Source organism: Heterocephalus glaber, unplaced genomic scaffold (assembly GCF_053883595.1).
Source record: "Heterocephalus glaber isolate CG9 unplaced genomic scaffold, H.glaber_assembly_v1.0 deba00000943, whole genome shotgun sequence".
NCBI classification, from domain to species: Eukaryota; Metazoa; Chordata; class Mammalia; order Rodentia; family Bathyergidae; genus Heterocephalus; species Heterocephalus glaber.
The window spans coordinates 11031734-11320091 of NW_028258175.1; the positions used below are offsets into that span (position 1 = coordinate 11031734).

Here is a 288358-nt window from a genome sequence, read left to right on the forward strand (position 1 = left end):
CGATGCTGTCTCAAAAAAACAAAAGCAATTTTTTTTTTTTTTGGCAGAGAAAGAGAAAGAGTTTTAAATTGAAAATAATTTTATTGAAAAATTTACTATCTTAATTTAAAACTTCACTGGTGATGATTAAAGAAAACCCATGAACTTAAAAATTAGATCCAAAGAAATAATCTATCTGGAGAGAAAAACATTTTAGAAAGAAGGAAACAGAAAAAATATTTTTTAAAAATTAATTTTATTGTTACATTTTAGGTATACAATATAATGACTTTCACCATTGGGAATTTGTACCTTTACATAATCTATTTTGGTTCTTATTTTTTCCCCATTCCTCTGCCCTCCCTAAAACCCCTCCACCCCTCACTATTTACAAAGACTTGGTTTCCATTTTTTCATTTCCTCATATTAATTCCATTCCCTCCCTTTCCTTTCCCCAATCCCTCCCACTTCCCCTTCCCCTTTGGACCTTTTCTTCTTATTTCACAATATCTATTATACATTTTGATCCTTATTTGCAGTTTTAGTTTCTCACACCAGAGAAACTATTCAGTATTTACACATGTGTGTCCTATTTATTTCACTTAAGAGTATGGCCTCAATGTGCATCCACTTGGCTGTAAATGTCTCTAGTTTCTCATTGTTTATGGCTGAGTAGTACTCCATTTTATTAAAAAAACAAATTTTCTTTATCTAGTCTCCAATTGATGGGCAATTGGGCTGTTTCCAAGTTTTAGCTATTAAAAACTGTGCTGCTACGAACATGGGTGCATAAGTATTACTGTGGTATGATTCTTTTAATTCTTTTGGGAAGATATCCAGCAGAGGAATAGCTGGGTCAAATGGGACCTCCAATCCTAGTTCTTTGAGGTATCTCCAGATTGATTTCCACAGTGGTTGCACCAGTCTACGTTTCCACCAACAGAGGACCAGGGTTCCTTTTTCCCCACAGCCCTGCCAGCATTTGTTATTGGTTGATTTCATGATAGCAGCCACTCTTTCTGGGGTGAGGTGGAATCTCAGCATTATTTTCATTTGCATCTCTCAAATGACCAGTGATGTTGAACATTTTTTCATATGTTTATTTGCTGTTTCTACTTCTTTGTCTGAGAAATGTCTGTTCATTTCAGATGCCCACTTTTGGATTGGGTCTTGGGAGGTCTGATTTTTTAAAAGTTCTTTATATATTCTAGATAGTAGACCTTTGTCTGAGGAACAGCTGGTAAAATTTTTTTCCCACATTGCGGGTTGTCTCTTCACACTGTTGGTGGTTTCTCTTGCTGTGCAGAAGGTTTTTTTTTTTTGGTCCTGGGGATCAAACTCGGGACCTTGCACTTGAGAGGCAGGCAGTGGCACCACTGAGCTAAATCCCCTGCCCATATGAGTTTCTTTTTTGAATTGGGTATGTTTCTTGTATGCAGCATATTGTTGTTTCTTGCTTCTTGACACATTCTGCTAGTCTATTTCTTTTGATTAGTGAATTGAGACCATTAACATTGATGGTTATAACTGATATGTATTGAGTTATCCTTGTCACGACTTTTTCTTTTTGTTGTATTCCTCCCCTTTGCATTTAATTTGTTGTCATGCCTGATGGATTCACTCTGCTGGGCTTCCTGGGGTTGTGATCCTCATTGCTTTTTCCTAGGATAGTGTTTAAAGTTTTTTGGAGTGCTGGTTTTGTATTCATGAAGTTCCTCAGGTGCTCTTTGTCATGAAAGTATCTTATTTCTCCATCCATTTTGAAAGATAGTTTTGCAAGGTACATCAATATGGGTTGGAGGCTGTTTTCTTTTAGGGTTTGAAATATGTCACTCCAGGCTTTTCTGGCTTTGAGGGTTTGTGTTGAGAAGTTTGCTATGATTCTGATGGGCTTTCCTTTGTATGTGATTTGTTTCTTTTCTCTAACTGCTTGTAGAATTTTGCTCTTCTATTGGGTTTCTGGAATCTTAACTATTATATGCCTAGGTGTAGATTTTTTTTTTTTTAATCACAGCTAGTTGGAGTCCTACATGCCTCACTTATCTGTATGTCAAATTCTTTCCCCCTGCTTGGGAAGTTTTTTTGCCATTACTTCTATGAACAGTTTTTTTTATATCATCTGCACTCTCTTCTGTTTCTTCATTGACTCTGATCAGTCTTATATTATTTTTCTTTGCATCATATAGCAGGTGCTGGATTGATATTTCATAGTCCCTTACTATTTTAAAGAAATATTTCTTTTCCCGGTCACTAATTGCAATCCTGTCTTCTCTATTTGAAATTCTGTCCTCACATTGGCTCATTCTACTGCATAAACTATCAATGGAGTTTTTAATCTCCTGAATATCTGTTTGCATCTGTTTTATGGATTCCATTTGTTTCCAATGCTGGGATTCAATCATGTTCCTCAGCTCCTCTATTTTTTGGATCTGTGTCCTCTCTAGATTTATTAATCATGTCTTGCACTATGGGCACAATCTCTGCTGTTATCTGAGAAATTATTTGATTTTATTTTTTCCAGATCTTTTGTTGCCATTCAGGGAGTCCAGGTGGTTGAGTATCAGATTGTTCCATCTCGTTGCCCTTTGGGGTTGCCTTGGGTGATCTGGAAGTCTGGTTTTGAGGCTTGTTTATGTGTCTCCTCCTTTCAACAGATGAAGCCTGCTGTGCCTTTGTTGAGGTGACTTTTTGGTTGCCTGGTGGTCTTCAATTCTCGGCAAGCTACTGAGAGTCCTTTTCTCTGCTGCTCACCACTGCACCAATTCCTGGGTTCAGAATGGTGGCCTCTGGATACCTGTGCTGCCCTGTTGTCGGGGCAGGGTTCTGGCAGGGGCTGTGCACAGTTGGGATGTTATCTGGGTGTGCCTCTGGCTGGGGCCTGCCCCCCTGCATAGCTGTTGTTTGGTTGGGCCTCTGGCTGTTGGTTATATGCCTGTGCAGCTCTTTTCCAGGCAGGCCTTTGGCTGGAGCCTGTGGGGCCAAGCTGCTGGTGTTTGGGTGGGGTCCTGGTGGGGTCCTGGCGGGGTCCTGGCGGGGTCCTGGCTGGGTCCTGCCCCCACCTACTCAGCTCTGTTCCATGAGAGCTTCTTGATGGGATCTTCATGCACTTACCAGTGGAATCTGGGCAGGCCCAGAAAAAAACATTTTAAGAAATAATGGCCATTTCCTCTCTACCCCTGCTTTCATGGCTGGGCAAATGGGGCTCTTTTTCCATTGCTCTTACTCAGGGAAGCTCTGAGCACTGTCTCCAAGCCAGAACCATCAGTTGCTCAGTTGGTGATAGAAGGCATGGTATTTTTCTCCAGGATTGTTGTGCCCCACAGAAATGCTTTTTCCTGTTCTTTGTATGTTAGGAGTGAGTTTTAAAAATCAGGGCCTCTGAAGACATGTTCCCCATGTCAGTTTGACAGGTTCTTTTAAAAGCAGCACTTGCAGCCATGAGTGTGAAAGACATCTATAATCCCAGCACATAATCCTCCCTTCTGAGGGAGGAAGATCACAAGTTCAAGTCCCACCAGGGCAACTTAGTGAGACCTGCCTCAAGATTTAGAGAGAGGTGGGGATGGTAGCCTCTGGTATTTATTCCTACTACAGGGTGGGGCTGGTGAGGGTGGCAACCCAGCATTCACAAAACTGGTTTTTAACCCATTTATAATGCCAAAGGTTACAAATTTTTGAATGAAATTCATATATGTTACCTAGAAAAAAAAAATCAAGGATCAAGAATTTGAAGAGAAACACTTTTATGTTCCATTGTTATGTGCCATTCCAAAAAAAATGGAACATAGACATAAAAGAATTAAAGGAAGCATTGTGAATCTGAGGTACTAGACATGTAATGGACAAAGGGAACTTGTGTTAGAGAAAGTGTTACTGTCACACAAAAAGGGGCAGAGGCAATGAGGCCTTCATCACGATACTGTCACCTGCACACCTCAGTTATTGTTAAAGGTCAAGATTTTGATTTATTAGTTTACAATCTTACTCTTTCTAAGCAAAACAAATTAATGTTACAGCTTTTCTCTTTATCTTTTTTGGCTTAATGGTGTTGGGGTGTCAATCTTACACAATCTTTGAAGTGTAAGTTAATTTTTATGTGATATTTCAGTATATATTTTATTCATTAAATTTATTTGAAAAATTAAAAAAAAAAAGAAATAATGGCCAAATCAGAGAAATGCAAATCAAAACAACATTGAGTTTCCATTTTACTCCAGAAAGAATGGCCATCATCCAGAACTCAAAAAAACAACAAATGCTGGGAGGTTGTGGTGAATAAAGAACACTTGTACATTGTTGGTGGGACTACAAGCTAATACAGCCACTATGGAAATCAGTATAGAAATTCCTCAAAAAATTAAAAATAGAAATTTCATTCAACCCAGTTATACCTCTTCTGGATATCTTTCTAAAAGCATTAAAGACATCACATTTCAGTGATACACGTGTACCCATGTTTATAGCAGCACAATTCATAATAACTAACTCTCGGAAGCAAGCTATATGCCCATGAACAGATGACTGGATAAAGAAAGATGTGGTATATAAACATGTAAAGTATTACTTAAAAATAAAGAAGGGTAAACTTGAGTCATGTGAAGGAAAACAGATGCACCTTGAGAACATAATGCTAAGTGATATAAACCAGATACAGAAAGTCAAATATTGCATGATTTCTCTTACATGAGAAAACCAAAGTATAGGTAATTTAAAGGGCCAAATAAAAGATACATGATACAAAACTGGGAGGTAGACTTTTTGGAGATGGAAAGGGGATCTAGGAATGGAGGGAGAGAAGAGAGAAAGGAGGGGAGGAGGAACTTAAAGGGATTAAGATGTGATATGTATGTGTACAAATCACCCAGAAGAATGTATTCAATATGCATTGCAAACATGTACTTAAAAAAGAGAAACAATTAATAGCCAAAAATTTTTCAAATCTGGGTGAAAGATATAAATTTCAAGATGTAAGAACATCAGAAAATCTAGAACCAAAGAGGGCCCACAGTCTGTTTTCTTTGAGTGTGTACTTTAAGTTATGCCAAATAAACCTCTTTATGCCCCTCACTGACACATCTTGACAACTCTTGTCTGTGATGGAGCTTACAACTTCCCTGTGGGTGAAGTGAGTCCAGGCTTCCTATTTTCACTTTGAGCACCCCATCTGGTGACATTCCCTTTGGCAAGCCAATTAGAAGGGAAATGAGGCATCAGCATGGACTATCAAAGGATGATGGTTCATCAGACACAAAAGTCATCTTATGTCTCCTTAGTTCAGTCAGAGGGAGACTTTTGATTCCCTGCCCCAGACTGAAGCAGCGTAAGAAGACAGACCTTCAGTGCCTCTGCAGCCCTGAAGACTAGGGGATTGAAGTCTGGGGTAGAGAATGAGGCACAATAGAGGAACTATGAAAGGTAAAGAGGGGGCAAGGAAAATCATAATATTAAAATTGTAATTTTTGAAAAGTTTTTAATTTTTTTTGCCTCCTCTTTATTTAAATCAAAGAGTAAAAATCTATATATATATGTCCAGGAGACAGCATGGTAATTGCTTTTTCTGTAGTATTTGGAGGTATGCTTTCCAAATGTTCTTCTGTACAACCTAAATAATATTTAAGGATAATCTTTTTTTTTTTTACAGGATCTACAAATAATTTTATTGAAATTGAACAAATAACACAACAATCTTCCATTCTCAAGCCATGTCCCACGCTAGAAGCACAGAGCTTGCACAATAAGGAATTAAAAGAAAAAAAAAGTCATTTCTATGTAGAAATCAGACTCTGCCCCAACATCACGGAAGAGACTATTCACAAATCTTCACATTTTAAGTACAGTATTCCTTTGATGTTTTTGCCCTCCTTTCTGCCCCTGTCAAGGGGCCCTAGTACTTTCTCTTGACTGATCCAGAAGGGGTGAAGATACCGTGGGGGAAGGGTGGTGGTCTCCTCACAGCACTACTGGCACCAGCCCTAGTATGTTGGTCTTCATCACAGGGTAGTGGACCCTCCCAACCGGGTGGTAGGGGGAATGGCTGGTGCAAAGGCATGGGGGGCGGTTAGAATAGGCTTGGGGCAACTCCCCATAGGCACAGACATCCACACAGCCTGTTCTGACTCTGGCCTGTACCTCTTAACTGAGGAGGGGGCAAAAACTAGTTGCACTGGGGAGCGATCAGCCAAGCCCTGGGAAAGGAAGAAGCTACCCATACCAGTCCTCATTTGTGGCGGTGTGGCCGCAACCTGTCGAACAAGACCTGAGTCCCCACGTGAGGATTGAGAAAGAAGAAACAGAGAGACGGGAGGGCCCACAGAGACCGAGCGAGCAAGTTTATTTTCACCTCTCTTTTATACATTCAGTGAGTAAGGTCATTAACCATGACCTTTATCCAAAAACACCTGCTTCCTTGTTTGCTAGTTTTCTAGACACTCCATGCCCTCAGGGGCTACTTTGTTTCATGGGGTTACAGAAGGTTCATCTTGTTGCCAGGGCAATCTCTAAAGGTAAACATCGGAATTAGCGAAGACATGGTTCCCCATAACATAGTCTCCTGGATATTTATAACAGAGGGTAAAATTAAAATGAAGCTTTTTGGCTGACACCGCTCCCCACACTCATTCCAGTTCACAGCCAGCAACTATCCATCTGAAAGTGGGAACAAATGGCAGCTAAGTGGGAAGAATCAGGCGGGTGCTGTCCCCAGCCTCTGACCAATACAGGAAGAATTGAGGTAGCAAACGGCTGAAATGCTCTGACTAGGGGGTAAAGGAAGTGAGGGAAAGGAAGTTCCCACTTGTGTAGACCTCCCAAAGCCCAGGGGCTGGAAGAAGGCAGACTTTGCATGTCAAGTGCTGTAGCTTCTAGTAAGACTGGGCCCTAGGCAAGCTTGGAAGAAAGCAGGCCAGGCAAGGAACCAGGAACCACACATTCCTGACTGGCAGATGCCCTGTGGCTGGGAAAGCTTTGCTGGTAACTCTCCCATTAGCCTTTGCCAGACACCAACCCTCTCTTGTCCACACACAAACCAATACCCAACTTATACTGAGGACTGCCCTGCTCACAGCTGAAGGTTCTGGGCCAACAGAGTTCATGCAGGGCTGTGGCCCCAGCCTGGGCTTCTCAATGGAAGCCACACCTTGAGACTGGAAGTTTCTTGCTGGGTCAGAGGGGCTCCTTGTGTCCGTCACCCACCAGGCTCACAGCTCATAGAGGATCACAGGGAAATCCACGTGGATGCGGCGGTGGGGGGGGAATCCAGCTTCACGATGCCCTGAGGAATCAAATTCTTATACACCCGCCTCAGCTTGGCCCGCTTCTGGCCGTTCTTGGTGACGATTGTCTCCTCATAGAACTCATGAGCCAGATCCCCATCTCCTCATAGAACATGGAGCCGCGGCGCGTGAATACGAAGGGGGGCGCCCCTCGGCCTCGAGGCCTCACCAAGGCTTGCTCAGCGCCCGTAGTCTCCGGGATGCCGCCTCCCGCCGCCGAGGTGAAGGGCCAAAGGCCCCTAGCTTTGGAGCTGCTGGTGTCCATGTCAGGGTCGCCGGCGCATGGCGATCCAGCGGCCGCTGCGTTCTCACAGTGCAGAACACGCCACCATGCCAAGCCCCAGCCTCTGTCCTTAGGTGGTAGCGCCGCAGCCTTCCGGAGGCTGGGTTGTCTCCACGGAAACCTCACTTCCGCTTCCGTACGCCTTGCACGCTGCCCCCTCTGATTGGTTATTTTAAGGATAAATTTATATCCCAGTCCTAGCCACTTACTCAAATTATTCCAATCATTCAAATTATTCCAATCAAATACAACTTCAGTTGTTCCAACATCCTTCACATGAAACAAGAAGTTTTCATGCAGAGAAGGTAATTTATATTCACAAATATATGGCAAAGGAATACGACAAAAATATCTTGTAAAGTAATAGTTTGATACAGTTGCATTTTGCTGTAAAATGTAGCAATCTGTTTCATTCTTAGGGAGCAGTAGAAAAGAAAACATTTCATTTTTCTTAAGGCCAAAGGATGATCCATCTGTCAAGTTAGATGATCTTTCTTAATATGGTTAAAACCGGTCCATATCATTATTCAATTCTTTGACCTGAGATGTGAAAATATAAAATGTTTTTCTTCTTCATTTTTTATATCCACAAGGTGTGCAGAATTTAAGAAAAACTTGCACTGTTGTTGGGCTACTTTCCATGGTTTGCTCTCACTATTTAATCTATAACAGTTATTTTTTAATGCTACCCATCCTTGTGAACATGAACCTGTTTCAACTTGAACATTCAGTTTCTGAAATATGTTTATGAAATCCAAATGCAACTGTTTAAATTCAAATGTAAAAGCATATAAAGTTGCAGCTTTCAAATTTTCCCATTCATAAACCATAACATTATTTTGTATAATTTGTGAAAAATTATTAAGAGATAGTGACACCAATATATCACTGAAAGAGAGCACATTCCAATCAAAAGAAACACTTGTACTTGTTGCTATTATTTTAATATCACTAGTTGAGATTCCACGAGTTTGGAATGACTTTTCACATAAAATTTTTCCATATTTTATGGACTGTATTATGATGTAATAGTCTTCATTTTCTACTAGGGTTATTGACTTCTGACGTTTTTGTGGGTCTACAGGAATTCTTTTGACATTTTTATTAAGAAGTTGATATTTTAAAAAATAAAACTCAGGATTTCCTCCCTTAGGAAATTCATCCCACTCAATAAAAACTGCTGTTGTTTGTTTATTAATTGGTATATAGTGGAAACTATTTGAGATCTTAACGTGTTGCACCCAGAGCAGCAGAATAATTGGTTTCTCCATCCAAAGTCCCAACAGTTCCAGGATTATTCAAAAGTCCAAGAAAAAGTCTCCTCTGAGGATCAGGCAAACTTTTGGCTGTGAAGCTCTACTGGGCCCTGGGCCTGTCACTACTTGGTCAGAGCTCACTTCACAGGGTATTAATTCCTCCTCTTTTCGAGACGGAGTCGGGCATTCCTGGAGGCATACATTTTAACAGGCCCAGCAGTATAAGGGAAGCAAAAGCTCCAACAGAGAAAATTAGAGGGGAAGGTGCCTTTCCTCCCGCAAAGGGGACTGAGAAGGTGCTGTGGGGCTGGTGAAAGACCAATGGTGGTGCTAAGTTTTTGATTTTTAAAAATAAATACCACCAAGTTTTTTTTTAAGGTATTGAGCTACTAGCCCCATAAGATTGTACTTTTAAGAAGACTGCAACTTCAGGACAGAAAGTTACCCAAGGTTATCCATATCTATACTCTACTCTCTAGGCTTGTTTATGCTTCTTAGGCTTGTTTGTTTTTGTTCTTCCAAGCCCATCGTACCCCAAATTACCTAATGATATTATAAGTCCATAAATCAGCTTAGTTGGTAAGGTAAAGGGCATAAAACTGACCTGAAGATAGATAAACAGATTCAAAAACTTCAAAGAATGTTTTCAGGCAAAATATCTTACACCACCATTCCCTGTAAAATGGGCCATCCTTTCACCTGTAAAATGATCCATTATCTTTTTTACCTGTGGGTGGATCATTACTTTTTCCTGGAAACTAACTCAAACCCAAACTTTCTATAGACTCACAAATTCCACAGATTTCCACTCCCCAAACACAAAAACATCCCCTCAAATCCAGACTATAGCGCATTTTTTTCTTGAGGGCCCACACTATTTTCTTTGAGTGTGTACTTAAAATTCTGTCCAATAACCCTCCCCTCTCTCTACTTAGGCATATCATAATCAAAATTTCTTTAAATCAGGGCTGGAGATTTAGCTCAGTGGTTCTGCCACCTGCCTCACAAGCGTAAGGACCCGAGTTCAATCCCTGGTACCAAAAAAAAAAAAAAAAGATATCCTCTTTAAATCAAAAATGAAGAGAAAATTGTGAAAGCAATCAGAGGGAAATGACACATAATACCCAAAGGGACAGTTGTTCAAATCGCCCCTAACTTATCAGAAACAAAGGAAGTTAGGAAAACAGAAGCAGCTAGGGCGTGACCTCATCAAAATGGCAGATCACCCCTCCATCCGATAACCTCCTATAGCAACAATAATTTTTCAGCCACTCACAGACCAAAATCCCTCAGATAAGAGTTTATGAAACAGTGGAGAGGCCCAAGATGTAGGAGGTTTTGTTTTTGAGAGAGTAGACCTGCACACCCAAGTAGCAGACTGGTTACCTGTCATCCCAGCTCCAGACCTGGAAAGGGCCCCACTTTTTTGTGGCTTTGGTCCTGCTTGGCCTTGGTCCTAATACCGGAAACTCCTGCCAACGGGCTTCCTCCGGAGAGAAAGATGGTGAGGGCAACAGTGGAGAGTTGAGTGTTTTGGATACAGTTTAATAGCTTCTGGGTATCATCTAATCACAAAGGTAAATAACTTTGGAGGCTGTTTTGTCATCTCTGAGGAGCCCTTTCTGCCTTACAGGGTTCAGATAACATGGCCTCTCACCCACTGTTCTGTTCAGCTGGCTGCGATACTTGGTAGGGGGGTGTTCTTTATCCAACTCACAGCCCGAGGATTCTCCATTTCTCTTATCCCAGGCCCCTCTTTCTTGTACAACACCCAGCCCTTGGATAAATGTAGAAGATGGAATGGCACCCCAAAACAGGCAAAAGACCTAAAAAAAAATTCTCCACACCATCAAAAAGCTGGATCCTAATTAAAATTTTTTTTTTTTAACCAGTACGTGTTTGCAGTACATAACAATCACATTCAGCATGGGGATTTGTACAGGTACATAACACATCTTAATTCCTTTATTCCCTTTTCCCTCCCCTCCCTCCAACCCTTCCACCATTTGCAAAAGCTCTATTTCCATTTTTTCAATTCTTTTTTCTTTACATCCCTTTCCCTTTCCTTCCTCCCTTCCTCCATCTCTTATTCTACTTCCCATTTGAATAAGTTCTTCTTATTTCCTAATAGCTATCCTTCATTTTGCTCCTTATTTATACTTTGGGTGTCTTACACAGGAGAAACAATGCGATGTTTAAATTTGTGTGTCTGATTTATTTCACTTAAGTTATAGTCTTGAGGTGCACCCATTTACCTTAAAATGTCTCAAGTTTATCTTTTTCATGGTAGAGTAGTATTACATTGTATATAAATAACACATTTTCTTTATCCATTCATGTGTTGATGGGTATTTGGGCTGTTTCCAAGATTTAGCTACTATAAATTGTGCTGCTATATATATATGCATGTATCACTGTGGTATGATGACTTTAACTCTTTCAGGAAGATACCTAGGAAGAGACTAGCTGAATCAAATGGAACTTCTAGTTTTAGTTTTTTGAGGAATTTCCATAGTGGTTATACCAATTTACACTCCCACCAACAATGGAGAAAGATTCTCTTTCTCCCTATAGCCTCTCCAGCATTTGTTATTAGTTGATTTCTTCATGATGGCCATTCTTTTTGGAAATGGGATCTCCATGTTGTTTTAATCTGCATTTCTCAAATGCACAGTGATGCTCAACATTTTTCATGTATTTATAGGCTGTTTGTATTTCTTCATCTGATTAGTGTCTATTCACTTCAGATGCCCATTTTTGGGTTGGGTCTTTAAGTTGGGGGAGGGTCTGATTTTTGAATTCTTTATGTATTCTACATATTGGTTCTCATATTAGTCTGAGGAGGAATTGGCAAATTATTTCCCCCATTATGTAAGTTGTCTCTTTATTCTGTCAGTAGTTTCCTTTGTTGTGTAGAAGCTTTTAAATTTCATGTGATTCAATTTGTTGTTTCTTTATATTTCCTGTGCAACCACGGTTTTGTTCATAAAGTCTTTGCCTACTCCTATGTCTTTGAGAATTTTTCCTTGTTAAGTATTTCATTTTTCTTGATGCTATTATGAAAGTTGTTACTTCCCCAATTTATCTTTCAGCGAGTTTGTTATTCATGTACAAGCATGTTATTCATTTTTGAGTATTAACTTTGTATCCTGTTATGCTACCAAACTTGGTTATTAATTCTAGGAGTCTTTTGGTGGAGTTTTGGTGTCTTCTATGTAGAGTATTATGTCATCAGTAAATAGTGATAATTTAACTTCTTCCTTTCTTCTCTGTATTTCTTTTATTTCTTTCTCTTGTCTAATTGCTCTGACAAATGTTCTGAGAACTATATTGAACAGGAGTGTTAGTAGTGGGCATCCTTGTCTTGTTCCTGATTTTAGAGTGAAAGCTTTCAGTTTTTGACCATTTAGTATGATGTTGGCTATTGGTTTGTCATAGATGGCTTTTACCAGATTGAAATAAAGACCTTCTATTCCAATTTTCTATAGGGTTTTTATCATGAATGTGTGTTGGACTTTGTCAAATGCTTTTTCTGTGTCTATTGAGATGATCATGTGGCTTTTGTCCTTGGTTCTGTCAATGTGTTCTATCATATTATCGATCTGCATATGTTGAACCATCCTTGCATCTCTGGGGTGAATTCTACTTGGTCATGGTGCATAAACGTTTTGATGATTTGCTGCCTTCTGTTTGCCAGTATCTTACTGAGGATTTTTGCATCTATGGCATTGAGGAGATTGGCCTGTAGTTCTCTTTTTGGTTGGATCCTTCTCTGGTTTTGGTATCAGGATAATTCTTGCTTTCAGGAATGACTTTGGGAGTTTGATTCCCTTGCAATTTCATTAAAGAGTCTGAGAAGTAGTGGCATTAGATCTTCCTAAAGTTCTTATAGAATTCAGCATTGAATCCTTCAGGACCTGGGCTTTTCTTTGTTGGTAGTGTTTTAATTTATTCTTCAATTTCATTGACTGCTTTTGGGTTATTTAGAATTTTTATATCTTCTTGATTCAGCTTTGGTAATTCATATGTATCTAGGAATCTGTCTATTTCTTCTGAGTTTTCCATCTTATTAAAGTACAGGTTATCAAAGTAGGTGATCTCAAGGTAGTATTGATCTTCTGGATGTTATTTTTCTAATTTCTATCTTAGTAAGTTTGTTATTCATGTACAAGAATGTTATTAATTTTGAATGTTTACTTTGTATCCTGCTACACTACCACATTTAGTTGTTAATTCTAGGAGTCTTCTGGTGGAGTTTTGGGGGTATTCTATGTAGAGTATTAGTTAACTTCTTCCTTTCCTATCCTTATTCCCTTTATTTCTTTCTCTTCTCTAATTGCTCTGGCTAATGTTCCAAGAACTATATTGAACAGGAGTGATTATAGCGGGCATCTTTGTCTTGTTCCTGATTTTAGAGTAAAAGCTTTTAGTTTTTGTCCATTTAGTATGATGTTGGCTGTTGGTTTGTCATAGATGGCTTTTATCAGATTGACATAAGGACCTATTCCAATTTTCTTTAGAGTTTTTTTTTTTTATCATGAATGCATGTTGGCTTTTGTTAAATGCTTTTTCTGTGTCTATTGAGAGGATCATGTGGGTTTTTTTGTCCTTGCTTCTGTTAATGTGGTGTATTACATTTATTGATTTGTGTATGTTTAACCACCCCTGCATCCCTGGGATGAATCCTACTTGGTCATAGTGTATAATCTTTTCAATTATGTGCTGCATTCTGTTTGCCAGTATCTTATTGAGGATTTTTGCAACTATGTTAGGTCTTTTTCTGGTTTTGGTATCAGAGTAATGCTAGCTTCTAGGAATGACTTTGGGAGTATTGCTTCATTTTTGATCTGATAAAAGAGTTTGAGAAGTATTGGCATTAGATCTTCTTTAAAGTTCTTGTAGAATTTGACAGTGACTCTGTCAGGACTTGGGCACTTGGGCTGTTTCCAAGCTTTAGCTGTTACAAACTGTGTCCCTGGGCTTTTCTTAGTAGGTATTTTTTTTATTTATTACTTCTTCAATTTCATTGACTGATACTAGATCATTCAGGATTTTTATATCTTCTTGATTCAGTTTTGACAATTCATAAGTATCTAGGAATTCATCCATTTCTTCTGAATTTTTTTGTTAGAGTACAGGTTCTCAAAGTAATTACCATTGATCTTCTGGATTTCTGCAGAATCCATTGTGATTTCACCCTTTTCATTTCTAATTGCATGAATTTGGGTCTTTTCTTTACTATTTTTTTCAGAAGGTTGGGTAAGGGTTTGTCTATTTTGTTTAATCTTTCAAAGAACCAACTCTTCAGTTCATTGATTCTCTTTTTTTTGGTCTCAATTGCATTAATTTCTGCTCTGTTCTTTGTAATTTCCTTCCTTGTACTAGCTTTGGGTTTGTTCATTTTTCTAGAACCATGAAGATTAGTATTAGGGTATTTATTTGAGCTTGCTCTTTTTGTTTTTTTGGTTTTTTTGGTACCAGAAATCAAACTCAGGACCTTGTGCTTGTGAGGTAGGCATGGTGCTCTTTTTTTTTTCTTATATGGCAATTCACCACTATAAACTTCCCTGTTAAGATTGCTTTTGCAGTCCCAGCACCTGGAAGGAGGCTCCCCCACTGCCATTCTGTGCTCCTAGGGCAGAGAAGGTGAGCCAGTCCCAGCACCCGGGAGGAGGCTCCCACGCTACCATTCCATGCTCCTAGGGCAGAGAAGGTGAGCGGCATGGGTGCCCGAAGCCCCCCCCCCCGCCATGGAAATGAGAAGACATGTAAACAGGCCTCAAAAACAGACTCCCAGATCACTTACAGCAACCCCAAAGGGAAACAAGATGGAACAATCTGATACTCAACCACCTGGACTCCCTGAACTGGAAACAAAAGAGGATCTGGAAAAAATGAAATCAGAAATAATTTCTCAGATAACAGCAAAGATTGTGCTCATAGTGCAAGACATGATTAATAAATCTAGAGAGGACACAAATAAAAAAATAGAGGATCTGAGGAACATGATGGAATCCCAACATAAGAAACAAATGGAATCCATAAAACAGATGCAAACAGATTTCCAGGAGATTAAAAACTCCATCAAAAGTCTGTGCAGCAGAATGAACCAATGTGAGGACAGAATTTCAGATATAGAAGATAAGATTGTAATTAGTGACCAGGAAAAGAAAAGTTGCTTTAAAATTGTAAGGGAACATGAGAAATAAATCCAGAAGCTGCTAGACGATGCAAAGAAGAGTAACATAAGACTGATTGGAGTCAATGAAGAAACAGAAGAGAGTGCAGATGACATAAAGAAACTGTTCACAGAAGTGATGGCAGAAAACTTTCTAAGCAGGGGAAAAGAACTTGACATACAGAGAAGTGAGGGATATAGGACTCCAGCTAGCCTTGATCAAAAAAATCTACACATAGGCATATAATAGTTAGGATTCCAGAAACCCACCAGAAGAACAAAATTCTACAAGCAGTGAGAGAAAAGAAACAAATCACATGCAAAGGCAAGCCCATCAGCATCACAGCAGACTTCTCAATGCAAACCCTCAAGGCAAGAAGAGTTTGGAGTGATGTATTTCAAGCCCTAAAGGAAAACAGCCTCCAACCCAGACTGATGTACCCTGCAAAACTATCTTTCAAAATTGATGGAGAAATAAGATACTTTCATGATAAAGAGCACCTTAGGAACTTCATGAATACCAAACCAGCACTCCAAAAAATTTTAGACAATATTCTAGGAAAAGACAATGAAGATCACAACCCCAGGAAGCCCAGCAGAATGAATCCATTGGGCGTGACAAATTAAATGCAAAGGGGGAGAATCCAACAAAAAGAAAAAGTCATGACAAGGCTTTTAAAACTTTGACTTCATCTCCCTAATGAGTGTATAATTCAATCTTGTTATTGTACTGATTAGTATTTTTCTGATTCTAGAGTTGCACACCTTCCCTTGTAGCTATACTGGCTATTTATCATCTTCTTGTGTCTACTTTTTAATTGGGTTGTCTATTAATGAGCTATAAGAGTTCTTTATATATTCTAGCCATAGGTTATATGCATTGTAAATATGGTCTGTTTAAGGACTACTTTTCATTTTAATGATGTCATTTAAAGTTCTAAATTTTGATGGAATCTCATTTATCAATTTTTTTCTTGTATACATCATATTTTTTGTATCTTAGGTAGTTCTTGCCTACCCTAAATTCATAAACATTTGCCCTTATAATTAATTTCTTCTTAAAGTTTTATACTTTTAGGCTTTCATATTTAGGTTGATAGTTCCTTTCAAATTATTTTTATGTATGGAAATAAAGGGTTGAGGTTTATTTTTTATATAAGGATACCAGGTGTTCTAGTGCCATTTGCTGAAAGCACTGTCTTTTCCTCGGCTCTTGAATTGCATTTATATTCTATAAAATGTTAATGTTAATTAATCTTTCAAAACTCAGTGAACCATATATGTGTGGTTATATTTCTAGATTCTCTGTTTTATTCCAATGATCTATATGTCTTTCCTTACGTCAACACTGCCTTGATTACTGTAGCTTTAGAAGAAGTCTTAAAATTAGGTACTAAACGTCTTCCAACACTGTTTTTTTTAAATTTACTTTTCTAGGTCCTTTGTACTCCTACATAACTTTTAAATTTCAATATCCAATTCTTCATTTATAGCAAGTATACATAGACCTGAATTTTTATATATACCTTGTGTTTTCTAATCCTGGTAAATTCGAATACAAGTTCTAGGGGCTTCTAGAGATTACTTAATATTTTCTCTGTAGATGATCATTTCATCTACATATAAAGATTTTGCTTCTACCTTGCCAATCCTATCCTAATTGAGTCATTTTATTGCCAGACTATTTTGATTTGGGCCTAGGTTTCAAAGTTTAATGGACAGATGTTCCCCACCTTAAGGAGAAAGCATTGTATCTTCTCCATTCATATAAGGCATTCTCACTGGAAGTATGGAATACATGTCTTTAATCTGTTGAGAAGGTTCTGTTCTACTTCTAGTCTCCTGATAGCTTTTACCATGAACAGCTGTGGAATTTAGTCCAATACTTTTTCTCTAACTAGTGACAGGATCATATGGCTTTTTCCTTTCCTCTGTTAAAATGATGACTTTTGGGGGTGGATCTTCCCATGCTGAACCAACACTGCCATCCCTATAATAAATCCACTTTCTACATACTGCCAGATTTGACTTCTAATTGTTTTGTTAAACAATTTTCTATCTATGTTCATACTTTTCTTCTATTATCTTTATCCAGTTTTAGGATTAGCACAATGTTGATTTCCTAAAATGAGGAGAGAATTGTTCCTTTTTTCCTGCTTTAAATGTTTGATATAATTTATCAGTTAAAATGTATATGAGCCTGTTGTTGTCATATAGGTAGGTTTTCAAGTGAGGAATACACTTTCTTTAATAGGTGCTATTCAAATTTTATATTTCCTCCAGAGTTAGTTTCATTAATTTGTCTTCCAAGGTACTTCTTAGAAGTTGTCAAATTTATTTCAAAACAGATTTTTGAGATATGCTTTCTATATCCTTTTAAATTCTGTAAAACCTGTGGTAATGTCTCCTAAGTCTTGATATTTAAATTTTAAAAATGTATAATTGATTTTGTGTAATAGAAAGTAAAGGTCTAAAGGAGCAGGGGAAGTGGGAGGGGTAGGGGAAAGGAAAGAAGGGAAAATAAAAAAAATATGAGAAAAGCAAAAAAATGGAAATAAAATCTTTGCAAATAGGGAATGTTGGAGGGGATAAAGGGAAGGTGGGGGAAGGGGAAAAAAAATAAGAACCAAGATACTCATGTAGTGGTACAAGATCCCAATGATGAATGTAACTGTATTTTATATCTAAAATGTACCAATAAACTTAATGTCGGGTTGGGGGGGGGGAGATTGCTTTCATTTTATCATGTAAGTTCCATTAGGTTGTACTGGCATTATTGTTTGATTGTAGAAACTGTCTAATTTCTTCTTTAATTTCCCTTGTGACACATTGATTATTCAAGAAGATATAATTTAATATGCATGTATTTGCATTGTTTCTCTGGTGTCTTTTGTCATTGATTTCTAGTTTCACTGCACTATGGTCTGATAACATGCATGGGACAATTTTGATTTCTTTGTGTTTACTTAAGCATATGCTGTGGGCTAGTATGTGGTCTATTTTGGAGAAAGTCTAATGTGCTGATGAGAAAAATGTATATTGTGTTGTTGAGTAGGACAGTCTGTGGATCTTTTAAAGTTTTGGTTCAACTCTTACATTTCTTTGTTGATTTGTTTGTCTAGTTGATCTATTTGTGACAGTGGGGTACTGAGATCCCCCAATGCAATTGTATTCATCCTTATCTGACTTTTCATGTTCATTAGTGTTAGTTTCATGAAGTTGGGTGTTCTGGTATTTAGTGCATATATATATATGATTGTTATTTTTTCCTTTTCTTAGGGTTATATATGCCTCACTTACCTGTATGTCAAATTCTTTTTCCATGTCATTATCTCTCTAATTATCTCTCTTTTGAATTTGTCAAGTGTCTTCTTAATCTCTTTTGTTACCTCCACTGCTACCATTTCAGATAGTTTGGCTGCGTGACTTTTGATTCCTTTCCCCACAATGCCCTCTGAATTTGCTTTGGGAGAGTTGGGACCTTTTGGGGGCATATTGCTTCTGTGTTTTCTCATTTTCTTTGTTGTTGTTGTTGTTTATTTGTTTTCTGTGCTGAGGCTTACAAATTGCTTATGTGAGTAGCTTTATTGCTGACCTTGAGACTTCTTTAGGAAATGGCTACTTTTCAGAAATGTTCTCTAGGTGTCGCTAGCTCGTGGCCTTTGGGTCTGTCCCAGACAGGTCCTAATTTCTATGACACTGTTAGGATGGTAATCTCATCTGGATTTAGTTGCTTTCCAAGTATTTGATGCAGTCTTATCTTTTAGGGTTTATCAGTTATGTGCTGTATTGCTACAATGATGTTGCATAACAAACAACCCTGCACCCTCAGAGACTTGCAACACCAACACATGTTTATTTGTCTCTCCAGGCCGGCCGGTTGTCTGAGTTTACCTTTGCTCCATGAAGCTTTCACTAAGACCAGTGGTCTTCCAAGGATATGCCCTTCTCAGAAGGGTGTCAGACATGTCACAGATTGAATCCATGCAGGTGGGCATATTAATTATGTTTGCATCACACACACTAACATTTCATTAACATTCTAGCTACAGGACCAAGCTCATCCTCAAGGGGACAGAAAGTTGTAATCTTCCCTTGGAAGTGGAGAAGAGGATTAGGACATAAATAATTAAGACATCAATATTGAATAACAAATATACTTTCGCTGGAGAGTGGAAGTCACAGAAAGCACAAATTAAAACTGATTTGATGGAAGAGAAGTGGAAGAACACAGACCTAGGCCAGTCATGATTCATGGCCTGGTGGTGGGCTGACTTCTGGCCCTCACAAAGCCAAGAAACAATGGGTTGTGCAGGTGGCTGAGGGGACAGTCCGCTAGCCAAGAGAAGTGTTTTTCATTCCCTTCCCATTAATGTTTATCCAGAGCAGACTATATTAGCTATTTCTAATTCTTTCCATCTTTCTCTGATTAACCAACAACTATCAGTTTTCTATCATCATGTATTTAATTGAACTTCTTTTGAGTGAGTGGGAGGTAGACAGGGGGAGATATATCCTTAAATGTTTAGCTACCAAATGCCATGGATCATTTGCAGTTCTTACTCATGGCTGTTCTTGCCAGCATTAATCAGTTCTCCTTGAATTTCTTTCTATTATCTTCTTGATATCTTGTGCTTGCTTTGGCAGCACATATACTAAAATTGGAATGATATCACAACTGAATTTTTCTGATTCGTCTTTCTTTATCTTGTTCCTTTTTTTTGGTACTAGGGATCGAACTCGGGACCTTGTGTTTGCAAAGCAGGTGGTGGAACCACTGAGCTAAATCCCCGGCAAGTTTTTTTAGGGGGAGTACTGGGGATTGAACTCTGGACCTTATGCCTGTGAGGCAGGTGCTGGAACCACTGAGCTAAGTCCCTGGCCCCTCTTGTTCCTGATACTATTGTTCTCCAAAGACCCAACTTTGTTCAATAGTTTCTCTTATTCCATGTGTACTTCTTTTTCTACCTAAGTCATTCCCTGTATGCATAATTCCCTAACTACATTTATTTATTTTTCATTTATCGTTTTTTTTTTGAGACAGGGTCTCATTATGTAGTTTAAGCTGGGATTGACTTCACTATGTAGCCTAGGCTGGCCTTGAGCTCCTGGCAGACCTCCTGCATCAGCCTCCCAAGTGCTGGTATGATAGACATGTGCCACAATGCCTGGCTCCCCAACTACATTTAAAACCTTGACTGCTCTCTGATTCCAAATTCAAGTATCAATTGATCATTAAACACATATTAATCTTGGTTTTACATAGATAAGCTAAATGAAAATGACCACAGTGAAACTCAGTGCTCCAACCTTAAAGCTACTCTTCTCAGAAAGAGTTGTAACTGTAGTCCCAAGTTTACCAAATTAAAATTCTGGCTGTCATCCTTCAATGGCCCCTTTGATTTAACCCTGTCTCCTCTTTAGTCAGTAAGTTCCAAGAAGAAAGGCTTTTTAAAAAGCAAGTGACCAAGGTAATCTTTCAAAAATACACTGTTGACTGGGTTTTTGCCCTCTTTAAGGGACTTTAATGACACTGCACTTTGGAAGAAGTCCAAACTCTTTACCAGGTGAAACAATGGCCACCTCTTCTGTCATTCTACAAGTTGAACCTGATGATGAAATAACATAATTATTCCCCTTCTCCAGGTTACTAATGTATGAGTTCTCCCTTTATCTATAGTTAATAGCAGCAAGTCTACAAATAGAATGCTATCATTTGTATGTTGAATGTCTGCTAATAGCTCATGAGTTAAATACTTGATTCCCAAAGTGGCACTATTGGGAGCTGGTGAAACCTTTAAGAGGTGTGACCTAGTGGGAGGTCTTTATGTCCTTAAAGATATATCCTTAATGGGACAGTGGATCTTGACCACTCTTCATGCTCTTTCTGCTCTCTGTGTTGTGAGGGGACCAGCTTTGCTCTGATACACACTCCTGCCGTAATGTGCTGCCTCACTACAGGCCCCAAACAAAAGGGCCAGTTATTCATGGACAAAACCTCCAAGACTGTGATCCAAAATGAACCTTTCCTCTTTATAAGCTGTCTATCTCAGGCATTTCATTATAGTAATGGAAAGCTGACTAATATAGACAATTGGTACTGAGAAGTGAGGTCACTGCTATTACTATTTACCTGACAACATGGAGGAGCATTTGAAATTGGTTTATGTAAGGAGTTCAAAAAAGTTTGGATAAACAGGTTAGAGAAAGCCTAAAATTCTGTAAGTGGAGCTTAATAGGTGATTTTGGTGGGGGCTCAAAGGAACAAAATGTCAATAGAAAATTCAGATGGAAATGAAGACTATTGTGGCCGGGGATTTAGCTCAGAGGTTCTGTAACTTGCCTCGAAAGTGCAAGGACCCGAGTTCAATCCCTGGTACAAAACAAAACAAAACCAAAAACCGAAATGAGGACTATTGAGACTTGGACTAGAAGCCACCCTTGCTATTCCAGGTCAAAGGATTTGGATGTGTTTGGTCTGCCTCTAAGACTTTGTGAGCAGCAGAGCTTAAAGGTGATGGGTTAATGTGCCTGGTGGAGGAAATTTCAAGTCAGTCTGTAGCATGGGTATAGTGGCTGCTTTTAGCCAAATTTGCAGCAAGAATCAGGTGCACAAAGGAGCAAAGTGGAAAGATTTGAAAAATTTGTGATAAAAGAAGTACAGTATGTACGTGTAAAGGTGTTGAGTTTCATTTCGTTCTGAAAAAGGCAAGAATTGATGATTCCATTGTAGACACAGTAAAGCAGCCTTTATGAAAGGCACAAGCTGAATGTTATGATTGTTTTGCCCAAGTCATATGCAGAAGGGGATAGAGTGGAGGGAAGGGAGTCAGGTTCTATATGTGGGTAGTGCCAAGAATTCTCCTAAAGGTTTAAATGGGTTTCCACTAACTATTAACCCCTAAGCCAGAGCTCATGGGCCGGGTACTGAGTGAGGGGACATAATCAAAAATGCTCCCATTGAAGATAGCAGGCCGCAGTGAAGAGGAAATATAGGCAGAAACAACAGGAAGGAGCTTCTCCTGTGGAGTGTGGCCTACAGGTAACTAGAACCTAGTCCAAAGGTATTGTCACTCACTAAAATCTTTCAATGTCTTCCACTGTGGGAGCCTCAGCTAGACAGATACTTTCTCTACCTACTGAGTTCCCACTAGACCATTTGAGAGTGAAGCCTTCAGTCAAGTCTTAAATCTGAACAAATAAACAAATGTGTTGAAGAAAGACTTGAGGAAGAAGAGAGAAAAAAGAGGCATCAAAGGATGTTGGGATGGAGGCTGAAGCCTTTCGAGAACTTGGCAATTTGGGTCTAAATAGGAAGTCAAATTTGAGGGTGTCTTATGTCATCCTTGACCCCATTTCTCTTAGAATTTTTTCCAGTCCAAAAAAGTCAGTCCTTGTAGCCGTGTTTGTACTAGATGAAGATCAGACCATGCTGATGAAATCAGAGGGCAGAAGAGGGCCTCTTTACAACCCCAATGTAGATATTTGGAAGGAACAAAGTGGATGCAGATGCTTAGGGGAAAAAAGAAGAGGGAAGAAAGTTCCATAGAGCTGAGTGGAGTGGCTCCCTGAGGTTTTGAAGACTCTCCAGGTTATTGCCAGCAACTGAGATCTAGTTGATTGTTCTGTTTTCGGATCTTGTGAAATATTCTTTGACCCTTGAAATATGATATTCTTTGCCAATCTGAATAGGTTTAGGCATCTTGTAACCTGATGATTGCTGATTAAGAAAATCTTCATGGAAGATATGGGGCCAAGATTTATTACCAAATATCATGTACTTGTTCACAGGTTTTTATTCTTATTAATAACATTTTAAAAATTCTTTTATTGGTACATTTTAGGTATACAATACATTTACATTCTCATTGGGAATTGTACCTTTACATGATGTATCTTGGTTCTTATTTTTTCCCCATTCCCAGCCCTCCCTTCACCCCCTCCACCCTTCCCTATTTACAAAGACTTTGTTTCCAGTTTTTCCATTTCTCATAATTTTTCCTTTCTCTTCTTTCCTTTCCCCTACCCCTCCCACTTCCCCTACCTCTTTGGACCTTTTCTTCCTATTTCGTATTATCAATTATTCATTTTAATCATTGGTACATTTTAGGTAAACAATATAATGACCCTCATCATTGGAAATTTGCACCTTTACATAATTTCTCTTGGTTCTTATTTTTCCTCCTTCCCCTGCCCTCCCTTCAACCCCTCCATCCCTCCCTATTTACAAAGACTTTGTTTCCATTTTTTCACTTTCTCATATTAATTCCATTCCTTTCTTTCCTTTCCCCTACCCCTCCCACTTCCCCTTCCCCTCTGCCCCTTTTCTTTCTATTTCACATTATCTATTATACCTTTTAGTTTTTATTTATACTTTCAGTTTCTCACACTAGAGAAACTATTCAGTATTTACACTTGTGTCTTATTTATTTCACTTAAGAGTATCACCTCAATGCGCATCCATTTAGCTATAAATGTCTCTAATTTCTCATTTTTTATGGCTGAATAGTAGTCCATTTTATAAAAAACCCCACATTTTCTTGATCCAGTCTCCAGTTGATGGGGATTTGGGCTGCTTCCAAGTTTTAGCTATTACAAATGTGCTGCTATGAACATGGGTGAACATATATCACTGTGGTATGAGATCATCAAGAAGATCATACACCCTGACCAAGTGGGATTCATCCCAGGGATGCAGGGACGGTTCAACATATGCAAATCAATCAATGTAATACACTATACCAATAGAGCCAAGGACAAAAACCATATGATTATCTCCATAGATGCAGAAAAAGCATTTGACAAAATCCAACATACATTTATGATAAAAACCCTACAAAAAATTGGAATAGATGGTCTCTACCTCAATCTGATAAAAGTCATCAATGAAAAACCAACAGCCAGTATCATACTAAATGGTTGAAAACTGAAATCCTTCACACTAAAATCAGGAACAAGACAAGGATGTCCACTATCACCACTCTTGTTCAATATAGTTTTGGAAACATTAGCCACGGCAATTAGACAAGAGAAAGAAATAAAAGGAATAAAGATAGGAAATGAAGAAGTCAAATTGTCATTATTTGCAGATGACATGATACTCTATATAGAAGACCCCAAGAACTCCACCAAAAGTCTTCTAGACTTAATATTCTTATTAAGAACATTTTTATGAGATTCTCTTAGGATATGCTAATCAATATGTAACTGGGGCCAGCCTGGGCAACATAGCTAGACATCATCTCAAAAGCAAAGCAAAGCAAAGCAAAAACAAAACCCAAAGTAATTCAGGAGGTCTAATCTCTGCATAGTATGACATTCATAGACACTGTAGTCTGACTTCTGAAAATTTATTGTAGTTTATTTAAAAATAAACAATTGAAGTTTAATTAAACAACAAGGTATGTACCCCCTTCCTTTTTCCACACTGTATTTAACTGAAAAATTTCTGAAATATATTTTTGGGGAAGACATGTTGGAGACTGTGGACTAGTTCAGATTGTAAGAAAAGCGCTTTGTCAATAGCCAAAAGCTAAGACAAACACAGTGATAAGTAAATATAAAAAAATGAAAGCTTAGCGTACACAGATAGACCTGTGTTAGAACCCAGCTCTGTCCTTTGCAGCTGTGTGACTTTGGGGACTGTTACTTAATCTCGCCAAGTCTTAGTTACTTCCTCTGTAAAAAGGGGAAAAAGTGCCTGAATCAAAGGTGATTGTAAGTGGGCTTGGTAAACGCATATATCTTGGCAAACGCTTAGTGACTGGCTAATAATCAGCATTCCTATCATTATTATCATTACTGAACATCTCAGGGGCAAGAGTCAAAGGCTCTCAGAGTACCCTTGCTTTCTTCTTCTGCTTACTCAGTCCTGCTAGGAGGGTTCGTCTTTCATCCCCGGGTTATAGGGAAACACTCCAAGTCCTCATTTCTGCCTCTCTCCTGGACCCTTGCACCCAGTGTTTCAGACGTGCCAGGGGCTGAGCTTGTAGTTCTCCCTCCGCAGCACCCTGTCCAGCCTATGTCCGTGTGTTCCCCAGCCACAAGCTATTGGAGAGAGACAGCCCCGCCTTTTTTTGCCCTCCCCAAAGACTATCCTCAGGGTCTTGACTTTCAAGTGACTTCATTACTTATCTTGGACGAGTAGACAGCCTGAAATCATGAGCCATGGTGACTGACTTTTTGAGGTGCTTACATTGTGTCCACAGCTGTGATCTGAGGCCTGTAGATGCCTCGCGGAGAGAAAGCAAGATGCTTTATAATGAATCTAGGACAGAGCTCTGGTGCTTCCCTGCCTCTGGTCATGGTAACTCCAAGGTTTGGTGACATGGAGATGACTCGAATGTGTTGATCTCACATTCTCTCTCTTTCTCCTTTCCTTTTTCCAATTCTCTCCAATTCTATCTTTTCTTCCTCCCTTTATTCCATTTTCATTTGTTCCTCCTTCTGTCACTTCCTCCCTGCCTTTCTTTTTCAATTGTTTTCCCTTGCTGTTTCAATCTTTCTCTTAATAATTTCTCTCTGTTACTCATTAACTCCTGCCCCTGAGTGTGCTCTCTCTCTCTCTCTCTCTCTCTCTCTCTCTCTCTCTCTCTCTCTGTCTCTGTCTCTTTTCCTCCCTCCTCTCCTTTCTTCTTTCAACTTTCATGGGAATGTTTTGGGCTAATGACCAAGGAAAGACAAAAGTCACATGCATCTTTTATGAGGAAGAATCTCATCCTCACAGGAAGGCTGAGGAGCCAAAGGGAAAGGAAAGGGGATGATGAAGAGAACTCCCATGAGAGCTCTTGGAATCTCACTGGGCCTGGGGTTTCTTGGTTGTCTTCCACTCCATGGCTCGAAGCTTTTCTCGGGAGATTTTCCCTGTGATGGTCTTGGGTAGGTCCAAGACAAACTCCAGCTGTTGGAAAAAATTAGACCACAGTGAGGTTGGATTTTTCAGAAGAGCTACTATAGGTGAAGGGTTTAAGTCTGGAGACTCTGGGTGAGTAAGGATGGAAGCTTTAGAAAGTGCCTGGCACAGGGATGAGAAGAGGCCAGCTAGAGCTGGGTATAAAAGTCGAATGCACTGGTTTCTAACATACTCTTGGACAGAGGAGAAACAACAAAATGAGTATGACATTGAGCTTTGACATCTGGCTTTCTGGATTTCAGTCCCTGCTCTACCTTGTTTTGGACAAATCCATGGCTTTTCTATGCCTCAGTTCCCCCACAGAGTAAACTAGACAATAAAAACTCAACAGGTTGCTGTAGGGGTTGAACAAGATGATGCATGCTGAGTTTTCCACAAGGAATAAGCACTCACAAGTATTAACTATGTTTATTAATCTGGACTAGTGAGAGTAGACAGCTATAAGTTAGGATACCATCTCAGTTAAATTTCATTTCAGCAATTTCTCACTGATAAGCCTTTGGCTAAACTATAAAATCTCATGAATTTCTCTATTCTCACCTGTTATAAGAAATATTTGAAGCTGAGCACCGCCCCCCCCGCCCCCATTTCTGATATCCCTACATTCTAAGAGACAGTGGAAGATATTTCACTGAGGCTTCTAGTTATATGGCTCAGTTGGCCATGGAATTGGCCCATGATTCAGTTTTTTGGGGGGTTTAATAAAAATACTGATAGAGATATTGATACAGAAAATGATCTTCTCAGCAGCTGATGTGAGAGTGTCTCCATAAGGGCTTAACAAACTATGGCCTGTGAGCAAAACATAGTTTGAATCTTATTCTTGTAAATAAAGTTTTATTGAAACATAGTCACACTTATTGATTTGGACAGTTGTTTCTCCTTACCCACAGCTTTAATTTCTGTGGTTATAGATTGTTATAATTGTCTTATTTTATTATTATTAATTTCTTATTGTCTCTAAGTTATAAATTAGACTTTACCTTAGCTATGTATGCATAGGAAAAATATAGTACTGTATATGTAGAATTTGGTACTTACTATCTGTGGTTTTGGGAATCCACTGGGAGCCTTGGTATAGATCCCTTGTGGATAAGGGTGGATTATTGTATTGTCTCTGGCTGCTTTAGCATTAGAAGGGAAACAAAGACTATATGATCTAAAATATGAACCATTTAGCTCCTGTAGGGGACACAGAGTAGAAAGAAGCCTCAGGGGAGATCCAGGTTTAATGCTAAAAGGGAAACTACTCAGGCATCAGGAAGAAGGGAGCAGAGTTGGGGAGGTAAATGAACTTGCTGCCTGAGAATTCTAGAGGAAAGACTTGTGAAAAAAGAATATCTGTGAGGGTACTTGAGCAATGCCTGACCTGTACACTATGTGATAGGGCTCCTCACTGGATCTTCCAAAATATTCAGTTACAAGTCAAAAGTCCTATGTTCGGTGTGATTGGATTTCTAGCCTCCTTTGTAAAATATTTATTAAATGTTCATGTGTTTCTGTTATTCTTCTGAGTGCTTGACACCTTACAAATATGAACTCATTCTTAACCATCTGGGAAGGGCTATGGTCCCTATTTCATAGACAAAGAACAGAGAAGCTATTGAGTCATCAAATGGTGGAAGTGGACTTTGAACCTAGTGGCGTGTTATGTTGTCTCCCCCTCAGTGTGAGGCCAAAAGTCCACAAGGTGGACTCTGATATGCAGGTGAGACACCCAGCGAGGATGAAAGACTCACCACCCTTCACCAGCCCACTCTCGGAATAGCTCAGCTAAAGGTGCTGTCTTATGCAGGGTCACACCCGCTTCCCAGGGCAGCTGACACCCATGTCTGATCTACCTACTCCTCCTCATCCTGACTCAAGACAGCTCCTAAAGGCCCTAGCTTCAGAACTCCCCATGGGGCTGAGTGATGTCCCCACTGGGACTGAATCACAGTGCAACCTCGCCTTCTGCCCAGGCCTGACCCCTCCCTTCCCAGGTGTTGATTCCAAACACTTCATTACCTCTTGCATGCTAACTTCCTCCTCTGGGGAATGCTTCTCAGGCACTCAATTGAGTCAAGCAGACTGGCCAGTGGGCAGCCCAGCTATTTAGGAATCTAAGAGGCCTTCAGCTTGATGTGGTTGCTCTCACCTCCTACTCCAGACTTCTTTTTTCTTTCCCAGGAACAAGCTCTTGTGTTGTACCCAAGTCCAAAAACTGGGTTCTCCTGCCATATCACCTCTCACACCTCAGATCCCATCTCAGAGGAAAAATAAGTGTATTACAATTGATGCTTTTTGCCTTTTCTGGTAAGAGTACTTCAATCTTCCTATGAGGAGCTACCTCTTGCTCACTCAGTCCACATCCTGGGTATAGGGCAGCCCTCTATTTCCCATCCTTTCTGCAATTTCACCAAGGATGACCACATGACCTAGAACTGGCCAATTAGAGGATCTCATTGCCCTGGTTACATGATTGGTTTAATGATGGGCACATGACCTTAGTTGGTCCAATAAGAATCAACCCAAAGACTTTTGCTGGGCTGTTTGGGTAAATTCATGGTCTTTTTCTACTGGACTATACAAAACTGCTAATAATGTGTATTTGGAGCAGCTGGAACCCCAGTGGGAGAGAATTACAAGACATGAAGCCAATACAGAAGGAAAGTCAAGGAGTGAAAGAGACATCCCTGATCATGTCATACAAAGTCCAAGGACCAGCCATGGCGAAAGCTTTAACCAGTCCCGGACTTGTCAGCTGTGTGAGCAACGTATTTCAAGTCAGGTTTTTGTCATCCTCAGCTGAGAGCTGTATAATCCTGAATAGTGTAGCAAGATTCCTGTGCAGAGTGTGCAAGATAAGTCAGGTTTTGGCTAGAACTTGTTCCCATGACAGCCTTCAGCTTTTAATTCAGAGTCAAAAGCTGAGATGATTAGTCAGGCATCAAGGCTGTTGTAGAGCTGGGTGTGGTGGCCCATGGCTGGCATCCCAATACTCTGGGAGGCTGAGGCAGAAGGATCACAAATTTGAGCCCCATCTGGGCAATTTAATGACTTAGCAAGACCTTGTTTTAAAACAAAAAATAGAAAAGGGCTGGGGGATGTAGCTCAGTGAGAAGGCACTGGGTTCAATTCTTAGTACCAGAAAAAAAAAATTAAAAAGCAGTTGTAAGATTGTCTTTTTGGGCCTTCTTGGTCATGGTCAGGAAGCACTTTGGAATTAGTGGCTTTGTTTTCATGCTGAAGAAGAGAAATATAACAGGAGATCCTCTTTCCTTCCCTGTGAGAGGGAGGGAATGCGGCAGCCCAGCGGCCTTACCTTCCGGGGGTACTTGTATGGGGCCGTCACTGACTTCGCATGCTGTTGCAGTTCCCTGGTGAGCTGGTCCTTGTCATGGGACAGGAAATGTGGGGTCAGCACCACAAAAGCCTTCACCACCTACAGCGGGGATGTTGGGGACCAGGGAGAAGGGATTGGAGAAATTTGTTACCTTCTGAGATACTGCAGAATCAGTACTGAGATGTCCATCACAGCTCTGCCTCTACATCCCCTCAACTGGACCTCCCATATTGTGCCAAGGGGAAAGGAAAGACTGGGGATAAGAGTGGCTGGGGTTCCAGCTCTCTCTCAAGAGGTTTATGGGATGAGAAGGTAGAACTGTAGGAGGAGGCCAGGCTCATGTCCTAGAGTCAAAAAGACTGATGGGGAGAAAGTAGATACAAGGAGAGAAGAGAGAATGAGATATGGCTCTAAACGACTTGTTTCCCTTATCCAAGCTTCCGTTTGCCCATCGTTCAAATGGGTATAAAGTTGTCATATTTTAATTCCCATGAGATGAAATAAAATCACACGCAGCAGGGTTTAGCTTAAAGCTCAGTAGATTTCCCTTTGCCTTATCTGCCCAGTGGCTCCCACAATGTCCCACGTGACCTGCCCTATACCTGCAAGAGGCAGGGCATTGCCAGACTCATGCCCTGCAGCACTGTGCTGAAAAGTTGGCCTCCCACCTCCCACCATGACCTTCTCTACACACACACTAAGCCAGTGATGCAAACCTTCTAGAACTTTCAATGATAACAAATAGCCCACCTCGCTGTGCATGCCAGAGGTTGGCCACCACTGCGCTCAGCTCTGTTCAACTCCACTGGGGTGTGTTCATACAATCCTGTATTACAGCAGTTATTCTCCCTGTGAACCTCAGGGCTCAGGGCCTCTGGGCCTTATCTCAAATCCCTTCTCTGTTCTCTTGGGCAGGAATCAGATTCGGATCCAAGCAGGATAGAAGCTCTGTAGACCAAAGTCACCGATCTTAAATGGCACTGACCACGTGCTAGGCCTTGTCCCAGGAGCTTTACACATATTAACGTGTCTAAGACTCACACCAACCCTCATCTTACAGGTGGGGAAACTGAGGAGCAGACGCTCAGAAGCTGGCCTGAAGTCACAGGTGCGAGTGGCTGGGCCTGGACCTAGGCCTGGCCGTCCAGCCCCCAGTCCACACTGCCCCTGTGTCTTATGTCTCTGCCCCCAGGCTGCTGTTCCCCCTCACCTCTCCCCGCACGGGGTCGGGGCTGCTGACCACAGCCACCTCAGCCACTGCGGGGTGCTCCATCAGCACGTTCTCCACCTCCGAGGGCCCAATCCGGTACCTTCAAAGAAGCCATCCTTCAGAAAAGACATCCACCCCTAGGCCATCCCCAAGATACAGAGCCACTCACAGCGAAGATCCAGAGGGCCCTTCCCCGCCGGAACCACGCTCACCCGCTGGAGTTAATGATATCGTCTGCCCGGCCCAGGAATTGGAAATACCCATCTTGGTCCTTTATTCCTCGGTCTCCTAGAAGCCAAAAATCCCCTCGAATGTTGGCTGCTGTCTTCTTGGGATTGTCCTGGTGACCACAGAAAGATAAATCATTGCCTGTTCAAAGCTCAGATCCCCTGCCCTGGGGCCACCATGAACAGCCATGTGAGTTGTACAGTTTGCAAACTGAGCCACTGCACAGGGTGAACCCGCCCTACACTTAGCAACCCCAGGTCCCAGGTCAAACCGGATCTTTCTCCTTTATTTCAGCCATTCCACCTAGGGCTTCTCCTCGAATCCCCTGGGTCTAGTCTGATGGATGATCCCAATGTATTCGTTCATTTGTGCTCTAGGCATTTCCCCAAACTGATTCTGTTCCATGGACAGCCAAGCCTCTGCTCACCCCACGACACGTTCAAGGGTGTCAGGCTGACTATGCACTTTGTCCTGTCTCTATTAGAAAGCTGCAGAGGCAGACCGGCAAGCCCTAAGGGCCCCACCCGTTGTGTGCGCCTCTCAAAGCCTGGGCCCTCCATTCGGCAGAGGCCCCGGCTGGGAGTGCTGGAAAGGCTCAAGGTCTCCCCTTGTCTGTGCCTCCTACTCTTACTCAGATCGGGGCCTGGGCTCCCCACTGGATGCTCAGTGACTGCATTAGAGGACGCCTGGGGCATCCTTTCACTGGGAATGGAAGGCTGTTGACGATCAGAGAGGTCAAGAGGCCTGTCCAAGGCCAAACAGCCACTGTAGGCGGTAGAGCTGAGACCAGAAGCCAGCTTTCTTCATCACCCGCTTAACTTTCTTCCTCATGGTTACTGTGCAGCTGGTACCGGCACTAACGCTGTGGCCTTGAGTCCATCTGCCCCCTTGCTTGAGTCTGTCTCCTTGTCTGTCAAATGGGGAAAATCTGTGCCCAGCAAGTGGGGACAGACTGGGGTGGCACGCAGGAGATGCTTGGAGAAGGGCTTTGTGTGGCTGGACCCTGACCGCAGAGCCTCAGTTTCCTCATCTGTGTAATGGGAACAACAATGTGGATGTATTGGAATCTTCTGTTTCACAAACTTGGATGCGGCAAGCTCTAAGTGTAGCACAATGTCGGTGTCCTCCTACATCTCTAATTGTTGCACAATTTACAGATGAGAAAACAGGCGTGAGAGGTCAGTAACTTACCCCAGAGCACCCAGGTCTGAACTTGGGCACAGTGGCTGTGAAGAGTCCATAGGGTGGCCTCAAGTTTAATGTTTGTGCGGTGCTTCAGGACAGTGCTTGCTTTGAGTACACACGTGATAAATGGCAGAAACTGCTACTATTGTACTGACTCTTCTATCAGTTAATTATCTTGGGGGTCTACCTGCCACTTCCCAACAGCCTGGGGTGTGAGAGAGTCTTGGCATTTCTGGCTTTGCCAGCCTCACCTGCCAAGTGAGTTGGGGACTCAAGGATTATCTATAGGTATGAATGGAATGATACAAGTGGTGCAAATGAAAAGCATGATGAACATTTCAATTAATAGAGATCTATTACAGTAAAAGACACCTGGCCATTAATTCCCTCGGAATAGTCCCCCTTGCTTTGAACACATTTACCCCCATCATTCTTGCCATTTCTGAAGCAGTTCTGGAAGTCCTCTTCCATATGTGCCTTTACAAGGTACGATAAAAAATATGCTGAATGCTACTGCCAAGTGCCATCCAACAGAAAGACAGCCTTGCAAGAATATTAGTGTGTCCTTATCCCCCTTACGCACCAGATCTGGCACTGTGTAATTTCTGTTTCTTCCCCAAAGTCAAAATAAATATGAAAGGTAAATATTTTGAATTGATTCAGGACATCAAGGCGGCCATGTCAGCACAACTAAAGACACCTAAGAAAGAGGACTTTCAGAACTGCTTCAGAAAGTGACAAGAATGATGGATACATGTGTTTGAAGCAAGGAGGAGTATTTTCAGTGGCATTAATGTGCCTTTTACTGTAATAGAATTTTAAAATTTAAACATTCACCGTGTACTTCGATTATACCCCAAGCTGATTATATCCTGTCTGGAGACAGGATGCCTTCAGCAACCAGGCGTCCGCTCCTGTGACAAACAAATACCCCTTCTTGGACACTGGGCACCCTGTTCCCAAATCTGGCCAGTGCCCCTTGGCGGGCTCGCTCATGACTTTGGCGACCCCCCCACTCCACTTGCCACCTCCATGCCCACAGGGGGCAGAGGGAGGGCCAGGTCCTCACCACGTAGCCAGAGAAGATGCCCAAAGGCTTGATGGGCTTGACTCTGATGGCTATGTCTCCTTCTCTGCCGGGTGGCAGGACATTGCCCTCATCATCTATGACCTGGAGGAAGAAGCAGATTGGGTGAATGAGCCACAGAACAGGGGAGGCCTTGAATGGCAGTGTGAGAGAGCTGGGCTGGCCAAAAGGAGCAACTCTCACTCTAGAGGAGGCCGAAAACAGGAACCAGGAGCCAGGGGGAGCAGAGAGGGTTAACTCACTGCTCTGGGGTCCAGTGGGGAAGCCGCTTATGAACACTGGACCAGATGGGCTGGGGAGGTGCTTCTGGCTCTAGAAGCTTAGAGGAAATAAGGAAATAAGCACTTCCCCTTATTTTAGAGGCTACTTCACCTGTGGACTTGAAAATCAGAAAGATCCAAACTCAAGATCTCTCTGGTGTCTTACTATTTGACCTTGAACTACTTAAGCCGCATTCCTCAATGCTTTCTTTTGTGAAACAGAGATGCTGACAGCTGATTTCACAGGCTTTTTATACAAGTGACTTAGGATTCTACAAGGCAGCTCAGTAAATGGTTGTCCAGTGAGGTGGGTGTGACAGGTAAGCTTAACTAACAGCTTGGGAGCCTCCTGGGGGATTAGTAAAGTGTGCTGCTGGGTGTGTCTGAGTGGGTCGGGAGGCAAGGCCTCAGTCTGTGCCTGGCCCCTGGGCCTTTTCTCTCTAGTGCTGTTCCCTCTGCTCTGCTTCCCCACCACCATGAACTGAGCAGCTTTGCTCCACCATGCCCTTCCGCCATGATACTCCTGCTGTGGACCTGGCTGACCATGAACTAATAAACCTCTCCTCCTTTAGCTTATTTGGTCACATGGAAGGGAAAGGTGACTAACGCACAGCGTGACAGATAATGTCATAATTCTGAACAGAGTGTAAATTAGTACACTTTTGCTGCACAGAAGTACATGCATAATTATAGATGCACAAATACAAATTTTAGTTCTTGGGATTCAGTCCAAAGAAATAACAAGGAAAGGAACAAAGCTTTAGCTACAGCAAGCTCAGTGTACTGTTGTTTTTACTGGTGAAAATTTGAACTCCATCCATCAGGTTAAACAACCACTTAAAGAGCGGTGAGGTCATCCTACTCACTACCATTTAGTCATTAAAATTCATGCTGTAGATTGGCATTAATCCACCTGGAAAGGTGGTACCCAAGGTTGTTAAATAATAAATGGAAGTTACAAAATGTCATGTCAAGACACATCCATAGTTTTGTTTTTAAAGCACATATATATACATATATATATACATATGTATATATATATGGTCAATTTGTTTCATATGCACAATGGTTCTCTCTGGATGATAAGAATATAATTTCCCCTTTTCCTTTCTTTCTTCCTTTCCTCCCTCCCTTCTTTCCTTCTTCCCTCCTTCCATCTTTTTAAACAATTGACTATCTCTACTTTGTATTATTTTAATTCAATGAACAATGAAATTAATAAATTACTAGCCATTAGTGTTTTCTCTATTTCCCTTCACTCCTCAGTGCCCCCAGCAAACCTGCACATCATAGTAGGGAGAAGCTGTTCCCAGGTAGCCTGGCTTGACTATCATTGTGCTGGAAACTCTGCAGGTCAGCCCCTGTGGAAAGTGACAGGCAGATCAGTAAACCTCAGGAGGAAGCACGAAGCTACAGAAAAAAAGGATTCACTTGTGCAGTTCTTGCATGGTTCTGAGTTGGCTCACATTTGGTGGCTACTTCCCACCTCATTCCCTGGCTCATCCCTTTTTCTGGAACCCCAGTCCTAAGGCCTGCGCTAAACATTTGTTCAGAAAGTAGCTAGACTGATTATTCCCCAGGGAAGAGGAACCAACAACCACATTATAAAAATACAGTTAGGAGGAGTAAGTTCTAGATTCTACCACACAGTGGGGCAACTGCCATCAACAATAATTTACTATATATGAAAATAGCTAGAGGAAAGAATTTTCCCAGCACAAGGAAGTGATAAATGCTTAAGACAATGGGTACACCAAAACTCTGATCTTGACACTTTGTAAGCACGTATTAAAATATCACACTGTACCACATAAACATGTGCAATCATTATGAACATTAAGTGTCAGTTTAAGTTTTTAAACAGATATAATTACTGGTCAGCAGTGTGTAAGGCCTAAAAGATGCTTCTGAATTGCTTCCCATGGGCCAATTCTGCTTGGATGGAGATGGACCCTGCTGGGGTCCAGCACACCTCCCCCCGAGTGGCTGCAGCCCTTGACTGGGTGCGCTTGCTACACCCCACTGTCCTCAGCCGCATTGGCAAAGCTCTTCTGACTGTTCCATCTCACAGCACTGCCATCAGCAGCAGCTCTGCCAGGAGGGCCCAAGCTCAGGAAATGTGTGAGGTTAGGGAGGAGAGAGGAGGAGGTGAGAGGGTTAGGGCCTCCGAGGAGGAGTACTAGGAAAGGGAGCGAGAGAGAGGGTGGGGTTTCCCTGGCGTGGTTGATAAGGAGTGAAGTACAGAGCACTGTGAATCCAGCATGCACATGGGTCCCCAAGAGTTTCAAGAGGACAGCTGGGCAGGGAGGGTGGGCTCTACCGGGCTCTTCTCTCCACCCCTAGCTTCAGTCTGAGCTGCTGAGTACAGTGCCTAGCATGATTGATCACCTCAGGTCTCCGTGACACCATCACAGAGGACCTTCCTGACTCCCACATCTGTATTACCAGCTGCCATGCTTTGAATACATTTGTCCCCTCTGAAACTCGTGTTGAGGTTTGATTGCCCTTGCAGTGGTGTTGAGAAGTGGAGCCTTGAAGAGATGATTACGTCCTGAGAGCGATTAGGGTCTTTCTAGTGGGAAGGAGTTCTTGTTTTCTCGAAACTGGATCAGTTTTCATGAGAATGAGCTGTTAGTAACTGTGTCCTCCCTCTTTCCCTTCTGCTTTCCATCACAAGTTGAAGCAGCATAAGGCTGTCATTAGGTGTAGCCACCCAGTTGTGGAATTTCCAGCCTGCACAATCACGAGTCAAATTAAACCACTTTTCTTCATAAATTACCCAGCCTTGGATATTCTAGAAACAGCAAATGGAGTAAGACCCCAGCCCCTTGCCCTACTTCACTTGCTTGGCTTTTTCCATAGCTCTTTCCACCACCTCCCAGGTCATCTGCTTCTTAATTTATTGTATCCTTCCCCTAATGGGATGTAATTCCCACATAACCAGGAGCTTTGCCATGTTTTGTTCCCATAGTAGATGCTCAATAAATGGTTATCAAATATGTGAAAGATAAATGGTGACTAATATGTTTATTATCCAAGTGACCTTCGAGCAGGCGTGCCCAGCCCGAAGTTACCAGGGAACAGGTACCGTTTCTGTCTGGCCGTAGAATTCTCGGATGTCCATTCCTGTCTGGGCCTTCCAGTTCTGCAGAGTTTGTGGAAGCAGGGTTTCCCCTGAAGTGAAGCAGTTCTTTAGGTGTGGGAATTTATAACTGAAGAAGAGAGAGAGAAGTGTTCTGCCTTAGCCTGCCAGGAACCAAAGCCTGCCTAGGGCTGCAGCTGGGTTCTGGGTGGTTTGAGTGGGCCTGGCTCCCTGGGGACACCTATGTTCAGAGGGTCAGACAAACATGATGCATGTATGTGAGGGAGACCTGGGGATGGGCCTAGTGACTCCTACCCACCCTGTCACCTCCCAGCCTCATCACCTGGAAAGATCCTGTTGTAGCAACATCCGGTAAACAAGGGGGGCACCCACCATGCTGTTGATGGGATAGCTGGACAGCACCTGGAGGGACAGAGACAGGTGAGATGTCGGTCACTAGGGCAGGTGCCCAGCTTACCTGTATGTACAGTGGGTACACTCATGAGCCAGGGAGGCATAGAGGTCCAGATTGGAATCCTAGCTTGTCTTCTGCATCTATTTGAGTGTAAATGAACCTTACAATTTCCACACAACCTCAGGACACAAATAACAGAGAAACCAATACCTATCATTAAAGCAAAAAGGGCTAGGACTAATTTGGAGCCTTTCAGTGAAATCCTGGTAGGCTGCTCATGTAAGATTTGCCCTCATAAACACATTCCTCAAGTCTTCAAGGGAGTAGTAGATGCCGTACAAATTAGCTACGTGATCGTGGTCAACTTCGTGAATCTTCTGATAAAAGCCCCCCCACCCAACCCTTAGGCACTAGGGATTGAACCCAGGACCTTCACAATGAACCACCTCCTGGTCCTTTTGCTTTATTTTTTGGTACATCTTTGCAGTATATGATGATTACATTCCTTGTGGGGAGTTGGTACATGTACGTAACCCATCTTTTTTTCTTTTTTGAGAGAGACTTGCTAAGTTGCCCAGGGTGGGCTCAAACTTGCAATCTTCCTGCCTCAGCCTCCCAGAGTGTGGGATTATAAGCCTGTGCCACCAGACCTGGCTTGAAATCAGCTTTATTATAGGGTATTTCCAGTCAGAATGTTTCTGGGAGAGAATTGAGGCAAAAAGGGCTTTGGGAAGTTAAAAGTATTTATAGACATTTCAAAAGAAATGCTACGAAAAAGGACTATGACTAAACACTTATCACAACTTGTGCTATATCAGTGAATTCTCACAATAACCTACGGATGTATATATTCTCATCCCAATTTTATGGAGGGAAAACTATAACTTAGAGTTAAGTAACTTGTTTGAGGTCACATAGCCAGCAGGTGGCAGAAATGGTATTTGCCGCATGTCCCCTTAGGTAATATCAGACTCATCCCAGGCTTTGCTTTGTGCAGAATCCAATAGAGTGGTTTAAGCAAAATGTCTACAAAAAATATTGACACAAGAGCATCGTGCAATCATTTCCTTCAAGTGATCTTGATGAGCTAGTATGATCTATGCAAATCATCCTATATCCCTCATCACTTTGGCTTTCAGGAAGCTCAACTTGCAATTACCTTCTTACTTGCTAAACTTCTCCTTGGTTATTTTCTCCCACACCACCAATCTATGTTTTCTCAATGAACTTTATAATTTTACAACTGTCTGCATCTTTTGTCTTGTTTATACAGCTTTATGCTTTGTTTTGATTATGTTTTGTTTGTGGAGCTCAACAAAAGCTGATTTAATTCTTTTTGGAAAGTAGCAGAGAATAACAGTATCATTTGAAGAGACTCTTGTGAGAGATCCCAGACCATGCCAAACTTTTTGACTTTTGAAGACATCACTCATGTTTTAGTTTGCTTCTGGGGGGCCTGTGTTGCAGCCAAATGGAGATGTGGGTGGCCGTCTACTGCTACAGAGATCTGCAGGCCCAGGAATGCCAGGAAGGTGATGGCCCAACCCCTCATAAGTCCCCAGGCCAGGAAGGTGATGGCCCAGTCGCCTCACTGGATTCCTCATAACTGGAGTCCAATGTTGGTTGTATCTTGCAAGCAGAGTGAGGCCATTTTTATTGCTTGTTACTCCATAGGAGTGAATAGCTATAGTTTGTGGATTTCACTTAAGTTCCACAGAGGAAGAAATGCTACATGTCCTTCAGAATTCATCCTAGAAAGTAGCCCTCAACTGAAGATCACCAGATGCCTATCTGTGATAGGATGGGAAAAAAATTGTGATAGACTGCTAAAATGGAATACTATACAGCAATTTGAAAGAACAAACTTCTGACACATGCAACAATATGGGCTAATCTCACATAGTGAGTGACAGAAGCCAGTCACATAAACTTATGGTCCGATTCCATTTAAATAAAATGTGAGGAAAGCACAAGTGAATGAAGCTTCCTCTGTACTGACAGCTGCTCCCCTCACTTGCATCATTGCCTGAGCTCCACCTCCTCCAGATCCACAGAGGCACTGGATTCTCATAGGAGCATGAATCCTAATGTGAAGTGAGCATTCAGGGATTGAGGTTGTTTGCTCCTTTGAATCATCCTGAAATTATTCTGCCTCTACTCCCCCACTTTCCACCGCCAGCCTTCTTTCTGTCCCATGGAACAATTGTCTTCCATGAAAGGTTCCTGGTGCCAAAGAGGGAGGAGACCACTGGTTTAAGCTGTACAGTCTATGGTATTTTATTGTAGCAGCCCAAGCTAACATAGGTAAATGGTTTTCAAGCCATACTTTTGGGATGATGGCACTCTAAGCATTTTACCTTCAGCTTGTATAATAAGTCCCTGACTTATGAATGAGTTCCATTCTGGGAGAATGTTTGAAAGTTGGATTCATTTGTAAGTGGGACAAAGTGGGTCTTATACACTTTTGACACAGATATACAATGTATATTACTTCCTATCAGTCCCGTCCACATCACCACTTCTTTTCCTCTTTCTTCTGGACATCCTGGGCTCTGACTGAGCACTGTACTACTGTACACTGTCCCATTGTACAGTGAGCACATAGCAGTACCACTGGAACAATGTGTGGCAGATATGTGAGCTACATCTACACATGTTCATAGTGCGAGGTCCATTTGTATCTGTGAAAGTTTGCAACTGAACATTCGTAAGTTGAGGACTTTATATTATCTGCAAATAAAAAAGGAAACATCACATACGTGTACATAGGAGAGGGAGATGGCATCACCTCCAATATTCCACCCCTCTTTTGCATGGGGCTTGTCTCCACCCATCTGATATCTGACACAGGAAGAAGAGTCCGTTGAATATGTGTTGAGAGAATAAACAACCTACAAAGCCTATCACATGAACACACTCCTTTCATGCACAGATGTGTTAGTTTCCTTTCTGAGATCATGAGCACCATGACATCATGGGCCATTCCCATCTTGTTCACCAACCACTGCCCACTCATGTGGCTGGGATCTAGCAAAAAGTATATGAATGGAAGCCAACTGCAATAAATTGGATTGTGCAGAATTTGGGTTCACTCTGACCAAACCACACTAACTGGGTCTTCTCTTACCTTTAAAACAGTCTGTGGGTCAAACTTTGGCAAGAGATGTATAAATGTACATGCTCCCAAAGCCCAAGGTTCCAGAAGTGTAGTCAAAATGTTCACCATCCAGCCTGTGTCTGCTATGGTCCAGATTAGGTCAGAGGGTTGCAGGCCAGTCCATGTGCTGGGGACACAGATGGAGCACGTGAACATACAGGGGAGTGCATGCTGAGATATGTGGGAAGGGAAGGGTAGGTGTGTTTGTATACCAGGGTAAGTAGGCAGGGGAAGCAAAGGTGCTCTGTCCATGCATTCTGCACCAAGAGGGACCATGTGTTTAGAAAGTGTGACTCTAGCAGATAAGAGTTCACAGATAATTGGGCCTCATTTTCATTTTATCCCCCAAACTTACTACAGTGTTTGACATATGGTAACCACCCAGGAAAAGTTTACTAACACAAGACATCCAGATGAACATTTTTACAGGGGCCTTGCAAAGGTCAAGTTTGGTTAAGTAGAACTTTAGCTCTGTTTTCTCCAAGCATCATGAACTGCATTGGCAGATGTGAGGGTCTTGTATAGGGTAAAACTTGTTTTCTTTCTCTCTTCAGACCAGAATAAGAGATATTTGGCAGCTGGGTGTGGTAGTACATGCTTGTAACCCCAGCACTGGAGGAGGCCGAGGCAGGAGGATCCCAAGTTTGAGCCTAGCTAGGCAATTTTGCAATGTAGCAAGACTATGTCTCAAAAATAAAAAATAGTCCAGAGCACCAAGGAGGTGAGCCTCTCGAGCCACCATACCACCACCCCAGAGCACTGTGGAGGTGAACTGCGTGGTTGCTAGCAGCCCCCTGCCCCTGGCTGGCTGTGTTGAGCCGGTACCTGGATCCACACCACAGAGTTGCAGGAGTCATAAAGGACATTGTTCTGAGCTTGAGAAGATAGAGTAGAAGTGAACAACAGAAAGAGGGCTTCTTTGAGGCTCCTTGATGAAAATTAAAGCCCACCAGAAAAGTGAAGAAAATCTCTGCAATTAAGGCACACCAGATCACATTAGTTGGGGAAGCAGCAGTGTGGACCTGAGCAGTGCGACTGCAAGCAGACCCCAGCCAGGGCTCTGCTCTGACCAGAGGCTGTGGCACACTGGCCCAAGCCAAGGGCCTGCCTGGAAAAGAGCTGCACAGGCACACAAGCAACAGCCAGAGGTTCACCCCAATACCATCAGTAGGTGGGCAAGACCCTAGCCAGAAGCTTGCTCACGCAACAGGAACTGGGGTCCACAGTCGCCAGCCAAAGACCCTCCCAGACAACAGCTACATAGGGGCCCTAGCCAGTGGCACACCTAGATGTCATCCCAAGTGTGCACAGGCCCCAGCCAGAGGCCCAGTCAGACAAAGGGATCCAAAAGGCCACCTTTCTGAACCCAGAAATTGGTGTACTGGTGAGCAGCAGAGAAAAGGCAACTCTGTGGCTTGCTGAGAATTGAAGACCACTGGGTGAACAAAAAGTTGCCTCAACAAAGGCACAGCAGGCTACATCTATTGAAATGAGAAAACACATAAAGAAGTCTCAAAACCAGACTTCCAGATCACCCAAGGCAACCCCAAAGGGCAACAAGATGGAACACTCTGGTGCTCAACCACCTGGACTCTCTGAACTGGCAACAAAGGAGGATCTGGAAAAAAAGAAATCAGAAATAATTTCTCAGATAACAGCAGAGATTGTGCCCATAGTGCAAGACATGATTAATAAATCTAGAGAGGACACAGATCCAAAAAATAGAGGAGCTGAGGAACATGATTGAATCCCAGCATTGGAAACAAATGGAATCCATAAAACAGATGCAAACAGATATTCAGGAGATTAAAAACTCCACTGATAGTTTATGCAGTAGAATGAGCCAATGTGAGGACAGAATTTCAAATAGAGAAGACAGGATTGCAATTAGTGACCGGGAAAAGAAATATTTCTTTAAAATAGTAAGGGACTATGAAATATCAATCCAGCACCTGCTATATGATGCAAAGAAAAATAATATAAGACTGATCAGAGTCAATGAAGAAACAGAAGAGAGTGCAGATGACATAAAAAAACTGTTCACAGAAGTGATGGCAGAAAACTTCCCAAGCAGGGGAAAAGAACTTGACATACAGATAAGTGAGGCATGTAGGACTCCAACTAGCCTTGATTAAAAAAAAGAATCTCACCTGAGCATATAATAGTTAAGATTCCAGAAACCCAACAGAAGAACAAAATTCTACAAGCAGTTAGAGAAAAGAAACAAATCACATACAAAGACAAGCCCATCAGCATCACAGCAGACTTCTCAATGCAAACCCTCAAGGCAAGAAGAGCTTAGAGTGATGCATTTCAAGCCCTAAAGGAAAACAGCCTCCAGCCCAGATTGATGTACCCTGCAAAACTATCTTTCAAAATGGATGGAGAAATAAGATACTTTCATGACAAAGAGCACCTTAGGAACTTCATGAATATAAAACCAGCACTCCAAAAAATTTTAGACAATATTCTAGGAAAAGAAAATGAGGATCAAAACCCCAGGAAGCGCAGCAGAATGAATCCATCAGGCATGACAAGAAACTAAATGCAAACGGGGAGAATGCAACAAAAAGAAAAAGTCATGACAACGATAAGTCAATACTTATGAGTTATAACCATCAATGTTAATGGTCTCAATTCACCAATCAAAAGAAATAGACTGGCAGAATGGGTCAAGAAGCAAGATCCAACAATATGCTGCATGCAAGAAACACACTTAATTAAAAAAAAAAACCTCATAGACTGAAAGCTAAAGGGTGGAAAACAATACTCCATGTGACAGGAACCCCCCAAAAAGCAGGAGTAGCTATCCTCTTTGCAGATCAGATGGATTTCAAACCAAAATCTGAAACACTTCTGGTCCCAAGAATTTCAGATAAGGGACAGTCAACCTGTATGTACAAATCTATTGTGAACACGTGTTTTCATTTCTAAGTAAAAACTTAAGAACAGAACTGTTGATTCTTAATAGTAATACAAGAAATTTCTATATTGTTTTCCAAAATGGTTTTACCATTTTACATTCACATTAGCAGTATTAGAAAGTTCTAACTGGTTCACACCTAAACTGACATTTGTTCTTTTAAAACTTTTAACTTCATCTCCCTAATGAGTGTACAATATGATCTTGTTATTGTACTGATTAGTATTTTTCTGATTCTAGTATTGCACACCTTTCCTTGTGCTGTACTGGCTATTTATCATCTTCTTGTGTCTACTTTTTAATTGGGTTGTCTATTAATGAGCTGTAAGGGTTCGTTATGTATTCTGGTCATAGGTTATATGTATTATAAATATGTTCTGGTTAAGGACTACTTTTCATTTTCTTAAAGTCTTTTCAAGTTCTAAATTTTGATGGAATCTCATTTATCAATTTTTTTCTTTTATACATCATGTTTTTTGTATCCTAGGAAATTTTTGCCTACCCTAAATTCATGAACATTTTCCCTTATTATTTCTTCTTAAAGTGTTATAGTTTTATCTTTCATATTTAGGTTCATAGATCCTTTCAAGTTATTTTTATGCATGGAAATAAAGGGTTGAGGTTAATTTTTTACATATGACACCAGGTGTTCTAGTATCATTTGTTGAAAACATTATCTTTTCCTCTGCTCTTGAGTTGAATTTATGTTCTATAAAATGTTAATGTTAAATGATCTTTCAAAAATCAGTGGACCATATATGTGTGGTTCTATTTCTAGATTCTCTGTTTTATTCCGTTGATCTATATGTCTTTCCTTATACCAACATTGTCTTGATTACTGTAGCTTTAGAAGAACTCTTAAAATTAGGTAATAAATGTCTTCCAACACTGTTTTTTTTTGTTTTGTTTTTACTTTTCCAGGTCCTTTCTACTCCTTCATACCTTTAAATTTCAATATACAATTCTTCATTTATAGCAAGTATACATAGATTTGAATTTTTATATATACTTTGTGTTTTCTAATCCTGCTAAATTCAAATACAAGTTCTAGGGGCTCCTAGAGATTCCTTAGTATTTTCTCTGTAGATGATCATTTCATCTACATATAGAGATTTTACTTCTACCTTGCCAATCCTATGCTATTTGTTTCTTTTTATTGCCAGACTATTTTGGTTTGGGCCTATGTTTCAAAGTTTAATGGACAGACAAAGAGTAAGCATATCTGCCCTTGTTCCCCACCTTAGGGAGAAAGCATTGTATCTTTTCCTTTCATATAAGGTGTTCTCGCTGGAAGTATGGAGTACATGTCTTTTATCTGCTGAGAAGGTTCTGTTCTACTTCTAGTCTCCTGAACAGCTGTAGAATTTAGTCCAATACTTTTTCTGCAAGTACTGATAGGATCATATGCCTTTTCCCCTTTCCTTTGTTAAAATGATGATTTATGGGGGTAGATCTTCCAATGCTGAACGAACACTGCCATCCCTATAACAAAACCACTTTCTACATACTGCCAGATCTGACTTCTAATAGTTTGTTTTGTTAAACAAATTTTTATTTATGGTCATACTTTTCTCTTCTATTATCTTTATCCAGTTTTAGTAGTAGCATAATGTTGGTTTCCTAAAATGAGGGGAGACGTGTTCCTTCTTTATTCAGCTTTAAATGTTTGATATAATTTACCAGTTAAAATGTACATGAGTCTGTTGTTGTCATATAGGTAGGTTTTCAAGCTAGGAATATACTTTCTTTAATAGGTGCTATTCAAATTTTATATTTCTTCCCCAGTCAGTTTCATTAATTTGTTTTCCAAGGTACTTCTTAGAAGTTGTCAAATTTATTTCAAGAAAGGTTTTTGTAATATGCTTTCTATATCCTTTTAAATTCTGTAAAATCTGTGGTAATGTCCTCTAAATTTTGATATTGTAATTTTTAAAATGTAGAATTGATATTGTGTAATAGGAAGAAAAGTTCTAAAGGAGTAGGGAAAGTGGGAGAGGTAGGGGAAAGGAAAGAAGGGAAAAGAAAAAATATGAGAAAAGAAAAAAAATGGAAACAAAGTCTTTGTAAATAGGGAAGGGTGGAGGGGGTGAAGGGAGGGCAGGGGAATGGGGAAAAAATAAGAACCAAGATATGTCATGTAAAGGTACAAGATCCCAATGATGAATGTGATTGTATTTTATTACCTAAGATGTACCAAAAAACTTAATGGAAAAAAAAATTTTAAAGGGTGTAGATGTAGCTCAGTGCAAAACCCTGGATTCAATCCTCAGTACAGAAAGTAGAGAATGTATTTGGCCTGTCTTCCTGTCTTAAATCAATAATGAATTAGGCTGAACACAAAGAATTTCCTTGTGACAGAAAGTTATCATAATATATGTTTTTTCCTGAAAATGAGTACTATTTTTAGCTCTAGAGCTAAAAATAGTATCAAATCTTGAGGGGTGGAAATCTTAGTTATATTTAAGTAATTTATCCTACCATCCTTTAAAAATAGCAGTTTACTATAGCTCAACTATTAAATAATTTACACTAATTTAATTTTGATACTATGGGCTCTGAAAGAACATTTACGTTTTTGTAAAATTTTTGCATTAAAATATTTGTCCTGTTCTAATAATAAATTAACATGGCAGACAAGACCTACCGAAAAATATCCTAAAGATCCCTAGTTAGATCTCAGTTTACCTAATTCATCCAATTATATCTTCTGCTTCAATGAATCTGCCCCATAATTTGCATTTGTAGAATCAAAGAAAATTGTCAGCATCTCAAAAATACAAACTAGAGATTAGTCTTGGGAAAAGGAATATAAACCTTTTTGCTAATCATTCACCCTTCTAGGCACAGGGCACAAAACATGGAGGAGATTTTGAGATCTGTGTTTTTGAAGCAGACACATCACTCTGAAGGTCACCTGATATGCAGAATGTAAAACCATGCCCCTTTAGCCTCCCTTCCCAGTTGTCTCCCTCAGAAGTGCCAAAGAAGAATCAGATCTTCACTCAGGAAAGTCTGCTCCCGCAGCTCTCTGCAGAGGAAACGATCTCAGCTTACCCAGCATCCATCTTGCCTTTGAGCCCCAGGCTGGCGTGGGAGTGCTCCGCCATCTTGGGGAGGCCACTGGTTCCACTGGTAAAGTAGATGGCAGCCGCTTCTTGGCTTCCTGACTCCACACAGTGATGAGTAGTAGAGGCCTCTCTGGAGGAGATACAGACTGTCACCTTAGATCTAGCATGTTCACCAGATGTCACTGTGACTCGTTTTTCTCCACTAGCTCCCAGGCTAACAAGGGCAAGTCAGCTGATTCATTTCAGAAGAGAGGCTACTGACTGAGTGGTTAAGATCACAGGGTTACTTCTGTTATTATTAATTTTAAAAAATTGTATTAGTACATATTTTAAGCAAATAAGATCATGGAATTCTGAGTAAGTAATATTTGGGTTTGGAAACCATTTAGGTTTGGCAATTAGTTAACCATGTCAAGGGTAATCAAAATACGTGATGAATGTTTAACTTTCAAATAAAACCCCTTATTACAGTAAAAAACACATTACCAATAATCTCCTTCTAAGTACTGCCCCTTGCTTCAAGCACACTCATCCCAATATTCTTGTCACTTTCTGAAGCAGTTCTGGAAGTCCTCTTTCATGAGAGTCTTTACAAGACAGGATAAAAAATATGGTGACTGGGGCTGCCAAGTGCCATCCAATGGAAAAGCACGCTTGTGAAAATATTATGGTGTGTCCTCATCCACCTCATCCACCAGATCTGGCACCACGTGACTTCTGTCTTTTTTCCAAAATCAAAATGACATGAAAGGTAAACATTTTAAATTAATTCAGGACATCAAGTTAGCTAACAAGAGCAAGCCAAGGGCAAGGACAGCACCACTAAAGACACTCAGGAAACAGAACATCCAGATCTGCTGTAGCAAGTGTCAATAACAATGGTATGAGTATGTTTGAAATAAGGGGGAGTATTTTGAGGTGGATGAATGGCAATGTGTCTTTTACTGTAATAAAATTTAAAAATGTAAACATTTACAGTATTTTAAAAATCACAGCTCATATGTACTATTGAACTTCTTTGAGACTCAATTTCCTTATCTGTGAAATGAGATCAATAAAACCTGTCTCACAAAGAAATTAAGAAAGTTAACTCTACCACAAACAAAATGAACAGCAGGAACTTAATAAATGTGAAGCTACTTGTTGAGCCCTAGGATGATGCTAGGTCCACAGGAGGTAGGCAACTGGTATTCATGGTGCTTTACCAACACCCTCTTCTGCTCTCTGGAACCCCCTATTCATCTTCAGATGTCTCTAGCATCTTGATTTTAAGTCTCTGAAAGCTGGTATCACATTTTTTTCTTTGACACTTATCTTAAAGGTCATGCATCACAAAGACTTCTTTTCCCCCCAGTACTGGGGATTGAACCCAGGTCTTTCACACTGAGCCACACCTATAGTTCTTTATAAATTTTTTATTTTGAGACAGGATCTCACTAAGTCACTAAGTTACCCAGGCTGGGCTCAAATTTGTAATCCTCCTGCCTCAGCCTCCCAGAACACTGGGATTAAATGCATGCACTGTTCTGCTCAGCTGATTGGGTCAGGCTTGCCATAAGCTTTTGGAAGGGCCATTGTCCTTGGAAGCAAAGCTGTGGGATGGGGTGGAGAGGTAGCAAAAGCACAGAAAGCCCTGTGTCATTCAACTCTGGTTTCCCTTCCCATGCTGTAGACCTTACCTCTGATCTGAGCGTCATCACAGTGAAGAGCTTAGGCTGAGTTTCCATCCCTGGATGTTATCACCTTGCTCTTTCTAGTTACACTGCAATGCTTCTCTTTATACCCCAGGTCTTTCTGTCACTGTGATAGCCAACCCAACTCCATCTTGTGCCTCAATGCCATTTTGTACCTGTTCTTGGACAAAGTGCTTGCACATGAACAAAGCCCCCAAAGCCCCCACATCCTGCTTGGCAGTAAACTTGCTGCAGTTGCAGGATGTTCTGTAGCTCACCTAGTGTGTGTGAAACTTCCTCTTGCCCCCACTAACCTGGCATGGTTCTGCTTCTGTAAGATTCCACTTGCTCCCCCTTGAGCCCTCCTCAAGTGAAAGCATGATTTAAAAAGAGAAATCAAACTGCTTCCCATTGTTGAGGAAACTTTCTGGGTGCTAGCCCCCCTCGGCCACTGGCTATAATAAATGGGCTCAAATCTGGCACAGAATGTGGTGCATCTCTATTGTCCAAACTCACTCGTCCATGACATCACCACCATGGCTTGGGTCTCTGAGCCTGCTCTTCATGTGAGTGTGCAGCCCAGTAGGGGGCAGATAATGCTCCACTAGGGCAGCTTCTAGCCTGCAGGTGTCAGTGACTGCTGTCAGCACTTTGTTGGGAACTCTTGGGAAGTCTTTGACATGTTCCTCAGAAGGTCCCTGCAGACCAAACCCCACAAACCCCTGAAACGTCTCCTTACAGCTTTTCTTTCTTCCTTTCCTCAGTCTGTCTAGTCCCACACTCTGCTCCATGGGCAGCCCCCATCCCAGTACAGTGGCTGCACCAGACCACTCGATTTGATTTCCACTGTGGGAGAAAGCCTAACCAAGACACATAGATACTCACTTCAGTAATGTCTTAAGGTCCAGCCACCCATCCCGGCTTCTCTCAGACACAAGTAGCTTGAGTCTCAGAGCAGGACAGTCAGATGCCACAGCGTCCACTTCATGGGCCACTTCGTCCCCAGCCACAATGGCCCTGGCTTTAGATGCCTGGAGCCTGTAGAGGATGTCTTTGGATTTCATCTGGATAGCTCCAGGCATAAAGACGAGGCCTGGAGAAGCCAAATGGTTTTGAAAGTGCTGGGAAGGAGGCTGGCCTTCCCCCTCAGGAAGTGGCCACCCAAGGTGGAAGGGGGGCTGTGCACTCTTTGGAGGGTGTTCTTTGGGAAGAGGGGGACCCAGCTTGCTGCCCTCCATTTCCTTCCTTCACAAGAGGGGGTGCCCTGCTCTTAGTCAGTCACCAACCTGCTCGCATGCAGCCCAGGGTCACCAGCCACCACTCAGGGACTTGGGGCAGGACTACTGCCACGCGGTCCCCACGCTGCAGACTGCAGGGCCCCAAGAGGACATTGGCCGCCTGCTGACTCATTTCACTCAGTTCTCTGAAGGTCCACTTCACTTCATCCCCTTTGCCATTCACCCACCACAGGGCTGGGCCGGGAGGTCGCTTGCCAGCCTGGGGGTGGAGAGAGGAGAGGCCTGCTGGTGAGTGGATGTGGACACAGTGTGTGTGGGGGGGCTTGGTAAGCACCTTGATCTCAGGACTCCCGCATACCCTTAGAAAGTATGGAGCTGGGTATGGTAGTGGGCCACACCTGTTATTCCAGCTACTCAGGAGGATGCAACAGGAGGATCACAAGATTGAGCCCAACTTAGAAAAAGACCTTGTCTCAAAATAAAACATAAAAAGAGTTGAGATGTAGCTCAGTGTGAGGTTCAATCCGTAGTAGTAAGAAAGTAAAAAAGAATTATTGAAACTCCTCAAGAGGTCTTTATTTATATGGGTTATAGCTATTAATACTTATATCAGAAATTAAAACAGATTTTTAAAAATGTGTGTTTAAAAATAATATTGATATACCCATTATATATTACTATGAATAGAATTTTAAAAATATGCCCCAGAAAGAGTAGCTATCATCAAGAAATTAAATAATAAAAAATGCTAGCAAGGATGTGGAGAAAAGGGACTCTTCTGCATTGTTGGTAGGAAGATAAACTAGTACAATCACTACAGAAATCAGTGTGGAGAGTCCTCAAAAAGCTAAAATTAGAGATTCCAGTTGATCCAGGTATTTTCCTTCTAGATATTTTCCCCCAAAAGTTAATTACATCATATTACAGGAATATATACATACTGATGTTTATAACAGCACAATTTATAAAAGCTAAATCTTGGAAATGGTTCATATACTCATTAACAGATGAATGGGTAAAGAAAATATGGTATTTATACACAGCAGAGCACTACTCTGCCATAAAGAAGGATAAACTTGAGGCATGTGTAGCTAAATGGATGCAAGACTATAATATTAAGTGAATCAAGCCAGACACATAAGCTTAAATATCTCATGATTTCTGTTATATGAGAAACTAAAAAAATATATATAAATGAAAAGCAAAATACAAGATAGGTAAAGAGAAAGTAGGAAGGTCTTTTTCAAATGGATCGGGGAGCAAGACATGGAGGGAAGAAAGAGGGAGGGGAGGGAAAGGGGATGGAAAAGAAGAAGGGAAGGGAAAAATGATGAAAATGAAGCTTTTGCAAATGGGTAGGGGACCAAGAGTTAGAAAGAGCAGGGAGGGGAGGGAAGGAAGGCATAGGGAACGAAGAAAGAAAAAGAGAGAGAAAAAATGGAGAAGTGATATATCCATGTACCAACTCCCCATGATAATTGTAATTACTATGTACTGCAAACATGTGCTAATGAAAAAGTATGTTACCCAAACAACCAAGGAATTTAATGAGAAAAGTGGCATCATTTTGCATTTCTGCTAGTGTCCTGATGTCTGTCTTACTGGAGGATGGTCGGATTCTCTGACTGACCCCTGCCTTCACTCTATTCTGTCAGTCACTGTTCCTTCTGGGAAATGTCACTGTTTCCTTGTGAGAGAATGAGAGTGAAAAAGGCAGAAATGTTCTTAAGATTGTTTATCTTTATCTTTTTAAAATTTTTGTTTTCTTTTATCTTGTGATAAAATATGCATAACATAAATTTGTCATTTTAACTGTATTTTATCATCATCATCATCATCATCATCATCATCATCATCATCATTTTTAGTGCTGGGGTTGAACCCAGGGCCACCGGAATGCTAAGCACACACAGTGCTACTGACCTATACCCCCAGCCCTTAAATTTATTTTTTAAACTGATATGTAAATGTATAAAGTTCCATGTGATATTTTGATACAAGAATATACTGTATAATGTTTAACACATCATTTCTTTCTTTCTTTCTTTTTTTTTTTTAGTACCAGGGATCGAACTCAGGACCTTGTACTTTTGAGGCAGGCAGCGGAACCACTGAGCTAAATCCCCAGCTCATTTATCATTTCTCTGTGGTGAAGACATTCAGAATCCTCTCTTTTAGCTTTATGAAATACACACTGCTGGTAAAGTCAAGTGTAGATTGAACGCACTCTCCGAAGATATAGTGAGCATTGGGTTTTAAGCCCAGATCCAATTCTGGGATTATATTCTTCACCACAATGCTAGATGGCTCTACTGAAATTCCTACTAGAATAAAATTAGCTGAAATACAGGCAGGAGCCAAGCGTCACAAACCACAGATGGCATTGTTAAAGAGGCCTTCATCACTAAGAAGCAGGGATTTCGAGAAAGAAATGGCAGCTACTTTGATTATAATAGTGAACAATTTGTCCTACCTCTAGGTCAAAAGTCAGAAACCTGGAAGCTTCTTCTAGATTTAAAACAAGCAAGTTCAAAATGTCACCTATTTTGTAAGCCTTAAATTACAGAGAATGTAGAAGCCATAAATAAAATTATCTGAAACACACACACACACAATACACACACACACACAAAATACACACCGCTGTCATGATCTGTGGTCACTGCACCATGCAACATTACCAGAGCTTCCTTCTCCCATCTGACCGTAACTTAGCATCTACTGGTCAAGCTCTGGTCCTCATTTCTCTATCAGCAAGCTTACAGTTCAGTGTCATTAAGGCCATTCACCTTGTGCAACCATCACTACCATCCATCTTGAGAACTTGTTCATCATCTAAAACTGAAGCTTTGTCCTCATCAGTAATAACTTCTCAGCCCCTCTCTCCTCAAAGTTTTTGTTTGCATTACTCTTACTATGGGTGGGTTGAGCGGTTTTTCTTATGCTTAGTGGCCATTTGTGTTCATTTTGCTGTGGACTGTCTGCTCACGTGCTTGGCCCACACTTACACTGGGTTAAGCTTTTTTATTCTTGGTTTCTAGGAGATCTTTTGTTCTAGGGACATTAACTCTTTTGCTGTCACATGAAATGGATATTTCCCCCCAGTTGTCATTAGTTTTCATTTTGCTTACGGTAATGTTTGTCAATGGAAAGTTGTTTTTTTAAATGTTCATGTAACAAACTCATTATTATCATTTCTTTTATAGATTCAGAATTGTGAGTCATAATAGTAAGGGCCTTCCTCAGAATACCAGCAAGGTATAACTTTTAAATAAAATTCATAAATCTAAATTTTTATTTGAAAATTTTCCATTTTTATGTTTCTCCCCCTGCCCCCCAGCAGTGGGAATCGAACCCAGGACCGTGGTATATCCCTAGCCCTAGCCCTAGCCTTTTTTATTGTTTGTTTTGAGACAATATCTCGCTAAGTTGCCCAGCTTGGCCCTGAGTTTATGATTTTCCTGTCTCAGTACAGGTATTCATCACTGCCCAATGACCTAACTTTTTATTTTTAAGAACACCCCGCCTCTGGGTCCGACTTACAATCTAGAGGCCAGGGGTTTACAATCCCTATACTAAAGTTGTGTCCTGATAGTGGGACCCCAGCACAATGTCACAGTCATGGCTCCCTTCGAGCACCATTGTCTTAAGCCCATGGTAGTAAAGCCACTCCTCCTACTCTAGCCACGAACTCTCTCATCCTCCAGAAATGCACCTGGGACTTCAGTGAAGGTAATGCTGGATCAGATCAAGTGGGCTAGGATCTGAGGGACTCAGGGACAGGAAAGAAACTCAGAAACGTCTGCAGCACTTTCTTCCTGTGATGTCTGATGCCGGAGCCCTGTGGACATCTCAGCCTTGGGGACATCTTACCTGCACACTGATAGTAAAGACACAGGACCTGGCATGAGTGGCTTTTATTAAATCCAAATCCATCTCTGCTATGATCCCATCTCATTAGTCCCTGTTTTATGTGGGGAGGACACAACAGAGCTTGTGCAATGTGTCACCTGTTTGAGAGTCGCCAAATGATCCCACTCTTCACCAGGCTCCCGTGTCTTCCTTAGCCCTTGCTGCCCTATGGAAGGCGAGCCTCTTGCTCATACTCCATTGCAATGTCTGATGGGTAACAACCACTCAATAAGCATGGAATGAATGGACGAGTTAAGGAAGTCAGCCAGGCTGTTTAGCCCTGTCTCCTCTCCACCACATTACCTTCTCCATGCTGGCCCACAGGTCTATTACATGGCTGGCAAAGTTGAACTTGGCAGGCACTTCCTGGTGACCCCACGGCACTGACGTCCGTTGCCTGACACTAACATGGAGAGGGCGGGTGGATATCCCAGGGGCCCTCAAGGTGCAGAGTCGCTCAAGTTTCCACAGCCAACGCATGGTCAGATCTGTGAAGGACAGAGGAGACACAGGAGGGTCGTTTCTTAGTAGATTGCTGTACTCATCACCAGCTGCTTGGGAAGAGTCAAATCCACCGAACTTTTGAGTGAATTCACACTCCACGTCTGTCTCTGTGTCCTTCTGGTATACCAGTCTCCCAATTCACCTCTCCACTACGTCTGACTGCTTTGCAAGCATCTCATTCTGTGTAATAAATCCTTTCATGCTTAAAAATACAATGAGTGGTAGAGTATACTGTCATTCTCAACAATTGGCTCCCCTCCCATAGCAGTAGGGTTCCTGTTCATTTCCATATGACTTCTTAGTGTAGTCTGGAGGACAACTATGAATCCTCTTCTCTTTGGCTCTGGCTTTCCCTTGAGAAATGCTCTGGCCAATGGGATGAGAGCGGGTTTGTCAGACTCTTGCACCCCAGAGGGGTGCTACACCATCAGCCTAGGCCCCACAATAATGAAACACATGGAGCCTCCGGAGTGGAGCCTAACACATCCGCTGCCAACCCTCAGACCCATAGAGGTAAAAATATGTACGATTGGAATCTAGTGAGACATTTTTATTTTTTTTTAAATTTTTATTATTATTATTTTTTGGTACCGGGGATCGAACTTGGGTCCTTGTGCTTGCGCAGCAGGCGGTGAAACCACTGAGCTAAATCCCCAGCCCTAGTGAGACATTTTTAAAGTATTGACTGCTGATGAATACAAGTGGCATCTGTTTCTTTAAACTAAATCTTTATCCATAGATCTTAAATCCTATGCATTCATTGTACAGAACTCAATGCAAAGGATCACTTTAGAAATCACAGCTGTCTCAATGATTGTTCCATGGGCACCGGTTCCAGGGAAAGCAATCCCAAGGCTGTGCAGGCTGGCTTGGCTTCTGCCACGGGCAAGCTGATGAGGTGGCAGAATTTGAGTCCATCGACCTCCAATTCAGAGAACCCAGCTGGCAGTCCTGGCAGTCCCTCCCCCTTTGGCCAGGCAGCAGGCACCAGAATATTCAGTCTCTAGCACTAATCTTGTCTCCTATTTTCTAAACAACAACAACAAAAAAATTGAGGGTGAAGATTTCCTTACCAGGTCCTGGGCAGAAACAGCTATTGCTTTTGTACCTGTCTCTTCCTGTGACTGGCTCTTTCCCATTCCTCTGGCCTCACCTTGCCAGGGAAGCCCCCTTCCCTGACCACCACCCGACTCTCACCCACCTCTGACTGCTCTTCTCTCAGCTACCCCGTTCCTCCCTTTGGCTCTGCTGTAGGCTCTGTCTCCTTTGTCTCCTCACAACAACAAGGGAGTTTCTCCCTTTTGCAGCTTCTAGGAACTGCAGACTCTTTCTTCTGGGGATTTTCACCCTCCTTGCAGGTTGTGACTCCTAAGACCAACGGGCATCCCCATGAGGCCTGAACCCATCCTTCAGTTCCTTCCAACAAGACTCACTTGCCAAGTCTTCTCCGGAAGGCTCTCTGGTAATAGCTTATTCTGTTCCTTTGAAGAAGCAGCTTCAGGCTCCCTGAAGCCAGGAGGTCGGGACAGTGATCACGCACCCAACTCCTGAGTCAGCTTCCTATAGCCTTAGTGGACAGCAGAGCTAATAATTAATGATGGACACCCCCAGAGGCTTGCTTTAGGCAACATCAGTCCCTCTGGCCAAGTTTACAGGCAGCAAGGACCTAGAGCCTTGGGGCCAACTGAGTATGCTCCTTTACCCAAGGGATCGAAAGGAGATTTATGGCCAGGATTAACAGCAAAGTAACTGCTAGGGGGGAGTGAAATGAAGTTCATACGGCCTCACGAGGCCTCTCTCTCTTCTTTAATCTTTTCCTTTCCTTGCCTTCCAGCACAGCCTGTTTGTTTGGTTTTCCCTTTACTTCAGCCTTTTTCGGATTCCATCTCCTCTCCTGTATCTACACTCACTCTACCCATGATTTCATCCAGTGTCTCGGGTGGGATCCAGCTGTCTCGCCAGAAACTCCACATGTCACTGAACTTCACTCCTGCATCCAAATCTTCATTTCCCCGCTGGGACATTCCAATGGGCATTTCAAACTTATTTATTCCAAGTTGAGTGCCTGATTGCAACCCTTTCTGTAAATCGCTGCGCCCCTTCTACAGTCTCATCCATCCCAGGGTACGGTAGCCCTACGTCTCCACGTCTTCCTTCTTGAAACCTTAGCATCCCCTGTCTCTTTCATGCTGGATCTAGCGAATCCACCAGCACCACCTTCACACTCTATCTGGAGTCTGTCTCACTCTTGTCCCTGTTCCAAACGCCATCTCCTCTCCAGAAGAGTATTTTGTAACCTCTTTCCTAATCCCGCTCTGGTCCCTCCCCAGAGCCCTGTGGTACTTCTCCAAATGTCTAAAGTTCATTCTCATGTCCATCTACTCTTCACTGATCAGGAGAGTTTGGGGAGGTAGAAAGTACGGGACCCTAGAAGCAGACATCTTTTCTAACCTGACTCCACCTCTTACTATTGGGTGATCTCATTAAGCCTCAGTTTCCCCATCTGTAGAGTAGGACCCACAATGGCCTTTCTCAGAAGGCGAGTGTGATGCTTGTATAGCACTTAGCATCCTCCGAACATCTCAGAAGAACACGGGCCTTTGCTGGAGTTGATCAAAAAGCCAAAACACAAAGGGCTTTTCAGATCCAGAGTGAGCAATAACTTGCTTGTGGTCACGCAGCAAGCAAGTCAGTCACAGGCCCAGGCCTAGAAACTTAACCCCCCAGAGGAATGTCCTACACCAGTGTCACTGGCTCAGAGTGGATCCTCAGACAAGAGCTAGAAATCAGAGGTCTCTGAGCTGCTAGGATGAGATCTTTTACAGGAACACCCACCAAATGGATAAATACCCTGGCCAGATTGGGATCTGTGGGCATCTCAGGCCATGTGGGATCCTATATCTTTCCAGATGAGCAGAGTGAGGTTGAGGCCACCGTTTCCATATGGCCAGTGATGGGACCCCTTAAATGGCAGTTTCCACTGAAGATGCAAACCTGGACGCATAGGCCCACAGGCCAGGGCAGGATGGAGATGCCAGATAACTGGAAGTAACTATTTGGTGAGGACACAAAGGGACAAGAACTCACATCAAGGGACACCTTGGAGAGCCAGAGGTCTTGAAGACCCTGGAAGCCAGGGTCCAAAAGGGACTCAGGAGAAAGAGCAGCAGAGATCCACCTGCAGAGTGCACAACAGGCGCTTTGAGCTCCTTCCCCCTTTCTCCGGGCCAACCGTAGGAACCAGAGCTGGCCGGTCCTCTTTCTGTAGGGCAGCAGCCACCGCCTGGCAAGAGTTCTTCACTCACCCTGGGAAAGGTGCAGAATTCCACCTGCTGGCCTTTTGCCCTCCAGCCTTGAAGTCCCTTCTTCTGAGGCCTTGTAACAGGTGCTTCTGAGTATCTCTGGGAGATCTCTTGTGTATCCTTCCAGGGAGTTCTCTGGGTGGCCCTCAAGTCCCTCTTGCTCTTCCTCCTCAGTGCCCCTCACACCTGCACACAGGAGGCTTCAGAGCACCCAGAGCCTGGGGTCTGCTGGACACCCCCTCCCTCCTTTCTAGCCATTCCTTTGATTCTGAACAGCTCACCACACAGGGGAGGAAGCAGGGCCCCCAAACCTGGAGTGGGAATCTAAATCATGCCGGTTGACTTGTTCTGACCCCTAAGGCTCCATTTAGAGACTTTAAGAAATATAGTTAGCTGATTATAGTGGCCTTTTGTAATCCTAGCTACTTGGGAGGCTGAGGCAGGTGGATTCCAAGTTTGAATCCAGCCTGGGCAACAACCAGCCCTCTTTTAAAAAAGCAAGCTGCATCTGTCTTCTGGTTGAGAAACAAGAAGTTGTGTTCTCTGAAGGAATTTGAGAATGAGACTTACCTCCTTAGCACGTACGGGCCTCCTGAGAGTCCCAGGCTCACTTTGGTCCACCAGGAGTCCAGAAATGACCCACTATTCCTGCCGCCCTCTCTCCTTTGAAGACATCCTCCACCCCCATCTTGGGTGCCAGAGGTGCTCACCTCTGCCAGATTTACAATCCTTTCCTAGATAGGGAGCAGGTATAGATTTCATCCACCATTACTGCTCCGGTCCTTATACGTTTCTCTTCTAAGTCTAGATCGTGCTTTCTTCTGCATCATGTAGGTACCACCTCTTTCCTCTTCCCTGAACAAAGACTAGCTGATTCCTGGGCTCCTGAGGTAGCAGCCTTTTTTCCTATAACCAGATGGTAGAGCCTGGTGGGTATGCGCTAAGGGCCTGAAATCAGGTTTGAGTTTGGGTTCTCTGCACTGAGCTGTGTGCCCATGAAAAAGTTGTTACCCTACCCTGAGCCTCAGTTTTTCTTGACTAGAAAGTGAGGCAAATCCTAGGACCTCTTAGACATGTGAGCCTTGAATTTGATGATGCATATTCAGCATCCAGCCACCAATATGTGTAGAAAGCTCTGGTCTGGTGCACTAGAAACTACTCAACTCAGTTGTTTCCTGAGAGAGCAAGCTAAAGTGTTTCTTTTTAAAAAATCTGATAATTCCAATTCAAGCTCTTCATTTACTTATTTAAAAAGCAAACCAGTAAAATTTTTAAAACAACAAATACATTGCACAGTGTAAGTACTCAATAAATTGAAGTGAATGCAATTTAGAAAGGAAGACTCAGAGGGCGATTCTGGGCTCATACCCACACACACGCACAGACAGAGGGGCTGCGGGCCACGAACCTCCCTGTGGACCTCACAGATGCAACAGACTTGGGATGATCAAGGCTGTGCAAATGGAAGGAAGCTCAGGGAAAAGTCTTTTGTCCTTCCAGAAACTGAGGCAAGAAGACCCACAGACTCATTTTGTTCCGACTTCCAGAAGACAAGCCATGGAATGGTGGCTGTCTTGCCAGCTAGTCAGATAGTACCAACTGCTGCTATCAAATAGACCCAGAGGTGACCAAGATAGATGCCTTCTAGGTAATGTAGACAATAGCATGGGAAAGGATTTAGTTTATTTAGATACTGTTAAGGGTAGGTCAGAAGTCAGATCACGAGTAGTCATTCAGGACCTACCAGTTAACCTTGATTTTACACCAAAATAATAATCAACATTTTGACCTCAACCTGCAAAGCCCTGTATAATTTCCACAATCACTCTCTTCCTTTTTGGCTGATATCCTTCCACCCCTCCCTGCTGCCAGGTACTATATTCCTTAATTCTTATAGAATTTACTCAATGTTATAGAACTTATTTTTTTTAACTATTTTTGCCTCTCTTTCCATTAGACTAAGGTGCATGAGAACAGAGATCTTTGCCTGTCTTCACTGATTTAGCTAAAGAACTTAGGGCAAAATCTAGCACAGAGTAAGAACACAGTAGATATCTGAGTGGATGAATGAATGCTGTGGAGAAAATAGCACATGGACACGTGTTGACGTGACGTATGTGACTGTGTAAAGTGTGTAGCTGTGTGGCACAGCCCATAGGCACGTGTGTGCATGCGTGTGTGTGCTTGTGTACACAATTGCCGTTCATGTGTGGTTCAGTGCAGGCGACTGTGCATGTGGGTTTGTGCACAGGTGTGTCAATGAGCGTGTGGGAGCATGAGAGTGTCAGACTGTGTGTGTGTGTTTTGCAAGATGACTTTAGACCAGCAGCTTTCACACTTGTTCTTTTATGACTGTGACAGAGTGAAAGTATTTTCCTTTAAAAGTGAGTTGGGCCTGGGGATTTAGCTCCGTGGTTCTGCCGACTGCCTCGAAAGCGCCAGGTCCTGAGTTCAATCCTCAGTACCAAAAAAAAAAAAAAAAGGAGTTGACTTTGACATAGATGTTACAAGGATAGAGCTACAGCCATGAAGGTGAACAGAACCAGGAAGAGTTGAGAAGAACTGAGTGGATTTTAGCAGCTCCCTCAGCAGCTGCCTGGCACAGAATAAGTTCCTAATACAGCAATGGGGCTCAGCGGTTGTTGCTGCTGGTACCATCACCAGGGCCTTCCGGGGTGGGTGGGGGTCTTGGCTCCCTATGGCACAGCCGTGATGGGAGTGTTGGCTTTCTGACTGTGGAGCCTAGCTGAGCTGAGGTCACTTTGTAGCCAGGTTGACTGGGAATCAGGTGTCAGCAGGGAGGACCTGAGGGCAGGGGCTTGGATCTCATCAGCCCTGACATCTGCCTGCTGCAGCATGAACCAATGACCCAGGGGAGCTTTGATCACAGCTGGAGAACAGAGCACCCTGGGCTGTGGGCCGGGAAGAGGGTGCGGAGACCACTTAGCAAGAGTGACACAGTGACGGTGGGTGCTGCTTCCTACCATCTGAGCCCTGCTTTCAGGGAACGAAGAGAGAGGTAGTAGAGTTAGCTCTGCCCCTCTGATAATCCTGGGGCTCAGGAATCCTAGCAGCGTCAGATGCATAACCCCAGTCTTTGAACCCCACAGCCCTAAAGATGTTGAGGCTCGGGGACCACATGTTTTCCTCGCTTCTGGCTCCCTCTGCTGTTGGCCTTAGGCAAACTCCAAAGCCCTCAAGTTCCCTAAAGAGAATTTGTACACCTCAACAGGGTCCTGAAGACAAACAGCATAGAGAGCAAATAAATTGCCTAATACTTTTGGTTTTAGGAGGAATATTTAAATTTTAATTTTATGGAAAGACAAAATTCCTAAATCAAGCCATGCTGAATTGTGAGGGTGAAGGGTATGGACATCAGAGCCAGATCACCTGGGTTTGAATTCTAGCTGAGAGATTCTTTCATTGAGTGTCTTTGAGAGGTGAGATAAAAATGGGGTGAGTGCTGCTGCTGCTGCTCCTGCTGAGTGCCATCTAACGGAAAGGCAGGCTCATAAAAACATCACAGTTCGTCCTCATCCACCTTAATCACTGGATCAGCGACTATGCGACATCTGGCTCTTCTCCAAAGTCAAAATCACCATGAAAGGTAAATGTTTTGAATTGATGCAGGACATCCAGACAGCCACAAGAGTGCAACTAAAGACATTCATGAAAGAGGACTTCCAGAACTGCTTCAGAAAATGGCAAGAACAATGGGATTAGTGTGTTTGAAGTGAGGGGGAGTATTTTGAGGCAGATTAATGGTAATGTGTCTTGTACTGTAATACATTTTAAAAAATTAAACATTACTCATAGTTTTTGATCACACTGCGTATGTTTTCTTAGTGACATTTACCACAGTTGTACATTCATTTTCATTATCCTGTGATAAGTGATACTGGCTTCCGGTAGGGGAAGTGGGAGGGGCAGGGAAAAGGAAAGAAGGGAAGGGAAAAATGATGAGAAATGGAAAAAATGGAAACAAAGTCTTTGTAAATAGGGAAGGGTGGAGGAGGTGCAGGGAGGGCTGGGAATGGGGAAAAATAAGAACAAAGGTGCATCACGTAAAGGTACAAGATCCCAATGAGAAATGTAAATGTGTTGTATACCTAAAATGTACCAATAAAAGAATTTTTTTAAAAAGTGATACCGGCTTCCACTGAGTAAATTCTATAAGAATAGTTTTATGGGCTGAATTGTCTTCCTTCTCCCCTCATTCATATGCTGGAGTCCTAACCCAGGACCTCAGAGTGTGACTGTACTTGGAGGCAGGCTCTTTAAAGAGGAGGTTAAGTTAAAGTGAGGTCATAGAGTGGATCCTGACCCAATAGGACATGACAGGTGTCCTTATAAGAATAGCAGATTAGGACGCAAAATCTGTGCACAGAGGAAAAAGACAGGGAGAAGATAGCAATCTGCAGTTGACTGCGGAGAGGGCTTCAGCATGACACCAACCTGCCAACACCTCCATCGTGAACTTGGAGCCTCCAGAGTGTGAGCGAATAAACCTTTGGTAAACAGCTGGTTGCTGGGACTCAGTTATGGCTACCTAGCAAGCTCACACAAGTAGGGACTGGGTTGGCTTTTGCTTATCCTCAGATTTCCAGATCCTGGCACAGCGTAGGTGCTTAATATGAACTTTGGAGTGGATGGAGGTGCTGGGAGTTAGGTGGGGCACTAGGATGCTCTGAGTTTCCATCAGCTTCTCTTCCATGTGGTGGCTCTTGGCTGTCCCAAGCCACACCCTCCAGCTGGAGGCTGGGATGTGGATTCAGATCTGGTCTTTGGGCTCTTCCAGGGTAACACATGACACTGGCATCCAGGAGGAAGTGTGGGTGCATGAGGGGTGAGCGAGATAAGACCCCATGTGTAGTTTTGGGAGGTTTCTCTAAATAACTTTTTAATTAAAATAGTTGTAGCTCCTTATTAAAAATACACGGAAAGTACAGAAATGTATAGAAGAAAGGAAACATTGACTATCTTTTATTTTCTCTCCCTCCTCAATTACCAGGAAAATTACTACTAGCATGTTAGTGTATTTCCTTCCAGTTGTTTCCCTACCTATAGTTTTCCTTTTTTCCCTCAGAGTCGTGATTCTCCATTTTGGAAATAATTTTCATTCTACTTTAAAAATTTAGTATACCTTATGTTTTCCCCAAGATATAATAAACTATCCTTAAGTACTTTAAATAGCCATATAATATGCTGATTTAATTGATGATGACTTAATAATTTTTCCTATTGACATTGATTATTGTTTTGTTTTTCAGTTTTAAACAATGCTGCAGTGAACATCTTTTTTTATTATTACTTAAATTCTTTTATTGGTACATTTTAAGTATACAACACATTGACATTTCTCATTGGGTGCTTGTACCTTTACATGATGCATCTTGGTTCTTATTTTTTCCCCATTCCCCTGCCCTCCCTTCAACCCCTCCACCCTTCCCTATTTTCAAAGACTTTGTTTCCATTTTTTCCGTCTCTCATCATTTTTCCTTTCCCTTGCCCCTCCCACTACCCCACCCCTGCAGTGAACATCTTTGTGCACCAAATGTTTTCTACTTTTTTTTTCCTTTGCAGAATGGGGGATTAAACCTAGTGCTTTTGCACAGAGCTACATTGCCAGACTTTTTTCCCCCCTAGGAGACAGGGTCTCATTAAATCTTTAAGCATTCCTCCTGCCTCAGCCTCCCAGAGTTGGAATTTCGAAGTTAAAGGGTATGACCAATTGTATGGCCTGGATGCTCTTACCAAATGGCTTCATCCCAAAGGCTTTATACTCCCACATGAGAGACGACACACAGTGGACAAGGCTATGGTAACCCATCATTCCTCCGGGCAGCTGGGAGCTCTTAGTAAGACCAAGGGGGCAGATGCAGGGGTCACCTCCAGGCAGCAGGGCAAGGTGAGCCACTGAGCGCTTGCTAGACAGGTCCAAGGCTCTGTGCTCTGGGTCAGTGACGCGCTTCCTTTTCTCTCCAAGACCGTGCAGTGATTCTGGAGATGCCCACTTAGAAGCTGAGCCTCTTGGCTTCTGTGAGGTTGAGGGGATGATGTTTTCAGCAGGGGCTGACAGTGATCCCACCACCTCCTGGAGCACCCAGCGGGCTATGGGGCTGGGGCTGCACGTCATCTTGCCCACTCTTGGTTTCTCAGTTTACTCCTTTGGATCTTTCCAGAAACCGTCTTTGGCAGTTCTGAAACAAAAGCCACCTAGTGGCCAGAAGACAAAAACAAAAAGCACTTAGAAATCATTTCCCCAAGAGACACTTGTTTTAAAAGACAAATGCTGCCACTTCTTGGAAAGCTTCCACGAGCCAGGCTTTTCCCCAAGTGAAACAATCCAAGCAACTAGGGCCCAGGGCAGCAGTCTCTCAGCACTTTGGCATCTGATTTATAGGCCAGTTCTTAGAGTAAGAGCACAACGCACTCTGGGCAGGGCCAGGTAAAGAAACAGAGACAAGCTGGGTGAGGTGGCACATGTCTGTAATCTCATCACCCTGGGAGGCGGAGACAGGAAGATCACAAGGTTAAAGCCCATTTAATGAGACTTGTTTCAAAATAAAAAATAAAAAGGACTTGGGATGCAGCTCAGTGGTAGATTACTCCTGGATTCAATCCCTAATACTAAAAAAAGAAAGAAAGAAAGTAAAAGAGAGAGAGAGAAAGAGAGAGAAAAACAGAGAGAGAGAGAGGCTGCAGCAGGAACTGGGGATATATGTACCTCTGCTTCTGCCCTCCCAGTATGTGGCCCAGAGCCTGGCCCTGTGTGGGAACCAGGTAGCACATGGCCATCTGATTTCCCGGCTTGTTGTGACCTAGAACTTGGGGTGTTTACCTTCCTGGGGTACTTGTATGGAGCAGTCACCCTCTTCACGTGCTCCTGGAGTTCCCGGGTCAGTGCCTCTGGGTCATGGGAGTAGTAGGCTGGAGAGAGGACTATGAATGCCTTCACCACCTGTAAAGTCCCCAGCGACAATCAAGCCTTCTATAAACAACTCTCCTCTCCTTAAGCCAGCCTTGTAGCCAGGTGCTTCATTTCCCAGCCCTCCAGAAGGTTCTGCCCATTCCATGGGCACAGTTGGCAAAATGGACAACATGGATTTTTCTGTTGTCTGCTTTTCAGGATCAACTGTTGGAAGCACTGGCTTTGTGGAATGAGTTCTGAGCCCTATTTGCCAAGCAACCCCTATGCGTGCCATGACCCCACTAGAAGGCAAAGTTACTTCTCTTAAGATGCAAATGTAGGACCAGGGATTTAGCTCAGTGGTTTCGCCACCTGCTATGCGAGCTCAAGGACCTGAGTTCGATCCCCAGTACCAAAAGAAAAAAAAGATGCAAATGCATTGAAGAAAGGAGCTTTCCAGATTCCTGTGGCCACTAACTTCCAGATTTTCCTGACTAGGAGGACAGCGAGGAATGGGTTCAGTAGGGCAGAACTGGAGGAAATGCAACCACTTTCAAGGGGAGCTGTTTTTTTAGGGTTTGGGCCTATGTGTGTGGGGCAGTAGACAGTATGTATGAATGTTTGTAATCAACAAATGCTGAGAAGTACTGCTTCTGTTCCGAGCATCCTGAAGACACCTGCACCCAGGCTTTCTCTATAGGCTGGGTTTTTCCTATAGGCTGCCTCCTATGCAGGAAGAGGAAGAGCCTTATTCCCTGGTATAACTGAGCAGGGTTTCCCATAGGAATGAAAAACCTCAAGTGGCCACTGGGTTGCAGATCCACATCAGCCTCAAACTCCGCCAACATCTTGTTAAGGGGTAGTTCATGGTCCTTGAACACTTCCCAGAGGTGGGAAGCTCACCGTCATTTCATATTCAGGCAGATCTGGCTTCCAGCAAGCACTCTGTCTTACTATGAAAAACAGCAAACCTTTATTGAGCGCTTGCTCTGTGCCAGGCTCTAATCTAAGCAGTATACACGAACTAACCTTGAGGATACAGCTGTTTGTTTCAGCTCCAGTGAATTCACAGCATGCCAAGCAAGGCGCACTCTTCCAGGTGTAATTTCTCCAGCTCCAGCATAGCTGGAACTCACATCTCCCCCATCCTATATTCCTGGACTCAAATTTCCATGGAGAATCATTTGGCAAGGGGCTGCTGGCTAAAATGCAGGTGCTCTGGGCTGCATCCCCAATCATTCTGATTCAGCAAGTCTGATTCGAGGTCTACAAATCAGTGTCTGTACAATGCAGCTGTGAAAAGCCCAGGGACCAGACTCTGAGGGTCACTCCTCTGGTTCTGAGGCTTCCAAGGATGCACCATGTTGCTGCACTAACTTTCATGGGATAGCTGCGTTGTACTGTAAGATTATGTTGGATTTATAGCCGTGAAAATATGTAGGTCTGCCTACTAGCTGATCTTTCCCATTCTATCTATTTATCTGGGAGGCACAAAAAGGAATTTGTATTTCTCCTGTAAAGTCCAGCTTATTGCCCTTGGCTCATGTTTCTGGTGTATCAAGGCCATTTTGGATACATATTCTGGCACCTCTCAAGCTGGCTGTTCCTCCTGGGTTAGAGCCCTCAGCAACCATGTCTAGTGTGCTCACTAGATCCTCATCTGCAAACAGAAAAGGACTTTTTATTGGACAGAGAGGAAGATAGAACCCACGTCTGCCACCAAGAACTCCTGCCCCACAGCCTCTCTGGACCCAGTTCAGTGGTCCCTCAGCATGAAAGTTTGGTATTTTTCCATTGTGTCCCTCTAGAAAGTACATCTCTAAAGGCGTGAGGGTGATGCTTAGTAAAAAGGAATAGGTGGCTGGTGGTGTATTTGGTGTGCTGGTCAAGGGTGAGATGTACAGGGGATTCTGGCCCTTCCTGCTTGCTCTGCTGGGTGCTAACAGGCACGGAAGCTGGAGGCCACGATCTTAGCTGGTCTTCTTACCTCTCCCCGGATCGGGTCTGGGCTGCTGACCACAGCACACTCAAGGACAGCGGGATGTTCGGCAAGGACACTCTCCACTTCAACAGGTCCAATGCGGTAGCTGGAAGAGAAAAACAAACTTTTCCAAGGGGCCTCCCCTCCCCCGCCAAAGTGCAGAGGGTGGAGGAAAGAGCAGGCAGCTTGACCTCGAGGAGTTGATCACGTCATCATTTCTTCCCATGAACCAGAAGTAACCATCCGTGTCCATGCGGCCTCGGTCCCCTGTGATATAGAAGTCTCCTTGTTCCGATGCAGCTGTCTTCTCAGGGTTGTCCTGAAAGATACAGGAAAGCCATGAAGGACCACACAAGCCAGCCATTCAGTGCAGTCCCTGCCACCGCAGGTCTGTTCGGGAGGCTGGGGAGCCCCCAACAAGAAGCCCAGCAGTTAGTTCCGAAGCCCAAGCCAGCCAGGATGCCCCCCTGGGTGGGGAGTATGGTCTGTGAGCTTGTGGGTTTCCCTCTGAATTTGAAGAGAGCTGCCAGGAAGTGATTCAGGGTGAGCATACTTGGCTCTGGATACAAAATATCCCAGAGGTAGAAGACAGAGTGAGGGGTTGGCTGAAAGACCTATTGGAGGGAGACAATGATGGGAGAAAGAGAACACAAACAACAAGCTGATTCTCAAAGCTGTAAAGAAAAAGCCACTACTGGGCAATAAAAAGAAACAAATTCCTTACACTTGCAAAAATATACACTACTGGCAAGCATATTATGCTGAGTATAGGAAACTAGACACTCAAAAGTGGGTATTTTATGGTTCCATTTATATAATTTTTAAGGTAAAATTATTATGTAGTGACCACAAACAATATATCAGGTGCTTAGGATCTGGAGCAGGGAGATTGACCTCAAAGGGGCCCAGGGAACTCGTAGGGGTGACAGAAATGCTCCATATCTTGACTGTGGTAGGGATACACAGGTGCATACATTTGGCAAATGTCACTGACTCATGCACTTAACCTGGGCGCATTTTTGGTAGGGAAATTATAAAACTATATCACCATTCAAAAAATGCATTTTGAGAAGAAAGGAAAATCTGTAAGGTGTGCACACAGAAAAAAAGCTACAGGATAGTAAAGATGATATCAATAAATAGATGGAAAGAATTATAGAGATGTCAGTTCTTTCCTTGTTGATTTATAGACTGAATGCAACCCCAATTAAAATGCTTACAAACATTTTCATGGAACTTGACAAGTCAATTCTAAAACATATGAGGTGTGATTAAAAAAAGAGTGAATGTTTAAATTTTAAACAATTATTACAGCAAACAACATAGTGCCAATAACCCCCCTCAAAACCCTCCCCCAACTTGGAACACACTCCTCCCATCATTTGTGCCAATTTCTGGAGCAGTTCTGGATGTCCTCTTTTCTTGGGTGTCTTTAGTTGTGCTGTTGTAGCTGCTTTGATGTTCTTCTGAATTGATTCAAAATGTTTGCCTCTCATGGCGATTTTGGCTTTGAGAAAGACACAGAAGTTGCATGGTGCCAGATCCAGTGAATGAGGTGGATGAGGACACAGTGTAATGTTTTTACAGCACCGCCTTTCCATTGGATGGCACTCAGCAGAACCACTCACTGTATTTTTGACCATATCTCTCAAAGACACTGACAAAAGAGGACTTCCAGAACTGCTTCCAGGAGTGGTAGTTACAGGTGGAATGAGTGTGTTCTAGGTGAGGGGGAGTATTGTGTGTGTGGGGTTAATGACAGTGTACATTTTACTGTATAAAACATTGGGTATACAATTGACATAGGCATATTAGTTCAATCAGTACTGCAATTTCAGTTATTTGGGACTGGCCAACATGAGCTTGGAAAATGCACACTTACCATGGGAGGAGGGTGGGTTTAACTTGTCAGAAACTTAGACTATTAATACGTAATGGTATATTATTTCTGACTATTTCAGAAATTTGGTCTGAAATCCTAGAGTACAAGGAATGCCAGGAAACCTGGAATCTGGAATCCTGGAAACTTGTCTCTGACCTATAATTGCAGTTTGACCTTTGGTAAGTCCCTTCCTTCCCTGAACTTCAGTTTTTCTCTTTTTTAGGATGATGAGGATTTAGGACACAGGAGTGTCATATGTTTGCACCCTCAGACACACTCATGAGATTCCACCACACCCCAGGAAGAATAGTTGCTGTCATGAAATCAGTCAGTAACAAATGCTGGCGGGGGTGTGGGGAGAAACGAACCCTTCTCCATTGTTGGTGGGAGTGCAGACTGGTGCAGCCACTGTGGAAGTCAGTATGGAGAGACCTCAAAGAACTAGGGCTGGAGGTCCCATTTGACCCAGCTATTCCCCTGCTGGGGATCTTCCCAAGAGAATTAAAAAAATCATACCACAGAGATATATGTGAACCCACGTTTATAGCAGCACAATTTGTAATAGCTAAAGCTTGGAAACAGCCCAAGTGCCCATTGACTGGAAACTGGATAATTTTTTTAATAAAATGGAGTACTACTCAGACATAAAGAATGAGAAACTAGAGTCATTTATAGCTAAATGGATGCACACTGAGGCCATACTCTTAAGTGAAATAAATAGGACACACAAGTGTAAATACCAAATAGTTTCTCTGGTATAAAAAATTGAAAGTGTAAATAAGAATCAAAATGTATAATTGATATTGTGAAACAGGAAGAAAATGTCTAAAGGAGTAGGGGAAGTGGGAGGGTTAGGGGAAAGGAAAGAAGAGAAAAGAAACAATTTGAGAAAGGAAAAACATGGAAACAAAGTCTTTGTGAATAGGGAAGGGTGGAGGGGTGAAGGGAGGGCAGGGGAATGGGGAAAAAATAAGAACCAAGATACATCATGTAAAGGTACAAGTTCCCACGATGAATGTAACTGTATTGTATACCTAAAATGTACCAATAAACTTATTGGAAAAAAAAATAAATAAAAATAAATTCCATGACCCGTGCTACTCACTGGGTGACTGGATAGGTCACTTCATTTCTGTCGTTTCCCAATCAGTGGTAGGTTTTCTGATCAGTGACAGTACCTCAGGGATAGTAGTATCAACCTACCTCATACATTTATGCAAGGGTTAATTAAGCAACAGTATTTATAAAATGTGCAGCCCACAGCTTGCCATGAACTGCACAGTAATTGGGAATGGCTGTCCCTTGCCCCTTACCAAATAATAATTGAATAAGCAGAAGGGCCGGGTGGGTCTGACGCGGACAGCAATGTTCCCTTCTTCTCCTGGAGGCAGGACGTTGCCCTCATCATCCACAATCTGGTGGAGAGGACACAGGACGGTGTCAGCATCTGCACCTCTGGGCCACCCACCAGCCAAGCCTGGGCTCGCTTGGCACAGGTGTCTTGCTGTCCTACCTGCACGTCGTAAGGTGGGGACGCTTGGCCCATGGAGCCAGACTTGATCTTTGTGCCCCTTGCATTGGCACAGATTGCAACCTGGAGAGAGACAGGTGCCAGTGAGGACCCTCGTCCTCTTCCCTTCTTTCCTGGCTGGTGCCTTTCTCTCATCTGCCATCCAGATCTTTCTCCCTCCCTCTCTTCTCCTTCTTCACTGGCTTCTCTTTCTTCCCATCCCTTCTCTCCTTTCTCCTGTGTTTTCTTTCCTTTCTTTTCCCCTCCTTCCTCCCTCTATTTTTCTTCCTGTCTTCCTTTCCACTTTGCTTCCTCCCTCTGTCACTTCCTACCCTCCCCGCTTCCTTTTGGTTCCTCTCCCCATCCATCCATCCACCCACCCATCTATCATTCTACCCTTCCTTCTTTCTTTATTTCTTTCCTTCTTTCTCTCCTCCCCTTTCCACAGTAAGCAAACATTTACAGAGCATGCTAATGGGCACTCACACAAAGAACTTAATATATCATCACTAAACCAGAAGAGACAATTGATACCCCCATCTCTGCCCCAATGGCTGTAGGGGACACTGCTCAGGATTTGGGGCTCCATCAGAAACGGGTGTGTATTGTTCTGGTGGAGACAAACAATACCCTTGGCCAGGACGCTGTTTGCTGGGACAACTGGGGAAATCACTTTCCTTTTAAACCAAAAGGAAGAAAAGCTGATAGTTTTGTTACGAGAGTTTTATTGTCCTGGAGACAGGTGTCCAAGAGAGGACAGTCATAAAGGCAGGAGGAGGCAGGGCCTGGGCCCTGAGCTCACCGTCTCTGACTGCCCATAGCCTTCATGGAGCTCCAGGCCCGTGTGGCGCTTCCACTTGTCCCTCACATCAGGGTTGAGGGCCTCTCCTCCAGCCAGACAGTGCTGTAGGCTCTGGAACTGGTACCTTTTTCAGGCAAGAAGGGGAAGCCATCCAGTCAGGACCCATCCCCTCCCACCCTGGCTGAGTCAGACACCCAAAGGCCTGGCAAACTACCCTGCTTCATAAGCTGTCCCAAGTGCCCCCAACCCAGTGGCTTTGCAGCCATGTTCCTCGGGGACAGATACTTTTTTAAAAATCCTATCTGAATTTGCGATAAAATCAGAACCTCATATGGCGGCTTTCAGCATATGATGAGTTCCAAGAGAATTGACCAAAATAACTTAGATGGAAATAAATTTGTTGAGACAATGATCTGATTGAGAACGATAAGTTGATTAAAAATGTAAAAGATAACAAGGAGCCTTCTAAGAATGCCAGGATTCTGAGGAATGATCCCCACATTCCTAAAGATATTAAATAAATTGCAAAACTACCTCTCAGTTCAATAAATTGTCCAAAGGGTAAAAAAAACCCAAAAAAACCTGTGATTGTAAACATATTTTCAATCTTTTTCTCCCTTTGGATCACATTGTTTGGATTGAGATATTTGGTACTGCCAAATATCATTCAATCAAATTTTTAAAACAAATTACTAGAGCCCAGATCACCATGTGGAGATGGGCACAGCAGATAGGGAATGGGCCTTACATGATAGATCTTATCTCAACAGAATCAGTGCATCCTTTTAGGACCTCATGGCCAGGAGGTGCTTGGGAGAGATGAGGACCAGGTAAGAACAAGGCTCCATGCCTTGGGTTAGGACAAAAGAGGGACATAGACTGGGGTCAGTGGATTCCTAGAGGTGACAAAATTCTCTCCAACACCTGCAGCCAGCACACTTTGCCGTGGATGCTCCCAGGATGAGAGCCACCACAGTGTTTGTCACCTCCTCTTGGATGCCCAATGGCAGGTGCCTACAGAATGGTTGGTTTGCATTCATCGGGGGCAGGGAGATGGGGCATCTACTGTGGTGAGTGTATTGGTCCTGCTGGGCCCAAGGGTCCTGGCCAGAAGGCTCATTCCATAGCCAGCTGATAGTAATCCAGCAATATCTCTAATCTCATAGACGTAATGGACACACTGTTGAGGGAATCACCTGTGGGTGCACGGTGGGAGACAGCCCACTCTGAGGGGTGAAGTTCATACTACCTTAAATCTACTCAGGTCCATCTGGACGTGAAGTCCTAGGGGTCAGAAAATGGTCTTCGGGGGCCATTTTGAGGGATGTGGGTGTGTGTGCTTGTGGTGAGGTGTGTGCATGAAAAAGACAGCCGACAAACAGACGCAGATACGGAAATACAGACAGAAGAGGCCTAGAGAGACTGAGAGAAAAACAGTTGGGATGAGAGGGTGGTGTGTATGTGGCCTCCTCGGCTGTCTACTCACATAATTAGGCCCTCCAAGCAGCCAATGCTGGGCTGTACCTGGTCAGATCCTCCTGAACAAGCAACCGGAAGATGGTTGGGACACAGCAGAAGTTGGTGATCGGGTACGTGGAGAGGGTCTAAACAAAACCAGAGATATCCAGATGTGGCGGCAGACACCTTTAATTCCAGCCTTTGAGAGGCTGAGGCAAGAGGGTCATGAGCCCAAAGCCAGCCTGGGATACTCCGAGACCTTATTTCAAAACAACAACAACAACAACAACGACAACACAACAGCTTTTAGAGTCCCTATGGTGGTACTGCACGGAAAGGAAGCAGGTGAACTGGGTCTTTGTAGTCTCATTACCAACTATGTGTGGAATGCAATCTCCAAGATAGCTGCCAGTGACCTCCGTCTCCTGGTATTTGCACATTTTGGGGCCCCTTCCCATGAAACACCAAGGTGGGCCTATGTGGCCAATAGCACACAGTCAAGATGATGGATATCACCTTTGAGATTAGGTTCACAGATGATGGCATCTGGCTTGGAGATTTTGCTCTCCTGCTCTCTTGGGTTACTCACTGTGCAGGAAGCAAAGCATCATGTTGTGAGTATACTTTGCCCTGTGGATGAGCACACAGAGTGAGGAACTGAAGCCCACCACCAGTAGCCAGTGAGCAACAGAGGTCTGCTAAAAAACATGGGTCAGTTTTCAAGCAAATTCTCCAGCCCTACCCAAGCCTGAAGATGACTATGGTCCTGGATGACATGTTTCTAAAAATTATTGTAGTGAAATACAACATAAAATTTACCTACTTTACCCATTTTGAAGTGGACATTATGTTCACATTGTTATGAATCCATGAGCATCATCTATCTGCAGAACTCATTATCCTTCCAAATAAACTCTTAACCCAGTACATGGTCATTCACTATTACCCTCTTCCCTCAGTCCTGGTAATCACCAATCTACTTTCTGTCTCTATTGATCTGGCCACTCCAGGTACCTTTATGTAAATCATGTAACATTTATCTTTAGAGGCCTGGCTTCTTTCACTTAGCATAATACCCTGAAGGTTCATCTAGGTAGTAGCAGAATTTCCTTCCTCAGAAAGGCTGAATAATATTCCACTGCGTGTGTCGGCCATGTTGTACTTAACCTTTCATCGGTGGTTTGGTATGTAGGTTGCTTCTACATTTTAGCTGTTTGAATCATGCTGTCATGAGCATGGTGTACCTGCTGTTCTCTTGACTACAACCTCATGAGAGATCCCGCTTTAGAACCACCAACCTGACCTGCTTCCAGATTCCTGATCAGTAAATTGTGACATAACCAATACTTAGTTTTAAGCTGCTACATGTCAGGTTAATTTACCAGAGCAGTAGATAAAGAATATGTTATGTCAGGGCTGGGCTATAGACAGAGAACACACACACACACATTGGCAGTCAAGACCCATATGGATAATGCTGCTGCTGCTGAGTTTTATTAACAATAATAAGATGTGTTAAGAACCTATGATGTGCCAGGCTCTGTATCTGGTATCGTTTTGTTCTCATGATAACGCTATAGAACTATGTTATCCTTTTCTTTTTCTTTCAGAGAGGGCGAGTCTCAGGGAGGCTAGGTGATTTTTCCAAGGCCACACTATTAGGGAAGATGTAGGCTAAGAGCCAGGTCTGGTAGATGGCACAGCCTGTGCTATTGGCCACCGTATGATACAGCTTGCTTAAAACAAAGATTACAGGAAGATTGGCTCTGTGATGTTTTAGGGACTGTCAGTTGGGATGCAGAGGACAGAAGAAAGGAGCCCTGCATCTTTGCTGGGGGTATCAATTCTCCTTTCATGTGAGAAGCCCCTGGGAGCCTGGGCAAGAGTCAACAGGACTGCAGTTGGGCGAAAGACTCATGGTAAGCACTATGGACAGCAGCTCGGGTTGTTGAGGAGCCACTCTGATTTGACCTAAGGATTTGACAAGTAACTTGGGTTTTGACAGGATCATGGGGAAGAAGGTGGTGGAGAGAGAAGCACCTCAGGCAGGGAAAAAGGTTGTACAAAGGTTTGGAGAGAGGAAATGTTCCTTATCTAAGAAGCTAGCTTGGTAAATAGACAATGATTGAAGACAGCCAGGTGTACAGGACCTAGACTAGATTAGGGGAGGTCCTGGGAGACTCTTTGGCTAATATCAGTGTGAAGAAGCCTTGTGGTCACTGGTTCTTGCCTTTTCTCCTACAATCTTGAAATCCACACCCCACACATCTCCTTTACACCCAACACTTAAGTAATGTTTTAGTCTCTTACATTCAGGATGACTTTGGTATCAACTCGGGGCATCTCATGAACAAAAACACAAGATCCCATGGCCCAGGTAGGGAAGAAACTCCAGCCTGCCTTCACCCAGCCAGTGTCACTTGTGTTCCAGAAGACATCTGATCCAGTCAAGCCCAACCACCGGCTGCAAAAATGTAGAGAGAGTCAGCATTCTCAGCAATGCCTTTAACTGGAATCCTAGGTACTTGGGAGGCTGAGGCAGGAGGACCACAAGTTTGAACCCAGCTTGAGCAACTTAGTTGGACCCTGTCTCAAAATGAAAAATAAATAGGGCTCAGTAGTAGAGTGATATATAAAAGGATTATATCATCCATATTGTCTTATTTGGAGCATGGGCCACTGTGGGTACATACTCGTTTATGCTTGTCAAAATTGTATAAAGGTCAACTATTATCTCAACAAATATTTTTTGAGCATCTTTTGTGTATCTATAACCCAGGCTAAGGATACAGAGTTAACACGATCGATCCCATGTTTTCTAGGAGTTCACAGTCTAGTGAGAGCAATATATAAGGAAACAAATGATCCCAATATATTGGGATAAGGGCACCTTTTCTTCAGTGAGCACGTATTTAGCACTTAGTCTACACTTAGCATCAGGGATATAGAAATGATTAGTTTTATTTTGAGTAGCTTACAGTTTAGTAAGAATGAACATCTAGGAAGCCTGGGGAGAGCATGTTTTAAAAGAGTGAAACACAAACCTTATACCATGACGGTAACTAGGAACCTGAGCCAGAGAAAGGGTGGAGATGGGGTTGAGAAACGCTTCTGGAGAGGAGATGACGTTCTAGTTAAGCTCAGTGGTGCGTGGAATTGCAGAGGTGAGGCAGAGAAGAAGTGGGCGGTGACCAAGTGTCTACCAACACATGAGTGGATTTAAAACTGGGATATGTCCATGAAACGCAAGATAGTTTTAGCCTTCAAAGTTAGAGAATTTTGACATGTGCTCCAAAACTGATGAACCTCAAGGACACTAGGCTAAGGGAAAGAAGCCAAATTTCAAAACCCATGGAGAAATACTATGTACTACAGCTGACACGAGGTACATAGGGTAGTTGGGTTCGTAGAGATGGAAAGCAGAATAGAGGTTGCCAGGGACAAGGGGAGAGGTTAGTGGGGAGTCATCAGGCAATGGGCATGGAGTTCCTGCCTGGGAAAATATAAAACAAATTCTGGAGAGGAATGGTGGTGACGGTTGCTTAACAATGTGAGAGCATTTAATGATACTGGGCAATAGGTTGAAATGGTGAGAAGGATAAATTTTGCTGGAAGATAAGATTTCAAATGCCACCAAAAATAAATGTTTGAGGATTTAGGTGGGTTTACCCTGATTTGAACATTACACAATGTATTCGTGTACTGAAACATCCCTTGGCAGTCCAAGGATAGCAACAATTTTTACGAACTGGGTAAAAATAAATGTTCTTAAAATTGTAAATTTTTATCATGGATATTGTGCTGCACAAAAACTTCCAGTGGCTTTTCATTTTACTCAGAATAAAGCCCAAAGCCTGCCTTGCCCTCCTGTTCCCCCCTACCTGAATTCCTGCCGTCTAACCCTCTCTTACCCCCTCCCACTGACTCACCCACTCTCTGCTCTAGACAGGCTGTCCCCAGTACCTTCCACTGGCCACAAAACCCAGTCCATAGCTGCATTGGGAGTGCTCCACCATCTTGGGGGCTCCAGTCGTCCCGCTGGTGAAGTAGATGACCAGTGGATCCCCACTCTTGGTCCTCACGCAGCTGTGCTCTGCAGATGCCTCTCTGCAAGAGGTAAAAATACCAATGGTGCTCCTAGTAGCAAAGCTAGTGAGTGGTACCAATGATATCAGAGTAACAATATGACCACTGTCTCACCAAATGCCATGTGTGAGGTGCTGTGCTGAGTCTCAGTTTGCATCATTTACAGCCACCTTATGGGAGTTCTGTCATTATAACCCATTTTGCAGACAAGGTTCAGTGACTCACAATAGCCTCATGTTCTTCTACCATGGCCCAAGGACCTTCTAGTGGAACACACACATGCCCACATGCGTGATCCTGCATATTTAGGTGTCACCCAAATTCCTTGTAATTTAAGATATTTTCTAAAGATTTTCCCAAATTTGGAAGTTTGAGTTTTGGGTAATTTCCAAAGTTTTGAGTTTTGGAGAATCAGCTAAACCATGGTTCTCAACCTTGCCTGTAAAAACTGGGTAAGTTTTTAAAAGAAATATCATCCATACCTGGGCCTCACCTTACACAAAGTGAAGTCTAATTATATTATTTTAAAGCTTCCCAGTTGCTTGTAATGACAACTAAAGTTGAGGGCTCCTGATCTAGGACAATTTTTGCTCATCCAAATCATGTGGGCTGATTTTTAAAATACAGATTCCCAAGATCCTAGCTCAGGTATGTCTGATTAAGTAGGTCAAATGTGGGCCCTTGGAATATGTGTTTCAAAAATGCCCAGGGGACTCTGGTCTGTAGGATGCATATTGATAACTGGATAGTGTAGGATTCTGAGGGGTATCTTTTGGATTCTGGCCTTTGATGGGGAGAAAGTCTTAGTTTCCCAGGTCCTTGCTTCAAGGCAAACATGGCTTTGGCTCCATCCCAGCCCTGACTTAACTCCTTTTTAGTATCTTGGGCAAGTCATTTCACTGTTCCAAGCTTGTTTCCTCATCTGTAAGATGGGGTTAGATTGTACTTCGTATAGTTCTTTTCTAGGATTAAATAAGACGATGTCTTATTCATTACAGTTGGGAACATCACACACGATGCTTGTCACTTAACTACGTTGAATTTCTCCTGCATAGAATGTAGGTGAATGCTTACCTAGCATAATGCCTTGCATATACTAAGCACTCAGCACATGGCAGCTATTTTATTATTGACCACTTGCTAGGTACTAAATGCCTCGTATGGGTTATCTAAAATAACCTGACTGTCATAACTAATGCCACCACCATAGAGGCAAGTGGGCCACAGAAAAGCTAGTGGCACACCCAGTGCTGACTGAATGAGTGACCTTAAACACTGAAGTGGTCACAAGGACTATGTCTCAGGTCGGCCTGGCTTCCAAAGTGAGTACCCCTCTCTGATTTACTGCCTTCAAGGGGAGTCAGCAGTTCATTTCCTGTTTTGGTTCTTCAAGGAGAAATGCATGACTTCAAAGACTGAGGTGAGTGACAGGAGTTTTTGGTTTTTTGTTTTTTGGTACCGGGGATCGAACTCGGGACCTTGCACTTCCAAGGCAGGCAGTGGAACCACTGAGCTACATCTCCAGCCCTGCATGACTTTATTTGCTTGTTATTCTTCGGGAGAGCTTCCACTCACTGCAGGAGCTCCCTGAAGTTCACCCAGCCTGGGCGACTGCTGTCAGACACCAACAGCTTGGTCTGCAGGGAGGGGCATTCGGCGCTGATAGCATCCACATGCGGAGCTAGGGAGTCACTGGCCACAATGGACTTGGCCCTGGACATCTGCAGCCGGTACTTGAGGTCCTTCTCCGTCAGCTGGGAGACACCTGGAATCATGACAACCCCTGATAAATCAGGGGCATATTTTAATCATACACTTGGAAAACCTTGAGAATCTCAGAACGCATGTTGTAAACACTCCACTGAGTCCAGAATTCTAATTTCACAGATGAGAAGAAACAAGTCCTGAAAGAATTAGTCCCTCTCCACATCCACTTAGTGAGGACGGGAGACAGAGGAGGGGTCAATCTCAAATAACATCAGAGCCAGACGAAGGTCCCATTGCCCTTTGCTTTATCTCCCAAACCTTTGCAGAATGTAAACCCCATTATGAAGACTTTTGGTGTTTAGTCCCTCTCCACTTTAGCTACTTCCAGTAGAAGCCTGGTCCACTTGCACTTTTATCTGCGGTGCTTTGGGAGGAACTGTGTTCTAGTTCGGGGACCAGTCAGACGGGGGGACAGCCGGAGCTGTCAGCAGAAGAATAAATCAGACACCCACCATGGTCTGGAAGAGAGGTGACAAGTACATCTAAGGAGGACATGGGATGTGAGACTTTGAGGACATCAGCTTGGGTGTCTTCTGACATGGAGAGAGTGCTAGACTTGACAAAGTCACATGGGTTGTGGTTTTGCATAGGAAAGAAATTGATGAACTTGTGTAAATGGAAGAACTGGGGAAATTTACATATCAAAAAATCACACCACTCCAAAGGGAAGTTTCGATCACATAAATCATCTAACATGGTGCCCAACACATAGTGGCTGCTCAAAAAACTGCAGGAGTCCCTTGCCCTTTGGATCTCATCAAGTGGGCCTGCTTTTTATCTCTTCCACTGCTGTCTGGCTCCGAGATGAAGCCAAGTTTGTGGCTGTAAGGCAAGGGGAAGTAAACACAACCACATAGGATTCATTTGCTTCATCTCCCCACCCTTGTGGGAACTGCAAAGCTCTGGCAGGTAGCATCAGCCCTGCCTGGGAGTCCCAGCCCTGCTACTGACCTGTCCGCATGCAGGCCACACTGATGAGCCACCACTCTGGGAGTCGTGGGAGCACCAGGATCATCCTGTCCCTGGGCTGCAGGCCGCAGGCATCCCCCAGAACGTTGGCTGCCTTCCTGGACTGCGTCCCCAGCTCTGCAAAGCTCCACTTGACCTCTGCTCCCCTGCCATCCAGCCACCAGAATGCGGGGCATGAGGGCCGGTGCCCAGCCTAGACAGTGGTGCAGGCAGAAGAGAAATAGAAGCCACTGACTGAGAGGTTTCGTTTGCTTTAAAAAAATTTTTTTTTAATCTTCTGCAATAGCTAGTATGTTTAGTCTATTTGTAGGGTTTAAAAATTGAGATGGTATGGAAAGATATGCACTGAGGAGGCATGCTCCATTCCTGTGCCAGTCCACCTGTTCCCACCTTCACCTGGCTCAGCAGGGACCGGCTATATTAGTTTCTTAGGAATCTTTCTAGTGTTTAGGCAAACATAAGCACATTTTTTCCATAACAGCTGTTAAATGCAAAATGTAGCATATGATTTTCACTGTCTTGTGTCTGCCTCTTTTTAGCACTGTTATATTAACTTACCATAAAAGTGCACTTTAGGGGCCAGGGATTTAGCTCAGTGGTTCTGGCACCTGCCTCACAAGCAAGCGCAAGTCCCAAGTTCGATCCCTGGTACCAAAAAAAAAAAAGTGCACTTCGTTGCTTTTTTTAGTGTCTTCCATCAAGGTTGTATAACTATTACCACTATCTGTACGTGTGTGTGTGGGGGGGGGGTTCTGGATTGAACCTAGGGCCTTCATAATGAACTACATCCCCTCTTTCCCTGCTAAATTGCCCTGGCTGAGCTTGGACCTGTGATCCTCCCGCCTCAGCCTCCCAGAATGCTGGAACTAAAGGCATGTGTCACCATGCAGGGACCACTGCTTAACTGAAAACATGTTCATTTTCCTACAAAGGAAGACTGTACAAAGTAGCAGTTCTCCCTTGGCAATAACTTCTTGCTTGATCAAAACCTCCGAGCCAGCCAAAGGTAAGAGCTTAAGGTTTTCTCAGGTGTGAATGTACAAAGTCCTACTGGTATGGTTTGCTTTTGAAATTTCCAGTAATATGTTGGGAGATTTTCAAAGTTCCCATAGGCATCTCATTCCCTAGCTTTATTTTTTGTCTCAGCTCTTTGGTAAGTCTGTTGTTTTTTCCAACTGTCGCCCACTTTACTCAAGCACAAAGTTAAAACACTTGCCTATGATTGTTTTTGGCAAATGGCCACTAAGGAAAAGGGTTTTCTCACTGAATGAGTTCTGAGTCAGGTCAATACAGAAAGGCTTGAGAACTGGGTCTTGCAAAGAAGGGAAAGTAGAGAGGGAGCATACACAGAGAGAGACCCGAAAAAATTGAGCTTATCTTAACTAAGCTCTGTGTATCCATTATGACCTGTGAAAAACTGAGCCAGAGCTTCTTCTTTAGAAAGGAAATCAGTGAGAGTGAGAGCAATGCCAAAGACAGAATAGCAGCAAATCCGAATTTCCTCCTGCACTTGGTCAGATGAATGGGGAGATAATCAGGGTATGATTTTGTGCTCAGGGATTCGAGATCTCTCAGGAATTATGAAAGGAGGCTTGTGGCTTATAACACTTGGTCACCATTCCCCCCCTGAGGCTTAGATGCTAACAGTTTAAATTTTCAAGATTGCCAAGTTCTAGCTCCCAAATGCCCAAATCACCCTTAAGTCCCATGGGGGTAGTCAAGGGCAGCCTCGCACACCCAGGATGGAGAAGGACAGGATGGGTGTCACCTTTTCCAGCTGAGCCCACATGTCCAGCACATCGTGGGCAAAATTGAAGTACTCAGGCACCGGCTGCCTCCCTAGGCTGATGGCTTCCCAGACGGCCAGAATCTTCTCGGGGACAGGAAGAGGTGGCAGCTGTGTGTGGACCCCGCAGAATTCCCGGAAGTTCCTCAGTGCCTGGAGGCCCAGGCCTCTCAGCCATAGCCTCATGTCGTCTGTGCGTCCGGCCTGTCACCAAAGAGAGGAGGGAAGCCACCATCCTGATCCTGGGCTTTGGAGCTGGAGACAAGCCTGTGCCAGTCCCGGGAGTGACCTCAGCTCCTGTCCCCTTGGAGAACACACTGGCGGCCTCTAGTGTTGGTTCTGCTAGTCACACTGCTCGTTGTTCTCCTCTGACCCTGAGACCCACACCTCTCCCCGCTTGCTGCCAGTGAGTGAGTCTCTGTGGGCCTGAGGTCATTACCGCCTCAAACTTCAGCCTTTCACAGGGAATTCCCCTCATATGATTTATTTCACTGATGCATTTAAAAAAACTTTCACAATACATTTAAAAGACTTGATACCTAACTACATATTTATGGGGTACAGTGTCCCATTTCAGTACATGCACACGATGTGTAATGACCAGATCAGGCAATTGGCATAGTCATCACCTCAAACTTTAATCATTTCTTTGTGTGGGGAATAGTCAGAGTCTCCCCTGCCAGCTGTTCCTTCTAATGTCTCTTGGCCAGTCCTGAACTGGCCTGACACAGCTGAGGTTCCCAGGCAGCACTGCCCAGAAGAAACAGAAGGCGAGTCAACAATTTTCTGGTACTTTTGGGGTAGGATGGAAGAAATAAAGACAGGTAGAAAGAGGACAAAGAAACTCAATTGTTTTTTGTCTCTCTTTTTAGCTTAAAACTCTGAGTCAGATTCTTGCTTAGCTTTGCATGCAGGAACGGTAATCATTTAGGAAAAGTTGGCAAAACAGGGTTTGTTAGCCCTGAATTTATCTAGTGTATTTCTTTCCCCTTCAAGACCCTGGACACCAAGATAAGAGGAGCTAAAGTAATTTTCAGGGTTTCCAGGGACACCCATTGCCAGCTGTCACAGCATCCGGGTCCAGACCCTGTAAGAGCGACACCTGATGTCCTCAGCCTGCAGTCATCTCCGCTTCCAGGCAGAGCGGAGCCTCGGAGACCACTCTGTGATGGGGTCAGCTCCCCCTGTGCAGGAGCAATTACCCCATGAGGGAGCCACGGCCCCCCCTCCTGGGCAAGGACAATTATCTCCTGTCCCTGAATTGTCCCTTACGCCACCTTGAATCAGGGTGAACCCCTTTCAGCTACTCAACTGGAGTGTTTTTCTTATTCTTCCTTACTTTCTAACTTGGCCCAATAAATCTGCTTTGTGCCTTGGACCTGTATTTCATGGGGTGAGCTGAGGGTCCCATTTCCTCTTTGGGGACCTCCTCAGAACTTGGGCAGGAATACTATTATGAAGAAAAGAAAGAAGAAACAAGCAATACTAATTATAATAATGCATCTTATTAAACGAATATGATCATTTCAACATGGAATGAGTATGAAAAGAAATTATTAAAGAGATAGATATATTCTGTACTAGGTCCTCAAAATCCAATGTGGATATCATACTCACAAGCACCACTCAGTTTGGATCAGCTGTATTTCGAGTGCTCAAGAGTCATAGGTGGGTGGTGAACCTGTACTACCCAGGGCTGTTTTGGTGTCTTGCTATTCAAAGTGTGGTCTTTGCACCAGCAGCAAGACCCAGAGCTTGTAACAAAGCCTTGGTTCCCACCTTTCCTTTGCGGAATTAGAATCTGCACATTAGCAGGGTCTCCAAAGCTGCCTCACACACAATAAAATTTGAGAAGCATTAGCTTAACTAGGGGCTGTGTCCTCAGTCAGGTCTCCCTGCCAAGTTCCTCTCAGTAATAATAAAAACAGAATATGGTAATGATACTCATCAGTAATAACAAGGTCACACCAAAAGAAAATCCCATCACAACCACAGTCTCTTAGAAGGCTTACCTACTCTCTACCACCCCTGCAGAAAGTGCTTATGAATATTATGTCATTAAATCCATGCGACAACTCTGTGCTGCGAATGCCATTTTCTCCATCTTACAAATAAAGAAAAGGAAGCTTAGTGAGCAAGAATGACTTCTGAGTCTCAACTTCTAGAAAAGTATAGGCCCCAACCTGGGCGTGGCCACCGACCCTGGGCCTGGGGCCTTGGAGACCCCTCCCCCTGGACCCCTCAGTCATGCATCATCTCTTCTAAACTCTGCTGCAATTCCTTCCTTCCTTCCTTCCTTCCTTCCTTCCTTCCTTCCTTCCTTCCTTCTTCCCTTATTTTGTACCAGGAATTGAACCCAGGCTCTTCACACTGAACTACATCCCAGCCCTTTTTATTGTTCTTTTCTGAGACAGGGTCTTGCTGAGTTGTTAGTTCTGCTTGAACTTGTGATCCTTCTGCCTCAGCCTCCCAGAGTGCTGGCCCCCGATTTCCTGACAGCTGATCTGTTAGAACCCCCTACACTCAGGCCTGCTCTCAGTAGCTTCTCCAGGCTGTTTCATACCACACCCCTTCTTTTAATCAGGAGAGACCACCCAGGAGGCTGCCACTTACTTCTGAAGGACTTCCTGCCCAGTTACCTTGTTCCTGAGCCCAGGAAGTGGAAAAGGCGTTCTGCTTCTTTCAGCCTAGAAGGGCAGCCTGCTAGCCTGTAATTACTTCTTTCTTTAGGATTCAAATTGCAAAATCAGCCTCCCACAGGGAACTTTGACCCCACCACACCCAAGAGAGGGCAGAGTTCCGAGTCAGCAAGGACTCCAGGTCTTCAGCTTTCAACTGGCTGGGCTCCTTGCCAGGTTTGTCCCAGGGCTCACAGTGCCTGCCGGGGACACGCAGGGGGGGCCCTCTGAACTGGTTGGTGGATGATTTGGCAGCCCCTAAGAAATTTGGTCATTAGCTAATCTGAAAAGAGAACCTGGACTCTATTCTGTTTAAACAGAAAAGATACAACAGTGATGATAAATAAGTGAGATCTTGTTTGTCTTCTGCTCAGCACTCTCCTGTTCCTGGAAAGCACATAGTGGTGACCTGAGGTATGTGGACAGGAAGTGACTGCCAAGGTCACCAGGAATGTCCTTGAAGGATGATGGTGGCCCTGGCCCCACGGCTCTCTAAATTTACTAGCATTGCTACTAATTGTCTACTGTCTAAATAAAGCTGTTAAAAAGTAAGTAAAATGCCTCCTGCAGCTCCCGCGTTCTCATGGTAAGCCAAATTCCTGACAAAGCCTCCAGGCCCCTGTGTAGTTTCCTGCCATCTCTTCTGCTCTTTCCCCCATTTATCCTGCCCAGCTACCCTGGCCCCTTGTTCACACTCTGAAGTTCTGCCTCACAGTGTGCTGCAGAGACGCTGTGTGCTGCTGGGACACTGTGTCTCTGAGGACAGTGGCCAAAAATATCCCAACGTATCATGTTTGTCAGCCAGGGCCTCTAAGGACACTAGCGGACAATGTCAAGCTTCCAAAGTTTTAACACACACACACACACACACACACACACACACACGCACACACATGCACACACCCCTGAGCTCCAGGAAGGCATAGATTTTGGGTCTTGGGTGTTGTGCCCAGATCGCGAAGTCCCCAAAGACCACCAAGGAGCCGATTCCGATGCAAACACACGAGGGTCGTTTATTCAAGCTCGAGCAGGGACTCCCAACCGTCGCCGACGCAGCGGGTCAGGATTGAGAGCCCCAAATTTTAAATCAGCAGGGTTTTTATAGGGGTTAAGGTAAGGTTTGGGGATTTTCCACTTAGCAGTTACAGGATTGGTTGACATTTAGCAAGTATGATATGTACACTTTTAATTGGCCAGGCCCATTGGGCCAAGACCGCGAACGACCGGGGGGTGGGGGCGGGGTGTGTGTGTGTGGGGGGGGGTTCGAGGGTCGATTGTCACGTACTGACGGTCAGCAGCACATCGACAGATTGTTCTATAGATAGTGGACCCGGAACGTTCATTTCCTGGGCAAACAGATGGTTGAGTAATTAATTTAGGAACTTTGCTTCGTTACAGATTGTGTCTTTAGTCCCAGAGCAAGCACATTTTAACCGTTAATTTGTGAGGACAGTAGAGACTAGGAGAATAGTGGATTTTAGCAAAATGGAGTCACTTTGGTCTCACATTTGGCACCACCATATCCCAGCACTTAGAGCAGTACCTGCTGCATTGCAAGAGCTCCATGTATATTTGTTGGGTTGATAAAAACAAAATACTTAATATTTATCCAGTATTTTTATTACCACATCCTGCTCTGAAACTTTCCATGTATAACAGGTGAAAGTTCATTTCTGATACTCTGGGTACAATGTGTGCATTTTTTTTTCTCCCCGGGATTAAATCAAACCAGTTGGGTGGCATTCCCAGTCTCCAGCACCTGTTTGAACTGCAGGTTTAGTCAGTCCTAAGAGCATTTTTCTTATCCCTAGAATTGAAACAGAGCCCCCTAGTGGAGGAGGAGAGGTAGGTGCCCCACCTAGGGGAAGCTCAGGAAGCAGCCGGCAACGTTCCACAGGCTGTGCGTCCCTCACTGGTCAGGGGCCACTGCGGCGGTGACTCATTTCCTGGTCAGGTCAGTGTGGTCCGTTTCCACAAAGGCAGCTTCTCTAATCTCCACCAAGCTTGGCCCCGGGTTCTCTACTGGCCCTGGGTGACACCCTCATCTCTAACCATCCAATCTTCACTCTCAGGCAGGTGGGCTGCTCTGCTGTCCCTCGGGCAGGCTGAGCCCATTTCCCCCCCTCTGCCTAAGTATTGGAGACCCTAGGCCAGTGCAAGGCGCCCCTGCAACCTCTGACCATAAGAACGGTGACGCTAAAATACAAATGGGCTTTTATTTATTCATGCAACAAGTGTTTATTGGTACCTCTTACTTGCTGGGCAAAGGAAATGACAGGTGATTTAGAAGGTGATTAATGCTATGAAGAAAAATAAAGGCTGCGAAGAGAATGAGGTATCCCCGCGTCCCTGAAAGGTGCATGGGGCTGATAGTTTAGACAAAGTGGTCAGGAAAAGGCCCCTGGGAAAGTGACAGGCAAGCAAAGACTTCAAGGAGCTTCAAGTGTGGAGCTGGAGTGTCCCTGGGTAAACAGCTTCCCGGCAGGGGAGACTGCAAGTGTAAAGGCCCTGGGGCAGGAGCATGATTGTTATATCTGAGGCCAGTGTGGCTGGAGCAGAGTGAGCCAAGAGCACGCAGGGCCTGACGTGTAGGTCAGTGGTAGGGCACTGGCTTAGTGCGTGTGAGGCCCTGGATTTGATCACTAGCACCGATATAAAAGAAAGAAAGAAAGAAAGAAACCAGCGAGAAGGCCAAGGTGCAGGTGGGGGAGGCATGCACGGGTGCTCTGTTGCTTGTCTTGTTTAACTTTCCCACACCCCTGAGTTGGACACCATTGTGTGCCACAGAAACACTCGGAAAGAGTGAGAAATATATATTCAGGGCCACACTGCTTAGGACAGAGTTAGGGTCTCCAACCCCGAGTCCAGGCCATGCCTGTTTCTGGCCTTCCATAAAGCTCCAGTCTCTGTGTAAGGGGAAGGCAGGCAGCTCTTCCCTGCTGGGCCTGCCGGGCAGAGCCCCTCTGACTCAACAATGGCCCATTCTTCCCTAGGGCCACCTGGGCCTCCGGAACTCCAGAACCCAGAACATTGCTGTGGGCTGGGGTGGCCTCAGTGTGCTCTGGAAGGAGCTTCCTTTCTGTCCCTGGACTTCTCTGGACAGTCCAGCTGCCAACCAGGCCTGCTCTGATCACTGGGGAGGCCAGAAGCCTACTTTCAGATCACGACTTCCCTCCCACAGGGCCAGCCCTGCGTGGCCCAGCAGCTCCGAGAGTCACCCAATTTCCTGCAGGTACGAGGATCAGTGACAATGGCCACTCTGACCCATGGGCCCCGTGTGCCAGCTGTCTTCCCTCTTCCCTCTGCCAAATGTCATACACTGAAGATGGCCACACGTTAGAATGAACCGGGGGCTTTAAAAAACGAGGCCTAAGCTCACCTGGGGTGGGTTTGTGCTCAAGTGCTAGTATTTTTGCCACACTCTCCGGGGAATTCTAGTGGGTTATCATAATTGAGAAGCTCTGAAATGGATCTTGGGGTCTGTTGTGAGAATTAAGTTAGTTCATTCATCCATCCATTCATTCAGCAAACGTGCTGAATTCTAAAATCAGGTCCATACCCTGCTCTAGGAAGAAGGTAAACAGCTCTGAACGATGGTATTGACATTTAAAAAGTTAAAAAAAGAAAACAAGGTGCACTCAGAAATAATAATGAAGCAGTGAAGCAGTACTGGTGACTTGGTAGGTTGCTGAAAGCAGAGGGATGAGAAATCCTTCTGATGGGCTGGTGTTTGGGATCTGAAGGACCAGGCAAAGCTCTGAGGTGGACTGGAGGTGTTGTAGGCAGAGGCCTCAGTCCCAAGGTGGAGAGAACAGGAGAGTGACTAAGGGAGGAGAGCAGAGAGGGTAAAGTCAGATGGGGTGAAAGTAAGGATCAGAGCCCGGGAACCTGAGAGGCCACAGGGTCAAGCTTTGGACCGTGTGTGACAGCACGCTGCTGGAATCTTTCAATAATCAGAGCCATAGTGTCTGACTCCTGCTTCAAATTGGACTCTGTGATCCCTGTGCGGGGGATGGAATGGGGGAAAGCAGAGCAGAGACACAGGGACCTGTGAGCAGGTCATGGCACTGTGTGCGCAAAAGACAGTGGTGTCTGGGACATGGGTCTTGGGGCAGTGCTGGGCGACAATGCGGTGCGTGCTGAGCACACCAGCTGGTGGGCAGCGGGGCACTCCATGCTGCCTGTTCCTATTAACAAGGCATCCATCGGGGGCTGCTTTCCTCCGATCTGGAATTTGTAGATCCGGGCAGTGTGCCTTTGTGGGGGACAGAGGAGATGCAGGGGACACTAGGCCAGAAAAGCAGGGAGATGCAGGGAGAACCAAAGTCCACGAGCAGAGAACAAAGGGTTGGCAGAGGGGAAGCTAAAGACACAGTGCCAGCCTGAATCAGAGAGAGGTCCAGAGTTTGAGGCAGATTGAGCCCGGGCTTGAGGAGTCTCAAGAAAAGAACAACAGGAGTGGAGGACAGAAGGACTTCCTCTCCCACCCTTGGAAACGCAAATCGATCACTTCTTTGCTTCCTTCAGTCAAATGCCCTCTTGGCCACCTTGTTAATAATGTTAACACTCCCCCTTCCGCATCACTTCAAGTCTTCCCTTATCTCTTTTTTCCCTCAGTGTGGATCGGCTTCTGATATACCATTCATTGTATCTGTTTATCTCATTGACGATGTGTCCTATGACCCGAATGCACAAACGCCTGCCCATTGTTTTGACTTTTTGGGTCTCTAGCGCTTAACAGCATGTAATGTATGTAACATGTAACAAGCGTCAGAAATATTTGGTGGGTGTACAAATATTGATGAGTGAGTCGAAGGGAAGACTGGAGTGGCTGAAGTCCCCATGCAGGGCCTGCCTCCCAGCCACCGGCATCTGATTGTCATCCTTCTTTGCTATGTTTTTTTTTTGGTACCAGGGATCGAACTCAGGACCTTGCACTTGCGAGGCAGGCGTCGGAACCATTGAGCTAAATCCCTGGCTCTGATTGTCATCCTTCTTGCCTGAGCCGGACAGCAGTGTTTCCCTTGTAGGTTCTGCAGCCACCTTAAGGTCACCAGCCAAGGCTCCTTTATCCTCCTGCAAGTGCCAAGAGAGGGTCTTAAAACCTTTAATTTCAAGATTTCTTCCCAGAAGACCTTTCCCAAATCTGACACCGTCCCGCCCAGCAGGATTCTGGGTACCATAGACACACAGAAGTGATGGTCAATGTCTGGTCCAGGAAGGTTCTGGCAGCCCTCACTGCCTTATATCTGCATAACTAAGAAAGGGTCATTCTAGTGACTTTCTGTACAATGAAAATTAACACCCTAGTACTTTGATGCCTCCGTGTAGGCAAAGAACTTTTAGATGACAATTCCCACTGCAAGTGAGTGACTCAAAGAACAAATAAGCAAACAAGAACATTAGTGCTAAAAACAAAAGTTCTGTCTAATAGTCATCATGCTACTGTAGCAGACCCAGGCAGGGCCGGTGAGGGGCAGGCTGCTCAGTAGATATGGGGACACTGGGGCTCATTAGGGATCAAGAGCCCTTTGACCGAGACAGATTTGGATCATACCCATTGCTCAACATTCCAGAAAACCAGGTGTCCACCTGGCTTTCACTCTTATCTTGACTCGCCTTTGTTGATTTCATTTGACCAACCACATGGCTCTCCAGCTGCAGAATTACCTGGACAAAGTTGAAGAGAGCTGACAATCAATGACAATTGATGGATCTCATTTGGATCCTGATTTTTAAAAAAACCTTAAATTTTATGAGGCAAGCAGAGTGATTTGCACACTGCTTGGGTAGCTGGTGATACAAGGCTGTAATGATAAGAGTATTATAGTTATGTGCTATTTTGAAGTAATCCACATCATTTAGGGATTTATAATGAAATATTTACAGGTGAATATATATCGCCGAAGACTGCCTTCAACATAGTCCAGGGCAGAGAGCGGATGAGAATATTAACGAAATGTTTGGCCACGACAGTAACTGAAGTTGAGGGGTGCGTGCCTTGGGAATGCACCATACCACTCTATCTTTGCGTTCAAAATGTCCCAAGTAAAAAGTTAAAATAGCAACAAGCCAGGTATGGTGGTGCACGCCTGTAATTCCAGCTCTCTGTGAGGCTAAGGCAGGAGGATCACAGGTTCAAAGCCAGCCTGGCCAACTTAGTGACTTAGTGCGACCCTGCCTCAAAATAAAAATTGAAAAAGGTTTGGGAATGTAGCTCAGGGCCAAGAGCCTGGGTTCAATCCCCAGTGCCACAAACAACAACAACAACAGCAGCAGGAACAACCACCAAGCAAAGAAGCAGCAAGACAACAAAAATCATCTGGGAAACTTCTCAAATATTTTGATTTTCAAGCCTCACTCTGAGCAATTCTGAATCAATTTGGTCTGGGGTGAGGTTGAGCATCAAATGTTAAGAGAGAATTAAGCATCCTACACTATGCATAGTCTTGAAATGTGCACTCAGAGGATGTTTATAGAGGCATTGTCAATGTCTGCAAGGGTTCATTCTAAACCTAACAGCTTGCTTGGCCATAGCGTTAAAGGAGAGATTTTTATTTTGCACTCAACATATTTTCACAGTGCATTCTGTGGTTATGACTTTCAAAAGAAAATATTTATTCTTGAGAATATTTCCAAAGCCACATGGGGTACATTGTAAGATAGTGAGCTTCCCATCACAGAGGCATTCAGGCCTGGTGCCTGGGAGCATGGGACACCGTCGGCAGAGGGGATCCTGGGAGCCTGTGCTGGGGGCCTGGTCCAGAGCCTCACCCTGGGACTCTGGGGTGAGACCCAGACTTCTCTGCAGAGTTTTTGCTAGTGGCTGGGAAGCCAGTGGGTTTGAGTGTCTGCTATTCCAAGGGGGTTCGGCTACGCTGGGGCTGAGGTTGTCTTGGCCAGGCTGCCGCTAAGCTGTGGGCATTTCTGGGGGTCAGTGCCCAGCCCATGGTCCCCAGGTGAAAGGTGGGGTGTGGAGAGCAACCCTGGGGTGGAGAAGGGCCCCCTGTGGTAATAAGGGCTCTGTCCCTCTCCCCCGCAGGACAGCCATGGAGCTGCTCTGGACGGCCATGCTGATGGTGGCCTCCTGGGTCCCTGCTGCCCACAGCTCACGGGAGCAGGATGCCACTGTCCCCAGCATCAACCTCTCCCAGCCCTTGCACGTTGTGGAGGAGAACAACCTGCTGGTGCTGACGCCCGCCGGCCTGGCACAGATGCTCAACGAGACGCGCTTCCTCATGGTGCTTTTCCGCGCGTGTCCCTCCTGGGTGCTGGTGACAGTGGGGCCAGGCCTGCTTCCTTGCTTCTGCGGCCTGAGGGGTTTCATACATTACTCAACACACGAGAGCACGTGAGCAACTTAAAATGTACATTTACAGATATCACATCATTCTCAATTTCCAGGTGAGAACACTGAGGTCCAAGGAAATAAGCAAGTCTCCAGGTGCCAGGGGCCACTTTCGTCTTGGGTTTGGGCAAGGGGTGATAAAAATATAGTGAAAAAAGATTTTTAAATTTATGAGAAAAGCTGCATCGCCGTTAATCCCCTCAGCTATTCCCCCCACTTCAAACACGCTTGTCCCACCGGCCCCGCCACTTTGGGAAGCAGCTCTGAGAAGTCCTTTCGAAGTGTCTTTACAGGTTGTGATAGAAAAGGCATGAGTGCTGCTGAGTGCCATGTGATAAACAGGCAGGCTTGGGAAAGCATCGCAGCGCCTCCCTATCCACCTTATTCACCGGCTCTAGCACCCTGAGCCGTCTAGCTCCTCCCCAAAGGCAAAATGAGCGTGAAAGGTAAACATTTTGAATAGATCCAGGACATCGAGGCAGCCATGACAGCACAAGCAGAGACGCTTACAAAGAGGATTTCCAGAGCTGCTTCAGAAAGTGGTAAGAACGGTGGGATAAGTGTGTTCCAAGCGTGGGGGAGTTTCTTGAGGGGGACTAGTGACAATGTGTCTTTTACTCTAATAAATTTGTATTTTTTATCACATGTCACATGTGGCTCCTATGATATCCTATCGGGAAAAGCCAGGCTTTACCTTCAGGTATTTTACTGTTCTGGGCCCCAGTTTTCTGCTCCATAGAATGGGTATGGAGCATCATGACCAAGCTGGATTGTGGAGAAGACTCAGTGAAGTGTGTGACGTTCCCAGACCCCATCCTGAGAGCAACAAAGGCTGGCAGTCGGGCCCAAGCTCGTGGGCTGAAAGGCGCTCTAGTCCTTCACCCCTGGTATCTGGGCTTCATGCAGCCACCTTTGCACTTTTGCTCTGTGCATCAGCAGACATCTGGGGGCAAAGGCACCGAGGGGAGCAAGCACCTCAGGAAACGTTCAGTCCTCAGTCCTTGCAGCCCAGCACTGGGGCGCTGTTCCCCTCCCTCCTTTACAGCGGTGGATACAGGAGCTCAGAGAGGCCAACTGACTTGCCCACGGTCACACAACACAAGTGGGGGTCCCCCCCACTGTGCCACTCCCCATACAGAACGGTTTGGGGGAGTGAAGAAAGCGGGTGTAGACACGGGGTCTGAATCCTGCCTTCAGAGCGACTCCTAGAAAGTGCCTGGCTCCGCGTCAGCCCCGAGGCCTGCTTCTGCAGGGCCCAGTCCTCAAGGTGAAGGGCAGGAGGGCAGCTGGGTTTCCCTTCTTGGTTTCAGTCCCCTCCCCAGCACCCCTCCACCCCAACTTCCCTGCTGCCCTCTGGCTGGGCTGATGGGCTGGGATCGAGCAGCCTCCTCTCTGCTTGAGCCTGCTAGTCACGACCCTCGCAGGCGCCCCCTCATTTCCGGTCCCTCTGTGCGGTGAGTGAGGAAGGTCACGTCACAGGCTGTGACCGATCAGCCAGCCCAGGATGTTAGGTGGTGGCCTGGAGCGCTCTGAGCTCCTTTGCTGGCTGCTAAGTGGGGAAGGCGGTGCCTTTGTGCCACGCCTTGCGTTCGTTCCTGTGGGGATCAGGGGAGATCGTAAGGAGACGCTGGCTGCGCTTGACCTCGCCCTCGCCGGCATCCTCATCTGGAGCAGTGAGCCACTCCTTCCTCGGGATCGGCTGTGGTCTCGGTACTGGGCTCGAATACACAGCAGCTAGCCCTGAGGGGACACCCAATAGCTGTTATCTTTGTGTTTTATTTTATTTTGCTTTTTTTTTGTAGCAGTGAGGATTGAACCCAGGGCCTTCACACTGAGCAACATCCTCAGCCCTTTTCTTAAGTTTTGAGACAGGATCTTGCTCAGAAGCTATGTTGCCTGGGCTCGGTTCAAATTTGCGATCCTCCTGTCTCAGCCTCCCAGAGTGCTGGGATTACAGGGTATCACTGTGTTCTTATTCACCCCACTGCTATACAGCTCCATACAGTGCCAGGCTGTGGCACTTTGTAGGGGCCCTGGAGAAAAGGGCCCTGTCTTCCAGGACTTTACAGTTGAAGCCGGGAATGTCACCAGGCACGAGAAACTCTATAAAACATGATCTGTGCCACTGCACAGTCTGAACTCCACACCTGGTGACCCAAGGCGGAGAAGCTGTGGCTTAGGCTGGTCCTTAGAGCTGAGTCTCCAAACTGCATGGCTGAACAGCCTTCCTGGTGTGGCCCTGGCTCCTCATGCTGTGCCCAGGATGCTCTGGCCAGAGCAAGTGCTTCTGGGAGCTTTCGAGTTGTCTGGAAGTGAGAGAAACCCTGACTTCCCCCCAGGACGAGCAGTCGTTAGCCAGAGCAGTGGAGGCAGCAGAAGTCTCCCGAATTCATGGTTGTTGACTTCCATATTTATCAAAGACACCATGCCGAGCACTGCTAAATCCTCTCTTAGCCCCACTGCTCCACACACCTTGGTCCCTAAGTGCCATCTGATCTGCTGTCCGGAGCACTGCAAAGCTTTGCCGAAGAGATCCAGCCTGCAAACAGGGCAGGCATTTCCACCTTGCTGGAAGATGCTTCCATCCGGCCCTACACATCCCGCATCCACATCAGGACTTGGGCCAACTATTTCATGGTTCCTCCCACCAGGAAAAGTTGCAAACCCTGCAGCCCCACTCTGCTTGTTGTGGGACTGTAAGATAATGGTCAAATAGGTCAAAAACCCAAACTACCTTCTCTCTCTCTCTCTCTCTCTCTCTCTCTCTCTCTCTCTCGCTGTGCTCCCAATCTCTGGATCCTGAACCCCCTAGTGAAGGGTGTAGGGCCACGTGCTTCATATCACACAATAAGCACCTCCACACGTTTACTTTGTCAAAAGTGATGCAGCAGGTGGTCAAGGCTGGGGACGCTGCCCTATGCCCATGAGGACACAAGGGTCTGCCAGTGGCGATCTTGTTTTAATCAGGGTAGCAGGGCAAATTCATGATTCTTTGGGACTGTGACTTTGAGACTGACACTGAACAAGAGCCTGCGGGAAGAGCCAACTGATGTTTCTTTCTTTAACTGGGCTTGATAACAACCAATTTGAATACCTTAAAGTATGTTAATACTTCTCACCAGTGGGTATTTCAAAGCAGCCAACTCTACCCCAGCAGTGATTGTGTTATCGAAAAAGAGACACTCAATTAAACTCATTACAGTTGACTCTTTGATTCCTGCCAGTACACAATTTAATTCCAAATGAGTTCTCAAAACCTGGCAGGCCTTCTAAAGTGACCTTTGGAAAAATTAATCACTTGCTATTGTAAAAGCTTCTCTCCCAGGGTAAATGGGCTCTTTACAAGGGGGAGGCGGCTGACGTGGCCCCCAGGGATTCCTCAGTAGCTCTCAACTCCTCAACCGCTCCCCACCTTCTTACCTCTCCAAGGACTCTATGTCCAAGAGCCAATGATCGGAGGGGCCTCTCCCATCTCAAATGCCTCCTGTGTCCAAAACAGACCACAGAATCTTGGACTGGGTCCTATCCACACATTCCTTCTCAGATTCCGCCTTCCAATATCAAAGTCAGAAACATCAAGGCTCTTCTTGATTCCCCTCTATTCTTGAATCGAGTTGGTCACCGCCACCTGCAGATGCCATCTTCTAAAGCCTCTGCACTGTCCCATTCTTCCACCCCTCTCCTGATGTCTCAGTTCCACCCTCCCCGTTCCCCACCCAAACCACCACAGCAGATGGTCTCCCAGCCTCTCCCAATGCTGTGTGCACAATGCACTGTTTTTTTCCTAAAGTGCAAATTGTACGCTGATTAAAATCCTCCATGGTTTTCTAAAATTCCAAATTTCTTAAGATGAATACGACTTCTCTATTTGATCCAGCCCAGATCGACTTCTCACTTCCCCTGAATGCTCTGCTCTTCACCCTGAGCTATTTGTGCTTGCCAGAGGGAGTCACCCTGGCTCGGTGGTCCTGCAGTTCCCTCCGCCTGCAGTGCCCTTCCTGAGCCTCTGAGTCGAGAAGGGAAGAAAAAGCCACCCTTACTGGGGAGTGCTAAGATTTATTAGGAGCTGTCTCTGGGATCATTTACTAGTTGTCCCTTAGGCACGGGTGGCAAGAGTTTGTCCTGCAAAAACATTAGATAATGATAGGGTTCATGATGGAGATGGGAATCTGGATGAAGATCAGGTGGAGATGGTGATGGTGATGGCAGTGGTCAGGATGCACTGATGATGGTTATGGCGATGACAGTACTAATGACAACATCGGCGGCAGTGGTGGTAACGATCACTTATGAAGCACCTGAGCTCCAGGTGTCCACAAACATGCCCAAGACCTGAGGGAGGTTGGGCTAATGGGAATCTCAGTAAAGGGGGCCCTGTCCATTCACAACCTACTGGGCACTGTTCCGCCCAAGTGTCTTCTTAGGGTTAGGGCTAGGGTTAGGGTTAGGGTAGACCAAACTCAGATTTCCAGTTGGCCAGGGCAAGAAGTAGGCACCAGGACCCAAGGGGTGTATGCATACCTTTTTCCTTTAAGAACTTGGAATTTAAAATTGCAGCGCTTCAGAGGTAAGACCAGTTGTCACACTTTAAAAAGACAGAAGCCAGAAAACAGGACCCTAAATCGTAGAATGGGTTTGTTTTTGCAATTTCTCTCTGCTCTCGTGGGAACCACCTGAAACAGGGGAGACAGGAAGCACATCCCCATTCCCTTCTCCGTGAAAAGGGACATTTTCAGTCTGGATGACCAGTTTGGTCAGTTGGAGTCATCAGCCTTGCATTTAAATTTCATCCTAACCATTTAGCAGCAGTAAAGCCGCTGGGTTCCCATTTCCTTGTCTGTAATGTTTTTCGCCTTTAATAATAACTAACTCACAGATCATACTGAAGATTAACAAGACAACAAATGCGTGGTATACTTAGCGAGAGATGGGTATAGCAAGTGAAAATAAATGGTTTTTTTGTAGTGCTGGGGATTGAGTTCAAGGTCTTTGCACTGAGCTACATCCCAGCCCCCTTTTATGATTATCATTATTTTTAACTCTCGATAGGATCTTGCCAAGTTGCCCAGGATAGGCTCAACCCTGCGATAACCCTGCCGCAGCCGCCCAGAACGCTGGCATTGCAGGCACGCTCTGCCACGTCCAGCTAAACATCTGCTGTAACGATTTTTGTTATCATTGCTGTCACCACAATCATCGCCATCTCTTCTTTTCTAGTTCCTCAGGTCAAAACCTGAGCGTCATCCTTGACACTTCTCTTCCACTGGTACTCCACAATCCATTTACCAACAAACCCAGTCAACGACTCTTCTAAACACTTCCCTGGGCTTGGGTCCCTTCTCACCCCCTTGCATTGCTGCTACCCTGGCTCCAGTCACCACCATGTATCACCTGGGTTATTACAGTAGTGTCCAGTCGGTCTCCCTGTGCCCACTAGCTTCTCCCCTGGGCCTAATCTTCATGTAGCATTGAGATAAATCCATCCCCTTCTGTCTTTATGAAAATTCTCTTCTCAACAAGGCCTTCATCAGTTTTTCCACTTAAACGCAACCATTTTCCTGACGCTCCCGATCTCCAACTCTCACCTTACCCAGCACATATTTTTCTTTCTTTATTTTCGGTCTTTTCCAGTGAGAGCAGGGATTTTTACGTGGTTGTTCACAGTAACAGCCTCGGTGCCTGGCCCATGGCGTATGATAAAAAGATTTGTTGAATGAGTGAAACGAACAGATTCCCATGACCGTTATTGTCAGGTACCATCTTTTTAGCTTTCAGACAACAGCACCCCTGTTGTCCTGGTCTTTTTGACCTCCATTTCAGACCCCCAGGGGCATGGGACTTGGAGTGGAATCTCCAGACGCCCACCTTTCGGTCAGCCATGCCGAGGGGATCTCTCATTCTGAGCTCCTGCCCTTAGATGTGATGTCACTCAGCAACTTTGAGCCCAAATTTCCAGAAATCCACAGCAAAGACCGCAGTCTAGCAGCTGGCGACAGGCCAGCACCTGCCAGTGGTGATGGATAGAAGGTATCAAAGGCGACGATGGTGATGAAGCAGGCGGCGGTGAGGCATTGATCTAGGAGGAGGCAGAAAGTCTCCCCTCCATCAATTGGGAGGTTAATGAAAACAATCATTCACTCTGGGTTCCGAGTTCTGTACAAGTGAAGGTTGCTGGCTGGCAGCTGGAGGTGCTGGTTGGTCAGTTGGAGCATGAATCTAGGAGTCAGGTGGCCTTGGAGTTGAACCTCAAATTAACACGTATTGGAGTAAGACCTCTGGGCTTCCCTTTCCTTGTCTGTAACATTGTGGGCCCAGCTTTGTTGTGGGCTGCGCTCCACCAAAGACTTGTGGACTTTCCCCCAGTCAGGAGGTGATCTGCACTTTCTCCAAGTGCTCTAGATGAACAGGGTTTTGAAAATGATCCAGTGGTCTGCACTGGGGCAGCGAGGGGGTCTGCAGTCACACAACCTTACTGGAAGGAAGAAGAGCAAACAGAGGAGCCTTTCAGTCCCCTCCGTTTAAGCCACAAAGGTTTATTCCCCATGCTAGTTCCTGGTGGCTGTTTCCCTGTATCTCTGTCTCCCTGCCTAACAATCCGAGTGGCCAAGGAATCAGAGCATCAGATCCCTTAGGGAGCAGGTCAAATTGCTTCGATGACCCCTCCTGCAAGGGGGCGGACTCAGGAAGGTAGAGGAGCATCGCAGTATGCTCCACCCCCACCTTCCTGGCCCTCTTTACCCCGGGAGCTCCCTGCCCGTTAGATGCAGCCACAGGCAACTGGGGGGACCCAGTTCACAGGGCTAGTTCCAGGACATTCCACCAGATGGCGCGCGGGAGAGCCTTCTGTCTTCACCTTTCTGATTCTCTGTTCTCTCCCTTCCCTTAATTTCTTTTTTTCTTTCCTTATTTTCTAACCACAGAAATTTTACATCAGTAACAGCAGTAGTGACTATAATGTATTGTGTGCTCGCCGTCTGCCAGGCATTAAGCTAAGTGTCTCGCAGGCCTCTTGGGGCTCAGAGAACCAGAAGTCTGCAGCTAGCCTGAGTGGGTTCATGTCTAGGCTTTCTCACCGCCAAACGGCTTTGAACAAGCAGATAATTTTGCAGTGCCTCAGTTTCCCCATCTATAAAATTGAGAGAGTAATAATAACACTTGCCCATAGGGTTATTGGGAAGAATAAATAACGTAATGCATGCAAAACTCTAGAAAAACAATAAGCACTATTAACCGATTGTTACATAAATCTCATCTGACTCTGACAAGTGTATGAAGGAGCCGTCATGATGCTCCCCATTTTATAAGAAAGAAAAACGAAGCCCAGAGAGATGTAGGGGCCTGAAGTTGGATTGTTCCCAGTGTTACTGAGCTGGAAGAGCCACAACCCACATCTCCCAAAATGTCCTAGATCATGACCTGTCACGTTTCTGAAACTTACTCAGCAGCAGGTACAGGAAAAGCCAGGCGCTCCGGGCCTGGGGGTGGGGGCGGGGAAGAAGCCTGGACCAGCCTTCCCTCCCTCTCCCTCTTTCAGACAACTCGCCGTCCAAGCAATCCAGGAACCTGGCGGAAGAGCTGGGCAAAGCCGTGAGGATGCTGGGCAAGGGCAAGAATGGGATTGCCTTCGGCAAAGTGGACATCACCGTGGAGAAGGAGCTTAAGCAGGAGTTTTACATCACGAAGGCTCCGGACCTGAAGCTGTTTTTTGAGGGCGACAGGTCAAAGCCCATCAGCTGCAAAGGTAATGGTGCTCAGTGGCACGTCACTGTGGTGCTTATACAAAGCCTGCACGGTGGCCACAGGCTGGAGGAGGGAGGCGCTCAGTGACAGGGCCTCTCAGGGACCCAGGCTCTTTCCAGCCCCGCCTCAGGCTTCCTTGGTGATCGGGACCTGGGAATGGCAGATATTACTCTTTTTTTCTTTGGCACCGGGGATCAAACTCGGGTCCTTGCGCTTGTGCAGCAAGTGGCAAAAGCACTGAGCTAAATCCCCGGCCCAGATATTACTTTTTTTGTTAATTAACTTTACTGGTACATTTTAGGTATACAATATAATGACATTCATCATTGCAGATTTGTACCTTTACATAATCTATTTTGGTTCTTATTTTTTTTTCCCTTTCCCACCCCTCCCTTCAACCCCTCCACCCCTCCCTATTTACAAAGACTTTGTTTCCATAATTTTCATTTTCTCATATTAATTCCATTCCCTTCTTTCCTTTCCCCTCCCCCTCCCACTTCCCCTTCCCCTTTGCCCCTTTTCTTCCTATTTCAGATTATTTATTATACATTTTGATCCTTATTTATATTTTCAGTTTCTCACACCAGAGAAAACCATCCGGTATTTATGCATGTGTGTCCTATTTATTTCACTTAAGAGTATCAGCTCAATGTGCATCTATTTAGCTATAAATGCTTCTAATTTCTCATTCTTTATGGGTCAGTACTACTCCATTTTATTAAAAAACCCACATTTTCTTTAACAAGTCTCCAGTTGATGGGCAATTAGGCTGTTTCCATGTTTTAGCTCTCATGAATTGTGCTGCTATGAACATGGGTGCACATATATCACTGTGGTATGATTCTTTTAATTCTTTGGGGAAGATCCCCAGCAGGGGAATAGCTGGATCAAATGGGACTTCCAGTCCTAGTTCTTTGAGGTATCTCCGTACTGATTTCCACAGTGCTTGCACCAGTCTACACTCCCACCAGCAGTGGAGCAGGGTTCCTCTTTCCCCACAGCCCCACCAATATTTGTTATTGGTTGATTTCTTGATAGCAGCCATTCTTTCTCAGGTAAGGTGGAATCTCGGTGTTGTTTTCATCTGCATCTCTTGAATGACAAGTGATGTTGAACATTTTTTCATGTTTATTTGCTATTTCTACTTCTTTGTCTGAGAAATGTCTGTTCATTTCAGATGCCCATTTTTGGACTGGGTCTTTAAATTTGGGAGATCTGATTTTTTAAAATTCTTTACACATTCTAGATAGAACTTTGTATGAGGAACAGCTGGTAATTTTCCCAGATTGTGGGTTGCCTCTTCATGCTATTGGTGGTTTCTCTTGCTGTGCAGAAGCTTTTTAATAGGAAGAGATCCCACTTGTTTGATTCTTTGTGCTGGTTCATGTGCAACTGAGGTTTTGTTCATGAAATCTTTTCCTACACCAGTGTCTTCAAGAGTTCTACCTAACCTCTCTTGCAGCCAGTTTACCATTTCTGTTTTAATATTTAGATCTTTAATCCATTTAGATTTTAGTTTAGTGCATGGTGAGAGATATAGGTCTAGTTTTAATCTTTGACAAGCTGAAATCCGATTTTTCCAGCACCATTTATTAAAGAAGCTATCTTTCCTGCAGTGAGGGTGTTTGGCTCCTTTGTCAAAGATGAGGTGGCTGAATGTATCTGAGATGTTTCTGTGTTTTCTAGTCAGTTCCACTGATCCTTGGGTCTGTTTCTTTGGCAGTACCATGCTGTTTTTATCACAGTAGCTTTGTAGTATAGTTTCAAGTTGGGGCTTGTGATACGCCCTACCTTCTCTTTGCAGCCTAGAATTGCTTTTGCTATTCTAGGTCTCTTCTTCTTCCAAATCAATTTTTGGATTGTTTTCTCAAGGTCTGTGGAGAATGCTATTGGAATTTCAATTGGGATTGCACTGAATCTATGTAGCAGTTTTGGAAGTATGGCCATTTTCACTATACTGGTTGTTTCCACCCAGGAGCAAGGGATGTCTGTCCATTTTCTGATATTTTCTTCAATCTCTCTTTTCAGAGTCCTATACTCTTCAGAGAAGAGGTCTTTGATTTCTTTCCTTAGGTTGATTCATAGCTATTTCACTTTTTTGAATGCTATTGTGAAGGGAGTTGTTTCTTCAGTTCCTTTTTCAGTGAGTTTGTTGTTCACATACAGGAAAGCTATTGATTTTTGTGTGTTGATCTTGTATTCAGATACTCAACTAAATTTGGTTACTAAGTCTAGAAGACTTTTGGTGAAGTTCTTAGGATCTTCTACACAGGGTATCATGTTGTCTGCAAATAATGACAATTTGACTTCTTCATTTCCTATCTTTATTCCTTTTATTTCTTTCTCTTGCCTAATTGCTGTGGCTAATGTTTCCAAAATTATATTGAACAGGAGTGGTGATGGTAGCCATCCTTGTCTTGTTCCTGATTTTAGTGGAAAGGATTTCAGTTTTTGACCATTTAGTATGTTATTGGCTGTTGGTTTTTCATAGATGGCTTTTAATGGGTTGAGGTAGGGACCGTGTATTCCAATTTTTTGTAGGTTTTATTTTATCGTGAATGTGTGTTGGACTTTATAGGATCCTTTTTCTGCATCTATTGAGATGATCATATGATTTTTGTCCTTGGCTCTCTTAATATAGTGTATTATATTTATTGATTTGTGTATGTTGAATCATCCCTGCATCTCTGGGAGGAATTCAGCTTGGTCAGGGTGTATGATCTTCTTGATGATCTTCTGAATTCTGTTTGCCAGTATCTTATTAAGGATTTTTGCATCTCTGTTCATTAGTGAGATTGGCCTATAGTTCTCTTTTTTTGGTTTTGGGGTCTTTCTCTGCTTTGGGGATCAAGGTGATGCTTGCCTCCAGGAATGAATTTGGGAGGATTGTTTCCCTTTCAATTTCATTGAAGAGTTTAAATAATAGTGGCAATAATTCCTCTCTAAATGTCATGTAAAATTCAGCAATGAAGCCATCAGGGCCCAGGCTTTTCTTAGTTGGTAAGTTTTTAATTACATTTTCAATTTCATCAGTTGATATTGGGTTGTTCCGAATTTTTAGGTCTTCTTCGTTCAACTTTGGTAATTCATATGTATCTAGGAAGCTGTCCATTTCTTCTGTGTTTTCCACCTTATTGGCGTGTAGGTTCTGGAAGCAGGTATTGATGATCCTCTGGATTTATGCTGGGTCCATTGTAATTTCACCCTTTTCATTCCTAATTGCATGGATTTGGGGCTTTTCTTTCCTTTTTTTGATAAGATTGGCTAAGGGTTTGTCAATTTTGTTTATTCTTTTGAAGAACTAACTCTTTGCTTCATTGATTTTTTTTGTATCATGCTCTTAGTCTCCATTGCATTGATTTCTGCTCTGATCTTTATAATTTCCTCCCTTGAATGAGCTTTGGGTGTTCCCTCCTCTTTTTTTTCTAGAAGTATGAGATTCAGCATCAGGTCATTTATTTGAGCTCACTCTGTTTTCCTAATATGATTATTCACTCCTATGAATTTCCCTCATAAGACTGCCTTCATTGTGTACTATAGATTCCAATAGGTTGTATTTGCATTGTTATTTAATTGTAGAAACTGATTTCTTCTTTAATTTCCTCTGTGACTCACTGGTTATTCAGAAGTGTGTTGTTCAATTTGCATGTGTAGATGAAATTTTGCAGTTTGTTTTGCTATTGATCTCCAATTTCATCGCACTATGATCTGATAATATACAGGAGATAACCTCAATTCCTCTACACTTACTTAAATATGTTCTATGAGTGAGTATGTGGTCTATTTTGGAGAATGACCCCTGTGCAGCTGAAAAGAATGTGTATTCTGATTTGGTAGGGTGGAACACTGTGTAAAAATCTGTTAAATTCCTTTGTTCAAGAGTTTGATTGAGTTCTACTATTTCATTATTTTCTGTCTAGTTAATCTATTTATTTGTGACAGTGGGGTATTGAGGTCCCCTACTACTATTGTAGTAGTGTTTATTTGATTTTTCATGTCAGTTAGTATTTGTTTTATATAGTTGGGTGCATTAGTGTTTGGTGCATATATATTTATGATTGTCATCTCTTCCTCTTGGATTTTTTCCCTTCACAAGGATGTAGTGTTCTTCTTTGTGCCACTTAATCAGTGTTGGTTTGAAATTCACTTGATCTTTAAAGAGGATAGCTACTCCTGCTTTTTGGGGGGTTCCTGTCTCCTGGAGTATTGTTTTCCATCCTTTAACTTTCAATCTCTGAGTTTCTTCTTGAATTAAATGTGTTTCTTGCATGCAGGATAGTTTTGAGCCTTGCTTCTTGACCCCTTCTGCCAGTCTGTTTCTTTTGATTGGTGAATTGAGGCCATTAACATTGATGTATTAACTTATCCTTGTCATGACGTTTTCTTTTTGTTGGATTCTCCCCCTTTGCATTTAATTTCTTGTAGTGCCTCATGGAATCATTCTGCTGGGATTCCTGGTGCTGTGATACTCATTGTCTTTTCCTAGGATATTGTCTAAAATTTTTTGGAGTGCTGGTTTAGTATTCATGAAGCCCCTCAGGTGCTTTTTGTCATGCTTTTGTCTCCATCAATTTTGGAAGATAGTTTTGCAGGGTACATCAATCTGGGTTGGAGGTTGTTTTCCTTTAGGGCTTGAAATACTTCACTCCAAGGCTCCCAGCACAGAGGAGGAGGCTTCCGGGTCGATGTGCCACTGCTCTCAGTGCAGAGGAGGAGGCTTCTGAGCCAACATACTGCCCCTCTCAGCACAGAAAAGGTGAGCTGTGCAGGCTCCAGTAGCACCTCCCATCCTGTCAAAATGAGAAGACATGTAAACAATCTCAAAACCAGACTTCCAGATCACCTACAGCAACCTCAAAGGGAAATGAGATGGAACACTGTGATACTTAACCACCTGGACTCCCTGAACTGGCAACAAAAGAGGATCTGGAAAAAATGAAATCAGAAATAATTTCTCAGATAAAAGCAGAGATTGTGCCCATAGTGCAAGACATGATTAATAAATCTAGAGAGGAGCTGAGGAACATGATGGAATCCCAACATAGGAAACAAATGGAATCCATAAAACAGATGCAAACAGATTTCCAGGACATTAAAAGCTCCACTGAAAGTCTACACAGCAGAATGAGCCAATGTGAGGACAGAATTTCAGATATAGAAGATACGATTGCAATTAGTGACCAGGAAAAGAAAAATTTCTTAAAAATAGTAAGGGACCATGAGAAATCAATCCAGCAGCTGCTAGACAATGCAAAGAAAAATAACATAAGACTAATCAGAGTCAATGAAGAAACAGGAGAGAGTGCAGATGACATAAAAAACTATTCACAGAAGTGATCCAGAAAAGTTCCCAAGCAGGGAAAAAGAACATCACATACAGGTAAGTGAGGCATATAGGACTCCAACTAGCCTTGATAAAAAAAAAAATCTCACATAGGCATGTAATAGTTAAGATTCCAGAAATGCAACAGAAGAGCAAAATTCTATAAGCAGTTAGAGAAAAGAAACAAATCACATACAAAGGAAAGCCCATCAGAATCACAGCAGACTTCTCAGCGCAAACCCTCAAGGCACGAAGAGCTTGGAGTGACATACTCCAAGGCCTAAAGGAAAACAGCCTCCAGCCCAGATTGATGTACCCTGAAAAACTATCTTTCAAAATGGATGGAGAAATAAGATACTTTCATGACAGAGAGCACCTTAGCAACTTCATGAATACCAAAACAGCGCTCCAGAAAATTTTAGACAATATCCTAGGAAAAGACAATGAGGATCACAACCCCAGGAAGCATAGCAGAATAAACACATTGGGAATGACAAGAAATTAAATGCAAAGGGGGAGAATCCAACAAAAAGAAAAAGTCATGACAATGATAAGTCAATACATATCAGTTATAACCATCAAAGTTAATGGTCTCAACTCACCAATCAACAGAAATAGACTGGCAGAATGGATCAAGAAGCAAGATCCAACGATATGCTGCTTAAAAGAAACACATTTAATTAAAAAAGAAAGTCATAGACTGAAAGTTAAAGGGTGGAAAACAATACTCCAGGTGACAGGAACCCAACAAAAAGCAGGAGTAGTTATCCTCTTTGTAGATCAAGTGGATTTCAAACCAACACTGATTGAGAGAGACAAAGAAGGACACTACATCCTTGTAAAGGGAACAATCCAATAGGAAGAGATGACAATCATAAATATCTATGCACCAAACACTAGTGCACCCAACTATATAAAACAAATACTAACTGACATGAAAAATCATATAAGCACTAACACAATAGGAGTGGGGGACCTCAATACCCACTGTCACAAATAGATAGATCAAGTAGACAAAAAACAAGCAATGAGATAGTAGAACTCAAACAAATTCTTGAACAAATGAATTTAACAGATCTTTACACAGTGTTCCACCCTACCAAATCAGAATACACATTCTTTTCAGCTGCACAGGGGTCGTTCTCAAAAATAGACCACATACTCACTCATAGAACATATTTAAGTAAGTGTAGAGGAATTGAGGTTATCTCCTGTATATTATCAGATCATAGTGCGATGAAATTGGAGATCAATAGCAAAACAAACTGCAAAAATTTCATCAACACATGCAAATTGAACAACACACTTCTGAATAACCAGTGAGTCACAGAGGAAATTAAAGAAGAAATCAGTTTCTACAATTAAATAACAATGCAAATACAACTTATTGGAATCTATGGTACACAATGAAGGCAGTCTTATGAGGGAAATTCATAGGAGTGAATAATCATATTAGGAAAACAGAGTGAGCTCAAATAAACGATCTGATGCTGAATCTCAGACTTCTAGAAAAAAAAGAGGAGGGAACACCCAAAGCTCATTCAAGGGAGGAAATTATAAAGATCAGAGCAGAAATCAATGCAATGGAGACTAAGAGCATGATACAAAAAAAATCAATGAAGCAAAGAGTTAGTTTTTCAAAAGAATAAACAAAATTGACAAACCCTTAGCCAATCTTATCAAAAAAAGGAAAGAAAAGCCCCAAATCCATGCAATTAGGAATGAAAAGGGTGAAATTACAATGGACCCAGCATAAATCCAGAGGATCATCAATACCTGCTTCCAGAACCTACACGCCAATAAGGTGGAAAACACAGAAGAAATGGACAGCTTCCTAGATACATATGAATTACCAGAGTTGAACAAAGAAGACCTAAAAATTCGGAACAACCCAATATCAACTGATGAAATTGAAAATGTAATTAAAAACTTACCAACTAAGAAAAGCCTGGGCCCTGATGGCTTCATTGCTGAATTTTACATGACATTTAGAGAGGAATTATTGCCACTATTGTTTAAACTCTTCAATGAAATTGAAAGGGAAACAATCCTCCCAAATTCATTCCTGGAGGCAAGCATCACCTTGATCCCCAAAGCAGAGAAAGACCCAAAAACCAAAAAAGAGAACTATAGGCCAATCTCACTAATGAACAGAGATCCAAAAATCCTTAATAAGATACTGGCAAATAGAATTCAGAAACAAATAGCAACGGGTAGAGGGGGTGAAGAGAGGGTACGGGAATGGAGAAAAAATAAGAACCAAGATACATCATGTAAAGGTACAAGATCCCAATGATGAATGTAACTGTATTTTATACCTAAAATATACCAATAAACTTAATTGGAAAAAAATAGGATTCAGAAGATCATCAAGAAGATCATAAACCCTGACCAAGTGGGATTCATCCCAGGGATGCAGGGATGGTTCAACATTCACAAATCAATAAATGTAATGCACTATATCAATAGAGCCAAGAAAAAAAAACCATATGATCATCTCAATGGATGCAGAAAAAGCATTTGACAAACTCCTACATGCATGTATGATAAAAACCCTACAAAAAAATGGAATAGATGGACTCTACCTCAATCTGGTAAAAATCATCTATGAAAAACCAACAGCCAATATCATACTAAATGGCCAAAACCTGAAATCCTTCACACTAAAATCAGAAACAAGACAAGGATGTCCACTATCACCACTCCTGTTCAATACAGTTTTGGAACCATTAGTCATGGCAATTAGGCAAGAGAAAGAAATAAAAGGAATAAAGATAGGAAATGAAGAAGTCAAATTGTCATTATTTGTAGATGACATGATTCTCTGTATAGAAGACCCCAAGACCTCCACCAAAGTCTTCTAGACTTAATAACCAAATTCAGAAGAGTATCTGGATACAAGGTGAACACACAAAAATCAATGTTTTTTCTGTACACGAACAACAGACTCACTGAGAGAGAAATAGGGCAAACAATTCCTCACACAATAGCATCCAAAAACTGAAATACCTAGGAATCAACCTAACAAAAGAAATCAAAGACCTCTTCTCTGAAAACTATACCACTCTGAAAAGAGAGATTGAAGATGATACCAGAAAATGGAAAGACATCCCTTGCTCCTGGGTAGGAAGGATCAACATAGTGAAAATGGCCATACTTCCAAAACAGCTATATAGATTCAATGGAATCCAATTGAAATCCCAGCAGCATACTTCATAGACCTTGAGAAAACAATCCAAAAATTGATTTGGAAGAAGAAGAGACCTAGAATAGCAAAAGCAATTCTAGGTAACAGAGACATGGCAGGGGTTATTACAACCCCCAACTTGAAACTATACTGCAAAGCTATTGTGATAAAAAAAAATGGTACAGGAAAAGAAACAGACCTGAGAATCAGTGGAACAAATTAGAAGATGCAGAAACAACTCCAGAGACACTCAGCCACCTCATCTTTGACAAAGGAGCCAAACACCCTCACTGGAGGAAAGATAGCCTCTTTAATATATGGTGCTGGAAAAATTGGGTTTCAACTTGCCAAAGATTAAAACTGTACCTATATCTTTCACCATGCACTAAGCTAAAATCGAAATGGATTAAAGATCTAAATATTAAAATAGAAAAGCTGAATTAACTGGAACAGAGGTTAGGTAGAACTCTTGAAGACATTGGTGTAGGAAAAGATGTTATGAACAAAACCTCAAGTGCCTGTGAACTAGCACAATCAACATGTGGGATCTCTTATTACTAAAAAACTCCTGCACAGCAAGAGAAGCCACAAACAGAGTGAAGAGACAACCCTCAATGTGGGAAAGTTACCAGCTGTTCCTCAGACAAAGTTCTACTATCTAGAATATGTAAAGAATTTTTAATTTTTAAAAATTGGACCTCCCAAATTTAAAGACCCAATCCAAAAATGGGCATCTGAAATGAACAGACATTTCTCAGACAAAGAAGTAGAAATAGCAAATAAACATTTGAAAAAATGTTCAACATCACTTGTCATTCGAGAGATGCAAATGAAAACAATGCCGAGATTTCACCTCACCCCAGAAAAAATGGCTGCTATTATAAAATCAACCAATAACAAATACTGGTGGGGCTGTGGGGAAAGAGGAACACTGCTCCACTGCTGGTGGGAGTGTAGACTGGTGCAACCACTGTGGAAATCAGTATGGAGCTACCTCAAAGAACTAGGACTGGAAGTCCCGTTTGACCCCGCTATTCCCCTGCTGAGTATCTTCCCTAAAGAATTAAAAGAATCATATCACAGTGATATATGTGCACCCATGTTCATAGCAGCACAGTTTGTAATAGCTAAAACTTGGAAACAGCCCAAATGCCCATCAACTGGAGACTGGACAAAGAAAATGTGGTTTTAAAAAAATAAAATGGAGTACTACTCAGCCATAAAAATTGAGAAATTAGAGACATTTATAGCTAAATGGATGCACATTGAGGTGATACTTCCAAGTGCAATAAATAGGACACACATGTTTCTCTAGTGTGAGAACCTGAAAGTGTAAATAAGGACTAAAAGGTATAATAGATAATGTGAAATAGGAAGAAAACGGGTGAAGGGGAAGGGGAAGTGGGAGAGGTAGGGGAAAGGAAAAAGCAAATGGAATTAATATGAGAAAATGAAAAAATGGAAACAAAGTCTTTGTAAATATGGAGGGATGGAAGCGTTGATGGGAGGACAGGGGATGGGGGAAAAATAAAAACCAAGAGAGATTATGTAAAGTTGTAAATTTCCAATGATGAATGTCATTATATTGTGTACCTAATATGTACCAATAAAATAAAATTTAAAAAAAGAAATACTTCACTCCAAGCTCTTCTGAGGTTTTGTGTTGAGAAGTTTGCTGTGATTCTGATAGGCTTTCCTTTGTATGTGATTTGTTTTTCTTCTCTAACTGCTTGTAGAATTTTGTTCCTATGTTGGGTTTCTGGAATCTTAACTAGTACATTCCTAGGTGCAGATGTTTTTTGATCAAGGCTAGTTGGAGTCTTATATGCCTCACTTATCTATATGTCAAGTTCTTTTCCCCTGTTTGAGAAGTTTTCTGCCATTACTTCTGTGAATAGTTTTTTTTAATGTCGTTTGCACTCTCTCCTGTTTCTTCATTGACTCTGATCAGTCTTATGCTATTCTTCTTTGCATCATCTAGCAGCTGCTGGATTGATTTCTCATGGTCCCTTACTATTTTTAAGAAATTTTTCTTTTCCTGATCACTAATTGCAATCCTGTCTTTTATATCTGAAATTCTGTCCTCACATTGGCTCATTCTGCTGTGTAAACTTTCAATGGAGTTTTTAATCTCCTGGAAATATGTTTGCATCTGTTTTATGGTTTCCATTAGTTTCGTGTGTTGGGATTCCATCATGTTCCTCAGCTCCTCTATTTTTTTAATCTGTGTCTGCTCTACATTAATTAATCATGTCTTGCACTATGGGCACAATCTCTGCTGCTATCTGAGAAACTCTTTCTGATTTCATTTTTTCCAGATCCTCTTTTGTTGCCAGTTCAGGGAGTCTAGGTGGTTGAGTATCAGATTGTTCCATCTTGTTGCCATTTGGGGTTGCCTTAGGTGATCTGAGGTCTGGCTTTGAGACTTGTTTATGTGTCTTCTCATTTCAACAGATGCAGCCTGCTACACCCTTGTTGAGGTGACTTTTTGCTTGTCCACTGGTCTTAAGTTCTCAGCAAGCCACCAAGAGGCCTTTTCTCTATTGCTCACCACTGTGCCAATTCCTGGGTTCAGAATGGTGGCCCTCTGGATCCTTGCATTTCGTGGTTGTCTGGGCAGGGTTCTGTCTGGGGTCTATGCACAGTTGAGATGGTATGCCTCTAGGTGTGCCTCTATCTAGGGCCTGCCCTCCTCTGTAGCTGTTGTCTGGGAGGGCCTTTGGCTGGGGGCTGAGCATGCCAGTCCTGGTGTCTGGGAGGGCTTCTGCCTAGGTTGTGTGTGCCCTTACTGATGGTATAGTGGCAGGCCTCTGGCTGTTGCTTGTGTGCCTGTGAACCTCTATTTCTCGTGGTTCTTTGGCTAGGGCTTGTGGGCCCAAGTAGCTGGGGTCTGGGGCGGGGGCCCTGGCTGGACTTCCCTGCAGCTGTGCCACTCTGGTCCACACTGGCTACTCACTGGGAGCAGACATCAATTCTGTTTGCAGTCCATTGGCCAGAAATGTTTCATGGACCCTGTCAGCTGCTACAGAAGCCGAGAAACATGTCCAGCTCTGTGTCCATGGGAAATGGCTTTTGTTGACCACACAGCTACCTCTTCCACAGCTTGCATCTCAGCAGGTAGACTCCTGAAACACCAAGAGGTGGAGGGTGGGATGCATGGCTTATAAACTATCAGAGACCAGAGATTGAGCTCCTAATTCCACTCCTCATCCCTGATCTCCTTTAGAAGGATCTGGATGGGGCCCCAGGCCACTAGGTAGTCAAAAGGGAGACCAGAAGATGATGCAGAAAGGCAGATTTGGGACAAGGTGTCTACCATATACTAACTTACATCACCATTCTCTCCATGTATTCAACACCCATTTATTGCCAACCTACCATGTTTCCAGCTCTAACTTGATGTTGGAGATATTTGGAGAATTAGGTGTGTTTATATGGCATATCTTAATTTTTAAAAAGTTACATATAGCAATGCAAAAGTGGATGGGCAGTCAGACAGATGGATGGATGGACCGATGGATACAAAAGAGCCTAGCAGCCCCCTGCTATGCTTGTAGAATGTTCCCAGGTCTGACATATAGCCAACTTCCAACAGGCTTGATTGAGTCTTGTTGCAAGAAACTAAGGAGGGGGTGCCACCATGCGCAGCCCATCCCAACCTTCAGGATGCCATACAGCTCCCTGAATGGACACAAGGTGGGCATGAGAAACACAAGACAGGTTCACTCAGGAAGATGCTGTAAAAGGGAGCATCTGTGTGGAGGGTGGAAGTGCAGGGGCAGAGGTGGGAAATCTGTCACTTCTCTCACTGCTGGACACTGTGTAATGGTTCTCAATAGCAGGGACCCACTGACCCCAGGAAAGGAGCCCCATGTGATGTGTGGTTTTGAGGGAGGGTTGTGAGCAAACAAGATGCCCTGTTTACCTTGCACATCTTTATCTGCCTGTGGAGTGACTCGGGTAATGGCATGTCCTTCCTCCTGAGGGACAGGTAAGACCTGACTCCATGGACAAAGTGATCATGTGGCAACCTTCAGACTGCCAGTGAGGTTGCAGAGAAAGTCCTCAAGGCTGCTGAGACCCCCAAATCCTGGGACTTCCCTTGCTCTGCAGGCTCCATTGTCACCTCCCCTGACCACCCCCAGCTCAGAAGCCTGACCCACCCAGTGCTCCTGCACATCTGTGGTTCCCTGTCACCTCACTGGATGGCATCTGTCCCTCACTGTTTGTTGAGAGCACCATTGAAGCAGGGGCCTCTCTCACTTGCATTTCCCTGAAGGGGCTATAGGAGTCGTCAGCACATCCCTCTGAATCCATATCCTTGCTATCTGCCTGAGGAACAATCACTTCCTCTTGTCACACCTGTTTCCTCATCTGCGAAATGAGGATGGTGAGCATATCTGCCTCCTAGGACTGCTGGGAAGATGACACAATGCTCGCCAGACACTGGGCTGGCCATATCTCTGTAGCATGCACTATGTCCCAGGCTCTTCTCCTACTTTGCAAGAATCCAGTGCAGAAGATTCTTCTACAGATGGAGAAACAAAGGCACAGAAAGGGACAATAACTTCCTCAAAGCACACCAGCTAGTATGCAGTGGGGTCAGCAAAAGTTTTCTGCAAAGAACCAGGTAGCAAGCATTTTAGGCCTCATGAGTAAGAAAATCTGAGACAGCTACACGTTCTGCTGATACAGTGTGTGTGTGTGTGTGTGTGTGTGTGTGTGTATATATGCAGCCATATATCAATGAATGAGCACAACTGTGTTCCAATAAAGCTTTATTCATAAAAATCAAACATGGGGTCATCAAACTGGCTGTAGTTTGTTGAGCCCTGCTCTACATTGCTTTGTACTCTAAATAAATGGCAGGTGTGTTTATTATTAACAAACTGTTAGTTTCCTGACTCTAGTCCAGTGCTTAGCGCAATTAGGTTCTGATAATTTTTTGAGTTTGAAGGAGATGGCGCTGCAGGGCTCACTCCAGGTGGGAGTAGGTAAGGGACTAGCACATATTCTGCTGAGCTTTCTTATCCCTTTCTTTGTCATCATTACTCCAAACCAAGGAATGAGCCAAGGCTGGATGCAGGATACCTGGATTTTAGGACAAGCACTGGCTGCCAGAACTAGAACAAGCCTTGTAGACCTGGGCTTCCAGTTTCTTGTTTTCCAAATAGGATGAATAATTTCAGTTCTCTTTCTTCACAGGGCTTCCTTGAGCTCAGAGAGGAGGCCGTACTGTGCTCATCAACTGCAATGAAACTTAAAAAAAACCAAAACTGTTAATGGCAAGCAGGATTTAATCCTCGCTGGGTGAAAGCCCCATTCTCGTCTAATCTCCAAGGGTCCATCATGGAAGACTTGTTCTTACCCCTCCTCATAGGGAAGGAGACTCAATGATTGCCTCTAGGGCCTTTGTTAGTGAAGCATTCACAGCATGCGCCTGGAAATGTGCAGCCAAGTGTGGCCCCAGTCAATCATTGACAGAGCATTCACACCTCAGGTGTCACTGTGTCCTCTGGCTCAGGGCCAAGTGCCAGGGGAGGCCTGGTGCCCTGCAAGGGCACTTCTAGAGCTGCAGGCACTCAGGAGTGAGCCATGGTGAAGTTCATAGTACTTCCGCCCCCTGAGATCTAGAGGAGCAAATGGAACCCACACAGCCCATCCAGAAAAAAGATGGCCCAAGATCCATTTCCCTGAAGCTGGCTCACCTAATGATTCATTCATTCATTCATTTATTCATCCCAGAGTGATTTCTTGAACATCTAGTATGTGCCAGGGTTCCTAGGAGCCACTGGGGCTCATATTGAGCAAGTTAGCCAAAAAAATTACACCAATAATTTTGGAAAGTGATAGACTCAATAAAGAAAATAGAAGGGATCATATGAGAAAAGCCAGGGTCAGGAGAGAGTGGAGAAGGCCACCTTGAGACCTGAGTAAGCAGAAGGAGCAGGCCCAAGAGAACCAAGGGAAGGGGAGGCCAACTGAAGGGGCCAGCAGTTCCAAAGTCGGTGTGCTGGAAGGTGGCTGCAGTGTGGACAGGGGAGAGAGTAGAGCAATGGTTCTGATGACCAGAAGTTTAAACTCAGTTGGGGAGTTTCTGTCCACCTTTTTTACATGTTCAGAACTTCTAAACCCATTCTTTTTATGACATTCACAACATAATTTTGGTTGACAAATTTCTGTAAGAGAAACAATTTGTTTCCCTGCATGTCTGTTTTTCTCTTAAAGATAACTAGGAACATAGGTAACTAGAGGACATAGACTTGGCTTTGGGGCTGGATTCTCAGAGGAGAGGGGACATCAGTGGGGTGGGTACCAATTTCTGAGCTGACATAAAGCCACTTCCTTCCTCTCTGTCTCCTGGAGGCACCGTGTCATCCTCAAGAGAACTTCCATAGGCTGGCTCACCATTGCTTCTTAAATGGTCTTATTTGTTTCCACTGAAGCTCTGCACAGAAATTCTACTCCTGGCTCATCTAACACACAGAAGGCCCCCAGAGTCAAGCATGAGAATTCGTTCACAATGGTCCCAACCTAGAAATAATTCCATGCTCACAACAGAATAGATAATGAATTGGGAAATACCCAGTGGAATACTACGAAACAGTGGAAATCAATCTTCCAGTACATGAACAATGGGGATGTAGCTCATAAAGTTACAAAGCCAGACTCAAAAGCACAGGCAACATGACTCCATTTATGTGGAGTTAAGGTATAAGCAGACAGATACAGGCTGTTAGAAGTAGCCACCCCTGGGTAGGTTTGGGGAGGGTTGGGTGGAGGCACAGCAAGGAATTCTGGGGGCCTTGTAACATTCTGTTTCTTGATATGGATAGTAGTCGTATGTATGTATTCATTTTGTGAAAATTCATCAAACTGTGCATTATCATTTGAGTACCTTTCTTCGTGTAAATATATTTCATTGTAAGATATTTTGAAGGCCTGATATTCTTAGGAAATGCAAGCAACAATGCTGAAAGTAGAGTCTTTTGCAGTCTATTTAGTTATTCATGGTGTCCTCATTAAATCCCATGCAGGGATTGGCCCTGACACAGGGCCGTTGAACAGGCTCTTGGCTGTACCTGGAAGTCTCTCTCTCTCCTTACTGCCTCCTGGTTAACTCCAATGCATCCCTCAGTTTTCATCTCATACGTGATTTCTTCCAAAAAGAAACCGTCTTTGACTTTATCATCTAGCTCAGGTGTCTTTGTTAGAAGCTCATAGAGCTTTGTCTTGGGTGAGATTATATACTTGTTTGTGTAGTTATTTGATGATTGTCTTCCTGGGCAGAACGAGTGCTGCAAAGTAGTGTGATGTGACTGTTTCTGCCCACCTATCACATGCCAGGACTAAGTACAGCACCAGTACTTACCTAACATAACAGGCACTTAATGCATCTTTGACAAATGAAGGAATAAATGAATGAATGGATAAAGGTCTGTGGATTTATTCTAAAGCTGTTTGCAACAAATACTCCTTTATCTCATAAATTCATTTAAGATGTTCCATTCAATAGCAGACATTGATATAAAATGATATGATATAAAATTATAACTTACATTACTTGATGTCATGTGAAATTGATGCTCTTAAAAAACACATGTACATCTGGACATAGCCCTGTGTACATTCTGGTGCACTGCTATGTCTTCGCAGATGTAATATATGTGTTTCTGATTTTAGAAGCTAAGACTTTTGTGTGCTTCATCCCTTCCATACCATAGCCAAGAAACAGAAGTCAGGATAATATGACCTGAAAGAACAGTTGAGTCTCAGCTGGGGAGTTGGACTCATAGAGGGATAATGAGACTTTTCCAAGGTTGCAGAGGTATCTGGTCTTTTATTTCTATTTCAAGGACATAAATCCATTTTCCTGTCACCTTGGAAGGTACAAAAGAAATGAAGGTTAGGACTGTTTCCTCCTAGGATTGATAACAGAATTCACTAGTTAATTTGCTATCAGAAAGTTGAATCTTGGTTTCTTGATCTATAAAATGGGGAGAGTAAGACTAAATATCCCATAAGGTTGTCATGAAGTTTTAATGCAAGTCTGATAAACACATTCAGCCCAATGTCCGGGTCTTTTTATTTTTGGCAGTACTGGGGATTGAACTCAGGACCTTGCATTTGCAAGGCAAGTGCAGTTCCACTGAGCTAAATCCCCAGCCCGTGTCTGGGTCTTGGTAAGATCCCAGTGACATTTATCTGCTGGTGCAAATGTTCAGACCTTGGAGGCTGGGGGGAACATGGAACGGAGAAACTGACCTTGGCCTTCGATGGGTAGGACCCCAAGGCAAGCTTGGGGGAAGATAAGCCATGCTCCAGGTCAGGATAATAACCTCTCTCTCTCTCTCTCTCTCTCTCTCTCTCTCTCTCTCTCTCTCTCTCTCCCCCTCCAGGAGTGGTTGAATCTGCAGCCTTGGTAGTTTGGCTGAGAAGACAAATTAGCCAGAAAGCATTTTTGTTCAACGACAGCCAGCAGGCAATAGATTTTGTGAACTCCAGGCCTGTGGTCATCATTGGCTTCTTCCAGGTACTGAGGCTGAGAGGGGAGGTGGCTATTCACCCAGGGAGCGTGCTATGCCTGGGAGGTGGTGAGGTGAGAAGCCTGTACCACAGGTTGTCCCAAGCCCTAGTTTCCCTACCCATTGGGCTGATTTTCTGGGGGAACTCTGCGGTTCAAGTAGAAGACACAGTGGGAGCTGAAGGAGTAAGAGAGAGTAGGTGGGAAGAGGTAAGACAGGAATAGAGAGAAGGAGGAGGAATTTGGCTGACTTATTTAACTGGTTTTAGTAGTGAAACTGATCTTTGGGGGTTCCACTTAGAACATCACAAAATAAAGGGATATCTTTATTTTCTAGTTTGAGAGCCACTGTTTTCTATGATGCCGACATGCCTGGACCAGGCCAGCCTCCACCCCTAGCCTCTTTCCATCCCTGGTCCAATCTTCCCCAACTCCCTCCATATAAACTGAAACCATTAACAATTCATCAACACACACCCATTTGAAGGCATGCCAGCTCTCATCATGGGTGTAGTGAGGGAAGACGCTTGGGAATGGACATAAATAACTGAGATATAATTATGAAATGTCTCCTGAGAGCTTTCTGTTGCTTTTATTTTATGTATTTATAAATAAATCATTTGAGGATTGGTCTTGCTTCTGGAAAATGAATTTCTGATGCATCTTAACTCATTTACTTTCAATTGATGACTTTTCTCCTTCTCAAAGTAGAAGTCAAACTGTTGGCCTTGCCTCTTCTCCCTCCCCTTCTTTGAGAGCGTTTTTGGTCAAATTTCATTTTTAAAAGAAAATTGAAGAATGAAGGCTGAAACTCTAGCCATATCTGATACTAAGTCTACAACTGGCATCATATGAGGTCAAATCAATGTCCTCTTCTGCAAGCAATTAAGGAATTAATGTTAAAAATTCTCAATCCATAGGTTAGAATGGCCTCTATTTTAATAATTGAAAAAGATGAAGATAACCAATTCCTTCTATTGATGTCTAAGGATTTGCCTATTTGGCTTTAGTCACAGCCAGAGCAGCTTTCTAGGCATGAAATATCCGTGAAAGGGAATTAGATGGCCCAGGAAAACTTCTCCTGAACTTGGGAAAACGAGGAGACACATTAGCCACCATTTCCGTCCTACCCCCAAATACGACAAACATTTTTGATTCCTACCATAGCCTTACAAAACATGCTTTCCCGAACAGGATTTGGGGGAAGAAGTGGCAGAGGCGTTCTATGATGTGATCAAAGACTTCCCTGAGCTAACATTTGGAGTGATGCAGATAAAAAATACCTTTGGGCGTTTCCACGTGATCCTTGACAGTGTCCTGGTATTCAAAAAGGTAGGACCTACTTGACGGGGGAGGGTGTTTGTAGTTCTAAGTAGCGGAGTGTATATAGGCTTTGAGTACAAACTATGCTTCAGCCACTGTTGTGTTAGTGGCACTGGACTGGTTGATCTCTGAGAAATCTCATTTTGCTGGCTCTTTTCTGGCTTTTCTGGCCATTGCTACTGCCACTTCCTACTCCTCTTTTTTTTCTTATACCAGGAACTTTGCACTAAGCTATATCCTCAGTCTTTTTTAAAATTTTGAGACAAGGTCCTGCTAAGTTACTAAGTTGCCCAGACTGGGCTCATGTTTGTGATTTTCCTGCCTCACCCTCCGGGAGTTCTAAGATTATGGACAGGTACTATCGTGCCTGGATTTTCCTTTCTTTAATCAGTAAATGGAGCTCATTGTGGCTCAATGTCATGCACTTTTTTTTCCCTTCTGGTTCATGCTTTCTCCTCTCTCAGCAATTGCTGTCCATAACCCATGTCCCATATGCATCTGTCTCCAGCCCTCATCTCTAGATCTTCATAGCAGCACACAGGTGCAGCCACATGGCTAAGCTCAAGGTCATAATGGCCTCCCCAAGTCCTCTCCAGCATTACTGCTCCCTCAGTGGGTGGTGCCACCACCTCTTCCGCTTAGGAAACCCAGGAAAACCCAGGAAAGTCCCAAACCAGGAAACACAGGTGACAGCCTAATGCTAGCTCTTCTCCATCCCTCAGGGCCAAGGCATCACTACAATCCGATTGATTCTATATCCCAAACACCCCTTGCATCTATCCACTTATCCCCACATCAACTGCCACCATTCTGGATCAAGTGTTCATCATCTTCCATAGCCTATTGCATTAACGACCTAACTAACTCTGGTCCTCTAGGGAGCAATCGTTCCAAAATTCAAATCTGGTGATCACATCTCTCCTCTCAGAAAGCTCTGTAATGTCTTTCTGTTATTAGATTAAAGACTTAAATCCTTAATGAGATCCACAAGGCCATTCATACTGAGTTCACTGAGCTCCATTCTTCCTTCCATCTCCAGGGCCTAGACCTGAGCTATCCAATATGGCAGCCACTGGTCACATGTGACTACTTAAATTAAAATTTATTAAATCATATTCCTCAGTCACACTAGCCATATTGCAAGAGCTCTGTAGCCAGATGGGGCTAGTGGCAATTGTACTGGACAGCCCAGATGTACACAGCATTCTGCTATCAAAAAGATTCTGTTAAATGTTCTAGACAATGTGTCTGACTCCTGGAACATGATTTATTCCTGCACCACACAAAACCACCCTTTTCCATAGCTATGTCACTTGCAGATATGACTGGGAGAAACTAGTGACTTTTCCAAGGCCACATATGAGACAGGTGGAGTGAGGTCCCAGACTCACCTGGATTTCAGAGCCGACCACAGGCCTGCTTTTATGTGGGTTCATGGAAATTATTGAGTCATGGAGCTGGGAAATAAAAGAGTCTGATTAGTGTTTTAGGGTAGGACAGTATAGAGTCTAGAAGTAGATCCAGACACATATAGAAACTTAGTGTGTGAGCAAGATGGATCTTTAGACCAGTGCGGAAATATGTGTTTTTGAACAAATGGTGTTGAGACAATTAGATAGTCATATGGGAAAAAAGAAAGCTGAAACTGTCTCCATGTATCATACCTTACATCAAATTAAATTGCAGACTTATCTTTGAGCATCCCCCCACCACACACACACACACACACACACAAATGAAGGCACACAAAGACTAGAAGATGGCATGGAAGAGTCGCTTCATTTTGTTTTCAGTATTGGGGATTGAACTCAGGGTCTTACCATTGAGCTCCATCCCCAGCCCTTTTCTTATATTTTATTTTGAGACAGGGTCTCACAAAGTCACTAAGTTGCCCAGACTACCCTGGGAGAATTTGTTTTCCAGACTTAAGAGTAGGGAGACCCCTTTATAAACCAATGCAGAAACCCAGAAAGAACTACTATATTTGAACCACATAAAAGTTCAAAGTTCTGCAGAATAAATCCCTTCACAAAAGCAAGAGCCAAGCAGCAAACTTGGAAAAATACATCTGAGAGAGATGTGATATACTTTAACAGGAAAGAGTATGGACACTACAGTCAGATTCCCTGGATAACCTGTCTGCAGGGTTACCGACAGCTCAGTGGTAGAACACACGTGCAGCACAGTTGAGACCCTAGGCTCCATACCCAGCACCATTAAATGAATAAATGAAACCTGGTTCCACCTCTCACTAGCTTAGCAACCCTGGACAAATCACTTCACTTCTCTTTGCCTCAGTTTTCTCACGTGTAAAGTTGGGGAAATAACAGTAGACAGTTCAATGGGACATTGTGAGGATTAAAGAAATTAATGCATGTAACATATTTGGAACAGGGACTAGAATAATGTGAGCACCCTCATTAGTTTTATTAGACTGTTATGACCAGTAAAAAGTTGAGGCTTTAGCCAGAGGACATTTTGGGCCTGTGACATACTTAAGCAAGAAAAGAATGACATAATTAGATGTGTGTCCTAACACCCTCCTTCTGGCTAGAGGGTCAGGCCTGGGTTGGAGGGGAGCAAGGGGAGAAGTGGGAGGGCCAGTGGGAGGCCATGGCAGGGCTCCAGATGACGAGTTAGTATCAAGGTGGCATGAGAGGAGATGAAGACAAGGAGATGGAATAGAAAGGCAGTGAGAGCTGCTGCTTCTCCTGCCCCTATGGACTTCCATCCTGGGCTACAAAGAATCATATCAGGCCCTGTCTTGGTCCAGAACCTCCTGTGAAACAGTTATCAGGCAGGATTAGATATGCACGGATATTTACTAGGAAAAATACCTGAGAGGGAAAACAAAGAGATACGGAAGACTCCGAGAGCTGTTAGATCACAATGAAGGTCTGATCCTTTGGAAGGGAACGAGGGGAGGGGAGGGGAAAAGGTTGGATGGAAGAGACTTTGATGCCAGCGAAATGCTAAGAAAGTTCATCGGAGTTGCCTATCTGAATAGCCTGACTCTCCTGGGAATGGGTTTGTCTCAGGGTCCCGATGCCCTCATTACTGATTCGCAGCAGTAGTATGTGAGAGACCGCTCGGTCTCAGCGTGAAAGGTTTGATGGATTTCGGATCACGACCGCTGAGGTGTCTCTCAGTTATACCCCTGTCATTGTAGATTGGAGGTTTTCACAGCTACCGCACATATTCCACCCGCAGGCCAAACTGCTCAGCTGTTCATATTCATTAAGTACCTGGATTATGGGTTACACCTGCCCCATCTTCTTCTTGTTTCTCTTTTATCCAAGGGGAAAATCATGCTATTTATATTTATTAACTGCCCTCCAATGTTTTTCTTCTTTCGCTCAAGGGGAGAGTTGTGAACCGCCAAGAGCTTATTAACGACAATACCTACAAACAGGACCTCTATGGAGTCATAAGAAATCACCTGACAGATTTTGTGGTTGAATATAACTCCAAGGTCGGTGGACAAAATGTTCCTGGAAGAAGGTGACGCGGCGGGGTGGCTGTGTGTGCTTGGGATGACATGTTTTCCTTGTAATTTCAGAATAAGGATCTGATTTATGAAATGAACGTCTTGAATCACATGCTGCTGTTTGTCTCCAGGAGAGCTGAGTCATATAGAGCCATAACTCGGCAGTATAAATTGGCGTCCAAGGAATTCCAGAACAAGGTTTATAGAATGTGCCATTGCTCTCTGAGATTCCTGGAGGGGGCCCAATGACATGCAGACCCTGAGACCATTTGTCTGGCTTGCTTACTATAAGTTAAGCCGAGAAAGCTTTGCCTCTTTATTTGCATCGCCATTTCCTCTTTTGCATGTTGATATTATTGACTATTTAGTTTTGTATCAATTTGTTTCATTCTTCTCTTCCTTTTTTTTTGCCGAACCTGTGCGACTTCACTCTCCTTTTAATAAGTCTGTTCTGGGGACGATGTGGTTTTGCTGTTTATCTGATGGGCCACCTTCCACAAACAGTGAGAGGGTGAAGCTTTTGGCTTGGAGGTTAAGGGGAAAGAAGACTCCTGCCTGAGGTAAAGGAATAGGAAAAGCCTGAAAGTGGAAAGCAGCACTGAGTATCAGGCAAGTGACTTTGGAGTTGCACAGGCCTGAATTCGTATTCTCTTCCTCTTACAGGATGTAGTGTCATAAATGAGTTTCTTAACTTCTCAGCCTCAATCTCTTCATGCAGGGCATGAAGAGTTGTAATAAGGACTACAAAGTCTAGTCCCAGTGTGGTGGTGCACACCTACAATCCCAGCATTCTGGGAGGCTGAGGCAGGAATACGAAACTTTGAGCCCAGCCTGGGGAATTTAGGGATTAAGCAAGACCCTGCCTCAAAACAAAACATAAAAATAATAAGAGCTGGGGCTGTAACTTAGTGTGAAGCCCCATGTTCTAGCTCCAGTACTAAAAAAAAAAAAAAAAAGAATTAAAAGGTCTATACGTTGTAAAACAATGAGCAGACATACAATGCGTGGTGCTCGCCATTACCGATACCCCCTTCTATCATTAGTAGAAACAAGTCAGTTTCTTCTGGGTTCTGTATCTGTACTTCATGTCCTTATTGCCACCTGTACTATGGGCACTACTTACATTTTTATTCTCTCTGGGTTTTTTTTGGTACCTGGGATCGAACTCAGTACCTTGCACTTGCGAGGCAGGCACCGGAACCACTGAACTAAATCCCCAGCCCTCTCTGTTTTTAACAAGACATATAATATAGGCAACTTTTTTCCCATTTCCCAAAAATTATTCTGAAATGAAACAAAACATTTAAAAACTTTAAAACTGAAAACAAACACAGGCTCAAGCCACTAGAGTGCGGGCATTAAATGAATTAATTAGTATTAAATTAATGTTCAGACTACATCCCACCTAATTAGTTTCCAGAAAGATGATTCCAACCACAAAAATACTTCTTGTAAATATATTCCAACTTTACACTTTCTAATTCTGATGTAATTACATTGGCTGGATCTGATTACTTCCTCTTTGTTTTTCCTATGCTATTGCAGTCAATACTTGGACATATTTTCTTGCAGGCCTTTTTTTTCTTTTTTTTTTTAAACTTTGAGGGTCTAAATTCTTGTTGCCCTAATTAGGGTTCCCAAATGCCATTGATTGAGCCAAAGAGAGACGGTTGAACTAACACTGTTCCAATAGCTTGCACTCCCATGTCCGTCTAGTTCATAGCTGAAGTTTGTTGGAAGTCCCTTTCCCAGCTGCTACTTTCACTTCTCTTCTACAGCCAGGGCGACCCTTTAAAAATGATCACCATGTCGCTCCCTGGCTTACTGTCCCTCCTTGGCCTCCTGTTATGTTTATTTATTTATTTTTTAAATATATATACATTTATTGGTACATTTTAGGTATACAATACATTTACATTTATCATTGGGTGTTTGTACCTGAACATGATGCATCTTAGTTTTTATTTTTTCTCCCATGACCTGTGCACCCTTCACCCCCTCCACCCTTCCCTATCTACACAGAGTTTGTTTCCCTTTTTTTTTTCTCATAATTTTTTTCTTTCCCTTCTTCCCTTTCCCCTTTCCTTTCCACCATCCCCAAACCCTTGGACCTTTTCTTATTTCAAATTATCAATTATTGATTTTAATCATTTTCATCCTCATTTACACTTTCAATTTCTCACACTAGAGAAACTATTCGGTATTTAAACGTGTCCTATTTATTTTACTTAAGAGTGTGGCCTCAATATGCATCCATTTAGCTATAAATGTCTCTAGTTTCTCATTCTTTATGGCTGAGTAGTACTCCATTTTATTAAAAAACCACATCTTCTTTATCCAGTTTCCAGTCGATGGGCACTTGGGCTGTTTCCAAGCTGTAGCTATTACAAATTGTGCCACTATAAACATAGGTGCACATATATTGCTGTGGTATGATTCTTTTAATTCTTTGGGGAAGATACCCAGCAGGGGAATAGCTGGGTCAAATGGGACCTCTAGTCCTAGTTCTTTGAGGTATCTCCATACTGATTTCCACAGTGGTTGCACCAGTCTACATTCCCACCAACAATGGAGAAGGGTTCCTTTCTCCCCACACCCCTGACAGCATTTGTTATTGGTTGATTTCTTGATAGCAGCCATTCTTTGTGGGGTGAGGTGGAATCTCAGTGTTGTTTTCATCTGCATCTCTCAAATGACCAGTGATGTTGAACATTTTTTCATATATTTACTTGCTGTTTTTACTTCTTTGTCTGAGAAATGTCTGTTCATTTCGGACGCCCATTTTTGAATTGGGTCTTTGAATTTGGGAGGTCTGATTTTTTTCAGTTCTTTATATATTCTTGATAGTAGACCTTTGTCTGAGCTACAGCTGCTAAATATTTCTTCCCACATTGTAGGTTGTCTCTTAGCTCTGTTGGTAGTTTCTCTTGCAGTGCAGAAGCTTTTTAATACAATGAGATCCCAGTTGTTGATTCTTTGTGCTAGCTCCTGTGCTACTGAAGATTTGTTCATAAAGTCTTTTCCTATGCCAATATCTTCAAGAGTTCTACCTAACTTATCTTCCAGCAAGTTTAGTGTTTCTGACTTAATATTTAGATCTTTAATCCACTTTGATCTTAGTTTAGTGCATGGTGATAGGTATGGGTCTAGTTTTAATTTCTGACAGGTTGAAATCCAGTTTTTCCAACACCATTTATTAAATAGGCTATCTTTCCTCCAATGAGGGTGGTTGGCTCCTTTGTCAAAGATGAGGTGACTGAGTATGTCTGGAGTTGTTTCTGCATCTTCTAATCTATTCCACTGATCTTCGAGTCTGTTTCTTTGCCAGTACCATGCTGTTTTTATCACAGTAGCTTTGTAGTATAGTTTCAAATTAGAGATTGTGATGCCCCCAGCCATGTCTCTGTTGCCTAGAATTGCTTTTGCCATTCTAGGTTTCTTCTGTTTCCAAATGAATTTTTGGATTGTTTTCTCTAGTTCTGTGAAGTATATTGTTGGAATTTCAATTGGCATTGCATTGAATCTATATAGTAGTTTTGGAAGTATGGCCATTTTCACTATATTGGTTCTTCCTACCCAGGAACAAGGCATATTTTCTTATATCCTCTTCAATCTCCTTCTTCAGAGTGCTGTACCTCCTGTTATGTTTAAACCAGCTTTGACAGCCTCTGACTTCATCTCCCATGACTCCTTGCCTCCTGCTGCTGAAGCCACGTGGCCTTTCTTGGCTTTGCCTAGGACACTGGGCCTTTGTTGTTTTGCCACCAGACCTCGGGATTCACAGTTTCTGCTCCCTCAGTGCCCATTCCCTGACTTGTTCATCACCCAGCTCTCAGCTAGAATATCATCTCCTTCCATTCTCTCCAATCACCCTGATCATCCCAACTTCTTTACTGAGCCTCCGCTTCCCCTCATCTGTGCGCTGTATCCACTGCTCCCTTCTGGTGTCTAAGTGTCCTTTATTTCTGAATTTATCTTCTGTTATCTGCCTTCACCACTAGAGTATAAGCTCCACGAAGGTGGAGATTTTGTCCGCTTTGGGCAGTGTTATATCCCCAGGGCTTAGCACAATGTCTAGCATATGTATCCACTCTATGAATATTTACTGCATGAATAATTGAATTGAAGTCATAGGTTTCCTTAATAGAGTATTTTTGAATAGTAACAAGAATTGGCAGGCATTGAACATTTTCTTTTTTATTTATTCATTTTTATTAACTTTATTGGTACATTTTAGGTGTACAATATAATGACATTCATCATTGGGAATTTGCACCTTTACATAATCCATCTTGGTTCTTATTTTTTCCCCATTCCCCTGCCCTCCCTTCAACTCCTCCATCCCTCCCTATTTACATAGACTTTGTTTCCATTTTTTTCATTTTCTCATATAAATTCCATTCCCTTCTTTCATTTCCCCTACCCCTCCCACTTCCCCTTCCCCTTTGCTCCTTCCTCATTGAACATTTTCTATCTGCCCATCATGGAATAATACATTGTGCTGGTTAATTCTCACGACCCTCTAAGGTAGGTACTATTATAATCATGATTTAATAGATAAGTAAACTGAGGCACAGAATGAGGATAAAAGCTCAGAGCTTCCTGACTTCACAAAGTTGTGAGGATGTGCGCAGCACAAGCTGCTGAAGCCAGGCTGGCAGCTGCTGCCTGTCTGTGTACTTGATGTTGGGATGCACCTGCCCGAGGGAAACCAGCCTGTTTTAAACCCTTCAGAGCGGCTCCCAGTCCTCCCTATTTACATTCCATTAGCATACAGCTTCCCTGTCTCCCTGGTAAAGGGTCTGGAGATCTAACAGTTCTGTTTGCTTTGGCAGATCCTTTTTGTTCTTGTGGATGTGGATGAACACAGAAACAGACACGTCTTAGAGTATTTCCACATCACAGAGTTCAATGTCCCATCTGTTCAGATCCTAAACTTGAGCTCTGATGCCCAGTACAAAATGCCTTCAGATGAGATTACTTATGAAAACCTCAAGGATTTCGGCAGCAGCTTTCTGAGTAGAAGAGCCAAGGTAAGCTTGTTCTCAGATACATTTTCTCTAGAACTTCAAAATCATTTTTCATGGGATTTTGATGGCTTTGGTCACCTGAATTAACAGACAAAATAAAGGTCAACTTCATGGCTCCATGTGAAGAAATCCTTCTTCTTTCCCCATCTTGAAGCCATCCAACTTTTGAGCTATCCCGAGCCTGTTATCTCATCATGAATTCTTTACTTGTAAAGTGAATCTTGAAAGGAAAGCAGGCCCTCTAGAAGGCTGACATCCTCCAGAAGGAGGCACTTACCCTCCTCACAGCCACTAATGATGTACTTGGGCAGATGGACTCGGTCCAAGGTAGATACTTGCTTCAGGGAGGACAAGGCGATGGAACCACAGACAGCAATCAAGATGCAGCCTCGAAGGCTTTAGGGACCTTTCAGTGGAGTGAACCTAGAAAGAGCTCTCTGTTACTGAAAGGGAGGAGAGCCTCAGACAGAAAATTGTGTAACTCGGCATCACAAGCTGTTTATTTGGCACTTGCTGTATGCCTGACTCCCCTGCTGGGCAAGGGAGGGTACATTATATATTTTCCAAACCAGGATACCTTTGAGAGTAAAGGGGGAATTCTTGGGATATTATGGAAAGATACGAGTAAACGGTCACCTTGCCTCTGTGTATTTCCATGGCCTCTTGACCCTTCTCTGGGGACACTGCTTTCCCTGTAACCTTCTCAGTGGAAGCTGTACTTCTTTTATGCCCATTGCCACAAGGCTGTGTGGAAAGCTGGTGTCCTTCTTGGCACTTCCAAACCCATTTCTTCTCCTTTCACCTTCAAAACCCAGATTCTTTACATCTCATACAGTTACACTTTAGTTGACTCATTGTGCCCCCAGTTTACTGTCTTCTGACCACCTCCCCTTGGCACTCTGAGGACCTAAGCTTCTGATTGCCATCTTGTCCTCCACTCCTACCTTCCCCTCAATCCAGAGGTGTCCATCTCTGAGACCCTAAGCTCTCTTCTCCAATAATTGGTGTACCTATCCCATCCCAGCCACCCGCTTTCATGGCCACAGCCTAGAGACGGCAGCCCCTCCAAATGCCTAACTTCAAACTTTCTGTCCTTTCAGTTTCCATCTGTAGTACACACATTGCTAAAGTTCTTCATCCTTCTCATGGTCTCCAATCTTCTGACCCCTTTTCACAGTCTCCTTAGTGTCCCCCTCCACGAGCTTGGAGTCCATGGCTGCTCACTGTGGTGACTCTCTTCTCTCCTCCATTTCGAACCTCCTCTATTCTCTGTAGTGCTCACCAGGCAAAATGCCACCTCTACCAGGTCCCACTTAACTGCCCTATACTTCCAGGCCTATACTGGGGAAAGCGTGTCACTATGAGGTTGGCTGACTTCATGGAGTCACAAACCACACTGCCTCCAGACTCAGAAACAGCCCAGCATAATTCTATAAATTTTTTGATCTCAGAGTCTATTTATTTTCCTATCCCATTTCTACTTTCACTCTACTCATCTATCACCAAGAAAAGAGAAATCTGCATATTGGGGCCTCCTCATTTGCCACCCCTGTTATGCTCCCACTGAAGGAAACTTTTAAGTCCTTTCCAAAGGCTGGGTGGGGTTAAGGGTGGACACCGTAAGAGAAGAGACCAGTGAGCTGAGCAGAGGTCAGACCTCAAGGGCTTTATAAACATATTAAAAATTTGGGATCTTAACAGCAATTTGAAGATAGGTTTCTGCGGTGAAAACAGCTCTGCTTGTAGAAAATAAAGGTGTAGTGAAGATTAGGCGGGAAACGCAGGGAGGTGACGCCAGTGATCCAGATGAGAGATGAAGGTCCTGGACCAGGTGGTGGTCACCCAGCAAATAGAGAGAAGGGTGTCGATTCAAGAGATATCCAGGAAGTGATGGTTATAGAGAAAAGTGGTCTGAGATTTCCAGCATGTCCTCTAACAGAAGCAAGAGCTGAATTCATTCATCTGCAAAACATTTATTGAGGTTCTGCTATGTACAAGAAGCAGATACTCGACGAGAGAAGAAAAAAGTCCTTTATGACATGCCTTTTAGTGTAGTCAAGACACATTAATCAAATAACCAGAAAAACAAATATAAAGGATACATTTCTATAAGTGATACAAGGAAAAGTATCCAGTGTTGGGGAGAGTCAAAGATGTCTTCCTTTGAGGTCATTCCGAAGGATCAAGTTTCAGTTAACTAGACAAAGAAGGTGGGGAAGTTTGAGGGAGGCCTTCCAGGCAGAGAGGACAGCATAGACAAAGTTTTAGGGTGAGAAAAAGAGTCTCTGGGGCCAACTGAAGCCCAACGAGCCTACAGAAAACAAAGGTAAGAACGGTGATGAACTTGGAGAAGCCAACAGCAACCAGTGTGGTAAAGGTGTCCTGGGTCCAGCAAAAGATCTTGGTCTTGATTCTCAGAGTAATTGGGGCCACCTGCTTTTTAAAAACTGCAGTAGTTAACATGCAAAAGTCCTGAGCTCTGCTCCCATCTAAGAATCCTGAGAATCATGTATCTGAATTTGGCTAATTCAGGCCAGGGGTCTTCCTCCTCCTCCTCTTCCTCCAACTTGCCCTGGACAATCCAGGGCTGACATCGAGCTCTTGATTCATCTCAAATTCTTTCCCAAAGTCTCCATAAAAGACAAGAGAAAGACTTCCGTGGTTTCCCATCAGGGTGGGAGCCCCAGGTTCGAGTCCCTTTCTGGACATTGTTAGACCTCTTGACTTTGCTTCCTAGAAACATCAATCCAGTGAAGAGATTCCAAACTATTGGGACCAAGGTCTAGTTAAGCAGCTTGTGGGGAAGAACTTCAATGTAGTCGTCTTTGACAAGGAAAGGGATGTGTTCGTGATGTTCTGTAAGTAGTTCCATAGACGCAAGGGGAGGCCAAGGGCCCCAGTATTACTTTTCAGAGGTCATTTCTGAATTCTTGGGCACTGTTGTCTCCAAAACCCATCAATGCACCAAGCCAAGGATGGTCTGCAGACACTCACAGAGCTTGGATCAAGGTGCTGTGAGCACTCCTGTAATCCTATCACTCTGGAAGGCTGAGGCAGGAGAGTTGCAAGTTGGAGCCCAGTCTGGGCAACTTAAATGAGTTCCTCCTTCAACATAAAAAAAATTTAAAACAGGGCAAGAGAGATAGTTCAGTGTGAAGGCCCTGGGTTCAACCCATAGTACTGAAAAAAAAAATGATGCTATCAGCTACTCTATGCAACTCTCTTCCCTGAAATCTAATTCTTAGAATGTATGGAATGCTTTCCACATAATCCAGGCCTGTAGCTCTTTATAACAATATTAATATTATTAATGCCCACGGCTGTTTGACTGGATGCCTCAGGCTGAGCCACTGCACATTTGCCCCATTTAGTCCTCAGTCATGCTTTTGGAAGTAGCTATTATCCCTCAAATTTACAGAGGACTAAACAGAGTCTAGGGAGGTGGAAGAATTTCTCCAGTGCCACACAGCTAGTAAGTGCTGGAACTGGAGTTTGAACCTAGGCAGTGTGATTCACACTGCTGTCCGGAACTCCCCTGCTTTTGGGTTCTGTATGACTTACCCAATGGCCCATTTTCAGGCAGGGACCCAAACCCTTCGTGTAAGGGAGTGTCTGGCATATTGTAAACTGTCTGGCACAGTGTCTGGCATATTGTAAACACTTGATAAATGCCAACTCATATTGTTGTTTTTCATTCCTGTCGCTATAATTATTTCTAGTGCTCACCTAAGAGGTATTGTCCTTCCTACAGTTTCTGGTTCATGCATTAAAACCAAAGCCAAATGCCTCCTGTTTCACAATGGGATGCAGGGGAAGGGGCTCTGAAGTTGCTCCAGGCATCTTTTATTTTAACAGGCAGAGCTGCCATTTAACAAGCAATGGCCGTGAGTTTGGTGGAAGGTGGCAGCCATAAGCCTATGAGGAAGGTATGGCAGCCTTCCCCACACTACAGGTCAGAGAGCCCAGGCTCAGAGAGCCCCTTTCCCTTACCCCAGGCCACGCAGTGAGTAGCAAGGCCAAAAGTTTAGCGAATGCTCTGTGCCGTCTCGGATTGATTGCACCCTGCAGGCCTTTTACAGTCTCGCTCAGAAGGACTCTTTTCCTCGGAGCGAGACAGGTGAGGTCTGGGCAGGTGAATCACTGCAATGCACTGGCTTTAAACGAGGGCTGGGCACCGCCTTTCTCATGGCTCTGGCACCCAGAGTTCAGAGAACATCCATCTTGTTCTGATAAAAGGCAAAATAACCTCATTTTCTTGGAAGCAGGACTGTCACACTGGCCCCCTGCAGCTGCAGCCATTGTGACCCCTCCTGTTCCACCCAGGGCCTGCAGGACTCCGGGGGCTCTGGGGTGCTGGTGGCAGGAGGGCAGTCAGGGAGGCACTTGGATTGTAAGGGGGCAGGGTGTTGTGCAGAGGTAATGTCAGGGTGCTCTGCACAGAGCCGGAGGCTGAGCTCGGAGTACAGGTGACATCGGGTGTCCTTGGGTTGTGGAGCTATGGAGGCCAGGAGCCTGCCACACTCAGAGCCCCAAGAATGGTCCCTGAGAAAGTACCGTGGCCAATTTCCAGGGGCCATATCGTATTTTCAGGCATACCTGCTTCCTTCATGGGGCTGTTCTCCTCCAAGGGACTGAAAGGCATATTATGTTTTATTATTTTATGTTATGTTACATTTGTATATGATGGTTACAAGTCAAAGCACCCTGGCTTCAAATCCTATTTCCTCTGCTAATTATTGGATAACCTTGGACAAGTAGCCCAATCCCCATTGGAAAATCCCTGGGGCAAGGAGCTTAACTTCCATTGGAAAATCCCTGGGCTCCCTCTCTGTCTGTCTCTCTTTCTCTCTCTCTCTGTCTGTCTCTGTCTGTCTGTCTGTCTCTCTCTCTCTCTCTCTCTCTCTCACACACACACACACACACACACACACACACACACTCTCTCTCTCTCTCTTTTGGCTGTCTCTTACAGTACTGGGGATTGAATCCAGGGCCTTTTTATGGAGCTACATCCCCAGCCTTTTTAAATTGTTAATTTTAAGATAAAGTCTCCCTATCTTTCTGGACCTGAACCTGGAATTTGCCTGCCTCAGCCTCCCAGAGTGCTGGGGTTACAGGCGTGTGCCACCTTACTCAGCTTTCTTTCTAGTTTATTTAACAGTGATCATGTGCTATAGCTAAAATGTAAAAATAAACTAATATATGAATAAAAGAGAGCATAATTTGCAAAGCAGCCATGCCATGAGAACAGAAGAATGGTGCCGAGGGAACAAGATTGGCTTTCAGAGTCCCTTGAGCAAGACCCTTCTCTTCCAGATGCACCCTGGTCTGAGAAGTGCAGGGTGCTCTTCCCACTGCTGGAGGAGTTGGGCAGGAAGTATCAAAACCACACCACAGTCACCATCGCCAAGATTGACATCACAGCCAATGACATCCAGCTGAAGAACCCAGACCGCTACCCCTTCTTCAGGCTTTTCCCCACCGACTCTGAACAGGTGAGAGGCTCTTGGGACTCACAGTTGAAAATGTTGTGATATTATTATCGGGGACTTGGTTTCTCCCAATCACCAGCTCTGCCTTCTACCAAACCAGCTTCAGTCTCAGCTCCAGTCTCCAGTATGCTCTCTTGTTCAAGCTCAAAGATTATTTTTCAGTGGCTTCCACTAAAGTGCTAAGACCCACTATATATACTGTGTACAGCTTAGGTCAGTCACTCATTCCTGACCCAATCACTGTGGCCAAGTGGATGTGGATATTTTGATTGGTCTTGGGTTATGTGCCTCTTTCTAGGGAAGGAGCTGCCCCATCTACATGGAATGAGCTGGGGGCAGTGTCCATGGGAAGATCTGGGAAAGAGAAAATGTGTGCTAGAGACAACCGTGCCTCTCACACACTGGGATTACAGCTATTGACCAACCTTACCAGTGCTGATTGAACAGACTCTCCAGGCCACTTTGGTATGTGGGGGACAATGTCAACCAAGGAAACATGAGCCAAAGTCCCTACTTCTGAGAAGCATGTCATAAGCATGAGGGAGAAGTCATGGGTTCATCTCTAAATGCAATGGGAACAGAGGGGAAGAGTGGGTTTGGAAGGCAGATGTGGTCCAAGTCATCCTGCATTCCTGAGACTCTGCAGAATGGTAAGGATTTAAATCAGATTAAAAGAGGGTCTTTGAACCACAGGTAGGAGGTATAGTGTGAGCAAAGAGGTGGGGAGAAGGAGGAGCACAGCACTGTGCTGATGCCAGCCTCTCGGTGCAGGAGATGTGTATGAGTTGTTCATGGAGAATGAGGCTAAGTCACCAATCTTAAGTTATCTAAAAAACAAGTTTAGGCAACCAGCGGGCAGTAAGTAGCTTCTTAACCTTCCCAAGATCAAAAGTGAGAGAGAACCTTGATGACTGAGCATCAACCATGTGCAAGGTTCTTTATAAAGTAAATGGATTTGGTGGCTTGGGTGCCTATGGTTTCGTCTACTTGAGAAGTTGAGGCAGGAGGATTGCTTAAGGCCAGGTGTTCAAAGCCAGCCTGGGCAACATAGGGAGATGCCATCTCAAACATACATGCATACGGTACATACATACATGACTATTCTTATTATAGCACTGTAATGATGATGATGATGGCAAAGTGTATAGTACTACTGCAAGCCAAGCCTTGTTTTAAGCACTTTTGATATGTTAGCTTGTTTCATATTTATAACAACATCGTGACATAAGTACTGATATTGTCTCCATATGACAGACAAGGAAACTGAGTCAGAGAGGTTCCTTAAGCCAGTCACACTGATGAGCAATGCAATTTTGCCTAAAGCCTGGTGGGTGGCTTTTAGGGTCCACACTAAACCCACAAGATTGCAACCTTATGATGGAAAACTATTTAGTATTCTTATTTTACAGTCATGGAAATGAGGCTCAGAGAAGTTAAGAAATCTGCCCAAAATACTCAGGTGGCTAGGAATTCAGCCCTGGTTTGATCTTTGCTGCAATCCATGAGTGATTCGCAGGACGAGGCTCCCATTCTAACCATACTCTGTGCTCTTCCTAGGCTGTACCATATACAGGAGAGCACACCCTGCAGGGCATTTCCGACTTCCTGGAAAGCCAAGTCAAGATCAGGACTGAAGATGAGGATGAGGTAAGGATCTGAGGCACCATGCTGGCTTATTCTCTCCCCCACAGAACTGCCAGGAACTGAAAGGACTAGACACACATGTGCCAAGAGTTCCATAATTTCATGTTTGTGTGGCTTTACCAGCAACTTTTATTTTCAGGGCATTTACTAAGAGGAAGTAGAAATGGCAGACTTTAGAAATACCGGAAGGCCAAGGCCCTAAGGTAATGCCCAGCTCCTAAGGCTGTGGTCCCTTGGTCCACTTTCCTGAACTGGCAACCAGATGTCTTGATGGGACTCTGCCCTCTCCTGATGAGTAGGCCCACAAGCCCCTCTTCCCCTGAACCCTGCCTCAGTGAGACCATCTTCTGGAAGGTGCTACCTGGATTTCTGCCACAAATGTCAATGACATTCCTTTCTCTTTAAGCAACAAGGGGAATTTATCCAACACAACTAGTAGAACATCAGACATGGGTGGATCCAGAAGCTCAAATTTGCTCATCTCTGGTTCTTCTATGTTGTCTTCATTCTCAAGCAGTCACTTCCCCATAGTAGGTCAAGGATCACCCCATAGCTCCCAACCAATGTCCTCCCAGCTATGAAATCACCACTACTTAGTATCTTAGTATGTGCCTTGGGTGGGGACCTCACTAGCTGAGCCCGAGTCACCTGCCCAATCCTAGAGGTAGGATTTGAGCAACCACACCTGTGGATTTAGAGTAAGAGAAAGGTGACTCCCCAGAGATCCTTTTACCAAAAGGCAAAAGCATAACTGGACACTCTACTCCCCAACCCAGGTGGGACCTTTTGTATCTATGAGAATGCTCAAGCCAAAGACTGATTTTCTCTGGGCACATTCAGAAAAGCCTTGACAGTCACAATCACAATGATCAATTCATTTCATTATCCCCTTTCCTCTCCCTCTCTTCTTTCCACCATCTTTTCTTTAATAGCTACTGTCCATTGAGCAAAATGAAATGATAGAAGAGGGAGTGTTAGCTGAAGAAGAAGAAGAAGAAGAAGAAGAAGAAGAAGAGGAGGAGGAGGAGGAGGAGGAGGAGGAGGAGGAGGAGGAGGAGGAGGAGGAGGAGGAGGAGGAAGAGGAGGAGGAAGAAGAAGGAAGAACTTATATGGAGCCAGAGTTACCTGGGCAGCAGTTCCCTGAGCAGCTGGAGAACATGTGCAAGGTGGAGGCACCGGTGGAAGAGCTGCCTGAACAGGAGGACGAGACCAAGCTGGAAATGCCAGTGGAAGAGCTGCCAGAGCAGGAGGATGTGACCGAGGTAGAGGTGCTGGTGAGGCAGAAGAAAAGATCTGAGAAGGAGGAAGAGGCAGCTAAGCAAAAAAGACCCCCAAGAAGAGAGAAGAAATTTAAAGTCAAGGAAGAACTTTAGCTTCTCCAAGGGCAGGAGGGAAGGGGCCCACATTTCAGGTCCTGGGATAATTACTGAGTGGCTCTATTCCAATAATATTATCCCTCATTGTGGTGGGGTGGGTGGGGGCTGGGGAGTAAATCTCCTGAATGTCCTTGGCTCTGTTTTATTCATTACCTCTTTTCCCAGTAGGTGCTGCCTTAGGAGAGCTATCTGGCCTGGAAGTCTGCCACACCTGCAAGGGAAGTCACAACAGTGACACATAATGAGTTCATCTAGTTCTGTAACATCACTGGAGAATGGGTTCTTTATCCCCACTTGCAGATGAGGAAACTGAGGCACAGAGAGGTTAAACAGCCAGTCAGGACTCTCCAGCTAGAGAGCCATTGAGCTGGATCCCACACCATTGCACTCTGAGGCTGTGTGCTTGACCACTGTGGGTGTCACCTCTTTCCAGATTAGGGGCCCACGGTTCATCTAAAGGAGGTGAATGGATTGGTTGACGCCGAGTTTTGTCACAACAAGAAAGAGATCCAACTCCAAACCCATCCCTAGACTTCCACATCCCAGTAAATGACCCACGCGTTCAAGGAACCATGCCAGGATCGTTCTCCAGTGGTCTTTCACGGACCTGCCAGTCCACATGACTCCACCCGCTGCCCTCCATCTCCACGGACAGTCGCCCATCATTTCTCAGCTGCAGAAGTCTCACGATTGATCGCTCTTCTGTCACTCTACACCTCCCCTTGACCCCCTGACATACAACTGCTGGAGGGATCTTTTAAAAAACCATAGCTATGACAGCGTATGCCCCATCTTGTTTTAACCCGTCAGTAGAGATGTAGTGACATCTTCACTGAATTTAAGTCAAAATCCTGTCTGCTTACTATGTCTACAAGGCCTGAAATGCCTAGCCCTGCAGGTCTCTTCTCTTTCTCTCTCCTTCTGCATTCCAGCAACACTGCCTGTCTGTTTGAACAAACCAAATGCTCCCTGTCCTCTTGGCTGTTCCCGCTGCCTAAATACCCTCCCTCCAGAGTAAACACATCCAGATCTTTACACAGCTGTGTTCTTTCAATCAGATCTCAGCTCAAATGTTAGCACCTCCAAGAGGCCCTCCTGGATACTAATATTTAAAAACATCTTGTTATTTTGTTGTGCAATTGCATATTGCCTGCTTCCCCTTTCCTTACTGTATTCCTCATGCCTAGGACTCTGGTTGGTACATAGTAGAAGCTCAATAAATGTCCACAGACCAAATAAAACCATATCAGGCAGCAACCTCTGTCTGAGAGATACAAAATCAGTTTCACTGGCTAAATTCACAGTGTTAACGGAGCTACTCCTTTCTGCAAGAATCCTCCTTCTTGGGCCAGGGATTTAGCTCAGTGGTGGAACATCTGTATTCCTTGGCTCATAGTTCCTTCCTGGACTCACCCTGAGCTTTGGGTTCATCCTCATGTCTCCTAATTCCTCTAACTTTGATTATCCCTGCATCCTTTTTATAAGCACCATGGTGGCTTCAGGTAATCTGCCTGGATAACCTCTCTATCTCCAGCTCCTCAGCTTAATCACAACTACACAGTCCCTTTTGTCCAGGAAGGCGATATTTACAGGTTCCAGGGATTAGGATATGGATGTATTTGGGGGTCACTAGTCATCCTGCCATACACTGCTGATTTGCATCATTTATTCCAGCCAGGTAATAACAGAACTTCCCAAGGAAAGGAGGAAGGGGTATTATTCTAACCACTGTGTTCTCAGGGAACTATCTGGGTCTCTCCACTTCCCACCAGTTATGTAAGGCAAAGACTGTTTGTGCATTTTCTGACCTCCAGAGCCAGTTCCCATGCCACACTCCCCAAACCTGACCTATCCACATCCAGATGAAGCAGAGAACAGCCTGGGGCCCTAGAAATCTCTGGCACCACATGCCCAGGCAGGGCAGGTGTTACTATTCAGGACACGGAGCAAGACTCACCTGCCTCCACATTATGATGAGGCTAAATCACATGGAAAGGAGCACCTGAAAGGCCATGAGCCTGAGTGCAGGTGTGCTGCCTCTGGGCCATGCAGGTGTGAGCAGAGCCTCCGAGTGCAGTAGGGGGCAGCACTGCAGGCAGGTGGGACAGGCAGTCCCCTCTGTTGGAAAAGTCTTTTCCCTTGGCTCATTTTTTGCCCTTTTCCAAGACACTAACTTCTCTTTCTAACTCCTTGTGTTCTGTCTGATCAATTTTCCACATCCCTCCACCCCTTAGCTCTACTTCCACACTACTTGCCCTTCTAAGGCCCTTCCGTGGCCGAGCATGGAAAGTTCTTGACCTCCAAGGAGTGCAGTGTATCATACAGGTGAATCTAAGCGAGATTTGGGTTTCATTCTGGCGTTAGTACTAACTAGCTGTGTAATCTTGGGAAAGTTACTCAACCTCTCTGAACTTCAGTCTTTTCTTCTGTAACATGAGTGTTTGTGTCTTGTCTTTTGAGCCGAGGATGTAAAAGCAGAGTTAGACACAAGGGAAGGACTCGGTACAAAATGGCTGAGTCAATGAATATTATGATCCAGTCTCTCACACCTGTTTGAAAATTGAGAAGAATGTTTCAAAAGGTTAAGTAAGATTCATTCATAAATATTTCTCGAGCACTTCCCTGGAAGTTGAGATAAAAAGTACTGATCGTCTTTGGCACCTTGGACATCTCTGACGGTCTTGATGAGCTCTGTCTGTGGAGCTGGCCTTTCAGAAAGCATATTGGCGTGAGCTGAAGAGGGTATGGGTCAAGTTTCCTGGAAATGTGGCTACAGAAAATAACAGGGCAGGAAACAGAATATTCAAAGGAGCATGTTTATAGCAGTGGTTAGCAGATGGGAAGAGTCCAGGGGAGTGGGATAGAGTGAGGGCAGCGGAGGAAGGGTAGAAGGGTAGAGGAAGAAGGAGAGGAGGAAAATGCCATCAGAGCACCTGGGAAGAAAGACAGGGGCTTTCACAGGAGGAGGACTCAGGAGAGAGGAGCAGGTTCACTGAGAAGAGGGCACTGTCACTCTGGGGCTCTCCCGAAGCAGACCATGAGGTCATCGAATGGGTGTGGCTGGAGAGAAGGTAGGAAGCTTTAGGAACAAGGGCGACATGGCCCACTAGAGACACTGCAGGGCAATGGGCTCGGCTGGGGAAGGTGACACTTCCTGTCTTTAAGTATAGACTTCATTATGATTCAGGCATTCAAGGCCAGCAGGGCAGGAGAACATCGATGTTGAAAAGATGGCTGTGATACTCACAGATCCCAAGAGAAGGGGACTCGACACAGAGGACAAGGGAATGGGGCCAGGCACAGGGGAAAGGACCAGGTGGGCCTGGGAGCAAAGGGAGCAAGGGGGACGGTGGCAGAAGCCTTCACTGTGGCTTTCACAGTGGGCAGGTTTAGGATTGGTCAGGTCTCATCCTGGGCTCTGGGACACAAAAGTTGAGCCCAGTTTCCAGGCTCTGGCTGGTCCCTTGGCGTGGTGGGAGCAAGGGCCTTCTGTGAAAGGCCGTCTGGAGGCAGGTGCTGGGGTGTGGGCTCCGGGGTGGCTGCTTTTCACACGAAAGTCTTATTATTCCCAGCAAGATGTGCAGCATCAAATGCAGAAACCAGAAACCAGAACACAGTGACCCTTATAGATGGGGCCCAGCCTGAACTCCCCATTATTCTATATGAGGCTTTGCCCAGAAAACCCAGGAAGCCACGTGGAATCGCCTCCTTCGAATCCCTTACATTCACCCAGACTGGGGTCTAGAGGGGGCCTCTTGAGAAAGCCACAGGATACTAACAATTCCAGGAAGAAGAATAAATGATAACCCCCCGAGGAGATGATACAACATCCCTTTTCATCAAACAATTGCAAAAATCAAAAACAGTGAGAAACTTCTCATTTATTACTATTATTAATAATTGTTATTATTATTACTATTTGTTAGTACTGAGATTGAACCAATGGCCTTTTCACTGAGCTACATCCCCAGCATTTATTTATTTACTAAGGTCTTGCTTGCAAGCTCACTCATTAAGTTGCCCAGGCTGGGCTCAAACTCCTCTGCTTCAGCCTCCCAGAGTGCTGGGATTTCAGCCCTGCGCCATCAGGCTTGGGCTTCATTTAACTTTCTGGTCCAAATGATAAAAAGTTGGCCAAGATGAAAGAAGCAATGCTCAGAGCTGCTAAGTACTGTGGATGATGGGATAGGAAGCTAATTTTTAAGTCTCTGTGGGGTGGTTTGGGGTGAGGTACCAATATTCTTTGATCCAGACATTTCACTCCTGCGAAATTACCCTAAAAAGACTGCCCAGTCCCCAGATATCTGACTTGTCCTCTGGTTCAGACTTTTGGCAGCTCTCAGCACCTCTTTGGCTTCCTTCTGGACCCTAGCAGAGGGCACAGTGTGGGGAGGACAGGATGTCTCAGAAGGGTGCCCTCCCAGGACAGGCACACAGCCTGGGAAGGGGAATGGACATCCCTTTCCCCCTCATGCAGCCTGGCTTCAGATGTGGCCATTTGCTTGACTCTTTGGGTCCACCTTGTCCTTGTCAGTGACCAAGGAAAAGCCCAGCACATTGGCACTGCCTTCCCAGTTAATGTCTAACTAAGGAATCTCTTGGTGCCAAAATGTGCAAAACAGAGACCTGTATTTGCAGGCACAGGCATGACCCCCAATGTCAATCATTTGGTGTCTCCAGCTATTAGGGAAAAAAAAGGATAAAGGAAACATTATGCCCAAAGGAGAAAGAAAATTCCCCCCCACCAAGGAAACAATCTCAAGAAACAGACCCAGAGGATAATTGGAGGACAAATTGCTAGCCAGGGGCCGGCGTGTATATATTTGTAAGAAGTGTCCACTTGAGAACGATCCGGCCCTACCCTTCTGGCTTCAGGTAAGGCTGTGTGTAGCTGTCCTCTCCCGGCCCAGTCTCTCCCCTCTCTATTCTTCTGTGGCTCCCACTGTATTTGAGGAAAGTGGGAAGAAAGTGAAGAATTTGGACTTGAGTCAGAGCTGCATTCGAGTCATTCCTCTGCTGATTATCAGCTTTGTGCACTGTAGCAAGTCAGTCTCCCTCACTTTGAACCAAAGCTTTCTAATTAATAGTGGCTACTATTTTTCATGTATTCAGTGACTACTGATTAGACATCAACTGTGTATCAGAGACTGGAATACAGCAATGAACCAAAGTGTTGGTCCTGCTTTGTATGCATTGTCTTAATCAGTTCCAGCGACAGCAGTATATAGTAGGTTACTATCTGCTACAGTGTTTTAAAAATGGTATGTCACAGCTCATGAGTGTGTCATGAAATCATTCCATTTGTGGTTTACAGGTAGAAATTTATTTTCATTAAATAGAATAGGATGTGTCAGCAGGCAATAACACCGTAAGGATAAGGACTGTCTTATACAACTTATATTCCGTGTGTGTATGTATTTGCATACACATGCATGGACAACTGCACTGGATCATGACATAAAGTGTTCCCCATATAGTTTCTGTTAGTCACAAAGGTCTAGAAAATATCGCTCTGGAATACAAGTACTGGAGCACAGGTACTGTTCAGGACTGAGCCTGGCACATCTTGGACACTCAGTCTCTGGAAGCAACAGTCGCCATTTCATAGATGAGAAAACTGAGTCAGTGAATGAAAACACCTTGCCCAATGTCATACCTAGAGACTGGTAACACAGGGCTTTGGATCTGGGGTGCAGGCACAGTTCAGCCCTCTCTCACTTAACCACCACTCTCTTTTGTTGCTGTGGTAAGGGGGTATTACCAGCTCCCACTTAGGGTTAGTTTACCAATTGGGAGAAGTAAGTAATCACTCTAGAAACACCAAGGTGTGTTGCAAATGTCGCACAGGTTAATTGCCTGCTGAGTGGCTTATCTCAAGCCATTTCTGTACACCATGTGAGTTGCATGAAGACACAGACTCGGTTGTATTCATAGTTCTCCTTCACACCCAACTCCCTCTTTGGCACATCGTAGCTGCTCAAAAAGTGTTTGATGAATGAATAAATGGATCCAGGCAAGTTGAAAGTTTCCAGGCAGAGGATTAAGAGTTGTTAAAATCCAAAGTTGCCTCTAATAAGATAGCGAATCTGGAACGCTACCCTATCTTCCTACTTCCTGCTCCAAATAAGAGACTCAGCTTTTCAAAATGTGCCCTGAAACTTGAGGAGAAAGGGATGGGATATGGGTGGGAGTAACTATGTGGCTACCATGGAGAAAACCCCAGCAAAGTCATGGCTGCTGCACTGCACATTTTTTTGTGCAATGCATGCACACAAATGGCCACAGCTGGAGCTGTACGATGTAGAGCCAAAGCATCCTTCCCAACTGTGCGCAGGGTTAGACCATGCACCTTTGTCCCGTCTGTCTCTGTCCACAGGGATTCAGCATCAGAAACAGGGAGGAAGTGCCTGGGCCAACCACCCTTGCCTTTGGACTCTGTGCCCAGGACTGCAAGGAGCTGTGAAGTGCAGAAGGCATGGGGCGGCCGCTGTCTCGGAGCTGGATGCTGGTGGCAGTGGTGGTGGTGACCTCGTGGAGCCTCACAGCTGCAGCCAATGAGCCCTCCTCTGAAGCGAGTAAGCAGCGTGTGTGTGTGTGCGCGTGTGCACGTGTGTGCGTGTGCGCGTGTGCGGGGACTCAAGGCCCCTCGTCAGAGGCAGGTCTTAGCCCTCGCCTTTATTCACACAGTCTTCATTCTACGTCCATTTCTTAGACTACACTGGGCGTGCGACTCACTTGGAGATTTTGCACAAATGTAAATTCTGGCTCAGAAGGTCTGCAGTGGGGCCTGAGACTCTGCATTTCTAACAAGGTCCCAGGTGTCACTGATGCTGTGGTCCTCGGGCCACACATAAGAGGCAAGGAAGGGGCTAGAACAGCTGTCAGGCCCTCTAGCGCTTCCCGGGACAGTCAGGAGCTAGGAGCTGGAACAGGAGATTGAAACCCACCGGGTGGCTCTGGAACATCTCCCCTTTCATCCCGAAGAGGCTGTTCCAGTGGGCTGAGCATTGGTCTTACTCTGCTTAGCACCTCTCCCCGGAGCCCTTGGGGATAGTAAACACCATCGTGGGGCCGTGGTTAAAAGCACACACACTCGAGACCTCTCATCTACATGTGCGCCCTGACACCAGAATGACTTGCCCAATGAGCAAATGACTTCATCCTTTCTGCACTTCAGTTTCTTCCTCTTTAAAATAAGAATAAATAACCAGGTGTGGTAGTGCGTGCCTGTAATCCCAACACAGTGGGAGGCTGAGGCCAGAGGACTGCTACTTCCAGCCCACCCTGGGTAACTTGGCAACTTAGCAAGATTTTATGTCAAAAAGAAACTAATTAATTAATACAGCTGAGAGTGTAGCTCAGTGTGAATGAAGGGCTTGGATTCAATCCCCAGTGGGGCTTTAACAAAAAGGCTGATGATATAGCTCAGAGCAGAAGCCATGGGTTCAACCCCCAGTACCATTAAATACATCATACATACATAAAATTAAATAAGGATGACTGAAAGCTGATCTCAAGGGGCCACTGGGAATTATTTAACAAGATAATGAAATGTGCATCCATCGCTCGGCATTATCACAAATGCTCACTGAACAATAGCTCTCTCTCGCTCTCTTTTTCTTCTGTTATTTTTGTTGCGGAGGATCAAAATACCAGGCCCTGCCAGGTGGACTTGGGGGCCCCTTAGAGACAGGTGACATTGGGTAGGGTCTTGAGGTGGACTCAGCAGGCAGGGGAGATGACCTTGCAGGAGGTATAGGTGTGCAAAGGCTGTGAGCAGGAGACACAGTGCCACAAATCCTAGCTAAGGAATTCTGTGCATTGCTCTCTGGCTGTGGGAATGTGGATATTTTGGAAAGGACACAACTTGAAAGCAATGCTTCCTATAGAAGAAGGAATGGCCGAGGCTTGGATGTTTGGCGGAGGTGGCAGATTGGTTTGGGTGGGAGTCAGCTAGGGAATGAGGCGTAAAGAACATGAGTTCCCTTGGGGGCAGGAGGGCTCTCCGGATGGTCCTTAGTTCAGCCACCCAGGCTTCCTTCTGTCCTCAGGAAGGTGCTCTGAATGTCACAGCAACGCCACCTGCATAGAGGACGGGGTTGTCACCACGTGCTCCTGCCGAGACGGCTTCTCTGGCAACGGGCTCGAGTGCGTGGACGTGGACGAGTGCGCCACCCCAGAGGCGCACAACTGCTCGGTTGGCAGCGGCTGCGTGAACACGCTGGGCTCCTATACGTGTGTGTGCCCCGACGGCTTCCTGCTGACGCCCGGCCTGGGCTGCACCGACGTGGACGAGTGCTCGGAGCCGGGGCTCAGCGGCTGCCACCCGCTGGCCTCCTGTGTCAACCTGGACGGCAACTACTCGTGCGTGTGCCCCGAGGGCTACGCGGGGGACGGCCGGCACTGCGAGTGCTCCCCGGGCTCCTGCGGGCGGGGGCTGGACTGCGTGCCCGCGGGCGAGCACGGGGCGCTGGTGTGCGCGGACCCGTGCCAGGCGTACCGCACCCTGGACCAGTACTGGCGCAGCGCGGAGTACGGCGCCGGCTACTCCTGCGACTCGGACCTGCGCGGCTGGTACCGCTTCGTGGGCCAGGGCGGTGTGCGCATGGCCGACACCTGCGTGCCCGTCCAGCGCTGCAGCACGGCGGCGCCCCTGTGGCTCAACGGCACGCACCCGTCCAATGACGAGGGCATCGTGAGCCGCACGGCCTGCGCGCACTGGAGCGGCCACTGCTGCAGGTGGGACACGCGGGTGCAGCTGAAGGCCTGCGCCGGCGGCTACTACGTCTACAACCTGACGGCTCCCCCCGAGTGCCACCTGGCCTACTGCACAGGTGAGAGAGCCACGCTCCCCACCCCAAGGCCGCATGGCGCCGCTGGGGCCGCGCGCGCCCTTCTTGACTCTCCCTGTGACCCTGCAGATCCCACCTCCGTGGAGGGGACCTGTGAGGAGTGCGGCGTGGACGAGGACTGCATAGCGAATAACGGCAGATGGCACTGCCAGTGCAAACAGGACTCCAACATCACGGGTGGGTGAGGCCAGTGGGCGGGGAGCGGCCCGCGGCCGGGTGGGACCCTGGGTGGGACCCTGGGTGGGACCCTGGGTGGGAGACAGAGGACCTGTCCAGCGGGAGTGCAGAGGGAGGGCCACCAATACCCACGGAACCTGGCAGGAAGCGCCCGGGGCTTCCTTCCGCAGTCGAGCCAAAGCCCTCGGGCGCTGGGCGCCCCCCCCCCCCAGCCTCCTTCCGGAGCCCCCGAGGGCAGTGGGTGCACAGTGGCTGACCCTTGGGCGCCCGAGGCTCCCAGGCCACCCGCCGCTCACACGACCCCCCTCCCCCGCCGGAGCCCCAGGCGAGGCATCTGCCCCTCGGAGCTTCCTTTCCTCCTCCGCACAGTTAGCCAAGCTGCCTGATGTTTTCCTGACTTGATCATGATTGTTGTCACATCCTAGTGGCAACTTTACAGCTTTGCTTTATCTGGGTACTTGCTGTACTGTGATTTTTATTAACTGAGTTTTCTTCACATTGAGCGAGTCCTTTCTCTTAAGTGAATTTGGGGTGCTGATGGTCACTGCCACGTTTGTCTGCAGCAAGTAATATTCATCTTAGGTTAACTGTGAGAACACATGAAAAGAAAGGTATTAAATTCCAACGGTTTGTGATATTTCAATAAAATTATTTAAAAAATAAATACTCAAGATTAAAAATACTTTAATAGTTTAAAAAATTCTAGGTGATTGTTGCAGCCTGTCCCAAATACTGAGCCAGAGGCCTGCTGTTTGCTTAAGAGGGAAATCAAGTTAGGTGTGGTGGCACATGCCTGTAATCACAGCACTCCGGGAGGCTGAGGCAGGGCAATCTCAAGTTGAAGCCCAGCCTGGGTAACTTGGTGAGACCCTGTGCCCCTCAAAAGAGGGAAATTAAAAAGTGTACATTGTTAAAGACATAGGCAGCAAGGGAGAAATGTGTCCTTCATGCACAAAGGAAGGATGGAAAGAATTGCATTTAACTTTCTTTTCTTTACTGGGATTCAGTGCCACACCAGTGAAGGACCCCAAATCATCTTGCATTTTGTGTACAACCCATTCTTGGGGGATACAGAGTGAGGCCACTGGATCCATCTGGTGATGCTGGGACTCCAGTCCCGTGTCCTCATCACTGTGCTGTGGGGACATGATCATGCCAGGGTTGCTCGGAGCTGAGCACTCCCAGCTGGCAGCAGACCCAGCCAGCTCTGCCTGTCTGCTGAGGACACACTGGGCGCAGGAGCTGCCAACGAAGACCCCCACTCCTGCCCTCCCTTGCCTTTCCAGATGTCTCCCTCCTGGAGCGCAGGCTGGAGTGTGGGGCCAGTGACATCAAAGTGTCCCTGAGCAAGTGCCACCTGAAGAACCTGGGCTTCAAGAAGGTCTTCATGTACCTGCGTGACAGCCGCTGCTTCGGCTTCATGGAGAAGGGTGAACGGGACTGGATGTCGGTGGTGACCCCAGCCCAGGATGGTCCCTGTGGGACAGTGTTGACGGTATGTGCTGGCCAGAGTGGGCAGGGCCAGCTAAGCCTCAGGTCCACCCTTACCAGGTGGATGGGTTCTTTAGCCTGGCTGTGCCTCAGTTTCCTCAACTGTAAAATAGAAGAATAGCAGAATCCACTCTAGAGAGACGTTGGGAGGACTGAATGAGTCAGTGTGTCTGAGGTGACCAGGACAGTGGCTGGCACATCGTAAGTGTCCAGTAAGCGTCAGCTTTGAATACGGAGGATTCGAGGTGATGGTTCCTCATTTTACAGATGAGAGAAGTAAGGCTAAACAGCAGCGATTGCTCCAAGCTAGTCAGGGTCAGCACTGGGATGGGAAGCGAGTCTGTTGTTTCCTGAGGTTCTGGGAGGCCGGCTCTGTCCAACTGGCAGAAATCTTCATGTGCAGAGGCCCTTTCTCATGGGAGCCAGAGGGAAGTGTTTGTGAGTGCAGCATAGCTTCCCTTGCCTCCTTTATTCCCCAGAGAGAAAGGAAAGAAGGAAAAGAAAGGAAGAAAGAAATCACTGTTATCTCCCAAGGACAGAGGGTGACATTCCATTCGTGATAACTTGGCGTCTGGATTTCTGGCTTGGAGAGAGGAAGCATCCCATAGTGGAAGGAGCCTGGGTGGCTCAGGTCTCCGTTACTCAGTTCCTGTCAACCTGGGTCATCTCCCTGTCCAGGGATGTGGCACCCTCCTCCTAGGGCACCGCATGGTGGCTAATGCCCTGGTGTAAGAGGAGATTTAGCTCAGGGTCTGGCCTGGGACATGGGCTCCTCAATGGTCACTGCTGCAGCTTTTGCTCACAGAGACTGGGACGGCAGCTGCCGGGTGGCCAGAGACAATTGCTTTGGCTTTAAGGTCCCTACTCAGATTCTCAGGGCCCTTTCTCCGCTCCTCACCCCTCACACAGAGGAACGAAACCCATGCCACCTACAGCAACACCCTCTATCTGGCAAACGAGATGATCATCCGCGACATCAACATCAAGATCAACTTCGAGTGCTCCTACCCCCTGGACATGAAAGTCAGCCTGAAGACCTCCCTGCAGCCCGTAGTCAGGTGCGGCCAACCAGGGCCTCCAGGGCTCCTGGACGGCTCCACCCCACAGCCCATCACCCCTGGGGTCCCCAGTTACCCTGTCAGCTGCCACCCATAGGGAGCTGTGAGTGGGCGCTGGGAGGCACACTGTTTGGTGGCTGAGCCCGCTGAGGGACCCTGGAGCCCAGATTCAAATCTGGGTTCTGCTCTGTCCTAACCATTTGGCTTTGGGAAGGGGATTAGCCCCTCACTGGGTGGCAATCTTATCTGTGAAATGCTGTGAATCAAATATTAGAGGCTGTGGCTTTTCAGATGAGTGGGGGATTGGACTGGAGGGAAGGTGGGGGTCTCAGGCTTGCCTTGCTATGGGTCTTTGGCAAACCATATTTCACGTTTAAACCTCAGTTTCCCTCTGTTTCTGGAATGAAGATGTCTGATTAAAGAGGAATTTACAAGTTATGATGCTTGGAGGTGCATAGTGGAGCAAAGGAGGTGCCTTGTTGGGGTAGGGGGTGTAGGGAAGTTCCACTCCTTTGCATGCTACAGGTTTTATTAGTTTTTTTTTAAAGGATGCTGTTGCTAAATATAGCTGAAAGTCTGAATAGGGGTAGATCATAGGCCAATGATGCTAATGTCAGGAAAAATAATAGCTGTAATAATATCTAGCATTTATTGAGGACTTATTATATGTCAGGCTTGTTAAGCACACGCATCATCTCATTAAAACCTTCCAGTAGCCCTAGCAGATAGAGAGATGATTATTATTTCTATTATACTGATTGGAAAGTGAAGCTCAGAGAAGTTTAGGTAACGTACCCCAAGTTATTAAGTCTAGAAAGTGGCAGAGCTGGGATTCAAACCTTGGGCCCGCCATGACCTGAACTTTGAAGCTTGCTCATGGTTACATGTTCTCACCCAGCCAGACTCAGGGGCAGGTGCCGGGCGCTGGCTGGCTTGGAGGAAGAAGGGTGTGCATCACAGGCCACCGGGCAGTGTGCCACTTGGCCAGGCAGCAATCTGGAGCAATATGGCCATGACTGGGGAGGTACCAGGGAGCAACACAGCTCTCAGCAAATCGGTCTGAGGTTTGAGCTGGAAATCTCACCCCAGCCCAAACTGTTAATCCATTTCTCACCTGTAAAGTGAACTTCAGTGTTGCCGAGCGTCTCTCGTGTCCCTTACTGGGTGACATCTGTCTTCACCATCTGATGAGGCCCACACAAGTGTGGCTGTTTCCAGTGTGGTTAAAAGTAACCCATTTATAAAACCCAGTCTTCTAATGTAGGTGTTGGTAAACCACAACAGAGCCTTGGGACTCAAGTCTGCCTGACTCGTGGTAACTTTCTCCTTTAACCTGACAGAGATTGAGCCTAAGGAAGGAACCTAGTTGACTCCCTAAGAATTTATTCCATCTTGAAAGGGAAGCAAGGGCCCCAGGTGACGCGCTGGACATGTTTTCCAGCTGTGATCTGTGGGCCCAGAACACTTGCACCTCCAGAGCTTATGAGAGTTGCAGAACTTTGAGCCCCACTCCAAACCTACTCATTCAGGACCTGCATTTTCACACAACCCCAAAGCAATAAAAATGCACAGAATTGCAAGGGACTGTCCAGACATGTCAACCAGAAAGGGCAGCCACCCGTGGGTGTTCTCAGCTGGGTCCTCTCACCAGCCCCTCTCTCCTGCAGTTCCCTGAACATCAGCGTGGGTGGAACGGGCCTGTTCACTGTGCGGATGGCACTTTTCCAGAGCCCTGCCTACACACAGCCCTACCAAGGCCCCTCAGTGACACTGTCCACCGAGGCCTTTCTCTACGTGGGCACCGTGCTGGATGGAGGTGACCTGTCCCGCTTTGCACTGCTGATGACCAACTGCTATGCCACACCCAGTGGCAATGCCACAGACCCCACGAAATACTTCATTATCCAGGACAGGTAAGGCAGTGGTTCCTGTGGGGGAGCCTATGGAGGGAACCTGGGGTCTTTGAACTTGGAGGGAAGAGTTCATCTCCCTATTCATGACCATCTAGCTGAAATTTAGCATTCCCTCTTATTTACAAGCATAAGTCACAGATGGGTTAGCAGGGCATGTAAAACTGTTTTGCTTCTCAAAACATCTTAGTTACTGTAGTATTAAAATTTCTACTTCCAGCACTGCCTCCCAAGCACAAGGTCCTGAGTTCGATCCCCGGTACCACACAAACACACACAAAATTTCCACAAGATCTTATTATTTAATGCATTATCAAATATGTATATTTGCAAGTATATTTTACATCTAATCTATGCAAATATATAAAATATATATATCAAATGTTTTAATCTTTTAAAAGGTACTTCAATTTAATTGGTTTCCTATGTAATCTTTAAAATATTTTATTGTGTGCATTGAAAAACATTATATTTGAAGAAGGACGGATGTACAAGGGCCAAGAGGGCCCATGACTCACTCGGAAGATGTGAGAAACTTTATGGAAGGGCAGAGCCAGAGGAGCAGACAGACTGGCACCCTGCCGGGAGGAGGGAGGGGTGGGCATAGTCAGCCAAGGACCAGGTGGGACTGGGAGGACATCGCTGCCCTCCCTTTCTATCAAGAGGCATTCAACAGTCGTGACCCACACTGTGCAAAGTACGTTTTCATTCATAAATCGAGCAGCTGTCATGGAGGCCGGCTGTGTGCCCGATTCTGTGGCTATTGACTAAACCCTCTTCCCCCATACAGTTTATATTCTGAAGGGGAGATTGGCCATTAAAGGGAAATGAAATGCACAGTATGTTAGTGACAAAGGGACTATGGAAAAACAAAGCAGGAGAAGGAAAAGGACATTTGCAGTTTCAATAGAGAAAGCATCCTTGACAGCTGTGACCTGTCCATTCCAGTTTCAGATCTAGAAGGGAGTTTCCGATCCTTGAAGGGAAATTCTCACCCGGGTGCAATCAGATGTTCAAACCTTTCTGTTATGTGGCATCTCCTTTTGCAAGAAAAAAGGAAGCAGAAGTCTGTGTGAGGCCTTTTGCAATTAACCACTTCTAACTAAAATTTAATCACATTTTCTTGTTTGCCATGTGGTCTTTTGTATGGTCATGTTCTATTTATGGCAACTGATACTGGCCATGGGATTTCCATTTGTGGTCATGCTCTAAAGACTCTTCTAGAAAATAAATGCATTTCAGTAAAAAATGTAAGTGGATTTAGGGAAAAAGAAAAAGTAAATAATAATTCAGATGCTAGGGTGCATGGCAAACATTCATCAAGGTGGTATCTCCATAAGGCAAAAAGAACTGGAACTTGGAAAACGTTGACCTGACCTCGGATGAGATATCGCAGAGCTCTGGATGCAGTTCTTGGCTTTGCCGTGTCTTTGTTCTGAGATGCAAATTAGCCGATCTCTCTGGATATTAATTTCCTCAGATGTGATAGATGATACTCTGCAGGAAGTTTTAAACTTGTTTTCACTGAGTATAAAAGTACAGCATGCCTGTTGGGGAAAAATTGGAAAGTTTGGAAAAAGAAGCAGGAAGCAATTCAGGGGTGGGTGTGCATATTGGTCCAGGAGTGTAAGAAAGATGGACTGAGGACCACCAGCCTACGAGGGGGTCAGAGCTTCTGTCACCCCTACTGTCACCTCTTGTGTAAAAAGGAGAAGAGAGTGGCTATGAGGGACCTGGATGCCCTGCTTGGGCCGGGTGCTTGGGCCACCCGCAACTGTGTTGGCTCTCTCTGTCTGCCTTTTGGGAGGATTAACCTCAGGGACTTTATATTGCTGATCAGTTTGCCCTTTTGGGGTGAGACCTGAATTATGGAGGGCACAGGGCAGAGGGTGAACGCCATCCTGGAAGTTCCTTTCAAAGAGAGGCTAAATGTCAATGGCAAGAACTGAGAAAGGAGCAAAAGGTGTGAAGTAGCAGAGGGGGCACCGGGGGCCAAGTTTGCCCCCTGGGTCCCTGTGCACGCGTGTAAGTGCATCACTATTTTGAGGATGTCTTCATGTGTCCCAGTGCCTTGTGTATGTGTGCAGATGGGCACACACACTTCCGTTTGGTCAATAGCATTCAGTTCTTTGGGGTTTCCACTGTGGTAACAGGCACATTGTAGACAGCACATACCCACAGCTAGTGAGTCTAGAATGCCATTTCCCGGGGAATCGCAAAGTGACTATTGGACAGTTTCAGTTCTGTGGTAGTGACTATTTTTGTTTTAACATTAACTATAGATAGCACCTATTAGGGGCTGCATCCTGTTCTCAGCACCTTGAAAAATTAACTAACTTAATCTTCATAAATATCTTTTGATGTGGGCCACGGAAGACGTGAAGACTGAGAAACAGAGAGACCGAGCGTGTCGAGGCCATACAGACCGTCGGTGATAGTGTGATGCTCTGAAGTCTGACTCCAGAGTCTTGGCCTAACCAACTGCATTCTGTGACCTAACCTGTCCCTCACCAGATGTCCGAGCACTTCAGACTCAACCATTCAAGTGGTGGAGAACGGGGAATCCCCTCAGGGCCGATTTTCCGTCCAGATGTTCCGGTTCACTGGCAACTATGACCTTGTCTACCTGCACTGTGAAGTGTATCTGTGCGACCTCGTGAATGAGAAGTGCAAGCCTGTGAGTCTCCCCTTCAGCCTGCTGGCCCTGCCCCTCTCCTGTAGCCACAGGCTAAGGGTCTACAAGAAAACAATCATTTCTGCTGTGCTTTCCTTTTGCAGCTCAGGCACAGCAGGAGCAGTACGATGGGGTGGATGTAGCCAGACCGGAGCCCTGGGACATCAGGGTCAGGGATTGTATGCCCAGCTGGCCGATAGCCTTCCTGGCTTATCTGCAAGCTTATCTTCGAATTGCAGGAACATGTGTGCACCTCGGTGTTTTAGCGTTTTAATGCGTCACAGGAACTCTGCAAGCACGTTAATAATACACGTATAAGGAAGTTAGAAAACTGGCCCCAAATTCTAAGCAGGGAGAGATTGTAAGCAGAGATTCCAAGTGGCTTGTCTGCGATCCTAACAGATGGAAGAGCTGGGACCTGATCTTCTAACTCTTCCCTGCCCTCCGCCCTCCGCCCTCAGCCGAGGCAGGAGAAGGAGGAGTACAGCCCCCTCCCCAGCCAGGATCTTTCAGCCTCCCTCCCCCTCCCGACAGAAGGCTTTCTCTGTCACCCCTCCCTGCAGAGCTGCACTGGGGCCAGACTCCGAAGTGGGGGCTTCATAGACCAATCCCGTGTCCTCAACTTGGGTCCCATCACGCGCAGAGGTAAGAGAGCTGCTCTGGCTCAATGCTCCCCGCAGGGAGTGCTGGCGGGAGAGGGGAGAGTGACAGAGCTGCACTTTAGGGTCTCACTGGGGACTAAAGAACTGGGCGCAGGTGAATTCCCATCCATTCATTTGTTGCACAGATGTGTTTTCTGTGCCCATTGCACACCAGAACTGGTACTGGTGGTTGGAGATCTTGCGACCAGCAGAGGCACGTGGAGTTCACAGATCAGTGGGGGAGATGTTTTCAAATAATCCTGCCTAGCCAGCAACGAAAATGTCAGAGGCTCTGATGACAAGGGAACCAGACCTGGTCTGGGGGGTTGGGGAAAAATTTGGCGGAGATTTGGAAAGTAAAAGTGGCATCAACCAAGAGCGGACAGGAAAGGGGGAGCAGCGGGAGGGAATCCCAGGCAGATGGTATAGCAAGGGCAAAGGGCCTGTGGTAGGAGGGGCCCAGCCTGCTGGGGGACTGAGGGAAGGCCAGGCAGTCTGGAAGTAGTGTGGGGTGGCTGACGGTGAGGTGAAGCCAGACAGTGCGAGCCTCTGGCCCTTGCTAAGGTCTTCAGCCTTTTTGCTGAAAGCACTAGGGAGGCCCTGATGGCTCCAAAGCACAGGAGGGGCGTGATCAGATTTGGGCTTCAGCAAGATCCCTCTGCCTGCAAGAAGGATAGAGGGAAGGGTACTGGCTCCGGCTTCCTGCCAGCTTTGTGCCTTCCCTTTTCACGGGTCCTTCTGTTTCCCCCCAAAGGTGTCCAGGCCACAGTCTCGAGGGCCGCTTCCAGCAGCTTGGGTAAGTTCAGGCCTTTTCTGCACAGGGACCTGCTCCAGAGCACTGCTCTGTCTCAGCCCGCAGCGTACTGAAGGGCTGGCCTGGCTGGGGCGAACTCAAAAGAGGCGGTTTGTCTGTGGTGATGTCCGGGCCTGGGGCTCTACCTGTGTGCTCTACTCGCATCCCCTCAGACGCCTTTTTCAGAATTTGCTCAACAGGTGACAAATATTTGTTGAGGTCCATTAAGTGCCAAAAACCACGCTTAGTTCAGGGTGAGCACATCAGGCAAACAAGAAACTTGGTTTCTCTGACTCTTGTCTTCTCAAACCACAAAGAGCAGGAACTGGTGACATTTTTATGGCCTGTGATTTTTCACAGCTCCTAAACTGTCTGAAATTCCATGCAACCGTTGCCTTTCTTGGCTCCTGGCGCCCAGATCCAGGGGATTGTTACACCATCCTGGAGTTTGTCCTGAGCTGGTTCAGTCAAGACAAGTGAGCTCACAACTAGAGAGTAATGATATTCCTAAGACGCTGGCCCTCTGTGAATATCCCCCAGGGTCTCTACGGATGGTTGAATAGGTTGGACACTGCACAAGAGTGCCCTAGTGCTCAGTGCCAGAGGAGAGACTGCCTTTTTCAAAGTAGTCCACCTCGGAGGTCACTTTTTTCTATTTTTCCACTTGAAGGGGGCATCTTTTTCTCACTGGTCTTCAGAGCAGGTGAAGAATCAGGTTTCCTTTTCTAGGACGAGCCCAGAGAGGTGTCCTTGCTAATTGGTCAGGATATAGGAGGCACCTGATGTTAATTTGCACAAAAGCACACCCCTGCTAGCGCTGGCCCTATAATTGCTCTTCTTTCAGGGCTCCTGAAGATCTGGCTGCCTGTGCTTCTCTCGGTGACCTTGACCGTGACATTTCAGTGATCAGTGGTGTGAAGCCCTGTGCTGGGTGGCTCCCCGCTCACTTCCTGCCGGCCAGGAGGGGAGGTGCCGGGGAGTGCTGGCCCTTCATCAGCCTGCTCTTCTTTTCTGCCCCTGAATCCCTGCTCTGGGCAGACAGTCTGTCCCATTCAATACTGCTCGCTCCCCAGATGGGACTTGCGACTTGCCTGCACCTGGGGCTCCGTCTCCTTAGGGTTGTGGTAAAATGATAATTAAAGAAAACATACAGCCTTTGAAGTCATTCGCTGAGTCAACACCAATTTACTGAGCATTTACTAGATGTAGACACTGTCTCTGGCGCAGAGGATCCCCAGCGGGGGAAAAGCAGCCCCTTGGAGAGTAGACAGTAGGCTCAGAGAAACAAGTTCAGCCCAGGTTCCACTCTGTGTCCTTAGAGAAGATTCACGATGTCTGAGCTTCATCCATCTGCCCTTTTCACTCATCCACCCATTCACTTATCCACCCATTCAGTGATTCAAGAATGTGCTGGGCTACTACATGTACCAGGCCCTGTGCCTAAAGCTAAAGACATAGCAGGGAACATAACACAGTGAGCAGGTCACCCACAATGCCCGCCCTCCTGTGAGGCAGAAATGCTGGCCTTGTCCAGCAGGAACGGAGGGTTTAACAGGTGGTTGGCTGTTTCTGCCCAGTGGAGACAACAGTGATGCCCTCCAAGGGGTCATTCAGTTTTTCAGAAATATTTTCGAGGACTTCGTAGGTGCAGGCCCTGTGCTAGGTTCAGGGAACTCCTGGCGGGTAAGATGGACCCAGTTCAGCCTTCACCAGTCTCCCAATCTTAGACGTGATAAGATAGAAGCACGGCCATGGCAGACACCTGGCACAGCCTCAGGCCCCTCCCTCCAGCGTCAGATGTCTCCTTCCCTATGTGGAGCTGCAGATCTCTTGCCAGGACCGAAGCAACCGTGGAGAGGAGACCCAGGCTCCCAGTGGTGGGAGGCTTCACCAGCAGGAGTGGGGCCCAGGACACCCTCATCTCCCAAGGGTCTCCGCACCTTCTTGCCAAGTGGGCAGAAAGACACCGGTGCCCATGGGAACTCTGTGCCCTGGCCCAGCTGCTTCCCCGGACTCTAGCGGGGGCCTTTCCAGCAGAGTCAAGGCCTGTGGGAACCCAGGGGAGCACACAAGTGTGTTCCTGCGAGGGAGGGCCGCGGGATGGCATGTGTAATGATACGGGACCTCTTATCACACGCAGACTTGCACCAAGGGTGCGTGCAGCTGTCTTTCCGTAGGCCCACACTCTCACGCCAGAGTGAGGTCAGTTGGGCGCCCCTGCCACGTTTGCATTCAGCTGTACTTTGACTCAGGTACAGCAGAACACCGGGGAAAAATCAGAGCCAAGCAAAATAAAAACAAGGGCCAGAAACAAGAGGCGAGGCAAAGAAAATTCATTCTTTTGTCCCCTTTTCCTAGTATTTTCCTTTCCTTTCTGATTTCTATCAGTTAGTTATTCAGCTCATATAGCCAATAAATATTTGGGTCATAAATTCAAAGCCAGTCACTTTATAGGTACCAAGGAAACATCAAGCAATCAAAACAGAGCCCTTGCTGGTAAGGGACTTACATATGAAAGGGCATACATTTAAACAATAACTACGTGAGATGTGGTAGATGCTGGCAGGTACTATGGAGGAAGAAAAAAAGAAAGAGAGGGCGCTATAGCAGAGGGGGTTTTATTTTATATAGAATGAACAGATGAGGTCTCTCTGATAAGCTGAAGCTGAGAGAAGTAAAGGAGTGACCTGGGGATATCCAGAAGGCAAAAGGGAAAAGCAAGTGCAAAGGCCCCGAGGCAGGGTTTTGGGTCTTTCCCCCAAGGCTGACCAACCCTTGGGCAGTCATGTGTTTGGGGCATTACTCACCGGAGAGAGCCTGGAGCATGCATCTTGTGCAAGTGTATTCATTTATTTAACAAGTACTTTCATGGTGCTGGTTACAGCAGCACAGATAGGAGAATCTATGTTCACAAAGATCTCACAGCTTCACAGGGAGACAGATGATTTGCCAGGGAACTAAGTGTGAGTGGAATCAGGTCCCAGAGGCCTAGAGCAGAGGAGCGGAGCAGGTGTCAGCCTGTGGAGCCGGGAAAGGCTTCCTGGAAGAGGTGTTAAGTAAGAAAAGGCTGGGGGCACTGGGTGCCCAGGGCAGGGGGACAGCAGAGACAAAGGTGGGGGCGGGGGTCAGAGAGCCACATGATGTCTGTGGCCGAGGAAATGCAGCAGAGAAGCACAGGTGAGGGGAACCGTCATCGGGGTCAGATCCCAAGGACCACAGAGTGCTGAGAATGGAGGATAACGCGGAGACGGTGCTGTGGATCTGCCTGCAAGGCATACCGCAGAGACAAAGCCGATCAAAACGAGAGCAGAGAGACCCGTGACACAGCTGCTAAAGTCACTGCCATTGGAGACAGCGGCCCGACTTCGGAGGGTGAAGTCCAGGTGCAGAGGAAGGAGAGGTTCAAGAAACACTGGAAATGTGGAAAGTCAAGATTCGGAGCTTACTGGAAATGTGGGGTGGGGGACAAAGGAAAGAGCAGGCTCGAGGTGCTTCTGACTGCAGTAGGTGACCAGCATGGTGAGGGGGACGTCTGGAGACGGACAAATTCAGGCCTACACCAGTGGGTGGACCTGAAGTTCAGGAGAGGAGACCCAGCCCCGGGAGCAGGCTGGAAACACACCAGCCTGCAGATGGGACTTGAAAACATCCCAGCCTGACACCTCCCAGGGGGCCATAGGAATGGACAAGAAAAATGGGACCTACCGGGCAGCTGGAGGAAGAGCATCCTATGGTGACAGCAGGGATTTCCAGATAGGCATAGAAGACTTTTTAAAAGGGAAGACATCAGGGTACCCAGAAGCAGCAGCAAAGAAATCCAGTGACAAGGGATAGGAATCAGTGACCACTGAACTTGCCTATGAAATGACCTAAGAGGGAGGTTTTAGCCACAGGGTTTATATCAGAATGGAGAAGTCGGAAGAGGGGGAAGGAGCTGGATTAGAATACAGAAGGATGCTTGGGCCAGCAGGTCCCCACCCCAACTGCCCCAGGCTCCGGGAACTGGCACTCTACTCTGTTTCTATGAGACCCATGTTTTTAGGTTCCACACACAAATGAGATCATGTGGTAATTTGTCTTTTCTTGCCTGGCTTAGTTCATCCATTTTCTCAAGTGACAGAATTTCTTTCCTCTTCAAGGGTGAATAGTACTCCACGGTGTGCATACACCACACGCTCTTTGTCCTTCATCTGCTGATGGTCACTCAGGTCATCTTCACCCCCTGGCTATTCTGAAGTGTGCTACAATAAATGTAGGGGTCCTGACATCTCTTCGACACACTGATTTCACATCCTTTGGATGCATACCCAGAAGTGGGATGGCTGGATCACGTGACAGTTCTATTTTTAGTTTTTAGAGGCACTTTCATACTATTTACCATAATAGCTGGATTAATTTACATTTCTACTGACAGTATGTAAAAATTTCTTATTCTCCATCCTCATCAATATTTCTTTTGTCTTTGCTAAGAGCTGTTCCAACCAGGGTAAGGTAAAAATCTCATTGTTAGTCAAAGGAGATATAATCAATTACAATTACATGGGAGAAATAAATTTAAACATATCTGTTGAACAGTGACTATAGTAAATGACAATGTATTGTTTTCTTGAAAAATTTAAAAAGCAATTTTAGAGTACCAAAACAAAAACAGTTCTTTAATTTTTATCAAAGAAGTAAAAAGTCAGTAATATTGTTACAGCTTCTGAAAAAACTGGTAAAATTGAAAAGCAGAAAAATACCCTTCAGCCATTTATGTATTTGCTTCTTTTATTAAGAGAGAAAAATATCTTTGCGATTTCACTAAAAGAGCATCTACTAATACAAAGAAGTAGATTTGAAGTCTTAATTTTCCATCTTATTGGTGAATTCCTCTTTGATCTTCCTATGCAGAAAGACTAAAGTCACCTTACACATCAGCTAAACCATTTTCTTTTTCACCCCTCCATAAAGAAATTGCAATGAAAAAATTTTTTTTCATGTACTTCTATATAGCTAATTGGCAGGCCAGAAAATTATATTAACTTATTTTAGTTTTACACCAATAAAACATACATTGAAAACTCAAAAAGTAAATAATAAAGCTCATGGATGGTATATAGCCTCGGTACCAAAATGGGTAACTATGGAAAGGCTTGCATTTCCTCATGAGCTAGGTCTAACCACCCCAAGATGTGGAAACTTCAAGTTGAACATGATAAAATCACACAATGTTACCTTTCAATTGAAATAATTAAATACAGTAAATCTTTAAAAGAAGAGCAGAAGGGGAGGGCACATCATAAATTGCATGGGGACCGAGGGTGGCTGGGGATATAGCTCAGTGATCCAGCACTTTTCTGGCATGCAAGTGGCCCTGAATTTGGTCCCCAGCACTGCCAAGACGAGGCATAAGAGGAGGAGGAGGAGGGGAATGAAGGAGGGCAGAGAGAAGTGAGGCAAATATTTATACATTAATAGGAGAAGGACCAAAGTCAGGTGCTGTGGTCTTGGTTTTTTTTTGAAGTAGGATGCAGGAATCTGCCAAGAACGATGAGGTGAGGGGTGATGCTTGCTGCAGACATGGTTGGCGAGGGTGAGAAAGTACGGAGTGACCTTTGGGGGACGCAGAGTATCTGGCCAAAGGGAGCGAGGTAGTGGGCTATATCGTGGGTCCAGTTCCCGTAAATTCCACCTTTGGGGGATTTTCCCCATCTGCACCAGGAGCAGCATCTTTTCTTTCTCCAGATTAACATTTTGTTATAAGGTGTTAGGGAACAGTGTCCAAGATCACCCACGCTCCTCCTGTCCAGGAGCCTTGGCTCCCTAAAGAATCCTGGAGCAACAGAGAAAAGGTGGGGGTGATCCGTCCTGTAAAAGCACTGACTCTTATTAGTCCATGATTTCCAGTGTGCTGTGGAAGCCTGGTGCAAGCCTGGAGTGTAAAGATCCAAGGTCCTCTCCAGCCCCTTCTCTGTTCCGTGCCTTCCCATCTCCGTAGCAGCCCGCATGTCGGAGGAGATGAGGGAAGCTGTGTTGATTCTGTCCAGAAGCCTTGTGTGTTCTTTTCCATTCTGTGAGTCACTGTGACAAATTGCCCATTCCAGGCTCTCTTGGCATTAAATATCTGAAATGGAGTGGAATGAAGGGGTCAGGGATTGGAAATACCCCCTCCTTATTTTTTTCCCTTGCTCTCTCGAGCCCAGAGCTGCTGGAAGCAGAAGTGTTCCAAGGTAACTAGCTAGGAGCATAAGGTACATTGGAAATCCATTGTGCAAACAAGAGACTGTTTTGATTTCTCTCCACTTTCCTTTGGGTATTAACTTCCTTCTCATTGGTGTTTGGTTTCTGGGAATAAATGTGGCACCAGCTTCATGGGTTTATTTTAAGGATTAAAGAAGTAAGGCTATGGGAAGTAATGGTTGCAGAGAGCTTGACAGTGCAGCGTAGTCAGCATTCAGTACATATTGCAGTTGTTTATAGCGAAGCATTTGTATGAAGGAGAGACTTGTTTATATTGTGGGAGAAAGAGCAAAGGGACCTTTTTTTTCACCGTCCCTTGCGGGAAATCACTTATCTCACCTACACCCAAGGCTGATGTGTGGCTGGGAAACTAACGACAGTCCTACCTGAGCACCAATCCTGGGGAGCCACATGGGTGGGAGACAGCAATAAAAGAGTCCGCAGCAGGCTGCCTTCCCATAGTCAGCTGGAGGAAGAGGAAGGTTCTGGATTCTCACCCTAAGGTAAGTCCTGCAAGCTTTCGCTGAATCCTGGGGAATTCGCTCTCTTGACCCACTACAAGTGCTAAGGTTGTTTGTGTCTGGGAACTTTCAGAATCCCAGCAAGGAACTTGGACCTTAGCCATTGTCGAGTGCTCTTGAAATCTCTCTATGTCCAGAGCAACCATAATTCCAGCCACCAGCTGTCTGCTGTCAGCCTGCAGATGTCCCCTTCGCCCTTCCTACCAGAAAGATGGATGTCCATCTGGTGCCAGATCTTCTATAATTACAGACCTGTGCTCCCAACCCTGCCCTCTCAGAGTATATCCACGATATCCTTTCCAGAAACAGAGTCTTCAGTGGAAGTCTTTTGGGGAGCGAGAAGTCATCCCGAGCACTGCTGTCTTGAGAGTTTCTCAGAAGAGGACATGCCATCTGAGTGCTGGCAGGGTTTTCAAAACTCTTTCTTTTCTGCCTACCCACTCATTTATTTATCCATTCATTCTTCACATCTTTACTAGGCAGCTCTTGTATGCTGGATTCTGGGCTAAGAGCAAGGAGCACAGGCCTCAGTGTGATGTGGTCCCACCCTTATGGAAATCTATGCATGTAGAGGACAGTTTGGGAGCTCTTAGAAGGACCTGACACATAAAACAGAAGCGGGAAATCATTACTTTTGTCTGTAGGCATTCACAGGCTCTCTGTCATTCATCTCTAGGCAGCTTCTACTTTGATCTGAACGGGGACCATCCTGAGACCACCTCTAGGGACATTCTGCAAGACTGGCAGCACTTGGCTTCCTATCAACTTCATCCCCTTGTGAAATTCCCTACTCCTGTTATCTCATCCCATTTCTGCAAGTCACACCTTCTTTGAAACTATTTATCGCTCCATGAAGGAAGGCTATGGCCTTATGCTATGGCTCTCAGCAAGCTGTGTAACTTCCAGCACAATGCTTGCACATGGGAGAGGTGCCGTACAATAGGTGTGAACTGATGTGAGCTCCTGTCTTATCCCTGCACACTTGCCTTGACCTATATGGGCCTTTCTTCTCCTGCAGCTGCACGGACAGTCTGCACACTGTGGAGTGACCTGTGTGCCTCGCCTTACCAGAAGGATGGTGGTCTCTCACCTCCTGTGGCTGACCTTAGCCTCTTGCATTCTGGCCCTGGCATCGGCTGTACAGCAAGGTGAGTGCTCACCTGGCATCACAGGTGGCTAGCAGGACCTAGGGAGTGAGCAGGGCAGCCCAGAAACAGCAGTTTGGGCCAGTGAAAAGAAAGGCAAGTCTAAAGCAATGACCTGGAGTTGGTGGTCAAGGGGAACTTGACAAGAGAAAAGGGAATCAAGTCACATTGCTCCAGAGCCAAACGGGTAAGTTGCCTGAAAGGGAAGAGAGAGGCACCAGTCAGCACAACCCCTGTGCCTGGGGGTGATCAGAGCTGGGATGGGAGAAAATGAGGAAATAAATCATCCATCGCCTTGTGCTGGCAAATTCTTTCTGTTATCACTTTGCTCATCTGCTAGACTTAGTGACATCTCTGGTCTCTTTCTGATCTAATAGAACAATTTCTGATTGCTGATCTTTTTTTTTTTTCTTAAAAGATTGCAGGGGATGTGAGATATGATAAGGTAGAGATGTAAGGAAGGGATGAAGGGTAAGACCAGCTGCTGGCCAGGGTGGCTCTAAATTTAGCTCTGTGCCTGCTGGCTCCACACCATGGCAGATGACTAGCTCTCCTGAGGCTCCTCAGCCCATCTCTACACCAATCAGGCAATTTAAATATTTGTAGAAAGGGTCTCAGGTTTCAAAATAGGGTGCAATTTCAGCCTTGTGGAGGGAGCACTGGGAGAACTCAGCTCAGGGTCTCTGATGGGAAAACACAGAGAACGCAGGAAATGATCCAAGAATAACAAGAACAGTGGTTCCCTTAAGATACGCATGAGAAAAGCTCGACTATCTTTTCTTCTAAGAAGCTCCTCTGACAGGAATCGTGATAACCCGAAACAACAATATTTTAAGACATACGCTACTTTGCTTCATTTATACTACTAGTTTCTTTCTGTTCATTGAAAAAACGTTTTGTCCTTTTATTTGTTAGTTTCTTCTTTGTAAGAAGTCTTTTTCTGTAGCTGAGCAACTTTTGGCCACTCTTTTAAGATCCTGGTACACAGTATGATAACTATTATCATTTGCTAATTATTTTGTTATGAAATTTTGTTTTATTTTTCATAAACATAACAAGAGTGTTTTTATATTTTCTTTATTACTACTAATAAATATTGTGCTACATTAAAATAAGAAAAAGGAGACAATGCTAAAAAAACAAATGTGAGCCCGTGTTTGTTCTTTCTCTGTCATGCAATCACGTGCAATCAGGGCACTCAGCAGACTGGAACCAGAGACAGAACAAGCTCGACTCAGGTGCGGGACTTGGCATTTTACAGAAATCATCTCATTTCCTCCTCTAACAACCCTTTAAACTTTTATTTCCCGAGTGGAGCATATGCATCCCAAGATGGCTCTGGCAGTGCCTGGCAGATTCTTTAAAAATCTTTAATGTTGGGGCCGGGGATTTAGCTCAGTGGTTACGCCGCCTGCCTCGAAAGCACAAGGTACCAACTTAGGTCCCTGGTACCAAAAAAAAAAAGTTTAATGTTTGTATATTTATTTTCATGTATATTAAAAATGCAATTCATTCACTGTGTCTTAGATATCATTCCTTTAGATGTAACTAATTTTTACAGAAAATCATTTAAAGGAACCTTGCAGGCCAGGGATTTAGCTCAGTGGTTTCATTGCCTGCTGCACAAGCGCAGGGATCCGAGTTTGATCCCCGGCACCAAAAAAAAAAAAATTAAAGGAACCTTGCAAGTACATACCAGGACAGGCAGACACGGGTATAGCAACATTATGATCCACGCTGTGGGAACTAAGTTTGGGAACCATCAGCTTGAAAGAGCCTCAGGAAAGCTCAAACCCCTGCCAACATGAGGCCCCATGAAGGTGTGGAGCTGGATTTAAAGCCACTCTGACCAACAACTGGTTGTACTTTTCATTATATCTCTACCTTATCATATATCACATCCCCTGGAACTTAAAAAGAAAAAGGAAGATCAGTAATAAGAACTGGTCTTATAAGATCAATGGTTCTCAATTGAAAGTAATTTTTCTCCCCAAGGAGAACATTTGACAATGGAACAACTTCAGGGGTGCTATTGGCACCTCGCTGATAGAGGGCAGAAAGTTTCTCTAATGCACAGGACAGGACAGCCCCACAATGAAGAATGATCCAACCAACCTATCAGTAGTGCCAAGGTTGAGAAGTCTTAAACCAGACTTCTCCGATATGGAAAAATGTCTATGCTATATTAAATAAAAATGCAAATGGGAAAAAAGTTGGACAGCACTAAACTGGGTCTTATTTCTACAAAATAATTATTAATTTATATGCATGAGAAGAAACTAAAAGCTGTACAACAATTTTATGAATATCTTGGGGGATATGATGGGCTCACAGCAACTTTAATTTCGGCATTTGTGCTGCTGAAGTGGGCACGATGACAAATTTCATTTTTACTGTATTCATTTTAATATTTGAGGTTTTCCCCTCCAGTGAGTCTGCATTACAATTATGAGAAAAACAAATATTGGTCAAGCAGGGCTTCCTGGGCAGCCCCATAGGAAGCTCGCTGTCACTCTAGGTGGGGAGTGGAGGTTTGTTCAGGCCAGGGGCCCAAATGTCCTTAATGGCCATAAAATACCACACAAAATTCTCCCCGATTATTCTGATCCCAAGGTGATGATGTTTGATGTTTCATTCACAGACTGTGTGCTTCTTGGCCTCCTTAGGGCCCTTAGCACATAAAAAGGACAGTGTAAGGGGGACTTAAAATCTTGTGCCCTCTGGAGTTGCTGAGTAAACCCAAGCATGCTCTGTCTGTCCGGCTCACAGGTTACACAAGTCCCAGAGAAATCAGTTCCTATTCGCAAGACCTGGCCTGCGGAGATCCTGGAACCCCAGAGGCCGACATTTGTTTTGACCCCTGCCAGAATCACACCGTCCTGGACGAGCCCTCCCGTAGCATCGAGAACACAGTCGTGAGCAACAAGGTCTGTGATGTGGACTTGCGTGGCTGGTACCGCTTTGTGGGTGAAGGAGGAGTGCGGATGTCTGAGAGCTGCGTCCCAATGCGCCGATGCCAGGCCGATGCTCCCATGTGGCTCAACGGGACCCACCCCTTCCTTGGGGATGGGATCGTTCAGCACACTGCTTGTGCCCACTGGAGTGAAAGCTGCTGTCTCTGGAGCACCAACGTGCTGGTGAAGGCCTGCCCGGGTGGGTACCATGTGTACAGGCTGGAGTCCACCCCGACGTGCACTTTGAGATACTGCACAGGTGAGCAGCACCTGCGGGCCGGGCAAGGCATGGGGTGCCCGGGGCTCACAGAGCGAGGAGAGCTGGGGAAGAGGAGACCAGGCAGCTACAGCAGCTTCCTCTCGGCTCTTGCCAGCACTTGCCCGGTGGGAGTATATCCCGACAGTTACCAGCCCTTCCAACATTTTGAGTCAAGCCAGAAATTATGATTCAAGAGTAAAATCTGATTTGTGCATACTGCGCATCAAGACTTCAGACTCATTCAGATTTCGTTTTCACTTGAGCACGTCAATGTACCTCTCAGAGCCTCAGCTTTCTGATCAGTTTCTGAGAAACTGGATAATAGCATACTAACAGCCAATGCATAGAGTTCACAACACACCTTACTGCTATCCTAAGCACATGAAGTGTATTAACACATTGATTCCTCCCAGAAACTGCATTAAATAAGTGCTGTAGAGTTACCCAGATTAGGGGTCTGGGAAACTGAGAGGTTAAATAGCTCTCCCAATATCACAGAGCTGCAATTTGAACCCAAGCATGCTACCCCTGGCATGAATGAGCTCAGCTACCATGCTGCCCTGTCTCACATTGTCACCATGAGGAATGAGCTAACATATGGAAAGTAACAGTGCCTACCTAGCCTACAGTAAGTGATTTGATAGCAGTTTTAGCTTCCTAATCACACCACTGGGATGAGAGTCAGGAAATCCACTAAGTATCTCACATGGTTAGCTAGACTCTAGCACCCTGCTGGAATGAGGGGTTGGACTTGGGGAGCCTCAGATCTACCCTGCCCTGCTCTGCATGCTGACCCTTTCCCACCATGCTCCGTCTCCTAGACCCTTCCACCGTGCAGAACAGGTGTGAGGACACCTGCCGCCCAGAAGAGGAGTGCCGTATGGAAGATGGCATCTGGGGCTGTTTCTGCAGACAGAACCTCAACAGCTCTGGTGAGCAGCTCCCAGGGCTGGTGGTTGCTGTCCTGAGTGGGCAGGGAAGGAGGAGGGACCTTTGGAGGGTCAGGAGAAGGTATGGCTCAAAGTCAGGGGTATGCAGCTGAGGTTGGGGGAAGCTGTGGGTTCTCCTGAATTCTTGCTTCAAGGCCAAGGGGTTTGTAAGGATGAGAGGGCAGGGCTGGAACAACTTTCCGGATCATATCCTCAGGAACCAGTTCTGGCAAGGGCAAGTTTGACCCAGGAGGGACAAGGGTACTGAAGATGAGAATTCTACAAGTAGGAGCTATACAAATATCTAGAGAAAAATGTCTAGAGCCTTCATGTTTGGCATATGGGCAGATGCCTGGGGCAGAACTCAGATAGGAGATGCTCAAGAAATATTTGTAGAATGAATGAACAAATGAAGAATGCAGTAGCTCTGAACTTGGTCAGATGTGCTGGCTTCACAGAGGAGAGTGTATCTAGCTTTGATGATAGTTTGGAATACAGGACCATTTTGCTTCTCCAAAGATCCCAATCCTCAAAGGGAACTCAGCCAAGTCTGCACACAAGATGCTTGGAAATCTTGCACTAGCGGTCTTGGCCAGGCTGAGTGTGAATCCCACATGGGTCTCAGGATCCTTCTAGCCTACCCAGCCTCCTGTTGGGCATGGTGGCTTGCGCACTACTTCTGGATCTCTGTCCATCCTACCAAGCTCCCTCTTGGCTTTCCAGATGTTCACAGTTTGCAGCCTCAGCTGGATTGTGGGGCCAGTGAGATCAAGGTGAATCTGGACAAATGTTTGCTGGAAAGCCTGGGTTTGGGGGAGGAGGTGTTGGCCTACCTGAGTGACTGGAACTGCAGCAGCGTCCTGCAAAGAGAAGATGGCAACTGGTTATCTGTGATCAGCCCTGTCCAAGATAGTGCCTGCGGGAACATTCTTGAGGTAAGTCAGTGGGTCTCAGGCTGATGGGACCCAGCTTAGTAACTGTGAGATTTAGGGCAAGTCATTTACCCTCTCTAAGCCCCCAAGCTTATGTGGGGTCCACATCTTGGTCCACATAAAAAGCTTAGGGCAGGCGGACACTTGCACTTAGCCAATGTAAGCCATGATTATGATTATTTTAATCAAGGCTGGTATGGGAAGGGTACACTGATGATCACACATGTTGGTCCCTGACTCTCCGGCGGGGTTAGTCATTTATTGTTCTAGTTTTTAGTCCAGGACCCCCATGCCCCTTCCCATAAAGTGTCAGTGCCACAGGAAGAGGAAAAAGAGGCCCCTTTGCCTCCTTGAGATCCGAAGGCAGGGTAGCTACATGGCTGATAACACCAACACTGGAATCAGTCAGATCTGAGTTTGGGACAGACATACACACAACCACATAGATTATATGTAGTATTGTTTTTATGCCAAAGAAAAATGGAACCCATGCCATCTACAAAAACACCCTCTCCTTGGCCAACAATTTCATCATCAGAGACGTGCTCGTCAACATCAACTTCCAGTGTGCCTACCCACTGGACATGAAGGTCAGCCTCCAAACTGCACTTCAGCCCATTGTAAGGTACGGTACTGACCCTTGCCCTTTGACTCATAACCTCGACTTTCAACACACTCACTCTGGCATAGTTTATGAGGTCCACACAATGCTAGCAACACCTTTTGTGAGCTTACACTCGTTCATTCCACAAATATTTGTTGATTGTATATTAAGGAATATTCCATACATATTAAAGATTATTATTACAAAGCAATGCTGCATTAGGAAACAATGCTTGTCAATGTGCTCAGGAACCATAACCCTGAAAAAGGTATTTTCCTTGTGAAGAAAGGCACTGAACAGATAATTATATCAACAGTTTCTCACAAGTGAGATAAACACAATGTAGAAGAATCATGGGGTGCTTTGGAGTAGGGAGCAGGGGGCCCGGACCTAATCCTGGTGAGTGGAAGGGCAGAGAGGGGAAGACTTCACTGCCAACTTCAGATTCAAACTGAAGCCACTGTTTGGATAAACAGTGCCTCCCTCCACAGCAAAGAAATTTGGATGGGATTCTATCTGGGCAAGACTCATGTCGGTTTTATTCATTGCTGTAATTCCTTACCTGGAGAGGGGCCCTGATGAATCAATTTTTTTTTTTTTATATTTCTAGACTTGCTGTGGAATTTTCTGAGCTGGTAGAAGTCCAGAAATCCAGAGCTCCTGTCCCCTTCCTTCATTATTTCCTGGGTTTTCAGAATGGAAGAATCAGAAGGGTTAGAAACTTTCAAGTTCAGTGGTTTTCGGACTCCATTGTGTTGGGACTGATGGTTCACACAGAATCAGAATGAAGGTTGAGGGTGTAGAGCACTGCTTACCACACGGGAGGCCCTGAGTTCGATCTCTAGAAACAACACACTCACACACACACATGAGTATTTTCCTTGTTAAAATGGAGTTTAACTGAAAAGACTGTGAGCAGAGGGATGACATTGAGGCTAAAACTTGTGAACCCACAGAACTGGTCCCAACCCGCCTTCTCCGAGCAATGAGACGGTAGTGTACTCTCACCCTTATTTCTTAAGCGAGTGAGAGCTGTGTCCTACAACATAAAGTCAGGGAATGTAAGGAATAAGAATTAGTTCATATGAGGAGTAAAGGTTAGTGAAAGGAGATCAGTGCAGATTCTGCAGACAGACTTGTCCACGTGTCCAACTGAGTGTCTAGAAGCTAGTAAACACTCCATTTAAATGGACGATTGAATTATTTACTTAGAGGACAAAGATGCGCTTTTGTTTCTATAACCTATACACATACAGGGATTGATTTATGCTGCACTCTTTGCTCAAAATCTGATGTTTTTGCTGGGGTTTTCCTTGTCTTAGTTCTCTGAACATCAGTGTGGGCGGGGATGGAGATTTCACAGTCAGAATGGCCCTCTTCCAAGACCAGAGCTACACAAATCCTTATGAAGGGGATACAGTTGTGCTGTCAGTGGAATCCATGCTCTATGTGGGCGCCATCTTGGAGAGAGGAGACAGCTCCCGTTTTAACCTGTTGTTAAAGAATTGCTATGCCACCCCTTCTGAAGACAAGAATGACCCTGTGAAGTACTTCATCATCAGAAACAGGTATCGGGTGACTCTGGGATTCTCTTTGGCCTTAACAAAATTTGGGAGAGATTATTCATCCCATCCAGACCAGGCGATTGTGTACACTGACTTGCTTCTTTATGAAAAAATTCAGTATTACATACTGTAACCACATCCTCTGACCCTGATATTTTAGCATAGAACATTAATACAAAACAGACGGTGGGTAGAATAAGGAAATGCCAATTATTTTCCATTTTGGTATTCTTCATAATGTTGGCAATGAGATCATTGTTCAAAAAATAGGGGGGTGGCAGGTGGGGATTTAGCTCAGTGGTTCTGCCACCTGCCTCGCAAGCGCAAGGTCCTGAGTTTGATGCCAGGTACCAAAAAAGAAAAAATGGGGGATAAATTGAGTAATGATAGACTATTATACATATGTTAACACTGATCAACATGAAAAAGATATGATAAATATCACGGGACAAAATATTATTCAGTAACATAATTGACACAAACAAAGGAAAATACGTAACTATAGATCATGATTCAAAGCACAGTAATACTCTTTGGTGATATTTATCTTTGAGCTTAGCTAGTGCCAAACTTTGTGCTAAGCAATATGTACAATGTCTCATTAAGACTCACCTCCACTCTATGAGGTGGATACTATTATTTTTGTGTTTCAATAAGAACATCCAGGCTCACTAAGGTTAAATAACCTGCCCAGGATCATTTAGCTAGAAATTGGGTTGTGCTGGATGTAAAATCAGTCTTTCTCACTCCAGAGATTGTGTCCCAAATAATTTAAAGTATGTGAACTTATGGAAGAAATAGAGGAATAGAAAAAGTCTGGTGCCACGACAGAAGGAACTGGGGTGGGATGGGCTGTGTAACTTTCTCATTTCTCCAGCGCTTGTCCTTTTCCTCCATCCAGCTGCCCGAATCAACTCGATTCCACTATCTCTGTGGAGGAGAATGGAGTGTCTTCAGAGAGCCGGTTCTCAGTTCAGATGTTCATGTTTGCTGGAAATAATGACCTAGTTTTCCTGCATTGTGAGGTTCATCTCTGTGACTCCCTTCACGAACAATGCCAACCGGTGAGTGTCTCTTTGAACTGGACAATTCAGAGTCTGGCATGAAGCCTGGCACCTGGCAGCAAATCTATTGGATGGATGGATTGATGGATGGATGGATGGATGGATGGAAGAAGGTAGATTAGTTGGACCGATGTCTGAGGAGACTGAAAAACAGATGGGTAGCTGGATGTGAAGGAGAGAGGGAGAAAGGAACCAGGGAGAATGAATAGATAGGAAGACTTTAAGGATCTTGAAAGCCCATTTATAAACAATTATTCTGTCCCCAGCAGGCAGATCAGTTTTCCTTGACACAAGACGTATTTTGAATGATTATAATAATTCAAGTGGAGCATCCCTCATGCAAAAATCTGAAATCCGTATGATCTGAAGTCCAAATTCTTTCGAGGAGCAATATGATGCTCAGATTTTTAGATTTTTGAACATTTAAAGTTTTGGATGTTCAACCAATAAAGTCTATCTGAATATTCCAAAATCTGAAAAACTCTCAAATGAAGAATGCTTCTGCATCCAACCATTTTGGATAAGAGATACTTGTCCCATAGTTAATTTGTTCAGTGCTTACTCTGCTAAGTAGCATGCCAAAACTTTTGTATGCCTTATCTAATTTAACTTTTGCAATGCCACTTTTTTTTTGGTACTGGGGATCGAACTCGGGTCCTTGCGCTTGCGCAGCAGGCGGCGAAACCACTGAGCTAAATCCCTGGCCCTGCAATGCCACTTTAAGTAGATTTTTCACTGTACAAATAAGAAAATGAGGCTTAGGGAAGTCCTTTGTCCAAGGGCCATACACAGGTAGAAAGTATTAGGGGTGGAACAGGGAATGGTGGCACACCTTTGTAAATCCCAGCCACCTGGGAGGCTGAGACAGGAGAATCACAAGTTTGAGGGAAACCTGGGCAAATTAGTGAGAATCTATCTCAGAAAGAGGAGGTGGTCAGTGGTAGAGCACTTGCCTAGCACGTGCAAGTCCTGGGTTCAGTCCCCAGTGCTAAAAACAAAGACAAACAAAAAAAACATAACAGACCTGTGAAGTGCCCCAGCTGAGCTGTGACTCTAGTGCCCATGCCCTTTTACCCACTGGGCCCTGCCCTGAAGAGTTGGCATCTATTGAGTGTTTACTATCTACCTAAATGTTATACATATTCTTTGTTCTAGCCTTCAAAACCAGGTATGTCCTATCTAATCATTATAGAGTAGCCAAATCATTTATCCCAAACTACAGGGCTAAAAGGGAGCAGAGATGAGATTCCAAACCCAGATTTGTTTGGTATAACAGTGTGAATTCTCTGGGTTGAGAAAAGTACAGTATCAGAATTAGGGCCATATGAGGAAGGTCCAGTGTTTAGCCCAGAGTCACCTGTGGCAGGGACATGGCATGTGAAGGCTCTCCATATGTATTTATTGGAAGGATGGATAGATGGATAGATGGTTGGATGGATGGACAGATGGATGAAGGTAGATTAGTTGCATCTAAATTTTGTTGTATAATAAGAGGGTTTGTTTTTTTTTTGTCTCCATAGTCTTGTTCAAGAAATCAACTCCGCAGTGATGTACTGGCCCTTGACCTGGGCAAAGTTTTAGATCTGGGACCCATCGCTCGGAGAGGTAAGAGGCTGAGTCTTCATGAGAAGGTCAGCTGGCCGTGTGCTGACAGTTAACCACAGAGGCCCAGAGTAACCGATGCTAACTCCTCAGGACTTTTCTGCCTCCTCAATCCAGTCCCCACAGATGACTCTACATCTTTCCCTGACTCGGAATGGCGTTGCCATTGCAGTGGGTCTCCTACGTGCTGGAGACCAGGCTTAGCTCTTGTATTCAGCCAGTTACTTAACCCTGTTATGACTGTGTCCATTCTACAAGTGAGAAATCAAGGTTCACAGAGAGAAAGGCGTCACCTAAGATCACCTTGCCCAGGAATGGCAGCAGTTAGGATAGGACCCAGCTCAGTCTGACTGTAAAGCATGTGGCCTTTTTCTTACTTCCACTGCTTCAGGTCCCTATAATTCAGCCCCTTTTGGATGAAGTCTGAGTCCTAACTCCTACTTCAATGTAACTTTGTTTTCTGGTGAATGACTGTGTACAGTCTTCTCGAGCAGGATATAGGAAAGCTTTCCAACTGCTCCTCAAATTTCCATCCATTCTACACACAAGTTCACAGTACTGCCATGATTTCTACTTCTACCAGAATGGAGGAGTCAAGAAACCCAAAAGAAAAGAAAGCAATTTTTTTGCCCTGAAGAAATTAAGATATGGTACTATTAATGGTAGTCATCATCATAATACTTTCGTTGTGTCTGATACCATGCCACACACCTTTATAGGCTTTAACACTTTGAACGCTCACAACAGCCCGAGGAGATAAACACTATTGTTACTCTCATTTTACAGAGGAGCAGATGGAGCCTGTCTCAGGATCAAGACTCGCCCCAAGTTGTCCTGCCCCTTTATTGTCCCTCAACTTGAAGTTTCATGTGTGGTTCCAATCCCAGCTGTGCTATCAGTGGGCGGGGTCAACTTGGCAAGTCCCTTAGCATTGCTGACTCTCAGTCTTCTCACTGTCGAATGGGGTTGGAGATGCTTCCCTCACAATATGTTAAGAGGAATAAGTTTAAGATGCACGAGCTACATTTAGAAAGGTACCTACCAGATAACTATAGATGGCCCCACCCTGAAGATAGTCCACGTTTGTGAATACTGTGCCAGGAGGGCTTTGCAGCAGCCACAGGGCAGTAGTAGCAGAGCATGACTGAGAAAACTCTCGCCTTCTGCTCTTGTCCATAGGGGCCCAGGCTCTTGGTGTCGTAAGTGGAACTCCCCAAACTTCAGGTATGTTGTTTCCTTTTGTCTTTCCCATGGCCGTCCAACTCCATCTCCTTCCCCTTTGCAGTCCTGTGCACCTCGATGCAGCTTCTTCTGTGCACCAGGCCCTGTGCTAAAGACTTTGGACATGGAGAATGAATTAAACCCAAGACTGGCTCTACAATGTAGCAAAGGAGGCAGTTATTTAACAACAAATACTCATCAAGCGCTCCCAATGAGCCAGGCATTATTCTAGGCGCTGAAGATACACTAGTGAGCACAGAGAGCAAGACAGATCATGTACCAGCTCTCCTGGAGCTTATGTTCCAGAGTGGGAAATAGACAAGAGAAAATAAACAAAAAAGTCACTTGGAAATAAGAGGTTGTGTGATAGCATGTTACCAGCATGGGTAATAATGTCTTAAACCAAAAAGAAGTTCATCTCTTATTGAAAGTCAATCAGTCCTGCGACTGCCTAGCAAGGGGAACAGTGAGGGGCTGAAGAAAAAAAGACAATAGAAACTTGCATAATTTCAAATGTATATGGAGGGCCAGAAGGTCAGTGCCTTAGAGTGGGCAAAGACAAAGACACTCTGAGCTTGCCACTATTTACTGGGTTCATAGGGAGCATCACATGACTCGGAGGGTGGCGATAATCCTAAATTGAGGGGGATCTTATAATTGGAGGAAGTATCAGATGACTCAGAGGGCAGCGGTAATCTTATGATAATGAGGGTCTTATGCTGATGAGGATCTTAGGTCGATGAGGAGCATATATTTTTAAAAAATTTTTATTTTATTGGTACATTTTAGGTGTACAACATAATGACATTCATCATTGGAGATATGCACCTTTACATAGTCTCTCTTGGTTGTTATTTTTCCCCTTCCCCTGCCTTCCCTTCAACCTCTCCATCCCTCCCTATTTACAAAGACTTCATTTCCATTTTTTCATTTTCTCATATTAATTCTTTTCCCTTCTTTCCTTTCCCCTAATCCTTCCACTTCCCCTTCCCCTTTGCCCCTTTTCTTCCTATTTCACATTATCTATTATACCTTTTAGTTCTTATTTACACTTTCAGTTTCTCACATTAGAGAAACTATTTGTATTTACACGTGTGTCCTATTTATTTCACTTAAGAGTATGGCCTCAATGTGCATCCATGTTCATAGCAGCACAGTTTGTAATAGCTAAAACTTGGAAACAGCCCAAATGCCCATCAACTGGAGACTGGATAAAGAAAATGTAGTTTTTTAAAATAAAATGGAGTACTACTCAGCCATAAAAAATGAAAAATTAGAGACATTTATAGCTAAATGGAGCTTATGTTGATTAGTACAGTGAGATGAGCAAAACATTTTTACAACAGTAGGTGGGATGAGTTAAGCTGATAAGAAATTTGCCCCTTCCTAGGTGAAAACTGTTCTCTTTTTGTATTACTACTAGATTCTCAAAGAACAGTGATATCTTCAGATGACATAATCCTGCCCTTGAGCATCACAGCATTATGGGACAATTGAGCTCTCAGACAGCCCTAATCATAATTTAATGGTGAAATGATTTTTTCCCCCAAAATTATGTAGACTGGCTTCAGACAATGTCTCTCACACAAATGAAATCTAGAGGCTGACAGTCCAAGGTTTTCAGGCTAGCACCACAAAGTCATCAAAGATCCAGGTTCCTTTCAGCTTACCCCAATTTTCAAGGTGTGGCTATCATCTACTTGGTCCAAGATGCCAGCCAGAGCCCCACCCTTCACACCTAGGAATCAGGATGGAGGGAACATGGAAGAAGTAGAGTGTTAAGGAACGTTCTTGGAAGCTGGCACCTTATTATACCTCCACTAACATTTCACTGGCCAGTGCTTAGCTACATGGCCATACCTGGCTGCAAAGGATGCTGGGAAATACAATCTTTACTCTGGGTGGCCACATGCCCAATCAGTGTTTGGTGGTTTTATTATTAAAGTAGGAAAGAAAACTGAATATAAGAATGGATAAGAGTCATAAGAACTATCAAGGGAAGTAGTATTTAACCAAACAAAGAAAAGAAGCCAGATGGCAAATACTAGGGGAACTGGGCTCCACAGGCAGAGGAAACAATAGTTCATTGTACAGTTGACACTAGCACACAGCAAATACGTGACAGGAAAGTAGATGGCATAGGAGGAAGAAGACCAATTAACTGTACTGGGAACAGTCAGGAAAGAATTTCATCAGGGAGTAACATCTAAATGAGGCCTTAATGAGTGACTTGGAGTTTAACAGCATATAAATCGAAGAAAAATATTTTGGACAAAACAGAAAGCACATAGTTAAGATTTTGCTTTCTCAAAAATGACTTATATTAGTGAAACCCAGACATGAAAAAGTTTTTTCCATCCTTAAATCCCCGTCTAAAGTGGAACTGTCTTGAAGTCAGGACCTCAGGTCTTGTTCATTTCCATCACTCCTTCTAGTTAGCCACAGTGCAGCTTCCCAGCAGTTTCCTGAATTGATGAATTTCTTTTTTTTTTCCATTAAGTTTATTGGTACATTTTAGGTATAAAATACAGTTACATTCATCATTGGGATCTTGTACCATTACATGAGTCTCTTGGTTCTTATTTTTTTCCCCTTCCCTTGCCCTCCCTTCACCCCCTCCACCCTTCCCTACTTGCAAAGACCTTGTTTCCATTTTTTTTCCTCTTCTCATATTTTTTCCTTTCCCTTTTTCCCCTTCCCCTACCCCTCACAATTCCCCTGCTGTTTTAGACCTTTTCTTCCTGTTACACAATATCAGTTATACATTTTTAAAATTACAATATTAAGATCTAGGAGACATTACCACCGATTTTACAGAATTTAAAAGGATATAGAAAGCATATTACAAAAATCTTTTTTGAAATAAATTTGACAACTGCTAAGAAGTAACTTGGAAGACAAATTAATGAAACTAACTCTGGAGGAAATATAAAATTTGAATAGCACCTATTAAAGAAAGTATATTCCTAGCTTGAAAACCTACCTATGTGACAACAGCAGGCTCATAAACATTTTAACTGATAAATTATATCAAACAATTAAAGCAGAAAAAAGAAGGAACACTTCTCCCCTCACTTTAGGAACTCAACATTGTGCTAATCCTAAAACTGGATAAAGATAACAGAAGAGAAAAGTATGAACACAGATAGAAATTTGTTTAACAAGACAAACTACTGGAAGTCAGATCTGGCAGTATGTAGAAAGCGGTTTTGTTATAGGGATGGCAGTGTTGGTTCAGCATGGGAAGATCCACCCCCAAAAGTCATCATTTTAACAGAGTACAGGAAAAAGCCGTATGATCCTGTCACTAGTTGGAGAAAAAGTATTGGACTAAATTCTACAGCTGTTCATGGTAAAAGCTATCAGGAGACTAGAAGTAGAACAGAACCTTCTCAACAGATTAAAGACATGTACTCCATACTTCCAGTGAGAACGCCTTATATGAATGGAGAAGATACAATGCTCTTTCCTTAAGGTGGGGAACAAGGGCAGATATGCTTACTCTTTATCTGTCCATTAAACTTTGAAACCTAGGCCCCACCAAACTTGTCTGGCCATAAAATGACACAACTAGGATAGGATTGGCACGGCAGAAGCAAAATCTTTATATGTAGATGAAATGATCATCTACAGAGAAAATACTAAGAAATCTCTAGGAGCCCCTAGAACTTGTACTTAAATTTAGCAGGATTAGAAAACACAAGGTCTATATAAAAACTGAATTGATGAATTTCTCAGATGGACTGAATTTAGGGTCTTCTGGAAGAGAGGAGACAGGTATGATGTGGAGATAGCAGACCGCCACAAGAGGGCCCTCGTTTTTCATACTTGGCTATCTTCCAGTCATTCCTCATTTCAGAATTAATTGAACATAAATCCATGTCTTCATTATAATCTGGTTGTCATACAATTATTTTTCTGAAAATTTTGCTTTTCCTCTCCCCACTGTTTGGACCTTGGCAAGTAACTTTGAATTTTGGAGGAAAGGGAGATGCTGTGCCTTGATGGTGCTATGGGGCTGGGAGCACAGGACTCACCTAGGCCCTGATACAGTGCACCTGTCATCTAGGGTCCCGGCCCTTCCTTAGCACTAAGTAGACAGTGATGTGCAAAAGAGATATGATCACAGCTCTCTGAGATTTTAAGAGTCTAATCTTTTAAACCAACACTTGTGTGGGGCTTACCATGTGCCATGCTTTGTTCTAAATACTAAATTGGCCCACTTCAGCCTGAAGTGCTATTAATATTTCTATCTTGCATACAGAAAAACTTAAGCACAAAGAGATTTTATATCTTGCCAGGAATGTCCCAGCTAGTAGGAGAAATGAAATTCTAAACTAAGTATTCTGGCCTCAGAGGCAGTTTGTTTGTTTGTTTGTTTGTGTTTTTAATCTTTCCATTAAATTTATTGGTACGTTTTAGGTATACAATACAGTTACATTCATCATGGGATCTCGTACCTTTACATGAGTATCTTGGTTCGTATTTTTTCCGCATTCCCCTGCCCTCCCTTCACCCTCTTCATCCTTCCCTATCTACAAAGACTTTGTCTCCATTTTTTTCCTTTTCTCATATTTTTTCTTTTCCCTTCTTTCCTTTCCCCTACCCCTTCTACTTGCCCTACTCCTTTAGACCTTTTCTTTCTATTACACAATATCAATTATACATTTTTTAAAAATTACAATATCAAGATTTAGAGGACATTATCACACATTTTACAGAATTTAAAAGGATATAGAAAGCATATTACAAAAGTCTTTTTTGAAATAAATTTGACAACTCCTATGAAGTACTTTGGAAGACAAATTAATGAAACTGACTCTGGAAGAAATATAAAACTTGAATAGCACCTGTTAAAGAAAGTATATTCTTAGCTTGAAAACCTACCTATATGACAACACGGGCTCATATACATTTTAACTGATAAATTATATCAAACATTTACAGCAGAAAAAAGAAGGAACACATCTCCCCTCATTTTAGGAACTCAACATTGTGCTAATCCTAAAACTGGATAAAGATAACAGAAGAGAAAAGTATGAATAAAGAAAACATTTGTTTAAAAAAGCAAACTATTAGAAGTCAGATCTGGCAGTATGTAGTAAGTGGTTTTATTATAGGGATGGCAGAGTCGGTTCAGGATTGGAAGATCCACCCTCATAAGTCATCATTTTAACAGAGGAAAGGAAAAAGCCATATGATCCTATCAGTAGTTGCAGAAAAAGTATTGGACTAAATTCTACAGCTGTTCATGGTAAAAGCTATCAGGAGCCTAGAAGTAGAACAGAACCTTCTCAGCAGATAAAAGACATGTACTCCATGCTTCCAGCAAAAACACCTTATGTGAGTGGAAAAAGATACAATGCTTTCTCCCTAAGATTAGGAACTAGGGCAGATATGCCTACTCTTCATCTGTCCATTAAACTTTGAAACACAGGCCTAACCCAAAATAGTCTGGCAATAGAAAATAAACTAATAGCATAGGATTGGCAAGGTATAAGTAAAATCTTAGTAGGTTGATGAAATGATCATCTACAGAGAAAATACTAAGAAATCTCTAGAAGCCCCTAGAACTTGTATTTGAATTTAGCAGGATTAGAAAACACGAAGTATATATAAAAATTCAGATCTATATATACTTGCTATAAATGAAGAATTGGATATTGAAAAAAAATTTTTTTTTTGTACTGGGGATTGAACTCAGGTCCTTCCGCTTGTGGAGCAGGCAGAAGAACCACTGAGCTAAATCCCTGGCCCTGGATATTGAAATTTAAAAGTTATGTAGGAGTAGAAAGGACCTGGAAAAGTAAAAAAAAGATAACAGTGTTGGAAGACATTTATTACCTAATTTTAAGACTTCTTCTAAAGCTACAGTAATCAAGGCAGTGTTGGGGTAAGGAAAGACATATAGATCAATGAAATAAAACAGAGAATCTGGAAATAGAACCACACATATACGGTCCACTGATTTTTGAAAGATCATTTAACATTAACATTTTATAGAACATGATCTGAACTCAAGAGCAGAGGAAAAGATAATGTTTTCAACAAATGGTACTAGAACATCTGGTATCTGTATGTAAAAAATTAACCTCAACCCTTTATTTCCATACATAAAAATAACTTGAAAGGATCTAAGAACCTAAATATGAAAGACTAAAACTGTAAAACTTTGAGAAGAAATTATGAGGGAAAATGTTCAAGAATTTAGGGTAGGCAAGAATTTCCTAGGATACAAAAAACATGATGTAGAAGAGAAAAAATTGATAAATGAGATTCCATCAAAATTTAGAACTTTAAAAGACATCATTAAGAAAATGAAAAGTAGTCCTTAACCAGAACATATTTATAATACATATAACCTATGACCAGAATATATGAAGAACTCTTATAACTCATTAATAGACAACTCAATTAAAAAGTAGACCCAAGAAGATGATAAATAGCCAGTACAGCACAAGGAAAGGTGTGCCACACTAGAATCAGAAAAATACTAATCAGTACAACAATAAGATCTTATTATACACTCATTAGGGAGATTAAGTTAAAGGTTTTAAAAGAACAAATGTCAGTTTAGATGTGAATCAGTTAGAACTTTCCAATACTCCTAATGTGAATGTAAAATAATAAAACCATTTTGGAAAACAATATAGAAATTTCTTGCATTACTATTAAGAACAAACAGTTCTGTTCTTAAGGTTTTTTTACTTAAGAGAAATGAAAACATATGTTCAGAATAGATTTGTACATACAGGTTGACTGTCCCTTATCTGAAATTCTTGGGGACCAGAAGTGTTTCAGATTTTGAAATCCACTTGACCTCCAAAGAGGATGGCTACTCCTGCTTTTTTTCGGGTTTAACTTTCAATCTATGAGGTTTTTTTTTCTAATTAAGTGTGTTTGTTGGATGCAGCATATTGTTGGATCTTGCTTCTTGACCCATTCTGCCAGTCTATTTCTTTTGATTGGTGAATTGAGACCATTAATATTGATAGTTATAACTGATACATATTATCATTGTCATGACTTTTTCTTTTTGTTGGATTCTTACCCCTTTGCATTTTGTTTCTGGTTGTGCCTGATGGATTCATTTTGCTGGGCTTCCTGGGGTTGTGAGCCTCATTGTCTTTCCCTGGGATATTGTCTAAAATTTTTTGGAGTGCTGGTTTGGTATTCATGAAGTTCCTAAGGTGCTCTTTGTCATGAAAGTATCTTATTTCTCCATCAATTTTGAAAGATAGTTTTGCAGGGTACATCAATCTGGGTTGGAGGCTGTTTTCCTTTAGGGCTTGGAATACGTCACTCCAAGCTCTTCTTGCCTTGAGGGTTTTCATTGAGAAGTCTGCTGTGATTCTGATGGGCTTTCCTTTGTATGTGATTTGTTTCTTTTCTCTAACTGCTTGTAGAGTTTTGTTCTTCTGTTGGGTTTCTGGAATCTTAACTATTATATGCCTATGTGTAGATTTTTTTTGGATCAAGACTAGTTGGAGTCATACATGCCTCACTTATCTGTATGTCAAGTTCTTTTCCCCTGTTTGGGAAGTTTTCTGCCATCACTTCTGTGAACAGGGGTTTTTTTGTTGGGTTTTTTTTTTTTTTGTCATATGCACTCTCTCCTGTTTCTTCATTGACTCTGATCACTCTTATGTTCTTTTTTTGCATCATCTGGCAGCTGCTGGATTGATTTTTCATGATCCCTTAATCTTTTAAAGAAATTTTTCTTTTCCCGGTCACTAATTGCAATCTTATCTCCTATGTCTGAAATTCTGTCCTCACATTGGCTCATTCTGCTGCATAAACTTTCAATGGAGTGTTTAATGTCCTGGAAATCTGTTTGCATCCATTTTATGGATTCCATTTGTTTCCTATGTTGGGATTCCATCATGTTTCTCAGCTCTTCCATTTTTTTTATCTGTGTCTGCTCTAGATTTATTAATCATGTCTTCCACCATGGGCACAATCTCTGCTGTTATTTGAGAAATTATTTCTGATTTCATTTTTTCCAGATCCTCTTTTGTTGCCAGTTCAGGGAGTCCAGGTGGTTGCACATCAGATTGTTCCATCTCACTGCCCCTTGGGGTTGCCTTAGGTGATCTGGAAGTCTGGTTTTGAGGCTTGTTTACGTGTCTTCTCATTTGAACAGATGCAGCCTGCTGTGCCTTTGTTGAGGCAACTTTTTGCTCACCCAGTTGTCTTCAGTTCTCAGCAAGCCACAAAGCTGCCTTTTCTCTGCTGCTCACCAGTACACTAATTCCTGGGTTCTGAAAGGTGGCCTTCTGAATCTCTGAGCTGACCTGTTGTCTGAGTGAGCTTCTGGCTGGGGCCTGTCCACACTTGGGATGGTATCTAGGTGTGCCAAATGACTAGGGCCCCTATGTAGCTATTGTCTGGGAGGGTCTTTGGTTGGGGGCTGTGGACCCCAATTCCTATTGTGTGAGCAAACTTCTGGCTAGGGTCTCATGCAATTACTGATGGTATTGGAGCAAACCTCTGGCTGTTGCTTATGTGCCTGTGCAGCTCTTTTCCAGGCAGGCCCTTGGTTTGGGCTGGTGTGCCCCAGCCTCTGGGGTTGAGGCAGAGCCCTGGCTGGGATCTGCTTGGAGCTGCACTGCTCTGATCCACACCATTGCTTCCTCAACTAAGTTGGTCTGGTGTGCCTTTGTTGCAGAGATTTTCTTCACTTTTCTGGTGGGCTTTAATTTTCATCAAGGGGTCTCAGAGAAGCCCTCTTTCTGTTGTTCACTTCTACTCTATCTTCTCAAGCTCAGAACAATGTCCTTTATGACCCCTACAACTCTGCAGTGTGGATCCAGGTAATGGCTCGGCACAGCATGGCGGGGGTGGGGTGGGGTGGTGTGATGGTCAGAGAGGCTCACCTCCTTGGTGCTCTAGGGTAGTGGTGAGAGGCAGTGTTTTTTAACTTCTGTGTCTTTCTACCTCTTCAGTACTAGCCAGTATGTCATTCTAGCTGCTGGAACAAACAATCCCCAACCCTCTGTGCCTTTATACAACAGTATAATTTCCCACCAAATCAATAAGGGGAACCATTCTGTTCCTAGATGTCATTAGAAACTCAGGCTCTCACTGCTTCTGGTAACTTCTGGAAACTCCACTATTCCCTGTGAGCCCTATCCTGAATCCTGTGCAACTGGTTCCTAGGTGAGGAGGAGGAGGCATAAAGCATTATATTGCAGTTGTTCAGGACCAGGCGTACACATGGCATAGATGACTTCCATCCATATGTCACTACCCAGTTTCAGTCACATGATCCCAGCTACCTCAGTCTGCTTTCCTTTGCCCAGAAGAAAATGAAAATGGTGGTACAAGCCTATAATCCCAGCGCTCTGGAAGGCTGAGGCAGGAGGATCACCAAGTTTGAGCCCCAGGCAGAGCAACTTAGAGACTTAGCAAGACCCTGTCAAGAGAGACAGAGAGAGAGAGAGAGAGAGACTGATGATTAGACAGTTTTGCCTCCACCATGTCATTCACAGGAGTCGTGACTCAGATTAGATGAAGCACATGACAAAGAGGACAGCTCACGTGTGTTACCAAGTTGCAAAGCTCAATGCTTGACTGTCATGTCTCCTGTGTTTCAGGGTTCCTGGTGGCCTGGCCCATGTTCCTCCTGCCTGTCCTCCTGGCGTGGCTGTTCTAAGAGATCAGTTGAGTGTCTGGCCTTGAAGTCCAAGTTCTTCATCCTGGCAGTGCCTTCTGTTCTGAGGGAGGAGCTTGCCCCTCCTTTGCCACTCCTATGCCTTTGTATTCCTCTTCTCCTCGCGGTGGGGGTCCTGTCAGCCTGTCCTGGGACGAGTTTTGATTTTCTTATTCACTAGTGGTAGCTTGAAAGCAAATTTTCTAGGTGTGTCTGTGGCACTATTCTTCACCGGAATGGTATGTTGATAACTCCAGGCAGGAAGTGAGCATCCTGTCACTGGGTGGGAGCCAGTGAGCACAAGAAAGAGGGTCCTCCATGAATCCTCCCCAAGTGCCTCCTGCCGTACTGTGAATGAATCAAACAGACCACCCTTGCATTCTCTCTGCCTCCTTTGATGTGTTTCCATTTTGGTTGCACCAGTTGCTGTGGGAACATGAGGGCCACTTAGGGAGATTCCCACAGGGAGGGCTGGTCTTGCTCCTCCTCTGTCCTCCACCCCACCACAATGACTTGCTTAGCACAACACAAGTTCTAACCCCTGGGACTCAGATATTGGAGGACCTGCCCGACTTTGATGCAGAGGCCTATCACCTCCAAAAAACACCTCTTGCTGTTATACTAGTTGCACACTTGCTGTGGAGGGTGAAGCAGGGAATCCCAGCAGAAAAGGATACACTGATTCTGCTGTGAGACTGTAGCAGAAGAAACTGGGACATAAGCAAATGTCCCTCCTGAAGAGCTTTGGCGAGGACTCTTCAAAGGTACCAATGGGAAAGCTTCCCCTTCCCACAGCTACACATTGGGCCTCTCTGAGCTGGCCTCAGGGAAAAGTCAGGAGACAGGGTGAGACCTATATGTCTACTGGGAGGAGAGTTTACAATGCCCTCCCTTTTCTAGAGAGGGTCTGGTTGCAAGAAACAGAAACCCACTCCAACTCAGGAAAAAGAGGAATCAATTCTAAGGATATAAAAGCACACATCCAAGGACAAGAAATATATCCTGGCTGTCCCAGAACTGGCAGTGGCATCAGGAAAACTATGGAACATGAAGTTTGTCTGATTTTCCACCTGTCACTGTTCCTGAGGTTGTGTAGCTTGTTGTACCTGCTGATCTTTGTGTGTCTCCCTCTTCCTCCCCTTTCTGGAGCCAGATCTCCCTGTTCATCCATCCTTTGACTGAAAGGGACATTTCACATCTATTCTCAATTTAGGCACCAGCAGAGACTGACTAGCACCTTGCTTTCCCAGATCCAAATTTCCCCAGAGGACTCCAAGTTCACTGCTGGGGTCAAATTGCTTCCTCTGGTCCATAGACCTGAGGCCCGGGTTTGTGGGACCAGCTGGCCCAACAGCTGATCTGACAGGGCTGGTATCAAACAATGGCTGCTTCTTAAACAGACATCACACAAAGCCAGAGATACTGGCTTCTTTAAGAGAGGAGTTTCTGTTTCCAAGTAAGTTAGAGGATCCATACCTTCTGCATTCCAAGGTAAAAAGAGTAGAAGGAGAAGGCCTGAAAGAGAAATCAGGAGGTTCTAATCTTTCCCCCTGTGAAGCTCTGCTTCTTTCTTCTGTAGAATAAAAAGGGTTGGGCTAGAATAAGGTTGTCAAACATTTAAAATATGGAACCCTTCCTTAAATGTAATTCTATATGGACATCCAATATATACAAATCCAAAGCAAATAGAGTTTTGCTGATGTCAGGTAGGGGGCTGAGCTTTTCAGTCTTGCATTCCTTGGGTCTCAAAACAACTCTACAATAATGACAGCAACAATGGTTTGGAACTTCCTGGGACATATGGGCTTGAATATTTCTTCCAGAATAAAGTGCATGGGAGTTCACTTAACTAGAGCCAACCCTGTCTGTCTGTCTGTCTGTCTATCTATCTATGTATCTATCCATCCATCTACCTATCCATGTACCGATCTGCCTATCATGACAGCTCTGTCTATCCCCTAGTTATCCCCTTCTTAGGAGAAAATGCTGAATAACAATCCCTAAATAATCAGTCTCTGTCATTCATTCAGTCAACACAAATTTGCTGGGCTACTGCTATATTCCAGGTCCAGGGGCCCAGGTATGAACATGAATAAGACATAGTCCTTTCTCTTAGAAGGGTCCAGCAGACCACACCAAACACATAAACTCGCTGACCCTCAGACCCAAGTCCTTGTGTGCATCGATGACTCTAACCATGACAGCAAACACTAACAGACACACATACCAAGCTCGTATGCCTAAGGGCACCTCTGCACATGCACACACACGCACACACACATACACATTCTCACAGCCACACATGAACACACATTCTCACACACAGCCACACTTGGACCCTGCAGCCCAGCCACTTATATATTTAGTGCTGTGAATGATTTTGTAACAACCAACGGTTTTTGACATGCCTTCCTTATTAGGCATTTTTTCAAGTGCATTATGGACATTCTATCATCCAACCATCACCATAGACATTGAAGGTAAGTATTAGTATTATCTGCAACTTAAAGATGAGTAAACCAAGGCTCAGAGGAAATAATCACTCACCCAGGAGTCTATAGCTTTTAAGAGCTGAGTTCAGGGCTTGAACCAGACTTTGGGGCATATGATCTAAACTAAACGCTGTGTTCTACCTCTGCTTATATGACACAAACACATACATATGTAATATAAGGAACGATTAACAAATATGGTGAAGGTTTAAATTTTTAAAACGTATTACAGTAAAAGACATGTTATCATTAATTTCCCTCCCCCACTTTGAGTGCACTTATCCCATTGTTCTTGCCACTTTCTGAAGCAGCTCTGGAAGTCCTGTTTTGTGAGTGTCTTTAGTTGCACTGTCCTGGCTGCCTCAATGTCCTGAATTAATTCCAAATGTTTACTTTTCATGGTCATTTTGACTCTGAAGAAGAGTCACAAGTTTCACAGTGCCAGATTGGTAAATCAAGTGGGTGAAGACACACTGTGATGTTGGCCACATTTTGTGTATGTATACAGGCATATGGGTACACATATATACTGACATTCCTATGTAGACAGACACACAAATTTGGCAACAGGGCCCCTCACATATACACAGGCATTGACATTTATGGACATACAGATGTACACTGACATGCATGCATGGTTGTTTAGATGCATACATATACACAGATCTGCACATACAGCTTAATATAGAACTGAATACATGAACTCTCATGTGTGATACTCAAGAATGCGCATGCACTTATATAAATGAACACACACACACACACACACCTACATGACACAGGACTTGGATCTAACTTCCTGTGAGTCAAGCAGGACTCTAGTCATGTCTCTCCTCTCTCATTGGCTTTCTTCTCCCTCACCCTAAGTGCTACCCAGCTGGGTACTGAGCAAGGAAAAGTCCAGCTCAGGGGGAAAAATGAAAATGTACTCTGGACCCAGCATCTGGAAGTTCAGGATCAGACAGACAATGGGGACAGTGAGAAGGAACCTGACTCACATCATGGGCAGTGGCCTCGCCGTCCTGAGGGAGCTGCCAGGAGCTGGTGGAGAATCAAGGGGTGTTTCAGAGACCAGCCCTGCGGGAATTTAAAGTCTACTTTGGGGCGGTGGTGTGGGGAGGGCATGCAGACTCTAGGCAATAAAGGCTAAGGAAAGTAAGACTGAGGCTGACACTGCTACTGCTGCAGAATACTAGAACCAGGAAACAGAGGGCACCCAGAGGTCTGGAGACAGTAAACAGCTTTATTTACACCAGTGGACCTGACCAGGATCTTTCCCCAAAGAAGTCAGGCCCAGAATATTGGCAGGCCAGCAGTTTTATAGGGTTGCAAGCAGGAGGTACAGAAACAGAAGCAGAGTATTTGGCAGTCTTTGGTTGGTTAGTTATTTGTCATTTTTTACATCTACAAGGCTTAATTCCATTGGAGTTTCCCTGGAAATGTAGCAAGCAGGGTTTACACAAAACAGAGCAGCAGAGAGGGGCAGAGCAGAGTTCTGGCAGGACTTTCTGAGTTTGTTCTGCTCCTTTGGTGACAAATTACAGAACTTGTCATGGTTACTCAGGTACATTCTACAAAGTCACCTAGTTAACCCATAGTTGCTTAATAGCACAGTTAACTCAACATTGCCAATTTAGTTATTTTTTGTTAGAAATATATGCATCTGCCTAGAAATTCCCTTTCAGTACAAGATGCAGAGAAGAGAGAGCTCAGCCTAGCCTGCGGGGAGAGGTCAGCCTAAACCCCAGTGAGTTTAGTCCTTTCATTTTACAGACTGAAACTGAGGTCCAGCAAGGAGCAGTCATTAACCCCTCACAGAGTTGTGACCAGGTGGGCGTGAAGCAGGCGGGGGGAAAGCACAGCCAGTTTTCTGAAGGAAATTTGGATCGAAGAGGGTCAGATCGCCCAACCTAATCCTTTTAAGCATTTCTGCACTTTTCCTCCCTCTCCTCCAACCTCTTTCTCCATGAAGGGCTGGAAATCACCCTTATTTTCGTTTATCATCATATTAGATTTTCCCTTCTAAAACTCCATTAAATCCATCCACTTTCTGCAACCCTGTTGACCCTGACCTTTTCTAAGTTGCTGTCCTCTCTTACCTGGGCCCCTGTAATTAGAGCTTTTGAGCTGTCTTGCTCCAGGAGCTCACCCTCCTCTATCCTGCAACTCATAAGCACTTAAAACAAAAGTCACTTATTTTTTTCCAGTTCTTCCACCAGCTCCTTAGCTTCTATGGACCTAGCTCTGCCTGTCTACCTGGCAGACCGGGTCCTCCACCATCTGAGGCACTGCCTGACTTGCCAGCCTTACCCTCTGTGCGTATCCCCTGCATAACCTACATTCCAGCCTCACCACCTTTCTCAGAGTTCCCTGAGATTCTTTTATTTTTTGCAGTACTGGGAATTGAGCCTACACCCTTCACACTAAGCTATGTTTTTAGTCTTGTTCTTGTTTTTTAAATTTTGAGACAAGGTCTCACCAAGTTTCCCACGCTGGGTTCTAACTAGTAATCCTCCTGCCACAGCCTCCCAGAGTGTGAGGATTACAGGCTGTGCTATCATGCCTAATCTGAGCTGTTCTGCTTCACCTCATCCTACTGGGGTGCCAACTTCAGACTCCGTTTTGGTATGCTTTCTGTTGTGATCTTCCTGTCCAGTCTAGAATTGATCACACCTCACATTGCGAGCCCTTCTCTACAGACTTTTATTATAATATGTGTAATCTGCAAATGAGATGATCTATTTTTACATCTACCCTACTCTCAGACAATTAGCTTCTTGAGGACAGGGACTTTGCCATATTCAAACATTATTGGCTGAATAAATGAAGAAGCATGCTAACTTCATTTCTTTATTCCTTGACCCCCTAAACAATTAATGTTGTTGTCTTCTGGAAGAGAAAGAAACAGCTTAATATCAGAAATAAAGGAGACTTTCTCTCTTGGATAGTCATGGCAGAAGAGCCAAATCCAAACATGAAATAGAAATTCTGGGTTCTATCTCAGATATTCCCTGACACCCCATTGTCAGCCAACTTTACAAATGGCCTATTTCTTTCCTCTCAGTTCCCATCTCCTGCAGCTTTCAGGGAGGTTGTTTATTAAGTAGTTAAATGTGTGTGTGTGTGTGTGTGTGTGTGTTTGTGTGTGTGTGTTTAGCTGAGGAGGGCTGTGATGAAACCAATATAGTGGTTATGGCTGAATGTAAGCTCAAGGGTAATCACTGTTTAATGACAAGAGGAGAGAAATAAAGTAAAACCAAAAAGAGTGTGGGAGAACTTGATGCAGACAGCAGCCAGTTAGCAATCAAATCTGAGAAAGTCAGGGAGAGAGGCTTTCAAACACACAGGCATGAGAAAAAGCATGGGGTTTGGGGGATGGAGCCCACTGGTAGAGCACTTGCTTCATATGCCTGAAACTCTGGATTTGATTCCTAGGACCAGAAAGAAGGAGAAGAAAAGCATATGTTTGAAAACCAAGCAAAATACCAAATTCTTGGGCCCCCAGAGTTAGTGCTGCTTCATAGAATACCTTATAGCTTGACTGGGCTGGCAGGGAGGGAATGGGGCCTTTTTGTGCACATTTTATTTCAGTGACCAAATCTGGCTCCAAATCCACTGAGAAGAACTGCAATTGTAAAGGGCAGAACCTTGGACTCTGTGGCCCAGGCCATGCATGCAAGTGTTCTCCTTATACACAGAAGGCATGGCAGAGAAATAAAGAGCCAAAGGCTGTGAAGTCACTTTGCAACCCACAGAGCATCATGCAGAAGATGACGAGCATCATCATCGTCACCACCACCATCGTCATCATCATTAGCATCACTCTTGTGTTGGCCCCATTTTAACGACTTAAGCTGCATCTCACACCTCTACTTGCCCTCTTCTCTCCTAGATGTGACCAAAGGAGGCTATCCCTAAAAATCATTGTTTGGCAGAAATAGGGCTGGTGGGGGCATGGGGAAGGAATTCCCTCTCACCAGTTGGTGGAATTCCCCACTTGCAGAATAATACTTTACGAACACTTAGTGTGTACAAATCAGCCTGACATTCTGTATTTATTCACTAACTTAATCTTCACAATAGTCCTTTGGGATAGAGGCTGTTATTCCATTTTACGGAGGAAGAAACTGATGCATAGAAAGACTTAAGGAGCTCCCTGATATCACTTTGACAACACCTGCCTGCATCCACTGAGTGCCCACAGGTGTCTCAATGCTTCACATTGGATTTTACAGATGAGGAGAGAAGGGGCGAGAACAATGGTTCACTTGCCCCAGGCTGCACCGCTAGGAAGCAGCAGTATCCGGGATGGAACTCAGGTCTCCATAAGTACATTGCAGGGGCTCACTCTTTTTGTCACACTGCTTCCCCTCCTTGATGCTTTACACTGACAAAATAAAAATCTACCTCGGAGTTGTGCCAAGATGTGTATGTGTGCGTGCACATGTGCAGTGTTTGCATGAGCTACATACCCATGCAAACATGCATGTGTTTTTATGTGTGCCTGTGTGCATATTAGTGCCCTCCTTTTGTGTGTGTGTGTGTGTGTGTGTTGGGAGGCAGCCACTAGTGAATTCTGGCAAAGAAGAAAGATATTCAAACCATTTTTCTGGGACATTATTAAGGCCCTTCCACCCTCAGCAGGATTTCAGAAGAGTCACCAGATTCAGGAGACCCAGAAGAGCTTCCCCGATGATCTAATCCAACCCCTTCTTTCTGTCTGCAAGGAAACTGACACCAGAGCGAAATGGACCAGCAACCAAGAAATTCCTATTTCAGTCTGACTTCTGCTGCTGAGAGTTCAAGAACATCACCTAACTGCCCTCAGCACACTCCTCTGTTACAGACAGATTCCTGGGGGCAAACTTGGCCCCAGAACCCCCAGGCTGGTTCAGAACCGGGAGAGTACCCCTCTGTCACTGAAATGTCAGGCAGGGAGGGGCACAGTCAGTGATGTCTGGAGAGAAAGCTCTCCCCTTCTTGGTTCTAACTGGCTCCTCCTAAAGAGTCCAGCGAGCCAGCTGCCTGGCCCATCCCTCCTCACTCTTCAGGGTCTCAGTGGAACTGGTCTGCCATGTCAAGCATTGCATGAGAGTATTGTCCTCAAAACAGTCATGTCTGTATCGCTCCTGGTGGCAGTGAAAGCAAGTGCAATCGAGATGCACAAGATGATGTCACTTTGTAACTGCACAACCCTTTGGCAACATTTTCCTGGCATCTCATACACAAACCATTCACATAGCTCACGCGTGCAGCTGGATGAGTTTTAACAAAATGAACCCCCCTATGAAGTCAGCACCCACTTTGACAAACAGAACAGAACAGTGGCTACCCACCCCCTCCCCAAGAAGCTACTTCTTGCCTCTCCAGTCCTTATACCAAGCCCGGGCCACCATGTTCTCAATGTCTGGCACCACAGTATAGTTTTGTCTATTTCTGAGCTTTATATTAAAGGAATCATAAAATATATATCTTTTGAGCTTGGCTTCTGAGGCTCAACGGTATCTCTGTAAACTGGTCCCTGTTGTGTTTAATTAGACTTTGATCATTCTAATTGCTGATGTGTTTATTAGAAGAACGGAGCCTCCTTATTGACATTTATAGATCCCTTCTACTGCCCAGAGATTTGTGGGCTATTTCAGCTTCCAGCTGTGGGAAAGCAGGCTGCTTGCTGGTACGTGGCTTCTAGTGAGCACAAGCTCCCGTTTCTGCTGGAGTGTGTGCATTCAGGTGTAGTAGATATGCCACACCACTTCGAAAGGCTGTGTCTTCACTAGATATAATGGTTTGGACATTCTCTGATTCGTTGGCCTTCAGTATCTTGTAACTACTGACTCTAGGCCTTTGGTTTTCAGAACACATTAAGGTATTTACCTCCTCTGGGTCCTATGCACTAGCTGTTCTCTTGGGTGTCACAATGCTTTCAACTGGTCTTCACGTGGGCAAGTCTTCATCCTTTAGCCTCCATGCAGACACTGTCTCTCTCAAAGCAGGCCATGCCTATTTCTCTCCACTGTTTCCACACCATCTAGCCTGGGCTTGATAAACCTTTAGCCCTAAGCAAATGTTAGCTAATTTTGCTGCTGTTCCAATAGTCTTGAAGTCTCTCTTCAAAATTCCATGATTCTGGGAAGTCAGACTTCCTGACTCTGTCCAGTGTGCCCATCCAGATATGTTCCTACGGTCCTCCCACCCCACCCCACCCCACCCTAGGAGAGCTGGCAAGCTGATTTCCCCAGGCCCCCTGCTGTAAGCATCTGAGCAGTGTGTGATCCCTGTTCTCTACCAAATGGCCAAGAGAGGGCACTGTGGGAACACATCCGCAGAGGGAGGCGATGGCTGAGTTCCTGTGACACAGAGCCGGAAGCGATCTTAGAAAACCCATCTAGACCCAAACTTTCATTTTACAGATGAGCAAACAGATGCCCAGACCGGAAACGTGGCTTGCCCAAGGTCACATAGCTACTGCGGTGCGGGCAGAGTCATTCACTCTGCAGAGGAGTTACCGGCACTGGATGAGACAGCTACCCCAGTTCGGTGGCCTTTGCAAGCCCCACACTGCCTGCAAGCCCTCTCCGTCCTTCATGCTCTTCCAGGAGAGAAGTGCTTAAAACGCTGCAGGTGGATCAAAGCACACACTTCCACTTGGATTCAACCTTTGAGAAAGTATTTCACTTTTCTTAAAAACAGCTACCAATTATGGATCTTTCTAAGTGCCACAATACTGTGCTACATGTGCTATCAGGAGTGGTTCTAAGGTTCAATTACTACCTATCTTCTGGGATCTTTTCCTGATCTCTGCATCGAAGAAGACTTACCTTCTACTTCCTGTCAGTCAGTTTATATTCTTCACTGCTCTTAAAATTATTTTTATAATCATTTGTTTATATACTTATCTACTTCCCCGTTGCTTTCTTCAACTCCTCTTTTCCTCCCAATAGATTTGAAATTCCATGCAAAGGATGCTGGAGCGGGAGAGACCTGGAATCTCAGCTCATCCCTTAGTAGCACTGGGGCCCTGCATAAGTCACTAAAACTCTCTGAAGCTATTTCTCCCTTTGTGAAATGGGGATTTTGGCTGGGCCAAAGTTCTTGATTCCTTTGGCTTCTGCTTACCCAATCTAAGGGAGCCTGACAAGATGGTCTGAGGAGGACTGGGGTTGTAACTCAATGGCAGAGTTGGGCTTAACTTGTGCAAAGCCCTGGGTTTGATCTCCAGCATACACACACACGAAAGAGTTCTGAGGCTCTTGAGCAGTGGTCAAAGGAGAACACATCTGCAGGACCCTAACTATGGGCCATAACTGGGCACATGGTTTTCCAGACCCAAATGGAATAGAAAAGAAGGGAAATGGGGAAAATTTGAACCCACAAGGTCAGCTGCAGAGTCCACACTGCTAATCATTACGTTTCACACCTTTCTGTCTCTAGGTGGATCTATCCTTTCAGGGTCTCTGGTTCATTGACAATGGAACATTTGTTGAGCATGGGCTTCAACTATCTTATTCTAGTTTTTCTCAAGTTCAGTGTTATTCACGATTTTCCAGTTGAACCAGTTGAGGCTTGAAGAAGTTCAATTACTTGCACATAGCTGAGCAGAGTTTGAAACAATCTGACTCCAAAGCCCAAGTGTGTTCCACTCTGGTTTCCTTTGCTCCTAGAGCAGCCAATCCTGTTCTCACTGACAGCCACTGGCCTCCAGCCAATAAATACCAATGTGGTGCCAAGGAGTTTTCCAACTCAGGCTGAAAGATCCACAGGACAGACATGTGGCACCGCTCCACACACATCCAGGATGTGTCTATGTGTCTACATCCTAGCATCTCCTGGGATATTTTTCTATCCCTATGTTAAATTCCAAGGCTTGGGTTCCTCTTTTCTTGTTGTTGCTCTCAAACATGTTTATGAACCTGTACCCTAGAAGTCCTCACCCTTGTCACTAAGAGTGATAGATGACTTCTCACTTTCCACCAGCATCAGGCAAACATCACCAATGAGCAATGTCTCTTCCCCCGACCTCTTGGAACTCACTGCTGTTAATTGAACTGTGATGATTTGTTTTGTGTCATTGTACACTCTTAAGGAAAATGCATCGTCTTATTCACCTAACAAATCTGGTATAGAAGCTGACACTTATAGATACTATGTAAATATTCATTGAATGGATAGGTGGATGGATGGATGGATGGATGGATGATTAAATGGACAGGTGGGTGGATGGATAGGCAGATGGGTGGATGGATGATTGTATGAGTAAATACCCCAGTATCTCTTGGCACAACCACTTCTTAGCACAACCCTGATCCAAGCCTTGCTCAGCTCCTACTGAGGCAGGTATCATAGCCTTCCAAAGGTCTCTTCACCTCCACTCTGGCCCCTTCAAACTCTATTATTTTCACAACCTCTAGAGAAATCTTTGTAAAGATGCAGCCTGGCCTAAATCTCTGCCTAAAGCATGACAATGGCTTCCTGCTGCCTTTAGAATAAAATCTAAATCCCTTAGCAGGGCTTTGTGCTCCTGTAACCTGTGGTATCTGCTGCATGGTCCCGACTCATTCCATGGCAACCTCCTCCTCACCAGTGATGTCTGGGCATTCAGGCCATCTTTCATTTTCTAGAATGAGCCCAGCTCTTTCCTGCCTCAGGGGCTGTGTCTGAACTTGATGTTCTCTTTGCCTGGACTGAAATTCTGACTCTTTGCTTAGATCCCTCTTCCTGAATATCTTAGTATTAAAATAAATTTTAGGGAAAATCCCCCATCTAAATTATATCCCCCACATTTTCTTTATAGCATATAATGTACTTTCTCTACATTCAGTATTTGCAGCATTATTTGTTAATGTCTACCTTCCCAGCCGATCTGTAAAGTCTAAAAGGGCTGGGAGAGCAGGAACAATGCTTGTCTTACTTACTGATATATTCATAATGTTTAACAGATAGTAACTATAGTACTTAAAAATATTCTTGGTAGGTGGGTGGTTGGGTGAATGGAGGGAACAGGCATGGGCTATGTTCCAACATTTCATCAGACAAGACACCCTTGGAGTACTGCTGAGGGTAATAGCTAGGCATCTTTCCTTTTCGTGAGCATTGTGTCACAGATAAATAAGTTTAGGCACAGAACGATGGAACCTGAAGACCTTGGAGTTGGATTAGATCTCTTTGATCATTAAGACCTCCCCAGAATAGCAGCATCACCCAGGGACTTGTTAAATGCATACATAGTCAAGTCCTTGCAGACCTAGAGAGTCAGCGACTCTAAAATGGGGCCCAGAAACCAGCATTTTCATAAGCTTTCTTATTGATTCTAACACACATTAAAACTTGAGAACAACTGCTGTGGCAAAACTGTAGTATCACTCACGGGAAGCACAAATTAAGCAGGTCATTTCTGCAGCCTGGTGAGGCTGCCGTTAGAAGCAGAAGATGCAAAAGTCACTCCTAGGACAAAAAGAACGGGAGCTCTTTCTGAGTACAAAATTGTGTGGGCTCCCACAGAGGAACAGGTGCATTTTTATTCACTTGCTACTCAGTGAGGTCTGAAGATGCTCAACATTAGCTTTCTCAGGGAATGTGTTGGGAATGCAGAATCTCAGGCTGCACCCCACAAGTCCTGAATCAGAACCTGCATTCTGATATGATTCCCAGGGGGTGATACATATATGAAAATTTGCATGCCCAACTCAGTGAAGATGGTGCACAGGGACAGGGAGGGTTAGTTCCTTAGAAGCACTGCATTGAGATGCTTGTGGGGAAAGTGCATGCATGCCTGGGGCTAGACCAAGGGATTGGGGCTACGGAGCTGACAGCCAGAACAGCTGCCATGTGGCACCTGTTACCTGTCTACCCACCCACCACCTCTTCTGCCTTGCTGTCTCTGCTTTCCCCCTCAACACTCTCCTCTCCCACTTAGTGGCTAAGACAGAGAATCCCTAAGTTAGAGCTGCCTTGAGTCAACCTTGCGACTTCTTGCTATGTGATTTTTGAGCCGAGGCTTGGCATCGACTTCATGGAGTTGTCATGGAGATTAAACGAGTTAGTGTTTCTAAAACACCTTGCCCAGAGCTTCACGATCCTGGATCCATATCAGCATTACCCAAGGAGTTTATAAGACGTACTGATGGCTGGGCCACCCAGACCAATTAAATAAGGATCTCCGGGGGGATGCGGCTGGGCATTCATATTAAAATAGATCAACATCAACCTGTGCAATCTTTCTGCTGTGCGGCCAGGACAGAGAGCCACTGACCTAAAGCCAGTGCAGGCACATAGCAAATGCTCTGTCTACGCTAGCTATTGCTATTCACATTGTGTGCCCTCCCTCACACACACTGCTGCCTGTCTCACGGCTGCTCCTGCTCTATCCTTTGCCTTAAATGACCTTCTCCTCCCATACAGCCTGGCAAACAGCTACTCTTCCAAGATTCTGCAAGAGGCTCACCATCATCAGGAAGCCCTTCCTGCTTCCTCCAGACAGAACTGACCACTTTCTCCTCTGGGTTCCTAATAACAAAAATATGAACTTTACCTTTTACACATTGTTGACTGTATCCTGAATATTGTGCTGGATCCCGTTCACATTTTCTTTTTCTACTTCTCACAAGCACTATAAGGAAGGTAAGACCAAAAGCCCTGCTGGATACGTGAGGTAAGGGTTCATAAAGGTGCAGTGGATTGCCTGAGATCACTCAGCTGGTGGGCTGTGAGGTGATGTTTGCATTCAGACTCAGTTGCTCCAGGGCCTGGCTCTACCCAGGACCCCACCCTCAGCTGTCTGCCTATCTGACTCCTGTCTCCTATGATAGCACTTAGGGTTCTCAAGGACAAGGACCGTCTATAATTTGTCATTGTATTCCCAGCACCTGGGACACAGTCGACACATAATAATGATTTGATTAATTGATTGTCAGGAGAGGGTATGATATATAGTCACCACCTACTGTGTGCCAGGAAATCTACTTACCACTGTCCCAGTGCTGGAGGCACAAAAGCATAGAGCTCAAACCCAAGAACTCTGGGGGCAATGTCCTTGGGGTCAAAGACTGCACAAAGGATGCCAGAACTGGTGACGTCTGGCAAACCACGGCACCTCTCCAAGCTTCCACTCCTCTTCTGTAAGTGAGGACAATACAAGGGGTGACATCATAGGACTGAGTTACACACAAGATATCCCGCATAGTGCGGTCTACAATAGGGGCTCAAGAAATGTGAGGTACTGTTGCATCTCACTTTGTCCTCCTCGTCATCCAGTGAGCTGGATGCCATTACCATATTTTTCTTTTCCATTTTAGCTGAGGAAACTGGTCCTCAGAAGTTGTCACTTGCCAGAATATGCAAAACCAGGGAGCAGCATGGCAGAGACCAGATCCGGGTCCATCTGAATTAGGGCCGGAGCTCCTGTCTCTTCAGATTCTCGCAGGCAGACAAAGTTGTGCAGTGACCTTTTCCTCACCCCTAAAGGAGACTTGGACTGGGGGAGCAGGGATGGAAGGGATGGCTGGAAGGAAGAGGCTGTCCTGGGCACCCCGGCTAGGAGAGAAGTCCAGCTCTCCCATACCCTGCACCTGTGTAGATGCCCAGGAGAGCTGACTGGCTACTATTGCACTGGCCTGAGACCCTGTGGACTGGAGGGATAATAGCCTGAACCCTAAGGGGAGTGATGGGCAGGAGAGTGGGGGGTACGATGGAGAGAGGGCGGTGACAGCACAGGAGGACTGTCAGGAGCAGAGGAAAGGCGTCCGGGACTGTGGGGGCAGGGAGCTGGGGGGCTGAGGAAGGGCCTGCGGTGCTGAGCTGATCTCTCCCCCGTGGAAGAGCTGTTGCTATGACAACACAGAGAGCCAGATCGATGCTTGGCATTGTTGGATGGAGGGCTCAGTCACTGCCAGCTCCCCCTCCTCTCTCTCCTGAAGCGGGACAAGCAAGTGACGGGGAGGGCACAAGGGGATCACTCCACACTCCCTAGAGCCACCCAGAGAGACGACAGGGGTCCTCACGGCCCGTGGCTGAGGTCTCCACATCCTTCCCAAGACTGGTTCCCAGTGGGGAAAACAGGAAATCCTCTGCCTCCCCTGGGTCCCTTAGCTTATGAGAGATGGGATTAGGGAGGACAGGTTTTCCCAGAGAGCTGGGGAACCCCCTGGGTGTTGTCACCAAGGTTCAAGGGTAGAGAAGCCAAGTGTCCCCTCCCTTCCTGAGGTCATGCAAAGAGAGCCCCAAAGGAGATCATCACAAGGCTTGGGTCCAGATTCCTTCTAGGCCTCCTCTTCACCACTCGGGAAACTGCAGCAGGAAAGAGGCATTCTCTGAAGTTCCTTCCAGCTGCAAAAGCAATGACTTTCCCCATCAGCCCTAGGGTGGGGTCCCTTTTGGTGTAATGGCTGGGGTATGACCCCATGGGATTCCTCCTGCCTCAAACATTTCCCCACTGGCCATTCAAAACCTTCCAAAATTTCATGTAAGGACTCTTTCTTTGAGCTTCTTGTAAAAATGCAAACGTTCGAGGCAGGACAATGTGTTGACATCTTACCCAGTTGACAGGCCAGAGGCTGCACAGTTTACGGGCCTGGGGTGGAATGTGACTCCTCCATTGACTGATTCTTTAATCCTGGCCTTTGTGTCCTTGAGTAGAAGAGTGGGGTTTAGAAGAATATTAAGATGGTGGGGTATTCTGGGCATTAAACAAGATAGCAAAAGTAAATAAATAAAATACATTTAAAAGCAAAAGTCATTATGTAAATATTGGAAGCTATTATCACTCACATCTGAGTCACTGAGCAGTGGCCTGGACAGAAGAGGGCCTGGGGGAGCAGTCTGAGATGGGACAAGCCTTGAACCTGTCCTGGGTGCATTTGGCTAACATTACGCAGTTTGGGTTCCTCAATCACCCTGGATGAAGAAACTGAGTCTCGGAGAGGCTAAATGTTTTTATTGCCAATATTATACCGAAGGCTAGGAACCTGGCTGAAATCCAAACTCAGGTCTCTCTGACTTTTAAATGCTCACTGAAGTTGTAATTGCAGAGCATAGTTTCCTGTCCAAGGAGGGCCAAACCTGGGGCTGTCTTGGCATAAAGATGGAAGAGGGTTTTTTGGCTTTCATCTCTTTGGAGGGTACTAGGGTTTGAACACAGGGCCTTCACATTGAGCTACATCCCCAGCCCTTCTTTATTTTGCATTTTGAAGCAGTCTCACTAAATCACTAAGTTGCCCACTCAGGGCTCAATCCTCCTGCTTCAGCCTCCCAAAGTACTGGGGTTATAGGCATGTACCAGCATGCCTGGCTTTGTAAGAGGTTTTGTCCAGGGAGGCAGGTTGGTGGCAGCCTGAAGGTCAATTTTACCCACCTCCCCTGTGGAGGTTCCAGAGGAGATTTTCTCAGTGAGCTCACGTTTAAGGGGAAGGCAGTGTCAGAGGTGAACAGAATGTGAGCACTTTGCTGTTGATTTCAGAATAAAATTTTTAAAAAGAAACCAGTTTTGCTCTTACTTTGAAAGTGAACACATGTGTGTGCACACGGAGGGTAAACCTGCATTTGAGGAGAAATTCTAGGGTCTGTTCCTGGTTCAGCCCCTTGTTAGCTGTTCGGCTCCCCAGTATTAGTGTCTCCCTCTGAGAAGTGGGCAGAGGTGACCTCTGTCTTGGAGGGTTGTGGGGACTGAATGAGATGATGTGTTAGTGGAAGAGTAAAGGCCTCTGTCTTACAAGCCCAGCATACAAAAGGGATTTGTTGGATTTCTCTTAGAATCTTGATGACCTGGGGGCAGGGCGTGGAATGGGCTCGGAGGCACCCAAGGGGGCCAGACACATCACTGAGGCTGGGAGGTTGCAGGTGAAGGAGGTAAGTGCTGTGTCCTGTGGGGCAGAGCCTTTCCTTTGCACAGGATGAGGTCGCATTAGCTGCACTTTACACCTGAGCTGACTGCGACTTAGAGGAAAGTTGAGTTACCCAAGTTCACCTGATTCCCAAGTTCCACAAGTGGGGGAACCAGAACACAAGTTCAGGGGTTTCTGCTTTCCAATTAACGTTCCCAGAGAGAGTGTACCACTGAGGGCAGGCAGCCCTGCATGCCATTCCCACCTCTGCCACTTTACAGCAAGGGACCTCAACTCTCTGAGTCTCAGTTTCCTCATCTGTAAAGTGAGGGTTGGATGAGCCTAGCAATGTCAGGTGCACAGCACTGCACTGGAAATGTGCTATTCGGAGAGCCAGATGTCCTGGCCTCTACTTTCACCTGTGCCTCACCTTATTGTGTGGGCCCTGGGCAAGTCACAGACTCTGGGTTTTAGAGCATATGAATTCCCAGGGGAACTTTGAACACATAGATCAGTCAACTTCCCCCCCTGGAGAGTCTGACTTAGCTAATCTGGCATGAGTTTGCATATCTGCATTCTTTCAAGCCTCTCAGGTAACCAGATAAATAAGCAGAGCTGAGTGACAACAGTGGTTCTCACAGTGCTCCCTGGATCTGCAGCATCATCACCAGAGAACTTGTTAGAAATACAGAGATCTTGGGCTCCCCATGGACCTAAAGACTGAAATTTTGAGACTGAACTAAGCTATCTGTTTTTGCAATATCCCTATGATTCTGGCATGTGTTCAATTGGAAGGACCTTGGGCTATAGGGGGCAGCCCTAGGATCCTATACTTTCTAAGTCATGTACATGAGAGGAGCAAGATGAAAGACCAAGGTAAGAGCAGAAGCTGGGTATGGTGGGGCCTGCCTGCACACCCAGCACGCTGCAAGATGAGGCAAGAGCAGCAAATGTTTGAGCCCATTCGGAGCCCATTCTGGGCAATTCAGTGACGTATTGAGACCTTTCCTCAAAATAAGTAAAAAAGGGGTGGAGATCTAGTTCAGTTGAAGGACCTGTAGTCAATCAGAGAGAGAGAGAAAGAGAGAGAGAGAGGGTGGGAGAAGCGACTCAGTAAGAGAGGAGACCTCACCCTCTCACCCCTACCCTGGCCATCTTGGCACTGCAGGTTCAAAATCTGCTAAAAGATTAAAGGCCTCTAGGGACATGTTCTCAAAAAATGGGGTGTGCACTGGGAGGCACTGAAGCCACAGAATAAGGATGGTGCCCCTTCCTGGAAAGTCAATTTAACAGATGATTTTGGGCGGGGCGGGGGGGGGGAGTGCTCAAGTTATCTCACGAATGAGAAATAGAAAACATGACAGATTAAAACAAACAGTTCTATGATAGCACAGGATACCACTTGCTTATACAGGTCTGGAATAAAGGAAGAGGCTCAGGGTCATTTCATACTAGAAGTTGGGAGTTTTAGAGTGATACCTTGGTGCCCAGGGAGCACAGCTCCCTCTTTTTTACCATCACGTGGACAACCTCGGTAGAAAACACGACCATTAATAAGTGAATTAATGGACTGACTGACTGACTCATCAGTTGGTTGAGTGACCAGACAAATAGTTGTGTCAATATCTTGTCCCAAACACTATACTAGCTATCAAGGATAAATAGCAAGATCATGGGCAGGATTGGACAGTAATCCAATCATCACACAAATAATCATTGCAAGCTGCGATGAGTGTTCTGAGCCAAAAAAGGCAAAATGAGGTCCAAGAGCAGGGGGCAGGGGGCCAGACCTACTGTAAGGTCAGAAAAGTGCCATTTGAACTCTGACCCGGAAACATATGTGAGAAGCACTGTCCCGGGGGGTTAGAAGGAACCTGCTGGGTTTGTGCTCACTTTGGCTTCTCGCCAGCCCAGAAGTCTCTTTCTCTTGAAACTATACAAGCATACCTGAGAGCCCAAGCACAAGGGAAACCTTGCCCCCTCTGACCATCCTCTGCATTCCCAGGATTCATCTTTCCAGCACCTATTGGAATGGCCAACTCTTGATTACACTGGCACCAGAGCTGGCTTAATCACCTTCTTCCATTTTTATTTATGGAAGTATATATTAAGGGAAACCTTTATTCAACATCAGTTTAGGAAAACCATCAATAAATAATGCTACAAGTATGACATTAATAAAAAGTAACTGTTGAAATGAGCACCTTTCCCTTTGTTACAAAAGGTGACTGGAAAATGTTCGAAAGGTTTGAAAGGTATATCAACCCCGAGCCATTCTCTATGTTAAAAACGGCTGAAGAAAATATGAAAGAGGAAAACACTGTCACTTTGTGATTTGCTGTTGTCCTTGTCTCTTCTCAAAGAACGTCGCCTCCCACCATGGTACACAGCATTGCATGTTGGTGAAGGTATCATGGCTTATCTGCTTTATGTTTTGTTGTTTTCAGGAGGATGTCAATGCTCTTGAACAAAACTGTAGAGTCCTTCAGGATAAAGCTCTCTTATACACCTTGCAGCACCTGAGGTAGGTGTTCACTGTTTCTGAAGATTTTTTTTTATTTGCCATGGCCTGAAAGTACTGAGATTTGTTGAGTTCTTAATCTCTTCTATGAACTACACTAAACAATGTATATGTGTTACTTCCTTGCATTCTCACCACAGTATCCCCGGGGACAGAGGTAGTACTGTCGTTTTTTCTACAGAGCAAGAAACTGAAGGTCAAGACTTGGAAAGACCCGAGGCTTGTCTTGGGTGTAAAAGGCAGCACTGAGCGGGGAGCCCAGGTCTGTACTGAATCGATCATGGTCCAGTCCTGTTGGTCTCTACATGATCATTCAGGCACAGAGGTGTTTAGACCTGGATCCCAGACATTTCCTCTGCTGAGCAGCACTCACTCTTGCAGAGAGGAGCCATTCTGCAGGATTCTCATGGCAATAAAATGGAGACATAAATGTGAGAAAGGTTGAAAGGGATGATACCAAGTACCAGAGACAAGCAACTAATGCAGCAAAGTCCACTGTGAGCCCCCTTATCTGCCCAGCTGCTGTGACTCCTCGTTGCCTATCTGGTGGGGCCAAGATATTTAACTTGCGTGTATTGTCACCGTAAGAGTCATCATCTTTGCAATTTGAATTGTGACTAGTATTCAATAATTGGGCTTTATTTTGAATGCATTTATATGCATGGAAATGCAAAAGCTACAAAGGAGTATACAGAAAGTCCTTGGCTTAATGGTTTTTCACCTTTACAGTGTGTCAGAGAAATTCACATTTGGTAGAAACTGCACTTCAAATTTTGAATTTTGATCTTTTCCCCAGGCCGGTGATATCTGGCTCAATACTTTCTTGGGATGCTAGGGTAGAGGCAAATGATAGCTTGTCGTCAGCCATGTAATCAAAGGGGGAAACAGGAAGAGGAAGCGAAGAAGGAAGGAAGAAAGGAGAAAGGGAGGCAAAGAGGGAAGGAGGAAAAAGGAAGGAAGCTAAGAAGATTATTTTCGGTTGTCACATTGAGATAAGAAGGAGGGGTATGGCAAAGCCGGCTGGGGAGTAAGTTCGACCTGTTAATTACAAAGTGCCAGGATGCATGCTCAGAACAATTCTCAGAAGTCCATATGTGGATTTCTCAGGAGAACCTGGGACATGGGGAATGAACAAAAAGAGTCTCCATTAAGCACTCACTATGGTGATTTTCCTCACAATAGCCTACACTGTGCCCCAGGGTGTACTTTTATTTTATATTTTTATTTTATTTTTCTTCTCTTTTACTCGCCCCAAACTCACTCTGTAGAGCCAGTTTCTCCCTTACCCTTCACTTTTAACTTTTCCTACCTCAAATAAATGTGAAACTGCCACCATTTTCACTTGTTTATTCAATTCTGAGTTCGAGACAGAACCTAGAAATCACCTCCTAAAGGAGACTCTAGCAGTCCAAAACCCTGTAGCAATGTCTCCTTCTCGAGGTACAATTTATGTATCATAAACTAGATTGACGGTAAATACATGGAATGCAAATTTCAGTACATTTCCACCGTAGTGCAACCATTCAGTTTAAGAACTCTTCCACCACCTCCCACATTCCCTCCTGCCCATTTGCGGTCAGTCGCTCTGCATAGCTCTAGTCCCTGGGGACCTCCAATCAGCTTCCTGACTCCTACTGTTGCCTTTTGTAGACATTCCATATGAATGGCATCATATAGTGTGTCTTCTGTCCTGTCTGGCTTTCCGCACAATGTTTCATTACACTTTTTTAGGTTCTTTCATGATGTTGCCTGTGTGGGCAATAGCTCCTTCCTTTTTTTGTCGTTGCGGCATCGTAGTACTCTATTGTAAGGATGTACCACATTTTTTATCCACTTACAAGTTGATGGCTGTTTGTATTGCTTCCAGTTTGGAGCTTATTAATAATGCAGTCATGAAAATCATGTACAGGTTTTGGTGTGAATACTAGTTGTCAGGTCTCTGAGTAGAGCCTTAGGAGCATAATTGCTGAGTCATAGGGCAAGTACATGGTGACTTTGATGTCCTAGGTCTCTACAGAGGCCTGTAAGAAAGTCCTCCAAACATGGTAGAGAAAAACGCATGTAAAACTCAATTTGAGCTGCAAGCTGGGCTCCAAGTCCTCAGTGCGTGGCCAATTCATTGTGCTGGAAGTCCGTGTGCTGCTGTGTTTGAGGTATTGTCTGTGGGAAGACAGTGAAACGTGCCAGCCTTCAGGCTAACAACTGAGACTAATTTTTCACCCAGTGATTCTAAAGTTTTGGCAAAGGTTTGCACAAAGAGCAGGTGATGAAATTGATCATGGCAAAATGAGGTGAGTGCAAGGGACACACACACAAGACAGGTGAGTGAGCAGCATGAAGTGAACTCAATCATGGGGATTTCCTGGTCCCGTTGGGGATTCTGGCCCCTGCTGAGGGTCCTCTACCTCTGTCACCATCCCCAAGAGCAGGGGCCTTGAAACCTGGGGCCCAGTACCCAAGGCCTCAGATCCTGCCAAATCCTCACTTCAGGCTTTAAACTTTGCTTATTATGATCAGGATCATCATGAGTCAGAGTCAGCTTGTCCTGCAGGTAGCATTTATAGAAAGCAGCTATACTCTTGTTTCCTGCCTCCCAACAGCTCTTCTACTTTCAGATTTGAAAGCCTTCGCCCTGTAGGAGTTGACCTCCAGGAGAAAACCTTAGGGGGTGGACCCTCTCGGCCCTACTCCCTGCCTTCCCCATGAGAAAATGAAATGCTTACTGCGGCTGTCCTCAGAAATCTTTTACAGCATAAACTCAGTATTGGTCCTAGGGTATAATTTTGGCTTCAAAAGTCAATCCTTGATGTTCTCAATTGAACAATGCCCACTGGAAAAAAATAAAAAAGCAACTGACTGACTGCAGAGCTTCTCAGAGATCTGGGTAAACAAATATTCTCTCTGATGGGCTCCAGCCTCTCTGAAAAGCGAAAGGACACTGAGAAAACGATCAGCTGAGTGGGGAGCTGCTTTAGGAGTTTTTGTTTGATGCAACCGTGGTTCCAGGGAGAAAAGGGGAATTAAGGCTACTTTATAGGTCTGATGGGTTGAAAGGTCAGCAGCAACCTGCTGATCCATTATGGGAGTTGATTAATGTGAGTAGGGAGTGTAAGAAAGAAATAGGGGCCTCATGGCTAGACTCTAACCCTGAAGACAGGATGCTGAGAGGTATCTTTGAGAACAAATGGCCCCTGACAATACAGCTTTGAGGGATCAGAGACTGTCTTAGTCCATTTTGTATTGCATTAACAGAATATCTGAATTTGGATGATGCATAAAGAAAAGAGGTTAATTTAGTGTACAGTTTTTCAGGCTGAAAATCTAACATCAGGGGGTCCCATCTGTTCGGTCTCTGTTGAGGGCCTTCTCGCTGCATCACAATCTGGTACAGAACCATAAAGGGAAATGGCCATGTCTAGAAGGGGCCAAGGCATGGGTGGCTACACTTTATAACAACCCACTCTCAAGGGAACTATACGAATAGCCTAATTACCTTCCACTAGTCCCTAACTCTACACATCCACCACTTCCAAATACCATTACATTGGAGACCAAGTTTCCAAGTTTCCTCCTGAACCTTTAGAGGACAATCAAATTAATATATTGAGTCCCTAGCATGACCAAAGTGGGGCATAAGCAGGGAGACAGCAGCATCTGATTCATTTCATGTAGCACACAGTGTGGCTTCTGGTCAGGAATGATGGGAATGAGGCACTCCCCAGTGGAGCCAACTGCAGGGTCTGGACCAGATGACCTGGGTTCAGATCCTGACTCTGCCACTTTCTACCTGACTTTGGGCAAGTTGCTTCATTTGTTTGCACCATAAAATAGACATATTAATAGCGACTACTTCCCAAGTTTGCTGTGATGGATGAATGAGTTAATACATCGAGAGTGTATAGACAGTATTTGCTACATGTAGGATGTTATTGAATGTTCTTGTTATGATGGATTTCCAGTTTTGTGGAGCACCAGTTGACACCATTTCCAACTCCCACATCAATGCTCTCACGATGTCTCCAACAGAAGCTAATGAGAAATGGCCACTGGGGAGGGACCTGGAGCACACACAGGTTGGAAGGATTATGCAGATTGGGCTGCCATCCAGTGAAATAGGCATTGCCTCTGTTGACAATGACCTCCTTAATCTCAGCTTCAGGGGGGTTGGGAAACATGAGGTACTCCAAGATGAGGCTGGTGTTCACTAGTCAAAGAAAAAAGCTGATGAGTGGCTGAGAGCATAGTCATCCATATTTCCTGGGTTCAAATCCCAGATCAGCTACTTGTCCCAGAAACAAGAAATCTGACTAATACACAGCACCCTTACCCTCCTGGGAAATCAGTGGGTGGGGCTGAAAATTACCACCTTCTGATCACAATTTGGTCTTTCTGGTGACCAGCTGAAGCTGGTCTAAAAGCTGTCTGGAAGCTCAATTCTGAGTCACCTCATCATATAAACTCAGGTATGGTAGAAAAGAGGTTACTATCTTTTTGTAAATAAAGTTTTATTGGAACACAATCACATCCATTTGTCTATACATTGTCTATAGCTGCATTCATGTTCAACAGAATTACATATACTACAGAAATTGTACAGCTCAAAAAATGGAAAATATTTACCTTCTTCCCCTTTGCAGGAAAGTTTGCTTACCCCTCATCCTAAAAGATTAAGTCCCAAGAATGTCTGGGCACAAACACCTGGAAGGTGGGGGCCCAGGAGACTTCTAGGGAGGTGCTTGAGGGGGGATTGGCAAGGGTGGGGGCTTCTACATGGTGTATTTCAGCCTCCTCATGGAGAATCTTAAATCTCTTAAGGACTAGGATCAAACTGGGGCCCAGGGGGTCTGCCCAGTCAAAAGTGGCTTCAGCTCCCACTCTGATCACTCCCCATCCCCCACTCCCTCCAACTCCTGCATACATGCTTCAGTGGGTTGACATCCCATAACTGGGAAGACTCTCCATTTCTTGCCTCCCTATTCTATTCCTGCCCATTCTTCAAATCTGATACTCCATTCCGAAAACAAACATAACTTTAATGAATTCCAGCAATGTCCCAGGCACCGAGCACCTGTCTTAGTTACTATCCTTGTTGCTGAGACAAAATACTCCATGCTTAAAGTTAAAGGAGGAAAGGTTTATGTGGCTCACAGTTTGTAGAGATCTCAGTCCATAGGCAGTCTGTAGGTTTCCAAGCCAGGGTGGCATGACAGAGGGGCATCACAGAGAAGAAACAGTTCATGGTAGGCAGAAGGCAGCAAGAAACAAATGACAAGCAACGACCATGTTTCTGTCCCTTATATCTTATTCAGGTTATCCACCCTTAGGGGCAGTAGCACTCACACCCAGGCTGGGGCAGCTTTAACGCTAGAATCACACCGGATATCAGTCCCAGTCTCACATCCTTGATCCCAGCAGCACACATCTTAGATCCAGCTACCTCTGAAAAGCCCCACCTATGACTGCATGAGGCTTTAGGGGCACATCTAGATGAAAGCTATAACAGCATCCCTGCTCTCCGAGAATTTTCAGTATGGAATAGGAGACAGATAAGGAACCAAGCAACTAAAATGCTTCCCAGTGAGAGTTGCACTAGAAGATTGCTAGGATTTTGGGAGCACAAAAGAACAGCCCCTAGCCAGCTTGGGAAATCAAGGAGTCTTCCTGGAGGTAAAGATGTCAGAAGCAAGTCCCAAAAGATAGGTAGGAATGAGCCAATCTAGCAGATTAGCATGAAGAGTCCCATGTGATGGAGGCAGGATGTAGAAAGGCCCAGAGGCGGAGAGAGAGAACAGACCTGTAGGACTGAGAAGGAAAGCAGGTGTGGGGTTGCAGCAATGAGAACCACAGACCTGTGCTGGGCTCACAGGGCCTCTTGTAAAAGTGGAATGATGAGGAGGAGAGTAAAATCATGGGGCATTGCTAAATGACCTTGTTTGTGTCTGTCTCATCAATGAAATGGCAAGCAGTTAGAGGGCAGGGTGCTTGTTTTGTCATCTCTGAATCTGCAGCACCTTTTGCCATACACAACATGGAGTGAGAACTAAGCTGGTGTTTGCAGGATTTTTTTTTTTGAGGTGGCTCTGGTACCCTGGTTTTTTTTAGATTAATTTTATTGGTACTCATTAGATATACAATATAATGACATTCCTCATTGGAAATTTGCACCTTTACATAATCCATCTTGGTTCTTATTTTTTCCCCATTCCCCTGCCCTCCCTTCAACCCTTCCATCCCTCCCTATTTACAAAGACTTTGTTTCCATTTTTTCATTTTCTCATATTAATTCCATTCCCTTGTTTCCTTTCCCCTACCCCTCCCACTTCCCCTTTGCCATTTTTCTTCCTATTTCACATTATCTATTATACCTTTTAGCCCTTATTTACACATTCAGTTTCTCATACTAGAGAAACTATTTGGTATGTACACATGTGTGTCCTATTTATTTCACTTAAGAGTATCACCTCAATGTTCATCCATTTAGCTATAAATGTCTCTAGTTTCTCATTGTTTATGGCTGAGTAGTACTCCATTTTATAAAAAACCACATTTTCTTTATGCAATCCCCAGTTGATGTGCAATTGGGCTGCTTCCAAGTTTTAGCTATTACAAATTGTGCTGCTATGAACATGGGTGCACATATATCATTGTGATATGATTCTTTTAATTCTTTAGGGAAGATACCCAGCAGGGGAATAGCTGGGTCAAGTGGGACTTCCAGTCCTAGTTCTTTGAGGTATCTCCATACTGATTTACACAGTGGTTGCACCAGTCTATACTCCCACCAGCAGTGGAGCAGTGTTCCTGTTTCTCCACAACCCTGCTAGTATTTGTTATTGGTTGATTTCATGATAGCAGCCATTCTTTCTGGAGTGAGGTGGAATCTCAGCATTGTTTTCATTTGCATCTCTCTAATGACCAGTGATATTGAACATTTTTTCATATGTTTATTCGCTATTTCTATTTCTTTGTCTGAGAAATGTCTGTTCATTTCGGATGACCATTTTTGGATTGGGTCTTTAAATTTGGGAGATTTGATTTATTTAAGTTCTTTATAGATTCTAGATAGTAGACCTTTGTCTGAGTAACAGCTTGTAAAAATTCTTTCCCATATTGTGGGTTGTCTCTTTATACTGTTGGTGGTTTCTTTTGTTGTGCAGAAACTTTTTAGTAAGAAGATTTCCCACTTGTTGTTAGTGCTAGTTCACAGGCAACTGAGGTTTTGTTCAGAAAATTGTGATACCCCCTACCTTGTATTTATTGCCTAGTATTGCTTTTGCTATTCTAGGTCTCTTCTTGTTCCAAATGAATTTTTGGATTGTTTTCTCAAGGTCTGTGAAGTATGCTGATGGAATTTCAATTGGGATTCCATTGAATCTATATAACACTTTTGGAAGTATGGCCATTTTCGCTATGTTGATTCTTCCTACCCAGGAGCAGGGGATGTCTGTCCATTTTCTGTTATACTCTTCAATCTCTCTTTTCAGAGTGCTATAGTTTTCAGAGAAGAGGTCTTTCATTTCTTTTGTTAGGTTGATTCCTAGGTATTTCAGTGTTTTGGATGCTATTGTGAAAGGAATTGTTTGCTCTATTTCTCTCTCAGTGAGTCTGTTGTTTGTGTAGACAAAAGCTATTGGTTTATGTGTGACCTTGTATCCAGCTACTTTACTGAATTTGGTTATTAATTCTAGAAGTATTTTGGTGGAGTTCTTGGGGTCTTCTATATAGAGTATCATGTCACCTGCAGATAATGACAATCTGACTTCTTCATTTCCTATCTTTATTCCTTTTATTTCTTTCTCTTGTCTAATTGCTGTGGCTAATGTTTCCAAGTCTATATTGAACAGGAATGATGATAGTGGACATCATTGTCTTGTTCCTGATTTTAGTGTGAAGGATTTCAATTTTTGACTATTTAGTATGATATTGGCTATTGGTTTTTCATAGATGGCTTTTATCAGTTTGAGGTAGAGACTATCTATTCCAATTTTTTGTAGGTTTTTTTTATCATGATGTGTGTTGGATTTTGTCAAATGCTGTTTCTGCATCCATTGAGATGATCATGTGGTTTTTGTCCTTGGCTCTACTGATATAGTGTATTACGTTGTTTGATTTGCGTATGTTGAACCATCCCTGCACCACTGGGATGAATCCCACTTGGTCAGGGTCTATGATCTTCTTGATGATCTTCTGCATTCTGCTTGCCAGTATCTCTTTAAGGATTTTTGCATCTATGTTCATTAGTGAGATTGGCCTATAGTTCTCTTTTTTGGTTGGGTCTTTCTTTCTCTGCTTTGGGGATCAAGGTGAGGCTTGCTTCCAGGAATGAATTCAGAAGTATTGCTTCCCTTTCAATTTCATTGAAGAGTTTAAACAGTAGTGGCAGTATTCCCTCTGTAAATGTCTTGTAGAATTTGACAGTGAAGCCATCAGGACCCAGGCTTTTCTTAGTTGGTAAGTTTTTAATTACATTTTCAATTTCATTGATTGATATTCGGTTGTTTAGAATTTTTAAGTCTTCTTCATTCAACTTTGGTAATTCATACCTATCTAGGAATCTGTCCATTTCATCTGTGTTTTCCATCTTATTGGCAAATAGGTTCTCAAAGTATGTATTGATGATCTTCGGCATTTCTGCTGGCTCCATTGTAATTTCATCCTTTTCATTCCTAATTGCATGGATTAGGGCCTTTTCATTCCTTTTCCTGATAAGTTTGGCTAAGGATTTGTTTGTTTTGTTTATTCTTTCAAAGAACCAACTCTTGGCTTCATTGATTTTTTTGTATCGTTCTCTTAGTCTCCATTGCATTGATTTCTGCTCTGATCTTTACAATTTCCTCCCTCATATGAGCTTTGGGTTTGTCCTGCTCTTGTTTTTCTAGAAGCTTGAGGTTCAGCATCAGGTTGTTTAATTAGGCTCACTCTGTTTTCCTAATATGAGTATTCACTGCTATGAATTTCCCTCATAAAACTGCTTTCATTGTGTCCCATAGATTACAATATGTTGTATTGTCATTGTCATTTAATTGTAGGAACTGTCTGATTTCTTCATTCATTTCCTCTGTGACCCACTGGTTATTCAGAAGTGTGCCTTTCAATTTCCATGTGTTTATGAAATTTTTGTGGTTTCTTTTGCTATAGATCTCCAATTTCATCACACTATGGTCTGCTAATATATAGGGGATAACTTCAATTCCTTTGCATTTACTTAAACATGTACTATGAGGGAGTATGTGGTCTATTTTGGAGAACGACCCCTGTGCAGCTGAAAAGAATGTGTATTCTGATTTTGTGCAGTGGAACACTCTGTAAACAACTGTTAAGTTCATTTGTTCAAGCATTTGGTTGAGTTCTAGTATTTCATTGCTTATTTTTTGTCTAGTTGATCTATGTATTTGGAACGGTGTGGTATTGAGGTCCCACACTACTGTTGTATTACTGCTTACTTGATTTTTCATGTCTGTTAGTATTTGTTTTATATAGTTGAGTGCACTAGTGTTTGGTGCATATATGTTTATGGTTGTCATCTCTTCCTCTTGGATTGTTCCCTTTACAAGGATATAGTGTCTTTCTTTGTCTCTCTTCATTAGTGTTGGTTTGAAGTCCACTTGATCTGCAAAGAGGATAGCTACTCTTGCTTTTCTTCAGATTCCTGTCACATGGAGTATTGTTTTCCACCCTTTAACTTTCAGTCTATGAGTTTCTTTTTTAATTAAGTGCTTTTCTTGCACAGAGCATATTGTTGGGTTTTGGTTCTTGACCCATTCTGCCAGTCTATTTCTTTTGACTGGTGAATTGAGACCATTAACATTAATGGTTATAACTGATACATATTGACTTATCATTGTCATGACTTTTTCTTTTTGTTGGATTCTCCCCCTTTGCATTTAATTTCTTGTCGTCCCTGATGGATTCATTCTGCTGGGCCTCCTGGGGTTGTGATCCTTGTTTTCTTTTCCTAGGACATTGTTTAAAATTTTTTGAAGTGCTGGTTTGGTATTCATGAAGTTCCTAAGGTGCTCTTTTTCATGAAAGTATCTTATTTCTCCATAAATTTTGAAAGATAGTTTTTCAGGGTACATCAGTCTGGGTTGGAGGCTGCTTTCCTATTGGGCTTGAAATACGTCACTCCAAGCTCTTCTTGCCTTGAGGATTTGCACTGAGAAGTCTGCTGTGATTCTGACGGGCTTTCCTTTGTATGTGATTTGTTTCTTTACTCTGCTTGTAGAATTTTGTTCTTCTGTTGGGTTTCTGGAATCTTAACTATTATATGTGTATATGTAGATTTTTTTTGATCAAGGCTAGTTGGAGTCCTATATGCCTCACTTACCTGTATGTCAAGTTCTTTTCCCCTTCTTGGGAAGTTTTCTGCCATCACTTCTGTGAACAGTTATTTTGGGTCATCTGCACTCTCTCCTGTTTCTTCATTGACTCCAATCAGTCTTATGTTATTCTTCTTTGCATCATGTAGCAGCTGCTGGATTGATTTCTCATGGTCCCTTACTATTTTAAGGAAATTTTTCTTTTCCCGGTCACTAATTGCAATCTTTTCTTCTATGTCTGAAATTCTGTCCTCACATTGGTTCATTATGTTGTGTAAACTTCCAATGGAGTTTGTAATCTCCTGGAAATCTGTTTGTATCTGTTTTATGGATTCCATTTCTTTCCTATGTTGGGATTCCATCATGTTCCTCAGCTCCTCTATTTTTTTTTATCTGTGTCCTCTCTAGATTTATTAATCATGTCTTTCACTATGGGCACAATCTCTGCTGTTATCTGAGAAATTATTTCTGATTTCATTTTTTCCAGATCCTCTTTCATTGCCAGTTCAGGGAGTCATGGTGGTTGATTATCAGATTGTTCCATCTTCTTTCCCTTTTGGGTTGCTGTAGGTGTTCTGGGAGTCTGTTTTTGAGACTTGTTTACATGTCTTCTCATTTCAAAGGGGGTAGGGTGGGGTGGGGGTTGATGTGTGCTGCTGACATCTGCAGAGCTCACCTCCTAGGTGCTGGGAGGAGGGGTATGGCGGCCCGAAAGGTTCACCTCTGCAGGAGTTTGTTAAAAGCACTGAGAAAAAGCTCCAGATAAGGATTCTGGTCCCACTTTGGCCTTTGCTGACTCACTCTGGGACTATGGCCAAGTCATGTCACTGATGCTCAGCTTTTGCTGAACCAGCAGAAGATGGAAAGGACACAGTTTACATCAAATATTAAATCTGCAATAGCACCAGAGCTAGAAGGCATTGTCTCTGCTAAATCCAATGCCCTTTGCCTGCTTGATTTCTTATAGGGCAGATCAATGAAGAATTTTGCTGTGTGCATGAACTTCACATCATCTATCAAGCTTGCATATTTATTTTCAAGGAGCTGGTCAGTTTGTCTTAAGATTTCATTCCTCCAAACTGAGATGGGAATTGATAGCAAGCACTTACAACAGTGATATAAAGAAGATATTAATCCTCTATTACAAGTGGAGAAACTGGGCTTCAAAATAACTGAATTTACTTGCCTGTATTCTCAGATTAGGCAGGAAAGTTGTTGAGTCCAGATATGAACTCAGGCCCTCTGGGTCCAAAACTCATACATCTACATACTGAGAGGGGATTCTGAGTGTTGGCTAAGAAGCTTTTCCAGGGTACAAGGGCTCCATGGGGTGTCTTGGGTTCTTCTCACATATAGAGGCCTCCAGAACAGAAGACTGTGGTCTGGGAGTCATGGCACAGCTGTTGTGAAGGCTGTATACTATCTTGTGCTCAGCTCCTTGGAAGAATGACAAGAATCTCAATCCCTTTCCTACATCCCTTCCACTTTCCTCCTCTGAGGGGGCAATGTGCCTATAAGCAAAAACTAAGCTCTCACCAAGCTCATCACTGGTACTGATAAACAGAAGTCAGTGTCAACCAAAATGTAGCCTCATAGCTTGGAACTGCAGGGAAAAATAGGGCATGTTCTGGCCTATGACATCAGATACAGCACAAAGGACATTACTGGCCATCTTCGAGTTAAGAAGTCTCCAGAGAGTTCACAATTTCCTGTCTTCCAGTCCTGATCCCCTTCAAGAGAATCAATGTTTTCTTTTTGCTGGAGCTGAAATTCACATTTCAGTCCCCATTGGATCATAAACTATGTTTCATGCATCCGCACAAATTTACCAAATATATTACTGTCTTTTGCATTTTTTTCTGTAAAGATCTATCTTAACCTAATACTGTTCCATCTCCATTAAGGCACCCCCTTTAAAAGTTATCTCAGCAAGAACACTCCTTAAGTGCCTGCAATTTCATTTCCACTGTCAGCTAGAAAACTATAAAGCTGAAGTATGGCTACAATATAGTGAGTACCTACTATGTGCCATGTATCTTATGCAGTGATTAACAGTATGATTTATAAGGATACAAGTTGGTTGCTAAAGCAGAGACTTCCAAGCAACAGTAGTTAGATGAATTTTATTTCTTGCTCATTTAACAGTCTAGGAGTAGACAATCTGAGATTGGGGTGGAGGCTCCACAATGTCAGAAAACCCAAGTTTCTTCTTTCTTAATGCTCTGGCCTCTTTAAGTATTGCCTGTGTCCAAGATGGTGCTTTTCTATGTTCTAGCCAGCCATGAAAAAATAGAGAAAAACAATGCTTCTTCCTTTGAAGGACATGAAGTTATAGATAGCACAGCTATACACTTCACGCTAGCTAGAGCTTAGTCACATTCCTACACTCAGCTGCAAGGAAGGCTGGGAAATGTAGTTGTAATCTAGGTAGCATGCACTCGGTTAGAAATCAGAGGTTCTATTGCTGTAGGAAAAGAGGATAATGCATATTAAGGCACCTCTAGCAACATGTGCCATATAAATTGATCCCAAATGAGACCAGACTCTAAGATCTTTGAATCTGTGATAAGAACAGGCTGAAATTAAAGTGTTGTAAGAGCGGCACAGCCTCACTTAAACTGAGAGTGCCATGCTTTCTCTATGAGTGCACTTAATAGGACATAACTCAAAATATAAGGTGTGACTTGCTCCATTTGTGTGACAGAAATAAAAAAACATCTCCATGGGTAGAGACAGGGTTTCCCCTGAAGGGAAGGGAGGTTCATATGGTAAACCTCCGGGAAGGTAGTCGGTCCTGGACAGGAGATGCAGACTCTAGGTCCAGCCTTGAAGAAGCTGGCTGAGAGAGGCACAGGAAGTGTAGCAGTATAGGGAACCTGAGGATATACTTGGACCTGCTCAGTCATAAGGAATTACTCTGCTTTGCATCTGCTCAAACTAGTCCCAAATCATCAGTAAAATCTTATTAAGATATACGTCTTGGTTTCTAGTCTCATGCAGGGAGTTAAGGCAGAGTGCCTACTCCACACTGAGGATGAAATAGACATGCCACCCAGGCTTTCCTTCAGTTTCTCAAATATGTCATGTTCTCTGCTGCTCATGGCCTGTGTTCATGCCTTCTCTCTGCCTCAAATGCTTTCCTCTACCACATTTGCTTGTACACTCCTGCTCACTATGAGCTACCATCTAGAATGTTACTTCCTCAAAAAATCCTCCTAGAGTTCCTTACCTCTCACTTAAGGAGGTTCTTTCTGATACTTCCCTATTACTGTAACAAAATACCCAAGGCAGGCTAAACCTATAAAGAAAAGAGGTTTATTTAGCTCACAGTTTTGGATGCTGAACTCTAAACAGCATAATGCAGGCTCTGGCAATGGGTGCCTTGGCTTTGTCACCTCATGGCAGATGGTAATGAAGGGAGCACATGTTGGGGGAGAGATCACATCTTGAAACAGGAAGCTGGAGAGACTAGGATCCCACAATCCCATCTAAGTTTCCAGTGGCTTAAGGTTCTCTCACTAAGCCCCACCTCTTAAAGGTCTCACCATCACACTTGAGGACCAAGATTACCACACGTGAAACTTGGGGGGACAAACTACATTGAAATAGTAGCAAATCCATGTTTATTGAATGTATGGTTTGTGATTGCACATCTCTGTGGGGTTGTTTGTTCAGTCCCTTTCTCCCCTATTAGATTATGAGTACCACAAAGACAGGACAATTTTTCACACTCTTGAATGTCCAGTACCTAGGACATTATCTGACATGTAGCATGAGCTCAAAGCAACTGGTATTGTTGAATGGATGAATAAGAAGAGTGGATGAATAAGACTCACACCTGAGGCCAGAGTAACACAGGGCATCAGCAGAGGGCAAGTATGGCCACCAGCGTGTAGAACCTCCAAGGGCCATTGGCAAAGAGGCAGCACCATGGAGAGAAACACAGACAGGGACAGAAACACAGCAGCTGACAAGGGTCAGCCAGGTGACAAGGACACAAGCCAGTTGAAGAGACACATTTGCAGAAAAGGAACTTACCTGACAGGTTCTCACATTCTCCACATCTAGATTATACACATGGAAATGCTCATATCTAATTCTCTAAGCATGTCATAGGGCACGAGTTTTAACCCCAGTTAACAGATGTGAAAACTGAGGCTCAAAAATATTTGGAAACCACCCAAGGTCACAGAATGAGCAAACGGAGTCTAGACTCAAGCCTAGGTCAGTACACCTCCAAAGACTATCCTCATTCTCTACAGTCTGCCTCCCAGGGAAACAAAAAGGAAACGAAAAAACCCTACAAAGGTTGACTCGAAAGACAAATGGTTCTGGCTGATGGCTGCTCCGCCAGGACTCTTCTGCACGGATGCTTACTTGGCTCAGCTCTCCCAGCCTATTTTCTGAGCCTCTGATATTTAAACTTGACACTTACTGCTTTTTATGAAGTTTGATTTCAGCTATATTCTTTGAAGATTGCTGTTGGGACTCCCCTGAGAAGCCCTTCTCCCAGCGTAAAAGGGATTTTTCCCTTCTCCCTCTACTCACAAACCAAGCTTTCGGATCCTGTCCTCTGAACGCACAGAAGTTTATTTGTGCTCCTCCAGGGAATGACCCCAGATGGAACATCCTGAAATGGGCCCAGTCTCTCCAAAGGGCTGTTCAGGTTTGTATTTCCAAAATTTCTAAAAAAAAAAAATGCCTATTTTTCCCCCCAGCATTTCTACTAGAGAGTGTTGATCCCAAGAACATAATAAGATAGATGTGTAGAGGTGTCAGATCAAAGACTTTTATTGGTAGAAGTGTTTATAATAGTGAAAAAATGGGGAAAACCCCAAATAGACAAGAGCAGGACTGGTAAAATAAATGGAGGTGTTTCTATAAATGTTATACAATGTCATCATTAAAAATGACAATTTAGACTTTTACTGATGATGAAAAATGTTCAGCGTGAGAAAAGCTAGACTCAGAAGCAAGGTGCATAATATAATTTCATTTCTGTTAAAATACAGATTTATTTTCAACTAGATGTATTAGAGGTTGCTATCTACCAAATGCTACGTTAAGAGCTGAGGATGCAGTATTGAACAAACTGAGTATTGTTTATCAGGGTATCACCAATCCATTGACCATTCTCTGGTGATGTATTAGTCTGCTTTCCATCACCATAAAGAAATCTCTGACGTAAGCAACTTATAGAGAAAAACATTTTATTTATGCTCAGAATTTTGGAGGCTCCAGTTCAAGGTCAGGCAGATCCATTTGGACTCATTATTTTGGTCCTCCGGCAGGGCACTCTAGAATGCAAGATCAGGGAGTGAGTTTCAGAGCAAACTGATCACCTCATGGCCAGAAAGCAAAAGAGAAAGAAGCAGAGCCTGAGATCCTACAATCCCTGTCAAGGGCACGTCCGCATTGGCCTGAGGATCTCCCGCTAGGCCCTACTTCCTGCAGGTTGCCTGTCTTAGTTACTTTCTTATTTCTGGGACAAAATACTCAACAGCCACCAGTTAAAAGAGGAGAAGTTTATTTTGGCTCACAGTCTGTAGAGGTTTCTGTCCAGAGTCGGATGGCCCAGCAGAGGGGCATCACAGAGAAGAAACTGTTCATGGCCTGGCCAGCAGGAAGCATGGAAAGATGAAGGGAACAGGAAGGATGTATCCTGTTCCAGGTCTCACCCATAGTGAACCCTGTCTTCCCAGCACGCCCAACATCACACCCAGCTATAAACCCATCGGTGGACTAATCCAGTACCACACACCCATGATCCAATATCACATATCATGATTCATCACCTCACAGAAGGCCCACCTACAAGCACCTGAGACTTTGGGGAAACATCTAGATATAAGCTACAACATCCCCCCACCTCCCGACAGCACCAACCAGGTGACCAATCCTTTGGCACATGGGCCTTTGGGTGACACTTACCTGAGCCACAGCAGTTGGTGATCACTTAGGTCAGTGACTCAAACCCTGAGCTCCAGTTTCCTCATCCATTAAAAAAGAGCGCATCATTGTGACTACAATTAATCACAATACATATATTATATACTTGAAAATTGTTAAGAGACATTTCAAGAATTCTCACCACAAAATGATAAATCTGTGCAGCAGTGCATATATTAAATAGCTTAGTTTATTCATCATTCTGCAATGTACACATTATCAAAACATCCTTGTAAATATCATAAATAGACATAATTTTTACTTGTCAATTAAAAATATTTTTAAAATATAATAACAGTAATGCACAGAGATATAGTAAGATCAACCATGTGTGAAACTGGTGTAAGAATACAAGGGTCAGAAAACATAAATATGTTTATCACACCAAAGACTAATTCCTACCATTCCCAATATCCCAGGGAGTTCTGTGATTCTACATAATACCCCAAGGCTGCAACTCAAGTTCTAATCTCAACACAGCCATAAATATCTGTGACATCCAGGGTAAAGGAAATCACCACGTCCAGTCACTTCAGCCAGTTGGTTAGTCATTAAACAAACACTCAGGAGCACCGACTCTGTGCCTTACCAGAGCCTGTAAGTCTCTACATCTCTAGTCCCTGACAACTCCCTTACCCTCTGCTCCTACCACGCACTCCCCCATCGTGCCACTGGCCTTCTTGCGGTTCCTCCAACATACCACATCTGCTCCCATCTCAGGCACGGATTTGCTCTTCTTGTTTTTTCTGCCTGCAGCACTCCTGATGGAGCACTGGATCCTTCTGCCTTCCTGGCCTCAGTTTGAATGTCTCCCCTCAGAAAGGCTCAGAGCCTCCTAGGGGATCCTTCGCCTCCCACTCATCACTCCACTTTATTGCCTTAGTAATTACCACTATCTGATACAATCGAATTCATTTTCTTCTTTATTATCTGTCTTCCCTACTACAGCATAAACTCCATGAGAGCAGGGACCTCATTCGTGCAGTGCTCTCTTAAAACTGCCTGTCATATAGTGGGTGTTTGTTTAATAAATCTTCATCAGATGGATGAGCGAGTGGATGGATGGGTGAAAGGATGTGCCTGGCACTGTGCTAAAGCAGGGGCACCACAGTGAGCAAGGCTCACGTAATCTTTTGTGATCATCACCTTCAGATGCCTCGTTTCTCAGTCCCCCAAAAGGTAATTATCCCTGGCCCTGTCTTGCCTGAGAAGTCTTTGGAGTTATGACACCAGCTTTCAGCTAAACGTGCACAATCCCTATTAGGTTTTTTCTCCAGGACTGTCCTCTCCCAGAGTGCTGAGTAATTATCCTTTAGAATTCACAATGGCTCCAAATTTTGATTAAATGCTGTCCTGGCTTTTAAAATTCCAGGCCAGACTCTTAGGCTATGCTATGCTATGGCCTTACAATGCAGAGACGGACGGAGACAGACCTTACCCCCCTCTTACTTTGCAGCCATTTCCTTGAGTATTTTGATCTGGACAAGAAGTATGACATTATTGATTGGCTCTGCCCTACTCACCAACTGCCTCATCTGCAAGAGCCAGGATCTTTATGGCTTCAATAATTTCCCAGAGTGCAGAGAACTCTTTTATATTTCTGCTTGGCACTTTGCAATTCTGTAAATTTTTTATGGACTCAGAGGTTAAATCTCATCCCTCGCTCCTAGTTTCTTTGGGATGTCTGCTTGTGCTCTAAGAAAGAGCTTGACCTTTCTGTGCCTAATGATGTCCCGCCCCCACTATTATATTTAGAGGGAGGGAAGAGGAGAGGAGAGGAGAGGAGAGGAGGGAGGGAAGGGGGGGGGACTCTTTATGTTTTATACTTGTTATTGAAAAGGGGGGAAAAAAGAAATCTCGGAAAGAAAAGTTTAGTGATTTCCCTAAAATAATACAGCCATAATTAGGAAACATTTTCTGTTCCTTGGGTGATCATTGGTGCCATTTCCTCCTCCTGGGTATAAGGTAATATTGCCCTTCTCTGCCCTCATAAGGCACATGCCTTGCTATGGACAATGGTGCTATGTGCATGGGTGTGTGTTTCATCATGTCCAGAGGGAAGTCTTCAAGAGCTTGTGCACAACTGATCTATCATGTCTTCCCACACCTAGCTGGTGAAGGTTCCATCTACCTCTAACCACTAATGAGGACAGTGGTCCAAGAATGACATGTAATGTGAGCAAGAAATCAGTCTTTCTCATTGGGTGCCAGAATTAAACCCAGGGCCTCTGCACTGTACTACATTCTCAGCCCTTTCTTATTTTGAGTCACAGTCTTGCTAAGTCACTAAGTTGCCCAGGCTGGGCTTGAAGTTGTGATCCTCCTGCCTTAGCCTGCCAGAGTACTGGAATAACAGGCATGCACCACCATACTTAGCTTTGAGAAATTTGTCACTTTAAGTACTAAGATTCAGGGATGCTCTTACCACAGCATAACCTCCCTCATCCTAACTAATAGAACCTCCAATTCCAGAGCCTCCCAGACAAGATGATTTCAAAATCTGGAGAAGATGATTTTGGTCAGCTGACCTGGTAGTCTAGAGCACAAAGAGAAAGCTTGAAAGCAGCAGTTGCTTTAGCATTAAAGATTTTCTATTTGTGTTAGTCAGCTTTTAGTCATTGTGACAAAACACCTGAGAGAAACAATTTAAAAGGACAGAAGTTTATTTTGGTTCATTGTTTCAGAGATTCTGGACCTCTGTCACTGGGCTGTTCTGAGGCCATGGTGAAGCAGAATAGCATGGTAGGGAGGATGTGGTGGAGCAAAGTTGCTTGACTCATGGTAACCAGGAGCAGAGAGAGAGAGAGAGAGAGACAGAGAAAGCTAATAAAGTATATTCTTCAAGGCCACAGCCCCATCAGTAACCTACTTCCTTTTCCCCACCTTGTAAAGTTCCACCACCTACCAACAGCCCATTAACTTATGTATCCATCAATGAGTGACTCAGTTCATGTCAGAGCCACATGATCCAGTCACCTCCAGAAGACTCCACCCTTGAACACTGCTGTACTGGGGTCTAAGCCTTCAACCTAGAGCTTTTGGGGGATATTTAATATCCAAACCATAAAAAGCTATAATTTTGCTTGGAATGAGAATTGACAAAGCTATGAAACAAGTGTATAAGTTCAATTCAACTCAGACAATATTCAAATTGCTTCAAAACTTGACTCTAAGCTTCTTTTCCGGCCTCAAATCTCTAAGTCCCCCTTCCCATTGCACCCTATGCTTTCACTTCAGTAACTTCTTTCCCCATTCACATCTGTCCTTTATTCAACTGCACCTTCATTCATTCAACAAATACACATTTGGTTCCTGGTGTGTGCAAATACACAATGGATGTCGAAGTATCTCAAACTGTTATATGCGCTTCTCATTCTCTGAATGTCCTTGCCACTGCTCTGCAGCTGAATTTTCAACATAGCGAACTTTATTCATGTTGAAAGGCCAGATCAAAACCCTTCCTAGTAGGGAGGCATTTCTGACTACTCTTCACCCCCAAACACATTTGCCTTCCTCTTTCCCTGTGTTTATGACATTTCGCCTGTATTTCATTTACCTACTGAGCACACACTATTATAATGGTTCACATGTTTATGTCTTTTGCTAGATTGTGCACTCTTGGAAGACAGGGATCATTTCTCAGTCATCTCTGAAGCTTTATGTTTGGCTTGTCATCTATGCCTAGGAAATGCTGGATAAATGAATGGATAAATGGTATGATTCAATGTTGCTGTTCTTTCTGGTTCTGCTTCCAAACTCCAGCATCTGAGCTCTCCATAGGGGAAATGGTCCCACCTAGGGCCCCAGAGACCCAGCTGAGGTGGATGGTTAGGTAAGTGTTTAATCTACACCCACAACTGGGTTGGTTGATGTGGATGGGTAGCTCTTCAACATCTCTGTGTCCATGTGGCTTCATGGATCTGATAATATGTCTGCTTGACTGAAGATCACCCAGATTGGCTTGATGAGGGGAGCAAGTGCCACTTAGTGAGTAGGAATTACCTTCTTATAGGCCCCAGAACATCACTATGGCCAGTGGAGATGTCCTCCTTCTGGTTGCATTCCAGACATAATAAATCCTACAGACCCTCATTGGCCCACAGCTTGGCTTTTGATGGTGGAACATAATAAGGTGCAAGCTGTCTAGCAATCTCTGTCATTTGTCCAAAATATTAGAACCATGGATCTGCCCAAGTCAGGTGAGCCTTCTGATGGCCGCCTGCCCCCTCCATGACCCTCCTTTTCATGCTCACGTCTGTACAAAAGCTAAGCTTTCTGTGTTGGCTTTCTCAACCACATTTGACATGATCCATATTTTCCACTTTAAATATTTATAGGAAACTTGGAAGGAAAACATTCTCTTTTCAAGCGGCCTTCTAATTTCACTTAACAGTGAAGGTCAGAGCAGTGAATGTTCCGCAAAGGAATTTATCTCCTTATTTTCAGCAGAATTAAGGACAGAAAATTGAGATTTATTTTACCCAACTTCAACATCCATACACTTCCCCCACTGCCAATTATTTCAATGGCATGTTAAGGAGGAAAAGAGCTGCGAAATTGCTTCCTATAAATTTGTGATATTTTTCTGATGATAAAAAATATACAAGTCATCTGCAATCATTTCGAAGTATAGATAAAAGTGTATAGCAGGGAATACAGGTCACATATAACCCACCACTTAGAAGTAATGGTTATTAACAATTTGGTGTCTAATATTTTAGATTTTTCTTCCAAAATGGGATTATATAGAATAGGATTATATTATGCATGGCATTTTGCATTATTCTTTTTCTGATTATAACTACATCATAGAGATCTTTCTTTTGAATGCGTGTATCACTTACACCATAATTTTTAATAGCTGCATGAAATTCAGTTGTACAAGAAATAATCAATTCCCTGTCACAGGAAAATTTAGCTTGTTTTCTGTTGTTCATCTCAAAAAATAATTTAAAGGCTTGGAGACTCCCTCTGAAGACAAGTGCGCTTACTCTTCCTTTCATATATATTTCTTGATACAGAATTGCTGGGTCAAAGGATATGAGTCTCTTAAAGGCTTTTTGTGCATATCACCACAAAGAAAGACAGGGGCGAGTTTGGTTTTGCAATCAATATGTGACACTGTCTAGTTCCTTCCACCCAGTCCTTGGCATTAGCAATCTTTAAATTTTTGACAATCTGCCAGCAGAAAACAAACTTATTGCACTACTCTTATTTCAATCTCTTTCAACGATATTAAGTTTAAATATTAATTAAACATTTGTATTTTTCTTTTGTGAATGTGCATAGATATCACGTTCATTTTTTTCCATTGGAATAATTTGATGTGCTTCCATTTTTAAATGTAAAAGAAACAGATGCCACAACTACTCATTTCAATGCACCTTTTGTCCTCTAGGCTTGTTTTTTTGCTGTACAGATTTTAAATTTTGTGGAATAAAATCCACTCATATTTTCCTTGGTGGTTTCTGACTCTGATTTCAAACTTGTAAAGGCCTTCCTTTCTCCAAGGAGAACAGAAATTACACGCACATAGTCTAACAGAAAGGTGAATTTGTTTACTTTTACATAAATATTTAAACACAATATTTATTATAATATATAAAGTACAAGGTAGGAATCTAACTTTATTTTTATGTAAGGTTAATTCATTTATCCTATACCCTTTAATGCATGATTCAACCTACTCACTGATTAAAATGCCACCCTTAAAAAAACTTACTTTTATGTTTATGTCAGATAGATAAACTTTCATTGACAGATTTCTTCTTTTATTTTTTATTGTTTGCCTTTTTCCTGAAAAAAAATCTCCAAATATTTTCAAGTATAAATTCTTTGGAATGAATTTTAGAATCTCATGAGGTAATAAAAAAAATCTGTTAATATTTTACTACATGTTGCATAGTATTTATTTAATTTACATAAATTGCCAGGAATATAATTTTGAAAACATGGTTTTCACTTATTAATTTCTTGTATTCTTCAACAAAAAATTATAATTTCACATAACAGCATAAATATGTTTTAGTAGCTTATATTTAGGTAATTTATATTTTTATTGTGTGGTTTAATTTTTATTTTATTATTGATTTCTACTGACCTGTAGAAAAGCTGTTGAAGTTTTTTGCATGTGCGTTTATTTTGTACTTGTAATTATTTTTGAGGATGATTATTTGGCAGTTGAAGCCATCTTTGTACTTCATACTTATTTGGTTACATTACAAATAGGTGTAAATTATTCAGACTCATAAAGATATCCTCTGGGTATAAGAGCAGCTATGTGGCTCAGAAAGCCCACCAACAATAGTTACATTAGTTTAGTTTTTTAAAATGTTCTGTATTTTATGATGCTTTGACATTGTAAGACCTTGATGACTGTGGATAACAAGCTATCTTTCCAATGGCTGTCATCTCCTGACACCTAACTACACTACACCTAATAACACAGCTTGCATTTAAAAAAAATAGTTTTAATGGAGCATCAGGGATAGACAGCCTTCTGTAGGAAGAAGAGTCTGGGCTCTGGAGTCAGACAGTCCTGGAGTTAAATTAAACCAATTTGTTGGCTGTGACTTTAGATAAGCACCTTCTCTGATATTCTCTCAGTAAGAGGTGGGTAATCAAAGAAGCAGAATGGTTTGCAGAAGTTCACCAGGTGGTGGGTGGCTGGGCTGGGATTCAAACCCACCTCAGTGTGAGGTGTAAACCCATGGCTTGTGCCTAAACCTAGACCATGTTGTCTTTCATCTCACTGTGATATGTGAGGCGCCTTCAGGAACCCAGCTACCACGCTGAGTTCCTGACCTCATCATCCAAGTGTAAGTCTAGGGTTTAGATGTGGAAGAGAAGACAGGGAACTCTTTTTGCTAGCTGACACTCACCATTCCCATTGCTTCTGGCATGTTGGATTCTTACTGAACTCTAGAGCAAGATGTCCTTACATACGCAGGGACACACCATCGTGAGCAGGCAGGGGAGCAGCTTCCAGGGTGGTCACCTAGATTAAAGCACCTCCTCTGGGGATGGGGGTATTGCTCAGTGGCTGAGCACTTGACTAGAACACATGAGGCCCTGGGTTCCACCCTTAATACCATGGGGAAGAGACACTCCTTCTGTGAATTCCAAGCAGCACCAAGAACCACAGCCTTCCCTGTGGCTTTCTCAGGTGCCCATAGAAGGAGGAACTCATGTAGGTTCTTCTTGACACAAACTGTCAGTGTACTTCTTGCCATGGTTTAAAGTGCACAATAAAATTTACTTTATTAAAAAAAGAAAATGAAATTAGAAGAAAAAAATTTATAATCACAAATTCACATTAACTTCACAGAGGGCTATGAGGAAGGAACAGTCATTATTTCCATTTCACAGGTGAGCAAACTGATTTTGAGAAATCAATCTTACTCTAGATCAAACATTTGAGTTATTTTTTCATTGCTGGGACAAAAACCCTGGCACCCAAGAGTTAAAGGAGGAAATCTTTTTTTTGGCTCACAGTTTGTAGAGGTTCCAATCCATAGTCAGCTGGCTCCAAGGCAGGGCAGCATGGCAGTGGAGAAATAATTCCTGGTGTGGCAGGGAGAAAGCAGCCAAACAGGGAGCCTTCTCTGTCCTTTTATTCCACACAGGCTACAAGCCTATTGGTTGGCACCACCCAAGATGGGCCTTCCCAATATCCACACCCAGAGCTATGCGAAACCAATCAGTGGACCAATTTAGTTATCACACATCCTTAATCCATATTACACACCCTAGATCCAGGCACTTCCAAAAATCCCCCTGTATGAACTCATGAGGCTTTGGAGGGACATCTAGATATAAGCCATAACACCATATATCTAAGAAGAGGTAGAGTTAGGATTTGCACCTGCATCTGTCTGACTTTCTACCACCTGGCTCTGCTGCCTCCCTCTTGATAGGCTCTGTACCCATTCATAGACCACCATTAACTTTTTCTGATTGCCTATTTGTTGGTGACCTTCTTAGTCCAACAAGGGGTCTTTGAATATTCCTAACAGAGCAGGTGGCACATGACAAGTGCTTGCTTTCTATTTTAACCAGTACCATCAGTTGCTCTCCTGTTTGCCCAAGATAGCTGTGGGTGTGTCCCATGATGCACTGGGTGTGTGAGTTCAAAAGAGTTTATGATGGACTTAAAGAAACATGTAATAATGTCCAACACAGTGAATTCTGCTGATGAAATCTTCCCATCCATTCCCCATGGGAAATACCTAAGAGGAAACACATTCCTATTTACCGGTGAGGGCAACATATACTTGTGTAGAAACATGTTGCCATATAATCACAATCCAGTGTCCCACATCCTCATTAGGCAGGCAGGTGTTCAAGGGGGCCAAACCAGGCCTTTTTATACTAGGTCAGCTGTGTTGCTCACTTCATTAGGGAGCACAGTGACACCTTGTTCTGTCCACTCACACCCATATTCTCTAGGAGGCACTGGGGCCTAAGTCGCTATTAGATCCAGACAATGCCAAATGCCTGCCCCAAGGCTCCAATTTGCTGCCCTGCAGTCTGGAGTACATCATACTCCCAGGGAGACTGTAACAATAGCACTCAGGAGGGAGCAGGAAAAGAAAATCCCTCTGATGAAATGTTATGCATTAACGGGAGGAAAACATCTGGTCCGGAAGCCAAGGACCCCAAAGCCTTTGGTTGATGTGTAACTTCAGAGAGCTCTTAGTCATCATAGACACTTCCACCAAATCACATCACAAAGGCCATTGCTGCGTGCTAAGGACACTGGGTCCAGAGCCTACAGAGCATACACTGGAGCAGATTAACAGGACAAAGAGGGACTTCCTGTACCAAGGCACCGGGCTCATTTGCATGGATTACCACTTACTAAATGAAGTCATTTCCTCTTAGTCAAAGGTGCCCAGAGTGAGCAGGACACCACAGGGCAAGGAGACAGGAGAAGGGGTGAGTTTCGTCTAATGACTTGGTTTGGGGCTCTCTGAGGAACAAAAATTCTTTAGTTTTGACAGTAGTGCACATCACTTAGATGTGGTTTGGACTGGACCATTGGGATAGCCTGGCAAAGCCTCAAAAGCACTGTTTCTTTATTAGCAGGTAACTGTACCCCAGTCATCTTTGAGTTCATCCCACAGCTCTCCCCAGTGCTGCTCTCCCCACCCTCCCTGCACCTGTGCTCTATTAAATCCTTCAGTCTATCTGTTATAGTTTGGATCTAAAATGCCCCCCAAAAGTCAGCTCATGGATTTTGGGAAGTAATCACATCATGAAGGCATTAAGCCATTGATGAGTTCCTAAGTGGGCTATTAGGAGGTGACACCAAGTTGAAGGGCGGAGGTCATGGGAGCATAATTTTCGGGGCTATGTCTTGTTCCTGGCCACTTTCTGTATGGGTTCCTTTCTTTCTGCTTCCTGTCTGGCATGAGGTGAGAAGCATTCTCACATAACACCTTTCTCTTGTGATGTTTCTTTCTTGGAACCAGCCAACCATGAACTGAAACCTCTGAAACCATGAGCCAGAAAAAACCTTTCCTCATTTTAGACTGCTTATTGTGGGTGTTTTGTCACAGTGGCAAAAGGCCGACTAATACACCACCCATGAGTGGCAGCCATGAAGAAGCAGCGCAACACAGGGATTAAGGGCAAAGGTGACCTGCACTACATCACTCTGCCACCTGCTCTCCATGTGACCTGTAAGACAAAGTGGGCTGAACAGTGGCTTCCAAAGATAGTAGGATCTCATCCCTAGAACCTCTGAAGGTTGCCTTATATAGCAATGTTTTGGCAGATGTGATTAAGAATCTTCTTAATCTTCTTAAGATCTTCTCAGATTGTCTGGATGGGCCCTAACGCCCAGCATCAGTGTTCTTCCAAAGGAAACAGAAGGACATCTGACATAGGCACAGACAGACAAGGAGGAGGCAATGTGAACGTGAAAGCAGAGATACAATGAGGCAGCCATGAGCTAAGAGATACCAGCAGCTACCAGATGCAGAGAAGGCACAGGAAGAATTCTCACCTGGAGCGCCTGGGGGGAGCATGGCCTGCCAATACCTTAAATATATTTTTGTTATTCTAAGCCTCCAATTTTGTCTAATAGCTTCAAGAAACCAATATGTGAAGGTTATAATATTTCCTGCCACGAGGGCAGTTTTAAGAATCCAATGATTCATCATGTGAAAGCATTTGCAACACTGCCTGGCACTTGGGAAGTGCTATAAGAAGCCTTTACCAAGCCGAGCATGGTGGTGCGTGCCTGTAATCCCAGCACTCGGGAGGCTGAGGCAGGAGGATTGCCATGAGTTCCAGGCCAGATGGGCTACATAGTGAGTTCAAAGTCAGCCTGAGTTATAGAGCAAGACCCTGTCTCAAACAAAACAAAACAAAACAAAAGAAGAGAAGTCTTCACCACGTAGACACTGACACTATTAATCTTTAAACAAAGGAAGAAACTGAGTCTCAGGGAGACCCATGTGATATCAAAAATAAACCCCAATGCTACATTTTCTCTTGCTTGAGAGCAAGCCTAGAGGCCTGAGCCCTAGCAGGTGCCTGCTAGGGTGTTCCCTGGCATATCTGCCCAAGTTCTCCTGGGAATGAGGTTCCAGAAGCTAAGGGTCAAATTAAAGCCACATGGTCAGACTCAAAGACTGGGCTAGAAGCCAGGGTGTGGACACAGTTCCATCCTCCTGCTTCCTCTCTCTGGTCAGCCAGACTTCAGGCAGGTACTTCCCTCTTTCTCGGTCACCCACAACTGCCATCCACATCTGGGGCCATAACAATAGAAATAATAAATAACAAGTCTCATTTACTCTCACCTGCAGTGTGCCAGCATTTGAACTAAATGCTTTAGACATTTCTTGTATGCTTAATTATTGTACCCACCCTACAGATGGGATATGAAGTGCAATTGGGTAGTCACATGGCCAAGCTTGAGTGGAATTCAAATCCAGGTCCATCCTACCCCAAGTTCTTATGTTCACCAATCGTCCCCAGCAGAACAGCTTCCTATGCAGCAGGGACCTTGCTAGAGACTTCCATGTACTCTATTCCTGAATCCTATTGGGATCCCTGTCTTCCAGGTGAAGACACTGCCCAAGGTCACCCAGAGATCCAGCGGCTAAAGCAGGACTTGAACTCCCATCTCTGACTTGGAGCCCTATCTTAGCCTCTGCCTGGTGTCTTTCTCCTCCATTGTGGTTTAGACTCATGTGCAGGCATCTTGGCGGCTCACAGTAGCAGAGAACACCAAATCCACTCCCCATCTGCCTTCTCCCATCACATCCGAGGAGGCTGGCTAATAGTAAGCCATAAACATGGAGTGCACACAGTATTTCTAACCTATGTTGACATTAGCTAACTCCTTGAATCATGCAGGCTGTATGTCATCGGCAGGAACACCAGGAGATTTACAGCAAAGAGCAAGTAAGGACACTTCCTCCTCAGGCAGCAGAGTTTCTCCTTCATTGTGATCACAGATGCAGCTAGTGGTGACCAACTCCATAGGAAATGATTGCTGTAGCCTCCATCCAACCCCACTATAGGGAGGATTTCTATAGGGAGGATTCCCCTGGGTTGGATTATGGGACTCTCTTCTATGGAGCCCTGAATTTCTGCTTGGTGACTGAAGCTTCCCTTAACCTTTCCTACAGCTCTGTCTTTCCCAGTTAAGACATGGGCATCTGGAGGGCATGTGGCTGGGTCTTCTTTCTCTTATACCAGGAGAGCAGCACTGATAAAAACAAAGGGGGTCACCTGCCAGCTCACTGAGCACATACTGTGTGCAAGAGTTTGTATCCCCCTTTCTCCTTTCATTCTCACTGCAACCCTGAGGAGTGGGTACTAAGATCCTCACCTACAGTTCCAAGTCCTTTGGAGCATGTTGCAGAAGATGATGAAGATGCGAACAATAATAGTGCTAATTGGCACTGACCCTCATTCTCCACCACAGACTGGCACAAGAGATCTCTTTAGGCATCAACTCATCAGTTCTTGCAACAAGTCATGAGATGGCACACTTAGGTTAGGTATCAGTAGGTATTAGGATTCCCACTTTACAGATGGGAAAACTGAGGCCCAGGAGAATTAAATAAGGTCACACATCTGGTAACTGGAACAGACAGGGGTCAAACTCAGGTGATTTAGTATTTTGTGCCGGCTGATTTTCTAAAGTTTTATTGGAACCCCGCCATGCCTGTTAGTTTACTTATTGTCCATGTTGAGAGCTACTTGCCTGTACAAAAGCAAGGTGAGTAGTTGGAACAAAGACCATGTGTCCTGCAAAGCCTAAACTATTTCTATGCGAACCTTCACGGGAAAAGTCTGCCAATCCCTGGTCTAGCTCCAGAACTTGTGCTGTGAGAAAGCCCCATGTCACTCCCTTCAGAATGCCTCCCCTAAGCTTGGATGGACAGGTGGAACACTAGTCTAGTCCTCAGCACCAGATGTTTCTCCATTGAGGTCCCCACTCTTGTACTCTTCTCTCTGTGACACATCACGTTCTTCGTCTATAACCTTAATGGTATGGTTTGAATATGGCTTGGGTGTCTCCCAAGGGTGCATTATGAGTTGAGGCTTCCTCTGCGGGGTAGTCCTGTTGGGAAGTGGTAGAACCTTTGGGAGGTGGGGCTAACTGGGAGGTCCTGAGGTCATGGAGGGTGTGCCCTTGGAAGGTAGCTCTCATGAGACCCCTTAAGCTCTTGGGAGAGAATGTTATAAAAGGAGCAAGCCTCTCTGCTCATGGTTCAAGATGCTATCATTTGCTTGCTCCTACACACATTCCTGCCATTGCTATCTGCCATCTGCCATCCACCGTAAGGTTCCCACCAATACTGAACTAATGTGGGATCATGCCTTTGAACCTCCAAAACTGTGAGCTAAATAAATCTCCTTTTCTTCATAAGCACCCTGCCTCTGGAGTATGTTGTTATGATAACAAAAAGCTCATGAATACACTTACAGATAACCAATTCTTTCCAAGGAGAGTGTGTGCAGATTATATGAGATGCCATAATAAAATGCTAGGCAAACAGCAGGTGCATTACAAGAGCCCAGAACTCACCAATAGCCCAGGTAAGTGGAGACTTCCTTTATCTCCCTTACATCCCAATGGAAGAGAAGTGCCAGCTCCATCCTCTACCTCCAGCAGAGAAATAACACCTGTTATTCCACTGAAGTGCAAAATGGTTCCTATCTATTTCACATTTGCAAGTCATTATCAATATGCTGCTTCAGCTTGGCAGGTGCAAAGAGAATATGCCAATCTCCAGCACAGCCAGCTGCCTTCTTGGTGGGCAAAGAAGAGAAGGAGCAGGAGGAGGAGGAGGAGGAAGAAGAGGAGGAGAAGAAGGATGAGGAGGAGAAGCATTTGTCATAGAGTCAAAGTCCAGTACCTCTCTGGACAACTGGAGGCCTCTCAACCCTTCCAGCCTCTTGGTATCCGCTTGGTATGCCCCATCTCCAAGGTGGACGAGGAGCCATTTAGCACGTGCAGATGGACTTCCAAGAATCCCACGAGCTGACTGTTTCCAGAGAATTCTTAACACTGGAAGCTCTACATAGGACAAGAAGACCTGGAATCTGCCTGAAAGAACCTGAAAGAACCCTCCCCTGCTTCTCTCTGAAATTCTGGGGATGAGGGAGACAGAGGGAGCTTTATCAGATGGGCTCCCCTGACTAGACTCCCAGGAGCATTCCCAAGAGCCCAGTAATGATCAATTGCAACCGCTTACATTTATTAAATGTATACCACTCAACACTCAAAATAACACAGCAAGGAAGGTCTCCATTTTACTAAAGAGGATACTGAGGCAGGTGCCGGAACCACTGAGCTAGGATACTGAAGCACAGAAAGGTAGAAGCTGCAGGTCACTAGCAAGAGAGAAGGCATGGTCTGGCAGAAGGAATACACTCTGGAGTCAGATGGATTCCAACTTAAATCCAAGCAACCTTAAAAAAAAAACAAACCTCATTTCACTTAGCCTTAATTTCCTCATCTATATACCAATGTTTATTTTATTGGGCTACTGTGAGAATGAAGTGAAATATGTGAACTCCAATGTAGTGTTAGGGATTAGAGTAATGCCAGAAATTATTATTGTTGTGTTTTGTGTAGATACTAGTTTTGTTTGGCATAACTAGTACCTTACTCTTTAGATTTAGAGATATATTTATTTTTTTCCTTTGAAGAACCAGAGTTTCCCATTCTCAGATGGTTGAGGGTAGAAAAAAGACTGACTTCTAACTGCCACCCACTTACACCAGAAGGGCCAAGGGTAAACTCACCCCATAGTTGCTGGGTCTTGGTAAAATCCAGTCATGCAATCCATACTGGACCCAAGCTCCAGACTAGAGGTTATTGGTTGAAATATTGGGAAAGAAATAGTTTTCTTCCATTTAAATTGCTATACTGGGAAACTAAGCCTGACGCTACTGTGGCCCACCAGGATGAAGCAACACAGAGAAAATTCTAAACCACAGAGGAGGAAGGGATTAGATTTATATCTAAGTCACATCATTTACATTTTTTTAAATCCAGGCTGATGTGAAGAGGGAACTTGGACCTCTCAGTCAAAAGTCAATTCGTCCTGTCTGCTTAACCCAGTTTGGATACAGATTGTTTTATTCCAACAGAGCCTTGATTGGTGTGTCTTCTCAGGTGGGCATTCTTAAGGGACACATGGGGCCAGGACTCAAGACTTACCTTTGTGACTCTCCATCAAATCCCAATCTCTTTTCCTTTTCATCACATCGTCACTTTCCTCTTCTGTTTGGAATCATTTTCTCTTGTTATTCCGATTCATTTTCCCACATCTCTGAGAGTGGGTGGCCCATGCCTCTGTCTGCTTGGTCCACATGCTCTGCAGGTAACAAGAGAATCAAGATCGAATCCACTGCACTTGCTTCAAGGAAGGATCAGCCAGCCTCCCTACAGGGAATGATGCTCACATAGCTTTGCAGAAATGAAGCCAGGCACCCAGAAGGCACGTTGACGGGAGTGTGTGGCAGACAGTGTTTCCAGTGTGAATATTCCCTTGGTCTCGCTAACTGCTGTGTTCTTCTCCTTTTGGGAGAGAAGTATATTTGCTCTCTTCATATTGCTACAATATCTACTACAGTTTGAATTTCTATGTCTCTCCAAAATTTATCTATTAAAATCCTAATCCCCAAAGAGATGGTATTAGGAAGTGGGACCTTTAGGAGGTGATCAGACATGACAGCGCAGCTTCCATGAGTGAGATTAGTGAGTGTCCTTACAAAAGAGGCACCAGAGAACTCCCTTGCTTTTTCTGCCACATGAGGTTACAGTGAGGAGCCAGCTGTCTGTAAACCAGGAAAGGGACCCTCACAAGATACCAAATCTGCCAGCGCCTTAATATTCAACTTCCTAGGCTGCAGAGAACTGTGAGAAATTAACTTCTGTCGTTTATAAGCTATCCAGTCTACGGTACTCGGTTACAGCAGGCCCCAAAGACTAACAGTGATGGCGAAGCTTTTGGAGATGAGGGTCCAAACTGTAACCCCAAACCCACTAATTTATCACAAAGTGCCAACACTGCAATTAAATCTGAATACTGAGGTTTTCATTTAGAAAAAATAACTCATACGCTGAAATATTTTGGTCTCAAATGAAAAACAAATAACACATGTGTCACAGGTTTTCCACCAATGAACTAAGATATCGTCTTCAAACTGGAGCAGTGGAAACAGAATGCTTATTGGTTGCTTAGAGACTAACGTTTACAAGAATGTAAACAAATGAATGTACAAGAATGTGAACTAACTGAGGGATGAGCTACTAATAACAAAGATGCCACCTCTTTCAGGAAGCCTTCTAGGATGACTTTCTGCTTACTAAGACTAGGCACCTACTATGCACCCCTCCTTTTATATTAGCCTCTTTCTTAGCATTTATAATACCATCATGTAGTTGCCAATTAGTATATTCATATCCAGAGTGTAGCTCCTTATAAACAGGCTATGTCTTATTAACCTTTGTATCTCAGTGGTCTAGTGCATGGAATGGTGAATCTGAAACAGATAACTTCACATCTTCATCCCCAGAACCTGTGAATATTACCCTATATCCAAAAAGAATCAGATTAAGTATATTGAGAAGAAAAATTTATCATGGATTATCCAGATGGACCATAATATGATCACATGAGTCCTTGTAAGGGGGACACAAGTCAAGGATGCCAACAAACAGCAGAAGCTGAAAGAAGCAAAGAATGAGTTTTTCCCTACATTCTGCAGAGGGAGCACAGCCCTGCTGACACCCTGATTTCAGACTTCTACTCCACAGCACCATGAGAACCTAAATTTCCATTGTTTGAAGTCATCTGATTTGCTGCAGTATGTTAGAAACTAAAACAAGTGTTTTGCACAAGGCTCAGCAATGAGAGTCAAGGAGGCCATGTAGATTTCATCACACTCAGCTAATTCAGATTGACTGGTAATGCCTAGTGAATGATGGTGCTGAAAAACTGGGTCTGATCTCCTCAGGAGGAAAAAGGGCAATTGATTAGTGATGTCTGCCACATATTAAGAGATGAGTGACCATGAAGATACTCATGCCATAAAGATACTCTATAACGATACTAAATTGCCTAGATAGTCAAGAATCTGAACATAGCTCAGTTCCAAATATTCTGAGACACTGGGAAACTCTAGTAGAGATGAAGAACCCAGATCCCCTCCCCTCTCAAGGCCTGTGGGGGGAGAAGGAAGAGACCTGCACAATTATTAAATCCACACCTCTCTCACCCATTTGCATCTCCACTTCGGGCAAGCTGAGCAGTCCTAGGAATGCCTTGCGTGAAAGAATCCAGCTCTTTGACCAGGAAAAGCCCTGGGCTGCCCAGTAGTTTTTCTTGATGTGTGTGTGTGGCGGGGGGAGACCTTGGTGATGATGATTTCAGCTGCAAGTAACAGAATTCAGAACTTGAACTGGCTTCTATGATTGGGAAACATGACATCACACTTACAGTCACTGCACTGAAATTCGGCCTTGGGAGTGGCTGATTCAGCCAAGGCAATGTTATGGAGGGCCCAGGTTCTTTCTGGCTCTTCTCACGGTCAGACTCAGGGTTGAGGTCATCTTCAGATTGATATTACTTTACTTTCACATGACAAGCATGTGTGGGAAAAAGAGAGATCACTTCTTCCCGTCACTCTCATTTAGGAGCTGTAAGCCTGTACGTCCCAGAAGTTCCTAGTGGATTTGCCTTCACGTTCTATTGACTCCTTTGGAGTCACATGCTCATTCTGAACCATCCTCTGATTGAGGAGTGAGATTACTGATGGACCAATCAGATTCATCCTTGTGCTGGGACTGAGTTTAGCCTCGGGAAGCTAATTAAAAGCAGAATCAGTGCAGAAGGATAAGGAGGATGCTGGGGTGAGACCCAATAGCCCTCACTGCAGAAAAGTAGAAGTCACAAATTTGGATTAGATATCTTGGAGAAATTCTCAGTGCCTTTCAAGACAAGACACCCCGCCTCACACTAATCTAAACACCTTCTTCTCTCGGCAGAGCCACCATAATGGCCTCCTCTGTTCCACCCCACACTCCCTCGACTCCCTAACCCATTCTTTACTGACATCAGGAGTCACGCTGTTCAGATGCACATCTGACCTTGCCTAACAGCCCTCCATGGCTCCCACTGCTCTTACGATAAAGCCCTACTCTCATCACCAGCTGGAGTGGCCCTGCATGACCTGACTCCTGCGACCTCCATCATCATCAGCTCTAGCTTTGGGCTTGAACTTTGCTCCTTCCACTGCTCTGAACCTTGAAAAAGCTGGCACCCTTCTTGGCGATTTCACATAGGCCATTCTCTCTGCCAGTCCACTGTCTGCTCTGCACACTCTCTCATGAGCGTAATCTTTTTAGGTCTCAAGTTAGTCCGCTTCATATATGGCATCTGCTGTCACAGCACTCTCTCCTTCATCATGTTTGTTGCAATTGTAATTAGGAAGCTTTTGTGTAATTAACTAGCATCCATATCCCCTTGCTAAATTGCAATCACCGTGAGAACAGAGACTAGGCTGGTTGTTCTTCTTTACTGTTCCACCAGAACCTAGCATGCAGTAGGTGCTCAATAAATGATACAATTATTCAGGACTTTTGGGGTTGTTTTTTAGAAAATAATTTACTATATTATTACTATTTAGAATTAGTTATTCAGAATAAAATTCTCTATATTATTTAGAATATAATTTCAGCTACTATATGAGTGAACCAGAGTACAGAGGCTTAACAAACTAAAGGATTATTCCCCTGCCATGTAATGGCCTTTGATGTAAGCACCCTGGACTGATATGGCAGCTGCCTGATGTGAGGGGCCAGTACCTTTGAGCTTGCTGCTCTACTGTCCCGTGGATGCTGTCCTCATTTTTATGCTACAAGTTTATCACCATGTCAATGTCACTGTCAGCAGGAAGGGAGAAAAGGCAAATGGGTAGGAGAATACCCACCTTCCATTTAAGGGTACAACTCAGAAATGACACAGCTTTCTGCTTTTGTCCTATTGGCCAGAACTTAGTCACATTATCACCCAGGAAATATAGCCTTCACTTGGGGTAACTATGTGAGCAGCTCAAAATCATTGGTATATGATAGAAAAGGAAAATATCTCTTAGGTAAGAATCATTACTACCTTGAACAAAGGTAGGCAGTTTATTTCTCCACACCAACCCTAAAACACTGGCTAACTATCAAACTTCACAAGGGGCAGAGCACTCCTGCTTCAGGAACAAGGAGAACTAGGACACTCTCTCCCTCCGTCTTCATCTCAGCTCCTCTTTTCTTGTCACTACTTTCTCAATGTGACAGCTGCTAAATTATACATCTCACAAAGCCCATATTTGGAGCGAGCCTGGCCTCTCTCTCCATTCCTGGGGAAGTCCAAAGCCCACTTTAGAATAAGCAACTGTGGCCAGGGAGACAGAGCCCTATGAGAACATTCTACTAAAACTAAGCAGACAGGAAGACAGATTGGGTGAATGAATAAATAAATCTGAACATCAGCGGCTAATCTTTCATATGTCAACTCCTGGAAGGCCAAAGTCCATGATGATACCTCCATGCAACTCTTCCTGTCTTCCCAGATGCTAGGACCATTCAATGAACATCTATTGAGAGAGAGTTAAAGGACCAATATTTCACATTAATCTCAGTAGCATGAAGGTGATCAATGGACTGACTATGTGGCGAGCCTGACAGTGGGAAAACTTAGCAAATGTGCAAAGAAAAGGTGACAGAGAACCTGGAAAAGCCCCATGGCTGCTGTTTGCTGAGACAGCGATGTGTGTTGATCTGGCAGAAGATCCTCAAAGTGCAGTAAGGGCAGCATGTGCTAATTGAGGCCAGAAATCGTCTTCATTACCACCATGTTTCTGTTATTCTTCACATCTAAATGAGACCCAGTGGGGTAAGCTTGGAACATGATTATCAGGGATTTTGCAAGGTGGCTCATTAACATAATTCTTCTAATTAAAAACCAAAGAAGCTCTTGTTGAAAATTTTCCACTAAATATTACAGGGCTATAATTCTTGCATCATTAGGTGGCCACTCTGCATTCTCATTTCAGACCTCCCCCTGTGACCTCTGAGAGACCCAGCTTGGAGGCCTTTTTTTTTTTTTTTTTTGCATTTAACAAATATTTGTGGGGTGCCTGTGTGTTAAGTACTGAGTTAGGTGTCGATGGTGTGGAGGTGCAAGACAGTCCTTGCCTTAAGAAGCTCACAGTCTAATAAAAGTGGCAGACAGATATACAATGGCAATGCAAAAGATACATGAGGTGACGTGTGTGCATCCGTGTGTGTGTGTGTGAGAGAGAGAGAGAGAGAAAGACAGAGTACTGTGTGAGAGAGGGAGAAAGAGAGAGAACCTGAGCAAGGCGGAGGTGTTTGAGGAAAATTTAACGGCATCTCAGTTCAGTGGAGGGAGTGGAGAGGGGGAAGAAGCTCAGGGAAATCTTTCTGAATAAGGCAATCCATTACTTATTTTGATAATCTGAAGCCAAAGATAGGAAGAAGAAAGGTCTTTCAGACTGGAGAGCAACAGCTACGAAAGACTAGAGACATTAAGAGAGGATGGAAAGTCCATGAACCTGCAGGGAGGTGAGTACGTCTCAGTAAAGAGAGAGAATGGGGAAGTGGACAGACATCTCACATTCATGGGGGGGCTCAGACCACAGCATGCCTTGGAAACCACGGTAGGGAGGCATTTTTAAACCCTAAAGAAGAGGGAGAGTAAGGGGTGAGGCAAGACCTAGGTCAAAGCCACTTCATCATTTGATGCCTGGAGAGTAACCTCCCAGCCAAGGCGCCCTCCTCTTCTTCTAGAAATGTTTCCACCTCATGTCAGCCCTCACCATCTTAATGTGACCCTATCAGAGGAACCAGGCTACAATTTGACTTTGCTTGCTGGCCACATTTGTTGGATTAGAGGGAGACCATCTTAGTAATGGACTAATTGGGCTTCAGGGATGTTCCATGCAAAGATGGGGTCAAAATGTTGTAAGTGTTCCACAGGAATGAGAGAGTCTTTGACTTTCACAGCCTGCCAGAGTGTATTAATCAAGTTACCAGAAAATCAAAACAGCCAAGAGAAAGAAAGAAAGAGAAAAGAGAAGAGAAAAGGAAAGGAAAGGAAAGGAAAGGAAAAAGGAAAGGAAAGGAAAGGAAAGGAAAGGAAAGGAAAGGAAAAAGAGAGGGAATTTATCATCAGAGTTGGTTAAGGCATTTATGGAGGACACAAGGATCCATGATCTGCTCTCTGCAAGCCGGAGAACCGAGAAAGTGTGCTTCAGACTGAGTCCAGAGGCCTGAGAACCTGGAGCTCTGGTGTCTGAGGGTAGGAGATGGGGTTCCAGTTCCAGAAAAGAGAAGCTTTGCCCTTCTGGGCCCTCCAGGATTCAGATGGTGCTCACCCTATTGATGAGGGTGGGTCTTCTTCACTCAGCCCACTGATTCAATTGCCAATCTCTTTGAGAAATACCTCGTGGACAGATCCCCCTGCCAAATGTTCTACCAGCTCTCTGGGTACCCCTTAACCTCGTCAAGTTGACATATAAAACTAATCACGGAAGGCTGGTCCAAACCCTCATTTCCTTGAGACACATGTTGGTGCTTCTAGGGATGGGGGGTGACTTTCCTAGGATCACGCAGTGATCCTAGTGGGCTCCAGGCCCACAGTGCTCCCACTTGCTTGAGCAGGGTTTTCCAAAGCATAAGCCACCTTGCAAAGAAAGGTCCAAATTTTCTGCTAGCTTTCACATTATTTCAGACCCACTATACCTCACTTATTTTTGTCTAACATGATACAGTATCTAACTTGTGAGAAATGGTGAGATGGACTATAATAAATGTATTGTTTAAGCGAAGAAAGTTGACAGGAATATAAATACAAGGCATGATATATAAAGCTCCACACATCCCAGCAGCCTCGTTTATTAAAATCTTGCCATGCTAAATTTACAAAGCATGTTTGTGTCTATCTATGTTCTCATAAAATACCACTTATGCTGTTGCTCAGATGTACCCCTCCCAGATTTTACTGTTAGCTGACCTTTTCTCCCTGCAAACCTCAAGGACAGACTAATGTCTGCCAGGGTCTGAGCAGTTAAGGATGTTCGGGGGAGGATTGGGATTTGAATGAAACTGAAGACATAATGGTCTAGTCAAGATTAAGATGAGGGTCAAGATGGGATTTCTCATAGAAAGAGCTGTCTGGGTTCTTCACAGCATTAAGTATCCAGTTAATTAACTCTGAGCCAGACCTGAAATGAACAACAGTCATGTAGTCATATATCTCATTAATATTTATTAAATACTTACTATGTTCTAAGTATGAGCAAGACGGAAGTGAATTATCCACAGCTCTTGCCTGTAAAGTACTCACGACAAAATGCATAAATGCACAATAATAATACATATGACACAAATGCACACACACACAATGGTACCTCGGTTCAGGAACTTAATTTGTTTTATGATTTTGGGGAAGAAGGCTGCATTTATGTTTGTGTGGGGGAAGGCGGCCATGGTTGTGTTTGTCACCTGATGTGGACTTTGTGAATGGAAGTAAAATTTTGTTGCATGCTTTTGTTTAGGAACCAAATTGTTTGTGAGCAGAAGTGTTCACGAACTGAGGCACAAATATATAGAGTCCACCAAAAAAAAATGTAGACACACTTCAGACAAAGAAAAACTTGTATAAATGTTTTAATACTAAATTTATTGAGACATCATGAGATCAATACAAGTTACCTTTGCCCTCTAGAGTTGCAAGAGCTGCTCAAAGTGGCGGCCATGAGCTCGCAGACATTCACTAGCACAGTGAGCTGCTGCCTGGGTAACCTGGCCACTGAGATTGCTGTGCGTGCATTTTCAGTTTCTTCTTCAAGGGCCGACAGTGGAGTGGGTTTTCGGCGCTATATGGCATCCTCTGGAGTCCCACTGCTGAAGATGCTGAAGAAAACATCACGGGTTTTTTTCCCCTAAAGTGTGTGTACGTTTTTTTGATAAGTGGTACCAGTGATTGGGAAGGCATATAGCCATAATGGCTAAAGATCTTGCTGGGGCAGACACTGAATGATCATTGTGCCACTATCTTGTATTTTCACATGAATCTCCTCTTCACATTTGGGGAAAATGAAGCTCAGAGAGGCAAAGGGACTTGCCTGAGTCAGTTAAACGAAGCCAGCAGTACTGGGATCTGAACTCAGACCTGCTGGATTCTAAAGACTGCATTTTATGCTCTGGTTCCTTTCACCCTGACCTTTCCAGATGCATTCAGGGTCCCTGCAGAGACTCAGTACCAGATAATAGCTAATATACACCATGGCCCCTTGCTCACCTGCTTCCACCTGCTACTTCTTGTCCTTCTCTCCCACTCCCTAGAGGGACACTCTCAGGACTTCTCTTTTACATTGCTCCTGCCCTTGCTGGGGTCTATTCATAGGCTGCTGCCTGCACACCACACTCCCTGTGCTTCTTGTGATGGAATCTGATATTAAGCTTTCTCTTTCCACCTTCAGGTAGAGCCAATCCGATTCACATCACCCAGGCCCAGCAAGCTGCAGCCCAGTGCCCAGTTCATGTGATCCATCCTTGCCCAAACGCAGTGATCTGTGGAGGTTTGGGAGGTTTACTGGGAAAGAGGTGTCCTTTGTCTGCTGGGATTGCTAAGGAGATGGGTTACAGATCTGAAGCTGCCCATAGTCATTCCTGCCTCCTTGGGAAGAGCTTACTAGAGAATGAAGTCAGCACAGACAGCATAGAGCCAAGAGGTGGAGAGAAATGCATGCCTGAGTATTCTGTAGCACTGGATCCAGTTACAGCCATGACTGGCCTATCATGGACTTTCAAGGGGCATGAGGCTGGAGGTGCCCTATGTATCTCGTCCTCAGCTGAGTCAGGTTCCTGCCATCTCAGTCAAGAACCCTAAGGAATATACCCAGCAACCCTATCTCTGAATTCCTAGAGGCCGGAGCTAAGACCTGGGGAAAATCCACCCTGTCGTCCAGGTCCTAAGGTCCCTACCAACCAAGCAGCTCCCCAACTGGGCAGCAAGCCAGGGAGGACGGAAGGGGTCTCAGTCTCCGTCACTCCCTCGGTGTAACTGGGAGGGAAAAGTTGAGAAATGGTGTGAGGGGAAGAATACTTCACAACATTGGAGATTTTGGAACCGGTTCCCCAATACAAGCTCCTGGAAGACAGGCGCATGGTGAAAAGCTGGGCATCTTGCCTTGGAACAAAGAAAACGCCCTCACTTTATGCTACTAAATGAAAAAGAAGTGTATTTGAAATCATATATGAAGGATGATTTCAACCACGAGAAGACAACAAAGGGGAAAAGTGGGGTGGAGTTGCAAAACACAGTGTTAACTACAAAAAAGGGAAGAAAATGAAATGAGATCAATCGCACGCCACCATTTAAATATTGGAACTGCGCGCACATAGAAGGGAATCCTGCATATTTTATAAGTCAACATGCATCAGGGGCACAGCTCGAAAACATTGCAGTGAGTCCCTACGGGGGAGGAGTTGAGAATAAGGACGGAGGGTGAGCGAGAGGGGCTGTGACATCCTCTGTCAAGAGCTGGGACTTGGAATGACCTGGCTTTCTGCATCTGAGGTCAGATGAGGACAGAAGGAAGCAGCACTAGAAGGAAACGCTCCGAAATGTCAGCAGTACTTGTACTCTGGTCAGTTACCATTTTGTTACCAAGAAGAACTCCAGGAAGCTCACATTAAAAGAGGGTTTGCTTTATGGACACAGCAGTAGGGAGGAGCTGTGATTAGGGGTTATTCTCTCACCTTGCTTGGATGGGAACCATGTGCCACCTCCAGTAGGCCTCTCTTTCTGCCTGCTTTCCACTTCTTTGCTCATGCACCTCTTTCTAGGAGATCATCACAGGCCCATGGCAGCTTCGCATGGGTTCCTTCACCGTGGCCCACAGGCCTTTCAGGTTAGCAAAACTGCGTTCCCTCAACTGTTGAGTCCGTGTGTGTGACTCTTTCGGAGACACAGAGGAAACTGGCCCACCCTGAGTCAGCTGTGTATTCTCCCTTTCAACAGCGCTGGGACAGTGAGAGCGAGAGGGTGGATAAAAGGGAAACAAGGGAGTCCAGAAGCTAAACAGAGAGTGGGAGGTAAAGATCAGTCTGTCTCGCACATACTGTCCCTCAGTGTGGAATTATGGATCATCACTTTTTCCCTTAATTTTTAGCATCATCCAATTTTCCTAGAAGGATGGGAGTTGGAGATTGAATGATTAGTGTTTAAAGGTGCAGGTTCTGGAGTCAGACCAAACTGGCTTCAAAATCTTATTCCCTGTGTGACTTGAGCATAGGATCTCATTTACAGTTGTCACTCAAGAAATGTTCTTGTGCTTTATTATGGTACACAATTTTTATTTTTTGCAGTACCGAATATTGAACTCAGGACTTTCACACTGAGCTACATCCCCATCCCCTTTTTAAAATTTTGAGACAGGGTCTTGCTAAGTCGCTCAGTTTCCCAAGCTTGGTGCAAACTTGCAATCCTCTTGCCTCAGCCTCTCAAGGTGCTGGGATAACAGGCGTGCACCACCATGCCCAGATTGTGCACAGATTTTACAGTTAAAAATTATATAAAACAGCAACAACAACTCGCTGCCACACAGCAGTTGTTTCTGAGCTGGCAGGACATGACTGCTGCTGCTGCTGTTTGCCTTCCTGTTCCTCCTTGGAGTACAGAATTTATCGGTCTGTGCTGCAAAGGGCTGCTGGAAATTGCCACCACATACCAGCGCCCCTCCCATACGCATGCATAATCAATAAACTAGGACAGCTCCCTCTTCCTCATAGCCCTGTCTGCCAGCCCTAATTGACCACCGCTAAGCATGCTCAGAGGGTCCCTGGGCTCATGTGTTAATTGACCGCACACCCACTTAATGGGGAACTCCCCAGTTCCCCAAGCCTGAACAGCTTCTAGGCTCCCTCTTCACCCCAGTGCATTCTGGGAGGCTGTGGAAGTGAGAAGGTCACCAGGTGGTCCATCTGATCAGTTAATTAGGAGCATGTTAAGAGGTTTGATTCCAAGCCTAGCTAATCATGTAATTAAATCTCCACCCATCCTCCATCCCCAATCCCCCTCCAAACTGCTGTCCCCAGCCCACAGTTCCTGACCCCTGCTCGGTTCTCTCCTCAGCAGATATGGCCCCTCTTGCCTACCTGCTCTTCGTTGTTGTTGTTGTTTTTAAGTTTATTTTGTTTTAAACTGGGAGACAGGGAGAGCCTGCTACTCAGTTCTGAGGCTGAAACTTGTGGCTAGGAAAATGGTCCCTGAGAGCACACGAAAAGAAAAGGGCACGCACTTCCTCCAAAGGTTTGTAAGGATTAAAGGGAATAACAGAGACCAGAATGAAGCTTTTCAGGCAGAAAACCCTAAGCCAGCATTGGATCAGCAGTGCCTGTGGGTCTCCTCCTCAGGAGAGGCTGGGCAGACAGCTCTACCCACACCCAGTCTCTGTCCTTTACCATGTGAACCTTGTTTTTGTTCATGACATCCATTTTGTTTTTGTTCATGACTAAAATAAAATGTCTTTCCCAGGCTCCACTGAGCAGGAAACAGCCATGGGACACTTCTGTCCAGCGAGATGTTGATGGCAGACATCAAGGGGATGATCTGCCACAAATAAAAAGGTGGGGCTCATAGAAGAGGAAGATTTTGTCTCCTGCCCTCCATCTTTCTTTTCTTTTCCTCCAAAGACAAATGCAATGTCTGGAGGTACAGCAACCACTTTGTGATCATGAAGAGACACAGAAAAAAAAAATACAACATTTAGAGATGTGGCTGAGCTAACAAAGGAAGGAGACTGGATTTCCAATGTCATCATGAAGATCTCTAACAGCCTAGGCTATCTCTTTGGATTTGTTGTTACATGAGAAAATAAGTAAATACTTAGTAAATATGTGACTACCTGCTGTGGTCAACTCAGACCCACAGTTTAAGATACTCCTGATTGATATGGATGCTGACATTAGCCTGATGCATAGATGTATTGAGGTATAATAGTAATAACAAGGGGCCGGGGATTTAGCTCAGTGGTTCCACCACCTGACTCACAAGCGCAAGGTCCTGAATTTGATCCCAGGTACAAAAGAAGAAAAAAAAGGAAGAATCACTATAATACGCAATAAGCACATGCTGTTGCACAGTGTTAGTTGACTGTCTATAATTGTAACAAAATATCTGAGATAATCAGCTTATAAAGAGATTAAATGGTTTGTTTTGGCTCACAGCTTTGGAGGTTTCAGTCCGTGGCAGATGACTGTTTCTTTGAGCCTGTGGCCACACAGTGCGTGATGCAGCAATGTGTGGCACCAGAGGACACCCATTTGCTTCAAGGCAACAAAGGAGTGGAGGAGCAAGGGATTCTCCCATAATTCTCTTCAGGGGCTGGCTCCCAGTGACCTAGAGCCACTCATGGGGCCCCGCCTCCCAACAGCACCAAGCTGAGGACTCAGACCTTGGGGAGCACTCCCGATGCAGACTGCAATCTCCTCCTGTTGTTTGCACATAGGGTTATTGGGGGAATTGCACAAGACAAAAAGTATTTAAAATTCAGTGCAGGCACAGACACATGCAAACAGGCATGAAGCTTGGCTTTTATTAGAACTTGAAGTTGAGAGTATTTATAAGGCTTATCAAGATGAAATAATAGAAAAATGGGGAGGAGAAACCAACTCCAAGGCTTAGGGAACTTTAAAAAATGCAATAACATCCATCCTGGACTCAATTGCCTACCCCATTAGCAAAGATCATGGACCTGCCTCTTATACTGTACACAGTGTGACCTCAGGTGGTCCTCACGCCATCTTCGAATCTCAGTTTTCCCTCTTGCAAAATGGGTGTTACTGTTTGCTTCTTAAATATGTATCTCAAAAGCTCATGTATTTAAGGCTTGGTCTCCAATACAGCAGTGTTCTGAGGTGAGGCCTTTGAGAACTGATTGGAGGATGAGGACTCTGACCTCTTGAATGGATTAATTAATTGATGGGTTTGTAACTTAATGAGAAGGGATGGGAACTTTAGGAGGTGAGGACAAGTGAGAGGAAGTAGGTCCCTGGGGGTGTGCTCTGGAAGGGGATATTATGTCTCTAGGCACTTCCTCTCTTTCTCTTTGCTCCTTGCCTACCATGAGTTGGGCAGCTTTGCTCCACCTTGTGCTCCCTGCCATAATGTTTCTGCCTCACCATGGGTCTGAAAGCAATGAATCCATGGACTGGCCATGGACTGAAACCTCTGAAACCATGAACCAAATTTTTCCTCTCTTAGGTTGATTTTCTCAAGTACATTGTCACAGTAATGGCATGGTGACTAACACTTGAGGTAACTGTTTAAAAGAAAGATTAAATAAGACATAGTCAGTACAAGGGCTTAATATGTGTGCCTCGCACACAAGTGGTTAATTCCATGGGATGATGGTCAGAAATCTAAAAGGGGAGAGTTGTGCAGAGCACTGAAGCAGATTCCATAAGATGATACCCTAGTCTCTCAGCTAAGGTGTTTCTTACAGGGCCTCAAGAAAAGCAAGAAGCACTCAGCATATTCCTTGCTTTGATAACAATCTCTGAGAGGCAGTAAATTACCAAATTCTTGTTCCAGCAAAATCAAACATACCACAGATTCCATTGGCATTTAATACTGATATTATAGCCCCCAGGAATAACAAGTGAAAGTAATTAAGTTTAATGATTCCAACGAACCCAATATGCTTGATTGCAGTGTGTATGCTTAATTATCTTCCCTTTTGTCATCATAGTATGTGTGGTATAAATAAGCCCTATTTGAGGGACAAAGGCACTAATTTTAAGATGTATTGCAGCAAGTTGCATCTGCAGCACCTTTTGAAGGGTTGCTTGCTCACTTGAAACCTTGAGTGAGAGGAAAGTCACTTGGCTTGTCAAAACGGGCCAAGGAGGGAAGATGACACACTCTAGACCAGTGGTGGCAAATCTATGGCACAAGTGCCGCAGCTGACCACTTGTTATCATTGAAAGATCTAAAAGATTTGCCATCCCTACTCTAAACCATAGGTCAAAACCAGCCTTCCTGACAGAAGAAGAGAAATACAAAGAGGCCCAAGCCTCTATGCCAGTGATTTCAAAGATGAATAACAGTCACAGAAAGCTTAAGTTATTTGATGAAAGTCAGGCAATCAGACCCGAGGTTCTGCACTCATGAGGAGTACACTGTACTGTTGTCTTTTCTTAGAGAAAAAGCTCCAAACTCCATTAGCTCCATTCGCCATCTTTGAATGGATAAGCTATTACCCATGAGGGCTGTGGTCATATTGTTCCTTCTGACCTTAATTCGGTCATTTTTTATACACTTGCCAATTTACACTGAACTACAGTTATGAACAGCCACTGAGTACCAATTACAGAGTTACCACCAATATGAAAACGTATCTATAAAGATCACACAGGGGACCCTCCCAGGGCCCCTGACTCCTTGTCTGACAGACACATTTCTGTAGGCGGCATGAGCTTGCAGGGGCAAAGACCTAAGGAATTTTGATGAGTGAAGCTGTGGGTAAACGTGACACTCAGTTTGGTTGACAATATCCCATGGTGGGTTCTGAATCTGGTACACCTAGATTCTAGCCCCAGCCCTGTCATTTAGTTCAGATGGGTGACCTTTGCCAACACTAAGTCTCAGAGTCACAATTTTCTTATATCCAAGATGGGAATAATAATAGCAGCTGGTGTGAATAGGTGTGAAAATGGAATGAAACAATTTGTACAAAGGGCTTAGTACTATTAAAGATAAGCAACGGTTTGTTACTATAGGGTAGTTGGTATTTCCTGACTGGAGGATCTCCTCTTTGAGCAGATAATTTGCCTAGAAATTTTCTAAACTCTGCGAGACTAGAAAAAATTCCTCATTACCATTAAAACACATAATGGAGCATAAAAATCACCCAGGAAAAAGGCTACATTTCTCCTCTTCGTGTCTGTGGTGGGTGTGTGGTGTTTCCACACAGCCAAGCTCATGCTGCAACAAAGTGAAAACATTCAGCAATCTTTGACTAAAGACCCAACCCCTCACCTTTCCCCTTCCCAAGGGTTCCCCAAAGTCCTCCTTCTGGAGGACATTCGGGGAGCTCCTCCTCCAGTCTGATAGCTTCCCCTTGTTAACTAACAGGGCTCAATGCGTTTTGATTTTATTGGGAAGAACTGGTTCAAAAATCAAGGTTATTTCACTTCTGAAAGGCAACTAATGTGTTGCCTTTCCCAAGTGATTTTTCTGCCATTTAATATTCCTCCTTCAAGCGAAAAGTACAGTGGTTAACACAGAGGCTTCAAGGTCATATTGGACCACTGTCTCAAATAAGAGAACTCTTTCTACAGGATTTTAATTAGGTTGAGTACAACTAATTCTTCCGTGGGTACTTACTCCATTTCCCTTCCTTTCTGTAATTACTGCCAACATAATGCTCCTCACACACACAAATGGAGCTGAAGAAAGCCCTGCGATTATCCTTCATTTCTCCTTCATGAAAGAAAGGGGGGAGTCCCACTGTATGCAGCCTTTGTAAAGCTGCAGACGATAGTCCTAGCAGCTCTGCACACTAAAGGAGTGAGGGAGTTTCCGGTGCAGTCCTAACACCAGGACCCAAGTCACCCCCTCGCCTTGTCCTTTGGTGACTAAATGACTAAGTATCACAAAGAAGATCACATTGTCAGTCAATAAACGTGAATTCAGTGCCCACCAAAGACTCAGTAGGACGGCAGGTAGACAGGAATACAGATTGCAGACAACAGAAGGAGCTCCGTTAGGTTTGGGAAAACATATGATTAATTGGCAAAATAAATTAATAATATCCAACTTCAACCGACAGGGACAAAGCCAGTGTGTGTGATGCTGGTGACAGAGAGGCAGCCAGAACACTTCCCAGAGGAGGAAAAGCTTTAGCAGACTTTGGAAGCACGACTGGGGTTCAGATCATTTGCTTGTTTAAAAATAAGTATTTACAGAGAGCCTAATATCCACTGGGCACTGCACGTACTGAATGTGCAATATTTCATTTCATAGTCACCTCAGTACTGGAAGGCAAGGGTCATCCTTACCCCCATTTTCCAGATTAGAATATTCAAGGCTCAGGTATGTTAAGCAAACTGCTCAAGCATGCAGAGGAGTGATGGAACTGGGATTCACATCCGGGCTCCTCTGACTCCAGAACCCAAGACAAAAAGAGAGAGAAGAACGGAACTCTGTGAGCAGGAAGAGATCGTCAGGTTAGCTGGACAGGAAAATAAAAATAGAATAGAACCTTTATTAAGGAGTGCCTAGAGTCAGGCTCTGTGGTGTGTTTCCTGAGGTACCTCTTATATTGCACCCCTAGCTCCTAGCATAACACAAACTGTAAAGCACAAAATGTTGCCCCTCTTAGTTCTGTTCATGGGGCTGCTTTGTGTTCCTAGCTTCCAGTCCTCCCAGGAGGGTGGCTGCCAGACCAGGGGTCTCCAGTGGTGGAACCTAATGTTATAGGCTTTGGGGCGGGGTGTAATATCATGTTGCAGCCCATGTTAAGTATGCAAATGGTCCTGGATTCCACTGCACACACAAAAACTATGGATAGATAAGAGGGAGAGATCAAGAGAGAGGGAAAAGCCAAAAGAAAAGCGGTGAGAGGGAGGAAGAGGAAGAGGAGGAGGAGGAGAGAGAAAGGAGAGACAGAGAGATAGAAAGACAGAGAGAAATAAGGGAGGGAGGGAGAGAAGGAAGGAAGGAAGAAGGGAAGGAAGGAGGGAAGGAAGGAAAGAGGAAGGAAGGAAGAAGGGAAGGAAGGAAGGAAGGAAGGAAGGAAGGAAGGAAGGAAGGACCACTGAATCAGAAGGACACTCTGCAGCTTAGTGGAAAGCAGATGCAAGACAACTCAGCTATTGTTCCCCATGGCAGACCGACAGAGCCATGTTGTTAAAGACTGAGTCAGAGAAAACTTACTGCCTTGAAAGAGACCTAAGTACCTGCTAGTCCTGCTCCTTACTGTCCCCTCTGTGTATGCTACCCTGGCCTGCCCCCAAAGAGAAAATGCCCGAAGACCTCACAGTTCCTACCAACAACTTGGATCCTCTTTTCATTAATCCATGTTGTCCTAAGGAATATCTATTCAGGTAGTCTGTGTTCAGCAATTATTGAAATTATGTCTAATTATGTGATGATGGTAAATAATAATAATCAGCTAGCTACAACATGTACTGTTTCTATTATGGGTAAAGATTTTATGCAATTTACTAAGAAATGTTCCCATGCAAGAGTGCTGATTAGGAGGAAGGGAGAGGGTTGTTTTGAATATTTAGTTGAGTCATAACTATTTCCACCTAACTGCTATGCAGGAAAGATCCTATATCTTTTTTATTCAGCCTGGAGACAGTGCTCTTTGACTATTTTTACCATGATCACTATCGATAATAATTACTCTTAATTCAGCTCTTATAATGTGCCAGATCTGCTCTAAATTCAAATATAAAATTCAGTGCGAGCTCAAGTGTCTTCAGAGACCAAGTTAGCAAGGTAAATGATGAAAGAAGGCTGGGTTGGGAATGCAGCGGGGACTAGCGGGGTCTGTGGTAAACTGCTGCTTGTATACCCCGCCTCGAAGTCAGCTGCCACCCAGCTAAAACCAAGCACTGCCACGTGCAGGTTTCAGAACGGTGCTGCCAGTTCTGCTCTTTTATAAGTCAGAAATACGGATTTTCATGTGAAATTCCCAGATGTTTAACCACTATGTCTGCCAGGGATTGACAGGCTACCTGGATGCAACCTCTGTCTCAAGCACCCCACATCAGAGCCTTTGCGGAAGACTGACAGATGACTAGGGTCTATGTCAATTTTGTTGAGGAGAACATGGGGGAAGGGAAGGAGAAATTGCATAGAGCCCACTTCTCATTCTTAGTATACTTTTTTATTAGGATATAATGTTCACATTCCTTGTGTGGAGTTGGTACATGAACATAAGACATTCTGATTCCTTTTTCCACCCCCACCCCCACCCCAGTCTCACGGAGGTCATTTCAGAGGACAATGAAGTGTCATCAAAGTCTGGCTGGAGAGGAGATGTGCATGGAGGGGACTCAGGTAATTGCAGGCAGCACAGATAAGTGCAGCCAAACACCGCCAAGCCAGAGTCATGAAGAAAGCCATCCTCCTTCGTCCACGATCCCCAGTTTGTGTGGAAGGAGATGCTACACACCTTTGGGGCTGCAGAGCAAAGGTGCCAGGCTAACTCATCAGAGCCCCAGGTCAGCGCGCACAGACAGAAGCTTAACCTGGCTTCCATATAACACAGGCTCAAGCTCTTCCCCCCTCCATTGAAATGTCACAACTCAGGGAAGTCTAATGGCCATATTCTCTTCATATTTTTTCCCCGTAACTCCCTCAACTTCCCTTTGGTCACATTCATTTCCCGTGATTATCTGTTTATGTCTGAACCACTTTCCTCCTACATAGAAGGGCAGGGATTTTACCCTCTTGTTCATCTGGCACCCACAGCACCTGACCCATAGTAGAGACTCCGTAAATAATGCTTGCTATATGGGAACAAGCAAATCAATAGTCCTTTGACCTTGGGCACATGCTACTTCACGATGCCTTTCCTGAGAAACAGGGATAGTAACAGTGCCTCTTAGAGTTGCTGTCTCCTCTATGCTAATACCCACTGAGAATTTGTACCCCGTGTTCAGTGAGCCTTCACATCCACAGGTTCTAACCACATCTGAGGATTCAACTGACCACAGATTAAAAATATTTTTAAAAATTGCATCTGCACTGAACAGGTATAGACCACTTCCTTGTCATTATTTCTCACAAAATATAGTATAACAACTACTTACATAGCATTTACACTGGATTAAGTATTAGAAATAACCTAGAGATGATTTAAAGCATAGGAGAGGTTATTATAGATTATCATAAATGCTCCATCATTTTATATAAGGGACTTGAGCATCCAGGGATTTGGGTATCCGTGGGTCCTGGAAGCAATCATCAGTGAATGCAAGAGGAGATTGTATCTATCTGTTCTCCACAACAGGCACATGAGGTTGCCTGGTGACAGGGAGATGGAGCAAGACATTCTGACTTCCTGCCCTCACAGAGCTTGCAATCTCTGGTGCACTGACTTCATAGCATTGCTGCCAAGAGCAAATGAAATCGATAAGAAATTGATTTGAAAAGTTTAATTGAGCTATTTAAATTCTCTACTCTGTTCTGCTACATTAGTTAGACTCTATAGGAATTAAGTAATACTCTACCTCCAGTTCAAATTAGTTTTTGCAGAGAGAGAATTGATGGAGTAGGATAAAAGCATTGGAGAGTTGTCTGACTTTCTTGGTTCCAAGGGCTCCACAGTGCCCCCGAAGTAGGGTACCCCACGCAATCTGTGGCCCTCCTCAGTCTGGCTGCCCACTCTCAACAGCTCCAGCCCTCACCCTTCTAGCTTTGCATCCCAGTGAAATAAGAGCATCTCTTCCCCAGCCGCTGGACTAAAGCTCAACTCTCCTTGGCCAGATAGTGACCGGGTGCTCATCTTAGAACCAATCACTATAAAGATTGGACATGACATGCTAATAGGCTTAAACCAACGAGGACCTCCCCTTTTCTGGCCTGACCAAGGAAAAATAATTACAAGGCAAGAATTAAATCAAAGTGGCTCTTCAAATGCAACTCCAAGGATAATTTTACTAGAAGAATGGTAAATTCTGGGGAAACAAAAGCATAGCAGTCCACACTTACCAAGATGAGGCTGTGATCTTAAGAAATCTCATATTATCAAAAGTCACATAATACAGGGGTTTTAGAGCACTGAAGAATATCAGATTTTCAAAGCCAAAGTTGTAGGGATGTGGGGGAAATTTTCAATGAAAAGGTCTTTTAAAAAAAGTAGGTGTGCTACAAAAGTGAAAAAAAAATGAACCTACATATCAATAAGCAAATCCTTACCAGTGTTTGCTATTAGGCTCAAATCAATGAGTGCTAAGCATGGTGGCTTCTAGTCCTGGCTGCACTGTAAATCACAAAGAGAGCTCTGAAACATTCTGATGCTCAGGATCAGCCCGCAGTGATTCTGATTTCATTTATCCGTGCAGTGGTCCAGATGCAGGTGTTTTTAAAACAGTGGTTCTCAACTTTGGCTGCAATTGGAAAATCTTTTCAAATCTTAGAGTCCATCTACAACCCAGAGCAGTTGCATCAGAATTCACAGAGGGAGACCTAGGCATCAGAGTATTTTGAAACTTCCATGAGCAGCACAGTTAGCATCAACCAAAGGGAAATTGAAGGACACGTCCCCACCAGGCAGACAACTGCTCCATAAAGCAGCTTGGTGTTCCTTTACAATATATAATGTTTCTTCCCATATCTATGTTTTCATTCCTATTATATATGCAGTACAGGTTTGAATTAGGCAATCCATGTCAACGAACTCCATTTATAATATTAGATCGATTTTCTACTTATAAAACTTGTATAGGAGAAGAAGCAGTCTGGGCCAGAGCTAATTTTCATGGTTCATATATGTGATATCAGAAGTCAACAGCATTGCCAATCCGCTGAATTAAGGCTATGCATGCAGAGCTAATGTTTAATCAGGGCTTAGTTTGTGCCCAGTATTGTTCCAAGCAATTGACATAGATGAGTTATTTAATCTTCAGTGCAACCTTATGTGTTATCATTATCCCAGTTTTATAGACAAGAAAAGCTAGACACAAAGGGGCTCAGTAAGTAACTCAAGACCCCGTAGGACTACCAAAGGGTTGAGCTAATATTGGAGCCTAGGCATCCTGGCTCCCAAGCCTGGACACTTCACATCTACATTTGTGGGGGCATTGGCCAGAGGTGTGTATGAGATGGATATTCCGAGATATGGGACTTTTGGAATCTCACACTCCAAATCTCCTGGAATGCATGGTTAGAGGTTGAAAGAGCCTACAGGGTCACAAGTCACAGTAGGGCCAAAACACACTGCCTTAAAGAATGAATTCTCTGGCCCTCTCCTTCTCATACCCTGATTTATCACTGAGATTGGCCCAAAGGTCAGTCACATAATAGAACACCCTATCCTTCCCTTGTCCCCTACAGGAATTCCTGCACAGACATCCTTCTTTTCTCCTTTATCCTTCTTTCCTGACTCTATCAATAAGAAGCCACAGAAACTTCAGTTCAGGGCTGTCTTTCTGAGACTCTCTCACACTGAGGGGTTTCAGTTAAAGGCAGTCCCTCTGGGCCTTCTTGGAGGTTGAATTGGCCATTGACTCCAAGTAATCTCTCATCCTTTGTGCCATGCCATGATCACGAACTACAACATACATTGGAGGAAGCCTGGCCTGAAGTTAAAAGGAACGTCCAATACATTTCATGTTGTTGCCGCTCTGCAGACAGCAGTCTCAGCTTGAAGGCACACTCCCCTGAGTTCTCCTTAGATACAGCAGTTGGTGGCCTCTGGGCTGGTGGCCTTTCAGATTCCTTCCATGGAGTTCCCTCCTCTGGTTCAAATGATTTGATGAAGGTTAAAGGATGCTCCAGGGGAGGAGTGAGATGGGAAGATGGATATTTAATATGGTCATGCTTCAGTATCTTTGCTCAAGAGGAATGTTCTCTCCACCTTTCTCAGCTTCTGTGCAACTTTGACTTCACTACTCAGCTCAGGGTTATTATACACGATGAGAAACTTCCCCCGGTCAATTCCTACCCACCGCCATGTATCTCTTCTCTCCCAAATGAAGTGTAGAAAGTCAAACCTCAGATTAAGAGTTGAGACTCAGGGAAGGGACTGTACACGTTTAGCAAGGCCACCTTGATTAGCAAGTAATTTTGGTTGTGGAAGGATGGTTCCAATTCCCAGAGTCTAAAGGCTTAGGACATCCAAGAAAAACTGAATGTTTCTGTGGAAGAAAGCAGGAGGAATTTGGCAGTGTCTGGACAAAATTAGTAGTAAGAATGTGCAGAGATCCTTGAAGGTGAAGGGTAATATCGTGGCTGCAAAACAGGAAATATAAGAAACAATGTTTGTCCATGAGAAGTTCTCCCATACCTGGCAGGTTGAGCAAAAGAACCTTAGAATAAGGATGGCTAGTAGTTCATCTTAATCATTGGATGTGCTTCAAATTGACCCCTTTTAGTACTCACCCCCACAAAATTCAATGAACCTTGACTTTATGCAGCTTCCTGGGTTGATAGGCCTTTTGGAAAGCAAGGGAAAATCACTTTGTTGTATATTTGGACAATTTCAAAAAGAAAAGAAGAGCACAGCTGAGAAAGCAAGAGACGAATGCACAGAACAGTAATGGAAATTGGAGCTGGAGATATGAACATAACCCGTAGGATTTAGAAAAATCCTGGAGAAGCCTAATCTAATAGCAAGGGCTGTAGCTGGTTATATGAGCCAATGTTACCTAATAAAGGCAAGGCAACTCCTGCTATCTGTTAAGTACACAATATTTCTTTAAGCGATGGTATCTCAAAGGCACTAACTTTTCCTGTGCAAACTGCCAACATTATACAGGAAAATTTAACAAGCACCCTTTCATGTAGTCTCGATTCTGGCCATACTGAATCATTTTAAGATCTTTAAACATTTCACATTTTTATTCTCCTACAGAATTTCATACCTGCTCTCCCTTTTGCCTAAAAGACACTTGCCTGTCATCTTTGTCTATTTTAATATCTACAGTTTTTTCAGATCTCAACTTTAGCTGTGATTCTCTGATTACTAGTGAGGTTAATGCTTTAGATGGCCAGTAAAAAACAAATCCAACTCAAAATAGCTTAAACAATGGACTATTTACATTAAATTAAACACCTCATATGTTCCACTTCTGATACTTTTAATGCTTAACTTCTTCATGATGACAGTTGGCCAGAAGTCACAGAAAGGAATTGCAATGTTTATGGGGTTCACTGATTTTGAATACATGAAGGACTAGGGGTGCCATTAGTGGGAGCAGGGAGAATACATGGGGTGAAAGCTCTCAGTTTTTGTCCATTTAGTATGATGTTGGCTGCTGGTTTGTCATAGATGGCTTTTATCAGATTGAGATAAAGACCTTCTCTTCCAATTTTCTTTAGGGTTTTCATCATGGATGGGTGTTGGACTTTGTCAAATACTTTTTCCACATTTATTGAGATGATCATGTGGCTTTTGTCCTTGTTTCTGTTAATGTGTAGTATTACATTTATTGATTTGCATATGTTGAACCATCCCTGCATCCCTGGAATGAATCCTACTTCATCATAGTGTATAGTCTTTTTGATGATTTGCTGCATTCTGTTTGCCAGTATCTTATTGAGGATTTTTGCATCTATGTTCATTACAGAGATTGGCCTGCAGTTCTCTCTTTGTTCGGGTCCTTCTTTGGTTCTAGTATCAGGTTTATGCTTACTCCAGGAATGACTTTGGCAGTATTGCTTCCCTTTCATTTCATTGAAGAGTCTGATGGGTAGTGGCATTAGATCTTCTCTGAAGTTCTTATGGAATTCAGCAGTGAATCTGTCAGGGCTGAGGCTTTTCTTTGTTGGTAGTTTTTAAATTACTTCTTCAATTTCATTGACTGATATTAGATTATTTAGAATTTTTATATCTTCTTGATTCAGCTTTGGTAATTCATGTGTATCTAGCAATCTATCCATTTCTTCTGAATTTTCCATCTTATTAGAGTACAGGTTGTCAAAGTAGATACTGATGATCTTCTGGATTTCTCCAGGATCCATTGTGATTTTGCCATTTTCATTCCTAATTACATGGATTTGGATCTTGTCTTTCTATGTTTTGATAAGGTTGGCTACAGGTTTGTTAATTTTATTCAATCATTCAAAGAACTAACTCTTCAATTCATTGATTCTTTGTATTATTTTAGTCTCGGTTGCATTACTTTTTGCTCTGGTCATCATAATTTCCTTCCTCACGCATCACTCCTGTTCAGTATAGTTCTGGAAACATTATCCTGAACAATTATACAAGAGAAAGAAATAAAAAGAATACGAATATGAAAGGAAGACATTAAATTATCACTATTTGCTGACGACATGATACTCTACATAGAAAACCCCCCAAACTCCACCAAAACACTCCTAGAATTATTAACCAAATTTGATAGCATAGCAGGATATAAAGTCAGCATTCAAAAATCAATAGTATGGCTATACAAAAATAACAAACTCAGTGAGAGAGAAATTAGGGAACCAACACCTTTCATGATAGCATCGAGAAAAATGAACTACTTAGGAACCAATCTAATGCAGGAAGTGAAAGACTTTTACATTGAAAACTACAGTACTCTGAAAAGGAGATCTAAGAGAATATCAGAAAATGGAAAGATATACCCTGTTCCTAGACAGGCAGAACCAATACAGTGAAAATGGCCATACTTCCAAAACTGTTATACAAATTTCATGCAATCCTAATCAAAATACCAATAGCATTCCTCCCAGAATTAGTGAAAACAATCCTAAAATTCATATGGAACCAAAAGAGACCTAGAACAGTAAAAGCAATCCTGGAAAACAAGAGCAAGGCAGAGGACATCACCATCCTTGATTTGAAGTTATACTACAAAGGTACAGTGATAAAAACAGCATGGCACTGGCAAGCGCGCACACACACACACACACACACACACACACACACACACCAGACTTGAGGATCAATGGAACAGAATAGAACATGCTCAAAGAACTCCAAGCACACTCAGCGACCTTATCTTTGACAAAGAGGCCAAATACCTTCACTGGAAGGAACAGCCTCTTTAATGATCCTGGAAAACTGAATTTCCACAAGTCAAAGAGTAAACCTAGACCTATATCTCTCACCATGTACTAAACTAAAATAGAAATGCACCAAAGATCTAAATATTAAAACAGAAACAATCTACTGGAAGATAGAACAGGTAAAACTCTTGAAGACATAGGAGTAGATAAAGACTTTACGAACAGAACTGTGATTACACAGGAAATATTACAAAGACTCGACAACTGGGATCACATCAAATTAAAAAGCTTTTTGCACAGCTAAAGAAACCACCCAAAGAGTGAAGAGACAACTCACAGAAGGGAAAAATTTTTACTAGCCACTCCTCAGACAAAGGACTAATATCTAGAATATATAAAGAACTCAAAAAAATCAGAACCTAATTTAAAGACCCAATCCAAAAATAGGCATCTGAAATGAATAGACACTTCTCAGATGAAGTAAAAACAGCAAATAAATATATGAAAAAATGTTCAATATCATTGGTCATTTGAGAAATGCAAATTAAAACAATATTGAGATTCCATCTCACTCCAGAAAGAATAGCTATCATCAAGAAATCAACCAATAACAAATGCTGTGGGGCTATGAGGAAAAAGAAATACTTCGACATTGTTGGTAGGAGTGTAAATTGGTACAACCACTGAATAAATCAGTATGGAAATTTCTTAAAAAACAACAACAACAAGAAAAAACTAAACTAAAACTAGAGGTTTCATTTGTCCCAGCTATTCTCCTTCCAGCTATCTTCTTGAAAGAATCAAAAGCATCATACTACAGTGATATATATATATATATATATATATATATAGTAGCTGCTCAATTTATAATAACTGTATCTTGGACACAGTCCATATACCCATCAACAGACAAATGGATAAAGAAAATGTGGTATTTATATACAATGGAATACTGCTCTGTCATAAAGAAAGATAAGCTTGAGACATTTTTAGGTAAATGGATGCATCCAGAGATCATAATTTTAAGTGAAATAAATCAGACACACAAGCTTAATGATCATATTGTTTCTCTTGTGTGAGAAACCCAAAGGGTAAATATTGACCAAAATGGATGGCAGATATTGGGAAGTAGGAAGGACTTATTCAAATGGGAAGGGGAACAAGAGAAAAGAAAGGCAAGGGAAAGAAGAGGAAAGGGATTTTAAAAAAGGGAATGGAAGTTTAAAAAAAGGAGTTAAAGCTTTTGCAAATGGGGAGGGGAAGAAGGGCTGAAGGGAGCAGGGGAAATGGGAAAAAAAATTAAGATATATTATGAACATGAACAAGTCCCCCATGATGAATATGGTCATTATGCATAGGAAACATGTACTAATAAAAATAAAATAAAATAAAATTGATAAACAAGAATTCACTGGGGCACCTTTTCATGCCTCATGCCCTGTCATCACAGAAATCTGTCAGTTTCAGGAAATATGGCCCAAGACATACAAGGCTACAAGGGCTCAGATGTCTCAGAGATGAAAATCCAGGTCTCCCCACCAACCCGAGTTCAAGTATTCTCCTGGGATTAGAGAAATCTAGCACAATAGTGGAGGGTGAAGAGAATGGATATGAATTATGAGCTCACAATCAACTACAATAACAACGATCATGTTTTATTCACAGGGTCCCTTGTGTTGAGTCTACTCAGAAAGTTTAGGTGGTCACCAGCTTGAAGGGAACTGTGCAAGGAATCAGACTTGTACTATCTCCCTCAAGGAAGAAGGATGTCTTGCTTTCCAATGAAGTCAAGGGGGGGATCTGATTGATAGAAGGAGGGGTGACCCTATCAGACAGCATATCAACTGACACATTGTAGCTACTCCTGAGATTCCATCCGAATTAAATGCAATCTGATCGTATCTAAACTCCTCCCTACATCTGCACTACACATTAATTTTCATCCTCTCCCAAAATATTCTTGTTAATGTCAAGCTGTTGGACACTGTGGGACCTACGTTGGTATCCATGCAGGCAAAACACAGAAGTTTGAAGTAATTAAACCACAGGCAAATATTTGATCAACAGGACATGGGAGTTGATGGATAAATTATCCTTTTTCTCCTAATGCAACGAACTCCAGATGTAGCTTACATGATTTCTTGGAGAACAATCACACTTAGTGGTAGATAACTTGATAATATCTTCTTATATTGGCTCATCCTCCCCTTCCTCTCCTCCCTCCTCCCTTCATTCTCTCTTCCCTTCCTTTCTCTTTCCTTCTCTTCTCCTTTTCCTTCTTTTTCTCCTTCTTCTCCCCTCCTCTCCCCCCCATCTTTCTCTCCCTCATACATGTTCCTTGATATTATTCACTCTAACAACAGGCATATGACCTCTTTGTCCTGGGAATTGCTTTTTAAAAATTTAAACCCTGGCACAGTACCTGGCTCCTTATTTCATCTAGAATCTAGTATGTTACAGCCAAGACAATGTAATAGAGTGATTGAAAACATAATTAGGCACCCAACCCACCTAGTTAGGTGAATCAAGAACCTAAAATATTGACCTGGAACACTTTCTTTTTCTTTCTTTCTTTCTCTCTTTCTTTCATTCTTTTCTTTCTTTCTTTTTTACTAAAACTCAAGTTTTCTCATCTGTAAAGTGAGAAGTGCTCATAATTGATATGAATTTCCTAGTATGTGCTTAATAAATAATTAGCTATTATTCATAGTGTCTACTGAGCAAAGCACACCTGCATTCCTATTCACCAATCTTTAGGATTCTTCAAAACAATAGGCTTATGCTTGATTGGAGTTTAAATGTGTTTACCAAAAAGTTTCCTTATTATGTACAGATATAAATTCCCTATGATGAATGTGATCATTATGTATTTCAAAAGTGTACCAATAAAATTCATTTTAAAAAATAAATAAATGAAAGCAAACCAATAGGTTTGATTCCAAGCACCAAAAGTAAAGAAAGAAAAGAAAAGTGAGAGAGAAAGAAAGAAAGAAAAAAAGAAAGAAAGAAAGAAAGAAAGAAAGAAGAAAAAAAACATAAGTAATAAACATGGCAGTCCCACAGAAATAGATACAGAGGTAGAAATTTCCAAAGTTTAGATGGATATGTGGTTTTTCATCTTTCCAGTCTTGCATCTTTAGAGTATTGGGTTTTATCTCTGCATTTACCATTTCAGGATTCATAGTTGTCCTTTCAGGGCTGCATTAACTCCAAGTATAAGAACTTCAAACACAAATATTCAATTTCTGAAAGAGGGGTAGGAAGTTTATCCTTTCCTTTCTAGGATAGAGGGTATATCTTCCAGAAGCTCCCCAGACTCCTAAGAGACATGGTCTCATATCCCATTGACCAGAACTGAATCCCATTCTCTTAACTGGCAAGACAAATGTAATATCTTGGTCTAACATTAATTTATCTCCTGGGACTGAGAATGACTCACTATCTCCCAAGTCACATCCTCAAACAAAGCAAGGTTCTGTTAGCAAGAAAGAAGTGAGAAACAAATAGCTACTGAAACATATTCAACACCCTTCACCTTTCCTCATTTCTCACTGTAGAAGTTAAATGAACAAGATACTCATTTTCCAGCTTCCTCTGAAGATAGGGTTAGACATGTGGTCATTTCTAGACTTTTGTATATGTTTTAGTTTCTTTTCTCATTGCTGAGACAAAACACCCAAAGTAAAAGGAGGAAAGGTTTATTTGGCTCACAATTTGTAGAGGTTTCATTTCATAGCTGGCTGGCTCCAAAGTAGGGTGGCATGGCAGACAGGCATCACAGAGGAGAAACAGTTCATGGTGGGCAGAACGCAGCAGAAAACAAGCAGCAGCAAGTGAAAACAGCAGCCCTCTTTTCTTTCCTTTATATTTTATCCTACATGGCCATAGGGCAGATAGTACTCATACCCAGGGTGGGCCTTCACATTATCCATACCCAGAATTATGCAAAACCAATCAGTGGACTAATTTAGTAATCACACACCCCTGATCCCAGCATCACACACTGGAACACAGCATCACATACCTAAACCTAGTATCACACACTCTAGACCCAGCCGCCTCTGAAAAGACCCACCACCACATGAGCTTTCAGAGGACATCTAGACACAAACCATAACAGCAGGTAAAGGGAAGTCTCCTACAGAGCTTTACCTCTTTGATAAAAATGACAGCGACAAGAGTTCTCTCTCCTTCCCTCCTTCCCTTATCTTCCTCTGATTATTTTTTTTTTAATTTGGCTATGTGAAGACATGGTTCTTAGAGCTTTGGCAGCTATTTTTCAACCATGAGGCAATAAGTCTATGTAGAAGAGAAAAGAATATTAACAAACTAATACTGGCAAAACAGACGGATGAAACCATCGTGGTTCTTTGATTGATCCTTGAACCAATGAAGAAGCCCTGGGATTGCTTTTCTCTGAATTTTTTTTTTGTTATAGTAGGTAATTGTCTTTCTTCTCTAGAAATTATTATTCAAGTATATTACATGCAGCATAGAGCCTTTCTAACTGATAAAGCAAGCAGCAGTGTCTGCCATTCCTAAGAATTACAGCTGTATTAGCTAAACTTTTCCTCTGACACTCAAGGCTTAGTGTATTTATGATAAAGATTGTACTGCATTTTAATGTTCATTTAAACAGAGTTTTTTGAAGGACATAAGGTGTGTGAGCAAAGGCTAAGCTCAGTTATAGAGGATATAATATAAGTAAGATTCCTGCTCAGGGTAGTGGAATTAGGTGGTCCCCAAAGTCTCTTACAATTTTGAAATCTGTGACCTCAATTCTTTTAATATAATGTCCCTTTTCAATGTAGAAACATACACAAAATAACTCTGTTGACAGCTGATAGAGGTGACAGTTCAAACTCTCTTCAGTTGTTCAAAGTGGTAGTTCTGGAGCCAGGAGATCATTTTACCATTTTTCTAACATACAAGGAAGCCATGAGTATTTGTAACCTATAACATACATTATGTCCTGGCAAATCTCCAATCTGTGACTGAGAATGGGGAAAAGGGATACAAAAATGCAACTATTTGTCATGTGGGAAATTTCCAGCTAAAACTGCACTTTGCAGATGATTTGGGGTTTTTTTTTCTATTCTGAATATGCCTGTTGGCACTTCCTTCAACAGTATGGGCATTGCATATGAAAATGGCTGCATATAAATATTCCTCTAATATTGAAATATTAACAAAATATTTCCTGTGGTTAATAAGTCATTTGTTTCTATTTTTTGTGTGCAGTGAAGGCATAAAGGAAAATTCCTGACCAATATGCTCTTCAAGGAAGCTTAGAAGACAAACCCTCCTCAGATGGTGTTGTGTACAGTCAGCTTTCAATTACTATAACAAAATAGCTGAGAGAGTCAACTTAAAAAGAAAAGGTTCATTTTGGCTCACAGTTTGAGAGGCCCACCCATGATCAGTTGGCTCATTCCTTTGGGCCTGTGGTAATGTGGCACGTCACAGAAAGAGCATGAGGCAGAGCAAAACCACTGACTTCACAAGCCACTTTCCATCGCCCCCTCTCTCAGAGATTCCGCCATTTCCTGGTAGTGTGGCCCTACACACCAAGCTTTTAACATAGGACTTTGGGGACCACAATCAGGATCCAAACTATAGCAATGTTATTTGTAGAGTATATCATAGTCTATAAGAAAAGGATAATTACCTTTGGGGAGAGAACAGGAAATAGAAGATAAAAATATTAACCAAATATCTACATACAAACCAAATAGCAATATCTTTTACAAATAGCAACAATAATTTAAATTTACAGTGTACCATTTGTGTAGGAAGTTTCTCAAGATTTTGTCTCTCTTCATTGAATGGCTTCTTGGTGGTCAGTGAGAAAGAAGAAAAGAGAAGGAAACTGCTTAACCTGTGTGTGTTTAGTACTTGATGAGTCACTTTGAAGGTATTATCTAAATAAATAATTCTTTTTATTTTGAAATATTTTTAAAATTGCTCATTGTAAAACTTTTAAATATGATGGAGGATAAAAAATTAAGAAGTGAGATTTCTTCATAACCTTCTAGCCCCAGTTCCATTTATTTCCTGGAGGTAATCTCTGCACACTTTGATGTATATCCATCCAGACTTTTTCCCTGTGCTTCCGCACAAATAGACATATTCTTCCATGCATATATAAACAAACAGTATCCCATCTTTTGTAGGATTGGCATTTCTTCTAATTTAAAAAAATCTCTGAAAAAAGGATACATCTTCCAGTAAAATGGATTTTGCAGTAGCCAATTTCTTCGCTTCTTCTTGGCACAAAAATAACAGTGCACTTTTCAATGAGTGGCATTTTAAAGAACAGTAGACACAAAGAATGCACAATTATAGAGATGTCTGGCTGTGTGGATAGCTGTGGACATCCCACCTCATTCGTTTCAGTATCTATATGATCTATCACTGTGGGCCACACATTCCTTTACTTAGCCATCTCCCTTATACATAGATTGTCAGATTATTTCCAAATGAATATGTAAATATGTGTGAAGGAGAGATTCCTGTCTCCTGCTTCTCAGAGCTACTTTTCATGGCAGGAAGGAGTTGGTCATTCGGAGACCAATTAGATCAGTGTTTGAACCCTGCCTCCAAGGCTGCCATATTGGACAACTCAAGGGAGTTAAATTTGTTCTCCAGATCAGGAGTCACCAAATGTTCTTTTTCTGTAAAGAACTCAGTAGTTACTATTTTCAGCTCTGTGGACTATGCTATCTCTGCTGTGACTCCCAACTTTACTAATGTAGCATGTATTAGCCAGCTTTCTTGCCACTGAGGTACAATACCTGACACCCACAACTCTTAAAGGGGGACATGTTTATTTTGATGCACAGTTGGCTGGCTCTAAGGCAGAAATGGAATGGTGGAAGGACATGGCTGAGATATAGCATGGCAGCCAGGAAGCAGAGAGAGAAAAGAGGAGTGGAGAAGGGAGATACACCCTCCAAAGGCAGCCCCCAGTGACATCTCCTCCAACCAGGCCCCACCTCCTGACAGCATATTCAGCTATGAACACGTCGATGGATCAATCCACTGATGAATACAGTGGCCCCATGATGCAATCATCTTTCAAAACCCTACCTCTGAACACATAAGAATTGGGGAGGGGGGACATTCTAAATCTAAACCATAAGAAGCAGAAAAACATCCAGAGGCAAATATGTAGTGAATAAACCTGTTCCAATAAAACCCAACTACAGAAATAGTTCAGAGGCTGAATCTGGCCCATGGGCTACAGTTTGCTGACCCCTGGTCTTGGTGAATGGTCCTTCTTAATCTTGTGCAGCACTGGCTTATGAGTCCCCTCATTGCAGCTCTGCCTAGCTCCACACCTCCAAGGACTTGATTACAATAAAGTTTATTGCCTTTCCAAGCTTGAGTTTTAATCTTTCATTGTGAAATATAACACTAAGTCTTAGAAATCTTCAATGTGTTATTCAATCAAAGTGGATCCCTGAGTATGTGTACATGACTCAGTTTCTCCTTCTGAGATTTATGAAGAAAATAAATCTATATCACAGCATTTGAGACAGTTAGTGTATGATGCTACATGTAAGGCATTTGCAAGAATAGTTAGCTCTTGTTACCCTTAGAATCTGCATCCATGTTTCAAATAACCTTAGACTAAAAACATATGGGAAAAATTGTACCTATACAGAACACATAGAGACTTTTTTCTTGTGTCCTTATTCACTAAGCAATACAATATAACAGCTCCAGCATTTACAAAGCATTTGTACTATATTAGGTATTAGAAGTAATCTGAAGATGACTTCAAGTATATGAGAGGGTGTACTTAAGTTATATGTAAATACTACATCATTTTATAGAAGGCACTTGAGCATCCTTGGATTTTCGTATCCTTGGGGGGGGGGGTCCTGGAAAAAACTTCATGGTTACAGAGGAGTGATGCTATTTGATAAATGCTTTATCTCTTTTATTTATTTATTTATTTTGTCTGCTTTTGCAGTCCTGGAGATTGAACACAGGGCCTCACACCTACCAAGAATGTACTACCGAGCTGTACCTTGGCCCAAGGATACAGCTCCTTACAAGCTTTTGTCTTTTTTTTACAGATGAAAAATTTCATAGTGACTAATCCACATAACTGGAGTCTGTGCCAGGTCAGCCTAACTCCCAAACCTGTGCCTCTCTATAGTACCTGCTGCCTTAGACGAAGGAGCTACTACCTAGGGAATCTGAGCCTGAGGCTGAAAAATTCTGATAAAGCCCCACTTGCTTGGTAGTGGACTTCATAGTAGGGTCTGAGTCTCATAGCATCCAGCAAAACACTGTCCACAAGGAGAGGCGCCATCTGCCCGATCAGTGCCTCTGGGTTTGTAGATGTTCCTTGCCAATGTTCCTGTTATTTATGCGGATTCAATTTGATCACAGTTTTGTTTTTTTTTAACCTGGATGGAAATGCAGCCACTGAGGTGTTGATAAAGCCGTCACAGCAAGATGGAGATAGTAATTCTCATTAATACTAAGAAAAGAACAAACCCATAAATAAGAGATTATCAGGTGAAATAAGGCAGTCTCTCTCCCAACTTCTAACAAATCTAGTGTGGAAAACCATGTAATTTCCCCAGGCATCCTCCCTGCTAACCAGACACACAGAATATGGATTATGTGGGGGCGGGAGGACTGATAAGCAGAACAGGGACTTGGCAAAATAATTGGAGCCTTGAGGCTCCCTGGATCTTGCATTTTATTGGAAAAGTCACCAAATGTGAATCCAGGGGAACCAGCCCATACCGATTACATAACACAGTGGTCTGTTACAATTTAAATGTGAAGCGCCCCTCAATGACACATGGACTGAGGGCTTGATCTCCAGTGTAGCAATGTCCAGAGATGGAGGCTAAAGAGGAAACTGGATTCCAAGGATGTCAACTTCTTTAGCGGATGAGTTTGTGGCTGAATGGGCTGTTAGGAGGCAGGGTCCTGTTGCGGGGAGCAGGTTACTGGGGTCATGCCTTTGAGAGGTCTTCAGTCTCTCGCTCCCTCCTTGCCCGCCATGAAGTGAGCAGCTTTCCTCCACCACACCCTTGCATCACGATGTTCTGCCCCACCAGAGGCCCAAAGTAATGGAGCCAACAGACCATAAGCCATGAATCTTTTCTCCTTTAGGTTGTTTTTTTTCAGACACTTAGTTACAGTGAGCCTGGAGAGGTAGGGGTAGTGATGGGACAGTCCATTTAAGAGAGTGGCAGAGCCAGGCCTGACCCACAGATCAGCTGAGGGCCACCTTCCTAGGTAGGAAAATACAGGCACTGCCCCTTCCTGGCACCACCCTGCCCAGTGTTGTCACCTGCCCCAGCCACTCTGTCAACGGAAGTAACCTGCCTCCTGCCTCCCTCTGCCTCTGTGACTCAGTCACAACAACCATTCCTCCTGGTGGTGACTGGCTGTAGGCAAGGCCATCTGCAGGCTGAGGCTGCTCAGAAAATGCAGGTTTTTACTGAGTTGCAGACCGGGGCTGTTTGGGTCTGTATCCCCAGGGGGCTCCAAGCTAAAAGCCTGTCTCTGGTAGGGGATCTAGAGCTGCTTATTGATTCAAATTGGCTGAACCATCAATAAAATGACTTTAATGGATTAAGAAAATGAGAATGGAGAGGGAAGGAGGCAGGAGCCAGGAGAAAGGAGTAGGGAGTCCAAGAAAGGAGAAGGGCAGAGAAAGTGGGAGAAGCACAGTAAATATGCACGGACCAGATGGAGGGAGCTAGGGCAGGACCAGAGAGAGGAGAGCAGAGAGAAGGGCACAGACAAACGGCAGAGGAGCTGAGCAGAGCAGATGTGCAAAGAGATGGGAAGAGCCAGAGCAGCAGTGAGCAGAGAGCAGCAGTGAGCTAAGCCAAGGATGAGGCCTCGAAGGACAGACGGACACAGAAGTCACCAGACCCTCCTCCAGCTGAAACAGGGACAAGGGCCACACAGACAGGAGGGAGGACAACAAGGGCCAAGGAGAGACCTGGGGTGCCAGAGAATTTCCAGTCTCCCATGAGAACCCACGTTTCCTCAGTATGGATCTCTTTCATGTTTACCCAGCTACTTCCTTGATAGAGAACCGGAACAGGAAAAGAGCCTTTCTGGCAGAAGCATCCCCCAAGGCTCCAGGACTTGTAGCTGGGAAGGCAGCATGTGGCCTTCACCTCCTGCTCCCTGCCAAGTCTGAAGCAGTGGCAGAGACTCAGGCTTCAGCAAGGGGTGAGGACAGAGAGAAAGGTGGATCCAGGCTCCTGTGTGGTCAGTGGTGACCAGGAGCAAAGTCCACTCACCCTCATGGGATCATTGAAAGGATCTGTTGAAATAAGGCCATGAAAAGTACACAGTCAGCTGGGTGTGGTGGCACACACCCATAATCCCATCACTCTGGGAGGCTGAGGCAGATAAGTTCCAGCCAAGCCTGAGTAACCTATGGAGAACCTGTCTCTAAATTTAAAAGGGGGGGGGTGTAGCTCAGTGCAAAGGCCCTGGGTTTAATCCCTGGAGAGAGAGAGAGAGAGAGAGAGAGAGAGAGAGAGAGGTGAGAAGGAAGAAAAAAAGAGCAAGAAAGGAAGAAGAGAGGAGGAAGGAAGGAAAGGAAAAGAGCAAGAGAGTCCCGTGCCAAAGGTGAGATGTTAGGTTGACTTTAGTGAACTCTTGTGTTCATCCTCATGCTTCTCTTCCCTCCCACACTCCTCTTGGCCTCTCTCCCTGTCCTCTCTCCCACTCCCTTACTTTTCTCCCCTTTGCAGTCTGCCCCCACCCACTGCACTTCCACATTTGATTTCTATTCCAGTGAGGCCTTGACTTCCACCCTCAGGTCATGAAATATTCAATCCACTTGGACATGTTTTAATGAATCTGGGGTTTGATGCAGACCATAGTGCCTGGTTTCACAGCCCTGTCCTGGATCCAGTTAGCTAGCTTTGAGCACTGCCACTGAGGAGGAGCAGTGAGCACCTGCTCTGGAGGACCCAGCTGGCCTGGCAGCTGAACATCTGCTCCTTGCTGGCCCTCCACGCGCACCTGCAAGAGGAAGCAAGCAGGATAAGATCCATCCTTTAAGGGGATCATAGGGGAGCTTTGAGGAGTGAGAAAAGAATTACACAAATCAAAAGCAATGGGCAGCTCAGTTGGCAAATATCCAGCTATTTCCCTGGCTGACTGGAGCACAGATACAGATGTTGCATCAGAGTTCCTGATTGTCCTCTCCTGACTGCGCCCAGCACCCCCACACGGGGACAACACAGCCCCCATATGGGCTTCCTTATCACAGGTCTCATTTACACTTGTTGACATTTTTCTCTGTTAAAAAAACAAATGGCTTTGCATGGCTATTACTGTATTGTGCTGGTGGGTTTTTTCTCACAGGTTGAGTCATAAACAAAGCTAAATGAATAGATGCACCTAAGGTTTTAACAATGTGCCAGGCACACGTTAAATGCTCAAAAAATAATGGATTTTTTATGAATAACTGTCATAGTCATTATCATCCTATTTATGCTAGGAATATGCCTGGTGTTCTGCTGCCCCTGCAATGGGTCACACCATATCTAGCATATAAGCTATTCGTAATAAAGTTTGCCAAGTAGCCATGGACTGTTTTTGACATTGAGTTTAGGATTTTGAGATGATCTCTTCCGTTACATAGTTATCCCCCCTCTTTTGTAAACTCCCATTCAACTATCCAACAAGTATCTATCAGGCACTTAGGTATAATGCCAGGTGCTAGGGATTTCCGGGCAGGCAAGGCTGTAACGGTACTGGTCCCCAACAAGGTTACAATATGCTAAGCCACAGACTTGCTATCCATGCCCAAGGAGAACAACAAATCCTTAGCACACACTACACACAGATACTATCCTCAGCTCCCTACACATGTTCTCGCACTTAATCCTCACAATGGTGTTATGTGGGAGGGATTTCTGTGAACCTTATTTTATAGTTTATGTGTATATAGATTGAAGCCCAGAAAAGTAGATTAATCTGCACAAATCTGCATAGTTATAAATAAACAAGCTAGGATTTGAACCAGGCATTTTGGAGCTGGAGTCCACACAACTGACCACCAAAGCATGCTGCCTCTCTAACGAGGCTTCTCTCTGTCACCAAACTTCCATTTGTTTCTGCAAGTGAGTCTGCAATACCCTTAAGCTCGTAGAGACAGATAACAGAATAGTGCACGCCAGGCACTAGGAGAGGAGGTTCGAAATGGTTGCTAATGTGTTCAGGGTCTGCATTTGGGGTGATGTACAGATTCCGGAACTAGAGCCTGGGAAAGATATTGAGGGACAGGATGCTTAATGGGTACAGGGGAGCACTTGAGTAGGAATAATAATTTCCACTGCTCTGTGGAATGGTAGGGGAACTGTGGTTCACAGCTCACTGACTATTTGAAAGTACCTGTGAGAAGATTTTGAATAGTCCCAACACAAAGAATGATATGTCTGAGGTATACCCTGATGTTATCATTGTTCACTGTACACATGTATTGAAATGGCACACTGTACCCCCACAACATGAACAATCAGTATATATCCACAATATATACATAAGTGAATTGTTAAAAATTTAATATATTTTTAAAATTCTGAAACTAACTTTAGTGATGATGATTGTAAAACATGGTTAATGGCCTTAACATCATTCAGTTGTATACTTTAAAGAGATTAGAATGGTAAGTGTCAGGGTATGAGACTCTGACCGCCCCCACCCCAAATTTTTTCAATTCTTCAGTGCAGGCTCTCTTACATCTTTCCTATCCTTAAAGCACCTAGAATGTAAAAGTCCTCAGCAAACACTTCTTGAGTGGTCGACTGATTGTCAGTGGTGGTAGAAATGGAACTTCCTTTTTTTTATTATTTATTTGTTTCATTTTGTTGTGTTTTTTGGTACTGGGTACTGAGCCCAGGGTCTTCTCCTAAGGTACATCTACAGACCTTTTTAATTTTTATTTTGAGATGAGGTCTCATGTTTTAGTTACTTTTCTCCTTGCTTAGATACAATACCCAACACCCAAAGTTAAAAGAAGAAAGGTTTATTTGGCTCACAGTTTGTAGAGGTTTCAGTCCACAGTCGGCTGGCTCCAAGGCAGGGTGGCAGGGCAGAGGGGCACCACAGAGGAGAAACAGTCCTTTGCAGGCAGAAGGCAGCAAAGCAAAAGCAAGCAAGGGATGATCATAGCTCTTTCTATCCCTTATATCTATCTTATCCAGACTGCTTAGGGTGGGTAGCACTCACACCCTTAATCCTAGCGCTCTTGAGCCTAGCATTGCACCATGAATCAATTCCAGCATCACACACTCTAGATCTAGCTACCTCTGAAAAAGCCCCACCTATGACTGCATGAGGATTTGAGGAGACATGCAGACACAAGCATAACATCTTACTAATCACTTAAGTTATCCAGGCAGGGCTTAAACATGCTTTCCTCCTGTCTCAGCCTCTCAGAGTACTGGAACTTGTTTTTAAAAAATCATCATCCTCATCTGTAGAAAAGCATCTAAAGCCATGGGTGATTCTGGGTTTGAGGGATCATGTGTTTGGGGAGGGCTGGATCAGAAGGAAAGCACTCCCCAAGAACCAGGGAGATGAAAGGGCAAGGTCACATCTAGATGGTGTTGAGAAGAGGTCACAGCTGAGGAGCATTGGAAGCCTGAGCTCAGAGGAGTTAAGAGAGGCTGCAAACAGCAAATGACTTCCAGGTCAGGGATTGAAAGAATCTCAAGTCTTCCCTGACTATAATAATAATATTGTAAAGATAACAATAATAGGAAACCAAACCCTTAAATCATGCTTTCCATATGCCAGATACTGTTTCAAGGGATTTACACACATTAAATCATTTATTTATCATTTATTTGCTATCATTATTATTATTACTACTACTACCCCTATTTTATAAAGAAATGAAAACAAGAGAAATTAAGTGACTTATCCAAGGTCACAAATGACAAGTGTCAGAACCTGGATTTCAACACAAGTGGTCAAAAGCAAGTGATGAACTCTTGACTATACAAGGTAAGGAGCTCATTGGGAGGCAGGACTGTGGTCCTACTAAGCGCCAGCTACCAGCCAATGAGAAGAAGGCCCACTGGAGGCTGAGGTTTACAGATACAGATGAAACCTGCACCTCAAGGATCCGGCTCACAAAGTGGGAGGAGTCAATTTCAGTACCAAGGAGTGGAGCAGAGCAGTGGGTAGCAACGTGCACCAAACTGGGAGGCTGGGTTGGATCCAGTTCTCTCTCCACTGCCCTGAAACCTTGGGCAAATTACTTCGTTTCTCTCTGCCTCAATTCCTTCTCCTTTAAGATGAAGATTAAGCAATAGCTATCTCCTAGAGTTCCTGGGACAAATGAGTTGATTTTTGCAAAACACTGAGAACAGGACATAAAGGCTAAATGAATCCATCAGAGAAAAGAGACACAGCTCTATTTTGAGGGGTAAATTGGAGAAACAGTGTCCAAATTGAGGATTGCTCTGCCCCCGGCTCCTTGGCTGGAAAAAGAACTGAGGGCTGGTGTCGGACTGAAACTCACTTGTAGGTTTCAAGCTGGTCATCTACAGGAGGGCCCCAGTTGCTGCCTCCCCCTCCTCATTCCCCACCCTCGTGTTGGGGGGGGTGCAGGTCCATCTGCCTCAAGCTGCCTATGTCTTGATATTTAATTAATCTTTTCATTTGATCCTCAGGTTTGCTCAGTGGCTTCCTTTCCTTGATGCCCCTGGGGTCTGAATACAGTAAAATCCAGCCCTAATTAAAATGGTCCAAACACCAGCAGTCTCCATTAATAAAACATCAGAATAAGACTGGATTTTTTTTCCCAAGAGCCTTTTCTGAAAAACTGACAGAGCACACCAAGCACGCCCAGGCAGGAAAGAAGAAAGTTACCGAACCTTTTTGTGCTTCTGAGTGTGTGAAGGTACCATTTTGATTCTCTCTCCAGGGTTTGGGCTGTTGGCCAAGCATTTATAGCAGAAAGAGCCTTAGGGTCTGCATCCAGAGACCTACAGGCACCAAATTCTCATAGAAGACTGGGTCATATCCTCTATTTGGGGCCTCAGTTTTTACATCTGTAAAGTGGGGGCATCAGAACAGTTTTGCTATTTCATGATCTGAAAGCATAAAGTTGACAAGTTCTTAAATTTAGGTAGTCAAATTGAGGAGTTCTCGGGCCTGTGTCACTTTTCTAAGAAAATGGCCCCCAGCAGTTCCTACTATTCAAGTTGCTGTGCTTTGGGTCACGCAAGCCGCTCCCTGGCCACAGGGGCTACAATGAAGATCAGAATCCCAGTCTCACACGGTGCAGCCTGTCCGACTAAGGGACTGATGCCGTGTCCCAGCTCTGAGATTCTCTATACAAGGTAGGTCCAGAAAACCCAGTCAGATCTTCTCTCTTGGGGCAACACTGCCCATTCCTCTCCCCAAGCAGAAAGAAGGAGATTCAGGGGACAGTTCAGCAGGGGCTACCAGCATGGGCTCGGGGCAAGACAAACCTGGGCTTAAAATCTTTCTGTATAAACAAAATCTGGTACATATACACAGTGGAGTACTACTTGGCCATAATGAAGGATAAATTTGAGTCATTTATAAGCAAATGGGTGGCTCTTGAGACCATAATACTAAGTGAAATAAATCAGACATAGAAGGTTAAATGTCACATGGTTTCCCTTTCATGAGAGATCCAAAATATAAATAAAGAACAACAATAACAACAAAAAGATATATAGAGAGATGGAAGGAAACAGGAAGGTAGACTCTGTGGAGATGGGAAGGGGACCTGGGAAAAGAGAGAGAGAGCAAGGTAGGATGGGGAATTAAAAATGACTAAGATGCAGTTTTATATGTACCGATTCCCCAAGATAAATGTAATTATGTATCACAAACATATACTTAAAATATCAATTAATGAAAAGGAATCTTGCTGGGATTTCCCTCGTGTTTAACAGCTCCATGACCCTGAACATACATGTCCAGTGCCTCGGTTTCTTCATATGTAAATGGAGGTGACAAATCCTCTCTTCACAGGGTGGCCAGGAGAAGGAATGAGACCACTTTGGTCAATCACCCAGTCTTACAGGGCCTGACACAGGCCAGCTCCTAGAAATAGGTGTCTGTGGTTACTATTAGTGGAAAAGGGTTAAGAAAAGAGACACAGAGAAGATGAATCACACACACACACACACACACACACACACACACACACACACACGACAGAGGGCTGAGCCACAGAGTAGCACATTCTCCCAGCTGCTGTGATTGGCCCAGAAGTGGACACCGCCCACCCACGTTGCCTAGGTCCCACCCTTCCATGCTCCGGATGGCCTCTTCTCGGGCATCTATGTGAAATCAAGTCCCATTGACCTTCTTCATGAGTTTTGAGGATTCTCAGAAATTTCTCAGAGGATTATGAGAAAGCTCCATATCATGAGGCAAGTGGCTGCTCACGATCTTGCTACCTTATCTGTAACTTACTGTCCTTTCTTCTTGATCCTTAACCCCACCTCAACAATCCTGGAAAACCATCCAGCTACTTCCAAGAATAACTGACAGCTCTCCACACCAACCAGTGTTTCCTCCAACAAACATAACTTTTCCTTTGGAAGAGTGATTCTAGTTGAATCAAGTATCTTCTGCCTACTTAATAAGTCAAGTGCAAGATCAGCCCTGCATCAGTGACCATTGTCATCACAAGGTTCCTGGGTAGGAGGGCACAGCGATGGATATATGCATTGTCAGCTCCTTCCCTTATTCTGCAAGATTTACTGCCATCTGGAATTCACATCTAAAAGAGAAGGGGGGGGGGAGAGAGAGAGAGCACTTTCCACCTGAGGTCCTGCAGCCAGAGAGTGTGATGCCCAGCCAGCTCATTCCACTTAAAGTTTCCAAATCTCACTGCCACCATAATTGCCAGGGTTAACCATTTGGGTGAGAACCAGAATGAATAATACAGCAGTGGCCTTACACTGGCTGTACATTCCCCCTGCTAGTTAACAGAATGATTCATTTGAACTGCTTCCCCCTTCATTGATGGTGAAGGTCCTGATTCTCCCCCTGCCAGCCCTTCCCTTTCTAGGAAAAGACAAGCAGGGCTTATTGAATTCTAATACATCATCCTGGCAGCAGGCATCAATAGAGGGAGACGGATGTGAGAACACGGAGCTCCCCATGTCCATCCCCTACAGCCCCGACCCCTCTCCCTTCCTCAGTACACCTGCACCTACCCAAGGAAGCTGAGAGTTCATTATGAACAGCACCCAAGAGTCAATAAATACACGGCTGAGATTCAGTCACCTATTATGGTGGTTCTCACCACTGACAAAATGATTGCACAGCCCCAGACAGGGCAGGGGAGGCTTCTGGGGCAGGGACAAATGGTGGGGAGCTCACAGGAGCTCTACAGCCAGGTGATCTTTTTATAAAACAAGTTTAATCATGTAAAATATCTCTACTTCCCTTAAAACTCTTCAATGGCACCCCATTGCTTCTAGGATAAAGGCCAAAACCCACAATATGGCTGCAAGATTCTGCAGGTTCTAGCCCCCTCACCTCTCTGATCCCACATCAAATATGCACCCCCTTCTCCAATACTCCAGCCACACTGATCCTTTTTCATTCTTTTGGTTGCTCAGACCAAATACCTCCTCAAGGGGTTGGGGATTTAGCTCAGTGGCTCTGCTGCCTGCCTCACAAGTGCAAGGTCCCGAGTTTGATCCCCGGTACCAAAAATATATTTAAAAAATATACCTCCTCAATCTGGAACAAATGCTACTATCCTCTAATCTTATAGCCCTTCTTACTTGTACTTTATTACATTTATCTTTGCCTGCAATTTTATGCCTGTAGACAGATAAGGATAGATGGGTAGAGAGATGATAGATACATAGATAGATGAGAGAGGGGAAGACAGAGAGGAAGACAGAAAGAGAGAGACAGAGAGAGACAGAGAGAGACAGAGAGAGAGGAATGATGCTCTCACTACCCACCATGATGTAACACTATGTTTTGCTCACCAAGTATCTCTAGTTGCCAGCACAATGTCTGGCACAAAACAAAGAATCAGTGGATACTTGCTGAAGGAATGTAGAAATGAATGAACTAAGAAGTAGGCATAGGCCAGGTGTGGTGGTATACACCTGTGATCTCAGCACTCTGGGGCAGGAGGATGGCAAGTTGAAGCCAGTCTGGGCAACTTAGCACTTAGCAAGACCCTATCTCAAAATAAAAAATTTTAAAAAGGGATGAGAGTGCAGCTCCGTGCAAAGGCCCTCAGTTCAATCCCCAGTACTGCAATCAATCAATCCATAAAATTTTAAAAAATAAAGTAGGTAGTATTACAAGAGCTGGGAGCAGTTTGGCAAAGCTAAAGCAGAGACTGTGTACAGCAGAGTAGAATAAGAGACAGAGAGTGGGATGGGGGATGTTGTAGGGGCAGCCTTATTAGGCATCTACTGCATTCCAGATCCTATTCTAGGGACTGAGGCACTGGGGATACAGTGGTGAATAACACAGGCAATACATTCTACCTTTATGGAACTCACATCCAAAGCCGTTCCTCTCTAACCTGTCAGGGTGCCCATAGAGCAAAATCCCCCCTGGCATTTCTCCATTTATAGTGTTATTTTTCTAGGTTGTGGCAAAAAATTAAATCCCACACATCACCAGGTATGAGGGGCTTACAATGATCACCTGAGATGGGCTCTCAGCTCTGAGGAGGCCAAAGTAAACACTTCAATGCGTCTCCCTAATAAATGCACTCCAACCTATTCTCATAAGCAGTGGATGGATTCCTCTGACTGGAGTAGAGGGAGAAGGAAGGAGGACTGAAATGCATACTCTGCGACTGAAACACTGTCAATTTCCCCCAATAAACACTGTCTTTCTGGCAAGTCCTTCATCCCTACCAAACACTTTATTCCTTTTCTTTCCCTCTTCACTGCCTCTCAAAATTCTTTCTCTCCTAAGTAATTCAGCTTTCATCTTCAGCTCACAAATTTGCCTCACAGTGGCCACCTCTCATTTTTCAAGCATGCCCCGGGAGGGCCTTGGCCTTTGCTGCCATAAAAACACCAGGCGAATTTAGTGTACATCTTATGCAGCCTTTGAATTGACCAGTGAGCTGAAACCAAGGTGATAGCTCTTTGCCTGGGGCCTTGTTCCTAATGAAAAGGATGTGGGCATTTGCTGAGATAGAGAAGTGGAACACAGATTTTCAGTAGGGGAGTGAGCCCTGGGCACATTCTCCACTACTCCTGAGATTTTGATTCATTTGCCAGGAAAAATCCAAATACACCTGCAGTTATCCTTTCTAGCATTAGTTAAACTTTTGCCATGGGCCTAGCTGCAGAGATGACAGTGGGGTGAGTCATGGAGGGGAAGCAGCTGCAGCCTTAAAGAATCTGTAGGCAGCTCTGAGCATCTCTGACTTTCTTGGATCCAGGTGTCTTCCTGTTGGAAGGAGAGCCAGGTTGCCTTAGAAAGTGGGCAACTCTAAGCCAGACTAGAATGTTTGCTTCCCATAGAAGAGGAACGGGGCGCCCTGGGGAAAGCCTAAAGTGCAATTGCTAGTAGGATCTTTTCCACCTGATTTTCTCTCAGGACTGATGACTGCACCCAGGGCTCACATTAAGGACCTGATGTTTTGTAACGAGGCAGTTCTGCCTCCTTCCTCGTGGATCAACTTCCTGTGGCCAGGACCAGGGGTCCGATGAGTTGTCTGTAATAACTGTAATTATAAAAAAATTTCAGCCACCATTTATTAAGAACTCACTAGGACAATCACTTAACATAAGGAATCTTCATTAAAACCCACAATAATCTGGCAACACAGAAATTATTATCACTCTTTAACAGATGTGGAAACTGAGGCTTGATTCTATTTTCAAGTATTTGACTTCCACTTAAACACCATGTGATGTCAAGCAATTTACTTACTTAACCTGTCCACTTCAGTAACTTTTGTTGGTTTAAGATACATGCAAAGTCTTCCTCTGAGACATGACACCCTTCCTTAACCCTATCTCTCACCCAGCCTCAGTGTGACTCTTAAACCATTCTCTGGGCCAGGGCAGCAGCTGTGGTCTGAGCCTTTCAGAATCCTGGGGAAATGAGAGGCATTGTCCCATTTTGGAAAGGATGAAGACGAGAAGCTTAGACAACTACACAGGCTTTCACAGAAGCCTCTGTGTTCATACCTGGCTGTGGAGAACTCAACTCTGCATTCAAGAAGACACCTACCCAGTTCTCAGGTAAGTATCCTATGTGATCCCTTCTCTCATCTGATTAGAAACCAGTTTGGGGCAGATGTTCATCCCTGGTCCTCTCAGCTCTGCCCACGGGCCACGGGTTCATCCAGAATTAGCGCGGAGCCAAGACTGCACCTGGGGCGGGGGCCAGGTGACTGGTCTGTGGGCTGCAAACCACTCCATCTCTCCTAGCAGAATCAACTCAAACTCCTCAGGAGGACACACAGAAGCCTTCACGACCATATTCATCAATTCCTGCCTCTTAGCCTCACCCTGTAACCCCCACACAGATTCTACCTCTCACCCATTCAAGCATTCCTGCTTCATTGTTCCAGGCCTCCACTCCACCTCAAAAGCCTTTTCTCCCAGTCTCTTTTACTTCCCCACAGCCCTTCACGTACATTTAGATGTCCAAGTCTAGCTGGAGCATTTCCTTTGGAAAATCTCTCCTGGCAGAGTCGGTCTTCCTCTTTTGCTTACTCTTGGCTTGTATTTACCACGTAGAACATTGTCCTAATTTTTGCTAGACCATCTTTCTCTCCAAGTAGATTTTGGATTCCAGGAGGGCAGAGAAAGCTTTCCAAAAGTCTAGCCTAATGCTTTCTTGGCACAAAACAAATATGACTACTGTGAATGAATGAGTGACTATTACTATAACTGGACACAACGGGTACAATGTTTATGCATAAAACACAAGTATCTGTACTTTGGGAACCTCTGAATAACAACCACTGAGAAAGACAAATATGAATAGTGATTATGAAAGTAAAGATATAAAACACACAGGTAAAATAAACCTTCTCTTTCCAGCCCCCTAAATATCAAATAATTTGAGTCTATAAAAATAAAGCAAAAATAGGCTAACAGGAGAAAATACGCATAAATTTACTAATATGTAAGTGCCTGGGAGTCACACAAGTGTGAAACTGAAAGAAGAGGCAATCCACTTTCCTGCAGGTTAGACTAATTTGGTCATAAATCTATGACAAGCTGGGCCCTGTAACTAAACTTAATCCTGTAAATAACCATTAAAATATATGGTGCTGACTGAGTATTCAGCATGCTAATCACCTATTTACTCCAGAGGTCAGCTTATCAGAATTTCTATGGATAGGAATCAGTAATCTGTATTTTTAAAAACTCCTCTGGTAATCCCTCCACCAATTAGTTTGGTTCAGGAGCACTGAGAGAAACCAAGTCATACCAACTTACTTGGTCAACCTCCCCAGGAATATGTTCATCTCGACAATTTGTTGCAACTCAAGAGACCCGGATATTCCAGCGTCAGAACACTGCCAGAAGAGAAGAGCTTTCCAGTTCCATTAAACCAAAGCAGGTGGGCCACCACCCATTTCACCTAAGTGTACTGAAATCTTTCCACAAGAAGTTCTTGCAACTCTCTTCTGCATTTAAACAAGATGCAACAATACTGTCAGTCACAGCAATGTTGCATAGTTGAATCCCAGGAACTGAAATCAGACACTTGGCAAAGAAAAGAAATAGTCTCTAGCCTCATAATGCTGACCTCCTTGCAGAGTTGACTTGCAAACAACAGATACACGGAACTGCCACTGGGGGGAAGGTTCCCCTGATGGAGACTGGGCACAAGGGTGGGGGCAAATCGAGGTGCATCTCTGTTTAGCTCATTGCATCAGAGCGTCACCCTCAAGGAGGTGACCCATTAGCTGAGACCTGAAGGATGAGTTAGCCAAGCACAGGGCAGAGTGGGTTCCAGATGGAGGGCTCTAGAACTCAGAGCCAACCAGGCCCATTTGGAAAACTAAGCTGTGTTCATATTGCTGGGGCACACAAAACAAAATTACTGATTCCGAAAGTGAAGGTTCAGCCCCACCACCAGGAGCCTTGGAGGGATAGGGAAACCCAGCATGGACTGTCCTGGGGATGGAGTTGTAACTATTCCATTGCCAGAACAGAGCAGCCACTACATAGGAAAAAAATGGTAAACAGCAAATCTGGCAGGGCTGGGATGAGATGACTGCCTAGAGGAGAATTCAGAACTGCCAAGCATTCCATGGCTTGTAGGAATCTGAACTTAACTCCCATGACCACAGGGCTTTCTACCTAGAAGTGCCTGGGACAGACCGAGTCCTGACACCAGGCACGATGGGAACATAGCTAATCACCCATCAGCATTACCTGCTTCCTTTCCATCTTCATTGCCATTCTTGTGTCCAATCCAGGCAATGGGAGATGCCAGAGAGATACGTGTAGGATGCTGATGCATAAACACACACAGTCCCACAATCACACAGACACACACACACACACTCAGTATGACTGCCACTCTTCTCTTCTCTCTGGCCTTCTGACCTTTGTCCCACCTCCCAAAATAACTTGCCCACTCTCAATTTTTCAAGGCCCTTGGAGCACCATTGCCTAAATAAACTTGAGTTTTGTAGAAGAAAAGCCAGGAGGGAGGTTCATTTCCAGACCAAGACACACAAAGACTGCTTGTCACCTTGAAGACACCTTACTTTATCTAGTCTGAGACATACATCTTTCCTGACTTTTAGCATTTCTAATACCATGGAGCATCTCAGTACTGTTTTTAAGGTGTCTTACAATGGCTACTGGACACTGGGAGTCAAGACATAGTTCTAATTTCCCATTTATGCCCAAATCTGGCTGCGCTCCTGGGGACAGGACTGGACACCTGAGATTCTTTGATCTTTCAGTCAACAGCGATTGAGGAACACTTTAAGAAAGCGACACAAGTCTGAAAACACCTCACTGCAATAGCTCAGTCATTTAGGGAAAATGTCAAGATCAAAACCTGCAGAATGAGCGTCAGAGGCTTGAAAGAAAATCCCAGAGACAACCATGGAACATCTTTCTGAGAAAAGTCATGTCATCAACACCCTGAATAGGACAGAGGCTGACGCTGTGTGAAAAATGCAAATAACAAATGGCCGAAGAGAACTCAGATTTCAAAATGATCCGCAACAGTCATGCAATGAATACGAAGAGGTTTTAGGAGGACCCTAAGCAATTTTTGGCTTAAATTTTCTTCTTTATATATCCTTTAAAGTGACCGTGTTCAAATCTATGTCTCAAGAAGGCTAGTGAGCTCTTTTCATAGATACAAAACTAACATCCTGATTGAGAAGAAGCATTGTATCACAGCTTGATTGGTATTGTGCTTTTTTTCTTAGTAAAATATGGTGCTTTAGGGGTTGCTTTTGGTGTTGCTGGGGATTGAACCCAGGCCTTCACACTGAGCTACATCCCCAGCCCTTTTGGAATTGTTTTTTTAAATTTTGAGACAGGGTTTCATTAAGTTGCTATGATGCCCAGCAGGGTTCAAACTTGCAATCCTGCATCAGCATCTTAAATGCAATGCAATAAGAGATAAGAATGAAGTTCGAATGAAGACTTCAGTAGATGAGCCAGCAACACGGTGCCCAGCCAAGACCCAGCTGGGAGGTTAGAAAAGTGAGATGATCCGTGAGAAAACAAGGCAGCACCAGCAAAGGAGGAATTCCAACCTCTGCCTGTGGTCTCGTAGTTTCTGGATTTGGGCCCTGAGCCCCTGAGCTCCCTGAGTTTTGCCAAATAGAAAAGAAACAAAGTTTCAAACTCTAGCATAGGAAGGAACAGAGCAGAGGAAGGATCTACTGCCCAAGTGGCCTGAGACCCTGGCTGGAATGCAGCAGACTAGCTCTTGGGTTAATTATCCTTCGTGAATTCCACTGGAAAGCTCAGCCCTGCCCTGGTCATCCAATTGGAATGAGACGTTGCTTTTGGAACCCTGGGGGATTGGCTCTGCTGACTTCCTGCAACGCCCTGCCTGACTGTCCTAAGCCCGAGGCAGCAGTAGGCCCCAGGCTTCGGGAGGATTCGGCAGACCTGCCTTCACAGCCCCACACCCGTGGCCTTGGCTGGGTGTGTGGACAAGCTCCCTCATCTCCTTGGGATCCCTCCATCCCCCCCTCCCTCCCTCCCTCCCTTCTTTACTTCTTTCCTTCCTTTCCTTCCTCCCTCCTTTTCTTCCTTTCTTTCTTCCTTCTTTCCCTTCTCTCCCCCTCTTTCTTCATCACTTACAGAACACCCTGTAGCACACCCAGTCTTTTTTTTTCCATTAAGTTCATTGGTACATGTTAGGTATACAGTACAGTTACATTCATCATTAGGATCTTGTACCTTTACACGATGTATCTTGGTTCTTATTTTTTCCCCCTTCCCCTGCCCTCCCTTCAACCCCTCCACCCTTCCCTATTTATAGAGACTTTGTTTCCATTTCTCATATTTTTTCTTTTCCTTTCTTTTCTTTCCCCTTCCCCTCCCACTTCCCCTACTCCTTTAGAACTTTTCTTCCTATTTCACAATATCAATTATACATTTTGATCATTATTTGCACTTTTAGTTTTTCACACCAAAGAAACTATTCGGTACTTACACATGTGTGTCCTATTTATTTCACTTAAGAGTATGGCCTCAATGTGCATCCACTTAGCTATAAATGTCTCTAATTTCTCATTCTTTATGGCTGAGTAGTACTCCATTTTATTTTAAAAAATCATATCTTCTTTATCCCATCTCCAGTTGATGGGCAATTGGGCTGTTTCCAAGTTTTAGCTACTACAAACTGTGCTGCTATAAACATGGGTGCACATATATCACTGTGGCATGATTCTTTTAATTCTTTTGGGAAGAGACCCAGCAGAGGAATAGCTGGATCAAATGGGACCTCCAGCCCTAGTTCTTTGAGCAATCTCCATACTGATTTCCACAGTGGTTGCACCAGTCTGCACTCCCACCAGCAATAGAGAAGGGTTCCTTTCTCTCCACACCCCTGCCAGCATTTGTTATTGGTTGATTTCTTGATGGCAGCCACTCTTTCTGGGGTGAGGTGGAATCTCAGTGTTGTTTTCATCTGCATCTCTCGAATGACCAGTGATGTTGAACATTTTTTCATATCACACACTGTCTTAAACACTTTACAAAATTAATTCATTTAATCCTCAGAACAACATAGAAAGTAAATACTACTATTTTTAACATCCTAATTTGCAGACTGGAAACTGAAGTACAAGAAATATAAGTAATTCACCTATATTCACACAGGAAGTAAGTGGCTGAGAAAGGCTTTAGATTCAAAAACTAACCATCTTCTGGATTCTTGTGATGTTTAAAGGATATAATTAAAGTCCCTGACACAGTAAGACCTTAAATGACAGTTATCAACTTCTTCCTATGAACTATAGTCTTTTAATTTACACAAAGGATAACAGTAAATTCTACTTGTATAAGTTTAGAAATGCATTTACCCTGATAGGTCCTTCTAACAGCTTATCTTTTGGATGAAAATGTTAGTATATTGTACTTTGTATGTCCCAGATACTATTCTATGTGCCTTATGTATTCAATCCTAAACTTACATAGCCTTGTAGCTCTTTGAGGTAAGTACTATTATTAAGAATCCCCACAACACAAGCACAGAGAGGTCAAGTAATATGCGCAAGGTCACACAGCCAGGAAGTAGTGGATTAGAACCCAGAGAGCCTGATTTCCAGTTTTGAGCTCTGAGCCTTCACTCTGTGGAGTCCACAAATGAAGCAATTAAAGCTCATAAACTCTGTGATGGGTAACAAAGTCAGTAAGTGACAGAGCAGAACTCAAACCCAGGCCCGTCTGCCTCTGGTGCCCCAGTAGGTCCTTGGCCCTCTTGTCTTGTGTTCCTTGTGGCCTGATGAAAATAGCGCATGGTCAGGAGACACAGATGTCAGTGCTGACAACAAAAACATCCATCAACAGCTGGGTGACTTTGGGCAACTCACCTTGCCTCTATGCTTCTTCTGGAAAGTTAGTGCTGGGCAGATTCATTTTATTTTTCATATCCTGTAATTCTAGGCAACTATTTTCCAATGCTGAATTGTCTATAGCAATGCTATTGGAAGGAAAAAAATGTAACGTGTTTCTTATGATTCGTTATCAACTCTGCACATGCACACTGCCCAAGGAGAGCTCTGGAAAATGCTTCTCTTTACCTTGTGAAGTCCTACGTGTCCCATGAGTTGCAGTTCAAATGCACATCAGTTGGAAATGCAGCTACTTTCCTGGAGGCCGCCCCAGTGCTCAGCCCCAGGCCTTCACCCCTATGGGTAAGAATGACATGCATCCTGCTCTGTGTTCCTGCAGGACTCAGTTCATGCCTCTATAATAGCAATTATGACATCCATTGACATTATAGGTGTGTGTGTGTGTGTAGCCTGCAATTCATATTTCATTCATCTTCAGACACTTGGCAAATTGTATTGGGTTGACCATATATAAGTGCCAATACTGGGCCAAGTTTGACTTACACAAATGGAAATTTCATAAAGTTCAACCTAGCAAATGCTCATTAAATAGAAGCAAATTTGCTGTCATACAACATATGCATTTCTGGGAAACTTCATGTTCTACAAGACGAGTTGGCCAGAGTTTTCTGTAAAGGGTAACATAGTAAATATTCTAGATTTTATGTATCATATAGTCTCTGGTCTAACTATTCAACTTTGTCACATGAAAGTAGCCACAGATGTTCCGTAAATGAATGAGCATGGTTGTGTTCCAATAAAACTCTATTCATCCAAACAGACCAGACTTAAGAAGAAATGAAAAATTTGCATAGGCTTGCAACAAGTAAAGAGATTGAATTAGCAATTGAACGCTTCCCACAAAGAAAAGCTCCAGATTATGTGGCTAAAGAACTAACACCATTTTTTTCACTAACACTCTAGAAAATAGAAGAGGAAGGAGCAATTCTGAACTCATCTTATGAAGCCACTGTTACTTGAATACCAATATCAGGCAAAGACAACACAAGGGAAAAACTCAACAAATCAATGTCTCTTAGGAATATACATGCAAAAGTCCTTAAAAATACTAGCAAATTGAATCCATAGTTCATAGAAGGGACTGCATCACCACCAAGTTGGGCTTACCAGAAAACGTAAGATTGGCTTAGCATCTGAAACTCAAATAATTTAATACACCACATTCACAGAAAAAGGAACAGAGACATGTGACTAACTGAAAAGACCACAGGAAGAGCATTTAACAAAATTTAACACCTCTTTGTGATAAAAACATTCAAACTAGGAATGGAAGGAAACTGTTTCAATTTCATACTTAATAGTGAAAACTTCATACTTAATCATATGAAGCTATCTTTATACTTATTAGTGAAAGACTGAATGTTTCCCCCTAAAGATCATTAACAGGAACAGGTGTGTCTATTCAGCATTATACTGGGGGCTCTCACTAGTGTAATTAAGTAAGAAATCTGAAATAAAAGCATCCATGTAGGAAGAAGTAAAACAATCTCTGTTGGCAGGAGACGTGAAACAGAAATTCCTAAGAAATCTACTAAAAAGTATTACAATAAATAAACAAGTTCAGCAAAGCTGCAGAATAAGAAGTCAATTTATAAACGCCTATTGTATTTCCATACACTAGCAAAAAATAATCTGAAAATGGAATTTAATAAAACAATTCCATTTACAATAAAGTACTTGGGGATAAATTTAATGAAAGAAGTGGAAACTACAAAATGTTTTTGAAAGAAATTAAAGAATATCTAAGTAAATGGAAATTCATGCCGTGTCCCTGGGCCAGAAGACTTCAACATTGTGAAAATGGCAATATTTCCCAAACTGATTTACAATAGTCTTTATCAGACAGTGCAGATGCCAAGAAGGAGATGAGTAGAAGCTGCAGCCTAAGAGAGGAGAAGTCTCAGATGGACTGGAAAGGAAACAGCTCTCTTAGTCATACTTGGCAAAAGCTAATGAACAATTTTGGAATTATATATTAATATTCATGATCATTATTATATATAATCTGATATTAATTGAACAATTAAATGTTTATGGTTCTCACTCCAAAATTTGGACACAGACTTCTCAAATAACCTTTTCTATCATATTCATAAAACACAGAGTTGGCCTTTTTGGGGTGTGGCCTGAGATAGCCATCAGAATTGAGTGGTCTCTCCCTGATAGTGACAACAACTATTTTGTTACCAAAGTAAGTGCCTGGATCCATTTCTGAATAGTGCCTTAGTTAAATTCTTTTTTTTCTTTTTTCTGTGAGTAGTGTCAAAAGTTTATTTGAAAAATGAGGGGTAAAGGGGTAAGAGAACAACTGGCTCTGCAGAGTGAACTTAGGCTGAACAAGAGAAGAAAAGAGAAAAAGAGCAAAAATAAAAGTGCTCCCTGGGTTCAGGAGACTCAAGGTGGGCTCCCGTAAAAGGGTCACAATAGCTACTTTAGTTGAATTCTACACAAGAATGCTACCCATTGCCCATGGAGAAGTGGTTAAATGTGTAATGGCTAACATTATCATGGAAATGATTTGCTTGGTGCTAAGGTCATCTAGCTGCAAGGACCTATATATGTCTTCTTATTCTTTCAGCATATATGGAATGCTACACATTTGGCCAGGCACTGGAGATATGGCAAAGAACGAGCCCCAACTCTTCTTCAACCCCAGAATTTGCAACCAAGCTTAGATATCATCTAATTCATTAGTTTCAACCAGGGATGATTTTACACCCCAGGCGACACTTGGCAGTGTCTAGGGAAATTGTTGATAACAATTAGGGCACTACTACTAGCAGCTACTGGGTAGAAGTCAGGGATGACTATAACCATTCTTCAGTGCATAGCAGGGCAGCGTTTAGCAACAAAGAATTACTGGAGCTCTAATGTCAGTGGTGTTCCTATGAGAAACCTAATTAATCTCGATTTCCCCACTTACAGGAGAAGCTGAGGACACACCCAAGACCAAACACCCAGATGTCCTAGTTCCATTCCGCATTCAATGGATTTACAATTTCCTTTTTGGAACTGATATTGAAAGATCATTTTGACATGTTCTCCCCTTTTAAAAAGCAGTAAATTCTGCAGGGCACCTGATGGAAACTTGCTTTTGCCAGCAATGAAAAAGCAATCTGCATGCTTGCTGCAAGATATGGGCACTAGACTGGAGTGACATGTCTATCCTATTGTGATTGGGTATATGACCTCTAGACTTTGTTTGAAGATGAGGATGTCATGAAGAAAAGCATGGCTTGTTTCTACATTTATTCCTTTTCTCATTCACTCACAAATTCAGTAAAAGCACTCTGAGTCCCCACTGTGTGCTGAGTACCAGGCTAGAACCTGGAAGTACAACAAATAAGTATGTGTCCCTACCCCTGAGAGCTCAGAGTAAACTATATACACATGGGCACATGAGGCATTATCATACATTGAGATGGAAGTACTGGTGGAAGCAAACACAAGATGTGGAAAGTCCCCAGCAGGTCTATTGTTTGCAAGCAACAGAAACCAACTTTGGCTTATTTGAACAGAAAACAAACTTACTGGAAACATACCAAGGAGCTTACAGGAACACCAAAAAGCCTGAAGAGGAAGGCTTGGAAAACAAGCAGGAAAATGAAGACTCAACAGCAGCTAGTACCTATCTTAAATCCCTCATATTGAGGACTCTGGCCACAGTTGGTGACTTCAACCATTACAGTTTAACATCTCTGCTCTAGTTATGGCTATGGCAAATTGTACTGGACTTGTACCTCCATGGCCTGGAAATGACACCTTGCCACCACAGCTGTGCCAGGGTGACTTCTCCACTGTCCCAAGTTCTGTAGCTCTCCAAGTTCCAGAGCAAAGTCTTTGGATTCAGTTACCCTATATCACCCATTCTTAGTGCGGCTGCTAGGCATGCTGGGAAAGTCAGTGTGTCAACTGTGTTTCTATATACAGTAGAAGCAGAGTCCATCTCCCACACCAAAGCTCCTTCACAAAGAGTTTTGATTCTGAGCTTGGCATAACTGTCACATTTTCAGTGAGACCACCTATTTAAAACTCTGATCCTCCTTTTTACCTTCCATGAGATATTTATTCCCAAGGCTCTTATACTATAAGGTCTATTTACTTGCTTGACTATGCCTCCTTTCTCAAATGTAAACTACACAGAGAAAAAAAGTACGTATGGTTTATTCACTGCTGTGCCCCTGGAAAACAGAGGTCCCTCAGCAAATATTCTCAAACAAATGAGAAAATGGAGGAATTCATCAAATACAAGGAGATCAAACATCCTGAGAATCTAAAATTTCAACAAAGGGTCACTACAAAGAGTCTATGGGACAGCCACATAACGTAACCTGGCCTGAAGGGAATCAGAGACTGCTCCCTGGAGGAAGTGATTCAAGAGCTAAGTCTCCAGCACAAAAAAATGCAGAGATGAGAAGAGTGAGATTTAACAATTAGGTGAGATTCCAAGACTGTGTTGTTTTATGATTTGCATGGTTCTGCAGAAGGAAGCTCCTGTATCTTTTCTGTCTGAAGGAGGCACAGGTCTGGCCTGACGCAGCTTCAAGATTGACCAGCAAAGGACAGGATTCAGAAATCCTGTCACTTGCGGTAACATGGATGAGCCTGGATGATATTCTATGAACTAAAGCAGGCTAGGCAGAAATGGCTAAATACAACATGTTAGTACTGTACTCATATGCAGGAGCTAAAAGAGCAGATTTCATAGCGGAGAGTAGAAGAGTGGTTATCAGATGCTGGGCAAGGTAGAGGGTATGGTAGGGGGCAGAGAGAGGTTGATTAATGGGCACAAAAATACCGTTAAATAGAAGAACTAAGTTCTCATGCTCTGTAGCACAGTGGGGTGATTATAAGTTAACAATAATTTATTATAGATTTCAAAATAGCTAAAAATGAAGATTTGGGCTATTCCCAACAGAAAGAAATAATAAATATCTGAAGTAATGCGTATGTTAATCATCATGACTAGATCATTTTACATTGTATACATGTATCAAAATGTCACACCATCTCTCATAGATATGTGTAAATGTTATATGTCATTTTTCTTCTTTAAGGGCAAGATGCAGAGCTTGGAAGTAGATGGAATCTGATCTATAGCATGTAAGAGTTGCACTGCTAAGTAAACCAGAATGGTAGAGTCCAATAAACACCTGGAGTCTTAAAAAAAAGAAAAATAGGGGTTACTCTGAACATTATTTTGGAGAAAGGCAATCAGAGCAGCGAGAGAATAAATAATGATCAGGCTTCTAAGTCAAATGAGTTTTTCTTTGGTTTAAAAGTACTTGTGTTATTACCTGGATAGCTTTTGGTTTAAGTGATTATGTTGCCATAGACTTTTTTTGTAATTCATCAAAATTCATAGGACATGGAAGGCCAGACAAAAGGGAGTAGGTGGCAGGGTTATTACTTGAACTTCAATTCAATAAATATAATTTATTTTTCTATAGAGTCCTTTATAGAAAATTTTGCCAGCGGCTTTACAGTCCAACAAGATCGAGTTTGAATGACTTAAATTATTTGCTTTCAGACCAAATGGACTTTTACGAACATTTTGACTTCCCCTCACACTAAATGAAGTGATATACAGCTATTCTCCATGTAATTTCTGTCACTGCCATTATCTTCTCTGCTTCAGCTCTTTCACAGAGATCCAGAATGACATAAAGTGGCAATTGCCACAGGATTCTCCTCATGAGGTTTGCATTTTGCTCCTTTCAGCTGGGTCTTTTGCAAGGTTCTGGGGTGGTGCTTTGGGAAAGAAGAGAGCTAATGAGGATGTGACCCTCGTGATGGTGCCTGGAACTCCCTCCTCTGCTGAATGTAACTGATGCAACCACAACGGTGAGATAGACAGTATGCTAGACCCTGAGCATGCAAATGTGACCCACATACAGCCTTGTCAGCTTGGGCCTTACCTCATCTCCTTATGACACTCAAATAAATAGTAATGGAAAGGCAATTTACATCCTCGCTGCAATTTCTGCTGGAAATGACAAGGGAGAAAAACCTGCATATTACCCAAGAAAGCTCAAAACTCCTTTTCCCAGCCTGCCTCTCTCCCCCTTCCTCGATCCCTAAATGTCTGTCATAAATCAAGCCTCCCCAGTCTTTCTGGGTTTTTCTCCTCTCCCTGATCTGGATCCTTCCATTTTTCTTTCTTTCCCATAACCATAACCTGGAGTCTATATGAGAATAGAGTTTGAGCAAATAGATCTGGGGCACAAAAATACCGCAAAGGTTTATAACTTAATATATTTTCTCCCTTCCAGAAGAGCACACTCTGAGCACAGTTGTGTTTTGGTTACGTCTACAGTGTCAAATACTATATTATCCCCAGCACTTCCAGTCTATTTATAAATAAGTCTTAGAACTGGAGCAAAAAAGAAGAGAAAGGAAAAGAAAAGAACTTTATATAATTTAACATGAGCAAAGAAGATGTAATTAGCTCAAATGAGATCCAGGAACACCTTCTTCTGTGAGACTGGAGAAAATCCCAGAAGAAATGGATCTGATTTTCCCTAACTCCTGTAACCAATGACTAGTTCTTTAAAATAAGCCCAAGAGTCAAGCTGACATTTTTAAAAATTGTGGTAAAATACACATAGATAAAATTTATCATCTTAACCACTTTCAAGTGCATGGTTCAGTGGCATTAAGTACATTCACATTGTTATGCCACCATTTTCACCATCCATCTTCAAACTTTTCCATCATCTCAGATTGAAACTCTGTCCTTATTAAACAACCCCTCATTTCCCTTTCCCCCAGGCCCTGGAAATCACCATCCTACTCTCTTATGATTGCTCTAGATAACTTGTGTAAGTGGACTCAACAGTCTTTGTTGTTTTGTGGGGCTGACTTATTGCATATAGCATAATGTGCCCAAGAATCATCCATGTTGTAGCAGGTAAAAAAATTTCTGTCCTATTTATGACCCAATAGTATTCCATTGTATGTAAGTGCAGTACATTTTGTTTACCCATTCATCAGCTAGATGGGTCTTTGGATGGCTTCCCCCTTTTGCCAATCGAAAGTTATGCTGCCCTGAACATGAGCATATTCAAGTCACCACTTTCTGTCCAATACAAATATCTGGAGTCCATTTTGTTTCTCCCTAGATATTTCTAGTCAGAAAAATCTCAGCTATAGGCAGTTAGCAACCCAATCTTTTGCTCATCATTGAAGTAAATGTTTATGGAAACTCACCAGCCCATTCCCTTGTTCTCTAAGAACCTCCTCTTCATCACAAGGGTGATATGCTACAACTCTTTCCATTGTAAGCAACTCTGCTTCTCCCTGGACACAGCTGATTGGATGAGGAATAATCCTGGCCAAGAGAAGCTAAGTCACTGGCTGAAATGAGCCAAACAAAATCAAATCTGGAATTAGCGGCTGTTGGGAAATTAGGTTAGTTAGTTTTAAGTGCTGGACTCGTGTAACATGTAAGTGCAGGGCCAGAAGCCATGCTTGAGCCAACCACTCTCCTCTCCAAGGAGGAGAACGGAGAAAGACCAACTCTGAGAGAGAAAAGTAAGGCTTAGTACAAAACAACAGCAGACATCCTTTGGCCTGAGCAAAGCAGAGCAGGTTGTACCCCACAGAAAGGCACAGATACGGAAACAAAGCATTTCATGCCACCCATATATTTCCCCTTCTTGGTTCCCGTGAGACACCCATGATGCTTTCCAAAGCTGTTCTTCATTTACTTAAGTTATTTTGAGTGACTTTTCTTGTCTGCAACCCAATGTGTCAAGATAATCTATTGAGATATTAATTTCTGTCTTGCGTTTCAGCTAGAGGAGAGAAAAATGAAAGGGAATTTTCTTTCCCTCCACCTCCTAGAAGAACAGTTACACTTTCGTTTTCGTTTTATTGTAAAATTTTGCTTTCTAGTATGGTAGCTACTAGCCACATGTGGCTATCAAGTGCTTGATATGTGGATCCTTCAAAGAGAATGTGCTCTGAGTGTTAAACACACACTGGTTCTCGATGACTTCTACCAAAAGTGGATGGAAAATATCTCTAATAACATATTAATTGCATGTGAGAAGGTAACATTTTGAATATGTTGAGTTAAACAAGAATATATTAACACAAACTGCATCGACTTTGTTTTATTGTTTTAATGTAGCTACTAGAAAGTTTTTAATTATGTATGTGGCTCAAGTTATATTTTTCTGCAACAATGCCAATTGAAGGTCTAGGCCAATTTTGAGGGAGTAATGGTAGCGAAATCTTTGAGTTACAGAAGTTGTTCTGAACAAAGCCCCCGGCCAGATCTGTAGTTGGCAGGTCAGACTGACCGTGGAGCTAAGCTGGCGTTGCTGCAGAAGGGCCAGTGATGTTAAATGGAAGACAAGGTGAGATCTTAGGATGAGAGGGTAGAGAGAAACAGATTCTACAAGTGCTGGAGGCCTATGCTCTTCTCCCTTGCAGTTCTCTGAAAGAACCAAACCTTTGATGTGGTGAGGTATGAAAGCTAGGTGTGGCCACCAAGCGCCATGACCTTGAAGGTTGTACAGAGGTCCTGGTATCTAAGCCATTGCTTAACTCAGCCACTGTGAGGAGCATCTTCCAAAACAGACAGCTGAGGACCAAGCCTCTCTGGGCCCCAAAATAAGCTTCAGGATTTTATACAATCCCGAGAGTTGGAAGAGGCATCCCAGTGATGACAGATACTGTGCATCTCATCAGCCATGTGGGTGGGGGCTCAGAGCCAGATTTAATTTGATTGAGAAAAATGAAGACATGTGAAGTTTTTTTCACCTTGGTACTGTGAAGCAAATTCGTGCCTGTTCCACGATCTTTGGCAAGGCAGCCAAGTTCCTGCAAGACTTAAAAAATGTATTTAGGACATCAGAACCCAAAGGTCTGTTGGCCTCTGTGCATCTGGCTGGGTGCTGGCTTCT

The 288358-nt window shown here is 43.9% G+C and overlaps 5 protein-coding genes, 1 long non-coding RNA gene and 1 pseudogene across 12 annotated transcripts; 3 read left to right on the forward strand and 4 right to left on the reverse strand.

Annotated features, from left to right (window-relative positions):
* Window positions 1–6991: 6991 nt before the first annotated feature.
* LOC147828671 (tumor suppressor candidate 2 pseudogene) lies at window positions 6992–7610 on the reverse strand (annotated as a pseudogene).
* An 18043-nt stretch (window positions 7611–25653) lies between these two features.
* On the reverse strand, window positions 25654–54719 carry LOC101712192 (acyl-coenzyme A synthetase ACSM2A, mitochondrial). Its single transcript, XM_004855836.4, has 14 exons — window positions 54580–54719; window positions 52946–53130; window positions 48779–48989; window positions 48378–48585; window positions 45806–45949; window positions 39799–39955; window positions 36600–36679; window positions 36263–36386; window positions 34455–34535; window positions 32897–32998; window positions 30627–30754; window positions 30415–30514; window positions 29184–29303; window positions 25654–25867 (listed from the first exon to the last, which is right to left on the reverse strand). Exons 2-14 carry the CDS (start codon window positions 53120–53122, stop codon window positions 25763–25765), a joined length of 1737 nt encoding a protein of 578 aa, XP_004855893.1. The 5' UTR covers window positions 53123–53130; window positions 54580–54719; the 3' UTR covers window positions 25654–25762.
* Window positions 54720–61744: 7025 nt separating this feature from the next.
* On the reverse strand, window positions 61745–82434 carry Acsm5 (acyl-CoA synthetase medium chain family member 5). 6 transcript variants are annotated; one of them, XM_021237349.2, is made up of 15 exons: window positions 82239–82434; window positions 81612–81703; window positions 79582–79803; window positions 77796–78006; window positions 76653–76842; window positions 74955–75098; window positions 73302–73455; window positions 71058–71137; window positions 69534–69657; window positions 68735–68815; window positions 68535–68636; window positions 65531–65658; window positions 65346–65445; window positions 63290–63409; window positions 61745–62664 (listed from the first exon to the last, which is right to left on the reverse strand). In XM_021237349.2, exons 3-15 carry the CDS (start codon window positions 79783–79785, stop codon window positions 62581–62583), a joined length of 1722 nt encoding a protein of 573 aa, XP_021093008.1. In that variant the 5' UTR covers window positions 79786–79803; window positions 81612–81703; window positions 82239–82434; the 3' UTR covers window positions 61745–62580. The 6 variants fall into 6 exon arrangements, with proteins under 6 accessions (XP_021093008.1, XP_012931850.1, XP_004855892.1 ...); XM_013076396.3 differs by having other exon boundaries at window positions 76653–76860; XM_004855835.3 differs by having other exon boundaries at window positions 76653–76860; window positions 82213–82407.
* A 1145-nt stretch (window positions 82435–83579) lies between these two features.
* Window positions 83580–132840, forward strand: Pdilt (protein disulfide isomerase like, testis expressed). Its single transcript, XM_087209162.1, has 13 exons — window positions 83580–85509; window positions 89320–89528; window positions 97160–97366; window positions 114275–114408; window positions 115594–115731; window positions 119084–119194; window positions 119282–119407; window positions 124045–124242; window positions 126977–127097; window positions 129556–129734; window positions 131289–131378; window positions 132308–132378; window positions 132544–132840. Exons 2-13 carry the CDS (start codon window positions 89327–89329, stop codon window positions 132746–132748), a joined length of 1782 nt encoding a protein of 593 aa, XP_087065288.1. The 5' UTR covers window positions 83580–85509; window positions 89320–89326; the 3' UTR covers window positions 132749–132840.
* A 4584-nt stretch (window positions 132841–137424) lies between these two features.
* Window positions 137425–151512, forward strand: Umod (uromodulin). Of its 2 annotated transcripts, XM_004855833.4 has the most exons (11): window positions 137425–137626; window positions 139128–139326; window positions 140803–141585; window positions 141673–141780; window positions 143067–143275; window positions 144181–144329; window positions 145997–146242; window positions 148754–148916; window positions 149477–149558; window positions 150309–150350; window positions 151192–151512. In XM_004855833.4, the coding sequence occupies exons 2-11, from the start codon at window positions 139227–139229 to the stop codon at window positions 151251–151253; spliced, it is 1944 nt and encodes a 647-aa protein (XP_004855890.2). In that variant the 5' UTR covers window positions 137425–137626; window positions 139128–139226; the 3' UTR covers window positions 151254–151512. The 2 variants fall into 2 exon arrangements, with proteins under 2 accessions (XP_004855890.2, XP_087065285.1); XM_087209159.1 differs by lacking the exon at window positions 137425–137626 and having other exon boundaries at window positions 139087–139326.
* Window positions 151513–151703: 191 nt separating this feature from the next.
* On the forward strand, window positions 151704–185898 carry Gp2 (glycoprotein 2). Its single transcript, XM_004855827.4, has 11 exons — window positions 151704–157069; window positions 158106–158235; window positions 161002–161445; window positions 162267–162377; window positions 163098–163309; window positions 163783–163931; window positions 165233–165478; window positions 166377–166539; window positions 168060–168144; window positions 169321–169365; window positions 178959–185898. Exons 2-11 carry the CDS (start codon window positions 158163–158165, stop codon window positions 179015–179017), a joined length of 1587 nt encoding a protein of 528 aa, XP_004855884.2. The 5' UTR covers window positions 151704–157069; window positions 158106–158162; the 3' UTR covers window positions 179018–185898.
* A 27491-nt stretch (window positions 185899–213389) lies between these two features.
* Window positions 213390–228959, reverse strand: LOC110344211 (uncharacterized). The gene is made up of 3 exons (XR_002386641.2): window positions 228802–228959; window positions 214092–214183; window positions 213390–213457 (listed from the first exon to the last, which is right to left on the reverse strand). It is a non-coding gene; the product is annotated as an uncharacterized LOC110344211 (long non-coding RNA).
* Window positions 228960–288358: the final 59399 nt, after the last annotated feature.

Coding starts and splice junctions, on each gene's coding strand:
- Umod (XM_004855833.4), top strand. CDS start 139,227: ATGGGGCGGCCGCTGTCTCGGAGCTGGATGCTGGTGGCAGTGGTGGTG. Junction 148,917..149,476: donor TGAATGAGAAGTGCAAGCCT/GTGAGTCTCCCC, acceptor CCCTCCCTGCAG/AGCTGCACTGGGGCCAGACT. Junction 149,559..150,308: donor GGGTCCCATCACGCGCAGAG/GTAAGAGAGCTG, acceptor TTCCCCCCAAAG/GTGTCCAGGCCACAGTCTCG.
- LOC101712192 (XM_004855836.4), bottom strand. CDS start 53,122: ATGCGTTGGCTGTGGAAACTTGAGCGACTCTGCACCTTGAGGGCCCCT. Junction 39,956..45,805: donor AAAGGCAAGATGGATGCTGG/GTAAGCTGAGAT, acceptor CTGTGTCCCCAG/CACATGGACTGGCCTGCAAC. Junction 30,755..32,896: donor GCATCTTCTCTGGCTACGTG/GTGAGGACCTGG, acceptor TGTGGTCACCAG/GACAATCCCAAGAAGACAGC.
- Pdilt (XM_087209162.1), top strand. CDS start 89,327: ATGGAGCTGCTCTGGACGGCCATGCTGATGGTGGCCTCCTGGGTCCCT. Junction 119,195..119,281: donor TGGTTGAATATAACTCCAAG/GTCGGTGGACAA, acceptor TTGTAATTTCAG/AATAAGGATCTGATTTATGA. Junction 119,408..124,044: donor CCAAGGAATTCCAGAACAAG/GTTTATAGAATG, acceptor TTGCTTTGGCAG/ATCCTTTTTGTTCTTGTGGA.
- Gp2 (XM_004855827.4), top strand. CDS start 158,163: ATGGTGGTCTCTCACCTCCTGTGGCTGACCTTAGCCTCTTGCATTCTG. Junction 162,378..163,097: donor ACAGAACCTCAACAGCTCTG/GTGAGCAGCTCC, acceptor TTGGCTTTCCAG/ATGTTCACAGTTTGCAGCCT. Junction 163,310..163,782: donor CCTGCGGGAACATTCTTGAG/GTAAGTCAGTGG, acceptor TTTATGCCAAAG/AAAAATGGAACCCATGCCAT.
- Acsm5 (XM_013076396.3), bottom strand. CDS start 79,785: ATGAGGCTATGGCTGAGAGGCCTGGGCCTCCAGGCACTGAGGAACTTC. Junction 75,099..76,652: donor AACTTCAGGGAGCTCCTGCA/GTGAGTGGAAGC, acceptor TACCTCTTGCAG/AGAGGCATCTGCAGAGCACA. Junction 73,456..74,954: donor GGTTTTGTGGCCAGTGGAAG/GTACTGGGGACA, acceptor ACATTTTTGCAG/CCGGTGGTTGGGCTTGACTG.